Source organism: Heterodontus francisci, chromosome 1, assembly GCF_036365525.1.
Source record: "Heterodontus francisci isolate sHetFra1 chromosome 1, sHetFra1.hap1, whole genome shotgun sequence".
NCBI classification, from domain to species: Eukaryota; Metazoa; Chordata; class Chondrichthyes; order Heterodontiformes; family Heterodontidae; genus Heterodontus; species Heterodontus francisci.
Genome location: NC_090371.1, coordinates 123,393,206 through 123,681,563, shown reverse-complemented (window position 1 = coordinate 123,681,563; position 288,358 = coordinate 123,393,206). Strand labels below are relative to the sequence as shown.

The following is a 288,358-nucleotide window of genomic DNA, read 5'->3' as shown; positions in this document are numbered from 1 at the left end:
TCCTCAGGTGCCTCACTCCAGGTGACTGTTTTCATTTGTTGGCCTAAAGATTGGATGGTCACGTTTTTTATTCGTTTATGGGGATTTGGGCATCGCTGGCTAGGCCAGTATTTGTTGCCCATCCCTAATTGTCCTTGAGAAGGTGATGGTGAGCAGCCTTCTTGAACCTCTGCAGTCCATGTGGGATTAGTACACCCACAGTGCTGTTAGGAAGGGAGTTCCAGGATTTTGACCCAGTGACAGTGAAGAAATGGCAATATAGTTCCAAGTCAGGATGGTGTGTGGCTTGGAGGGGAACTTGCAGGTGGTGGTGTTCCCATGTATCTGCTGCTATTGTCCTTCCAGGTGGTAGAAGTCACGGGTTTGGAAGGTGCTGTCTAAAGAGCCTTGGTGCATTGCTGCAGTGCATCTTGTAGATGGTACATGCTGCTGCCACTATGCGTCGGTGGTGGAGGGAGTGAATGTTTGTGGATGGGGTGCCAATCAAGTGGGCTGCTTTGTTCTGGATAGTGTCAAGCTTCTTGACTTTTGTTGGAGCTGCATCTATCCAGGCAAGTGGAGAGTATTCCATCACACCCCTGACTTGTCCCTTGTAGATGGTGGACAGGCTTTGGGGATTCAGGAGGTGAGTTACTCGCCACAGGATTCCTAGCCTCCGACCTGCTCTTGTACCTATGGTATTTAAATGGCTACTCCAGTTCAGTTTCTGGTCATAGACTGCATCGTGAGATCGACAGAAGCTGGTGGTGTGAGGGAGCTGAATTAATATTAGATGTACAAGCCATTAATCTAAAGCATTCTTTTTCACCTCCAATTTCCCCTCCTCTTCTCCTGTAGGAAGCAACTCATACTGTGCTCTGGTTCCATGGACATTGTGTCATAGGAAGTATCAGAGTGGACCATGATTCTGCCCTCAGCTGATATTAACACATAAACACTTTCCAAATGGAGTCACTAGATAGAAATCACAAGTGGAATACGAGCTGATTTCCCCTTCTCTCGCCCAGAAGTGTTGAGACACAAACTACCAGCCCGGCTGAGATCAGTTAGCTTAATGCTGAGGAAGAATCAGATCTCTAATCCTCTCCATTTGTATGGCTTAGTTTTACACACAAGGTACTGGATTTATTAATTAAGCCATCAAGAGAGCTTAAGCATCCTTTTTTTTAACCACAAATGTTAGTTCACTTCCCTCACAATGGCCACAACTCCTATCAGATAATGATGTCACCAAATGTTTGAAGAAAAATGTTTTTTTTTAAAAATAAATGAACAGAAAATAGAATGAAGGGTGAAGTTACTAGTAATCCTTTTCAACCAAAGTGGAGATAATGACAAAATTGTTTCATCATTTACCCAAACTTGAAAACTTCACTATGATATATCAACAAGATGTTATAATAACATTGCAACAAATGGTTAACAAGTACTTAATAGAAATTCTGTTACACCATTTTAATATTTAATAGTAATATCTCAGCAAAGCTGTAAAACAATACAAAGCAGTTCATAAACGTTTGAATCATTGTATAACATCTGTTACTAATTTGAAATGTATAAGGGTTCTACTATTTCCTTCTGGCACAGAGTGAAATAAAAACCAATACCACTTCAGTTCAAATCACATGGTAAAATATTATTTGTGTTCAAACCACATGATCTGACTGGAGGCTCCTTTTATCCAATGTTGTCTTGCCATGACACCCACTGCAGACAACACAAAATCTTGCTAAAAATTGAATAAAGTTGCTCTATTAACTCTACTTTAACATATATGGATAACCAATGTTGCAATATGTTTCAATAATATAACATATCTCAGGGTTTGAATATTATTGCTAACACATGGATTTTGTTCATGTACATTATCACAGAGCCGATCATTGGCTGTAAAGCACTTTGGGATTTCCTGCGGTTATGAAAGTCGCTGTATAAATCACAGCATCCTTTTCTTTCTTAGTAATAACGGTTTCACAATTTTTTGCAAGAGAAGGAGGCTTTGAACAGAAAATAAGACAATGCCTCCAGAAGAAGACCCACTGCTATTCCAAAAGGCCATCAAACTGCAGGGAGTGAATTTGGCAGAGGTGGCAGGAGATGGTGAAACTCGTGGGACTGTCCCAACTCAGGGGTTTGTTATTCTCTTCTCTTCCCTCCCAATCCTAATAACATGACCAGACAATATCAACTCCGGTTATGTTCCTTATAAATAAGAGCCCTGATATAGATAGGTGAGTATACCTTAAGTTTACACATATTTTCTCTTATGATTGCCCCTATTTATAACTTGGCAGGAATGCCACAGCAAGCAGGCTTTTGACCCTGGGTCAACAATTTAAAAATATTACTGTGAGGAAAGTTAGGAGAAATGTATTTACATAGAGAATTGTTGGATCATGGATTGAATGGAGGCAGACACCATTTGCATTTAGAAGAGAAATGATAAATATTTGAAGCAGTAAAAGATGCAAGGCGATGAGATTAGTCATGGATTGCCAAAGCAAAGACCTGTCAAATACAGTGGCTGCGCAATTCAACTTACCACTTCCTGTTTTGTGCTTGAAAAATGCGTAGAAGTTGTTGAAAATTGCTGGTGAGGTGGTTGTGTTGGGTGGCCGGGGGGGGGGGGGGGGGGGGGGGTTGGGTGGCCGGGGTGGGGGGGGGGGGGTGGGTGGGGGGGTGGTGGGGGTGCAATATTCAGGCAGGTTTGCAAATGGCCAAACAGCTGCTTGAAATAGGTGTAGGGTGCTTAAGGGTGTTATTTGGGTCCTACGCTGGGTATAGGAATCCAACTGAAATTAAGATTCAGAAGGATGGAACATATGCTGTGCACACTTTGCCCTGTTGTACCAGGCATTGAGCAGCCTACCCAGTGGTCACTAAAGGGACAAAAACACAAATTGCTGGAATAACTCAGCAAGTCAGGCACAGAACCTGCAGAGAGAAATGACAAGTGCCCTTTTAGGCACATTGTTTTTCATTGGTTCTGACATTAACTTCTCCCTGCACATGCTATTCCTGTCTTGGTGAATGTCGCAAGCAGTTGTTTCTGTTTCAGATCATCAGCATCTACAACATTTTGTTTTTTGTCCTGAAAGGCAAAAGATTTTTTTCAATTTTAGAAGTAGGAGTGCTCCATCCTGGGTCTAAGAGTAAACTCCAGCCTGCCGCCAGCCCTTCCCTGGGGTTGCCTCCCTTTTCCCCCAGACCCAACTTGCCAGTTGGCTTGCATGAGAGCCAGTAAATTTACTGCCCTCTCTGACTGGTAAGGCAAGGCACCAGTTTGGCTCAGAGAGAAATCTGGGCCTCAGACTGGTGCACTGCTGACTTTTTTGGGCACAAGTTGAATTTCTAGGCCAATGGGCTGAATAGCCTCTTTCTATGTTGCAAACTTCTATGATTCTATGCAGATATAAGTTGCGAAAGATTTAAGTTGGTCCTATTTGGTGCCATTGGCTGAAGCTTATCTCTTCATGTATAATTCTCATTTCGGACTGCCTAAGTATCAAACTTGCTAGCTTTTTCAATGTATGTAGAGCCTGTGAGAGAACCCCCTTTACTCCAGTTATCTTTCACATCTGGTAACAATCTCCACATAGCAAGAAGGAAACAAAAACATTCTCTTCCTGTCACCATCATCATTTTTTAAAAAACTTTCTGCCTTGTAATGTTAAGGCATATGGAAAATCTCCACAGCTGTACCAGTGGCTGTTAGCGATTGTAAGAAAATATCTGGCAGTTATAGGGGAATATACAACCCTGCATAGCAAAACATGAAGAAGGAAAGTTTATGAGGGAAACATGCTAAAATATGCACATATAAAATAAAAAAATGTCTGAGAATGTACTCAAAGTTGATATATGCTCTTGGGGTTTGTCTGATGCTCTTGCCTATTAATTGCACAAGCTTTGTTCGTGTGGTTTGTGACATAATTTGAACTACACTGTACGGCTTCAATTACCAAAGGGAATACTCCATTCTATATCCAAACGAATAAACGTGCTGAAAGCATTCAATGCCTGCAGGGTGGTATTTAACCAGTTCCAACTAAATACCACAAATAATTCTCAAAGTTATTCAAGGTGCTGAATAAGGGTAATCTGTATTCTTTATGTAGTATTGTATGTAGGGTAATACAATGCACTCCCGTCAAAGAACTGAAGTGAAGTTGTAAGCAATGAGAGCAAAAGTCAAGCAGTTTATCTGCACAGCCCAAACTATGATAAATCCCCTTCACCTATCAACCCTGTGCTTGCTGACCTACATTGGCTGCGGGTCCAGCAATGCCTCAGTTTTAAAATACTCACCCTTCTTTTCAAATCCCTCCATGGCCTTTCTCCTCCCTACAACCCTCCGAGATCTCTGCACACTTCCAATTCTGGCCACTTGTGCATCCCCGAATTTCTTCGCTGCACCATTGTGCCTTCAGCTACCTGGCCCTAAGCTCTGGAAGTCCCTCCCTAAATGTTTCTACCTCTTTATCTCTCTCACCTCCTTTAAAATTCTTCTTAAAACCTACCTCTTTGATCAAGCTTTTGGTCACCTGTCCTAATATCGCCTTTGTGGTTCAGTGTCAAATTTTGTTTGATGACACTCCTAAAAGCAACTTAGGACGTTCCATTATGTTAAAGATGCCATATAAATTCAAGTTGTGTTACATCCTTGAATCACACTCATGCCTCACAATCCTTTTTAACCAGATGGTATTTGACTGACTTTCTCACATGCATTGGAATTCTACAATGGTTTCAAAATGCAGGTAAATTAATAAACTTACAATATATTTATTCAATTCTTTATTTACTATACAGAAAACGTATACTAAAAGAATTAATGCAAATAACCAGCTCTATAGATGAAATACAAGATAAATTGAAATTTGGAGTTTAGGGTTTAAGATCTTTTTGTATTAAGGTTGAGATGCCACAAATGTTTGGAAAAACTGAATTGAAATCCTTGCCACAAACAGTCTAAGTTAGAAGAAAATTGTTTGCTCAAAAGAAAATGTGCAGAGGCATTGCTCTTCAGTTAATGTTGGTTATACTGAAGTTATATATTAGGCTCTTTGCAATCTCTCTTAATGGCTATCTGAGTTTGGTACTGTTAAATAACTAGTTTCTGATACCAATGACGTAAAGGGATATGGGGATAGTGTGGGAAAAAGGTATTGAAGTGGATGATCAGCCATGATTGTATTGAATGATGGAGCAGGCTCAATGGGCTGAATGGCCTGCCTACTCCTGTTCTTATGTTCTGATCTTAATATTATTTAAAAATTATTATTTTACTTGCATGAAGCAGTACTCTCTCTCTATGTAGGTATATCATGCTTTTGTGCATAAATGGATATTTTAACCAGTTTATTTTCAACATAATGCCCAGGCATAAAACTGGCATTGCAGATCAGCCACCTGTTATAGAAACAGCCTGCTTCTACCTCCTTCCTAAAATCCACAAACACGACTGTCCTGGTAGACCCATCATTTCAGCCTGTTCCTGCCCCACTGAACTTATTTCTTCCTATCTTGACTCTATTTTTTCTCCTCCTTGTTCAGTCTCTTCCCACTTACATCCGTGATTCTTCTGATGCCCTACCTCATTTCAACAATTTCTAGTTTCCTGGCCCTCACCGTCTCCTACTTACCATGGATGTCTAATCCCTCTACACCTCCATCCCCCACCAGGATGGTTTGAGGGCTCTCCACTGCTTCCTTGAACAGAGGCCCAACTAGCCCCTATCCGTCACTACCCTCCTCTGCCTGGCTGAACTTGTTCTCACATTGAACAACTTCTCCTTCAACTCCACTCACTTCCTTCAAATAAAAGGTGTTGCTATGGGTACCCACATGGGTCATCGTACTGCCTGTCTTTTAGTGGATTAAGTTGAACATTCCTTGTTCCAGTCCTACTCAGGCCAAATCCCCCAACTATTTTTTTTCCGGTACATTGATGACAGTATCGGTGCTGTTTCCTGCTCTTGCCAGAACTGAAAACTTCATCAACTTTGCTTCCAATTTTCATCCTTCTCTTATCTTCACATGGTCTATCTCTGACACTTCCCTTCCCTTTCTCGACCTCTCTGCCTCCATAGGTTGTCGACTAATATTCAATCTAAGCCCACTGTCATGAAGACCCCCACCTGCCAAGAATGAGGCATATTAATTTTGTCACATGAACATCAATTTTAAACTGTTGCTGGAGGGAAGAGATGACTTGTTTAAAAACATCAGCAGTGGATGGGGTTGACCTGCTCCTAGGTAATGATCTGGCAGGAACGAGAGTGGTAGCTTCCCCAGTAGTGAAAGAAAGACTGCAGGAGGTCAGACAGACAGGGCAGTGGCAGAAGACGGACCCCTGCAGTTTCCCTGAATGTCTAGTGAATCAGGCCATGATCAAACCAGCTCCCCCAGAGGAGACTGAATTGACACTGCAGGCAGATGACCATGAGGTCTGTCTGTCTGAGACTTTCTTTGGAAAGTTAGAAGACCCAGGGAATGAATTAAATGGATCTTCCCTAGTTGAAGCTCAGCGAGCCGACCTAATACTGAGAGAGTTAGCACAGGCTGCCCAGTCTGAAATTGAAGCAGAGGGAGTCCCTGATTGCTACTATTTAAAGAATGAGGTACTGATGAGGAAGCGGAATTCTCTTCGCAGACCTGAGAGCAAGGGGTGGACAGTGGTTCACCAGTTAGTGGTGCTGCAGAAATACCAGGGAGAAATATTAAGAATGGCCCACAAGCCTACAGTGGTTCTACATGTTGGTATATGAAAAACCAAAGCCTGCATAAGACAGGGTTTGACTGGCCAAATCTCCACAAAGATGTGGTGGAGTACTGTAGGAGTTTCCATATGTGCCAGGTTGAGGGGAAACCCCAACCTACAGTGAAATTTGCACCCCTAAGTCCTGTATCAGTGTTTGGAGGACCCTCCAGCAGAGGGCTGGTGAACTGTAAGGGACCCCCGCTGACAACAAAACGGGCCAGACAGGCACAAGGCTGGCAAAAGGTTAGAAAGGAAAGGGGCAAAAGGGACCAAGAGGGCAGGTTAAAGGAAGTCCAGGAGGAATCCCACAGGAAAACCCCTACTGTCCAGTTAGCCAACCCCAAAATATTTGAAAAGTTAAACCCCACATCTCCAATGTAAATGCAGACACTAGAAGCACCCCACCGGAGTTGCTAACAGCAGAGACAAAGGAAGTCCTCAAGAGGGCAGAGAAACTGTGAGGGTGATGCCTCCCCTAATCGAAGTTGCTGCAGGGGGGTGCAGTAGAATCTGGATAAATACCTGGAAGCAGGAGTGTCCCAGAGGACAAAGGGAAGATTAGCAAGGAATGCTACCCCACAGTCATGAGAAAAGGGAACCAACCATCCCTTAAGGTGAAAAGCTTTTGCATGACTGATCAAATCACTGAAAGAGCGTTCAGAGTGGATTCACCCACTGCCGCTGCTCATGAACAGAACTCAAACCAAGGGCTAATTAAATCTAACCCTCCCCCTGCAGACCTCAACAGGAACAAAGACACCCTAGGCAGTCCTGGAAATGTGTGAACTAAAAAACTTCCCCAAAAACCACCTGTTTATGGGGATGCCAAAAAGAGCAGTTTAAAGCAGCACTGCTACCAAGAAAAGACAGGCTGTAACAATTTTTAGGATTCCTGAATGAAGGAGAGAGATGCTTGTGTGTTTTCCTGTACCTACTCTTCTCTCTAGTCCCTTTGAATTAAATGCTCTTTTAAAAATCACATTTCATTCTGCTGGGTGTAAGGTGTCCTGAAGACCCCACCTGCCAAGAATGAAGTATATTAATTTTGTCATATGAGCATCAATTTTAAACTGTTGCTGGAGTGAAGAGATGACTTGTTTAAAGAGATCAGCAGTGGCTGGAAAAACATTTGCATACTAAGAGACAGTGATTGGTCTGGGCAATGGTGATCCACATCTTAATTAAAAGCAAAATACTGCGGATGCTGGAAATCTGAAATAAAAACAAGAAATGCTGGAATCACTCAGCAGGTCTGGCAGCATCTGTGGAAAGAGAAGCAGAGTTAATGTTTCAGGTCAGTGACCCTTCTTCGGAACTGACAAATATTAGAAAAGTCACAGATTATAAGCAAGTGAGGTGGGGGTGGGGCAAGAGATAACAAAGGAGAAGGTGTAGATTGGACCAGGCCACATAGCTGACCAAAAGGTCACGGAGCAAAGGCAAACAATATGTTAATGGTGTGTTGAAAGACAAAGCATTAGTACAGATTAGGTGTAAATACACTGAATATTGAACATCAGCAAGTGCAAACCTGAAAAAAAACAGTGGGTAAGCAAACTGAACAAACTAAGATGAAATGAAATAAATGCAAAAAAAAATTGTAAAAAATGTAAAAAAAGAATGTAAAAACTAGGAAGAAAAAATAACTAAAAATGAAAGTAAAATGGGGGGCTGTCATGCTCTGAAATTATTGAACTCAATGATCCACATCTTGTTGGTGTAAGAGGTAGCACTACACCACCATCACCCCCCACCCCCCGAACCCCCACGCCCACCAAGAGCTTTGGAATCCACAAACACAGGAGTTTGTTTTTAAAAAGTGAGTCACATGACTAACCTGCTAGCCCAGGTCTGGTTTCGAACTACTCACAGGACAGCTTGGGTCAGACTGCAGATTGCAACTGAACTTGGAACAAGAGCTTCTCTCTAGTCTGGCTCTCTCTCTCTCACTAATCTCCAGATCCAGTGAAGTCACTTAAACCTCAAGAGAGAAAAGACTCCTACATCGAAACAAGTTTTAAAGTGTGCACTGGGCCCCAATGAAATGGCAAGACTTACCGGCAACCAAAGACACTACATCGAACTCAAAGGACCGTAAATAAAACCCAGCTATTGCCTCAAACTTTTCCCCTTTATTCTTTCTACATTTTCTGTCTCTATCTGCGTATGTATTTATCGTGGTATGCATGCTAGTGTGGCCGTTTCGCGTATTCGTAGTCGTTAGCCGAATTAGAGTTTAAGATTAATAAACTTCCACCTTTCTTGTTTAAATCTATAAAAGCCTGACTGATTAATTTCTTTGCCTTACAAATGGAAAGCAGTGAACAAGGATTCGCTGAGGCGGAGCTAAAAACACGGTGTTTTTAAAAAATGAAACCCTATTACGGTTAAACCAGGCAAAGGCTGAGAGGGAACTCCTAGAACCCTTTCTTACTTGGTCGTAACACCCACCGACTCCACAGTTACCTCGACTACACATCCTCACACCCTGCCTCCTGTAAGGATTCCATCCCATTCTCCCAGTTTCTCTGTCTCCGTCATATCTGTTCTAATGATGCAACGTTCTGCAATAGCGCTTCTGATATGTCTTCCTTTTTCTTCAACTGAGGGCTCCCCCCACTGTGTGTGACAGGGCCCTCAACCATGTCTGACCCATTTCCTGCACTTCTGCTTTCACCCCTTTTCCACCCTCCCAGAACTGCAATAGGGTTCCCCTTGTTCTCACTTTCCACCGAATCAGCCACCACATCCAAAGGATCACCCTTCACCATTTCCACCACCTCCAGCATGATGGCAGCACCAGACACATCTTCCGCTCCTCTCCCCATCAGCAAGAGTTCAACAATTTCAGACCATGACCCCTATTTTGCATGTATTTTTTTTACTATGTGCTGGTCTTAAACTTGTTTTTCATGTTTTTGCTTTCGGACAGCTGTAAATTATTCTTCCATTAACACATTCTCTGGACAAATGCTTTGTCTTTTACGACTACTATTACTACTCCTTTTGTCTTTTATTCCATGATATCTTTGTCATTTAATCTCCCTCACCCTCTACCCTATGTCAGACCTTCCCTTTTGTTCTTCCTCCCTCTCCTGCTTTTAATGGCATAAAACCAATCACATTTCCATCTTCCTTCAGTTCTGAAGAAGGGTCACATCTGACTTAAAATGCCAACTCTTTTTCTCTCTCCACAGATGCTGCCAGGCCTGCTGAGTATTCCAGCACTTTCTATTTTTAGCTCATATAATGCAGTCTTTTGGGGGCTAGATAAAAAATATTATGGTGAGCAAACATTTTTTTCTGATGAGATATTGCAAACTATGTTCAGAGCTTATAAAGTGTCAGAATCCCTTTCACACTGAACTCCAACAGAGATTTATTGCAAAGACAGTGGGTAGTTATCCTACCTTTTTTCTCTCTTTGGAGATTTACACACAAATATTCCGTGTTGTGTAAATAAAATTTGCTGATTGCCACATGTAGATGAGGGTGGATAAACACATGTCTCAGAATCAAAGTAAATTTCAGCCTACATCACAAAAAAGTTATTAAATAATAAATTGTACATTCAAATCCTTTTTGTCTTTCACAACGTCAAACTGAGAAGCCGCACTCTGAACTGTATCATGTTCCAAGTTGTACTTTTATAACAGTACAGAAAGTCTACACATCAAGGGAACAGTGGCAGAGTGGTAATGTTATTGCACTAATAATCTAGAGACCCGGATGAATGCTCTGGGGACATGGTTTCAAACCCAACCACGGCAGCTGGTGGAATTTAAGTTCAATTAATTAATAAATCTGCAATTAAAAGCTAGTCTCTGTAATGGTGACCATGAAACTACTGGATTTTCATAAAAACTCATCTGGATCACTAATTTCCTTGAGGGAAGGAAATCTGCCATCCTTTTCTGGTCTGGCCGACGTATAACTCTAGTCCCTCAGCAATGCGGTTGACTCTTAACTGCCCTCTAAAATTGTACCAAACTGCTACAGGAAAGTAAAAAAAAAAACTGCATGGAGCTAGGTACCGGAAATTACAAAGACACACACTGCCCAGTCGACACTGCAAAGTCCTCCTTACTAATATGTGGGGACTAATGCCAAAATTGTCCCACAGACTAGTCAAGCTGGCATTGTCAGACTCACTGAAATATCCCTTACAGCCAATGTTCCAGACACCTGCATCACCAGAGGTGGTGGCACAGTGATATACAATCAGGAGAGAGTTGCCTCAACATTAGGGCGGCACAGTGGCGCAGTGGTTAGCACCGCAGCCTCACAGCTCCAGGGACCCGGGTTCGATTCCGGGTACTGCCTGTGTGGAGTTTGCAAGTTCTCCCTGTGTCTGCGTGGGTTTTCTCCGGGTGCTCCGGTTTCCTCCCACAAGCCAAAAGACTTGCAGGTTGATAGGTAAATTGGCCATTATAAATTGTCACTAGTATAGGTAGGTGGTAGGGAAATATAAGGACAGGTGGGGATGTTTGGTAGGAATATGGGATTAGTGTAGGATTAGTATAAATGGGTGGTTGATGTTCGGCACAGACTCGGTGGGCCGAAGGGCCTGTTTCAGTGCTGTATCTCTAATCTAATCTAATTGACTCCAGACCCATGAAGTCTCATGGCATCAGGTCAAACATGGACAAGGAAAACTCCTGTTATTTACCACATACCGCCCTCCCTCAGCTGATGAATCAGTACTCCTCCATGTTGAACACCACTTGGAAGAAGCACTGATGGCAGAAGGGGCACAGAATGCACTCTGGGTGGGGGACATCAATGCCATCACCAAGAGTGGCTCAGTAGCACCACTACTGGCTGAGTCCTGAAGAACATATCTGCCACACTGGGCTTCATGCACGTGGTGAGGGAACCAATAAGATATTGGAGATATTGTCTGGATAAAACAATCTCTTTAGAACAAATTATATTGAACTGAGTTGAATAGACAAGTCATTGTAGAACAAGAATCTTTGAATCCCTCCTGACTAAAGATCTGAAATGTAGTTCATTAACCTACATGGTGGCTGTAGTAAGAAGCCATTTCTGTCTGGATCCACAAGTGGAGCTGGATTCAGCCTAAAAATTGCTGCTATTGTTGGTAGATTTTTGTTAGGTGAGGGTATGAAGGGTTATGCGAGTAGATGGAGTTGAAGTATAGATCAGCCATGATTGAATTGAATGGCGGAACAGGCTCGAGGAGACGAATGTCCTACTCCGCCTGCACTGAGAGCTGCTTAGTCTGGTAAATCTGGTGAGAAGGAGTTTTAAGGATTAATTTCTATCTAAAGTCTAGTTTTTTACTTCAATTTAGCAGTTAACTAAAAATTACGCCTTAAGAGAAGTTAAGTTTTATTCCAGCCTTAAAACAGGGGTTATACAAGCACTCTGGGAGCAGCTGCAGCTAGTTACTTAGGAGCTGGCTTAAACTGGTTTTCAGAAGCTTATATCAGTTGTTTTTCAGAAAATATAAAAACGGGGCTTTCTCAGTGCTGCTTCATCTGCACTTTTTTTTTAATTCATTCATGGGATGTGGGCGACGCTGGCCAGGCCAGCATTTATTGCCCATCCCTAATTGCCCTTGAGAAGGTGGTGGTGAGCTGCCTTCTTGAACCGCAGCAGTCCATTTGGGGTTGGTATTCCCACAGTGCTGTTAGGAAGGGAGTTCCAGGATTTTGACCCAGTGACAGTGAAGGAACGGCGATAGAGCTCCAAGTCAGGATGGTGTGTGACTTGGAGGGGAACTTGCAGGTGGTGGTGTTCCCATGTATTTGCTGCCCTTGTCCTTCTAGTTGGTAGAGGTCGGGGGTTTGGAAGGTGCTGTCTAAGGAGCCTTGGTGCATTGCTGCAGTGCATCTTGTAGATGGTACACACTGCTGCCACTGTGCGTCGGTGGTGGAGGGAGTGAATGTTTGTAGATGGGGTGCCAATCAAGCGGGCTGCTTTGTCCTGGATGGTGTCGAGCTTCTTGAGTGTTGTTGGAGCTGCACCCATCCAGGCAAGTGGAGAGTATTCCATCACACTCCTGATTTGTGCCTTGTAGATGGTGGACAGGCTATGGGGAGTCAGGAGGTGAGTTACTCGCCTCACGATTCCTAGCCTCTGACGTGCTCTTGTAGCCACGGTATTTAGATGGCTACACCAGTTCAGTTTCTGGTCAATGGTAGCCCCTAGGATGTCGATAGTGGGGGATTCAGCGATGGTAATGTCGTTGAATGTCAAGGGGAGATGGTTAGATACTCTCTTGTTGGAGATGGTCATTGCCTGGCACTTGTGTGGTGCGAATGTTACTTGCCATTTATCAGCCCAAGCCTGGATATTGTCCAGGTCTTGCTGCATTGCTACACGGACTGCTTCAGTATCTGAGGAGTCACGAGTGGTGCTGAACATTGTGCAATCATCAGCGAACATCCTCACTTCTGACCTTATGATTGAAGGAAGGTCATTGATGAAGCAGCTGAAGATGGTTGGGCCTAGGACACTACACTGAGGAACTCCTACAGTGATGTCCTGGAGCTCAGATGATTGACCTCCAACAACCACAAACATCTTCCTTTGCGCTAGGTATGACTCCAGCCAGCCGAGGGTTTTCCCCCTGATTTCCATTGACCTCAGTTTTGCTCGGGCTCCTTGATGCCATACTCGGTCAAATGCTGCCTTGATGTCAAGGGCAGTCACTCTCACCTCACGTCTTGAGTTCAGCTCTTTTGTCCATGTTTGAACCAAGGCTGTAATGAGGTCAGGAGCTGAGTGGCCCTGGCGGAACCCAATCTGAGCGTCACTGAGCAGGTTATTGCTAAGCAAGTGCCGCTTGATGGCACTGTTGATGACACCTTCCATCACTTCACTGAGAGCTGCTTTGAGCGCACAGAGTGTAAAGTGGGAGTTTGGTGAGTGAGTGAGGGAGTTTGGTGAGGGAGGTGCTCCTTTCTTTTTCTACCTTTTTTCAGCCTCTAGTAGCTGGCTCTTTCTTCAGTACAGGGGAAGAAGCTGATTGTTGAGTAGCTGGTAATTATTTTACTTATTCTAATTGTAATAAATAGTTTTTAAAGTTACAGTATGACAGGTCAGCTCGGCCATGTGTCCTAGATGAACACACCTGCAGGAAGTGTCACTGGCTGCAGAAGCTTGAGCTCCGGGCTTCGGAACTCCTGAGCAGAGGTTGGAGTCACTGTTGTGCATCTGCAAGGCAGAGGACCACAAGGATAGCATGTTTAGGGAGGTGGTCACACTGCAGGTGAGGAGCATGCAGGCAGAGAGGGAATGGATGACTGCCAGGCAGTCTAAAAGAAACAGGCAGGCACTGCAGGAGTCCCCTGAATCTGTCTAGCTTGCTAATCAGTTTTCCATTTTGGATACTGCTGAAGGCAATGGTTTCTCAGGGGAGTGCAGCTAGAGCAAAGTCCGTGGTACCACGGGTGGCTCCGCTGCACAGGTGGGAAGGAAGAAGAGTGGAAGAGCAATAATAATAGAGGATTCGATAGTGAAGGGATCAGACCGGTGTTTCTGTGGCAGTAAAAGTGACTCCAGGATGGTGTGTTGCCTCCCTGGTGCAAGGGTAAGGATGTCACAGAGCGGCTGCAGGAATCCTTCTGGGGGAGGGTGAACAGCCAGAGATCATGGTCCACATTGGCATCAATGACATAGGTAGGAAGAGGGATGAGGTCCTGAAAGCAGATTTTAGGGAGTTAGGAAAGAAATTAAAAAGCAGGACCTCAAGAACAGTAATCTCAGGATTACTCCCAGTGCCACATGCCAGGAATAGGAGGATTGATCAATTGAACATGTGGCTGGTGAATTGGTGTAGGAGGGAGGGCATCACATTTCTGAGGCATTGGGACCAATTCTGGGGCAGGTGGGACCTGAACATGATGGACAAGCTATACCTTAACAGGACCAGAATGGATATCTACATCTTCAGCTGCTTCATCAATGACCTTCCATCCATCATAAGGTCAGAAGTGGAGATGTTCGCTGATAATGTTCAGCATCATTCGCAACTCCTCAGATACTGAAGCAGTCCGTGTAGAAATAAAGCAAGACCTAGAAAATATCCAGCTTTGGGCTGATAAGTGGCAAGTAACAATCACGCCACACAAGTGCCAGGCAATGATTATCTCAAACAAGAGAGAATCTAACCACGTCCTCTTGACATTCAATGACATTACGATCGCTGAATCCTCCACTATCAACATCCTGGAGGCTACCATTGACCAGAAACTGAACTGGAGTAGCCATATAAATATCATGGCTACAAGAGCAGGTCAGAGGCTAGGAATCCTGCAGTGAGTAACTCACCTCCTGACTCCCCAAAGCCTGCCCACCATCCCCAAGTCACAAGTCAGGAGTGTGATGGAACACTCTCCACTTGCCTGGATGGGTGCAGCTCCAACAACACTCAAGAGGCTCAGCACCATCCAGGACAAAGCAGCCCGCTTGATTGTCACCACCACTGATGCACAGTGGCAGCAGTGTGTACCATCTACAAGATGCACTGCAGCAGGGTTGCGAGGGGGGTGGGGGGAAGAGGGTGCGAGGGGGGAGCTGGGAGGGGGGTAGCGGGGTGGGGGGGGGGTGGAAAGGGGGTGCAGGTAATAAAATATTTCATCAGTTCCCACCATCCCAGAAGACCTCGCTGTGCCTGGTGTGTTGGTTGCTGCTGTGTTTAACATGATTACTCATAAGGATTACTAATGAAGATGACAAAGGGGAATGGTTCATAACCCAGCACAAAACCACTGCCGCACATCAATTGTCATCAGTCTGGGAGAATGTTACCAGTGGAGTCCCACAGGGGTCTGCTTTGCAACCTGTTTCATATCTTCATAAAAACTTTGCAGCTAGGAGTCACAGCTCATCCGCGTCCTCCGGGAGGTGGGCGACAGCCTCGGGCGCCAGTATCAGCAGAAATTTGCCGACATTGCGTTGCAGATGCGCTATGAGCCGCACATCTCCCGCGGGCGCTTTGAAATTGTGGCTGAGGAGCCGTTCCGCGATGGAGTCAACTGGGGCCGGGTCATGGCTTTTTACGTGTTCGGGGGCACCTTTTTCTCAATGCTTCCCCTCTGTGCGAGGTCTTATTACCCTAGGGTTCCGCTGCTCCTTCCTCTCTGCCTCTCTGCACGGGACTTACCGCACACCGTGGCCGCGGACGCTTTGAACGATGAAGACAACAGGATAGAAGATCGGAGTATCACCAGCTGTACTTTGCAATTTTGTCAGGTAGAGAGGTGCAGCCGAGGCGTTCAGTAAACTGGATGTCAATTTCAGCAAAACTCAGTGCTTAATGAAGAAAGCAAAGAGCAGGTATGGCTGGAAGAGGGCAGTGGGCCCAGGTAACATTAAACTAGCTGTTAACGTAGTTAGGGCTAAAATGTACTGATTAAAGAGCCAGGGGAATTTAAACAGTTTAAGAGGGTAGATTGAGGGAGAAAGCGCTAAGAATGGGAGCAGATGGCCATGGATAGAGTTGCACAGCAAGGCAGCTTCCTCGGGAGCTTGCAGCCCAGGAGCCATCTTGGCACAGATTAAGGATTGGTTAACAGGCAGAAAGCAGAGAGTCAGAATGAACGGGTCGTTCTCGCGTTGGCAGGCTGTGACTAGTGGGGTACCGCAGGGATCAGTGCTTAGGCCCCACATGTTCACAATACATCTCAACGATTTAGATGTGAGGACCAAATGTAGTATTTCCAAGTTCGGGGATGACACAAAACTAGGTGGGAATGTGTGTTGTGAGGAAGATGCAAAGCAGCTTCAAGGAGATTTGGACAGACTTAGTGAGTGGACCTTGGTTAGACCTCACCTGGAGTACTGTGTGCAGCATTGGTCCCCTTACCTTAGAAAGGATATTATTGTCATAGAAGGAGTTCAACGAACGTTCACCAGACTTGTTCCCGGGATGGCGGGACTGTCCTATGAAGAGAGATTGGGGAAACTGGGCCTGTATTCTCATGAGTTTCGAAGAATGAGAGGTGATCTCATTGAAACCTACAAAATACTTAAAAGGATATGGGGATAGTGTGGGAAATAGGCATTGAACTGGATGATCAGCCATGATCGCATTGAATGGTGGTGCAGGCTCGATGGGCTGAATGGCCTACTCCTGCTCCTATGTTCCTAAGTGGAGAAAACCTGCCTGACCTCGCCCTCACCAATGTACCTGTCGCAGATGCATCTATCCATGATCCATCTCGGCCTCCTCCTGAGGTCCCACTATCACAGATGCCAGGCTTCAGCCAATTCGATTCACACCACGTGATATCAAGAAATGGCTGAAGGCACTGGATACAGCCAAGGCTATGGGCCCTGACAACATCCTGGCGACAGTACTGAAGACTTATGTTCCAGAACTAGCCATGCCCCCAGCTAAGCTGTTCCAGTAAAGCTACAACACTGGCATCAACCCGTCAATGTGGAAAATTGCCCAGGTATGTCCTGTCCACAAAAAGCAGGACAAACCCAATCCGGCCAATTACCACCCCATTAGTCTACTCTTGATCATCAGCAAAGTGATAGCAGGCATCGTTGACAGTGCTATCAAGCAGCACTTACACAGCAATAACCTGCTCACCTATGCTCAGTTTGGGTTCTGCCAGGGCCACTTGGTTCCAGACCTCATTACAGACCTGGTCCAAACATGGACAAAGGAACTGAATTCAAGAGGTGAGGTGAGTGATTGCCCTTCACATCAAGGCAGCATTTGACAGAGTGTTGCATCAAGGAGCCCCAGCAAAACTGGCGTCAATGGGAATCCGGAGGAAAACTCTCTGCTGGTTGTAGTCATACCTAGCACAAAGGAAAATGGGTTTGGCTGTTGGAGCCAAACATCTAATTCCCAGGACATCACTGCAGGAGTACCTCAAGGTAGTGTCCTAGGCGCAACCATCTTCAGCTGCTTCATCAATGACCTTCCCTCCATCATAAGATCAGAAGTGGGGATGGTCGCTGACGATTGCACAATGTTCAGCACCATTCATGACTCCTCAGATAATGTCAGTGTCCACATACAGCAAGACCTGCACAACATTCAGGTTTGGGCTGATAAGTGGCAAGTAACATTCGTGCCAGGCAATAACCATCTCCAACAAGAGAGAATCTAACCATTTCCCCTTGACATTCAACGGCATTACCATTGCTGAATCCCCCACCATCAACATTCTGGGGGTTAGTATTGACCAGAAATGTAACTGGACCAGACATATACACACTGTGGCGACAGGAGCAGGTCAGATGCTGGGAATTCTGCGGTGAGTAACTCATCCCCTGATTCCCCAATGCCTGTCATCCATCTCAAGGCACAAGTCAGGAGTGGGATGGAATACTCTCCATTTGCGTAGATGAGTGCAGCTCCAACAACACTCCAGAAGCTCAACACCATCCAAGACAAAGCAGCCTGCTTGATCAGCACCCCATCTAGCACTTTATACATTCACTCCCTCCCCCACTGGCGCACAATGGCAGCAGTATATACCATATACAAGATGCACTGCAGCACTCGCCAAGCCTCCTTTGACAGCACCTTCCAAACACCCGACATCTACCACCTAGAAGGACAAGGGCAGCAGATGCATGGGAACACCATCACCTGCATGTTCCTCTCCAAGCCACAAACCATCCTAACTTGAAACAATATTTCTGTTCCTTCACTGGCGCTGGGTCAAAAACCTGGAACTCCCTCTCTAACAGCGCGGTGGGAGTACCCAAACCACATGGATTGCAGCGGTTCAAGAAGGCAGCTCACCACCACCTTCTCAAGGGAAACTAATGATGGTAGAGAAGCCCACATCTGACAAAATAAAAAAAACTATGTATTAGAACGACTGTGTCAGGATTTCAGATTATTTGAGCTCAGAAGCTTTTGAAGTATTTTTTATTTATTATAATTCTTTGTCACTGATTTTGAATTTGAACAATGTTTTCTGAATGCATCAGTGTTATGTACACTATTGAGGAGATACACTTCTCCTTGAGGAGGTACACTCTTGAGGAGTAATTGGCTTGTCTGAGAAGAGCACATATCAGGAATCCAGGTGTGCATTTCCCATGATTTTCCATCTACTATCGGTAGAGCCCTACCAGATTCTGTGAAAAATGTGTTACGGAACATGAAACATTAGGTCCTCCATGAAATCGGCCATTTTGCGAACTTCACACATTTTTTTCATTGACACAAGGCGCAACTCACTGATTGGTAGATGAGTGAGGGCTTCTGGTGCAGTTTTGAGAGAAGCAGTCTCACGTATTAGCAGACAAGTGAGAATGCCAGAATAAGCAAATCAAAAATGGCCACAACCATTACTGCAGCACATCAAGTGAAAGAATCTGGAAGCCAAATTCTGTATGCCGATGGTGGAATACTGTATTGTACAAGCTGAAAAGTTTCACTGGATCACACACGGCTAGCAATGGTTCAACCCCACTTCGAGTCCGAAAGCCATCGCAGCAGAAAGAGAGCATCCGACCCTGCACTGCTGGAAAACGAATACGCAAAAAATAAGTGGCAATTTTATCTCTTTTTAAGAAGTCAACAGAGAGTTCAGAAAATCATCAGTTGGTTACAATGGAACTTGTGGATGCCTTTGCAAGCGCCAACATACCATTGGAAACTCTTGATCACCCAAAGCTGCGGGTATTCATTCAATGTAATGTGCAAAATGGTGGTGGTTTGCCAAGTGCAAATAAACTACAACAGGACTGTCTACCAAAGGTTTTTGCCACACATTGTGAGCAGATGAAGTCTCACATTAACGCATGTGAGTCTTTTGCAATTATTTGTGATGAGTCCACCGATGAGCAAGGCAACTACATGCTGCATGTTTTGTTTGATTTTATGTCTGGTAAGGCCTAAGATGTACAATCAGGAAAGCCAACAACGGTATTTGCTGATTGCATCCACTTAGAAGCTGTTAATTACACCAAAGTTTCCCATAAAATAATCAGAACCATTTCAAAATATGGTGCAGATTTTAACAAAGTGTCTGCTTTCATTAGTGACAATGCAACTTATATGACAAAATCTTTAAAATCTGTACTCCAAGGTGTAATGCCTAACGCTGTCCCAATTACATGTAATGCACACATAATTTCTCCTGTCAGTGAGCTGTGGAAAAAGTGAGTTTGGTAAAGTCGACAAACTGGCCAGCTATATTAAAAAGAACTTCAAACACTGCCCTAGCCGCAAGCTTCGACACAGGCAACTGTTACAACCAGGTGAGAAAGGGGTCCAGGGCTCCCCTCTCAGCCTTTTCCTGGTTTGATGTAACAGGGTTTAACTTTTTAAAAAGTGTTTTTAGCTTCCCCTCAGTGAATCCTTGCTCACTGCTCTGTAATTTTAATTGTAAATAAATCAAGCAGACAGGCTTTTCTCAGATTTAAACAAGAAAAGTGTAGGTTTATTAACCTTAAAACTCTAACTCAGTTAAAGCTGCTAAGAATACGCGACGCGACCATGCTAGCATGCATATGCGATAAACAAACATGCAAATAGATACAGAGGAGGAGAAAGAATTAAAAGGGGGGAAAGGTTTGAAGTAGTAGATGGAAATTCAGTTATTGGTTTTGGATTGGATGTAAAGTCTTTGATTGAAGTTAAGTCTTGCTGTTCTCGTTGGGGCCCAGTGCACACTTTCCAACTTGTTTCACTGATCTTCTGTCTTGAGGCTGAAGTTACTTCCATGAGTCCCTGGAACTTTATGTGTGAGAGAGAGAGAGAGAGAGAGGTGCTCTCTTCTTGAAGTTCAATTGCATTCTCTTCCAAAACCTCTTCTGTGTCAGGCAAAATTCAAAAAACCCCAGGTTGGCCAGCAGATCAGCCATGTGACCAGCTCCCTGTTTGAAACAGCCTCTCCTGCAAGGTTTGTGGATTCCTCCAAGTTTACCACACACTCTCAGTGGGGGTTGGAATGCTGGCTGTTACACAGTCAATGTCTTTTGATCATCACTATTGACAAAACCCATGTGGCTAATTGGCTAATTTCCATGACTGGAAAATACATTTGCATATTAACAGATGGTGTTTGGAAGGACAAAGCAGCCATTCCCTGATATTCAACCCACAATGGACTTTTGATCACCAAATGTTGAAGGTGAGGGAGCTCGCATTCCAAGTTGACTGCTGAACACACAAACAGACATGGTCAAACCAGCTAGTCACATGACTAACCTGCTGGGCAACCTGAGTTTTTTGAATTTGTATAAACAGTTTGGGCAGAAAGTCTGCTTGCGCCTGGACTGAGAAGATCCCTCTCCTGTCTGCTCCCATCTCTTTCTCACAAACCTTTGAATCCACTGAAGACACATGAATCCCAAGAGAGAAAAGTCTCTTACAGTGAACAAGGTTTAAGAAGAATACTGGGCCTCAACGAAAAGCAAGATTTACCTACAATCAAGGACTCTACAGTCAGCTTGAAGAACCGTAACAACTCTTCCGATATTGCCTCAAACCTTTCCACTTTATTTTTCTTCTGCCCTTTTCTGTCTCTATTTGCATGTGTGTATCGAGTATGCATGCTAGCGTGGGGCACGGCGTGTATCCATAGGTGATAACCAAATTAGAGTTTAAGTTTAATAAATTTCAACTTTTCTTCTTTAAACCTATGAAAGCCTGTTTGTGCTGGTTTCTTTGCCTTATAATTGAAAAGTGGTGAACAAGGATTCACCAAGGGGGAGCTGAAACACGGTGTGTTTAAAATTAAACCCTGTAACAGTAAGACCAGGTGAAGGCTGAAAGGGAACCCTAGACCTCTTTCTCACTTGGTCGTAACAATATACTCACCATATTCTACACAAATGCAGGCATTGTTAGGACCCAAGCATGACCTTTTATTTGGAGGAAGTGAGTGGAGTTAAAGGAGAAATTGTTCAATGTGAGAGCAGGATCAGGTTCAGCCAGATGGAGGAGGGTAATGGCCAATGGGGCTGTCTGGGCCTCTCTCTTTGACGAAGAAGCGGAGAGCCCTCCTGGTGGGAGATGCAGGTCACGTCCAGGGTGAAAATGAGACAGTTAGAGCAGGAAACTGGAAACCTTTAAAGTGACAGAAGGCACTGAAAGAATCACAGGTGTGGGTGGGAAGGGACTGGACAAGGAGAGAAAAAAGTGGAGTCGAGGTAGAAAAAAAAAGCTCAGTGGGGCAGGAACAGGTTGAAATGATGTCCACCAGGGCAGTCCTGTTTGTGGATCTCAGGCAGGAGGTAGAAGTAGGCTGTGCAGGAATGGGAGACTATGAGGGAAGATCTCCAGAGTTGACGAGATCAGTGACGGTCTTGGAAATGATGGCCTGATGTTTGGTAGTGGGGTCATGGCCGGGGGAGATAGGAGGAAGTGTCAGAGAGTTGGCATTTGGCTTCTGCCAGGTATAGGTTGGTTTGTCAAACTACATCATCACCCTTTTCAGCAGTTTTACTGACAGTTAGGGCTGGACGTAAGAGAATGGAGTGCTGCAAGTTGAGAGGGAGACAGGTTACAGCAAGTGAGGGAAACAGAAATTGAGACAGTCGCTGGTATGCCTGAAGTTCTCAATGAAAAGATCTAGAGAGGGTAAGAGGCCAAAGGGAAGAGTTCAGGTGGAGGGAGAATTCTGAAGACAGCAGAAAATGTTTGCTGTGCAGGGTGAAGACTCCTGGTCAAAGAAGTGGGCGCAGAGGTGAAGGCGATGGAAGAAGAGCTCAGCATTGTGCCGAGCTCGAAATTCATTGAGGCGGGGGCATAAGGGGATGAAGCTGAGGACAGAGCGTTCAGGTTCAGAGAGGGGAAGGTCAGAGGGTATCATGCCTACACAGCAAGGAGTAGGATTGGAAGAAGAGATGGGGTCAGAGGAAAGTGAAGGGGAAGAAGGATCCCAAGGGACGTTGGGACCCATGAGTTGTTGAAGCTTGTGATCCTTCACACCTGAAAGGAAGAAATAAAGTTTTTTGTTAAATCACAAGAGACAAAGGATGCAATGAAACTGCAGACCAGGTTAGCTTTGAGACAGAGTGAGTCAGTGCTGCTGAAGAGAGAGTGTGAGAGCGTATAGGTGGCAACGCGGATCTCTGGATGTGGCAGGAACAATGGTTTGCGGAACACTGAATATCTTGGGGATATCTGTAATTATGGGTGGATACGAAACAAGAAGGGTGGAATTTCAGTTGGAGTCCATGTGGAATAAGTCAAAGCTGGACATTGTTGCTAAAAAAGATGTGGATAGACATAGACTGTATTGAGAATAATATGTGGCGTTTTAGGTTACTTCATAATTACATAGGGCAGGAAATTCCTTAGAACTGTTATCGCTCTGCCTCTCTTGGAAGTACGACACAAACCCTGTTTTGCACATCGTTGGAGGGGGACCAGCTCCGAGATAGTTTCCCAGCCCCAAGCTCTATTTTTTCCTGTGTTCAGGTGAAATGATAAATGTTTAACAGAGTATAATATTCGGCTAATTCCAAAATAATTAGTATTACATTAAGATTGTAATATAGATCAGCCATTATCTAATTGAATGGCATAGCAGACTCAGTGCTGAATGGCCTTCTTCTGTTCCTAGGACTGGTAATTAAACTGGAATCTAAATTTACAGCAGACTTGAATGAAAGAGCACTGTGTAAACAGAGAATGGAAACAGTAAGATGAAAGTTAAACGAGCTGTGTTACGACCTCAGGTGAGACCGTTAACGTTAAAATACGAGATATGAACTCCCAGACCAATTTAAAGAATTGCATGGCAAGATTTCATGTTTTAAGACTTTTATAATAGCAACTAAACTAAGTGAAATGCCCATTAACTAAATAGTACTTTGTAAGTAGCTGATATCCCAGATTACAAAGAAAAGTATTTTCTTTATTTATTAAAATACCACACTTATACGTTACACAGTTCTTTTTGATGGTGAAATCCTTTGCCGGTAAAAGTCCCAAATTCCTCCCAGTAGCAGTGAGTTAACCTTTTAAAAATCAATGTCCTCTTCACTCCCTTCTCTGAGTACTTCTGACCTGGATGTCCATGAACAAGGTGATTCCAGGTGATCCTGTTGGGCTTTTACTTCTCCACAAACTTCAATTTTCAAAACAGTTGCAAGTTTTCGCAGCTTTACTGTCTCAGATTTCCGAGATCAGAAGTTCCCTCTCATCTTCTCGAGGCTGCCATCACTGGTTGTCTTCCTTACAGCCTTCTCTCAGGCTGCTGCCGCTGGTTGTCTTCCTTGCTTACAGCCTGTCTCCTTCAGAAAATCTGTTAAATTTATCTGGACTCAAAGTCAATAGCTTATTGTCCCTTTTCCAATATGCAAAGTCCACAAGTCTGGTTTCACAGGGCCACCTGGGGCTTCTATTGTTCCACTGTATTAACAGCTGCCTGGTACATTTGCATCTTCAGAAGGACTAACTCCTTGTTTATGACCCGAAAGTCTGGGAGGTGAAGCCCGTTGTTCTTCAGGTGTTTTTTTTTCAAAAAATGTCTTTGATCTGTGTTCTCTGCTGCCCTGGTAACCAAGATTTCTGTCTTGTCCTTTAGCAGAGTGGATGTGAGGTCACCTCACCTGACCTTCCGGACTCCATATTAAACTTTTAAAAATCACAGTTTTAAAATCATGTTACAAAATCCAGTGTTCATAACAAACTGTATTTCCACAATACAATGAGTGCTGATTGCCAAATATCTGTACATGGTGAAGGCTTCTAGGCTGCATGGACACAACTTGTGAGCTCATGCTGTTAGACATGCCAGGCTAATGGATTCCCTTAGCCTCAACTCACCCAGTATAGTATTTGCTAATCCTTTTAAGTGAATCCTCAGGCTAAGTAACAGAAAATGTTTTAGATTTTGACAACAAATGGATTTATATTTGAACCATATGCTTGGGACTGTCCTGTGTGTGGTATTGCTACCACTCATTTACCACTAATCACAGTTATGTTACCACTGAGATAATCCAACACTTAATGGTTATGACTACTTTTTTTCCACATTATCTTTCTACTAGTATCACATTCTACAGATTGCTGCACATTGTCAAAATGAACCATTAAACCAATTATTAGAAACAGGATCTGGCCAAAGAAAGAAAAGTATTAGCACAGTAAATGTGGTTCCCTTACATCAGAAATGGGGGACTTTATAATGGGGAACAAAGAAATGGCAGACCAATTAAATACATACTTTGGTTCTGTCTTCACAAAGGAGGACACAAATTACCTCCCAGAAATGTTGGGGAACATAGGGCCTAGTGAGAAAGAGGAACTGTATGAAATCAGTATTAGTAGGGAAATGGTGTTCAGGAGATTGATGGGATTGAAGGCCAATAAATCCCCAGGGTCTGATAATCTACATCCCAGAGTCCTTAAGGAAGTGGCTCTAGATGCATTGCTGGTCATTTTTCAAAATGCTATGGACTCTGGAACAGTTCCAACGGATTGGAAGGTATCTAATGTAACCCCACTATTTAAAAAAGGAGGTAGAGAGAAAACATGGAATTATAGACTGGTTAGCCTGACATCAGTAGTGGGGAAAATGCTAGAGTCCATTATAAAAGATGTAATAGCAGAACACTTGGAAAACAATGACAGGATCGGACAAAGTCAACATGGATTACGAAAGGGAAATCATGCTTGACAAATCTACTGGTTTTTTTTGAGGATGTAACTAGTAGAATAAATAAGGGAGAACCAGTGGATGTGGTGTATTTGGACTTTCAGAAGGCTTTCGATAAGGTCCCACATAAGAGATTAGCATGCAAAATAAAGCACATGGAATTGGGGGTAAGGTACTGACATGGATAGAGAACTGGTTGGCAGACAGGAAACAAAGAGTAGGAATAAATGGGTCTTTTTCTGAGTGGCAGGCAGTGACGAGTGGGGTACCACAGGGATCAGTACTGGGATCCCAGCTATTCACAATTTTTACTAATGATATAGATGAGGGAATTAAATGTAATATATCCAAGTTTGCAGATGATACAAAGCTGGGTGGGTGTGTGAGCTGTGAGGAGGATGCAGAGAAGCTCCAGTGTGATTTGGGCAGGTTGAGTGAGTGGGCAAATACATGGCAGATGCAGTATAATATGGATAAATGTGAGGTTATCCACTTTGGTGGCAAAAAGAGAAAGGCAGATTATCTGAACAGCGATAGATTGGGAAAGGGGGAGGTGCAGCGAGACTTGGGTGTCCTTGTGCACCAGTCACTGAAAGTAAGCATGCAGGTGCAGCAGGCAGTTAAGAAGGCAAATGGTATGTTGACCTTCAAAGCAAGAGGATCTGAGTACAGGAGCAAGGATGTCTTGCTGCAATTATACAAGGCCTTGGTGAGACCACATCTGGAATACTGTGTGCAGTTTTGGTCTTCTTATCTGAGGAAGGATATTCTTGCTATGGAGGGAGTGCAGTGAAGGTTCACCAGACTGATTCCTGGGATGGCAAGACTGAAGTATGAAGAGAGATTGAGTCGATTAGCTTGTATTCGCTCGAGTTTAGAAGAATGAGAGGGGATGTCATAGAAACCTACAAAATTCTAAAAGGACCGGACAGACTAGATGCAGGAAGGATGTTCCCGATGGCGGGGGAGTCCAGGACCAGGGGTCACAGTCTAAGGATAAGGGGTAAGTCATTTAGGACTGAGATGAGGAGGAATTTCTTCACCCAGAGAGTGGTGAACATATGGAATTCTCTACCACAGAAAGCAGTTGAGACCAAATCATTAAATATATTTAAGAATGAGTTAGATATAGTTCTTGGGGCTAACGGGATCAAGGGATACAGGGAGAAAGCAGGAATAGGGTACTGAGTTTGGATGATCAGCCATGATCGTATTGAAAGGTGGTGCAGGCTCAAAGGCCAAATGATCTACTCCTGCTCCTATTTTTCTATGTTTCTAAATAACTTTGGGATTCATATATGGGATTTGATTGCAAGAAGTACAGTTAAATGATACTCTCTAGACTCAAAGATCTTATTGTGCTGTGTGTTTTGAATTGGAATGGAGTTTATAAACTTGTAGTTTATGCTGAGTATTATAAGCAGGATAGAGAAATGACAAAAGAACTGGATGAAGGAAGAATACATTTTTCAGAGGACATATGGACCAGGAACAAAGCACTTGAACTTGGCTGAATTGCAATCGCTACATCTCATTGTAGATCCACTCATCTACATCTGCCGCACATTGAATGACAACTTACAGTTACCCTCTCTGGGAGTGGCAGCAGTGAAAGTAACTGCAGTTAGCAACGCTCCTACTATAGGCTCCTTTCATTTCCCAACATAGGCCTGGCATTGCATAGTTCATTGTAATTAAATTGTAAATATATTGCCTAAATTTCAGAAGCACTAGCTTCACAAAATATTGGTGGTGTCTTTTTTTAAATTCTTTAACGGGATGTGAGCATCGCTGGCTAGGCCAGCATTTATTGCCCATCCCTAATTGCCCTTGAGAAGGTGGCGGTGAGCCCCCTTCTCAAACCTCTGCAGTCCATGTGGTGTAAGTACACCAACAGTGTTGTTAGGAAGGGAGTTCCAGGATTTTGACCCAGCGACAGTGAAGGAATGGAGATATAGTTCCAAGTCAGGATAGTGTGTGATTTGGAGGGGAACTTACAGGTGGTGGTGTTCCCATGCACCTGCTGCCCTTGTCCTTCTAGTTGGTAGAGGTTACGGATTTGTAAGGTGCTGTCGAAGGGGTCTTGGTGAGTTGCTGCGTAAAAGGGGTACTTTTGATATATTACCGTTCACAATGTTCTTGCTCATTTCAAAATAATCTCTAAAGGTTGGAGTACGATGGATGTTTCATACTTTGGTTCTATTAGGTTGCCTCTATTGCATTTAAATTCTAAGAAAGGTTCATATAAATTTTATTCATGGTCAGTGTTTCCTCCTCTTGGTTGTATGCAGTGCTTTGTGTTTTTGCTGATGCTGATGGTAAAATTAGTTAGGAGCTGGGTGTTGTGCTTATGACTGTGCTAGTGGATCCTCAGGATGATTCCATCAGAGATAATGTTCCTGGAACAACTAATGGTCCAGCCTCACTACTCATTAGCTGAAATAGCCTATCATGTCCACGAAAACATAGTAACTTATGTATCTGTACTGAAGGGCACCTTCAGATCTGTCCAGGTTTTTGAAGCCCATCTTGATCATGCTGATCACTTGCTCAATGACACATCTGGTTGACATATGGCTGTCGTAATGCTCTTGGGCTTCATTGGTAGGGTTCCTCACAGGTGTCATCAGCCATGTTTGAAGGGGTTATCCATTGTCTATTAGCACCCTTATGTCTAGCCTGCAGTTCCAAATAGATTGGGGAGCTTGGACTGCTGCATAATGAAAGCATCATGGCAGCTTCCTTGAAATTTGGCACACACCTGCATAAAGTTTTTCTTGTGGTTGCTCACCAGCTGCACATTGATGGAATGGAACTCGTTGTGGTTGATGAATACTTCTGGTTGAGTTGATGCTGCGCAGATTGTCATGTGTGTGCAGTTGATGCCACCCTGCACCTGTAGGAAGCTAGACAGAGACGCAAACCTGAGCACCCGCTCATTCTGACTAGTGTCACCACAGGCGAAGTTAACATAATTGCCAGTCCTGCTAAACAACCCATCAGTCATCTGCCTTACACATTTATGCGCACCTGACCAGGACTCCCTGGATATGTCTCCAGAAGAACCCTGGAAGAATCTGGAGACAAAAAAATTGAGGACAGTGATCACTTTACGAGCCACAGATAATGTGTGGCCACCAGATCCAGCAGGAAGCAGGTCTTCATTCAAGAGGCTGCAGATATCTGCTACCACCTCATGTGACAATCTCTGCCCATCACATCACTGCTCTTCCAAGAAGTCAAGAAAACTGAGCTTCTGTCTGTACATCTTGTTACATGGGTAGTGCTCTGTATGGCCTCACCCCTCTGCTACTGCTCCTCTGCAGGTCTCTCCACAGCAGGCTGTTGCTGCTGATAATCTTCTTTCTCCTTGTTTGAGGTTCAATCTAAGGAAATCATAGCGCCACTCATCCTGATGTTGAGTCTACCTCTAAAGTCCACAAACTCACGTCTGAACACAAATACTCTCAACAAACCCTTTCCTAGTGCAATGCAAGAAAGCAGCTGTGGGCACTGAGTATTTATGTCTGGGTTTGTAACTTTTAATTAGCCCCATGAATTGCCACACAATCTTCTTACCCTACTTTCAATAGCAAGTTTCAGGAAGCCAGGAAACCCATGCATGTGGTGTTAAGTATAAATGTTGGAAAAAACCTTGTCAAAATTACCTCATTTAAATATTATAAATATTATAAGCAGTAACCTTCACTGTCACTTGGTCAAAATCCTGGAACTCCCTCCCTAACAGCACTGTGGGTGTACCTACCCCACATAGACTGCAGCGGTTCAGGAATGCGGCTCACCACCACCTCCTCAAGGGCAATTAGGGATGGGCAATAAATGTTGGCCTAGCCAGCGACACTCACATCCCGTGAAAGAATAAAAAAAGAGGGGATTATCCACACGCATCAAACTACGCTTCAGTTGATCTCAGAAATAGCACGTTGGAGCCAGCTTCAGGATGTGCTGCCATTTTTGCCAATTATAACAACTCTCTCAAGCTCACATTCATGCATTCTTTACTATTAAAATTATCCCATATATAGAATCACAGAATAATACAGCACAGAAGGAGTCCATTCAACCCACTGTGCTTGTGCCAGCCCTTTATGAGAGTTATCCAATTAGTTCCACTCCCCTGCTCTTCCTCCATTGACGGTAATCTTTTTCCTTTTAAGTATTTATCCAACTCCCTTTTGAATGTGACTATTGAATCTGCTTCCACCACCCTTTCAAGGAGTACATTCCAGATCACAACAACTCATTGTATAAAAAAAAATGCTTCCTCATGCCACCTCTGGACCTTTTGCCAATTACATTCGATCTGTGCCCTCTGGTTACTGACAATTTCTCTTTATTTATTCCATCAAATCCATTCATGATTTTAAAGAACTATCAAATCTCCTCTTAACCTGCTCTGCTCTAAGGAGAACTTCCCCAGCTGCGCCTGTCTCTCCACGTAACTGAAGTCCCTCAACCCTGGTGTACCTCTAGTAAATCTTTTCTGCACTCTCTCTAAGGCCTCACACCCTTCCTAAAATGCCAAGAACTGAATACAATATTCCAGCAGAGGCCTAACCAGTGTTTTATAAAGGCTTGGCATGAATTCCTTGTTTTTGTACTCTATGCTTTTATTAATAAAGCCAAGAAACCCGTATGCTTTTTTTTAAAAACTGCCTTCTCAACTTGTCCTTCCACCTTCAAACATTTGTGTACATACACCTCAGACCCCCCTTTTCGTTCAACCCCTTTAAAATTGTACCATTTAGTTCATGTTGCTTCTCCTCATTCTTCCTCCTCAAATGTATCACTTCACACTTGTCTACATTAAATTTCATCTGCCATGTAATGCCCACTTCACCCATCTGTTTATGTCCTCCTGAAGTCAATTACTATCCTCCTCATTGTTTACTACGTTTCGGAGTTTTGTGTCATCTGCAAACTTTGAAATTATACCCTGTTTCCCCAAGTCCAGGTCATATATGAAAAAGAGTAGTGATCCTAATACTGATTCCTGAGGAACACCACTATATACTTCTCTCCAGTCTGAAAATAACTGTTCACTACTTTCTGGTTTCGGTCCCTTAGCCAATTTTACATCCACACCGCCACTGTCCCTTTAATCTTGCTAACAAGTCTATTTATGTCATACTTTGTCAAACAGCTTTTGAAAGTACATACACACATCAACTGCATTACCCTCACCAACACTCCCTGTTACTTCATCAAAGAACTCAATCAAGTTAATCAAACACAATTTGCCTTTAACAAATCCACATTAGCTTTTACTTATTAGCCCATACTTTTCCAAATGCCAATAAATGTTGTCCCAGATTATTGTCTCTAAAGGTCTCCCCACCACCAATGTTAGGCTGACTGGCCTGTAATTTCCAGGTTATTCCTCTCCCCCTTTTTGAACAGGGGTGTAGCCTTTGCAATCCTCCAGTCATAGAACAGAATCATAGAAAGTTTACGGCACAGAAAGAGGCCACTTGGTCCATTGTGTCTGTGCCAGTCGAAGAAAACCCAGCCGAACCCCACTCTCCAGCATTTGGGCCGTAGCCCTGCAGGTTACGCCACTTGAGGTGCATATCCAGACACCTTTTACATGAGTTGAGGGTTTCTGCCTCTACTATCTTTTCAGGTAGTGAGTTCCAGACGCCTACCACCCTCTCCCACATCTCCCCTTTAATCTGTCTACCAATCACTTTAAATCGATGCCTCCTAGTCACTGGTCTCTCTGCTAAAGTAAATAGGCCCTTCCCTTCCATTCTATCCAGGCCCGTCACAATTTTGTACATCTCAATCAAATCTCCCCTCAGCCTCCTCTGTTCCAACAAGAACAATCCCAGCCTAGCTGCAATTTTCCAGTCCTGGCAACATCCTTGTAAATCTCCTCTGCACCCTCTCTCGTGCAATTACATTTTTTCAGTCCTCTGGCACCACCCCCATACAGAAGGAGAATTGGGAGATTGTGGCCAGAGCCTCTGCAATTTCCACTCTTACTTCCCTCATGAACAGAGGATGCATCACATCTGGACTGGGTGACTTTTCTACTTTGAGGACTGCCAACCTTTTAAGTACTTAATTTTTATCTGTTTTTATCCTTTTCTGTCCTTTTTTATATTACACTTTGACATTACACTACTTTGGTTAAATATCAATACTTAGAGGAATTTGGGTAGCAGATAAGTACAGTTCTCTGCAGCCCAAATTCCCCTTACTATTTATAATTAACTATACGGTACAGGCCAAGGAGAGGCAATCTGGAAGCAAAGCAGCACTACATGGGCAGTTTCCACTATAAATGTGGACACAGGAATTGAAAAAAAATCTCAAAAACGTAAAAGTAAGCATGTTTTGTGAAAATGAAATACATGCAACACCAACTTGCATTTAACATAGTAAAACATCCCAAGGCGCTCCAAGTGAGTGTCATCAAATAATGCAGATGTAAGATTTTTGTCATATTATAGAAAATGGGGCACTCTAATTGTTTTGGTCTCATATGAAATCTATAATCTAGTTTAGTACAGATCTAATGCAAATTATATGCGTCTGCTCTCATCTCACATGGAACATTATACTTGAAACATCTAAACAATTCAGCATAGAATTAGATAAAAGCTTTGCAAGTTCACATATCAACATCTAACTATGTGTGAAACAGAGTGAACCTAATTACTGGGGACTCTGTAAAAGATCAGCTATATGCAATAGGACCTTCTTGAGTCACTTAATCTGAAAATCTTTCCCATAAAGTATTCACTAAGAACTGCAACCATTTCAATAAAAGGTATCCAGGTTTTGACTTTTCAGATTTCCTTCACTTCAGTAACATCCAAATCCTCTTCCTGATGCTACTGCTTGCTCCTATGTTTTGCTGACTCCACGATCCAATTGTGCCACACAAATCCAGGCCAGACCAGTTCATGGGTGGATAACACTTCATCAATTGGCTAATTGAGGATCAGAACACAGGCTGTACCTTCAATGTTGCTGGGTCAAAATCCTGAAACTCCCTTCCTAACAGCACTGCAGGTGTACCTAAACCACATGGACTACAGCGGTTCAAGAAGGCAGCTCACCACTAACTCCTCAAGGGCAATTAGGGATGGGCAATAAATGTTGGCCGAGACAGCAATGCCCACATTCCATGAATGAATTTAAAAAACACAAATCACAGACTGGCTACTAAGTTTGAAAATTGTTTGCAGTATTAACAGATAGATTGGGAACTGTCAATAACTCTTATTAGGAGCTCACAACTTCTAGTCAAGGTGTTAGTCAAAAGTAACTCTGGCCTCTTGTGCACAATTGTTTCACTCCACCATTGGTGGCTGTGCCTGCAGGACTCTAGGCCCAATTTCTAGAATTCCCCACTAAGCCCCACTTGGTCTCCCCACTATCCTTTCCTCCTTTAAATAATCTTCTTAAAACCAACAAAGCTTTTGGTCAGTCTTCCTAATAGCTTCTTCTTGTGGCATTCATTTTTTTTGATCATGTTTGTCTGAAGAACCTTGAGATACCTTTCTACATTAAAGGCACATGAATTTTTGTTAGTTATGTAATGTAGTGGGATTGTGCACATTTAGGAATGAAACCGAACGGACGACCCGGCATCGACCGAGGAACCGGAAACAACAACAGCAAACCCAGCCCTGTCGACCCTGCAAAGTCCTCCTTACTAACATCTGGGGGCTTGTGCCAAAGTTGAGAGAGCTGACCCACAGACTAGTCAAGCAACAGCCTGACATAGTAATACTCACGAAATCATACCTTACAGACAATGTCCCAGACACTGCAATCACTATCCCTGGGTATGTCCTGTCCCACCGGCAGGACAGACCCACCAGAGGTGGCGGCACAGTGGTATACAGTAGGAAGGGAGGTGCCCTGGGAGTCCTCAACATTGACTCTGGACCCCATGAAGTCTCATGGCAGTAGGTCAAACATGGACAAGGAAACCTCCTACTGATTACCACCTACCGCCCTCCCTCAGCTGATGACTCAGTACTCCTCCATGTTGAACAGCACTTGGAGGAAGCACTGAGGGTGGCAAGGGCACAGAATGTACTCTGGGTGGGGGACTTCAATGTCCATCACCAAGAGTGGCTCGGTAGCACCACTACTGACTGAGCTGGCCGAGTACTAAAGGACATAGCTGCTAGACTGGATCTGCGGCAGGTGGTGGGGGAACCTGCCGCAGATGCTTCTGTCCATGACTGTATTGGTAGGAGTGACCACCGCACAGTCCTTGTGGAGACGCAGTCCCGCCTTCACATTGAGGATACCCTCCATCATGTTGTGTGGCACTATCACCATGCGAAATGGGGTAGATTTCGAACAGATCGAGCAATACAAAACTGGGCATCCATGAGGCGCTGTGGGACTTCTCAAATGCTGAAGCAGTCCGTGTCGAAATGCAGCAAGACCTGGACAATATCCAGGCTGGGGCTGATAAGTGGCAAGTAATATTTGCGCCACACAAGTGCCAGGCAATGACCATCTCCAACAAGAGAGAATCTAACCAACTCCCCTTGACATTCAATGGCATTACCATCGCTGAATCCCCCACTATCAGCATCCTAGGGGCTACCATTGACCAGAAACTGAACTAGTCTAGCCATATAAATACCATGGCTACAAGAGCAGGTCAGAGGCTAGGAATCCTGAGGTGAGTAACTCACCTCCTGACTCCCCAAAGCCTGTCCACCATCGACAAGGCACAAATCAGGAGTGTGATGGAATACTCTCCACTTGCCTGAATGGGTGCAGCTCCAACAACACTCAAGAAGCTCGACACCATCCAGAACAAAGCAACCCACTTGATTGGCACCCCATCCACAAACATTCACTCCCTCCACCACCGACGCACAGTGGCAGCAGTGTGTACCATCTACAAGATGCACTGCAGCAACACACCAAGGCTCCTTAGACAGCACCTTTCAAACCCGCGACCTCTACCAACCAGAAGGACAAGGGCAGCAGGTGCATGGGAACATCACCACCTGCAAGTTCCCGTCCAAGTCACACACCATCCTGACTTGGAACAATATCGCCGTTCCTTCACTGTCGCTAGGTCAAAATCCTGGAACTCCCTTCCTAACAGCACTGTGGGTGTACCTACCTCACACGGACTGCAGCGGTTCAAGAATGCAGCTCACCACCACCTTCTCAAGGGCAATTAAGGATGCGCAATAAATGCTGGCATAGCCAGCGATGCCCACATCCCAGGAATTAATTTTTTAAAAATTACAGACTGTTTCACCAGACATGGGATAAATGATTTATTTTATACTCACAAACTAAAGAATTGTGGGTTTTGATCCTGGTAGCTATTCTTGCAGATTTCCACAATGAAAAATATAGGCCCAATGTTTCTGTGACATTATCAATTATGTAAGCAGTGTAGCATCCACTGTGTCAGGGAGGAACATTTATGGTGCTGTCGTAGGGCACTTTCTGCAATATTGGAAATGGACTGAACCATTGATAAATGGGCCAGAGACCCCCTAAATAAGCTGCATAGTGCAGCGCAACATAGTTCTATGCGAACGCAGTTATAAAAACGCACACGGAGGGGATGGGAGAAGGAGGTGTGGCCAGATCAAGATCCTTTCTTTCCTCTCAAGGATTCTTCCTGCCTCCCACTGCAATTAGTCCTCTAGAATTATTCCTCTAGAATTATTCCTCTACTGCCACCTTTTACCTGTCTTCTCTGCCAACAGTACAGAGTAGCAATGCAGGAAAATTGATGAGTCCCAAGTCCAGCCTAATTGTCATTTGTACTAGTGTGAGGGAGAAAGATGGACTTTTGACATTGATGGCAGTGGAAGGGAAGCAAAATTTGATGATTCATTTTAGGGATGGAGACTTGGCTATATGCCACCCAACACCATTTTCCTCCCAATAGCTTTCCCGGGCTGGTTGAGATTGGATTCCTGGAGGAAAATCTAGCCTAGACATTCCTTTTCTTTCTCCTTTATCCATCTTTTTATCTCTTCTTCCTGGAAGCATTGAATTCTTGCTGGGGAATGATCCATAAGTACCCTCTGGTACCTCATGCAAGCAGTCATTCTTCAAGTGAACCCACACCATCTGTTATGGCAGTCTGTTTGGCTGTAAGAAACATCATTATCAACTCTGCCCTTTTCCTTTATCTAACGTGTACTCTCATGAATAGTTCTTTCAGGAGTCTCTAGATAGTGATCAAGAGTGAGAACCCTATTTGATTTTCTCCGACCTAATCCAACTGTCATGCTCCTATCACTGACCTTGCTGAGATCCACTAACCCAACACAGCAGATCAAACCTGGGACTTTCCTGGTCTGCATGACCCAGCTATCCACGAATTTAACCAGCTGACCCATCGGAAACATATCTTATGATTAAAATGAGATACTTTTCAAGTTTATGTGCTGACTAGAATGTGAAAAAGTTGTGGCCAATGTTCTCTTTCGTAAATTTGTAGCATTCCAAGATGCTGATGTACAATAGATGAGTGGGGAGGCGGTGACGTTGTGGTATTGTCACTGGACTAGTAACCCAGACTTTCCCCACTATGCTGAGCAGGGAGATTCCACGGTAGTTGTTGCAGTCACCGCGGTCACCTTTGTTTTTATAGAGGGTGATGATGTTGGCATCGCGCATGTCCAGGGGTACTGCTCCCTCGTCCCAGCACAGGCATAGCAGTTCATGTAGTGCTGAGAGTATAGCAGGCTTGGCACTCTTGATTATTTCAGGGGTAATGCTGTCCTTCCCAGGGGCTTTTCCGCTGGCTAGGGAATCAATGGCATCACTGAGTTCCGATTTGGTTGGCTGTATGTCCAGCTCATCCATGACTGGTAGCTCTGAACAGGCTCCAAAAGCTGGCCGAGCGGTCTACCCTGAGGCACAGTGTGGCTTTCGTGCAGAGAGATCGACTATTGACATGCTGTTCTCCCTTCGTCAGATACAGGAGAAATGCCGTGAACAACAGATGCCCCTCTACATTGCTTTCATTGATCTCACCAAAGCCTTTGACCTCGTCAGCAGACGTGGTCTCTTCAGACTACTAGAAAAGATCGGATGTCCACCAAAGCTACTAAGTATCATCACCTCATTCCATGACAATATGAAAGGCACAATTCAACATGGTGGCTCCTCATCAGAGCCCTTTCCTATCCTGAGTGGTGTGAAACAGGGCTGTGTTCTCGCACCCACACTTTTTGGGATTTTCTTCTCCCTGCTGCTTTCACATGCGTTCAAATCCTCTGAAGAAGGAATTTTCCTCCACACAAGATCAGGGGGCAGGTTGTTCAACCTTGCCCGTCTAAGAGCGAAGTCCAAAGTACGGAAAGTCCTCATCAGAGAACTCCTCTTTGCTGATGATGCTGCTTTAACATCTCACACTGAAGAATGCCTGCAGAGTCTCATCGACAGGTTTGCGTCTGCCTGCAATGAATTTGGCCTAACCATCAGCCTCAAGAAAACGAACATCATGGGGCAGGATGTCAGAAATGCTCCATCCATCAATATTGGCGACCACGCTCTGGAAGTGGTTCAAGAGTTCACCTACCTAGGCTCAACTATCACCAGTAACCTGTCTCTAGATGCAGAAATCAACAAGCGCATGGGTAAGGCTTCCACTGCTATGTCCAGACTGGCCAAGAGAGTGTGGGAAAATGGCGCACTGACACGGAACACAAAAGTCCGAGTGTATCAGGCCTGTGTCCTCAGTACCTTGCTCTACGGCAGCGAGGCCTGGACAACGTATGCCAGCCAAGAGCGACGTCTCAATTCATTCCATCTTCGCTGCCTTCGGAGAATACTTGGCATCAGGTGGCAGGACTATATCTCCAACACAGAAGTCCTTGAAGCGGCCAACATCCCCAGCTTATACACACTACTGAGTCAGCGGCGCTTGAGATGGCTTGGCCATGTGAGCCGCATGGAAGATGGCAGGATCCCCAAAGACACATTGTACAGCGAGCTCGCCACTGGTATCAGACCCACCGGCCGTCCATGTCTCCGTTATAAAGACGTCTGCAAACGCGACATGAAATCGTGTGACATTGATCACAAGTCGTGGGAGTCAGTTGCCAGCATTCGCCAGAGCTGGCGGGCAGCCATAAAGACAGGGCTAAATTGTGGCGAGTCGAAGAGACTTAGTAGTTGGCAGGAAAAAAGACAGAGGCGCAAGGGGAGAGCCAACTGTGCAACAGCCCCAACAAACAAATTTCTCTGCAGCACCTGTGGAAGAGCCTGTCACTCCAGAATTGGCCTTTATAGCCACTCCAGGCGCTGCTTCACAAACCACTGACCACCTCCAGGCGCGTATCCATTGCCTCTCGAGATAAGGAGGCCCAAAAGAAAAAAAAGAAAAGAAGAAGAAGTAACCCAGAGACCTAGGGTATTGCTCTCGGGACATGGGTTCAAATCCCACCACAGCAGAAGGTGGAATTTGAATTCAATGAATAAATCTGGAATTAAAAGCTAGTCTAATGATGGCCATGAAACCATTGTTGATTGTTGTAAAAACCCATCTGGTTCACTAATGTCCTTTAGGGAAGGAAATCTGCTGTCCTTGCCTGGTCTGGCCTACATGTGACTCCAGAACCACAGCAATGTGGTTAGCTCTTCCTTGCCCTCTGAAATGGCCTAGCAAGCCACTTAGCTGTATCTAACCGCTACGAAGTCAATAAAAAGGAATGAAACCGGACGGACCACCCGGCATTGACCTAGGCAGAGGGAACGATAATGGCAAACACAGCCCTGTCGACCCTGCAAAGTCCTCCTGACTAACATCTGGGGGCTTGTGCCAAAGTTGGGAGAGCTGTCCCACAGACTAGTCAAGCAACAGCCTGACATAATAATACTCACGGAATCATACCTGACAGACAATGTCCCAGATACTGCCATCACCATCCCCGAGTATGTCCTGTCCCACCAGCAGGACAGATCCACCAGAGGTGGTGGCACAGTGGTATACAGTAGGGAGGGAGTTGCCCTGGGAGTCCTTCTGGACCCCATGAAGTCTCATGGCATCAGATCAAACATGGACAAGGAAACCTCCTACTGATTACCACCTAGCGCCCTCCCTCAGCTGATGAGTCAGTACTCCTCCATGTTGAACAGCACTTGGAGGAAGCACTGAGGATGGCGAGGGCACAAAATATATTCTGGGTGGGGGACTTCAATGCCCATGACCAAGAGTGGCTTGGTAACACCACTACTGACTGAGCTGGCCGAGTTCTAAAGGACTGCTAGACTACTAGACTACTAAATCTGCTAAACTGGTTATGCGGCAGGTGGTGAGGGAACCAACACGAGGGAAAAACATACTTGACCTCGTCCTCACCAATCTGCCTGCCGCAGATGTATCTGTCCATGACAGTATTGGTAGGACTGACCACTGCACAGTCCTTGTGGAGACGAAGTCCCGCCTTCATATTGAGAATACCCTCCTTCGTGTTGTGTGGCACTACCACCATGCTAAATTGGATAGATTTCGAACAGATCTAGCAATGCAAAACTGGGCATCCATGAGGCGCTGTGGGCCATCAGCAGCAGCAGAATTGTACTCAACCACAATCTGTAACCTCATGGCCCAGCATATCCCCCACTCTACTATTACCATCAAGTCAAGAGACCAACCCTGTTCAATGAAGAGTGCAGGAGCGCATGCCAGGAGCAGCACCAGGCATACCTCAAAATGAGGTGTCAACCTGGTGAAGCTACAACCCAGGACTACTTGCATGCCAAACTGCGAAAGCAGCATGCGATAGACAGAGCTAAGCGATCCCTTAACTAACGGATCAGATCTAAGCTCTGCAGTCCTGCCACATCCAGCCGTGAATGGTGGTGGAAAATTAAACAACTAACTGGAGGAGGTGGCTCCACAAATATCCCCATCCTCAATGCTGGGGGAGTCCAGCACATCAGTGCGAAAGATAAGGCTGATGCATTTGCAACAATATTCAGCCAGAAGTGCCGAGTTGATGATCCAACTCGTCCTGCTCCTGAAGCCCCCAGCATCACAGATGCCAGACTTCAGCCAATTCGATTCACTCCGCGTGATATCAAAAACGACTGAAGGCACTGGATACTGCAAAAGCTATGGGCCCTGACAATATACCGGCAATAGCACTGAAGACCTGTGCTCCAGAACTTGCCGCGCCCCTAGCCAAGCTGTTCCAGTACAGTTACAACACTGGCATCTACCCTGCAATGTGGAAAATTGCCCAGGTATGTCCTGTACACAAAAAGCAGGTCAAGTCCAATCCGGCCAATTACCGCCCCATCAGCCTACTCTCAATCATCAGTAAAGTGATGGAAGGTGGCATCAAAAGTGCCATCAAGCAGCACTTGCTTAGCAATAACTTGCTCAGTGACGCTCAGTTTGGGTTCCGCCAGGGCCACTCAGCTCCTGACCTTATTACAGCCTTGGTTCAAACATGGACAAAGGAACTGTACTCAAGACGTGAGGTGAGGTGAGAGTGACTGCCCTTGACATCAAGGCAGCATTTGACCAAGTATGGCATCAAGGAGCCCTAGCAAAACTGAGGTCATTGGGAATCAGGGGGGAAACCCTCCACTGGCTGGAGTCATATCTAGCGCAAAGGAAGATGGTTGTGGTTGTTGGAGGTCAATCATCTCAGCTCCAGGACATCACTGCAGGAGTTCCTCAGGGTAGTGTCCTGGGCCCAACCATCTTCAGCTGCTTCATCAATGACCTTCCTTCAATCATAAGGTCAGAAGTGGGGATGTTCGCTGATGATTGCACAATGTTCAGCACCATTCGGGATTCCTCAGATACTGAAGCAGTCCGTGCAGAAATGAAGCAAGACCTGGACAATATCCAGGCTGGGGCTGATACGTGGCAAGTAACATTCGTACCACACAAGTGCCAGGCAATGACCATCTCCAACAAGAGAGAATCTAATCATCTCCACTTGACATTCAACGGCATTACCATCGCTGAATCCCTCACTATCAACATCCTAGGGGCTACCATTGACCAGAAACTGAACTGGAGTAGCCATATAAATACCGTGGCTACAAGAGCAGGTCAGAGACTAGGAATCCTGAGGCGAGTAACTCACCTCCTGACTCCCCAAAGCCTGTCCACCATCTACAAGGCACAAATCAGGAGTGTGATGGAATACTCTCCACTTGCCTGGATGGGTGCAGCTCCAACAACACTCAAGAAGCTCGATCCAGGACAAAGCAGCCCGCTTGATTGGCACCCCATCTACAAACATTCACTCCCTCCACCACCGACGCACAGTGGCAGCAGTGTGTACCATCTACAAGATGCACTGCAGCAATGCACCAAAGCTCCTTAGACAGCACCTTCCAAACCCGCAACCTCTACCAACTAGAAGGACAAGGGCAGCAAATACATGGGAACACCACCACCTGCAAGTTCCCCTCCAAAACACACACCATCCTGACTTGGAACTATATCGCCGTTCCTTCACTTTCGCTGGGTCAAAATCTTGGAATTCCATTCCTAACAGCACTGTGGGTGTACCTACCCCACATGGACTGCAGCGGTTCAAGAAGGCAGCTCACCACCACCTTCTCAAGGGCAATAGGGATGGGCAATAAATGCTGACCTGGCCTGCGACGCCCACATCCCATGAATGAATTTTTAAAAAAAGGTGGAGTGTAATAATCATCCCTCATTTTGTTGCTATTGAAATTGGCACCACTGAAGTTAAGAGTCAGTAATGTTTATTAATAATTAATAATGCTGCAGTTATTTATTTTGCAAATGGGAAGTTGAATGAATGATCTAGATTCTTTATGGCACTTATGAACTAAAGGACTCCACAGAACCAGACTTATTTGAACCTACCTTTAATGCATTTTCACATCTTGACAGCATAGAGGTTTAATTTGACAGTGCTTTCACAGCAGTACAAACTGTGGCCGTGGTAGACATGAAGCTGCGATCAGGAAGAGCAGAGCTGGAAAATTAGGGCCTTAGTGGCACAGATAAGCATCTCTTGGCTTTCTTTTAATTCAAGAACACCTTGGAGTATCATTCCCACCCAGTGGAACTGACAATCCATTAAGATCATGAGTCCTGGAAAAAAAGTGCAAATTGTTGTGTTATTGAGTCCTCAACACAAACATTCCAAACAATCCGAGACTGAATTGTAAGTTGAATGAAGGGTTCTTATTATTACAAAATAACAGAATTACAGGAGTGCTCTAAGATACGCATGCTAACTGTTGACCAACACTACTCCAACTCCTATATCACATGTTCGCTTGCATTACTTCCTGTGATGATGTATACTAAACTATTTACACATTCATCAGTATGTTAACTAGTGCTCAAGCAGTTAAAGCAATATCACAATGCATATTGCAGATTCTCATCTAAGGGAATATGATCTCCCTGTGGACATCACATACAAAATAATAGTGTTCACTTTCCAACTTTGCACTCCTAGGGCTGAATTTTCCTTTTCTGCCACCAGGAGCAGTAACGGGTGAAAAAATGGTGGCCACATGCACGTGCAGTGTGGCGGCACAATTCCATGCGCAGGGCGGTCTGCCCGAGCCCACCCCCCCCACATCTCGCATTTTTAAAGAGCTGCCATACCTGCACAGAGAGTACAAAGTTCAACCCCGGAACACCTCACCCCCCCCCACTACACGGTACATAAATGTGTGACACGTTCCCTACCCCAATACACAGGAAAAAATGTTAATCCCATTCCCCCACCACCACCAAAACACTTAAATTGAATAGTTGACCTCTTCCCCCACCAAATGAATAAAGTGCAGAGGTCACTCCTTCCCCCACCCCTTTCCCACACTAAAAATCCTAAGTTCCCCCCTTCCCCACTTCGGTGGCGCCAGCTTTCCATGGACCAGAGAGTAAAGGAGGGTAAGTACCGGCTGTCGCTTTGAAGATCGCGGACAGTTCGTATATTAATTTATTCATGACCTTTATTTCAATATTTAAAGTTGGGTCCCATCGCCAAGCGCCAGGAAGGTTGGGCCTGGCAATCCAGGCATCGGGCTCCATGGAGGACCGCTGCTGGTACGATCTTCTGGCCACACACCCACCCCGCCAACCCCCACACCACGGAGCCCAATGTCGGGAACTCAACAAAATTCAGCCCCAAGTGAGTGAGGCTTCCCTTCTGGGAATGAGAAAAAAGAAATGATAATGAACACTTCCCTGTGCACTGCCCACATGCAACTATGGTGTCACTTCAGAAGGCTCCTTATTTGCTCTCCATGCTTGCCAGCTGCTTTACCAATGCAGTTTTCGAACAGTTGTGCACTGTCCCTGCAGTTCAAATCTGTTTGTACGAAGACAGAGGTTACATTTCTTGCAAATACCCGTTTTCTATCCTCAATGGCAGGAGATATTTCAATTATTACTTTCCCCATAGCCAGATAAGTAATTAAACATTTAAGTCACATTTATTTTAAGGGATGCAATTTTACAGATTTAATGTGTGCCGTATTTTTAATCTTTACAAGGTTGATGGCCACAGTTCATTGGTTGCAATAGAATAGGAAAACATATTGACCACTGCAATTTAGTAAGAAGTAACTCAAAAATAATTATTGCTGTGGCTCCTACAGAGTGATTGTGGTATGCAACTACCATAAAGACTATAGGGGTGATTCTGTGATCTAGCATTCCCAGGAAGTACATCTTGGGAGCAAGCTTCCTGTGAACGTGATTTCTCTGCTCAAAATCTGAGAATCAAGGAATTACAATTAAACAATGGGAGCACAGGATGGTTCGATCACCCCTTATAATTAAAAAGCACATCATTATTGCTTGGTTCGTCTGTTACAACATATAGACATTCAAAGAAAAGGCCTATAGCAACAACCAATGAAATGAATTCTATTAGCAGAAAATCAATGGTAGCCAGTATCCAAACCAAATTTGTAAGTAAAGCAATGCTTTCACCATGCACAATGGCTGATCTTTTAGAGTTTGTAGAAGTTCCTAAATACTATATTACAACATTATTGCTGGTACTGATCCGACTTTGATAACTGCTTTCAAAGTATTCGAATGAGCATCAATAAGTTATACTGTTCCACTCACATAACACTGCAGCGAGTGCAGCTCTGTAAATGTATACAGTATCTAAATCCAAATATAGATCTTTGCTTACCAGCATCTGAATGCCAATAAAAAAACATTCGAACAGTGAAGGAAGAAATTTAATGTTCTCTCAAATAGATAATCCACAGGTGATGTGGCAGGGAAATCTATGCTGGAATCATCATACATGGACACCAAACCGTGCGGCTTGATGGGCTGAAAAGCATTTTCTCGCTCTGCATCTCTTGGAATCTTTTGCCCTTCAAGTACTTAACATTAGTAAAGAGCACACTCTCCTGTCTATCCTCTTACCATAATCTTAAAGGTGAACCATCTGCCTGTTTTGGAGTTATAATGCATATAGCTGCAGTTGCACGACAATCTGAGAGAATCTGGATTGGTATGAGGCAACAACAAATGCAAAATACTGCAGATGCTGCAACTCTGAAATAAAAACAGAAAATGCTGGAAATATTCAGCAGGTTTGGCACTATCTGAGGAGACTGAAGCAGAGTTAATGGGCTGAATTTTCATTCTGGGGTCAGGAACCCGTCGTGTGGACCAGTTCCAGGTCTCAACCCTGCATGGCGTTTTCCAGAAACACCCACTACTATTTTAAAAAGATTGGTCAATTGAAGGCCAGGGAGTGGGCTCGCTGTCTAATTAGGGAAGATGGGCAGGCTGCTAAGGCTGGAGGGCCAATGAGAGGCCCTCGAGCATTCACTGATCAGATGGCCCAGCAGCCAAGGTGGGAGCCGCCCGCCGATCTGAAGATGGAGAGAGGGGGAGAAGGCCAGGTAAGCCATTTTTTATTTTTCAAATGGCTGCAGCTGCACGAGCATGATCCTGGAGGGGTCAAATGGATGTGCAGAGGCTGCAGCTGTGGCCGGACGGCCATTACGGGAGGGGGTGGTCTATCGCAGTATCAATCGGACCCCCACCCTCCTTTTCCCACCCTAAGCCCACCACGTTGGCCTGGAAATCTCAGTTGGCACGTGAACGGGACCTTAATAGTTCCTTTAATTACATTACTTTGCCCTCAATTGGCTACTCGCTGCTTGCAGGTGGGTAACTGTTCATGACCCCAACCTGGTCTCTCTGAAAATTGCTCGGGGTCAGAATCTTGATGCCATGCTGGCATGACAGCCAACAGCTCCTAATTGCACGCCTGCCGGCCTCTGATCCCGACCCCAACATTCTTTAAAAATTCAGCCCAATTTTCAAGTCTGTGACCTAGTGATCTGATCAGATCACTGTATAAAAACAAGAAATGCTGGAACCACTCAGCAGGTCTGGCAGCATCTGTGGAAAGAGAAGCAGAGTTAACGTTTCGGGTCAGTGACCCTTCTTCGGAACTGATATGATTTTTTTCAAGAATGGCAGTTGCCTACTCATGAATAATGAAAGTTACAAGGCCACAAAATATTTAAGGATGGGCAAGCCATTTCGCACATCTTAGATACCAGCAGGCACTTTAAAAGTGCAGTGGTGGGTAGGAGAGCGAGCGAGATCAATGAGCAGTGTTAAAGAGCTGACCTAGCCATTCCAGGCCACTAGAGCATACCAACCTCATTCTGAGGAGGAAAAAAAAATCAAAGTCTGACGTCACAGGAAAACAGATAGTTGGTTGATGAGTTTTTTTTAATCGTTTATCTTTCAAAAGTTGGGTAATTTTACTAATTGTAAGATTTTATCTACTAATACTAGTAAAGCTTAATAGATTGGCCGGTGAATATTTCCTATTAATGAATTAAGTAAATAATTAGTTATTTAAAACACAATCAGGATGGCAGGGCAGGTGATGTAGTGCAGCTGCAGTATGTGGGAGCTGCTGGATGCCAGTGTGATCCACAGCAAACATGTCTGCAGTAAGTGTCTGCAGCTCGAAAAGCTTCGGCTCAGAGTCAGTGAGCTGGAGGCCGAGCTACAGACACTGCGATGCATCAGGAAGGGGGAAAGTTACATGGACACTTTGTTCCAGGAGGCAGTCACACCCCATAAGAAAAGGTCTTCTGATTTGGTCAGTGGTCAGGGTCAGGAGGATGTGACTGCTAGTGAGGTAGGTAAAGGAATAGAGAAGGCAGAAGTGGAGGAGGCTCAGCCCTTGTAATTGCCCAACAGGTTTGAGGTTCTTTCAGCTTGTATGGATGAGAGTGAGCGCTGCAGGGTGGATGAGCAAACTGACCACGGCACTGTGGTGCAAGAAGCCATTCAAACAGGGGGAGTAAATAGGAATGTAGTGATAGTAGGGGAAAGTAATAGTCAGGGAGATAGACACTGTTCTCTGCAGCAAAGAGAGAGAGTCCAGAAGGCTGTGTTGCTTTCCCAGTGCCAGGGTTCGGGACATCTGCTTGGGGCTGGAGAGGAACTTGCAGTGGGAGGGGGAGGATCCAGTTGTCATGGCCCATGTGGGTACCAATGACATAGATAGGACTAGGAAATAGGTTCTGCATAGGGAGTATGAGCAGCTAGGGGCCAAATTAAAAAGTAGAACCTCAAAGATAATAATCTTTGGGTTATTACCTGAGCCACAAGCAAATTGGCATAGGGTAAATGAGATTAGACAGTTAAGTGCATGGCTCAAAGACTGGTGTGGGAGAAATGGGTCTTGATTCATGGGGTATTGGAACCAGTACTGGGGAAAGTGGGAGCTGTATTGTTGGGACGGTCTACACCTGAACTGTGCTGGGACCAGTGTTCTGGCGAGTCATATAACTAGGGCAGTAGAGAGGGCTTTAAACTAAATAGTGGGGGCGAGGGATCAAGTGAGGGAAGATGTGATAATTTAAAGAGAGAGGAAGTAAGAGACCAAGATAGCAATAAGGATAATGATAATAAGGGTGTGACAGGAAGGGACAGTGTGTACAAACTCAAGAGTGAGCCAGCAGATAAGACTAGAGGTTGTGAACTAACAGTTCACTAAAGAGTGGAGAAAGGGTTCGGGAGAGGTGAGATTTAGATATCCAAAGAGAAAGGCCAATGCATGGGAACAGCATAGCATTGTAGGTAAAGACAAGCAGAATGGGACAGGAAGGGACAGAGTTTAACAGAAATTGTACATCAGCAAATAAGGTCATTGAAGGGTATAGAAGAAAAAAAAATGAAATTAAATGTTCTATATCTGAATGCGCAAAGCATCTGCAATAAGATTGATGAACTCGTGGCACAAACAGAGGTACATAATTTAGATCTAATCGCCATCACAGAGACATGGTTGCATGGTGATCAAGGTTGGGAAATAAATATTCCAGGGTACACAATATTTCAGAAAGACAGACAGAATAGTAAAAGAGGAGGGTAGCACTGGTGGTAAAGGGCATTAGTGAGGAAGGATCTGGCCTCAGAAGATCATGAAGTGGAATGAGTATGGGTGGAAATAAGAAATAGCAAGAATCAGAAAACACTGGTGGGAGTAGTTGATAGGCCCTCTAACAGTAGTTATACAGTTAGACAGAGCATTAAACAAGAAATTATTGCAGCTTGTAACAAAGGCAATGTAATAATTGTGGGGGACTTTAATCTTCATATAGACTGGGACAATGAAATTGCCAGGAGTGGTCTAAAAGATGAGTTTGTAGAATGTTTTGGGGGCAGTTTCTTAGAGCAATACATTGTGGAGCCAACTAGGGATAAAGATATCTTAGATCTAGTATTGTGCAACGAAGCAGGGTTAATTAGCAATGTCATAGACACGGAACACAAAAGTCCGAGTGTATCAGGCCTGTGTCCTCAGTACCTTGCTCTACGGCAGCGAGGCCTGGACAACGTATGCCAGCCAAGAGCGACGTCTCAATTCATTCCATCTTCGCTGCCTTCGGAGAATACTTGGCATCAGGTGGCAGGACTATATCTCCAACACAGAAGTCCTTGAAGCAGCCAACACCCCCAGCTTATACACACTACTGAGTCAGCGGCGCTTGAGATGGCTTGGCCATGTGAGCCGCATGGAAGATGGCAGGATCCCCAAAGACACATTGTACAGCGAGCTCGCCACTGGTATCAGACCCACCGGCCGTCCATGTCTCCGTTATAAAGACGTCTGCAAACGCGACATGAAATCGTGTGACATTGATCACAAGTCGTGGGAGTCAGTTGCCAGCATTCGCCAGAGCTGGCGGGCAGCCATAAAGACAGGGCTAAATTGTGGCGAGTCGAAGAGACTTAGTAGTTGGCAGGAAAAACGACAGAGGCGCAAGGGGAGAGCCAACTGTGCAACAGCCCCAACAAACAAATTTCTCTGCAGCACCTGTGGAAGAGCCTGTCACTCCAGAATTGGCCTTTATAGCCACTCCAGGCGCTGCTTCACAAACCACTGACCACCTCCAGGCGCGTATCCATTGTCTCTCGAGATAAGGAGGCCCAAAAGAAGTAAAAGATCCACTGGGAAACAGTGATCATAATACCACTGAAATCCACTGAATTCCATGTTAAGTTTGAAAGTAACATGCTCCAACCACAAACAAGAATCTTAAACTTAACAAAGCCAATTATGTTGGCATGAGGGGAGAACTGGCTAAGGTCAATTGGGTAAATAGACTAAAAGGTATGGTGGTCAATGAACAGTAGGAAACCTTTTAAGAAACAATTCAAAATGTTCAACAAAATTACATTCCTTTGAAAAACAAAAACTAAGCCAGAAAGACCCATCCGTGACTCACTCAGGAAGTTAAGGATACTATTCGATTAAAAGAAAATGCTTACAATGCTGCAAAAAAGAGTAGCAAGTCTGAGGATTGGGAGTGTTTTAGAAACCAGCAAAGGGCCACCAAAAAGTTGATAAAAAAGGAAAAAATAGAATCAGAGTAAACAAGCCAGAAATATAAAAACAGAATTTAAGAGCTTTTATAGGTATATCAAAAGGAAGAGAGTAGCTAAAGTAAACATTGGTCACTTGGAAACAGAGACAGGAGAAATTATCATGGAGAATGAGGAAATGGCAGAGGCATTGAACAAATATTTTGTGTCTGCCTTCACAGTAGAAGACATAAGTTCCATACCAGAAATAGACAGTAACCTAGGGGCTAAAAAGAGTGAGGAAATTAAGAAAATTCATATCAGCAGAGAAAAAGTATTGGAGAAGCTTACGGTACTCAAATCTGACAAATTTCCAGGACCTGATGGCCTACATCCTAGGTTTCTAAAAGAGAGAGCTGCAGAGATAGTGGATGCGCAAGCTATGATTTTCCAAAATTCCTTAGATTCAGGAATGGTCCCATCAGATTGGAAGTTAGCAAATGTTACACCACTTTTCAAGAAAGGAGGGAAGAGAGAAAACAGGGAACTATAGGCCAGTTAGTCTCATATCAGTTGTTGGAAAAATGCTGGAGTCTGTTATTAAGGAAGTCTTAACAATGCACTTAGAAAAGCACAGTATGATTAGAATAGTCAACATGGTTTTGCTAAAGAGAAATCCTGTTTGACAAATTTATTTGAGTTTTTTGAGGATGTAACTGGTAGGGTAGATTAAAGCGGAACTAATAGATGTAGTATACCTGGATTTCCAAAAGGCATTTGAAAAGGTGCCACACAAAAGGTTAGTTGGCAAGATAAGGGCTCATGGAGTTCGGGGTAATATATTAGCATGGATACATGACTCGTTAACAGACAGGAAGCAAAGAGTGGGCATGAACGGGGCAGACAGTGAATAGTGGAGTGGCACAAGGATCAGTGCTGGGGCCTCAACTATTTACAATCTATCTTCATGACTTAGATGAAGACAAGGAGAGTAATTTTTTTTATTCATTCATGGGATGTGGGCGTCGCTGGCTAGGCCTGCATTTGTTGCCCATCCCTAATTGCCCTTGAGAAGGTGGTGGTGAGCTGTCTTCTTGAAACGCTGCAGTCTATGTGAGGTAGGTACACCCACAGTGCTGTTAGGGAGTTCCTGGATTTTGACCCAGCGACAGTGAAGGAACGGCGATATAGTTCCAAGTCAGGATAGTGTGTGACTTGGATGGGAATGTGCAGGTGGTGGTGTTCCTATCCATTTGCTGCCCTTGTCCTTCTAGTTGGTAGAGGTCATGGGTTTGGAAGGTGCTGTTGAAGGAGCCGTGGTGCGTTGCTGCAGTGTATCCAGTAGATGGTACACACTGTTGCCACTGAGCGACGGTGGTGGAGGGAGTGAATGTTTGTGAATGGGGTGCCAATCAAGCAGGCTGCTTTGGCCTGGATGGTGTTGAGCTTCTTGAATGTTGTTGGAGCTGCACCCATCCAGGCAAATGGAGAGTCTTCCATCGCATTCCTGACTTGTGCCTTGTGGTGGACAGGCTTTGGAAAGTCAGGAAATTAGTTCCTCGCCTCAGGATTCCTAGCCTCTGACCTGCTCCTGTAGCCACAGTATTTATATGGCTACTCCAGTTCAGTTTCTGATCAATGGTAGCCCTAGGATGTTGATAGTGGGGGATTCAGCGATGGTAATGCTATTGAATGTCAAGGGGAGATGGTTAGATACTCTCTTGTTGGAGATGGTCTTGCCTGGCACTTGTATGGCATGAATGTTACTTGCCACTTATCAGCCCAAGCCTGGATATTGTCCAGGTCTTGCTGCAAATCTACACAGATTGTTTCAGTATCTGAGGAGTCACAAATGGTGCAGAACCTTGTGCAATCATCAGCCAACATCCCCACCTCTGACCTTATGATTGAAGGAAGATCATTGATGAAGCAGCTGAAGATGGTTTGGGCTAGGACATTATTCTGAAGAACTCCTGCAGTGATGTCCTGGAGCTCAGATGATTGACCTCCAACAACCACAACCATCTTTCTTTGCATTAGGTATGACTCCAACCAGCGAAGAGTTTTCCCCCTGATTCCCATTGACTCCAGTTTTGCTAGGGCTCCTTAATGCTATACTCTGTCCAAAGCTGCCTTGATGTCAAGGGCAGTCACTCTTATCTCACCTCGAGTTCAGCTCTTTTGTCCATGTTTGAACCAAGGCTGCAATGAGGTCAGGAGCTGAGTGGCCCTGGCAGAACCCAAACTGAGTGTCACTGAGCAGGTTATTGCTAAGCAAGTGCCGCTTGATGGCACTGTTGATGACACCTTCCATCACTTTACTGATGATTGGGAGTAGACTGATGGGGCGGTAATTGCCAGGTTGGACTTGTCCAGCTTTTTGTGTACAGGACATACCTGGGCAAGTTTCCACATTGCCGGGTAGATGCCAGTGTTGTAGCTGTACTGGAATAGCTTGGCGAGGGGCGTGGCCAGCTCTGGAGCACAGGTCTTCAGTACTATTGCTGGAATATTATCAGGGCCAACAGCCTTTGCAGTGTCCAATGCCTCAGTCGTTTCTTTATATCACAGGGAGTGAATCAAATTGGCTGAAATCTGGTATCTGTGATGCTGGGGACTTCACGAGGAGGCCGAGTTGGATCATCAACTCGGCACTTCTGGCTGAAGATTGTTGCAAATGCTTCAGCCTTATCTTTCGCACTGATGTGCTGGTCTCCCCCATCATTGAGGATGGGGATATTTGTGGAGCCACTTCCTCCAGTTAGTTGTTTAATTGTCCACCACCATTCACAGCTGGTTGTGGCAGGACTGCAGAGCTTAGGTCTGATCCGTTGGTTATGGGATCGCTCAGCTCTGTCTATCGCATGCTGCTTACGCAGTTTGACACACAAGTAGTCCTGGGTTGTAGCTTCCCCAGGTTGACACCTCAGTTTGAGGTATGCCATCTGCTGCTCCTGGCATGCCCTCCTGCACTCTTCGTTGAACCAGGGTTGGTCTCCTGGCTTGATGGTAATGGTAGTGTGGGGGATATGCTGGGCCATGAGGTTACAGATTGTGGTTGAGTACAATTCTGCTGCTGCTGATGGCCCACAGTGCCTCATGGATGCCCAGTTTTGCATTGCTAGATCTGTTCGAAATCTATCCCATTTAGCACAGTGGTAGTGCCACACAACACGATGGAGGGTATCCTCAATGTGAAGGTGGGACTTTGTCTCCACAAGGACTGTGCGGTGGTCACTCCTACCAATACTGTCATGGACAGATGCATCTGCAGCAGGCAGGTGAGGATGAGGTCATTTATGTTTTTCCCTCCTGTTGGTTCCCTCATCACCTGCCGCATGCGCAGTCTAGCAGCCATGTCCTTCAGGACTCAGCCAGCTCGGTCAGTAGTGGTGCTACCGGGCCACTCTTGGTGATGGACATTGAAGTCCCCCACGCAGAGTACATTCTGTGCCCTTGCCACCCTCAGTGCTTCCTCCAAGTGGTGTTCAACATGGAGGAGTACTAACTCATCAGCTAAGGGAGGGCGGTAGGTGGTAATCAGCAGGAGGTTACCTTGCCCATGTTTGACCTGATGCCATCAGACTTCATGAGGTCCGGAGTCGATGTTGAGGACTCCCAGGGCAACTCCCTCCTGACTGTATACCACTGTGCCGCCATCTCTGCTGGGTCTGTGCTGACAGTGGTTTAGGACATACTCGGGAATGGTGATGGCAGTGTCTGGGACATTGTCGTGAAAGTATCATTCCGTGAGTATGACTATGTCAGGCTGTTGCTTGACTAGTCTGTGGGACAGCTCTCCCAACTTTGGAACAAGCCCCCAGATGTTGGTGAGGAGGACTTTGCAGGGTTGACAGGGCTGAGTTTGCCATTGTTGTTTCCGGTGCCTAGGTCGATGCCGAGTGGTCTGTCCGATTTCATTATTTTTTATTGACTTTGTAGTGGTTAAATACAACTGAGTGGCTTGCTAAGCCATTTCAGAGGGCATGTAAGAATCAACCACACTTCTGTGGGTTTGGAGTCACATGCAGGCCAGACCAGGTAAGGACAGCAGATTTCCTTCCCTAAAGGACATTAGTTAACCAGATGGGTTTTTACAATAATCGACAATGATTTCATGGCCATCGTTAGTATCTAAGGTTGCTGATGATACAAAGGTAGGTGGAAAGGTACACAGAGGAGGCTGCAGAGAGATATAGACAGGTTAAGTGAGTGGGCAACAAGATGGTAGATGGAGTATAATGTAGGGAAGTGTGAAGTTATGCACTTTGATTGTAAAATTAGAAAAGCAGAATTTTTTTAAAAGTTGTACAACTGGTAAGTATCGATGTTCAAAGAGACTTGGGTGTGCTTGTACAATGAACGCAGAAAGTTAACATGCAGGTACAGCAAGCAGTTTGGAAGGCAAATAGCATTTTGGCCTTTATTGCAAGAGGATTGGAGTACAGGAATAAAGATGTAATGCTACAATTGTACAGGGTTTTGGTGAGACCACATCTGGAATACTGTGTGCAGTTTTGGTCTCCACATTTAGGAAAGCATATACTTGTATTGGAAGCAGTACAGTAAAGGTTCACTAGATTGGTCCCTGAGATGAGGGCGTTGTCCTATGATGAGAGACTAAGTAAATTGGGCCTGTATTCTCTGGAGTTTAGAAAAATGAGAGGTGATCTTATTGAAACATAAGATTCTAAAGGGGCTGAATAGGGTGGACACACACATTATTTCCTTTGGTTAGGGAATCTAAAACATGGGGCACAGTCTTAGGATAAGGGGTCGATCATTTAGGACTGAGATAGGGAGAAATTACTTCACCTAAAGGGTTGTGAATCTGTGGAATTCTCTACCCCAGAGGGATGCTCCATCATTGAATACTTTTGAGGCTGGGATAGACAGATTTTTGGTCTCTCAGGGAATCAAGGGATATGGCGAGCAGGAGGGAAAGTGGACTTGAATCCGAAGATCAGCCATGATCATTTTGAATGGTGGAGCAGACTCGTTGGGCCATATGGTCTACTCCTGCTTCTATTTCTTGTGTTCTGTACTCTACAGTTTCCCCAACTACAACATCCAATTCTTTTCATAAATGATTCCATGATTTTGCTTCTACTATTCTTCCTGGACTATTGAGGCAAGATGGCTCCTGGGCTGTAAGCTCCCTAGGAAGCTCCCTTGCTGTTCAACTCTATCCATGGCCCTCTGCTCCCATTCTTAGTGTTTTCTCCCCAATCTACCCTCTTAAACTGTTTAAACTCCCCTGGCTCTTTAATCAGTTCATTTTAGCCCTAACTACTACCTAACAGCTAGTTTATGTTGCCTGGGCCCACTGCCCTCCCCCAGCCATACCTGCTCTTTGTTTTCTCAATGAAATTGAATGTAATCCAGACGAAACTGCAAAGTACAGCTGGTGATACTTTGATCTCTGATCCTGCTGTCTACACCGTCCAGAGTGTCCGCGGCCACGGCCACGGCGTGCGGTAAGTCCATTGCAGAGAAGAAGGAGCAGCGGGACCCAAGGGAAATAAGTCTATCACAGAGGGGAAGCCCCGAACACGCAAAAAGCCATGAACGGCTCCTCGGCCGCAACTTCAAAGCGCCCGCGGGAGATGGCTCGGAGAGCATCTGCAGCGCACTGTCGGCAATGCTGGTACCGGCGCCCGAGGATGTTGCTCGCCTCCCGAAGGACGCGGATGAGCTTTCCAGGCGTCGATGGTGGGAACTGAGGAAATGGCTTATTACCTGCATCCCCTTTCCCCCCCTTCCCCTTCCACCCCCCCTTCCCCTTTCCAGCTCCACTCTCTCAGCAACCCCCCCCCGCACCCCCCTCCCCCCTCACAACCCCTTCCCAGCCCCCCCTTGCATCATCTTCCCCCTGCACCCCCTTCCCCTGCAGCCCCCCATACCCCCTTATAGCCCCCTTCCCAGCTCCCCCTCGCACCCCCTTCCCTCCACCCCTCCCCCTCGCACCCCCTCCTCCCACTGGCATCCTCCTACACCTGTGTAGGGGCCCTAACAACCCCACTGCCTTGTGGGTGTCTCGGGAGAGACCAAGGCTAAGGGAGTAAACCCGAACAGATAATCTGGAGCGGAACCCCGTAGGCGGTCATGCGTCATCTTTGGCATGTTTCCGGCAGTTCCTACAGCCATATCGGTGCCAAACGGCGTGCTCTGCACTCCTTTTGACCCCACCAGAAAGGCCGAGAGGGGAGTTTTGACGCTTGGGCAACTCTCGTCACTCCATAGTCGCCTCACAGCGACTGAAACAACACGGAAGGCAGCAGTTACGGGTTATAAGTCCAGCTAAATTGGCGTAGAGATTGGGCGCCATGGGTTGCCTTTGTCGGTGGGAGAGGTCATCGCACCTCACTGGACAGCTACCGCCCGCCTCAAACCGGGCCGCCCCCGGTCAATAAGGTTCTGTCCCACCACAGTCCACCTGCTTCAATGGGTGCTTGGAGCTCTGGGTCATTGCCCAAAAAGTGGACAGCAAAACCCGACCAAACAACATGAAAAAAGGAAAGAAGGTACCAGCCCTTCGCTTTGCAAGCTGCAACGTCAGAACTATGTGTCCTGGCCTGTCGGAAGACCTTACACAAATCAACGATTCTCGGAAGACCGCCATCATTAACAACGAGCTCAGTAGACTCAATGTAGACATTGCAGCACTTCAGGAGACTCACCTCCCCGTGAGTGGATTTCTAGCAGAGCAAGACTACACCTTCTTCTGACAGGGCAGGGATCCTGAAGAACCAAAACAGCATGGAGTGGGCTGCACCATCAGAAACTCCTTGCTCAGCATAATAGAGCCTCCCTCAAATGGCTCGGAACGCATACTGTCCATCCGACTGCTCACCACCTCTGGCCCAGTACACCTACTCAGCATCTATGCTCCAACGCTCTGCTCCCCACCTGAAGCTAAAGACCAGTTCTAGGAGGAACTCCATAATATCATTAGTAGCATCCCCAACACCAAACACCTGTTCCTGCTGGGGGACTTTAATGCCAGGGTTGGGGCCGACCATGACTCATGGCCCTCCAGCCTTGGGCGCTATGGCGTTGGAAGGATGAATGAGAATGGGCAGAGACTGCTTGAGTTGTGTACCTATCATAACCTCTGCATCACCAACTCGTTCTTTCACACTAAACCCTGTCATCAGGTTTCATGGAGGCACCCAAGATCGTGTCGTTGGCTACAGCTAGACCTCATCATCACAAGGCGAGCCTCCTTAAACAGTGTTCAAATCACACGCAGCTTCCACAGTGCGGACTGCGACACTGACCACTCCCTGGTGTGCAGCAAGGTTAGACTCTGGCGGCGCAGTGGTTAGCACCGCAGCCTCACAACTCCAGCGACCCGGGTTCAATTTTGGGTACTGCCTGTGTGGAGTTTGCATGTTCTCCCTGTGTCTGCGTGGGTTTTCCTTGGGTACTCCGGTTTCCTCCCAGTCACCAAAGACTTGCAGGTTGATAGGTAAATTGGCCATTATGAATTGCCCCTAGTGTAGATAGGTGGTAGGGGAATATAGGGACAGGTGGGGAGGAGGTAGCCAGGCGCTGCGCAAATGACTACTGGCAACACTTATGCTGTCATATTCAGCTGGCCTCAGACACCGGAAACATCAGAGGAATGTATGATGGCATTAAGAGAGCTTTTGGGCCAAACATCAAGAAGATCGCCCCCCTCAAATCTAAATCGGGGGACATAATCACTGACCAACGCAAGCAAATGGACCGCTGGGTTGAACACTACCTGGAACTGTACTCCAGGGAGAATGTTGTCACTGAGAATGCCCTCAATGCAGCCCAGCCTCTACCAGTCATGGATGAGCTGGGCATACAGCCAACTAAATCGGAACTCAGTGATGCCATTGATTCTCGAGCCAGCGGAAAAGCCCCTGGGAAGGACAGCATTACCCCTGAAATAATCAAGAGTGCCAAGCCTGCTATACTCTCAGCACTACATGAGCTGCTTTGCCTGTGCTGGGATGAGGGAGCAGTACCTCAGAACATGCGCGATGCCAATATCATCACCCTCTATAAAAACAAAGGTGACCGCGGTGACTGCAACAACTACCGTGGAATCTCCCTGCTCAGCATAGTGGGGAAAGTCTTTGCTCGAGTCGCTTTAAACAAGCTCCAGAAGCTGGCCGAGTGCGTCTACCCTGAGGAACAGTGTGGCTTTCGTGCAGAGAGATCGACCGTTGACATGCTGTTCTCCTTTCGTCGGATGCAGGAGAAATGCTGCGAACAACAGATGCCCCTCTACATTGCTTTCATTGATCTCACCAAAGCCTTTGACCTCGTCAGCAGACGTGGTCTCTTCAGACTACTAGAAAAGATCGGATGTCCACCAAAGCTACTAAGTATCATCACCTCATTCCATGACAATATGAAAGGCACAATTCAACAAAGTGGCGCCTCATCAGACCCCTTTCCTATCCTGAGTGGCGTAAAACAGGGCTGTGTTCTCGCACCTGCACTTTTTGGGATTTTTTTCTCCCTGCTGCTCTCACATGCGTTCAAGTCTTCAGAAGAAGGAATTTTCCTCCACACAAGATCAGGGGGCAGGTTGTTCAACCTTGCCCGTCTAAGAGCGAAGTCCAAAGTACGGAAAGTCCTCATCAGGGAACTCCTCTTTGCTGACGATGCTGCTTTAACATCTCACACTGAACAATGTCTGCAGAGTCTCATCGACAGGTTTGCGGCTGCCTGCAACGAATTTGGCCTAACCATCAGCCTCAAGAAAACGAACATCATGGGACAGGACATCAGAAATGCTCCATCCATCAATATTGGCGACCACTCTCTGGAAGTGGTTCAAGAGTTCACCTACCTAGGCTCAACTATCACCAGTAGCCTGTCTCAAGATGCAGAAATCAACAAGCGCATGGGAAAGGCTTCCACTGCTATGTCCAGACTGGCCAACAGAGTGTGGGAAAATGGCGCACACACACGGAACACAAAAGTCCGAGTGTATCAAGCCTGTGTCCTCAGTATCTTGCTCTATGGTAGCGAGGCCTGGACAACGTATGTCAGCCAAGAGCGACGTCTCAATTCATTCCATCTTCGCTGCCTCCGGAGAATCCTTGGCATCAGGTGGCAGGACCGTATTTCCAACACAGAAGTCTTCAAGGCGGCCAACATCCCCAGCTAATACACACTACTGAGTCAGCGGCGCTTGAGATGGCTTGGCCATGTGAGCCGAATGGAAGATGGCAGGATCCCCAAAGACACATTGTACAGTGAGCTCGCCACTCGTATCAGACCCACCGGCCGTCCATGTCTCCGCTTTAAAGACGTCTGCAAATGCGACATGAAGTCCTGTGACATTGATCACAAGTCGTGGGAGTCAGTTGCCAGCGTTTGCCAGAGCTGGCGGGCAGCCATAAATGCGGGGCTAAATTGTGGCGAGTCAAAGAGACTTAGCAGTTGGCAGGAAAATAGACAGAAGCGCAAGGGGAGGGCCAACTGTGTAACAGCCCCGACAAACAAATTTTTCTGCAGCACCTGTGGAAGAGCCTGTCACTCTAGAATTGGCCTTTATAGCCACTCCAGGCGCTGCTCCACACATCACTGACCACTTCCAGGCGCTTACCCATTGTCTCTCGAGATAAGCTCTCGAGCTTGCGACTACATGGTTGGAACTAGTCATCTGACTAGATCACTATACAGTTTGATTTTGACTTCCTCTGATTTGCATTGTACTGTTCTGGAATTGTATTTGAACATGCTCTCGGTCACCTCGGGGAGAAAGAGAAGGAGGAGGCAGCAGGTAGGATGCCCTTGGATGGATTCTCAAAGTGTACTTTCTTAGACTCTGCTTTCAACAAACCTACATCCCTTGATCACCAGTGATCCACCATTCCCCACTATTGCATCCATCTGAGATGCCCCCATCACAGCATTCCCTTGGCCACCATCCTACAATAAAGGCCACCCACAAAAACCTTTTCAGTAACATCTTTATCCAACAACACATCCAATTATCCAGACAGAAATTAACTATTCACCCTTGTGCATTCCCTTAGTCTTGTAGGTGCCCTTGCCTGTCCTAGTGTTCCTACATCGTACTACCCCAGTGGCTGCAGCATGACTAGTGAAAAGCTGCTCACTTTTGCTGGGTGAGGCAGAGGACACCAGGTTCATGCACCACAGAGCCACTGACACTTCCGTGGGGGGGACATCTCAATAATCCAAGCAATCTGTTGGAGGACAGCTTGATGACTGCTATGAGAGCCTGCATGCCCCTTTGAGCACTGAAATTCATAGCCAGGGTGGCAGCAGTCTGAACCTGCATGGCGACAAGCATGGATGTCATAACCTGTGTCTGAGCTTCCACTGCAGATGTTGGGTGGCCGCTGCCTATGCATTAGTGGAAGCTGAGATAGAGGCCACCAGATGTTCCATCATAGTTGGGTATGCTAGTACTGTCATGGAGTTGGCTACCACTTCTACACTGGAAAAAATGGGCTCCAAACTCTGCGCCATTCTCTCTACCATGTTGGAGCCAGACTCTTCCATGCTCCTTGACTGACAGGAAGCTGTCTGGCAGACCTGCCAATGTACCAACCATCTTGGTGTGCATCGTCATTAGTGCTCTCCTGTACACCGCCCCATCGATTTCATTTGAGTCCCCTGTAGCAGAACTCCTCTGTGACCTTGCTCTCCAGGGAGCTGGCACAGAACTGTCCTATCCCCATGCCCTGGCTGAAGTCCACTCGTGCCAGGTAACTCACCATGTGCATTTCTCGACTCTAAAGTAGCCTCTACGGAATGCGCAGTGCCAGTATCTGAGCTGGTGGTTGAGAGTGTAAGATCAAGTGATGGTGCTTGCTCATCAGTGGTGTGGGGTTGCTCTTTCTCTTCCTCCTGGGTGTTCTTTGGCTGGCCAGGTGGCCAGTTCTTGGGTATCTGAAAGCAGAAAATCAGAAGGGGAGGGTTGGGATGAGGGAGGGTGGGTAGGGATGGAAGCAAGAGGTCCATAGACACACCAACTGCAGTTTGCTTATCATGCCAAATAGCAGGATGAAGGTGAGCAGGGGCATAAGGCAGTAACTTAACCACCATAATGGATTATCTTGGTGGTGCCAGAGGCTGCAGGCTCTGTCAATAACCAGCCACATGATGTGGAGCACCATCTCCTCCACTGGGCTCAGTGGATGAAGGTGTGCCAGCCTTCTGCCAGTTCTCTGCTGCTCTCCCCATTACAGGCCACATTGCCCTGCAAAGGAGGACAGAATGGCAGTGATTGCGTAGCACTGTGTTTGGGTAATGTGCCTGGCATAGCTGAATAGCTGGAGGTATGCGGATGCTGTAAGAGATAGATTTGAGACTGCCATCATTGGCAAGTATGTGAGGGTGACTGAAGTATGTGAATAATTGGTGAGTTCTAGGGACTGCTGCTGCGTGGGGCTTGGGAGTGTGGTGCATTGAGCAGAGTGAGAGGTTGGTTGTGCAGTGAATATGAGATGCCATGTAAAGATGCATTCACTGACCTTGACCACCTGTGTGAGGTCATTAAACATCTTTCAGCTTTGCTGTCAGTCCTCAGGTCAGACTCTGGGCATTGACCTCCTGTGCTATCAGCTCCCATTCTCTTTGAGGGTCTGCCTTGAGGGCCTACTGGCCGCCCAGGAAAACATGGCTTCTCTTCTTCTGCCCACCTCCATGAATAAGACCCCCAGTCCCTCATTGGTGGACCTTGGAGCCCTCTCTCTGCCCTGGTGTTCCATTTCCCATGTATACAATTGCAGCAATAGCTTCAGCAGCACCCTTCTGTAATTCAGTGTAGCTTCCCTTTAAAAAGGACAGACTGCCTTTAAGAGCTGGAGGCTAGAGGAAACATGTACTTGCCTCACAAGCTGTTAGCCCCACCCCACCCCCATTGAGCGTGCAGCCAGCCAGCAGTGGGGTCACACTGACGTCATTCAAATGAGGAGGCAGCACGAAGTTTGAACAGGTGCGGGCAGTTTGTGAATCATAACTCCTGTGCCCCAAAACACGTGCAAACAAACTTTTAGCCCAATGATTATTAAATCTACCAAGACCCTCAGGTACTTTTAAAATTCATCCTTAGCTATTCAATACCACAGTCACTCATGGAATACATACGTAGCTTATTTTCCTTCCTATGTGCAACAGCTCACATTTTATATGTGAAGCTTCATCTGCTATTTTGTTTCCCACTTAAATATCTTGTCAAACTCATTCTGTAATTTCTGAGCTGCCTCCTTTAACTCTACTGCTCTTCCTAGATTTGTATCATCTGCAAATTTTATCAATTTGCATTTTGCTTCTGAATCCAAGACATTGATTCTTGGGCTCCCTACTCTGTAACCTTTTCAATTTGTTTTTCTATTATTCATTTGTGGGATGTGGGCATCACTGGCAATGTCAACATTTATTGCCCATCCCTAATTATCTTTGAGCAGGTGGTGGTGAGCTATCTTCGTGAACTGTTCCAGCCCTTGTGGCATAGATACACCCAGCGGCAATGAAGGAATGGTGATATATTTCCAAGTCAGGATGCTGTGAAATTTGGAGAACTTACAGGTGATGGTGCTCCTATGTGCTTGCTGCCCCTGTTCTTCTAAGTGGTAGAAGTCACAAGTTTGGAAGGTGCGGTCAAAGAAGCCATACCACTGCCACTGTGCGCTAGTGGAGGAGGGAGTAAATGTTTTAACATGGTGGACGGGCTCATAATCAAATGGGCTGCTTTGTCTCAATCCTGACATAACTCCTCTTAAAAGTAGCCATTGTTATCTACCTTTCAACCAATTTCTTATCCATTTGTAAGATTTTCTTTGCATCTTCACAGGCTATTAGTTAAGCTCTAAGCTTTTATGTGGAACCTTGTCAGATACTTTTGGAAGTCCAGTGTCATGAAAATGTGCTAGGTCGAGTGATGATTTTTTTAATACACCAGTTGGAAACCTAAATATTAAACTTGTGGAGACGAACCACCAAATCTTGCAAGCTTCAAACTCTGCCTGCTGACCATGAGCACCGAGGCATATTCCCTGCTGCAGACTGTAGTGTTCAGTAGCTTAATTGATCTGTGTTTGATTGTGTTAGTCTGTTCACCAACACCGCTCACTGTGCTTAATTACTTAATCCTGAGGGTGGTGCTCGTGGGCAGAGATGTTTCCGGAAAGAATAGACAGAGACTCCCTCGAAGGAAATCAGCTGCATTGCTGCCTCCCAGAGAACCACCAAATCTGCATTCCCATCTTCAAACTGGAAGCCTCAGGATCACCAAAGGAAAGTTGCGCGACCACTGAATGCAGCCTGAAGCCAGCCAAGTCATCAACCTCCACAGACTGTATACCCCTTTTATTTCTCTGGACTCTTAATTCATTTAATCTATCCTTCCTCACTCTGTAACCTATTTGTGTGTGTGTGTGTTGTATGTGTGTATGAAAGTTGGAGCATATTTTATTATTTTACTTAGATCTGTTTAAGTACAATAAAGCTAACCTCTTTCTGTTAAACTTGAGAAAACCTGTTCAATTGGCTCTTTTTATGATCATGGTCCATAACCAGGTAAACACTCACTGAATTGGCAAGTATATCCATTTAAAAAAAGAAATAAACCTGTTGCGGTCAAACAAGGAGAGGGAAAAGAGGGAAGCCCTTCAACCTTTCCTCACCTGATCATAACAGAAATCCAGGGGCTCTACATCCGCAAATCAGACCCAAAGACAAATAAGAAATTGGAAGCAGGAAACCAAATTGATCCCTAGGATTAATTTTTTAAAATTTCAATACAGTTTTTCTTGTAGTTCAGTGCTAGAGTAAGAAAATGTCCACATTCGAGGCCAGTACCTTCCTAGAACAGAGTGAAGTAACTTGGGACAGTTTAAAAGCACTTTTTTGAAGTGTTAAGGAGTATAGCTAGGCACTTAGTAATAAATATCCACCCAAAAGCTAGGAAAATGGCATGAACAAACTTACATCAAGTTTCAAAGAGCTAAGCAACTTGCTTTTGATCGATAGATACGGGCGCTTAAGATAGAGTCCACCTATGAAAACCTCAGAGGGGTGATCCTCCTCAAGGAGTTCAAAAACTCACTTCCCTTTTCCAGAAAAACCCATGTTGGGGAACAAAAGGTTCCAAGAGCCAGGCAGGCAGCAACCCTGGCTGATGATTATAAGCTTGTCCACAAGCCCTTGCCCGAAGGGAAACTCTTCCCTAGTCATCTCCAAAAATCTGAAAAGGATAGAAAGTGGCCGAGTGATAGGAGGATGAACAGCCATGGGGGACAAGGGAAAGCTTGATACTCAGGGGGTCCTCCTCAGGCCAAAAAGAAAGGTGCTGAGAACAGGTGTGATGCCCAAAAACCCGTGTGTTTCCATTGTAACAAGGCAGGACACCTTCGAGCTGACTGCTGGAAGTTATGGGGAAAACCCATAGAATTAGTGAGGGTACACCAGACCAGTGCAGGAAAAAGGGCCCTGATGGAAAGAAAAGCAGAGCAGACCTGTGGTTCTAACTGTGGTAGTAAGTACCTGTAAAAGTACTGCTGTGAGTGCAGGAGAACTTAACAAAATCCCTGAGAGTTACCAGGATTTTGTGTCCAAAGGAAAAGTGACCCCATACTCCTCAAGTGAGGCAAGTAAGCCCATAGTCATACATAGGGATACAGGGACCACTTGATCCCTTCTGCTGGGAAAAGGCATGACCTTTCCCCCAGAGTGCATTGAATGCCAAAGTATTAGTGAATGGTATCGGGGGAAGGTATATGCCCATACCTTTATATCGGATGCACCAACCTGCAATAAAACCTGTGTCCCTAATTCCCATACCAGCTTTTGGGAAACCATTCAGCAGAGTGCTAGTGCATTGTGTGGGGCCCCTGCCAAAAACAAAAGGGGGCTACCAGTATCTTCTCACCATTATGGATGTGGCTACCTGATTTCCAAAGGTCATCCCTCCAAGAACTATTTCCGTCAAGGTAGTGGTGGAGGGGCTAACCCAACTTTTCACCTGATATGGGCTGCCTGCCGAGATCCAGTCGGATCAGGGCATGAATTTTATGTCCAGTATGTTTCAAAAGGTCATGGGTCATCTGGGCATAACCCAGCTAAAGTCCTCAACCTACCACCTACAGTTACAAGGGGCTTTGGAGCGGTACCACCAGACACTAAACAGAATGATCAGGGCATACTGCTATGAGTATGCCCATGACTGGGACAAAGGGCTGGGATTTCTTCTGTTTGCTACCAGGGACTCACCCAATGAGTCCACTGACTTTAGTCCCTTTGAATTTGTTTATGGACACGAGGTCAGAGGTCCTCTTAAACTAATCAAGGAGAGGTTTTTAGGACACAGGGATGAACATTCCATGTTAGACTACATCTCCATGTTCCATGAGCGGCTCATGAGAGAATACAGTGGCTCAGGAACACCTAAAAAAACTCCCAGACAGCTATAAAAAGGCAGGCAGATAAACATGCCAAGGCCAGAACATTTCAGCCTGGAGACCATGTGTTAGTGCTACTACCAATACAGGGTGAACCACTGAAAGCCTCAGTGGCCCGTACAGATTAGTAGAGAATTAGCAAATTGAATTATTTAACTGACACCTTAGGCCATAGGAAAAAGCAAAGGCTATGCCACATTGATATGTTAAAATGGTATCACAGCCGGGAAGGGGACAAACAAGCACAGGTCTGTTAGGCAGTCAGGAAAGAGGAGGGCGAAAGGAACAGTGAGGATAAGGTAGAGGGGGGCCTGGAGGATTCCCAAATCAAACCCCCTACCATCTGGAATGTTAGGGAGATGAGACACCGTACTCTCCTAACTAAATAGAATAAAGAGGAGACCTAACAAGGCTGCTCATGGCATTTAAAGGGATCTGCAGGGACAATCCAGAATGCACAACACTAGCCCTACACGATGTGGGTATAGGAGAGACCCCTCCCATAAAGCAAAATCCCTATCATCTAAGTCCCGGGAAACTGACGCAGGTTTGGGAGGCAATTCAGTATATTCCGGAACACAAGCTGATTGAGTCCAGTCAGAGCAACTGGAGTTCCCCAGTTGTGCTTATGCTCAAGCCCGATGGCTCAAAAGGCTCTGCATAGATTACAGGAATGTTAATGCAGTTACCAGATCTGACTCCTACCCAATTCACCCCCCCCCCGGAAGACTGTATCAATTGAGTCGGAAACACCACCTACATAACAAAAATGGACTGGTTAAAAGGATACTGGCAGGCTCCCTTAACCAACTGAGCTAAAGCGATCTTGGCTTTTGTCACCTCAGACGGCTTATTCTAGTACTGATTGATGCCATTTGGATTAAGAAATGCCCCAGCCACCTTCCAAAGACTGATGAACCAGGTCTATCCAACTGTGTATTGTACCTGGATGATCTGTTAGTGTACAATAACAACCTGGAGGCCAACCTAGACCAGTTAGAAGCCCCCTTCCAAAGGTTGCAGTCGGCTGATCTAGTGGTACATTTTGCAAAGAGCGAGTTTGCTAAAGCTCAGGTAACCTACCTAGGGCATGTTGTGGATCAAGGGCGAGTGCTGCCCAGAGCAGCGAAGGTACAGGCATTGATGGATTTTCTTGTCCCCATGACCAAACGGGAAATAATGCAATGTTTGGGGATGTATGGGTTTTACTGGAAGTTTGTCCCAAACTTCAGCACTATAGCCACCCCACTTGACAGACTTGTTACAGAAAAGAGCAAAGGTAATGTGGTCAGGGAGGTATGAAACAGCTTTTGAGAGCTGAAAGCCACCTTAACCAATGAGCCAGTGCTAGCAGCTACAAATTTTAGCAAACCATTTAAACTGGCAGTTGATGCTAGTGACCTGGGGGTAGGTGCTGTCCTGCTCCAAGATGATGAGTCAGGCACTGAGAGACCAGTTGGGTATTTTTCCAAGAAATTAAACAGACATCAAAAGAGATACTCTACTGTGGAGAATGATACTCTGGGATTCTTACTGGCTCTCAATCACTTTGAAATATATGTCAAAAATGGATATAGAGACCCCGTAGCTTCTACTGACCACAATCCTATGAACATACAGTTTAGGAGCAGGAGTAGGCCACTCGGCTCCTCGAGGCTGCTCCACCATTCAACAAGATCATGGCTAATCTGATTGTAACCTCAACTCCACATTCCCGCCAACCCCATAACCTTTTACCCCCTGTTCATCAAGAATCTATCTACCTCTGCCTTAAAAATATTTGAAAACTCTGCTTCCGCTGCCTTTTGAGGAAGAGAGTTCCAAAGACTCACGACCCTCTGAGAAAATAATTCTCATATCCTTTGACATTTGTGGAGAAATTCAAAACCCAGAATGCAAGGCTATTTTGATGGAGCCTGCTTGTGCAACCTTACCACCTAATGATTACCCGCACTGCAGGGAAAAACATGCGATAGCTGATGCTTTTTCCAAAGTCTAACTAAGCATAGAACCATCCCGGATGAAAATTAGACCAGAGCATAGTCATGGCAGTATGAGATTGATAAGTGAGCATTTGAGGATGAATAACTCCGTACAGTTTTTTTATTTACAACCTTATAATGAAATTGTCGTATTTCATTTCGTGTGGTGTGGTGTCACAAAAATGTAGTAGGTCGAGTGATGATTTTTTTTTAATCCACCAGCTGGAAATCTGAATATTAAATTGGTGGAGACAAATCACTCGAACCTTGCAAGCTTCAAACTCTGCCTGCTGACAGTGAGCACTGAGGCATATTCCCTGCTGCAGACTGTAGTGTTCAGTGGTTTAATTGATCTGTGTTTGATTGTGTTAGTCTGTTCATCAATCGATGCTCACTGTGCTTAATTACTTAAGGCTGAGGGTGGTGCTAGTGGGTAGAGAAGTTTCTAGACACACCAGCTGAGACACCAACTTCCACAGACTGTAAACCCTTTTTATTTCTCCGGCCTCTATTTCAACCAGTCTATCCTTCCCCACTCTGTAACCTATTTTTATTGTTTGCGTGTGCATGTGAGTGAGAGAGAAAGAGAAATTTGGAGCATATTCTAATATTTTACTCAGATTGGTTTAAGTACAATAAAGCTAACCTCTTTCTTTGTTGAACTCGAGAAAACCTGTCCGATTGGCTCTTTTTACGATCATGGCATGTAAACAGTTAAACACATACTGAATTGGCAAGTTTTTCCATTTAAAAGAGAAATAAACCTGTTGTGGTCAAACAAGGTGAGGAAAAAAAAGGCAGCCCTTCAATCCCTCCTCACCTGATCATAACACCAGGGACACCACAGCATAGCATAGCATTTTCCACACTTCACTTGGGATGTTGCTTCCTCAAAGTCAAGGAGGTTGGTCAAGTAGGATCTTCCCCTTCTGAATCTCTGTTGACTAAGTTATTAGAGTACAGATAATCCTAAAATTTATTCCTAATAACCAAACCTATTACTTTACATAGGCGGCACAGTGGCGCAGTGGTTAGCACCGCAGCCTCACAGCTCCAGGGACCCGGGTTCGATTCTGGGTACTGCCTGTGTGGAGTTTGCAAGTTCTCCCTGTGACCGCGTGAGTTTTCGCCGGGTGCTCCGGTTTCCTCCCACAGCCAAAGACTTGCAGGTGATAGGTAAATTGGCCATTGTAAATTGCCCCTAGTGTAGGTAGGTGGTAGGGAATATGGGATTACTGTAGGGTTAGTATAAATGGTTGGTTGTTGGTCGGCACAGACTCGGTGGGCCGAAGGGCCTGTTTCAGTACTGTATCTCTAAAAATAAAAAAAAATAAATAAAGACGATCAAATTTTATCTGGTAATGTAACAAGCAAGAAGGAACAAGAATAGTGGAGGGAACGCTGATATTTCTTGTAACAGAAGAAATTATCCTGCACTAGTATTACTGCTATGGACTTTCTCCAGAAGAATGTGTGCTGATTTCCATGTGGATTATTACAAGTTTTGCAATTCAAATATATTAAATACTTGACTCAAATGAATTGCTACACAGCTAATGGCTTATTTGACAGATTACATCATTTCTTTTCTCCTGTTTGATCAGATTGGTGGAGCTCGTATCTAATCCTAGTGCGCTGACCTCATTGGTGGCTGTGTTATGACTTTGTTATTCTAACTACTCAAAATCCCATGAAACGCAATGAAGTGGAACCCGACTGAATAAGCTTGGCTGTACATATGAGCAAAAGTGACCTCAACAAAGAAACAAAATAAACGGGACTAGGGTTTAGACAGAAATTTGGCATAGAGTACTGTCATTTTGCATGTGTAGGATTGCTAATAATTCAGTGCAAATAATGTTGGGTGGGGAAAAGGAAAGAGCTGTTGGAGAAAGTGATCATCCATCCAGGCATTTGAATAATGTTTTGCCTTGTTATTTCTAGATCGAAGGGGCAATTTTCCAACTTTGTGTTCTCAGTGAGAATCTGGCAGACTGAGAGTGCATTTTGGAAATTCAATTGCTCACAGCTCATTATTTTCTGCTCATTGGAAAATAGTGGGCAATGCGCACCTGAAATTCTGAGCAAAAGAGGTTCTCTGCAACAGTTTACAATGTTTTTATCAATAGACTTTTTTCTCACTTCATTATTCCTTTTTATTTCTCTTGCCTAGTTAAGGAGAGACAAATAAGAGGTCTATGTAGTAAGACACCAGTTATAGATTCTATGGACTAGAATGTCCTCTTTTACTTAAAAAAAGGGGAGAAATGAAAAGTAACACACCAATTAAATTGCATGAACATGCAACTTTGAAACATGTGATTCCTGAACATGTTATTTAGTGAGTGGTTTGCACTACTGACTACCAGTTAGCACAGGGGTATCATCTGCCGTGGAACCTTCAGTTGTACAGAATGTAAGCATGGTTTTAACACCTTTCACGACTACTTTGGAGTGAAGACACTAAGATGCAGCCATGATGAATTTCAACTTAATTGGACATTGGTTAAATGTAATCATAAAGGAAGGATTCCAAAACACCAGAAGTGTCCACGATTCTATGCTCTTACAGATAAGTGGGGATCATGAGGAGGTGTCCTCCAGTAGTAGTAAATGTGCAATAGCACAATGGCAGCTGGTTGACATTCATCAGCAGCAGGTCTGTGCTTTCAGGCAGCTCAACATAAATGGTAGTTGCCACTCCTTAAAGCAATGAGCCCATAAAAACCCCAGTAAAAGATACTCTTATGCTGATATAGGTATTTCAGAGTTAGTTGCAGGTATATGTACTAAGCATTCCATATCTTTTGTACCCCATTAATTGGCTATATAGTCACGTACCACTGCTGCTCTTTCATTTTGGGAAGCACTGAGCAAACAAACAGATCCACAAAGCACAAGGGGGAAAATGCAGTGGTGTATAATACTCCACAACTGAATAAACTTAATTTACTTTTGATGTATCTTGCAGTATCCAATTCTTTCAAGGTATAAGAAAAAACACATGTGGGTGGGATTTTCTGCTTCAGTCCTCCTGGCATATGGCTGAAAAGTCCGTTTTATGATTTATGGGCCCAGACACAAGAAAGCCTGGCCTGGAGGTCCAGAAGCCAAATAAAATGGCTGACTCTTGCAAGACCCCTGTGGGTGAAGTGGGTACCTTCACTAATACTACGAGTGCAGGGTTCATTAATAACTTTCCCTCCAGGACTTTGTGGCTCATCTTAGTCAGGAACACCCTCCTTGCTGAGATGGAGCCAGCTTGTGCACAGCTGCTCCACCAAGCCCACGTCACTAAATCTATGTGGTGCACCAGCTGCCTAGGATAGTACAAGTTGCTAGGTGTGTGCCTCTAAGCCCTTCACACCCCCAAACTATTCATCACAATACACCCACCAAGCCGAGAGCACAAAACCTTCCCTTCTTTGCTCTGGTGATACTTCAAAAATATTTCTCTCTGATTCACTAGCATGGTTTTTCAAATGGGCAGAAAATTGTGGGGAGCTCTGCATTCAGAAAATCATCCCTTGTAATTGCAAATCTCATCTGGAGTAAAATATATTTTGATTAAACTCTGCAGCTGCAGAAGGCAGCATGAGCTCATCATTAATAACTTTAATAAGGCTGTAAGAAGCAAAAATGTACCTTTTGAAGAGGTAGGAATCCTCAGAACAACATTACATTTAGATGAATAGTCTGGTGGTGCTTTCTGCTGCTAGTACATGACTTTTTAATTTTTTTTTGTTGCTAAAATCAGCAAGGAAAGAATTGCCAGATCCAATACTTTATCCCCCAGTTATACTGAATTTCATTGTCAGAATCCTAAACTGGACATTTGGTAGCACCTCCTACTGCCTGTGTAACTGCGCCACGTATACTGAAAAATCGTTTCATGAAAAACAGGCGGGGGGAGGGTGGGGTGGTGGTTGTAGGTAGGTGGGGGAAATCATGACTCCCAGTCTCTCTACCAACACAGTGTCCTTTCACTTCATGATTATAGCTATTTCCAATTCATTTTATAAAAGCAGGAACTCTATACTTTGTTCATTCAGAATAAATGAAAATGTTATTTGATTATTCTGAACAGGTTAAATTAGTGTTTATGGTCAGAAAAGGAGAGGAGAGAAAACTGACAGGACAGAGAGACAGAGGAAAGAAAATTGACACAACATAGAGGAGAAAACTGACACGGGAAAGACAGTAAAAAGAAAATTGACAGAGAGAGAAATCTGACAGGTCAGATGGTCGCTACTATTTGAATTTTATAGCTGGGGTTTTGGAAAGGTCTATTTTCTGCACCAACAGTTTGACTTGTATGCAAACTAATGGATACATTCATTTAATATTAGCAGTATCATATGCAGATGAGGTTAATGAATACAATAGGTTTTAAAAATGCTTACTTTAATTGGAAATGCTACTATCAGTGTTTTACACGGCAATCTGTACTGAGTTAAAGCTGTAAAATAGAGTTTAAAATCATTACAATAAATATCTTTTGAGAGAAATGGGCACAAATCTACCACAGAGTGTCTGAATATGTGAAGTGGAACAAGTAAAGAGATGTCAGAGATTGGTTAGAATTCAAGCTGTGACAGCCAGATTTACCACTGGACTGGGTAGCGCAGTGAATTAGAACATTGCCCACACAGTTCTTGAAGAACAAAGAACAAAGAACAAAGAAAATTACAGCACAGGAACAGGCCCTTCGGCCCTCCAAGCCTGCGCCGATCCAGATCCTCTATCTAAACATGTCGCCTATTTTCTAAGGGTCTGTATCTCTTTTCTTACTGCCCATTCATGTATCTGTCTAGATACATCTTAAAAGACGCCATCGTGCCCGCATCTACCAGCTCCGCTGGCAACGCGTTCCAGGCACCCACCACCCTCTGCGTAAAGAACTTTCCACGCATATCCCCCCTAAACTTTTCCCCTTTCACTTTGAACTCGTGTCCTCTAGTAATTGAATCCCCCACTCTGGGAAAAAGCCTCTTGCTATCCACCCTGTCTATACCTCTCATGATTTTGTACACCTCAATCAGGTCCCCCCTCAACCTCCGTCTTTCTAATGAAAATAATCCTAATCTACTCAACCTCTCTTCATAGCTAGCGCCCTCCAAACCAGGCAACATCCTGGTGAACCTCCTCTGCACCCTCTCCAAAGCATCCACATCCTTTTGATAATGTGGCGACCAGAACTGCACGCAGTATTCCAAATGTGGCCGAACCAAAGTCCTATACAACTGTAACATGACCTGCCAACTCTTGTACTCAATACCCCGTCCGATGAAGGAAAGCATGCCGTATGCCTTCTTGACCACTCTATTGACCTGCGTTGCCACCTTCAGGGAACAGTGGACCTGAACACCCAAATCTCTCTGGAAATCAATTTTCCCCCAGGACTTTTCCATTTACTGTATAGTTCACTCTTGAATTGGATCATCCAAAATGCATCACCTCGCATTTTCCCTGATTGAACTCCATCTGCCATTTCTCTGCCCAACTCTCCAATCTATCTATATTCTGCTGTATTCTCTGACAGTCCCCTTCACTATCTGCTACTCCACCAATCTTAGTGTCGTCTGCAAACTTGCTAATCAGACCACCTATACTTTCCTCCAAATCATTTATGTATATCACAAACAACAGTGGTCCCAGCACGGATCCCTGTGGAACACCACTGGTCACACGTCTCCATTTTGAGAAACTCCCTTCTACTGCTACTCTCTGTCTTCTGTTGCAACCCAACTAACGAAATAACATTCTGATAAAAGATCACAGACCTGAAATGTTACATTTGTTTCTCTCTCCTCGCAATCTGCCAGACCGGAGTGTTTCCAACGTTTTCTGTTTTTATATCAGATTTCCAGCATCTGCAGTAATTTGCTTTTGAAACAAAATAAAACTTTCCTCTTCTAGCTGAGGTTATCCAGGTCAATCTCAGTTGCAAGTGACAACAAGTCATCTAAAACTTCCTATAATTTGATAGAAGATTGGAAGTCTCACTCACAGGATGTCCAATGGGGGCAATGGAAATCTCAGTACCAAAGCAGTAGTTTGTGGTTCAGGCATACTGTTGAAGGACAGGATGTTCTATTCTGCCTGAGGGTATAGTTGAACCAATAGTGCTTAATGCTGACACTGGAATCTCTGAATTCCTGGCCCTGGGAGGATGATGCATAATGAGCTGGGTGGACTACCAGAATTTGGGGGTGGAACTTAGTGCTGGTAGTTCTTTGCCCACAACCATTTTTTTTTAAATGGTGAAAAGTTCGATAAGAGGGTATGGGCACTTCTTGCATCAAGCCACTTTACTGCTGACATCAGAAAAGGAAACAGGACTGATGAGATGATGTCAACCACTATAAATCCCACCTGTTCCGCCTCCTTTGCCAATGCAAAGTACACATGCTGCAAGGGTAACATCTTGATAAGATGGAAACCCAAACTTTCCAATGGGAATTAATTGCATTTTTATGAAGCAGCAAGGCAACATGCAAATTTACGGCTTTACATGGAACAAATGCACAAAGAGGGTTGACAATGGCACTGACCCTTTTTAAACAAATGACTTCATCCCCAGGTTTTTCAGTACAGGCCTGGAGGAAGTCCTACTCCATCACATACTCCATCGCGGAGTGGAGCTCTGTGAATTTACTCATCCACAATCTGTAACCTCATGGCCCGGCATATCCCCAACTCTACTATTACCATCAAGCCAGGAGACCAACCGTGGTTCAATGAAGAGTGCAGGAGGGCATGCCAGGAGCAGCACCAGGCATACCTCAAAAAATGGGGTGTCAACCTGGTGAAGCTACAACCCAGGACTACTTGCACGCCAAACTGCGGAAGCAGCATGCGATAGACAGAGCTAAGCGATCCCATAACCAACAGATCAGATCTAAGCTCTGCAGTCCTCCCACATCCAGCCGTGAATGGTGGTGGACAATTAAACAACTAACTGGAAGAGGTGGCTCCACAAATATCCCCATCCTCAATGATGGGGGAGCCCAGCACATCAGTGCGAAAGATAAGGCTGAAGCATTTGCAACAATCTTCAGCCAGAACTGCCGAGTTGATGATCCATCTCGGCCTCCTCCTGAAGTCCCCAGCATCACAGATGCCAGACTGCAGCCAATTCGATTCACTCCGCGTGATATCAAGAAACGACTGAAGGCACTGGACACTGCAAAAGCTATGGGGCTCGACAGCATTCCGGCAATAGTACTGAAGACCTGTGCTCCAGAACTTGCCACGCCCCTAGCCAAGCTGTTCCAGTCCAGCTACAACACTGGCATCTACCTTTAAATGTGGAAAATTGCCCAGGTATGTCCTGTACACAAAAGGCAGGACAAGTCTAACCCGGCCAATTACCGCCCCATCAGCCTACTCTCAATCATCAGTAAAGTGATGGAAGGTGTCATCAACAGTGCCATCAAGCGGCACTTGCTTAGCAATAACCGGCTCAGTTTGGGTTCCGCCAGGGCCACTCAGCTCCTGACCTCATTACAGCCTTGGTTCAAACATGGACAAAAAAGCTGAACTCAAGAGGTGAGGTGAGAGTGACTGCCCTTGACATAAAGGCAGCATTTGACCGAATATGGCATCAAGGAGCCCTAGCAAAACCGAGGTCAATGGGAATCAGGGGCAAAAGCCTCGGCTGGCTGGAATCATACCTAGCACAAAGGAAGATGGTTGTGGTTGTTGGAGGTCAATCATCTGAGCTCCAGGCCATCACTGCAGGAGTTTCTCAGGGTAGTGTCCTAGGCCCAACCATCTTCAGTTGCTTCATCAATGACCTTCCTTCAATCATAAGGTCAGAAGTGAGGATGTTTGCTGATGATTGCACAATGTTCAGCACCATTCGTGACTCCTCAGATACTGAAGCAGTCAGTGTAGCAATGCAGCAAGACCTGGACAATATCCAGGCTTGGGCTGATAAGTGGCAAGTAACATTCGCACCACACAAGTGCCAGGTAATGACCATCTCCAACAAGAGAGTATCTAACGATCTCCCCTTGACATTCAACGACATTACCATCGCTGAATCCCCCATTATCAACATCCTAGGGGCTACCATTGACCAGAAACTGAACTGGAGTAGCCATACAAATACCGTGGCTACAAGAGCAGGTCAGTGGCTAGGAATCGTCCGGCGAGTAACTCACCTCCTGACTCCCTAAAGCCTGTCCACTATGTACAAAGCACAAGCCAGGAGTGTGATGGAATACTCTCCACTTGCCTGGATGGGTGCAGCTCCAACAACACTCAAGAAGCTCGACACCATCCAGGACAAAGCAGCCCGTTTGATTGGCACCCCATCTACAAACATTCACTCCCTCCACCACCGACACACAGTGGCAGCAGTGTGTACCATCTACAAGCAATGTACCAAGGCTCCTCAGACAGCACCTTCCAAACCCGCGACCTCTACCACATCGAAGGACAAAGGCAGCAAATACATGGGAACACCACCACCTGCAAGTTCCCCTCCAAGTCACACACCATCCTGACTTGGAACTATATCGCCGTTCCTTCTTTGTCACTGGGTCAAAATCCTGGAACTCCCTTCCGAACAGCACTGTGGGTATACCTACCCCACATGGACTGCAACGGTTCAAGAAGGCAGCTCACCACCACCTTCTGAAAGGCAATTAGGGATGGGTAAGAATTGCTGGTTTGGCCAGCATCGCCCACATCCCATGAATGAATAAAAAATAAATGTCAGGACATGAATGTCTAAGGTGGAAAAATCTTCCATTCACCAGCACCATCATCCCTCACACTTGTAAGCAAGCACATTTACAATATCTGAATAAAAATTAAAACATGTTAATTAACTGTATTAGGTTTAAATATTATCTGTATCTACATACATACATCAATACCTGATGTTATTTGATTGTATTTATTGTAAACTGTGAAAATAATCTACAAACTTGTTTACTCAAGTGATGCACATGAGGAGGCACCAATGAAAGCACGTTTATAATTTTAAAGGACACAGAACGTGAGTATTAAATTTCAAATGTGAATTACACCATCCTTAGGATGGTGTTTTTTTAAATTCATTCACGGGATATGGGCGTCGCTGGCCAGGTCAGCATTTATTGCCCATCCCGAATTGCCCTTTAGAAGGTGGTGGTGAGCTGCCTTCTTGAACCGCTGCAGTCCATGTGGGGTAGGTACACCCACAGTGCTGTTAGGAAGGGAGTTCCAGGATTTTGACCCAGCAGCAGTGAAGGAACGGCGATATAGTTCCAAGTCAGGATGGTGTGTGACTTGGAGGGGAACTTGCAGATGGTGGTGTTCCCATGTATTTGCTGCCCTTGTCCTTCTAGTTGGTAGAGGTCGCGGGTTTGGAAGGTGCTGTCTAAGGAGCCTTGGTGCATAGCTGCAGTGCATCTTGTAAATGGTACACACTGCTGCCACTGTGCGTCGATGCTGGAGGGAGTGAAAGTTTGTAGATGGGGTGCCAATCAAGCGGGCTGCTTTGTCCTGGATGGTGTCGAGCTTCTTGAGTGTTGTTGGAGCTGCACCCATCCAGGCAAGTGGAGAGTATTCCATCACATTCCTGACTTGTGCCTTGTAGATTGTGGACAGGCTTTGGGGAGTCAGGAGGTGAGTTACTCGCCTCCGGATTCCTAGCCTCTGACCTGCTCTTGTAGCCACGGTATTTATATGGCTACTCCAGTTCAGTTTTCGGTCAATGGTAGCCCTTAGGATGTTGATAGTGGGGGATTCAGCGATGGCAATGCCATTGAATGTCAAGGGGAGATGGTTAGATTCTCTCTTGTTGGAGATGGTCATTGCCTGGCACTTGTGTGGCGCGAATGTTACTTGCCACTTATCAGCCCAAGCCTGGATATTGTCCAGGTCTTGCTGCATTTCTACACGGACTGCTTCAGTATCTGAGGAGTCGCGAATGGTGCTGAACATTGTGCAATCATCAGTGAACATCCTCACTTCTGACCTTATGATTGAAGGAAGGTCATTGATGAAGCAGCTGAAGATGGTTGGGCCTAGGACACTACCCTGAGGTACTTCTGCAGCGATGTCCTGGAGCTCAGATGATTGACCTCCAACAACCACAACCATCTTCCTTTGCGCTAGGTATGACTCCAGCCAGCCGAGGGTTTTCCCCGATTCCCATTGACCTCAGTTTTGCTCGGGCTCCTTGATGCCATACTCGGTCAAATGCTGCCTTGATGTTAAGGGCAGTCACTCTCACCTCATCTCTTGAGTTCAGCTCTTTTGTCCATGTTTGAACCAAGGCTGTAATGAGGTCAGGAGCTGAGTGGCCCTGGCGGAACTCAAACTGAGCATCATTAAGCAAGTGCCGCTTGATGGTACTGTTGATGACACCTTCCATCACTTTACTGATGATTGAGAGTAAGCTAATGGGGCGGTAGTTGGCCAGATTGGATTTGTCCTGCTTTTTGTGTACAGGACATACCTGGACAATTTTCCACATTGCAGGGTAGATGCCAGTGTTGTAGCTGTACTGGAACAGCTTGGCTAGGGGCGCAGCAAGTTCTGGAGCACAGGTCTTCAGTACTATTGCCGGAATGTTGTCAGGCCCCATAGCTTTTGCAGTATCCAGTGCCTTCAGTCGTTTCTTGATATCACATGGAGTGAATCGAATTGGCTGAAGTTTGGCATCTGTGATGCTGGGGACATCAGGAGGAGGCCGAGATGGATCATCAACTCGGCACTTCCGGCTGAAGATTGTTGCAAATGCTTCAGCCTTATCTTTTGCACTGATGTGCTGGGCTCCCCCATCATTGAGGATGGGGATATTTGTGGAGCCACCTCTTCCAGTTAGTTGTTTAATTGTCCACCACCATTCACGACTGGATGTGGCAGGACTGCAGAGCTTAGATCTGATCCGTTGGTTATGGGATCGCTTAGCTCTGTCTATCGCATGCTGCTTACGCAGTTTGGCATGCAAGTAGTCCTGGGTTGTAGCTTCACCAGGTTGACACCTCATTTTGAGGTATGCCTGGTGCTGCTCCTGGCATGCCCTCCTGCATTCTTCATTGAACCAGGGTTGGTCTCCTGGCTTGATGGTAATGGTAGAGTGGGGGATATGCCGGGCCATGAGGTTACAGATTGTGGTTGAGTACAATTCTGCTGCTGCTGATGGCCCACAGCGCCTCATGGACGCCCAGTTTTGGATTGCTAGATCCATTCGAAATCTATCCCATTCAGCACGGTGATTGTGCCACACAACACGATGGACGGTATCCTCAATGTGAAGGCGGGATTTCGTCTCCACAAGGACTGTGCGGTGGTCACTCCTACCAATACTGTCATGGACAGATGCATCTGCGGCAGGCAGATTGGTGAGGACGAGGTCGAGTATGATGTTCCCTCGTGTTGGTTCCCCCACCACCTGCCACAGACCCAGTCTAGCAGCTATGTCCTTTAGGACTCGGCCAGCTCGGTCAGTAGTGGTGCTACCGAGCCACTCATGGTGATGGACATTGAAGTCCCCCACCCAGAGTACATTTTGTGCCCTTGCCACCCTCAGTGCTTCCTCCAAGTGCTGTACTGTATATAAAGCCAAGTTTCAACTCAGCACACAAAGTTTACTTCTTCAACCATACAAATGGTGCCACAGGAGGAGGCTGTGCAGCCCATTACACCTGTGCCAGTCCTAGTGTGTCAAATGGATCTATTGACTCTCATACCATTTCTCTGCCCTTTTCCCATCTTCTTTCATATTCTTCATTTTTAAATACTTTCAAATTATGTTTTGTCTCTGTCTCAACAGCTGCTTCAGTAAAGCATTCCATATTCTTACAATCCTGTGTAAAAGCATTTTTCAAACTTGCCTGCATTCATCCTTCTTGTGATAAACCTCAGTTAATGCCTTATTACTGATTTGATAAACAGTGGATACAATCTTTCATGATTTACCCTATAAAAAGTTCACAATTTTGAAAACCATCTATTAGATTTTTCCTTAACATTATCTGTTCCATTCAAAAAAGCCCCAGTTTTGAGCTGTTTTCACTATTCATTCCAATCCCTCATAATGGAATGTTATCATTTATCTCAAGGAACTTGTTTTGCTGAGTGAAGAAGTGATGCTTCAGTTTTATAGAACCTGGTCTAACACTATCTGGAGTACTGCATTCAATTTTGGAAAGATATATTGGCCTTGGAAGGGGTAGAGTACAGATTTGCCAGAATTATACTGTGGCTTAAAGGGTTAAATTATGAAAACAATTTGCATCAACTTGGATTGAATTTTGAGTTTAGATAGAGGGGCAATATAATCAAGGGGTTTAAAATGATAATTGGATTTGATAGGGTAGATTCAAGAAAAAGTATTTCTTCTGATCGGAAAATCCAGAACAAGAGGGACTAATGTTAAAATGAGAGCTAGGCTATTTCGTAGTGAAATCAGGAAGCATTTTCTCCACACAAAGGGAAATGGAATTTTGGAACTCTTCCCCAAGATTGTTGAGACTGCATCAATTCAATTTTTACGATGAAGTAGAGATCTTTTGTTAGGTAGGAGTATCAAGGGGTTCTGGAACAAATGCAGATAAATTGAGTTAAAACACATTAACCATGCAGAATAAGCTCTTGTTCCTATGCCCCGCCATTGGTAGCTGTGCCTACAGCTGTCTAGGTCTCTCTGGCTTTTGCTCCCAAAACCATCTGCTTCTTCACCTTTAAAACTCTCCTTACAAATCCTCCTTTATTTACCAATCTTTTGCTCACCTCCTTCTTTTGCGTGGCCTCCGTTTTCCTCATGCCTCAGTGGGATGGTGTTCCATATACGATACAAATGCAAGTTACTGTTGTAGTAAGGTGCTGAAGTAAACAAGCTTCAAAAATAACACTGGCCATTTACATAAGTTTAACTTCTCTGTGATGACATTATCTCATAGTACACCGATCTCACTGATTACTACAGCTTTGTAAGGTTTGCGCACACTTAATTCTGTATTTTTCATATATCTGCTGAGGAGACTTGGTATTGTAGAAACCAGCTCGTAATGATTGTCTACAAACATTACAGTAATCAAGCTCAATACTTAAAAGAATTATACAACATCCTGAGCGTAGATGGCTTCCATGAGGGAAGAGCTTGTGAGCTATGTCAAGTCAATGGCATGTTGCTAGAATTCTCTATAATAAAGGAATATTGATCTATTTTCGATTTTCTAGGAGCTGAACTGTACTCTTTTGAGAAAGGCGGCACAGTAACATACTACCATAATGGAATAATTGTAGACCAGAACAGATTTCTTTGTTGCTGTAAACTGTAATTATAACCAATGTAATTGCTATTTATTATCTCTGGAATGAGTGTTTTGAAAGTTGGGTTGCCTGATAGTTGACCACTTTAAGCTACTGTGCTTTGACTGGGCCGCATACTATAATCCGACATCGTTCTCCTTTAGTGAAAATGGGTTATTGCTGTATTACAAAGAAAGCCTTTTCCAGACCCATTAAAACATTTCTCACAATAATTTACAAGAAATACAATTGAAATGACCCGAAAGAAATCAGAGCCCATTCTTGTTAGTAGTAATATTTACTCTTGAAACCATGTTAAGAGTAGAATGGACTGGTTATAATCAGCCCCATAAAAGTGAATTTTGCTGTCAGCTTAGTATACAGTTTCACTCGATTGCTTAAAAATATATAAACAGGAGTGTAGGTGAACCAAACTCGTTGGTAGGTTTTTCAGTATATTGTCAGGGTGATACTAATGATTTTGTGCAGAGGGTTTTAGTGAGTGGGTGGTCGCGGCTGATGGAGTCGTTCCATCTCCTTTCTCCCCCTCTTCCAGCTGATTCTGAGCGCTCTCAACTCAACAACAGCAGCCTGCAGCTCACTTCATTTCTCACATGAGTGCCCTTCTTTAGTCTCTTTTCTCTTTCGCACTTTATATCGGCTTCATTACACGACCGATTCATTTGTAATGTAAATTCCGAAACTTAGGAAAGTTTTCCTTCGTCCTTGTCTGAAAGAATACTAAGAGGTATTCAATACGTATTAACACAAATCAGTGGTAACAGTAAAGCAAATCTCCTTAGCAACATAATCTTGATTGCAAAAGGAGAGCCTAGTGTCACGGCGAGAGCATTTAGGATCCAACAGCCCACATGGAATGGGCATTTATCTGCAAGAATGCAGCACAATACCTAGCAGGCAGACAGACTATGAAAAATTCAAAATTAACTCACAGAATTGTTACTCTTTTTCACACGTTAGACAATCGGCTATATTAAATCGATCGTGCAACTTTTCTTCTCAGCAACATTACACCACACCCCAGCTAACTGGGAGCTAAGCTACTAATGAATGTGCTACAACCGCCTCGCCTTCCGAGCGTTTGATTTCCAGCAGAATCAGCCTTAAGAACATTTATATGAAGGGCAAAACCTTCCACAGGCTTCAAAAAATTGCCCAATTTACGTTTTACAGTTGAACGCTTATGCCAAATTTGATTACCTCGGTAAATGTTTTTTTGTTTTCTGTGCACTTTTACAACGGTAGCGACAGCTCCTTATATTTGCCCAGTGTTTTAACGAGATACGGGTTCGGTAGCAATTGGAAATAGAACATCGCGCGTCTACCAAAACGCTGCATTTTCAAAACCTAGTGTACTTCGCAAAATGCAACTGAGGACTGGTGACCATCGAACTTGTGCCACAACATGATCATGAATCTAAAAAATAAGAGACATTACAGTATTTGCAGTGCGATCAGTGAAAACAGTTGGCGGGTGATCTAAGAAAGCGTTTATATATTTTACTTCTAGAAATAGGGATGCCAGAAATGTGCCCAGTATGCAGATACAATTAATTTTCTGTACTTTCAGTTTATTTCGGCTTTCTCCAGATTATCTCGTTTCACACAGGTGAGATTTTCTGCCCAATGACTATGTACGAGAGAAATTTATTTTTAAATGAGCAGATCGCAGTCTGGCCAATGAGCCACTCATAGTGGGTAGAATGTCTTCATTGGTAGAGTGTAACTCCGGGATCAAAGTAATTCATACCAAAACATTATTTCAGAATAAAGCTACTTCTGTAGCTTTTCCCAGTCGTCCCATTTTAAAATGTCCACCTTTAATGTACAACAATATGCAAAAGTATGCCACAGATACTTTAACGAAAATCCAATCAAACGGACTGCCACTTGGGCCATGGGACCATCTTGCTTATACCGCATTAAGCAGGATAACTCAAGACAAGATCCAACATACACGGCTATTCTGCATTTCATTTTCTAACCAGGCTGTGATGCTTCTTTAAGTATTAGAATGCAAATGAAAGTCACAAGAATATGACCACCTGCAACTTTCTGCATATGCCGTATGTTCAAAGCACTATACCTTTTAGGTGAACTTTAACCTTTTAAAAACAAGTAGGAGAAACGAGTTGGACGGTGATTGGTTAGAATAATGGCGAGCTTCAACAATTAGGAAGGAAAATGGCATGTTGACCTTAATTGGAAGGGGATTGGAATACAAGAGTAGGGAAGTCTTGCTGCAATTGTACAGGGTTTTGCTGAGACCACACCTGACTACTGTGAACAGTTTGATCTCTGTAGGCAAGGTGGAAAAAATGTGCCTTAGAGGCAGTGCAACAAAGGTTCAATAGATTGATTACTGGGATGTGATGGTTGTCCTATGAAGAGAGATTGAGCAGGTGGCGTCTATACTCTGGACTTTGGAAGAACAAGTGGTGATCTCACTGAAACATATAAAGCTCCAAGAGAGCTTGACAGGACAGATGCTGAGGCGCCATTTAGGACTGAGATGAGGAAAAACTTGTTCAGAGGGTTTTGAATCTTTGGAATGTTCTACCTCAGAGGACTGTGGATGCTTAGTTGTTCAGTATATTCAAGGCTGGGATAGATAAGAGTTTTGGGCACTAAGGGAATTAAGGGCAGCCAATTGGAGTTTTTCTTTTATTCATTCATAGGATGTGGGCGTTGCTGTCTAGGCCAGCATTTATTGTCCATCCCTAACTGCCCTTGAGAAGTTGGTGGTGAGCTGCCTTCTTGAACTGCTGCAGTCCTTGAGGTATAGGTACAGCAACAGTGCTGTTAGGGAGTTCCAGGATTTGGACCCAGCAACAGTGAAGGAACAGCGATAAAGGTCCGAGTAAAGATGGTGTGGCTTGGAGGGGAACATGCAGGTGGTGGTACTCCCGTGCATCTGCTGCCCTTGCCCTTCTAGGTGGTAGAGGTTGCGGGTTTGGAAGGTGCTATTGAAGCAGCCTTAGAGGAGCTGCTGCAGTGCATCTTAAAGATGGCACACACTGCTGCCTGTGTGTGTCAGTGGTGAAGGGAGTGAATGTTGAAGGTAGTGGATGGGGTGCCAATCAAGGGGGCTGCTTGGTCCTGGATGGTGTTGAGTTTCTTGAGTTGGAGCTGCACCCATCCAGGCAAGTAGAGGGCATTCCATCACACTCCTGACTTGTGCCTTGTAGAAAATGGACAGGCATTGGAGAGACAGGAAGAGATACTCGCTGCAGAATTCCTAGCCTCTGACCTGCTCTTGTAGCCACAGCATTTATGTGGCTAATCCAGTTCAGTTTCTGGTCAATGGTAACCCCAGGATGTTGAAAGTGGGGGATTCAGCAATGGTAATGCCATTGAACATCAAGGGGAAATGGTTGGATTCCCTCTTGTTTGAGATGGCCATTGCCTGGCACTTAAGTGGCAAGTAACATTCGTGTCATATATCAGCCCAAGCCTGGATGTTGTCCAGGTCTTGCTGCATCTGGACACAGGCTGCTTCAGTATCTGAGGATCATGAATGGTGCTGAAAATTGCGCAATCACTGAACATCCCCACTGCTGAGCTTATGATGGAGGGAAGGTCATTGATGAAACAGCTGAAGATGGTTGGGCCTAGGGGACTACCCTGATGAACTCCTGCAGTAATGTTCTGGGACTGAGATGTTTGGCCTCCAACAATCACAACCATCTTCCTTTGTGCTAAGTAGGACACCAACCAGTCCCCTGATTTCCACTGACTCCAGTTTTTCTAGGGCTCCTTGATGCCATAGTCAAATGCTGCCTTGATGTCAAGGGCAGTCACTCACCGCACCTCTGGAGTTCAGCTCTTTCGTCCATGTTTGGACCAAGGCTTTAATGATATCTAGAGCTGAGTGGCCCTAGCAGAACCCAAACTGAGCATGTGAGCAGGGTATTGCTAAGCAAGTGCCGCTTGATGTCATTGTCAATGACCTTTGCTGATGATTGAGAGTAGACTGATTGGGTGGTAATTGGCCGGGTTGGATTTGTCCTGCTTTTTGTGTACACGACATACCTGGGCAAATTTCCACATTGCGGGGTAGATGCCAGTGTTGTAGCTGTACTGCAACAGCTTGGCTTGGGGCGCAGCTAGTTCTGGAGCACAAGTCTTAATTTCTAATGCAGGAATGTTGAAAGGGCCTTTGTAGTATCCAATGACACCAACCATTTCTTGATATCGGGTGAGTAAATCGGGCTGGCTGAAGACTGACATCTGTGATGCTGGGGACCTCAAGAGAAGGCCAAGATGGATCAACCACTCGGTACTTCTGGCTGGAGATGGATAGATGCCTTGTCTTTTGCACTGATGAGCTGGGCTCCCCCATTGTTGTGAATGGGGATATTTGTGGAGCCCCCTCCTCCTGTTAGTTGTTTAATTGTCCACCACCATTCATGATTAGTTGTGGCAAGTCTGCAGAACTTAGATTTGATCCATTGGTTATGTGATCACTTAGCTCTATCGCATGCTGCTTCTGCTATTTGGCATGCAAGTAGTCCTGTGTTGTATCTTCAGCAGGCTGACACCACATTTTGAAGCATGCCTGGTGCTGCTCCTCGCATGCCCTCCTTCACTCTTCAGTGAGCCAAAGTTGGTCCCCCGACTTGATGGCAATGGTAGAGTGGGAGATATGCCATGAGGTTACAGATTGTGCTTGAATACAATTCCGCTGCTGCTGCTGCCACACAGCAGCTCATGAATGTCCAGTTTTGAGTTCCTGGATCTGTTTGAAATCTATCCCATTTAGCATAATGGTAGTGCTACGCAACACGATAGTGGGTATCCTCAATGTGAAGATAGGAATTCATCTCTACAAGGATTGTGCGGTGGTGACAGTCATGGACAGATGCATCTGCAACAGGTAGATTGGTGAGGACAAGGTCGAGTAGGTTTTTTCCTTTTGTTAGTTCCCTCACTGCCTACCGCAGACCCAGTCTAACAGCTATATCCATTAGGATTAGACCAGCTCGGGAAGTAGTCTGAAGCCCCCCACCCAGAGTACATTCTGTGCCCTTGCTCCCCTTAGTGCTTCTTCCAATTGGATTTCAACATGGAGAAGCATTGATTCATCAGCCGAGGGGGGTGGTGGGCAGTGGTAGGTGTTAATAATCCCTGCCTATGCTTGACCAGAGAATTTATGGGGTCCGGAGTCAATGTTGAGGACTCCCAGGGCAACTCCCTCACAACTGTATACCACTGTGCTGCCACCTCTGGTGGGTCTGTCCTGCCAGTGAGCCAGGACATACCTCAGGATGGTGATGGTGGCATCTGGGACATTGTCTGTAAGGTATAATTCTGAGAGTATGAATATGCCAGGCTGTTGCTTGACTAGTCTGTGGGACAGCTCTCCCAATTTTGGCACATGCCCCCATGTCGTTTCCAGTGCCTAGGTGGAAGTTGGGTGGTCCGGCTGGTTTCATTCCTTTTCTGAGACTTCATAGTGGTTTGATACAACTGAGTGGATTGCTGGGCCATTTCAGAAGGCATTTAACACATTGCTATTGGTCTAGAGTCACATGTAGGCCAGACAAGGTAAAGATGGCAGATTTCCTTCCCTCAAAGGAAATTAGTAAACCAGATGGGTTTTTACAACAATCGACAATAGTTTCTTGGTCACCATTAGACTAGTTTTGAATTCCAGATTTACTAATTGAATTCAAGTTTCACCATCTGCTGTGGTAGGATTCAAATCCATCGCCCCAGAGCACCAGCCTCTGGATTACTAGTCCAGTGACATTACCACTGCGCCACCACCTCCCCTATCATCAAACATCAGCCGCCATCATATTGAATGGCGGAGCAGGCTCAAGGGGCCAAATGGCAAGCTGTTCTACTGCCTAGCTACAGCTCCCTGGACTCTGGCCTGCTTACCCTCCTCCTTTTCCAGCCACCTTTGCAACGTAATCAGCAAAGCCATTGAAAACAATCAAAAGTTTGCCAAGAAGCCAGTGTCAAAACCCCTCTGTTAAATCACCAAATTACATTCACCAAAGATTAGTCAGTTCCAGACAACAAAAATTGTCAAAATGAAGTAACCAGTGATTTACCCGAGAGCAGCCTATGATCCTTTCGATACCATTAAAAATGGCACCCTCAAGGCTGTTTCTGCCCATAATTTCTGAGATTGATTTAGAATTGAGAAGTGCTTTTTGGGTCCTTAAAATGCAGGATGCTAATTAGCATGCTTAAATGAATGGGCCCACTTAAATCAGAAGCCCTGATTTAAGATGTAGCAATTGAAATCTATGCATCGAACAGGTGTGCAAGATTGGTAGCCAAGTTTCAGTATCTTAGTGCTCATTTTTTGGAGGTGAAACTGGTGTTGCCAAATTGAAAGTTTCCTCACTGTGTATGACCACAAGAAGCGGTTATTAGAGATTCTGAACATGGCTCTTGGCAAAGATGGCCATGTCTTACCAACCTGGTTGATGGATGAAAGTAGCCTGGTCACCTGTGTATACTATGATTTTCAGACAACTTTTTACAAGATACCACACAATAGGTGACTTTAGAAGATAGAGTCCTGAGAGATTCATGGCCAAATTTTATTGTACAAGGAATTGGCTACATTCTCATAGGCAGAAGGCTACTTTTCAACATAGCGATTCTGTGTGGAGTTTGGTTACTAATGGAGTCTTGCATGAATTGGTGTTAGTTTTAGTTTTAGTTTTTTTAGTTTTAGAGATACAGCACTGAAACAGGCCCTTCAGCCCACCGAGTCTGTGCCGACCATCAACCACCCATTTATACTAATCCTACACTAATCCCATATTCCTACCACATCCCCACCTGTCCCTACATTTCCCTACCACCTACCTATACTAGGGGCAATTTATAATGACCAATTTACCTGCCAACCTGCAAGTCTTTTGGCTTGTGGGAGGAAACCGGAGCACCCGGAGAAAACCCACGCAGACACAGGGAGAACTTGCAAACTCCACACAGGCAGTACCCAGAATTGAACCCGGGTCGCTGGAGCTGTGAGGTTGCAGTGCTAACCACTACGCCACTGTGCTCTTCAACATCTTTATTAATAATCCAGACAAAGACATTGAGAGAATGGTCACAAGTTTGTAGATGATAAAGGTTTGTGCGAGTGCTAAAACCTTAGATGAGAAAGTTACAATCTGATTCAGACTGGGGGATGAACCCCATGTCATGCAGGTCATTTTGATATAGATAATTGTCGCGGATAGGGCTAAAGTCAAGCATGTACATACTATGCAGGGTTCCAAACTAAAATCTGCCCATCAAGAGGAGACCTCAGGTGTTACATACTCATGACCAGTGGTGCAAGGTTATAGCTAAAGCAAATTATATTAGGATGCATTATACTACACAACAATACATTGGTTAGGCCTCATCTAGAATACTGTGTCCAGGGTGGGTAAAATAGAAACTCTGCAAAAAGTTACCCTAGAAAAATATAGACTTCATGGAGATTTGTTTGAGAGCTTTCAAATCATGGAGAGACTATTTGAATTAGGGGCATGTACTTAAGCAAAACAAGCATATAGTTAGGTTAGTTGTTAGGATGTTGCTCTGTTTGCAATGGCATGGATGGACCTTTGGAACAAGCTGCTGGCTTGTGTATGGAGTGCAGATTTTCTGCAAGAGTTAATAAAGGGAGCTGGACAAGTTCCTGTCTATGGCTGATATCACAATGCATAGGTGCAATATTGGGTGATGAGCATGATCACCACTGTGGTCTCCTGGAACTCATTTTGGTTGCTGGCAGAGGTCAAAAAGGAATTTCCTACATACCGCCCTTAACGGGCGAGGTTTTTTTTTTAAAAAAGGTCGCCCAGGATATTACATAGCTGATGGTGGATGGAGTCCACTCAGGTTTCTCTGTTGCTTTCGGCTTTATAATTTATCCAGTTCTATAACAGAGATTGAAAGATGGGCAAATAGTATAGAGACACCATCATTAGCAATTAGTTAAAACCTGAAGTGAAGGTCATGCAACCAAAAATTTTAGCAAAGGATTCAGCATCAATTTAAAACTAACCAATGGCACAAGGACAATTCAGTCCATCTATCCTATACATCGACAGAAACCAGTAATCCCCATCGCAGTATTCAACTCCTTCAAATATGACCTCTCTTTTCTACCTTTCTTCTCCCCAGCCATAAAAAATTCAGTTGGGTTGAAGCAAATTCCATCCACCGAGTTAGAAACTATGAACATTGCATTATTCTTAGTAAATATAATTATATGACATTTTGTTGATTAAGTAATTAATTCAGTAATAAATGTGCAGTGAATATCCTGCAAATATTTATTTATTTTTTATTTATTTAGAGATACAGCACTGAAACAGGCCCTTCGGCCCACCGAGTCTGTGCCAACCAATGGCCACTTAATTATACTAACCCTACAGTAATCCCATATTCCCTATCACCTACCTACACTAGGGGCAATTTACAATGGCCAATTTGCCTATCACCTGCAAGTCTTTGGCTGTGGGAGGAAACCGGAGCACCCGGCGAAAACCCACACGGTCACAGGGAGAACTTGCAAACTCCGCACAGGCAGTACCCAGAATCGAACCCGGGTCCCTGGAGCTGTGAGGCTGCGGTGCTAACCACTGCGCCGCCCCTTTGTCGTTTGTGGTATACAATAACAATTTGGACATAAATGTGGGCGACATGGTCAAGAAGTTTGCAGACGACACAAAGATTGGCTGTGTGGTAGATAGCGAGGAGAATAGCTGTAGGCTGCAGGAAGATATTGATGGTCTGGTCAGATGGGCAGAAAAGTGGCAAATGGAATTCAACCCGGAGAAGTGTGAGGTGATGCATTTGGGGAGGTCATACATGGCAAAGGAATACACGATTAATGGGAAAATACTGAGAGGTGTAAAGGAAGTGAGGGACCTTGGAGTGAATGTCCACAGATCCCTGAAGGTAGCAGAACAGTTCGATAAGATGGTGAAGAAAGCATATGGAATCCTTTCCTTTATTAGCCAGGGTATAGAATACAAGAGCAGGGAGATTATGCTAGAACTGTATAAATCATTGGTTAGACCACAACTCGAGTACTGTGAGCAGTTCTAGTCACCTCATTACAGAAAGGATGCAATTGCACTGGAGAGGGTACAGAGGAGATTTACGAGGATGTTCTTGGGGTTGTTCTCCTTGGAATAGAAAAAGAGAAGGGGAGATCTGATTGAAATGTACAAAATTTTGAGGGGCCTGGATAGAGTGGAGGTGAAAGGCCTGTTTAGCTCAGCAGAGGTGTCAGTGACTCGGGGGCATAGATTTAAGGTGATTGGTAGAAAGATTAGAGGGGAGATGAGGAAAATCTTTTTCACCCAGAGTGTGGTGGGGGTCTGGACCTCACTGGCTGAAAGGGTAGTTGAGGCAGAAACCCTCAACTCATTCAAAAGAAGTCTGGATATGCACCTTAAGTGCTGTAATCTGCAGGGCTACGGACCAAATGCTGGAATGTGGGATTAGAATGGGCGAAAGGTTTTTCGGCTGGTACAGACATGACAGGCCAAGTGGCCTCTTTTTGTGCCATAAACTTTCTATGATTCTAAAATATTTCCATTAAATTCCATTATCAAGTGAAAACATTTCTGACAGCAACTCTCTTTCAAAGACTTAGTCTGCGCACTTTGCATATGAAATCAAAGTTAGTTCTTTCTAACAGGCTTATGATTTCCTAAAGCACACCACAATGGAAATTCTTCCCATATTGCTAACTTGTTTAGAAAGCATCAATTGTATCTTTCACATGTTAATTTTTGCATTTACTTTTGAACACAATGAAATTCACTGAAAATTTAAAAATTATGACTTTCCACACATTTGAAGATTACATATGTTCCAAAACAAATCTAGATTATGTTGCTGTGGAGCAAATAGTTTCAATGCACAATGGGTGTTATGATACAGGGCTAACATTTTAATGTGTGAATATTTATAACAAATCTCAAAAATTCCAGTCTTGGGTCAGGTTCCTTGATAAACTATAACAAAATAGTTACAGAGCGAAGATTCCAAATTTACAGTACATTAAGATTTTTCAAGGTTTTCTGCAGTTATATAAAGCCTAAACTGTAAAGATGATTAAATACGTTTAACCTACAACTAGAAAGCCATTGTTCCCTAGACTTTGATGAAATAATCACTGCCAGCTCAGCACTGAATTTTGGCCAATTCCGAAGATAACTGTGCCTCATACTTAGCCAAACAGCACCTGGTATTTATACAGAAAACTTATTAGACCAAGTTTGGAATACTATCTTGAACAGTTGTTTGAGATAAATGTGAAAGCAAAACATTTAACAACATTACCTATATGCCTTATTCCATGTGACATTTCTCATTAACATTTAATCCCTTTCAACCAAGATGATGGATTAGGTCAGGTCCCAGGTCCATACCTGCCAACTGGGGTCTGGAGCAAGGTTTAGATAGGTAATGTGTCTCCAATGATTTTCTTCTCCTCCAAGGTATAACATTCATAGTGTGAGGTAGCTACCCACAGATCCACAAAAAATAAACTGATGAAACTCATTCCAACAGTAAAGACTGAATTAAATATGACAGGCAGAGTTGACTTCCAACCAATGAACAACTGTGTTCCACCACTTCGATGAAATCACAAGAAATCTACATACATATTTAAGATAAAGTAGCATTAATATTGCAGTGTTGAATTATTTCTGATAACCATCTTTTATTTGAAACAACTCGTTTTCATTTACCCATTTGTAGGAAATTGCGTTTTGTGTACATTGCCCTTAGGAGAGTCACTTGCAGTCACATAATCTAAGTAAATCTGAAGTAAAATGATGAACAAAAATAGATATAAAGGCAGTAAAAACATAGCAAACATGACATCTGAACATGCATATGATCTAGCTGGCACAATTAGCCAGCAATACAAGGTGAGCAGCTGCTGACAGACCATACTTCAACAGAGACATTATTGTTTGTGGAATGGCTACACTCAATTAATTGACTAGGTAGCACTATTTATTGGGAGACAATAAATGGGTGACATATTTCACTATAGAAAGAATCTGATAAATTACTAAACTGCTATTAATCAAAAAAAAACTGTCATTGACTTTGGTCTGTCAGATTATTCTAACATTTCCACAAATGAAAAACAAAACTATCTTCCGCCCCCCCCACTCCACCGCCCCCTCCCTCCCCCCCCCCCTCCTTAAGCACAGCAGACTGAGAAGATGTTTTGTTATCAAAAATGAACAGGACTGTTAAGCGAATTCCTGACCTTTCCTCCCACCCTGCGTCTCAGATCTGGGTATCAGGTTAGTGTATATGCACGACGACTAAAACAGTAATACATCATTACGTATGGCAAAAATCTCGCCAATTATGAAGCTTTTTTGTAATTCAGAAGTTACAGATGTGTTGGATAATCTGATCAAATTTCATCATATAATCAAATCATAAACTCAACTTCATTGCTGGGTATTGGGATCAAATGCAAGAAATAGCTAATTGTATATTACTTTTCATAAGCAGGAAAAGGTGCATATGGGAATTTAATTTTTGAAGATAATCCCTAATGTTCCAGATATTGCATTTAACAATAAAAACTGGCCCTTGAAACAGCAAGGACCAACTTCTGTTCAAATAACTGGCTTTCTAAAAGTCTGAGCAAAACTATAATTAAAAAAGCTAAAAAAATAAAAACATTAACCTGCACCATAATTCCTGCTAGTATAAAGTGAAGTGTTGAATGGAAAACAGCACCTCTTTGAATACACTGACAGGTTCCACTATCTGAGGTGCAAAATAATAAAAGACCTGGCCCAAGAATCTATACAATATACATATGTCTGCATAATGAACTGTCATTTGTTAACATCTGTACAGGAAAAAAATCAAAACATCTATATGTAAATCTAAATTATACAGAAAAAAGTAAACAAATAAAATAACATAAGTCATAAAAGCCATAATTTATGGCAGCTACCTGAACAAAGTAACCATTTCCTGTTTGCAATACTGTTGCATTTTCCATGGTCCTGGCTCCAAGTGACCATACAATGCCTTCATTTGATTTTGCTACAGTATTAATTCATAGTATCTTATTCAAATTGTTTTGGGTTCAACACTTAGGACATAGGCAGAGCCAGCTGACATTTTTTCCACTCTGTTTTCTTCATATAAATGTTGTGACCTCTGTAGCCACAGTAGAATATGTTCCTGAATATGTACACAGTAGGTCTCAAGATCAAAGGACAGAAAGAAAAAAAATGGTACATTAAAATGAAATGAGAACAGTACAGTACAAAGAAACTACTTCTATTTGCTTTGCAGGTATTGGTCGGACAATGCAACACAAAAAATGGATTTCAATAAATCCAACTAGTAATTTTAATCCTTTATCGAAAACTTCCTAGAAATATGTGGGATGATTCACAGGCATTATTACCAACTGATTATTTTAGTAACCATAGAACCACTTTAAACATCATTTTAGTGAGTGTTGTAAATCCGTTGTGTGTAGAATAGAAAATGTGTGTCAAGCATCATTAAAAAGAGATGATTAGAAACTTTCTGGGAGAGGGTGGTTACAGCCAAATAAAAGGAATGACAAGATAAATGCATCAAGTGGACAAATGAGAGAAGGGAGGTTTGGAATGGAAGAGTTACAGGAAGAGTTACAAGAAATAGAAAAAAAAAACTAACGAGCAAAAAAGTGTGGACAGACCAGTGAACAGACAGGGTGTGAAAAACTGGATAACAACCATAACAATCAGTGAGACTGACAATCTTCACTAGGAGTACCAAGCAAGGCACCATTGGAAGGACAACACACTTCGATAAGTCTCTGAAAACAAAATGTGATGCTAGTCTGGTCGAAATATTGGTGTCTTCGGTAAAAACTCTATTAAGATGACCTGAAAAAGATGCAATTAAAAACAAAATGACTATAAAAAAGTACAATCCTCTTAACAGTTTCTTCCCAACTTCAATACGTTAGCAAGAGTGAAAGAGAAATGACAGTCAACAACCATACCACAAATGTTGAAATCATTTAGTACGTCCTTTCTTTAACTTGAAGGTCATGAGCCAACTATGCTCCCAGCATGTGACTAACAATGGTCAACACATTACAATACCCACACAGTATCACTAGTGCTGCATAAACACCTGGTTAATTAATATAAGTAGGAAGAAGCTAGGTGATGATTAAGAATGACGCTGTGTGTTTTAACATAATTTTCATTTATTTCGATTGTATTACTTTCCAATAGAACAGACTCATGATCATCTCCAATATTTTTCTGGAAAATTCTGGAGAGATGAACCTGATATCTGACCTGAACCTGACAACCCAGCATCATGAACCTGACATCTTTGGAAACTTTCACGATTTATAGTTAACTAATCTGGACCTGTGTCTAATATTAATTACTTATAGAAGTTCAAACAGTTTCAGAAATGTGCCCTTAAGGCATGTATTGCAGAATGCTGAGGGACGTTTGAGGGCAAATAGCTGAGGCTCTAAACACAATTTTTAAAATCCTCCTTAAATATACAAATTATACCTGGGGACTGAAGTCTGTCCCTTTAAGTATACAAAATATGCAAGGGTCCTTGAGGGTTAAACTAACCAGAAACCAATCAGCTGAATATTGGTAGTGTATAAATGTATAGGGGCTACTAGAAAGACATAAAAGCTAATAAAGGAAAGCTGGCATGGATTTGTAAAAGGCAAGTTGTGTCTACCAAATGTAATAGTTACTTAAGGAAATAAGAGCGCATTGATAAAATAAAGGCAGATTTCAAATATACCAATTTTTATAGGTAACTGTATAGAAAGTTTGTTGATAAAATTAAATGTATAAGAGAATGTGGTAGCATGGATAGGAAGCTGGTTAAAGGACAGAGTAGTGGTTAATAGATATTTTTTAGACCAGAGGGATGGAAAGTGTTGTCTCCCAGGGCTGAGACAATTGATTATATGAACTGGGATTGGGTATAGGGATAGACGATCAAAACTTGCAGAAATCACAAAAATAGAAACTATAGTTAACTATGCAGAGGACTATAATTGATTTCAAGACGACAGATAGGTTAGTAGATTGGGCAGAAAGCGGTGAAATTAGATATAGTGCAAGGAAACGTGAGCAATACATTTTGGGAGGAAGAATGAGTAAAACTTCAAAAGAAGTAGGGGAACAGAGAGACATAGGGATTCAGATGCACAGTCTTTAAAAGTGGGAGGTCAAATTGAGGAAGCTTATGGGATCCTAGGTTTTACAAATAGGGTAATCAAAAGTAGAGAGGCAGTGTTAAATCTAAACAAATCACTGACCAGGCTGCAGTCAGAATGCCATGTCCAGTTTGGGTACTTTGGGAAGCATAGCAAGGTCATGGAAAGTTTGCAAGAAAGATTTACTGTAATATTAGGGATGAGGTTTTAATTATCGGGGGGGCGGCGGGAAAAAGAGCAGCTTGGGCTCTTTTCAATACACTTCATTTAATTTCATTATGCACTGAATGTTAAAAGATCAGCTAGTGTTCAAAATTATGAAGGGTTTTTCCCCTAATGCAATTGGGGAAAGATTATTTCCGCAGGTTGGTGATTCAGTAACTAGAGGGTATAAATTTCAGACAGCCAAAAATGAAGGGAGATATTCAGGAGTTTGATTTTAAATACAGAGTTATTAGGACATGGAATGCCTTACCAAAAATAGTGGCAGAAATGCAATCCATAATAGCTTTTAAAGTGAAGTTAATAAGAGGTGAATAAATACTTGAAAAAGAAAAATTTAAAGGGAACAACGAGCAGGGAAATTGAACTTTTGAGGGCCACAATGGCAATAGCCTAAATGCCCTCTCCTATGCTGTACAAGGCTATGATTCTTGAGCCTCACCTTCAGTCACCCTTCCTAATTCCCAATTTCTACTTGGGGTGTAACTTCTGACTCCTTTGTGAAATGTCTCAATACATTGCTATGTTAAAGGCACAATGTAAATGCAAGTTTTTGTTGCTGCAGTTCAAGCAGGCTGTGCATGTCCAGAAAAATGGAGGTATATGACACCCAGTGTCACTGTCCATTTATGTTTGGTACTGTGCAAGTGCTGGAGTAGATAAAAACACTTGAGGCAGAACTCCATATAGTTGGAGGTGCTGTTGCTGAGTAGGCTCTAACACAAGTGAAACAATGCATTCTTTAGAGAAATCACAATTCTGATGACTTCAAAATGATTTTTCAATAAAACTAAAAATCAGGGTTACATTTTTTCCCCCCAAGGAGAGCACCAAAATTGTGGGTTTCGTTATCTTTCATTTAGTATCTTTAATAAACTATTCCCATTTAATTTTTAAAACCATTTTAAATTACTAACATTGGTGCCAGCTTAACTTGTTCCATGCCAATTTTTTATATTTGAAAACAGTTTAAAAGTTTGTATATGTAGGGTTACTAGTTACCCTTTAGCTGCAACTCTTCAGCAAAACAGTTCATACCAGCAAAGAATGAATCTTAATTCAAACAGTTTTGTTTGGAGACTAGGGACATGACATTGCTATCTATGAACAGAAAAACCTTCAACAACTCACTCAGGTCCTCCCTCCTTTGCATTACAAAAAGCTCTTCACGTGCCTTTCACATTCTCATAAATCAACATGTTTGATATAGTTGCTGATGTTACAAATAATCTATAGCAACCAATTCAGCGAATGGGTGCTGTTCCACACAAAAAAGCATTTTGAAAGGCCTTTGTTATCTTGTGGACTTTGGTTTCAAATAGGGTTTTCAATAAGGTTAACAGAAGAAAGGTGATGAGAAAAGCTGATGGTTAAATAAGACATTAAATAGAAGTTAACTAACATTTGTGAAATTCCACAAGGAAAAAGTTTGAAATGTTATATTTTCTAACAACAAAACAGGGAGTGAAATTGCTACTAAAATCTAATGGCTTTCACAATCCTAATAGTTTTCGTGGAACACAGAGGAGACACTGAGTGACATAAGGAAAATACACTAAAATCATCTTGCAACCTTTAAAAAAAAAATCTAATTAAAACGAAAACTAAGAGTTAGGACACAACAAAGCATTGTGTGCACCAAACTGGGGAAAAGAGAGGAACAAAAGTCTGACCTTGTAACTATATGCAACAGGCACATTGCAATTTATATACAAACTCAGATCACTTTGATTCTACTTTCTTTCTTTTCATTTTACAGAGCACAGCAATTGCCAAGTATTGGTCATGTGCCTTCAATATTCAACGTTAGCAAGTTACCCTTAATCTGTTCTTCATTCCTGTCACTTCCCCATCAAGTCTTCCCATACTAAGCCAAGATCATTTTAAAAAGGACATTACAGGCATACAAGAGTGGTATCAAGTGGTGTGCCTCTTCCTATCAGGAGCTGGTGAGTGGGTATAGTGAGAAAGTCGCAAGCCTTACCCAAATGTAAATAATATTTGGTGGGTGGAAGAACTGTGGGGGTCAAATTCTTATTCTATTAATCTGTCATAATGTGATCTGCTACCTCGTTTTTTTTTTGACTTGCCAATGTCAATTTTACGAAATGCACGCAGGGGTTACTAATTCAGAATATGTTTCAAAAACACAACTTCAGAAACAGTGAAATTCATGACAGGGGCATTCCTACATGAAGTGACTCAAGAATTTTCAAAGTAAACAAAAGTAATTTTGCTTTGGTCACAAATCTGACTCTTTGCTTTATGAGGTACCTACTCAATAAATAGTTGTGTTGTCTTGGTTCTCATGGAACCCGTCATTTCTCCACAGATTATTGTTCAGACTGCAGGTAATTTCTTTCTCTGTGCTCTCTTGTGTATGGTTGAAAGAGAGATTACCATTTTATTTTGCATAGTTAAATTAAAACAGGTTTAAAGGTTTTTGTGATGTCCTCATATAAAGATTCTTTTCTTCGGATGCACACCCCCTTAATACATCTCCGTTAATTCATTCTGGCAATTAATTTATTATTTTCAGAACACAGTGCAAGCCTTGTTTTCAAGCCATTCATAACTTTATAAATCTGCCTTGCACGTGAATATGTGCATCTGTGGACCGTAATAAATTTTTCCACTCAAGCGACTAAGTAGGCTGACACCTTTCTGATTAATAACTGCTAAAAGAATAAGATCAGAAGCAAAATAAATGATCATTTAATAGAGAAAGTAACAAAACAGCCCTTTAACTTACATATTCCATCATGTTATTGGTTTCACATTTCCTTTTGCTCAGTCTCCAGTGCAAGCACAGCTGGAAAAGAAATGGAGAAAAGGAAGAAAAATGACTTCCATTTTATTCCTGCATCCAGACAAACCCATTTATCCATCTTTCATATTTTTCTACCAACAAAAGCATCTGTTTCCATACTGTGCAATTCAGACCCCAACGGTCTGAACCCCATGCTAAAGTTGCTCCCTGCGGCACTCACCTTGTGGTATAACCTATTGTTTTCCCATTCTAATAACTTCTCGATCGATCTTCGTGTCTGGAAGACAAATGAGGTAGAATTTTACTCTTGACTGGCTTCTGAAAAACTTTGCAGTGCAGCTGCTTGTGTGAATGGAAGAGGCAGAGAGGTGTGGGGACAGTGACTGAATACAGGGTGGTCCTATGCCATAGGCTCTGTGTTCTGCCAAAGCACCTTTAGTGTTAAACAGTAACTAAAAATGGTGCTCATTTCTCCTGTGTTAGCCGCCAGCCCCCCAAACAAACCAACAACCTTTTAAAAGGTTTTTAGTTATGACGAAAGAGAAAATTATAAAGTAATTAATTTTAATATCACATTGGTTACTAAAAAGCCATCCAAAATCATGCATGCAACAAATATTAAATGTAGATGTATGCAAGCGTTAAGATTAATGTATGTTTACAAGAAAGTGTCAAAATCTACATAGCCAAAATATTTAAGAGGGTTTGCATATCCATATATTTTCAATAGTAATTCTCAAATCATGAGCCACAAAGGCTTTGCACAATATGAAATTAATGTTATACTTTCATAAACGATCTCGCTATACTGTTTCCGAAGTGCATCAACACGAGTAAAAGAATGAGGCTGAAGATAAAACAAGGACTGCTTTATCACAATTAGTATCCATTGATGATTAAGTTAATTTCTTGTTCCAGCTACTACACATAAATCATATAAAATTCAGTAATTTATTTAATACAAATACAAAAGTTGAGAACTACATCCCTTCTTGAAGTTTCACAGAATATATGCATCAGTGTGCTAAAATTCTGTTTGCCCCAATACAGTGAAGTAAAACCATCAGGTTGTGAAGTGTGTTTTGCTATTTCCATATAATCTCACTTCTCAAAACACATATCCTTTTATTTCATGTTCCTTCATCTGTTAATCATGCAGAGTGAACAGACTGGCTTACTATGCAACTTCTTTAGGGATGCCCACGACTATCATAACTAATGCTGGAAGCTAGTTCATGTTTTGTCTGAGTCAAAGATAGAACATGTAACACTGGCGATACTGATTCTAATAGAGCAAGAGGGACAAAAGAATCCCTACTGATTACCTCTTTCATATCACTAACATATCTATATATCAACAGGAATTGGACTCAGATAGCAGAGAAAAATTGTTCTTTTTAAAAAAGGAAGGGGGAAGGGTAAATAAGTGATGAAGCCAGGTGTCAAAATAAGTCTCTATAGCTGCAGGTGCAGAAAAGCCATTAAACATTGCCCTGCAGTTCAACTGCACCACTGATGCAGCTGCTGCTCACAAACCCAAGTACATCACTGTTTAAAAGGATGTCAGAAAACAAAGCAAAAACAGGTATAAGATACATAATTGTTCTTTCCTGTTCTAATTTACAACTCGAGCTTCACAGTGTTAATTAAGAAAAGTTGTAACTTTTCACAAAGTATATAACCGGGTCACAGATATTATCATGGAAATCTGAAAGGAATAATTTTCCCTTAAAGGCCAATTTTAGTCAACCCAGAAGTATCTATGTCAGAAAACTAAACAGTTTTGCCAATTACATTTTAAAATATTCTATCTGTAAAATTTCATCCTTTAGGTGTGAAGCGACATTTTTGATACAAAATTCTAACCAACACAAAAATTGCTATTGATGTAACAAGGCACTTGTTTTAAAGAATATTGTTACCTGTTTGATTTCACAACTGGAGCATGAAGAAAATACAATAAACTACACCAGTAACTAATATTTCTATTAAGTGCAGTGGAATATCTTGTAAGTATGCAAAATGCAAAACAGAAAGTTTTTGATAAACAAACCATAGTACTTCCTGTGTATGTTATAATAAAATACATTTTAGCAAACAAGTGAACATAACTAGGTGTCCAAATATTATTTTCAGAACGTTTTTACAAATTGAATCCATTACTCAGAACTGCAGAAAATCAAAATCTTAAAGATACTATGGAAAGAAAATCCACTTTAAACTTTAAAAATTCTGTCCAGTGTAACTTGAATTTGAAAAAGAAAATATGAAATTTTTTCTGTGATTGTTATGTAGATTACTGTGATTTCTATTTGGCAAATCGACAACGTTTTAAGAAGCAGAACAGCAGATTTATTTTAAAACAAAAATACCCTTGGGGGAGATTTAATTCCCTAATTAATGGTTACATCAGCCATCCAGATGTAGACTTCCAGTTACTAATATGTTGAACTACTGGTACTTATTACTGGTTACCTGCCAGCTACATAAACATAAAACAGAAACAAGAGTGCTACAGGGTAGAAGTTATATTTTTCAAAAAATAAATTTTGCTAGCAAGATTTCAAATCCAAACTTTGCTAATGGTGCCTAACATCATTTGTGAACACTATAACAGCATCTATGCATTGTCAGCCTGACCTCCTTTGCATGTAAACGATATAGCAGTTTACGAACATACTTTTTAATTTTAGTTGCTAGTCAATCTGAAACAAAAAAAATAAGTTTGTGGAGTGTAATTAATATTCAGTTCAGTCATATTGGCCCTTGTCTAGCCCTAAAGCTTTGTTAAAATTTGCCATTCTGAAGGCTCGAGGGAAATCGATTTGATTCTAATGGTACCATGAAAAGAACATGATCTAACTGCTTTCAGCCCTCCGTAAATCTGTACTTGGTCTTTATCACAATGCTACCCCAATTTAAAAAGCACTGAATGTCTCGTCAATGACTTTGTGAAACAGACAAGGAGCGGACATAAAAATTCCAATAGTTGTTTAAGCAGCAAAGTTCATTTGCATCACAGGGAATTTGAAAAGGCCTGACCTCTCAAACCGCCTCTCAGGTCTATGAAGTTGTAGCCTTGACAAGCTTGCATTGACAGAGCTCATTGACTCTGAAAGGCTACTTTATCAATGGAAAAAGACGGACTACGTTCTTCTACTTCAAACTGGCATCTGCCTGCCCACCCGCTGCTGATCCGAAGGTAGCACTAATACAAAACTACAGATTTTACTCCTCAACATCCCTTTTGCACCGACATTAAGTACAGGATATACTTCATTTCTCTTTTTTTCCATAGCTGACTGCATTCTACAGTGGCTGTACTTCTTAACAAAAGCAACTACCAATGGAACTACTGGGTGCAATCACATTATAGGTTCGAACAAAAACTCTGAACACATGCTGGAAGACTGCACAGCCTCGATACCAGAAGCTGCACAAATTTCAATGTCAGGCTCTCAATAAAGGAAGTTTTACAAATTATTTCCTAAGGTCCCATTTCTAGCAACACACATTCTATCAAACTAAAGTTTCAACTATAAGATAAAACACTGTGAGATTAATGATCAGACTATAATCTGCCAAAAATTTGATCTGTCTTTTTAACCATCAGCAAATCTGAATATGGTGATGTATTTCTGCACTTTCAAATAATACATAAAATATTCCTGGTCACAAGGTTCAAGTCCCACTGCAGGGCTTGAGCACAAAAAAGCAAGGCTGACACTCCAGTGCAGGACTGAGGGAGCATTGCAGTGTTGGAGGTACTGTCTTTCAGATGAGATGTTAAACCGAGGGCCCATCTGCTTGCCTGGGTGGATGTAAGAAATCCCATGGCATATTTTGAAGAAGAGCAGGAGTGTTACCCCGGTGTGGTGGCCAATATTTATTCCTCAATCAATATCACAAAAACGGGGAGTATCTGGTCATTATTACATTGCTGTTTGTGGAGTTTGCTGTGCGCATACTGGCTGCCATGTTTCCTGCATTACAACAATGACTACACTTAAAAAAAAGTACTCCATTGGCTGTAAAGTGCTTCGAGACATTTGGGGTCATGAAAGGCACCATATAAAGGCACTTTAGGAAAGATTTGAAGGCATTGGAGACAGTGCAGAAAAGATTCACGAATGGTTCCAAAGATGAGGAACTTCAGTTATGAAGGTAGAATGGAGAAGTTGGGACTGTTCACTTTGGAGAAAAGGCAGCTGACAGAAGATTTGATAGAGGTATTCAAAATCATGAGGGGTCTGGACAGAGTAGATAGGGAGAAACTGTTCCCACTCGTGAAAGGCTCGAGAACGAGAGGGCACAGATTTAAAGTAATTGGTTAAGAGAAGCAAAAGCGACATGAGGAAAAGCTATTTCAAGCGGAGAGTGGTTAAGGTCTGGAATGCGCTGCCTGAGAGTGTGATGGAGGCAATGAAAAAGGGAATTAGATTGTTATATGAAAAGGGTTACAGGGAGAAAAAGCAGGGGAATGGCACCAAGTGAATTGCTCATTCGGAAAGCCGGTGCAGACACTATGTGCCAAATGGCCTCCTTCTGCTCTGTAACAATTCTGTGATAAATACAAATCTTTTTTCTCCACTAAATCTTAATTTTCTTTTTCCTTCCCTTATAAGGCATTAGTTTCTTCATGGGGAATAGTTCAGCAAACGTTGAAAGCCCTCTGATATACTTTTCCCAAGTTGTCAGCAGAGCCCAACCTCCACCTACCAGACCACAACACATCCACAATTCTAAAAAGGGGGTCACTGGATAGTGAGCAGGTATAGAGACTAATTGTAGTGGCCCTATTGTTCACCTGGGTGAGATGAGATAACTCAGGAGAGGATGAACCTGTGACTTCCTTGCCTGCAAGCAGCAACTACTCATGGGATATATTCAGTGAGGTATCAAGGAAGTTCATGTCAACTAATTTAGAAGGCATTAGTAGTCTCTGAAGTATAACATTAACCCTAACATGGATGTTTGCCAGAAAGAGAAACACTGTTCTGACTGTACAAATATTATTACTTGGCAGCCAGGCAGCTCCAGTGGTTATGCCTAGAGATCCAAAGTGTCATACATTTTAGCACCAATTTCAAATGACATTCAAGCCTGCCTGAGACAACCTGGAAAAATTTCCAGGGTGCTAGATGGAGCATTATACATACTGCATTTTGGGAACCGAAGAAAGGAAAGGCAGGAAGGGGGAAGAAAGAAAACTGCAAGGTCTGATATTCTCCATCAGCTCAGATTCACACTTCCTGTTAGGTGACCCTGAAGTGGTGTTTGAGTCCATACACAATATCCTGGTTCCAACTCAAGAAGGAAGTATGAAAACCAAATTAAAAATGCTAAATACTATACAAACCAAAAACTATGGAAGGTTTTTGCAATAATTTGGAAGATGTAAAAACAATGTGGAACTGAAAGATGATTGCAGAGAAAACAATGTGTGGCTATAGGTTTTTGTTAAAAATAGAATCAATCCTTCAGGATGATTCTTCTATTAAAATGTACACATCGGATTCAATTTCTGGATCTATATTAATGACCTAGACTTGGGTGATGGACTTCAAGAGGATATGGGCAGTCTGGTGAAATGGGCGGACACGCGACGGATAAAATTTAATGCAGAGAAGTATTAAGTGATGCATTTTGGTAGGAAGGAGGTGGATAGGCAATATAAAATTAAGGATACAATTCTAAATGGGTGCAGGAACAAATGGACCTGGGGGTATATGTGCATAAACCATTGAAGGTGGCAAGGCAGGTTGAGAAAGCTGTTAATAAAGGATCCTGGCATAGAGTACAAAAGCAAGGATGTTTAAACACTTTATCAAACACTGGTTCTGTCTCAACTAGAGTAGTGTGTCCAATTCTGAGTACCACACTTTGGAAAGAATATAAAGTCATTACAGAGTGTGCAGAAAAGATGAACGAGAATGGTTCCAGGGATGAGAGACTTTAGTTATATGGATAGATTGGCAAAGCTAGGGCTGTTCTCCTCAGAGAAGGTTGAGAGGAAGTTTGATATAGAGGTGCTCAAAATCATGAGGGGTCTGGAAAGAGTACATAAGGAGAAACTTTTCCCATTGGCAGAAGGGTCAAGAACCAGAAGACACCCATTTAAGGTGACTGGCGAAAGGACCAGAGGTGACAAGAAGAAAACTTTTTTTTTTAAAACGCAGACAGCAGTTGGGATCTGTAATGCACTGCCTGAGGGTATGGTAGTGGCAGGTTCGATACTGGCTTTCAAAATAAAATTGAATAATTATCTGAAGAGAAAAAAATTGTAGGGCTATGGGGAAAAGACAAGGGAGCAGGACTTCCTGAGTTGCTCTTGCAGAGAGCTGGCATGGACACAACAGGCTGAATGGTCTCCTTCTGTGCTGTAATGATTCCATGATTCTAAAAGTTTTTAAAAAAAAATTCACGAGGAGAGCAGCTATCGCAGTAAGTTTTCCTTATTTCAATCCAGATGCATCAATGGGAAGAAAGTAATACCTTACTCGAGTTTTGCTGAAAACAGAGACATTTTGTCTAAATGTTTTGTCTTGCACTCATCAGGACAATTTTCAAGAATACCAATATAAGGGAAAGCAACAAATTTATACTGTATGAGAAGAGTGCGCTGATTGGTACAGACATTGCCATGGAGAATACACCAGTTTATGGTAACTGACAGCTAACTGCCAAGCTTTCTTTGAAATTTAAACCAGGTAGTTCGACTCTGATTAGTCAAGGCATTGCCCTGAGGAATGAACTAGCAAACGGCTGTCACTTATTTTGTTTAGCTGTAACAGGCGCAATGTGTGTACAGGTTCTTTGTCTGCAAAGAACAGGGCCCTGTGTATTAACATGTGTAACTTCCAGTACGTGCACATGCGCCACACTGAGCTCGACTGACAATCTTAAATTGGATGTCAGCATAATTCTTAGCACACTGAAGATTATTTAGCAACTGTTGTCCAATCGTGGAATCATGTCTAATGGTGGACACTGTGCTTTGAGTTTTGCAAGCATGGGCTGGCTGGGTACGGTCTGTACCTTGCCCGTTGCAAACAGTGGAAGGAACATGTTTGAAATGATCTGCCAGTCTTTGGGACGTATGGCCTATATACCTAGCATCACACTGGCATTAAAATACATACATCAAATTCTCATTTGTGTGATAAGCAGAACGTCTTTGGCTTGACTGCAGCATCCTGTTAGTAGCAACACATGTGGTGTTCGCCACTGCATAGTAGCAGCGTGCAACAGCTAGCTGTACCTGTTGCTCACATTTTTGGGATACATTACCCTTCCAGGGTAATCTGACGTAGATTAGGCACTTCTCAGGGCCAAAAACATGTCCCTTCAGCTGTTCGCAACAGGCAAGGTACAGATTGTACCGAACCAGCCCTAGCTTGCAAAACTCAAAACACAATGTCCAACATTCGATGTGATTCTGCGATTGGACAACATTTGCTAAATAAACTTCAGTGTGCTAAGAATTACGCTGACATCCAATTTAAGATAGTCAGTAGGGCTCGCAGTGTGGCACATTTGCGTGTACTGGAAGCTACACATATTAATACACAGGGCCCTGTTCTTTGCAGACAGAAAGAACCTGTACACACATTGCGCCTGTTTCAGCTAAACAAAATAAGTGACAGCCATTCGCTGGTTCATTTCTCAGGGCAATGCCTTGACCAGAGTCAAGCTGCCTGCTTTAAATTTCAAACAAAGTTTGGCAGTATGGTATGGTCAGTCACCATAAACTGGTGCATTCTCCATGGTAACGCCTCTACCAGAGTCCACTTGCCAACCAATCAACACTCTCTTCTCACACGATATAAATTTATTGCTTTCCCTTACATTGGTATTCTTGCGATTTGTCCTATGAGTGCAAGACGAAAAGCTTCAACAAAATGTCTCTGTTTTCAGCAATACTCAAATTCTGTACTACCAAACGAATATTTAATTTCTTACAGCCAGCTATGAGAGTCATATGAGAAGTAAGTCTGGGATTACGGATTTGAACAATTAGGCATAACACAGGAATCTCACTCAGCAACCATAAGAATGGCTGGTGTGGGAAAGAGAGTGAGGGGATAAAACAAGAAAATCACACTGTTGCAATGTTGGAGGCAAGATCCATTACTCAGGCATTGTACAGCAAACTTTACTTGGCCAAATGTGACTTTGGTGCTTTTTACCTCAAATTTAGAGAGGCAATTTTATGGCTTTGCACATTAGGGAGGAGCTGCAGTGTTTGATAGTGCATATTCAATGCGGCTGTGCAGAATTTTCTGTCAATTTAAATTAAATGGTTTGAAAGTCATGCAAAAATGAGCAACGAAATTTCAGATATTCTAGTGGGTGTGCCTCCTTGTTGAGAGTCCAAAGTTGGAAAATTACCAGTTAGGTGACCTAAAACAGGGAAAAATATTAGTTTTCTAGCACTGATATTAGTCATCTTAAAAGTGCTTGTTTTCCCTCTATATTTTTATGGTTCATTTCACAATTTAATCTTCTGTAACATAACACTGCCCAGCAGCCAACTACTGAACTTATTTTAACTTTTATTGATTTTCAAGAGCTTACATTCACTTGCATGTTTTAAAAGTCACTGGACAATTATGATCAAACATTGCATGAGGAAGGAACAAACAAATATTTCTGGCATGGATGTGTATGTGCAAGATTATATGCAGATAAAGCAATTTGCTCTTGGTCTGTGATGATGCAAATGTTAAAAGTTTATACTGTGTTTAACTTAATAATTCATACTTTTCATTTGTTTTAGTTGTTGACTAAAGGCAATCAATTAAGTCTTTGAGAGAATATAATTGTTCAAGATAAAGTGATAAATGCCACTGCAAACTATTTATCAGTGGTCAGGATTTAATTTTAATTTGAGCTCAAAAAACTGCTTACAGATAGGAAACAACAAAATCCAGTTCTTAGTTTGTTCAACTGAAATGTTTAGTTTTCAGTCTTTACAAACTTAAACGATGAGAGTCATAAGAAATAGGCTGCACCTGAAAGTACTAAAAACAAAGCAGATAATGTGGGTAAGCTGCTCGCATGTCTACTGAGAAATTCAGTGAACTAAAAGGCATCGCAGTCTCCAATAATGCATCTTCTTTACAACTTGACAGGTGACAAAAAGCACTTGCACGTGCAGCCTAATTAATCACTACACTTGACGTCTCAGTGATTTACAGTGAGCAGGTGAAAAGTACAAAACAATATAGGAAACACTTGATTTTTCAAGTCAATGGAGGAAAATGTCACTAAATCACAGCCAAAATAAATAGCAGACTGAATTTATAAAAAAACTCCAGATCCTAAAATGACACATAGCAAAGCTTTGAAAGTTTAGTTACACAATAATTATATTGCACTATTCATCTAAAATAGTGAGATGTTAAAAGGCAAATTTAATACCACTATGGTTCAGACAGCCTGAATGATATTTTTTGTAATGTAGGCCCATTATATTCTGTAAAGCTGGTTTAATATGGGTGGCCTTAACTATGTCACTTTTTTATTTCTATTTCTAAATAATAACAAAAAAACCTGAAGTAACACAAACCCCAATATTTGCTTTCATCAGTCACCAGAATTCTTAGCAGCAGTGCCTAAACTATTTAATAAAAATATACAAGCTTCCATTAAAAGTCTATATTTCACTTAGTTGCATATTTAAATCCATACAATAACATTGCCTCACTGTTCATGATAATAATCCTCAAATTTTACAAAAAAGTAGTTTTAATAGTTGAGTTTGATGAGAAAGTCTAATTTGCACATGCAAGTACAACTAATATTAATGCAACAGTTTCTCCTCTCCCTAAACAGCACAAAGATTTTGTAAAATCTTGTAAAGATGGGATCTATGGTTTTCAGAATGAAAATTCATGCTTATATTGATGCCATTTCTTTATCTTCATCATAGCTTGCCCTCCTAAGCAATGTAAAATTTATTAAAACAAAGCCGACTGAGTGCTAAGTTGACACTCCAACATGTGCTACAGAATGGAAGGGCACATGCTCATGCCTGTAATTCCCCAGAGTGAGTTTCTAGTCTTGGTTATGCCCAAAGGAGGAGTATTTCACCCTAGGGATGTGAAGGTGACAGTGACAATGATGAGTAATACTGGACTAGCCACATACTTTTCTAGAACCTGGTTAAAAAGCAACCATGGTTGGTAACCTGCTGAACTAAAGAATGGCATTTGGTGAGAAAACGAGAGAGAAAAACATTATATTTTCTAGTTGCTTTGTTATGCAAAAGTATTCATTATTCATGTCATCGCGCATTAAGAAACCACTTTAAAAGGGAACTGACTGGCATCATTTCAGCCCAAATAAGCATTTTGTGTCTTTTACGAAATAAAGAAAAAGTAGACAGGCAACATGCCATGATTATGCAGCACCGTATTGTGAAGTATCAGGCCCACATCACAAATACGCTATCTTGGTCAAGAGGAAACAGAAAAATGAGACACTGGAATAGTCCCTTCAGCTCAAGTTAAGTCATATTGTTCAGTCGAAGGTACTTTACACTACATCCAACTGAGTTATATATGCCTGGGAGGGGTGATTGATGTAAGAAATGGTTGCCGGATTTGCAGAAGTCTTCCATTAACAGAAGCAACAATTCTCTCTTCCCCTTCCTTCACAAGAAGGTAGTTTGGATTGGTATTAGTGCTGTCATAAACTTTTACCAATAAATTTAAAATTCAAAAAGCAGTTGAAGGTTCTCCTGTATTCCAGGGTTTTCTGTTTTTATTTCAGATTTCCAGCATCTGCAGTATTTTGCTTTCATGAAGGTTCCCCTATTGCTATTGCTTATTACATTTTGAGTTCAGCATAAATATTCATGCACATGATAAAACTGGAAAATAAATTTTAAAATAATTTAACTACCTTCTACCCAATATGAACACAGGATGCACCAGTATAATGCACCTTCCAAACCTGCGACCTCTACCATCTAGAAGGACAAGGGCAACAGATGCCTCGGAGGACCACCACCTACACATTCCCCTCCAAGCCACACACCATCCTGACTTGGAACTATATCATCGTTCCTCCACTGTCGCTGGGTCAAAATCCTGAAATTCCCCAACATCACTGTTGCTGTACCTACACCCCGAGGACTGCAGCGATTCAAGAAGGCAGCTCACCACCACCTTCTCAAGGGCAATTAGGATGGGCAATAAATGCTGGCCTTGCATGCGATGCCCATATCCCACAAATGCATTGATTAGATTACATTTGGAATACTGTGCTCAGTTCTGCTCCCACCACAATAATCTCTTAAATGCACTGAAGATGTTGAGAACAACAAGAATGATCCCAAATGTAATGGGGATGGGTACTTAGCTGAGAAAACCCTAGTTATTAAAACCACAATAGCAAATATGCATTTTAAATGAAGAGGTTTCCCATATTCAGTGCTGGGGAAATCCTAGTGGGAATCCTACCAATGCCCTCCAGTCAACGAAACATGCCTCATTTCCAACTGTTAGTACGGCTAGGCTTCAAGTTCTTTCAGTGCTTTCAAACTGTGAGGAAGGTTTTATTTAAAACACTGGAAAAAATTTAAGCTGCTTCCCTCCATGAAGTCTCTTCAGAGTGTGGAATAGACAAACAGGGCCTAGGGACTTCTAGGTGGCCAGGTAAAGCTGCAGTGTTGAGGGGCAGCAGCAGGAAGAGGGGGAAACAGAGGCAACATTGAGCAAGAGGCTGATTTTTCCAGCTCTGAGGCAGATATCACTATGAACAATAGCGCCACATATCAAAGACAGAGTTGGGAGGTCATTGAGACAACTGTACACCAGTACTGCTCACTTTGGAGATGAGGCTTGTAGGATTCAGTTAGAGGGAGGAAAAAAATAATTTTGACAGAAAAGCTAGACAGACAGGTGTGGTTGAAATGGTGTGACAAGAAGGAAACGTGACAGTTACAAGATCTAGACACAGGACTTAGTTATTCTGGCATAATCACAGCAGCATTATATATTTGTTAAAAGTATTTGGCTATTAACTATTCTATGAGTTATGAAGAGCTGTAGTAAAGAAACAGCTTCTTCTCGTCATCAAAGCTGTATTTACTGGTATCAACACAAAGTAATTTACAACGGTACAGCTTCTTGACTAAGTGCGTGTTGCAGAAGAAAATGTCAGTGTCGTAATGAATGTTAGGCTGCTAGCCGATATATACTAATTGTCATGCTATATAATTAAAACATTTTAAGCCATTGTTTATTGTTGCTGTTCTCAGTCTTCTGTATGGCAGGATACAAATTAAATCAAATGTGTAAATAATCCAATGCCATTCTCATGCTGGCTAACTTGTTCAAAAGTTAAAAGGACAGCCAAATAAAATTGGTCATTAATTAGCTCAACACATCCCAACAAGGAGCTTCCATTTTACAAAAAGGGAGCGTTCAGAACTTGAGAAACAGGTAGAGGCTGGTGAATTGAATTTCCGTTACGTGCAGCATTATCTGGTTGAAAAACTGATTACACCCATTTGACGATTACATTTAAAACAAGGAATGTTCCATTTACTGTCATCCAGTTTTACTAGAGTGAAAAAATCACGAGTGTTTTTATTCAAAGAATCAGCATACAACAAATATTTGTATAGTGCCTTTAACGTATTAAAATATCTGAAGGCGCTTTACAGCATTATAAAACCAAATATGACACAATCACATAAGGAGATATTAGGTCAGATAACCAAAAGGTTAGTCAAAGAGGTACATTTTAGGGAGTGTCTTAAAGAAGGAAAGCAAGGTAGAGAGGCAGAGAGGTCTAGGGAGGGAATTCCAGACCTTTGGGCCTCGGCAGCTGAAGGCTTGACCACCAATGGTGGAGCAATTAAAATTGGGGGTGCTCAACAGACCAGAATTAGAGGAGCACAGATATCTCAGAGGACTGTGGGGCTGGAGGAGATTACAGAGATAGGGAGGGGTGAAGCCATTGAGAGATTTGAAAACAAGGATGAGAATTTTAAAATCAAGACATTGCTTGACTGGGTGCCAATGTAAATCAGTGAGGAGAGGTGAATGGGACTTGGTGCGAATTGTCACAGGCACCAGAATTTTCGATGACCTCAAGTTTAGAGGGTAGAATGTGGAAGACCAGCCAGGAGTGTATTGGAATAATTAAGAAAGTGGTAACAAAGGCATAAGCAAGGGTTTCAGCAGCAGATGAGCTGAAGCAGGGACAAAACTAGACGACTTAACCAAAGTGGATATAGGCGGCTTTAGCGATGGCATGAATAAGTGATCGGAAGCTCATCTCGGGATTAAACCAAGGTTGCAAACAGACTGGATTAATCTCAGACTATCGCCAGGGAGATGGATGGAGTCAGTAGCTAGAAAATTAAGTTTGGAGCAGGGACCAAATACAATGACTTCAGTCATCCCTATATTTAAATGGAGGACATTTCTGCTCATCGATTACTGGAAGTCAGATAAGCAGTCTGATAATTTAGCAACAGCGGAGGAGTCAAGGGAGCTGGTGGTGAGGTAGAACTGAATGTCATCAACATACATGTGAAAACTAATGCGGAAAGAAACTTTTGGACGATGGCGTTGAGGGGTAGCATGTGGATGAGAAATAGGAGGCAGCCAAGGATAGATCCTTGGGGGACACCAGAGGCAATGGTGCAGAAGTGGGAAGGGAAGCCATTGTAAGTGATACTCCAGCTATGATTAGATAAGAATAGAATCAGGTGAGAGCAATCCCACCCAGCAAGACGATGGAGGAGAGGCATTGGAGGAGGATGGAGTGGTCAACCACGTCAAAGGCTGCTGACAGGTCAAGGACGAGGAGAGATAGTTTACCTTTGTCAGTCACACAGGATGTCATTTGTTACTTTGATAACAGCCGTTTTGGTACAGTGGCAGGGGTGGAAACCTGACTGGAGGGATTCAAACATGAAGTTCCGAGAAAAATGGAAACAGATTTGGGTGGTGACAACATGTGCAAGGATTTTAGAGAGGAAAAGGAGGTTGGAGATGGGGCAGTAGTTTGCAAGGATGCTGGGGTCAAGGGTTGGTTTTTGAGGAGATGGGTGATGATAGCATATTCAAAAGGAGGGATAACACTTAGAGAGAGACCGTTATCAACATTATCTAACATGGGGACCAGGAGGGAAAGTTATGTTGTCAGCAGTTTAGTAGAAATAGAGTCAAGGGAACAGAAGCTGGCTCTCATGGACAAGATGAGCTCAGAGAAGATATTATGGGAGATAGGAGAGAAACTAGAGAAAGATGCAAATTCAGGGCTAGGGCAGTGGAAAACCTGAGGAAATTTTGCCCAGTGGGCTGGCGGAAGGAGGAATGCAGTAGAGGCAGCCGAACGATGGTTTTGATCTTACTGACAAAGTAGTCCAGGAGCTCCTTACCATTATTCCTGGAAGTTAGCGTGGAGGACACAGGGGACAGGGGTTAAAGAATAGTAAGCAGCTTCAGCAGACAAGAGCAGGACCCAATAGTGCATACGTGGTCTAGCCAGATCTGGTGATGGATAACTAAGCCAGCTGTCAGCCATATCCTTTTAAGTCTGCATCCCTTGCACTTAAGGGAGTTGAGGGCCAGACTGAGGGAATGGTCAGGGTGGGAGAAAGTAATGCATTTATTGGGGACTAGAGCATCAAAGGTGGAGGTGAAGGTGTGGTTGAGCAAATCAATAACTGCAAAAATGGGCGAGACAGTTGGATTTTGAAAAAGTGTAGCTTTTAGTGAAATGGGGGATAGTTTTTTCCAAGGGAGTGTACAGAAGAAAGTACGGTTGGGGTGTGAAATGGGGATGTGGGTGGAAGGTGATACAAGGAAGTGATCAGAGATGGCCTTATCTGTGATTGGATTATTAAGATCATGAGATGGCATGGTTAAAATGGTGGCTATGAATATGGGTTGGGGCGTTTACATGGAGGGAGAGATTTAGGGAGAATAAGAATGCAGTGAACTCAGGAGAGAGAGCATTATGAGTTGCGATGGAAGTTGAAATTATCAAGGATGAGAAGTTATTTAGTCCAGAGGCTGAGGGAGGAAAGTAATGAAGATATCTCAGTGAGAACATTTTCTTTTAAATCATACTTGGAAGGGTGGCAGAGGAGGAGATTTTGAAATCAGAGATGAGAGGGATGGAACAAGGCGAGATGCTCAAAGGAGGAGAAAGTGCCAGAGCAGTAGAGAGACCATGCCAAGGTGAGATTGTATGGTAAGCGCCAAATTGCCGCCACGACGATCTTGACAGGGCAAGTGGTGGAAAACATAGCTGGGGGTGGGGTAACGTTTCATTTAGGGGAAAGGTGTCATCTTTCAGCCAGGTTTCTGTTCAGGCCATGATGTCCATGTAATCATCCACAATAAGTTCATTGATGGCAAGCGCCTTGTTCACAAGTTAACAGACATTCTTGAGGGTGATGTGTAGAGGGGTGGTGAGAACAGAGTCCACAGGATCACCAGTGGGAGGCGTGATTTGAATAGGAAGGAGATTGGCAAGATTAGCCCCCTGTGGGCACACTCGGCAGGCAGGTTGACAAGAGAGTGGGATGGGGCAATTGGGGTTGGTGTTCACAATTAGCCAGCACCGACTGCCTCCTTGAGACCTTTGGAGAATGCCAAGAGAGGCACAGAGGAAAGCTGTAGGCTTTTCTAAAAGGGAGTCAAGGCTGGTTGGTGGCAAGAGAGCAGGAAGGTTAAGGAGTACTGAAAGGTTGGGGATAGGGAGTTGGGAGGGCAGAGCACTTGAGAGTGAAGTGTAAGGAGGCATGAGAATAGAAAAGAGGGGTCTTGGAGAGGTAAAGCAAAAAGAAATCTTTAAAAAAAAAGTAGAAATAGATTGATGGGCTCAGGTTCAGAGTGGCAGTCAAAATGTGCATGCAAATGAACTCCGAAAAAGCTCAAGTTATAGGGGAATAGTTACATAAATATTTTGATACATAAAAACCAGATAGCAAACAGGAAATAGATGGGAGATAATAGGAAGGAGTCCAGAGTCAAGGTCTGAGGTACCGTGGTGGGATAACAACCTTGTAGATAGGGTGGAGCATGGACAAACAGGACTTTGAATGGGAAGGATATTCTACAGAGGACTACTTTCTGGAGAAGTTTCCCCCTCCATTTATGTCTCACTCACATAGTTTACAAAGCTTTACCTAAGAAAAGGTTATTTACAATGGAATATTGCACTCTTGGACCATCTGACATGCTGGGCTGAACTGTACCTGCTCGCCGTCATTGTTGGCGACGATCTTGAAGAAAGGCACGCATTACTTGCGACTTCTCTGCCGCTGAGCCCCCGAGATATTACGAGCGGGGGCTCAGTTAAATGGAGGCGGCGGAACGGCCACCCCCAATGACGTAGAGGGGGCAGCCTCTCCGTCCCCAGCAACGGTGTCTGGTACCATTTTTAAAGGGCTTCAAGCCCCGACAGCTGATATAAATTTTAAAAGGGACCAGCACTTTAAAATTCAATAACATTAAATTAAGCATAAAAGCCTTACTTCCACCCCTCCCCAATGATCAAATATATTTATTTCCTTCTCTCCCTGCCCCCCCTGCATAAACCATTTTTGACAGTCCTGACTTTTCAATCCCAAACTTTGCACCCTTTGCCCTTCAACCCCTTCGTACCATCCTCACAGTAAATAAAAAATGTTTACCCTGGTCATCACCCTCCCCCGCCTGCTAATTTCACTCCTTCCCCCTCCCCATCAGTGATTTGCCTTGGAACTCCGAACACAGTTCCGAAGGCAGGCGAGTTGCAGCAGGTGACCATAATATTGGCGTGGAACGGCCGCCGGGACCAGGCAAGTTGATTTGCAATTTTATTTAATTAATTGTAATTTTAAATAAACCACCCGCAAGTATTTTACGGCCCCACCGCCTGCTAAGTCTGGTAAAGGCTTATTAGAGTCACTGGCTCCTACACTAAATAGGGATCGATAATCTTTTCATTCATGGATAATGATCTAGAGCACCTTTAAAATTATATAAGTGACATTAATAGTAGTCACTTATTATTGGAAGTTCTTCTTCACTGGAGATTTTTCTTTAAAATTCATGCTATTTTGAAATTGGCAAATATTTGAACAAATAAAAATAAAAGGCTTGTTGCCATGTTCTTTTCTAAAGGCTTATGCTTCAAAACATTTTCTCTTTAAAAAACACTTTAGTGAAGCATACTCTCCACTATTCAACATCCATTTTTTATTGTTTATGTTACACATTTGGTACCTGAAATCTCAGATTACCTCTGCCACTGAAACAATAGTATTCCTACAGTGAATTGTGGAATATGTACGCTTGCAGGTCACATCACACCCTAACCTACATAGTACATGAAAAATGAGAATTAAACCAATTTCATTTCTTCTTTAAAATATAAATAAACCAAAATACATATCCTGGTTCTAAAATTAAGTTTTGTGCACAAGATGGAAAACTTGTCCCCCTCAAACTCCCATCCCTGCCCCCAAGGAAAAAAGCATCATTAATTGTTCGAGTTGAACTCAGCTTACCTAGCAAGTTGTTTGCTGACAAAAAAAGTTGTTTGAACCCTGATGGATTTACATTGCAGATTTATTCTAAAATTACGCCTTCACATTTGTTGGGGACGAGTGTAGCTCAGGAGCAGAGAGCACCTAGAACAGGGAGCGGATAAATTTAGCACCAGGCTTGGGGCCTTCACTTACCTTCAGGAGCGGAGAGCAGTCGGACCTCTTCAGGAGTTGATGCGCGCTGACTGAGTTTGAAAAAAAAATTTGAACAGTGACATTACTAGAAAGCGGCATGGTGATTGGCTGGTGAGCAAGTGCTGTTAGGGAGTATCAGTAAATAGATGGGTTAGTAGCTAAAGTAAAGAGAAAGGTAAGGTCAAAAAAAAATTTCATATAGTAAGCAGTGTTTTTTTTTAGGGAATCAAGGTCCCTAGTGTAAACAATCTTTAATTTTTGAGTAATATAAAGGGAGTAAATTAAGGGTCAGTCATGGCAGGGCTACTTGGTAGCATGGAGTGCTCCTCCTGTGCAATGTGGGAAGTCAGGGATACTTCCAGTGTCCAGGGCAAACATGTGTGCAGGAAGTGTCTCCAGCTGCAGCTACTCGAAATCCCCATTCCGGATCTGGAGTGGTGGCTGGGGATACTGTGGAGCATCCGCGAGACTGAGATCATCGTGGCTAGCATGTACAGGGAGGTGGTCACACCGCAGGTAAAGACTGCTCAGGCAGAAAGGGAATGGGTGACTGCCAGGAAGAGTAAAAGAACTAGGCAGGTAGTGCAGGCATTTCCTTTGGGCCATCTCCCTCCAACAAATTTTCTGCTTTGAATACTGTTGGGGAGATAGCTTCTCAGGGTAATGCAGCAAGAGCCAAGTCTGTGGCACCACGGGTGGCTCAGCTGCACAAAAGGGGAGGAAAAAGAGTGGGAGAGCTATAGTGATAGGGGATTCTATCGTAAGGGGTACAGATAGGCGTTGGCTCCACAATGGCATGTTGCCTCCCTGTTGCTTGGGTCAAGGATGCCACGGAGCAGCTGCAGGACATTCTGAAGGGGGAGGGTGAACAGTCAGAGGTCGTGGTTCACATTGGTACTAACAACATGGGCAGAAAAAGGGATTAGGTCCTGCAACAAGAATTTGAGATTAAAAAGCAGGACCTCAAAGGTTGTAATTTCTGGATTACTCCTGGTGCCAGGTGCTAGTGAGTATAGGAATAGGAGGAAAGAACAGATGAATGCGTGGCTGAAGAGATGGTGCAGGAGGGAGGGCTTTAGTTTCCTGGATCACTGGGTCTGTTTCTGGCAAAGGTGGGACCTGTACAAGTTGGACAGGTTGCACCTGAACCAGAACGGGACCAACATCCTTGCTGGGAGGTTTGCTAGTGCTGTTGCGGGGGGTTAAACTAATTTGGCAGGGGAATTAGATACCGAGTGGAGGTACAGTAGGGGATGATGCACAGCTAAATACAGAAGAGAAACTATGTCAGTCTGGAAGGCAGAGCAAATATAGACCTGTTAAGGCAAGGCTGGATTGCATCTATTTTAACGCAAGGAGTCTTGCAACTAAGACAGATGAATTGAGGGCACTGAGTAACACATGGGAATATGATATTATTGTTATCACAGAGACATGGTTAAGGGAAGGGCAGGACTGGCAGCTTAATATTCCAGGGTATAGAATCTTCAGGCGTGACGGGGGACGGGGACGGGGGGGGGGGGGGGGTAGAAGAGGAAGTGGCATTCCGCTATTGATCAAGGAGTCAATTACTGCAGTAAGGAGGGATGATATCTTAGAAGGCTCCTCAAATGAAGCCATATGGGTAGAACCTAAAAACAAAAAGTGGGCAATCACTTTGCTGGGAGTGTACTACGGGCCTCCAAACAATCAGGGAGAGGTAAGGGAGCAGATATGTAGGCAAATGTCAGAGATGTAAAAATAATAGGGTAATAGTAGGGAATTTCAACTTCCCCAATATTAACTGCGATAATCTTCATGCAAAAGGCTTAAAGGGGGCAGCATTCTTAAAGTGCATCCAGGAGAGCTTTTTGAGCCAGCACATAGAAAATCCTACAAGAGAAGGGGCGGTACTGGACCTAATCTTAGGGAATGAAGCCGGACAAGTGGTAGTTATGGAAAAGGACACAGATGGACCGGAAATAAAGGTAATGAATTGGGGGAAGGCCGATTTCAATATGATGAAACAGGATCTGGCCAAAGTGGCCTGGGAGCAGCTACTTGTAGGAAAGTCTACATCAGACCAGTGGGAGTCATTCAAAGAGAAAATAGAGAGAGTTCAGGGCCAACATGTTCCTGCAAAGATGAAGGGTAGGACCAACAAGTCCAGGGAACCCTGGATGTCAAGGGATAGAAAGGATTGGATAAGGAAAAAAAGGTTTATGGCAGATTCAGGAGGGCTGAAAACAGCAGAGGCCCTAGAGGAGTAGAGAAAGTGTAGGGGTGTACTTAGAGTAATTAGGAGAGCGAAGAGGGGGCATGAAAAAACACTGGCGGGCAAGATAAAGGAAAATCTCAAGGCGTTTTATAAGTACATTAAGGGTAAGAGAATAACAAGGGAAAGAGTGGGACCAAAGTGGCAATGTGTGTGTGGAGCCAGAGAAAGTAGGTGAGGTTTTAAATGATTACTTTTCATCTGTGTTCACTATGGAGAAGGACGATGTAGGTGTAGAGATCAGAGAGGGGGATTGTGATATATTTGAACAAATTAGCTTTGAAAGGGAGGAGGTATTTGCGGTTTTAGCAGGCTTAAAAGTGGATAAATCCCCAGGCCCAGATGAGATGTATCCCACGCTAATATGTGAGGCCAGGGAAGAGATTGAAGGGGCTCGGACACAAATTTTCAAAACCTCTCTGGCCACAGGAGAAGTGCCAGGGGACTGGAAGACAGCGAATGGGGTACCATTATTCAAGAAGGGTATCAGGGATAAACCAGGTAATTACAGGCCAGTGAGTCTAACATCAGTGGTAGGGAAACAATTGGAAAAAATTCTGAGGGACAGGATTAATCTCCACTTGAAGGGGCAGGGATTAATCAGGAATAGTCAGCATGGCTTTGTCAGGGGGAGGTCATGTCTAACAATTTGATTGAATTTTTTGAGCTGGCGACCAGATGTGTAAATAAGGGTAAAGCAGTTGATGCAGTCTTCATGGACTTCAGTAAGGCTTTTGATAAGGTCCCACATGGGAGATTGGTTAAGAAGATGGGATCCATGGGATCCAGGGCAATTTGGCAAATTGGATCCAAAATTGGCTTAGGGGCAGGAGGCAGAGGGTGATGATCGAGGGTTGTTTTTGCAATTGGAAGCCTGTGACCAATGATGTACCGCTGGGATCGGTGCTGGGACCCTTGTTGTTTGTAGTGTACATTCATGATTTAGACGTGAATATAGGAGGTATGATCAGTAAGTTCGTAGGTGACACGAAAATTGGTGGTATCATAAATAGTGAGGAGGAAAGCCTTAGATTACAGGACGATATAGATGGGCTGGTAAGATGGGCAGACGTGGCAAATGGAATTTAATCCTGAGAAGTCTGAGGTGATGCATTTTGGAAGGACTAACAAAGCAAGGATGGTAGGACCCTAGGAAGTACAGAGGGTCAGAGGGACCTTGGGGTGCTTGTCCATAGATCACTGAAGGCAGCAGCACAGGTAGATAAGGTGGTTAGGAAGGCATAAGGGTATACTTGCCTTTATCAGCCGAGGCATAGAATACAAGAGCAGGGAGGTTATGATGGAGCTGTATAAAACGCTAGTTAGGCCACAGCTGGAGTACTGTGTACGGTTCTGGTCGCCACACTATAGGACGGATGTGATTGCACTGGAGAAAGCGCAGAGGAAATTCACCAGGATGATGCCTGGACTGGAGCATTTCAGCTATGAAGAGAGAGACTGGATAGGCTAGGGTTGTTTTCCTTAGAGCAGAGAAGACTGAGGGGGGACATTATTGAGGTATACAAAATTATGAGGGGCATTGATAGGATAGATCGGAAGAAACTTTTTCCCTTAGCTGAGGGGTCAATAACCAGGGGGCATAGATTTAAGGTAAGGGGCAGGAGGTTTAGAGGAAAAACTTTTTCACCCAGAGGGTGGTTGGAATCTGGAACACACTGCCTGAAGGGGTGGTAGAGGCACGAACCCTCACAACATTTAAGAAGTTTTTAGATGAGCACTTGAAATGCCATAGCATACCAAGGCTACAGGCCAAGTGCTGGAAAATGGGATTAGAATAGATAGGCTTGATGGCTGGCACGGACACGGTGGGCTGAAGGGCCTGTTTCTCTGCTGCATAACTCTATGACTCTAAGTCAGCATAGTGTGATCTTAAGCATCAATTCCTCCAGAAGTCCTTTAAGTATTTTGCAAGTATCTAAGCAACAGGACACACTAATATTGCAGCGACTCCATGTTCTGCACTCTGGTTCAGTTTTCCCTTTATTCATTCATGGTATGTGGGCATGGCTGGCAAGGCCAGCACTTATTGCCCATCTCCAGTTGCTCATAAGGTTGTAGTGAGCCACCTTCTTGAACCGCTGCAGTCCATGTGGTGTAGGTACACCCACAGGTGCTTTTAGGGAGGGAGTTCCAGGATTTTGACTCAGCAACAGTGAAGGAATGGCAATATATTTCCAAGTCAGGATGGTGTGAGACTTGGAGGGGAACTTGCAGGTGAAGATCCCATGCATCTGCTGCCTTGTTCTTCTAGGTGGTAGAGGTCACGGCTTTGGAATGTACCGAAGAAGTCTTGACTAGTTGCTGCAGTGCATCTTGCAGATGGTACACACTGCTGCCACTGTGCACTAGTGGTGCAGGGAATAAACGTTTAAGATGGTGGATGAGATGCCAAACAGGTTACTTTGCCCTGGATGGTGTCAAGCTTAGTGTTGTTGGAGATGCATTCATCCAGACAAGTGGGGAATATTGCATCACACTCCTGACTTGTGCATTTTAGATGGTGGAAAGGCTTTTGGGAGCCAGAAAATGAGTCATTCATCACAGAATACCCAGCCTCTGACCTGCTGTTCAGTCTCAGCATTTATGTAGTCGGTCCAGTTAAGTTTCTGGTCATTGGTCATCTCCTGGGATATCGATAGTGGGGGATTCAGCAATTGTAATGTCACTGAATGGCAAGGTGGTGAAGTGGTTAGACTCTCTCTTGTTGGAGATGGTCATTACCTGACACTTGCATGGCACAAAAGTTACTTGTCATTTAATAGCCCAAGCCTGAATATTATCCAGGTCTTGCTGCATGCAGGCATGGACGGCTTCATTATCTGAGAAGCTGCAAATGGAACTGAAACCCAGGCAATCAGCGAACATCCCCACTTCTGACTTTATGATGAACGGAAGGTCAATGATGAAGCATTTAAATATGGTTGGGCCTAGGATACTGCCCTGAGGAACTCCTGCAGTGATGTCCTCAGACGGAGATGATTGACCTCCAATAACCATAACCATCTTCTTTTGTGCTAGACATGACTCTAGCCAGTGGAGAGATCTCCCCTCCCCCCACCGGCCCAATTCCAGTTTTACTAAGGCTCCTTGATGCCTCAGTCAGATGTTGCCTTGACGTGAAGTTGTTCAGATTAGAGTTCTGTTGTTGTGTAAATGTATATTCAGTAGAAGAATCGGGTTTTGAAGTGAAGTCGGTTAACAGGTGGAACAAATCCATTTTGTTCATGTGAACTATTCGATTCTGTTAAACCCATTAAAACTCAACAGTCACAATGCCTTTTCCATTAATTAAAAGCCTAAGAACAGTTAGTTAATTCAGAACTTCATTTTAGGCAAACTGAATTTTTACAGTCTTATGAATTGGAAGGGGTTGGCATCCTTCCATCCACGAAAGATGATGGGCACACAACAAACAATCCATTTCGGTGGGGTGTCTTCTCTTAGTGCACCTTTGCTAATGGCTGTGATGGCCAATCATCGAGAGGCAGGTTCTGCCACAAGTGCTGCACATGAAACTGCCCAGTGACGCTGAAAGTTGTTGTTTTTGACGTTGGCGCCTGTTGCCAAGCTGCTGTAGCAACTGGTCATCATGGCGGTGCACACCAGTCCGCAGGTGGTGTTGCCATTTTTCTCTTTCACCAGCTAGTGACTTCCAAGTACGATAGTCAACATTTAGGGCCTTCATGTCACGCTTGCAAGCATCCTTGAAGCAGAGCTTTGGACACCCCACTGGTCATCTGGCTATTTCACCATACAGAAGATCCTTGGGCATGTGAGCGTTTTCCATCCTGAGGATATGTCCGATCCACCGAAGCCATCTCTGTTTGATTAGTGCCAACACAATTGGGAGCTCTGCCTTTGAGAGGACTGCCACATTTATGATTTTGTCCTGCCAGGATATACCCATAATGCTCCGCAGACAGCAAAGATTGCAATTATTGAGCCTTTTTTTCCTGGTATCTGTAAGTCGCCCATGTTTCACAGCCATACAGCAAGGTGCTGAGAACACTGGCCTGATACAACATCAGCTTGGTCCTTTTTCTTTTCACGATGCACTGCAGCAACGCACCAAGGCTCCTTAGACAGCACCTTCCAAACCCGTGACCTCTACCAACTAGAAGGACAAGGGCAGCAGATGCATGGGAACACCACCCACCTGCAAGTTCCCCTCCAAGCCACACACTATCCTGACTGGAACTATATTGCCATTCCTTCACTGTCGCTGGGGCAAAATCCTGGAACTCCCTTCCAAACAACAATGTAGGTGTACCTACCCCACATGGACTGCAGCGGTTCAAGAAGGCAGCTCACCACTACCTTCTCAAGGGCAATTAGGGATGGGCAATAAATGCTGGCCTAGTCAGTGATGCCCACATCCCATGAACGAATAAAAGAAAAGGTACACACTGCTGCCACTGTGCATCAGTGGTGGAGAGAGTGAATGTTTGTGGATGGGATGCCAATCAAGCAGGCTGCTTTGCCCCGGATGGTGTCGAACTACTTGAATGCTGTTGGAGCTGCACCCATCCAGGCAAGTGGCGAGTATTCCATCACACTCCTAACTTGTGCCTTGTAGATGGGTCACAGGCTTTGAGGAGTCAGGAGGTGAGTTACTCACCACAGGATTCCTAGCCTCTGACCAGCTCTTGTAGCCACGGTATTTATATGGCTACTCCAGTTCAGTTTCTGGTCAAAGGTAACCCCTAGGATGTTGCTCGTGGGGGAATTCAGCAATCATAATGCCATTGAATGTCAAGGGGAGATGGTTAGATTCTCTCTTGTTGGAGATGGTCATTACCTGGCACATGTGTGGCATGAATGTTACTTGCCACTTATCAGCCCAAGCCTGGATATTGTCCAGGTCTTGCTGCATTTCTATATGGACTGCTTCAGTATCTGAGGAGTCGCAAATGGTGCTGAACATTGTGCAATCAGCGAACATCCCCATTCTGACCTTATGATTGAAGGAAGGTCATTGATGGATCCTAAAGGTCAGCCTGGTGTTATCCCAGGCGTGCTTTGCATGGTCACAGAATATATCAACCCATGTGAAGGTATACTCCTCTCAAATGAACCACTATATTTTTTAAACAGAAAATATGTTGGTTATTTCGCAGTGTCATTAATTTATACTGTTTGTAAATGACTTCCCAAGGAAATCTATAAACATGTGCATCAATATGGGCGGCACAGTGGCGCAGTGGTTAGCATCGCAGTCTCACAGCTCCAGGGACCCGGGTTCAATTCTGGGTACTGCCTGTGTGGAGTTTGCAAGTTCTCCCAGTGACGGTGTGGGTTTTCGCCGGGTGCTCCGGTTTCCTCCCACTGCCAAAGACTTGCAGGTGATAGGTAAATTGGCCATTGTAAATTGCCCCTCGTGTAGGTAGGTTGTAGGGAATATGGGATTACTGTAGGGGTAGTATAAATGGGTGGTTGTTGGTCGGCACAGACTCCGGGGGCCGAAGGGCCTGTTTCAGTGCTGTATCTCTAAATAAATTAAATAAATAAATAAATAGTCTATTATATGCAGTGCTGTGCCAGAGGTGCTTCTTACTGGAGCTAATAAAATTACTCAATTAGTTTAATTTGTGATGTTGCTGCTGGCTACAAATGCACAGATTTAACACATTTCATAAACAAAGCAATCTGGAGAATTTAGGAAAAATGAATGCAATTTTCGGAGCTTACATCAACTTTCTTCTGTCCTCACACAAAGCTTCATTTACAGCTCTCATCTCAGTATGCTACTTGAACATCTGTGAGGTTGAGATATAAAAAAGACTCCAACCTCATAATACACAGGCTATTTTGAACTACTCAAACTTTGCTGGGCACTTGCCAAAAAATTCCTTGAAGCAGGATCCCATACCCATAGAATTCAAATTAAAAAGATCAGCTCTGGGAACAAAACTTTTTTTTTTAAATTACATATTGAGGTTGAGTTTTAAACAACCCCCCCCACCCCCAAGAACAGGATGGTTACGGCCTGGTGAAATATTAAAACATTAAAAATCTCAAACCTGACTCCAACCCGCCCACTTCTGGGTTAATGGGGGCAGGACAAGGAGCAGCAGCCAAACTGCTCTCAGTAAGTGGGTTGGTCATTTAAATATTTTCATGAGGCTGGCAGCCTCAGATTTACCCTTGTAACCCTGGCCAGTCGGGCTTCCTGGGAAACCCAACAGCTGAAGAGAGGAGAGGACAGCTTCAAGGAGAAGGTCTGTATCTTTACAGCATTGCTTACAGGCAAGGAGAAGGGCTGTTGCCCCTCTGCCTCCCAAGTTTAGCCTCTTACCTTGGCTAAGAACCACCCCCCCACCCCCCGCCAATACAAAGATATGCTCCCACTCCGCTGGGGCTAAAAATCAGAACCTCCTAAGGATTGGGGATCGGACACTCCCAGCCCCCAGCTACAGGCTTCCTGTCTGTGGCTGCGGCCTGCTCTGAAGTGCTCCCTGCCGACTAAGTCAAGCTGTCCATCAGGCTGACTTCTGGACGGGCATCCTGGCAAAATAAAAATACGCACGCTGTGGAGTCAAAAATCCACAGCATGCGGGGAAACCCGAATTTCCAGGTTTTCCGTTTGAAACTCCGCACTCCCTGCCCAAGCAACCCATCCGTCAAGATCGGGCCAGAGTTTTTGGAAAGATTTCCCCCCAAATTCCCACACTAGCTTAATCAAAACAAACCAAATGAACACTTGAAAGAAATTTAACAAGAACCTTTCTTTAAAAAAATAAAGGATTTTTACACTTACAATTTACCATAACTTTTGAATACTGGCTAATCTTATATACTTCATGTACAGCAGTATTCAAGAAAATCTGATAACTTATCATCCAAGGTACTTTATAATTTAGATTAACTATACTATTGCAGACCATGAATCCTAAGATATTCAGTTGCTGATGTGTAGGACAGCAGTGTTGTGTTGCACTGTCACAATACTATTGCCCAAAAGTAAAAATCAAAGCACTAGAGTCATATTACCACAAAACCAATTTTTTTATGCAAAGTTTGTTTGAGTATGTATATTACTATACAGTTCAATCTACAATCAGTACATGTCAGAAGAAAACACTGAATACAAAACTTTATTTTTATCTGCTTTAGTGGCAATGCCCAATGAACACTAACATCAGTTTAAAGGGTACTTGGATAGAGTTTTTCTGCTGATGGATTTTGGGATATCCATATACCTTTTGTTGAAAGGTCAAACTGAAAATTATCTACATAATTTAACACAGTATCCTTATAAACCAATTTCAACCTCCTTTAAATTCTGGACGTCATCCAAGGTTAGGCTCAACAACAGACTTCACTAAAAGCCATCATTTCCAACACTGATCCGATTTTACTTCTGTGATTGAAAACTGATTTATACAGTAGATGTAAACTCAATTCTAAGTGGTGATATAAGTGTTTAATTGCTTTAACGCACCTCAGTTTTGCAAAATACTTTCGTTCTTAATCCTGATTTGGAGCAAGATGAGAAAAAGGTTTCCATGATTACCAAAATACAATTACAAATTATTCTGTCTTCCAAAAACAGTAATCCCAATTTGAAATCAGTTCAGACTACTGGGATGAAAGCCTCTTTCTGCTTACCCAAAGAGCTTTGTGTGAAATTAGTTTAGATAGCCTCAACCCAGTGCCTGGTGGGCACAAGTCACAAAACTACACCTAATTTAGCAATAAACAGCACAATTTCATAGAGGATAATTAACTGTGGAAAATGTCACACTGATGAAAGTAGAAGTGCTCTTTGGGGTTGGGATTGAGTGCAGGGAGCTTTTTACTCTGTATTTTATCAGTCTATAACTGGCCTGGGAGTATTTGATGCTGACTTTCGAGAATCAGTTCCATTCAATAGCTTACATTCTTCACCTTGGATTCAGCATAAAATTCGATGTTGACCAAGTGAGTTGAAGATACATTAAAGACTTCAAGAAAACTTACTCTTTTACTGAGACAGATTACTGGCCACATGCTGCAGCCCAAGGTACAACAGCAGCACAAGCAGCCACAGAGCAGCCATCGCACGTTGACAGGAAGATTCTTCTTTAAACAGCTGTTAACCCGGCTAATGCTGGCCTTGAATTCCTCTGGTGCAACCTGTTGAAGCAAAATAGTTGAAAACATAATGGGCTGATTCAAAAGTTTTCCAAGTACTACAAATGGTAGCAATTATTGCATTATACATGCTAGCTTTTAACCCTTAGGCACCTGGGAAGTTCAGGGAAATTACCATCTTCCTGAGTTAGATAGTTTTGTAAGTTTCCAGCACACATTCTGCAATGCTGAAACACTTATAAGTATTATGGTTAGGCAAATGCCAAAAATACCTTTATTACTGTAAAATGAACGATAAACTAAGTAAAACAAAACACTAGTTAAAGTAGTTAAGAAGGCATATTTGTCTCACTCCAGTAACATTTACTGCTGCCAGCAGTTTGGAGAATCAGTTTATTCTAACCAACTACAAATCTTGTTACTACAAAAACCTGCATTTATATACCACCTTCAGTGTATTAGAAAGCAACCCAAGGCAGTTCACAGAAGTGGAATCAGACAGGAGGAGATCTCAGGGGTGGTGGTGGTCCAAAAACTAGATCAAAGATGTGGCTCTGAAAGAGTATTTTAAAAAGGAGACGGTGGATTGAGGGGAGAAGTTGAAAAACTGCATTCCAGAGCATGCCGCGTAGATGGTTGAAGGCAATGCTGAGGAGGATGTACAAGATGCAGAATTGAAAGCGCAAAATTCTTGAAGGATTGTAGGGCTGCAGCAGCAACAACTTGTATTTATATATAGCATCGTTAACATAGAAAAATCAAAGACATTTCACAAGAGTTACTGAACAATATTGGACACCAAGCCACACAAGGAAATATTACAGAAGATGATCAAAGGCTAGGTTAAAGTGATAGGTTTTACAAAGTGATTCTTGACAACAGTCGGCCGCTGATGTCATCAGACTGCACCAAGCTGCGCACATGCGCAAACGGGTTCCTGCTCTCTGCGTGTGCACGGCATTCTGCATTGCCAGGACTGGTTGGCACATGCGCAGATGACATCATCGCGTAACGTGGGGGAAGAGAGCAGCCACTTGCTCTCCCCCACCCCACCCTGCCAGCTCTCTCCGGCCATCGTATGCTGCCATAGGTTTACGTTGCCTTTCTGTGATTATTTGAGCAGCGCCATCTTTAGTCCTGGCAGCTGCCTGAACGCCACAGACTGACGTTTTAGTGGAACAGGCTGCATTTGCACATGTGCCAGTGCAGCACCACCTAGTGGTTGCGCTGTCAGCAAACGCAGCCTAGGTTTTAAGGAGTGTCTTAAAAGGAGGAAAGCGAGGTAGAGGGGTGGAGAGGTTTAGGAGGAAATTCCACAGCATAGGACCTTGGCAGCTGAAGGCATAGCCACCAATGGTGGAGCAATTAAAATCAAGAATGCTCAAGTGGCCAGAGTCGGAGGAGTGCAGATATCTCAGAGGGCTGTAGGGCTAGAGGAGATTACAGAAATAGGGATCGGTAAAGATATGGAGCTATTTGAAAAGGATAGGAATTTTAAAAATGGAGGCATCGCTTAACGAGGAGCCAATGTAGGTCAGTGAGCACAGGCTTGATGTGTGAACGAGACTTGATGTGAGTTAGGACAATGGCAGCAGAGTTTTGGATGACCTCAAGTTTATAGAGGGTAGAACTTGGGAGACTGGCCAGGAGTACATTAGAATAGTCAAGTCTGGAGGTAACAAAAGCATGGATGAGGGATTCAGCAAATGAGTTGAGGCAGGTGCAGAGTTGGGCAATGGCGTGGAAGTGCAAATAGGCGGTTTTAGTCATGGCACAGATGCGTGGTCAGAAGCTCATCTCAGGTGGTTGGTTTGGGGTTCAAATATGACAGTAAGGTTTCAAAAAGTCTAGTTCAGCCTCAGACAATTGCCAGGAAGAGGGATGTAGTCAGTGGCTAAGTAACTGAATTTGTGGCAGGGACCAAAGAGAATGACTTTGGCCATCCCGATATTTAGCTGCAGGATACTTCTGCTCATCCAGTGCTGGATGTCAGACAAGCAGCCTGACAATTTAGGGAAGTGGAGGAGTTGAGAAAGGTGGTGGTGTGGTCGAGCTGGGTGCCATCAGACTTTGTGGAAACTGTCACTGTGTTTTCAAATAATGTCACTGAGGGGGGAATGTAGATGAGAAATAGGAGGAGGCCAAGGATAGATCCTTGGGTGACACCTGGCATAATGGTGTTGCAGTGAGAAACAAAACCATTTCAGGTGATTCTCTGGCTAAGACTCAATAGAAAGGAATGGAATTAGATGACAACAGTCCCACCCAGCTGGACAACAGTGTAGAGGTGTTGCAGGAGGATGGTGTGGTCAACCCTGTCAAAGGCTGCAGGCAGATCAAGAAGGACAAGGAAGAATAGTTTACCTTTACCACAGCTACGTAGGATGTCATTTGTGACTTTGTTACCAATTTGGGAGGTGACACCATGTTCAAGGAGTTTTTGAAAAGGAAAGGAAGTTGTAGATGGGGTGGTAGTTTGCAAGGATGGAGCAGTCAAGGGTTGTTTTTTTCGAGAGGGGTGATGAAGGAAATTTGGAGAGGGGACAGTACCTGGGGAGAGACAGCCATTAACAGTATCAGCTAACATGGAAGCCAGGAAGGGAAGTTAGGTGACAGCAGTTTAGCTGGAATAGGGTTAAGGGAGCAGGATGCGAGTTTCAGGAACAAAATGAGCTCAGAGAGGGCATGAGGGACGATTGGAAAAACAAAAAGAGAAAGATGAAAGTTCAGTGCTAGAGCAGATAGCAATTCTAGAAGAAGTCTGGCACAGTGGGTGAGGAGAGGAAGGGAAACAGCAGAGTCAGCTGACTGGATGGTCTTGATTTTGCTGACAAAGAAGTCCATGAGCTCTTCACACTTGTTGGAAACAAGGATGGAGTGGAGAGGGGGATAAGATGGTTTGAAGTACAGAAAAGCAGCCAGGGGTTATCTTTGAATTCCAGGATGATCCTGGAATATTGAACAGCTTTCGCAGACAAAAGAAAGGAGGATCAGATAGTGCTTTACCCGGTCAAGCCAGCTGGTGGAGAAGACTAAATGCATTGTCCATGTCTCTGGGACTTAAGGGAGCAGAAATGAAGGCTGTACCAGGAGACAACTAGGGTGCAAGAGAGTAATAGTTTTAATACGGACAAGGGCAAAGGGGAGATTAGGGTGCGGTTAAGCAGATGCATTAATACCATGGTGAATGGAGGGCCAGAGGGGAGATAGTTGGGATTTTGAAAGAGAAGTTGTAAGTGAATTGGGAGAATGTTTATTCCATGAGTGGACACAGATGAAAAAAAGGTTTGAAGGGGGAAGCATGATGTGGGTGTAGAGCAATACAAGGAAGAGATCAGAGATGGCCTCATCTACGACTGACATGGCATTGAGAGTAGCAACGCCACGCGAGATGGCAAGATCAAGGCAAGGACAAGGGAAAAGAAAATATGAATGCAAGCTGGCGAGAAACAAAGGCGGACGGTAAAAGCTTCTTTAGGTATGTGAAAAGGAAAAGATTAGCAAAGACAAATGTAGGTCCATTAAAGGCAGAAACAGGAGAATTTATAATGGAGAATAGGGAAATGGCAGAGAAACTAAGCGAAGCGAATAAACTAAAGAAAACTAACAGTCTGTCTTCATGGAGGAAGATTCAGAAAATCTCCCAGAAATACTAGGGAACTAAGGGACTTGTGAAAATAAGGAACTGAAAGAAATTAATAAAGAGGTAGTACTTGAAGAATTAACTGGATTGAAGGTTGATAAATCCCCTGGACCAGAGGAGCTCCAACCCAGAGTGCTGAAGGAGGTGGCTATAGAGACTGTGGATGCATTAATTGTCTTTCAAAACTCTACAGATTCTGGAAAAGTTCCTGCAGATTGGAAAGTAGCAAATGTAACCCCACTATTTAAGAAAGGAGGGAGAGAGAAAGCAGGGAACTACAGAACTGTTAGTTTGACATTAGTAGGGAAAATGTTGGAATTTATTATAAAGGATGTGATAACTAGACACTTAGAAAATAATGATATGATTGGGTAGAGTCAGCATGGATTTATGAAAGGGAAATCATGTTTGACAAACCTGTTGGAGCTTTTTCTGAGAATGTTACTTGTACCAAAGATAAAGGAGAACCAGTGGATGTGGCGTATTTGGATTTTCAAAATGTTTTTGATAAGGTCCCACATAGGAGGTTAGTAAACAAAATTAGAGCACATGGTATTGGGGGTAATATACTGGTATGGATTGAGAATTGGTTAACAGACAGAAAGCGGAGAGTAGGAATCAACGGGTCATTCTCAGGATGGCAGGCTGTTACGAATAGGGTACCACAAGGATCAGTGCTGGGGCCACAGTTGTTCACAATTTGTATAAATGATTTGGATGTGGGGACCAAATGAAATATTTCAAAATTTGTTGAGGACACAAAACTAGGTGAGAATTTCAGTTGTGAGGAGGATGCAAGGAGGCTTCAAGGGGACTTGGATAGGCTAAGTGAATGGGCAAGAACATGGCAGATGGAATATAATGTGAAAAGGTGTGAAGTTATCTGCTTTGGTAGAAAAAAACAGAAAGACAGATTATTTCTTAAATGGAGGGGGTCTGGGAAGTGATGATTTCCAAAGGGACCTAGGTGTCCTTGTTCATGAGTCACTAAAAGCCAGCATGCAGGTGCAGCAAGCAATTAGGAAAGCGAATTATATGTTGGCCTTCATCGCAAGGGGTTTTTGAGTACAAGAGTAAAGAAATCTTGCTGCAACTGTATAGAGCCTTGGTGAGACCACACCTGGAGTATTGTGTACAGTTTTAGTCTCATCTAAGAAAGGATATACTTGCCATAGAGGAAGCACAAAGGAGGTTCACCAGACTATCCCTGGGATGGAGGGATTGACTTATGAGGAGAGACTGAGGAAACTGGGCCTATCTTCTCTAGAGTTCCGAAGAATGAGAGGTGATCTCATTGAAACTTACAAAATTCTTACAGGGCATGACAGGATGGATGTAGATAGCGTACGAGAGTTTCCATATTTGTTTTTAAAACCTGGAATCTATATTTTTAAATCTGAAGAGGCTGAATTTAGGGTTTTTTTTTAAAAAGGAGGTTCAACAAAAGGTTGACGAGTAAAAAAGCTTTTACTGGAAAGCATGTGATTTTAAGTAAACATAGCGGGGGTTTGACTTAATAACTATTCTGTGTTGTGGCAAGACAGATATTTATGAATAGCACGGGACTGGCTTGGGAAAAAAGTTTAGTTTCATTTTGAACTGTTAAAAGCCAGTGGATTTGAACTAAAGGAGGCACTTGGAATCTGCATATGGACCTGCCAGGAGATAAGAAAAAAAGATAACTGTTCACTCTCTTTGAAGAATCCCTGCTCTTGAAAACCAAAAGCCTGTATGAAGTTGTACTCTTGCCTTCCCTTCAATATTTTGAAGAACTCCTGAATGTTTGCAGCAAACTTGCATCTTTAAAAAGGACTGTGCAACGAATGTGAGAGAACCAGCGCCTTTGTTGCTGCACACCCGATGGAATACCTATGTGAAGCACTCAAAGAAATTCAACTACAAAACACAAACCAAAACAAACTCTTCATCAACATCACCTGGAAAGATTCCTCGTGGCAGCCCTATTCAACTTTGGGACACCTCACCAAAACAAAGGACTTACATATTAATCAGTTTTTTTTTATTCCTTCCATTTCTTAGTAACAGCTGTAAACTATTTTTTTTTCCCCTGGTTAATCAGTTTTTGGATGTATGCGCGTGTGCGAGGGCCTGGATAAAAATACGGAGCTTTAATATTTCAAATCACGTATATATTTACTTCATTATTGGTGAAGACTTGGTTTAAAATAAACAGATAATTTTGTTGTTCAGTAAAGAAACCTGGTTGGTGTGCTTTATTCTGGGGAAAAATAGAGTATCTAATTGGCTGTTTCGGTAAGTGGGAAAATTTGATATGTTGTGACCTGTGGAGAAGTGGGACTGCATTAACACTGCACTCCTCCCACGTCGGTCATAACATATTAATTGGGGGCTCGTCCAGGATTAGCCCCAAAACCGACAATGTTCATTTGTAAGTGGGGTAATAGTAATTGAAAAAGGAAAATAAAAGAACCAGGTTTCTTGGATAGGTGGTGGCGTAGTGGCATTATCGCTGGACTAGTAACCCAGAGTATTTCTCTGGGGACATGAGTTCGAATCCCACCACAGCAGAAGGTGGAATTTGAATTTAATTAATAAATCTGGAATTAAAAGCTAGTCTAATGATGGCCATGAAACCATTGTCGATTGTTGTAAAAACCTATCTGGTTCACTAAGGTCCTTTAGGGAAGGAAATCTGCTGTCCTTACCTGGTCTGGCCTACTTGTGACTCCAGACCCACAGCAATGTGGTTAACTCTTACACGCCCTCTGAAATGGCCTAGCAAGCCACTCAGTTGTACCTAACCGCTACGAAGTCAATAAAAAGGAATGAAACTGGACAGACCACCCGGCATCGACCTAGGCACCGGAAACAACAATGGCAAACCCAGCCCCGTCAACCCTGCAAAGTCCTCCTTACTAACATCTAGAGGCTTGTGCCAAAGTTGGGAGAGCTGTCCCACAGACTAGTCAAGCAACAAGCTGACATTGTCATACTCACGGAATCATACCTTACAGACAATGTCCCAGATACTGCCATCACCATCCCCGGGTATGTCCTGTCCCACCGGCAGGACAGACCCACCAGAGGTGGTGGCACAGTGGTTTACAGTAGGGAGGGAGTTGCCCTGGGAGTCCTCAACATCGACTCCGGACCCCATGAAGTCTTATGGCATCAGGTCAAACATGGGCAAGGTAACCTCCTGCTGATTACCACCTACTGCCCTCCCTTAGCTGATGAGTTAGTACTCCTCCATGTTGAACACCACTTGGAGGAAGCAGAGGGTGGCAAGGGCACAAAATGTACTCTGGGTGGGGGACTTCAATGTCCATCACCAAGAGTGGCTCGGTAGCACCACTACTGACCGAGCCCTAAATGACATAGCTGCTAGATTGGGTCTGCGGCAGGTGGTGGGGGAACCAACATGAGGAAAAAAAACATACTTGACCTCATCCTCACCAATCTGCCTGCCGCAGATGCTTCTGTCCATGACAGTATTGGCAGGAGTGACCACCGCACAGTCCTTGTGGAGACGAAGTCCCGCCTCCACATTGAGGATACCATCCATCGTGTTGTGTGGCACTATCACCGTGCTAAATGGGATAGATTTCGAACAGATCTAGCAATGCAAAACTGGGCATCCATGAGGTGCTGTGGACCATCAGCAGCAGCAGAATTGTACTCAACCACAACCTGTAAATCATGGCCTGGCATATCCCCCACTCTACCATTACCATCAAGCCAGGAGACCAACTGTGGTTCAATGAAGAGTGCAGGAGGGCATGCCAGGAGCAGCACCAGGCATACCTCAAAATGAGGTGTCAACCTGGTGAAGCTACAACCCAGGACTACTTGCACGCCAATCTGCATAAGCAGCATGTGATAGACAGAGCTAAGCGATCCCATATCCAACAGATCAGATCTAAGCCCTGCAGTCCTGCCACATACAGCCGTGAGTGGTGGTGAACAATTAAACAATTAACTGGAGGAGGTGGCTCCACAAATATCCCCATCCTCAATGATGGGGGAGCCCAGCACATCAGTGCGAAAGATAAGGCAGAAGCATTTGCAACAATCTTCAGCCAGAAGTGCCGAGTTGATGATCCATCTCGGCCTCCTCCTGAAGTTCCCAACATCACAGATGCCAGACTTCAGCCAATTCGATTCACTCCGCGTGATATCAAGAAATGACTAAAGGCATTGGATACTGCAAAAGCTATGGGCCCTGACAATATTCCAGCAATAGTACTGAAGACCTGTGCTCCAGAACTTGCTGCGCCCCTAGCCAAGCTGTTCCAGTACAGCTACAACACTGGCATCTACCCTGCAATGTGGAAAATTGCCCAGGTATGTCCTGTACACAAAAAGCAGGACAAGTCCAACCTGGCCAATTACTGCCCCATCAGCCTACTCGTAATCATCAGTAAAGTTATGGAAGGTGTCATCAACAGTGCCATCAAGCGGCACTTGCTTAGCAATAACCTGCTCAGTGACGCTCAGCTTGGGTTCCACCAGGGCCACTCAGCTCCTGACCTCATTACGGCCTTGGTTCAAACATGGACAAAAGAGCTGAATTCAAGAGGTTGGTGAGAGTGACTGCCTTAACATCAAGGCAGCATTTGACTGAGTATGGCATTAAGGAGCCCGAGCAAAACTGAGGTCAATGGGAGTCAGGGGGAAAACCCTCTGCTGGCTGGAGTCATACCTAGCACAAAGGAAGGTGGCTGTGGTTGCTGGAGGTCAATCATCTGAGCTCCAGGACATCACTGCAGGATTTCCTCAGGGTAGTGTCCTAGGCCCAACCATCTTCAGCTTCTTCTTCAATGACCTTCCTTCAATCATAAGGTCAGAAGTCGGGATGTTCGCTGATGATTGCACAATGTTCAGCACCATTCATGACTCCTCAGATACTGAAGCAATCCGTGCAGAAATGCAGCAAGACCTGGACAATATCCAGACTTGGGCTGATAAGTGGCAAATAACATTCGCGCCACACAAGTGCCAGGCAATGACCATCTCCAACAAGAGAGAATCTAACCATCTTCCCTTGACGTTCAATGGCATTATGATTGCTGAATCCCCCACTATCAACATCCTAGGGGCTACCATTGACCTGAAACTGAACTGGAGTAGCCATATAAATACCGTGGCTACAAGAGCAGGTCAGAGGCTCGGAATCCTGAGGTGAGTAACTCAACTCCTGACTTCCCAAAGCCTGTCCACCATCTTCAAGGCACAAGTAAGGAGTGTGATGGAATACTCTCCACTTGCCTAGATGGGTGCAGCTCCAACAACACTCAAGAAGCTCAACACCATCCAGGACAAAGTAGCCCGCTTGATTGTCACCCCAGCTACAAACATTCACCCCCTCCACCACCGACGCATAGTGGCAACAGTGTGTACCATCTACAAGATGCACTGCAGCAATGCACCAAGGCTCCTTAGACAGCACCTTCCAAACCCGCGACCTCTACCAACTAGAAGGACAAGGGCAGCAAATACATGGGAACACCACCACCTGCAAGTTCCCCTCCAAGTCACACACCATCCTGACTTGGAACTATATCGCCGTTCCTTCACTGTCGCTGGATCAAAATCCTGGAACTCCCTTCCAAACAACAATGTAGGTGTACCTACCCCACATGGACTGCAGCGGTTCAAGAAGGCAGCTCACCATCACCTTCTCAAGGGCAATTAGGGATGGGCATTAAATGCTGGCCTGGCCAGTGACGCCTACATCCCATGAATGAATTTTAAAAAAGTCTACACCACTGGAAGCTTTCTGGGGAAGGAGGTGGTTTCCCTCAGTGGCTAACTAAATTTGGTTAAAGAATATAGCAGTTCAATTGGAGGTAGAATTGAAATCAGGTGCTATAAAAGCAGATATAATTGAAGTAATAGCCCAACATTTGAAATTGGAAGATGACGATGACAACTGTAAGTCAGAGGATAGTGCAGTTGAATTAGTTAAAATTCAGTTACAAATGAAACAACTTGAGCAGCAACAAGAAATAGAAAAACCTAAGCTTCAACAGGAAACAGTAAAAGAACTAAGGAAACTTGACAAGAAAAAAGAAATAGAATTGGAAAGATGTAAGCTTGAATTTCAAAGAGAAAGTGAAAAAGAAGCAAGGGAACTCGAATTAAAAAGATGGAACTAAGGCAAAGCAGTGGTCTTGACTCCAGTGAAAATCCTGGTCAGGAAGAATCTAAATCCAGCGAAAAGCTGCTTAAAATTTATGCAAGCTCTCCCCAAGTTTGAGGAAAGGGACGTAAAGGCATTTTTCATTTCTTTTGAAAAGATAGCCAAACAAATGAAATGGTCAAAGGAAAGCTGGACACTGTTTATGCAAAGCAGGTTGATGGGCAGAGTTCATGATGTTTATACCATGCTTTCTGAAGAGGCTTCTGCAGACTATGAGATGGCAAAAAAGGTTATTCTAGTTGCTTATGTGTTAGTCCCTGAAGCTTACCGACAGAAATTTCAAAACATCCGGAGATTGGCTAGGCAGACTTATACAGAATATGAGAGGGTAAAGTAATGTTGATCGTTGGATACGGGCACTAAAGATGGAAGCCACGTATGAGAACCTTAGAGAACTGATTCTCCTGGAAGAATTTAAAAATTCACTCCCTCCAGTAGTGAGAACTCGTGTAGAAAACGAGAAGGTTTCAAGGGCCAGACAAACAGCGGAAATTGCTGATGATTGTCGGTCACCCCACAAACCCAAGAAGGATAGAAGGTGGGAGAGTGAAAGGAAGGCAAGTAGCCAGGGACAAGAAGGGACAGCTGGGAATGCCCCAGGATCCCCTCCCCAGGCCAGAAAGGAAGGTGCTGAGGGTGGAAGTGAGATCCGCAAGCCGAAGTCTCATCATTGTCAAAGGTGGGACATCTTCGTTCAGAATGCTGGAATTTGCAAGATAAACCCATGGGACTTGTTGGGGTACATAAAGTTAACGCAGAGAAAGGGGCTCTGACCAAGAGTATAGAAGATCAGGCTGTAGCTTTGACGGCAGCTATAAAGCTAAATACAAAAAACAATGTGAGTGTAGGGGTTGAGAATAAGATACCACAAAGTTATAGGGAATTCTTGTCGAAAGGAAAAGTAACTCCTTATCCCTCAAGTGAGGCACGCAAACCTATCGTTAGGGATATAGGAGCCACTCAAACTCTTTTGCTGGGGAAAAGCATAACATTTTCACCAGAGAGCACACTGAATGCTAAAATTTTAGTGAATGGTATTGGCAGGGAACATATACCTGTACCTTTGTATTGGGTGCTCCTGGACTGTGACCTAATGTCTGGAACAGTAACTGTAGGAGTTGTCTACAGTTTGCCGGTAGATGGAATTGACCTACTTCCAGGGAATGATTTGGCTGGAGCAAAAGTATTTGTGACTACGAGAGAAACTGAGAAACCAAGTGAAGCTAAAGAGACAGAAGTTAAAAGAGAAGACTGAGGGGTGACCTGATCGAGGTGTACAAGATTATGAGGGGCATGGACAGGGCGGATAGGGAGCAGCTGTTCCCCTTAGTTGAAGGGTCAGTTACGAGGGGACACGTTTAAGGTGAGGGGCAGAAGGTTTAAGGGGGATTTGAGGAAGAACTTTTTTACCCAGAGGGTGGTGACGGTCTGGAATGCACTGCCTGGGAGAGTGGTAGAGGCGGGTTACCTCACATCCTTTAAAAGTACCTGGATGAGCACTTGGCACGTCATAACATTCAAGGCTATGGGCCAAGTGCTGGCAAATGGGATTAGGTAGACAGGTCAGGTGTCTTTAATGCATCGGTGCAGACTCGATGAGCCGAAGGGCCTCTTCTGCACTGTATTATTCTGTTCCAGTAACGCGAGCAGCGGCTAAAGAAGTTCCATTGTCAGAGGTAAAATTGGCACCACAGACAGGAAGCCGAATATCTGAGACGGAGACTTTCACTGGGGATTTATAAAATCTAAATAAATGTTTAATAAGTCATCTCTGATCACAGCTCAGCAAGCTGATCCATAGTTAAATAAAATGGGACAATCAGCTGTGACAGGAGCTCCAGAAGGCTATTATGTTAAAGATGGGGTTCTGATGAGGAAATGGAGACCGCCTCACAGACCTGTTGACGAAGAGTGCACAGTTGTTTGACAGATAGCAGTACCGCCCAAGTACCACCGGGAATTATTATAGTTAGCACATGAAATTCCTATAGCAGGACATATGGGGATCTGGAAGACCAACTCATGTACAAGTCAATATTATTACTGGCCAGGTCTTTCTAATGACGTGGTGCAATTTTTTGAAACATGCCATATGTGCCAGGCTGTGGGAAAACGGCAACCTGCCATAAAACCAGCACCTCTAATTCCCATACCAGTTATTGGGGAACCATTTAGTAGGGTGTTGGTAGACGGTGTAGGACCCTTGCCGAAAACAAAAGCAGGACACCAATACATACTCACTATCATGGATATGGCTACTGGATTCCCAGAGGCCATTCCCTTGAGGACAATTACTGCTAAGGTAGTGGTAGACAAGTTAACCCAATTCTTTACTCAATATGGATTACCAATTGAAATTCAGTCAGATCAAGGTTCCAATTTTACGTCTAAAATATTTCAAGAAGTTAGGGGTAATTTGGGTATGACACAGTTAAAGTCTTCAGCATACCACCCACAAATACAGACAGCTTTAGTAAAAGTACAATCAAATCCTCAAAACAATGATCAGGGCATACTGTCATGAATAACCCCGTGATTGGGATAAAGAGCTCGACTTTCTTTTATTTGCCACTAGAGATTCACAGGTTTTAGTCCTTTTGAATTACTTTACGGATATGAGACAAAAGGTCCTCTAAAATTAATCAAGGAAAGGTTTTCAGAACAGAGGGATGAATCTTCTGTATTAGATTATGTATCTGTGTTCGGGAACGAGCTTGCAATGTTGCTCAGGAACACCATAAAACCTCCCAAACCACTATGAAAATATGGACAGGCAAGCATGCAAAGACCCGAACATTTCAACCAGGGGATGAAGTGTCAGTATTATCACCTTTATAGGATGAATCATTAAAAGCACGGTTCAGTGGTCTGTATAAAGTGATCAAAAGAATTGGTAAGGTAAATTATTTTATTGACACCCTAGTTTGCTGGAAAAAGAATTGACCGTGTCATATCAACATGTTAAAAAAATTATCGCCGGGAGGACAAGCAAGCACAGGTATGTCAGGTAGCAGGGACAGTTAAGAATGGCAGGGATAGTGAGGATGAGGCAGAAGTAGGCCTAGACAATTTTCAAATTGAACTTCCTATAGGCTAATACTGAATTGCTAGGAAGATTGGACACTTTGCTTTCATATTTAGAGGCAGAACAACGAGAAGATCTAACAAGGCTACTTACAGACTCTTTTAAATGCTGTGAGGATAAAGCAGGATGGACAACCTTAGCCACACATGATGTGGATGTAGGGGAATCCGTTCCTATAAAACAGTATCCTTACCGTTTAAGTCCAGAGAAACAGGCTCAAGTAAAAGCAGAAATCCAACACAGGCTGGAAAACCACCTAATCGAACCCAGTCAAAGCAGCTGGAGTTCACCAATAGTATTAGTGCATAAACCTGACCATTCAACCAGACTTTGTATAGACTACAGGAAAGTTAATGCAGTAACAAAGGCAGACTCCAACCCAATCCCTCGCTTGGAAGACTCTATTGAGTGTGGGCAGTGCCGATGTTTCTTACAAAGATAGATTTGTTAAAGGGATACTGGCAAGTTCCTTTAACATCCTGAGCTAAATAAATATCAGCTTTTGTCACACCAGTCTTTACCTGTGCCGAGTGATGCCATTTGGGCTAAAAAATGGCCTAGCAACCTTTCAGAGATTAATGGGTCAAGTGGTAGCCAGTGTTCGTAACTGTGTAGTTTAACTTCCTGATGTGCTGGTCTAGAATGACACTTGGAAGGAACACTTGAAATAACAGGGGGGCTCTATTTGGAAGGTTGCAATTGGCTGATTTGGCTAACCTTTGTGGAAAAATTTGAAACCCAGAATGCCGGAATATTCTGATGGAGTTTACTGTTGCAGCCCTATCACTTAAGGATCGTCCACATTTCGGCAAAAAATGTTATTGCAGAGGCACTTTCGCGAATCTAACTTTGTTGAGTTATAGGAGTGCAAAGATGGTACAAAGCAAGATTGTATTAACTACAAGAGTGAATGGGGGCATGAGTGAATGTGTTTAAAATGTTTCAACTTCTGTTTTTTTATATATTATAATGAAACGCATTCAAAAATGGCGTTTCAGTTCTCCAAGGGCAGAGATGTTACGAGAGGTTCCAGATTTGTTATTAAAACTTGGAATCTATATTTTTAAATCTGAAGAGGGTGAACTTTGGGTGTTTTCTTTTTTAAAAAGGAAATTCAACAAAAGGTGGACCAGTAAACAAGTTTTTACTGGAAAGCATGTGATTTCAAATAAATATAGCAGGAGGTTTGACTGAGAGCTGTTCTGTGTTGTGACAATTCAGAATTTATGATCATGGGACTTGCTTGGAAAAATGTTTTGCTTGCTTTTGAACTATTAAAAGCCAGTGGGTTTGGACTAAAGGAGACACTTGGAATCAGCATATGGACCTGCCAGGAGATAAGAAAAAAAGTAGATAATTGTTAACTCTTTGAAGAATCCCTGCTCTTGAAAACCAAAAGCCTTTTTGAAGTTGTACTCTTGCCTCCTATATTTTGAAGCACTCCTGAATGTTTGCAGAAACCTTGCATCTTTAAAAAGGACTTTGCATCGAATGCGAGAACAGACAACTTTGCTGCTGCACACCGGATGGAAGATTTATGTGAAGCCTTCTGTAGTTGAATTTCTTTGAAAGCCTTCCAAAACAGACTTATCAACATCGCCTAGAAAGATTCCTAGTGGCAGCCCTATTTGACTTTGGGACACCTCACCAAAACAAAGGACTTCCATATTCAGTATGTGTCTTTTTTTATTCCTTCTATTGCTTTAACAGCTGTAAACAATTTTTATCCCCCCAGTTAACCAGTTTTTGGATGTATGCATGAGGGCTAGGGTAAAAATACGATGCTTTAATATTTCAATTTGCGTATATATTTACTTCATTATTGGTTAAAACTTGGTGGATAATAGACGGATAATTTTGTTGTGAATTAATGAAACCTGGTTGGTGTGCTTTATTCTGGGGAAAAATAGAGTATCTAATTGGCTGTTTCAGTAAGTGGGAAAATTTATTGATATGTTGTGACCTGTGGAGAAGTGGGACTGAACTAACAGTGCACTCCTCCCGCCTCGGTCGTAACATTAGTGTAAGATTTGGTTACTCAAAGTTACTAACCAGAATGCTAATTGTTAAAATCTAGCTATTATAAACTAGCAACTAACTTATCATAAACTAACATTTATAGTTTTATCAAAACCCTTCTTTGTAGTATGGTAATGTGGGAAAACTTAGGAAATAGGGTACAGTATAGACAAGATGTCAACGTAGAGGGATTCTGAGAGATTATGTCAAGTCTTAAAATGCCTACTTGCAGTAAAAAAGGGTGAGATCTTGAGTAGACAGTAAAAATAGCGTCTGTGTAGATTTCCCTTGTAATGAGATAAGGAACCTCAGAATGTAAAAGCATTGAGATAAAGTAGTCAACAAAAAGGGGCATTACTGGTGTGAATCAGAAAGGTTAGCGACCATCATAAAATGATCCTTGGTTGGTTAAGAAAGGTATCCTTTAATACAAGACTAATCACTGATTCTGAGAAGGGAGGGTTAATTGGAAAGCTGCCAGGATAAAAGAAGTCTTGTATTTGACACTGTACTTCAGAGAATTTTCAAACAAAAGAGAGAGAAAGAGATCTAAAAACATGTAGACCAAAAGCTTCAAGAGAAAGAGTTATGTGCTCTGCTGTCCAGTCTCTAATATGGGTACCATACTATATTACCATACTATCTGTGTTAGACCGTCAATCACTGCCTGAGTTTGTGGCTATGGTTTATCTAAAAACTTAATAAACTTGTCTTTACTTTACCTTTATCTCAATAAAGTCGATTCACAACAAGCTTTGTGCTGCCTAGCCTGTTCCTACCTTAGAAGGGGGCGTAAACCACCACTATCTTATTGAATCTTACAACTGACACCGCAGATGGGACTTGGCGCATTGTGAATGCTTTTTGGGAGAAAGGAAGGATTTTGAGTTCGCGAGTCCGGCCAACATGTGTCTTGGGAGGGAAAACCCTTTTGGTGAGTATGGAGATCAAAAGGCACATGTATGAGAATATATAAAGAGAATAAATAAAGTCATGTCGTCTAAAGATGTTAAACAGGTCTTTGAGCAAAAATACAAGGAAATTCATTCAAGAGAAGATAGGCCAGAAGTTGTTAAAAAGAAAAAGAGAAGGCAAAAAACCTTCTGGCTAACAGCACTCAGCGGATCCAAGAGGCCGCTACCCAGAGAGATAAAGAGGTTGATCGACTGAACCAGTCGGTTCGAGATTTGGAGCTGTGCCACAAGCTCTGTTACAAAAGCAGCATGTCTCTAACCCAAATGCTGGCACAGCTTTGATTGATGCTCAGGAAAATAAAAGTCAGTTGAAATAACAGGAGGAGGAGGAGTGTTCAAAAAAAGATTTGGAACTGCAGGGCAGATTGGGGAAGACAATGGGCAATTGTGTCTGCAGTAACCGTGGGAGGCACTGTCCCGGCCTCCTACAAGGAGGATAGTAGAAACATAGGATGGGGAGAGCTGGAGTGGGAAAGTGAGAGGCATCAGGTTGAGGAAAAAGGGATGACATAAACAAGGTGCTTTTAGTGAAATTTAAAGGGAGTAAAAGCAAGTTACTGTGTCTTTTGTTCAAATGTGTGAATGTTGGAAGCTTCCACGAATGAATGTCCTCATCAGTGTAGCCAGTGTTCTGTAGAACTGATGGTCATTAACACTTTGTATCCTGGCTTTAATGTTGAAAGCATATCTTGTTCTATTATTTCTATTCTAGTCACTTGTTCTATTATTTCTATATTTCAGAGTTATGTTTTGGTTGTGAGCTAGCTGAACCTGTGTGTTCCTTGGGCTCGGGACAGGGAATTTAACACAGATTTTGGGTACTTTGTATTCATAACCCATTACAGAAATCAATATTTCTAAGTTGTTTGGAATTAAAAGTAGTGAACGTGATTATTGAGTGTGCTCATTTCAATTCAAGAATATGCACCCAGAAATGGGATAGAAAAGCTGAATTAGATTTTAAATAAAAGATGCTGGTGTAATGTTTTATTTTTATTTTAAAAGTTGGTTTTGCAACTGTGAAAAGGCAATGGACAATCTTGTAAGAGATAAGCTTCAACTTTGAAGGCTTGAAGATGCCTGGCAGAAATCCAATTTGAAGTTTTAAAACACTGCTTTAATAGGAACAAAGTTTAAAAATCTGCTACTACTTTTTTTGCAGTCTAAATTAATGACATGTCTTGCTGTTTTTAAGTAGCAAACATCAGGAATTGGAAATTGGCTTAAGGGAGAGAAAGGATAAATAAAGGAGATATGGGAAAGATTCTGTCTGTTTAAAGTTTGTTTACGAGGCTGGTGTTAAATCTTTTATTGTAAAAATGTTAAATAACTTTTTAGTTTTTTGGTTTTATTACAGTCATTTGAAAAGGCAGCTGAAGAAAGAAGAAAAATGACAATTTACCTTTTCTCGAAAAAAAAAGCACATGCTATTTTATTGTGTGCGGTTAGTAAGTATTATAAGTTAATAAGTCCAGAACCTGTTAAGTTGGGAAAACTGCAATTTCATTAGTGGCCACAATAAACCTCCAAGTTATCATGTCATGGTATGAGGGAGTCTTTAATTCTGGATATAAGGCTCATTCATATAACATTGGCAGTTTTGAATTTTAAATGCTAATTGCTGTGAATTGGAATTTGGAATCATCTCAGTTGTAACCAAAAAGAAATCCTGCGAGAAACCTCTTACAAAAGATGTTAAAAAGTTTAGAAACAATTGGAGTTTAGTCTAAAATGCTGTCTGCCTGGATGGAGATGTTTTCCTTTCAAGTTGATCATGTTACTAATGCTTTTTGTTGTTTTCAAAATCTAAGGATACCAAAAAAAAACTGGGGGGAAAAAAAAGTTTAAAATGGAGTTTGGTTCTTTATCGATCAGGATTTTTTTTTTTAATTACTTAAAGTGATGCATCGGAGAACATTTTCAAGAGGGTGGAGAAAAACAGAGAAATTAACCCCACTGCAGCAGTTGTTTTATTTAATTCACCACACAACTTTTTATTGCTGAGTGTAAAATTATATATAATATATTGGACATTATTAAATTTTAAATTTCTAAATTGACAGCTATATTTGGACAAGTTAACCCATTGTTTTTGTTTTTTTTAAAAACAGGTGACGATGGTTTCCAGGGGCACATGAGAACTGAGACCACAGCAAGAGATCCAGCAGCTTTAAGAATTTAAGAACTTATCTGCAGACATCAAATGTCACAGCATAGTGACAATTTGGACTAAAAGCTTTGCCTTTTCAAAAACTTTTGTTATTTGTTATTTTCCGTAACAAAGTGCTTGAGAAGGAGAGATAGTTGCAAGCACTTCAGTCTTTAATTTAAGGCACCATACAATACCACCAAGCCTGGGTATAAAAATGTAATGAGGACGTAACTAGTAGGATAGATAAGGGAACCAGTGGATGTGGTGTATTTGCACTTTCAGAAGACTTTCGCTAAGATCCCGCATAAGAGATTAGCATGCAAAATTAAAACACATGGGATTGGGGGTAAGGTACTGACATGGATAGAGAACTGGTTGGCAGACAGGAAACAAAGAGTAGGAATAAACGGGTCTTCTTCCGAGTGGCAGGCAGTGACTAGTGGGATACCGCAGGGATCACTGCGAGGACCCCAGCTAGTCACAATATATATTAATGATATAGATGAGGGAATTAAATGTAATATATCCAAGTTTGCAGACGACACAAAGCTGGTTGGGAGTGTGAACGGTGAGGAGGATGCAGAGAAGCTCCAGTGTGATTTGGACAGATTGAGTGAGTGGGCAAATACATGGCAGATGCAGTATAATGTGGATAAATGTGAAGTTATCCACTTTGGTGGCAAAAACAGAAAGGCAGATTATCTGAACGGCAATAGTTTGGGAAAGGGGGAGGTGCAGCGAGACCTGGGTGTCCTTGTGCACCAGGCAAATGGTATGTTGGCCTTCATAGCGAGAGGATTAGAGCACAGGAGCAAGGATGTCTAGCTGCAATTCTACAGGGCCTTGGTGAGACCACATCTGGAGTATTGTGCGCAGTTTTGGTCTCCTTATCTGAGGAAGGATGTTCTTGCTATGGAGAGATGCAGCGAAGGTTCACGAGACTGATTCCTGGGATGGCAGGACTGACACATGCAGAGATTGGGTCGATTAGGCTTGCATTCACTAGAATTTAGAAGAATGGGAGGGGATGTTATAGAAACTTACAAAATTCTAACAGGACTGGACAGACTAGATGCAGGAAGGATGTTCCCGATGGCGGGGAGTCCAGGACCAGAGGTCACAGTCTAAGGATAAGGGGTAAGCCATTTAGGACTGAGATGAGGAGGGATTTCTTCACCCAGAGAGTGGTGAATCTGTGGAATTCTCTACCATGGAAAGCAGTTAAGGCCAAATCATTAAATATATTCAAGAAAGAGTTAGATATAGTTCTTAGGGCTAATGGGATCAAGGGATACAGGGAGAAAGCAGGAACAGGTTACGGAGTTTGGATGATCTGTCATGATCGTATTGAATGGCGGCGGATCAGGCTCGAAGGGCCAAATGGCCTACTCCTGCTCCTATTTTTCTGTTTCTATAAGAAATTGGAGTCGATAAACAAAATTAAATTGATAGGAGTGGTTATTTCAAGCAAAGGGGAATGTTATTGAAATTTAAGGGGATAATCTTTTTTTAGAAAACTAAAAACAAAGTCTAGGTGGTTTCTGTGAATATAGAGAAATAAGGCTCTTTTGGAGAAAGATAAATGGAACATTAACAAAACCTGTCACCCCAACAAAACACTGTTATTTGAATTTGGAATAATTTGAGATGTAAAAAGTCCAGTGTAATTTAGCAAGTTACTTTTAACAAACTAAAATGTCATCTAAGATAGAGAATAAACAAAATATAGTAATGCCTGGAATCTATTGGGAATGTTAAATTTCTCTTTTAAAGATATTATGAATATTGGACTATAAAGTTTCTCCAGGGCTCAAAATGAAATAGAATTATAATTAATGGGAATTGGCAATTAGATCTGGCTGATGCAAGAGCTAATAAAGGAATGTTGGGGACATGCAATGGTGAAATTAGAATTCAAATGTTAAATTAATATTGTGTAGAAGTCCCGAGCTTTCGAGAAAGAGTCAAGAAAGTGTAGATAAGACTGGTAATTTGCTGACTTACCAAGGGATCAGTGCAGTTGAGAGTAATAATACAGGTGTAATAGATCGTGATGGAGAATCAGTTTGGGTGGAAATAGGGAATAGCAAAGGAAAGAAATCACGGGTGGGAGTGGTCTATAGGCCCCCAAGGAGTTGCCTCTCTGTAGCACAAAGTATTAATCAGGAAATTATGGAGGCGTGTAAGAAGGGCACCGCAATTATCTTGGGTGATTTTAATCTGCATATAAACTAAACAAATCAAATTGGCAAGGGTAGCATGGAAGACGAATTTGTAGAGTGCATCAGGGATTGTTTCTTAGAACAATACGTTGCAGAACCTACCCGGGAACAGTCTATTTTAGATTTGGTAATGTGTAATGAGGTAGGATTAATAAGAGATCTTGTAGTTAAGGATCCCCTAGGGGGAAGCGATCATAACATGGTAGAATTTCAAATTCAATTTGAGGGTGAGCAACTTGAGTCTCAAACCAGTGTCTTCAACTTAAACAAGGGCAATTACAGAAGTATGAAGAAAGAGTTGTCTAATGTGGGCTGAGAAAATAGACTACAGGGAAAGTCAGTAGATGAGCAGTGGCAGACATTTAAGCAGATATTTCATAGCACACAGCAAACATTTATTCTGGTCAGAAAGAAGGACTCTATGAGAACGATGAATCACCCGTGGATAACAAAGGAAGTTCAGGAGAGTATCAAATCAAAAACAAAGGCGTACAAATCAGCAAAAGCTAGTGGTCGGCCAGAGTATTGGGAATTTTTTTGGAAACCAGCAGCGGATGACTAAAAAGCTAATAAAGAGGGAGAAAATTGATGAGAGTAAATTGGCAAGAAATATAAAAACAAACAGCAAGAGCTTCTATGGGTACATAAAAAGGAAGAGAGTAGCTAAAGTAAGCGTGGGACCTTTAGAGGATGAGACTGGGAATTAATAACAGGGAACAGGGAAATGGCAGATAACTTAAACCAATATTTTGCATCGGTCTTCACGGTGGAGGACACTATAAACATCCCAACAATAATAGATGAGCAAGGTGTAAATGGGAGGGAGGAACTTGTAGCAAACTCTATCACTATGGAAAAGGTGCTTGACAAACTGATGGGACTAAAGGCAGACAAGTCGCCAGGACCTGATGGCCTGCATCCAAGGGTTTTCAAAGAAGTGGCTGCAGTGTAAGTGGAGGCATTGGTCATAATATACCAAATCTCACTGGTAGGGTACCAGCGGATTAGAAAGCCACTAATGTAACGTCCCTATTCAAGAAAGGAGGGAGACAGAAAGAAGGGAACTATAGACTAGTTAGCTGAACATCTGTCATTGGGAAAATGCTAGAGTCCATTATTAAGGAAGAAATAGCAGGACATTTAGAAAAACATAATGCAATCAAACAGAGTCAACATGGTTTTATGAAAGGGAAATCATGTTTGGCAAATGTGTTAGAGTTCTTTGAGGAGATAACAAGCAAAGTGTATTAAGGGGAACCAGTAGATGTAGTGTACTTGGATTTTCAGAAGATAAGGTGCCACATAAAAGGTTAGTGCACAAAATAAGAGCTCAGGATATTGGGGGTAATGTGTTGGCATGGATTGACGATTGGCTAACACACAGAAGGCAGAGTCAGGATCAATGGGTCTTTTTCAGGTTGGAAAGCCATAACTAGTGGGGTGCCACAAGGATCGGTCCTCGGGCCTCAACTATTTACTATCTATATTAATGACTTGGAGGAAGGGACAGAGTGTAGTGTATCTAAATTTGCTGACGATACAAAAATAGGTAGGAAGGCATGTTGTGATGAGGACACAAAGAATCTGCAAAGGGAAATAGATAGGTTAAGTGAGTGGACAAAAACTTGGCAGATGGAGTTCAATGTGGGAAAGTGTGAGGTAGGAAGAATAAAAAGGCAGATTATTATTTAGCTGGAGAAAGACTACAAAATACTGCAGTACAGAGGGATCTGGGTGTTCTTGTACATGAAACACAAAAGGTTAGCATGCAGATGCAGCAAGTAATTAGGAAGGCAAATGGAATTTTGGCCTTTATTGCTAGGGGGTTATAGTTTAAAAATAGGGAAGTCTTGTTACAACTGTACAGGGTGTTGGTGAGGCCACACCTGGAGTACTGCATACAGTTTTGGTCCCTGTATTTAAGGAAGGATATACTAGCATTGGAGGCACTTCAGAAAAGATTCACTTGGCTGATTCTTGGGATGAAGGGGTAGTCTCATCAAGAACAGCTAAACAGGTTAGGCCTTTATTCATTGAAGTTTAGAAGAATGAGGGGTGATTTTATTGAAACATATACGATTTTAAGGGGGCTTGACAGGGTAGATGTTGAGAATATATTTCCACTGGTGGGGGAATCTCGAACTAGGGGACATAGTTACAGAATAAGGGGGCACACATTTAAAACTAAGATGCAAAGGAATTTCTTCTGTCAGAGGGTGGTGAATCTCTGGAATTCTCTGCCTCAGAGTTGTGGAGGCTAGGTCAGTAAATGTATTTAAGGAGGAGGTAGACAGATTTTTGAAATCTCGGGGAGTCGAGGGTTATGCGGAGCAGGCTCAAAAGAGGAGTTGAGGCCTGGGACAGATCAGCCATGATCTTATTGAATGGCAGGGCAGGCTTGAGGGGCTGAATGGCCTACTCCTGCTCCTATTTCTTACGTTCTTAACTTACTCTTGGAGATTTTTGTATCCTTGACTATGTTTTTTTTAAAAACACAGCTGTATTTGATAGTCTGGCTACTACCCAAGACATTGGGACCATGCAGGGGGCGATAGGCAAAGATGTCAGACAGATACCACCACCACCCTCCCCCAACCCCCCACCACTCTTGATCTTTTGCCAAGACCACCGGCGAGTCAAGAACGTGCAACATGAAACTGGGACACCAGTGTAAGAGTGCAGATGTGATTTGTTACATGTGAAGCAACTAACATGCAAAATACATAGTGAAATGCACTGAAGAATGGGTCTCAGATATGTGCAACTATTTGACAAACCGCATGGCAGTGAAATGGTTAATGCGGCTAGTAGAGACAATATTTCAAATTATCAAGGCATTGACACACACTTCATAGAGAAAATGACTTTACAATAATCAGGATAAATTAAACACATTGGTAATGATCAGAGGGAGTAAAATTTTTTTTTAAAAATATCGGACAATTCAAGGGCTTGGAAGAAAACAATATTTAGTAAGAACTAGCCACAAGATGGATACAGGCAAAGAAAGAGCTGGAGAATCTTCTAAGTCCATGCATGATAGAAGGATTGTGACCACACAACTTGGCAGGATGTAGAGAACCTTACTGCAATGAATGTAACATGACGCTTTTGTGACAAGTGTGATTGGGCCATGGATCTTGCTACCATGATTAGGCAGGTCAGAATCAAGGAAGGGGAATGGCTGGGTATCAGTAGAGCAGTCAGCACTGCAGCCTGGAATAGAAAAGGACCACCACCTCACAGAAACACTTAATAAAAATGATGCAGAACAATGACTGTAGTTTCTATAAATATATAAAACGAAAAAGAGTGGCTAAAGTAAACGCTGGTCCTTTAGAGGATGAGAAGGGGAATTTAGTTATGGGATATGATGAAATGGCCGAGGCATTGAACAGGTATTTTGTATCGGTCTTCACAGTGGAGGACATTAATAACATGCCAGTAATTGACAAAGAGACAAACGTAGGTGAGGACCTGGAAACAATCATTATTACGGAAGAGGTAGTGTTGGGCAAGCTAATGGAGCTAAGGATTGATAAGTCTCCTGGCCCTGATGGAATGCATCCCAGGGTACTAAAAGAGATGGTGGGAGAAATAGCAGGTGCACTGGCGGTAATTTTCCAAAATTCTCTGGACTCTGGGGTAGTCCCAGCAGATTGGAAAACAGCAGATGTGACGCCACTGTTTAAAAAGGGAGGTAGACAAAAGATGGGGAATTATAGACCGGTTAGCTTAACCTCTGTAGTGGGGAAGATGCTTGAATCTATTATCAAGGAAGAAATAGCAGGGCATCTCGATAGAAATTGTCCCGTTGGGCAGACGCAGCATGGGTTCATGAACGGCAGGTCATGCTTGACAAATCTTTTGGAATTCTATGATGACATTACGAGCAAGGTGGACAATGGGGACCCAGTGGATGTGGTGTACCTAGATTTCCAAAAGGCCTTCGACAAGGTGCCACACAAGAGGCTGCTGCATAAGATAAGGATGCATGGCGTTGGGGGTAAAGTATTAGCATGGATAGAGGATTGGTTGACTAACAGGAAGCAGAGAGTGGGGATAAATGAGTGCTATTCTGGTTGGCAATCAGTCACTAGTGGTGTGCCTCAGGGATCGGTGTTGGGACCGCAATTATTTACAATTTATATAGATGATTTGGAGTTGGGGACCACATGTAGGGTGTCAAAGTTTGCAGACGACACTAAGATGAGTGGCAGAGCAAAGTGTGCAGATGACTGTGAAACTTTGCAGAGGAACATAGATACATTGAGTGAGTGGGCAAAGGTCTGGCAGATGGAATACCATGTTAATAAATGTGAAGTCATTCATTTCGGTAGGAGTAACAGTAAAAAGGATTATTACTTGAATGGTAAAAAGTTGCAGCATGCTGCTATGCAGAGGGACCTGGGTGTCCTTGTGCATGAATCGCAGAAGGTCGGTCTGCAGGTACAGCAAGTAATTAGGAAGGCAAATGGAATTTTGTCCTTCGTTGCTAAAGGGATTGAGTTTAAAAGCAGAGAGGTTATGTTGCAGCTGTATACGGTACGGGTGAGGCCGCACCTGGAGTACTGTGTGCAGTTTTGGTCTCCTTACTTGAGAAAGGATGTACTGGCACTGGAGAGGGTGCAGAGGAGGTTCACTAGGTTGATTCCGGAGTTGAGGGGGTTGGCTTATGAAGAGAGACTGAGTAGATTGGGATTATATTTATTGGAATTCAGAAGAATGAGGGGGGATCTTATAGAAACATATAAAATTATGAAGGGAATAGAGAAGATACAAGTAGAGAGGATGTTTCCACTGGCAGGTGAAGCTAGGACAAGAGGGCATAGCCTCAAGATTAGAGGGAGCAAATTTAGGAATAAATTAAGAAGGAACTTCTTCACCCAGAGGGTTGTTAATCTATGGAATTCCTTGCCCAGTGAAGTAGTTGATGCTTCTTCAGTAAACGTTTTTAAAGCGTTTTTGAACAATAAAGGAATTAAGGGATACGGTGAGAGCGCGGGTAAGTGGATCTGAGTCCACGAAAAGATCAGCCATGATCTTATTGAATGGCGGAGCAGGCTCGAGGGACCGGACGGCCTACTCCTGCTCCTAGTTCTTATGATCTTATGAATGCAGGAAATAGAATGGCTAGGCAACCACCAATGGTGGGAGACTGTATATAATGTAGGCCAACACCCATGGCTCTGGATCCTGTCCATATTTATGATACTAACCCAGGCAAGAGTGTTAGTCGTCGGACTCTTCATGCTTAGCTATTTGAGGCGCCTTGTGAAACAAGCGTGTTACAAAACACGAAGCATAGAGCTCGCGGCTTCTCTCAAAAATAGTAAAATAATTAGTGAGGGGTCGATAAGAATACCTCCCCCTCAACTGGGGGCAATTGTAAGATTATTACGTTACTAAAAGTTACTAACCAGAGTACAAATTGTTAAAATCTAGCTATTATAGACTAATAAGCAAATTATCATAAACTAACAACTTTATTCGAACCCTTCGTAATATGGTAATGTGGGAAAACTTAGGAAATAGGGCACAGTATAGACAAGGTGTCATGGTAGAGGGAATCTGGGAGATTATGTCAAGTTTTAAAATGCTTACTTGCAGTAAAAAGGGTGAGACCTTGAGAGTAGACAGTAAAAACAGCATCTGTGTAGATTTCTCTCGTAATGAGATAAGGAACCTCAGAATGTAAAAGCATTGATATAGTCAACAAAAAGGGGTATTACTGGTGTAAATCTGAAAGTCTAACAACCATTATAAAAATAATCATTGGTTGGTTAAGAAAGGCATCCTTTAATTCAAGACTAATCAAAGATTGGGAGAAGGGAGGGTTAATTGGAAAGCTGCCAGGATAAAAGAAGTCTTGTCTTTGACATTGTACGGCTGAAAATTTGCGAAAAAGAGACGAGAGACGGAGAGGAGACCAACCAAAAAAAACTCGTAGACCAACAGCTGCATGAGAAAGAGTCGCGTGCTTTGCCATCCAGTCTCTAATACGGGAAATATCTGTGTTAGACTGTTAATCACTGCCTGAGTTTGTGGCTATGGTTTATCTGAAAACTTAATAAACTTGTCTTTACCTTTATCTCAAGAAAGTCAATTCACAAGCTTCGTGCTGCCAAATCTGTTCACACCTTAGAAGGGGCATAAACCACCCCTCTTTTATCGAATCTTGCAAAGGGATGTTTCCCCGGACTAGTGGATCTAGAACCAGGGGACATAGTCTCAGAATAGGGGGTAGGCCATTTTAGATTGACATGAGGAGAAATTTCTTGACGCAGTGGGTGCTGGATCTTTCGAATTCTCTACTCCAGAGGGCTGTGGAAGCTCAATCATCGGGTATGTTCAAGACAGAAATCAATAGATATCTGGATGCTCATGATATCAAGGGATATGAGGGTAGTGCAGCAAAGTGTGGTTGAGGTAGATGATCAGCCATGATCTAACTGAATGACAGAACAGGCTCGACGGACTGAATAGCCTGCTCCTATGTTCCTATCAAAGGGGTCTGAATACGAGTTGGGGAGTCTATATGGATGGAGAGATTTAGGGAGGATAGGAGGGCAGTGAACTCAAGAGGTAGATTGAGTACGATGTACTGAGATGGAGGTTGAAATCATCGAGGATGAGAAGTCACTCAGTGCCGAGGCTGAGGGAGAAAAGCAGCGAAGATATCATGGTGAGAACATTTTTATGGTGCTTGAGTGGGCTACAGAGAATGATTATTTTAACTAAGAGGCATGGAACAAAATGAGATGCTCAAAGGAGGAGAATTAGGGGACAGACCAAAGTGTGTTTTGATAAGAGCGGCATCACCACCACAATCGTCTTGGGGTTGGGGTTGGGGGGGGTGGGGCGGGGAGAAGAAGAGGTAGTGGGCAAGTGGTAGAAGGGAAAGTCAAGTGGGAAAACTTCATTTAGGGGAAAGGTTTAACTCACTCTTCAGCCAGGTCTTCATCAAGGCCATGATGCGATCTAATTATCCACAATGACCTTATAGGTGGCAAGGGCCATGTTCACAGTGAACAGACATTATGGAGGGAGATGTGGAGAGGGACAGTGATAGCTGATTCGCCAGCAGAATCTAAAGGGTCAGCACTGGTGAATAGGATGGGGAGGAGATTGGCAAGATTAGTCGCCAGCTGGATGGGAAGGTCGATGAGAGAGTAGGATTGGGTAGTTGGAACTGCGGCTCGTAGTGAGGCAGTTGACTCGATGGGCCCTTTGGAGGATGCTAAGAGAGGTACTGAGGGAAGCTAGAGGTTTATCAAGGAGGGAGTCAAGCCCACGACAGTAGGACAGTAGCAAGGTTGAAAAGTCCTGTGGGGTTGGAGTAGGAACTTGGGAGGGCAGAGTTCCCAAGAAGGAAAAAATTAAAGGAGGAAAAAAAGGAAAAGGAGGTGGTCTTGCACTGATAAGAAATGATGGGATCAGTATATTAGTAAATGAGGATCTCAGATCGGAAGAACAAAATGTGGAAATCTGTTTAGGTGGAACTCAGAAACAGCCAGGGGCAGCAAATGTTAGTTGGAGTTGTTTATAGGCAAAACAGTAATGGTAGTGTGGGGCATGGCATTAATCAGGAGATTAGAGAAGCATGTAGCGTGGGTAATACAGTAATCATGGGTGAATTCAATCTGCATATAGACTGGGTAAATCTAATGAGCACTAATACTGTGGAGGACCAGTTTCTGGAGTGTGTTATGGATAGTTTTCTCGAACAGTATGTTGCGGAACTGGCTAGAGAACAGGCTATTTTAGATCTAGTTTTATGTAATGAGAAAGGGCTAATTAATAATCTTGTTGTAAAAGAACCTTTAGCGATGAGTGACCATAATATGATCGAATTTTACATTAAGTTTGAAAGTAAGGTAGTTCAATCTGAAGCCAGGGTATTAAATTTGAACAAAGGAAATTATGAAGATGTGAGGGGCAAATTGGCTGAGGTGGATTGGGAAAGTGTAATAAAAAGTATGACAGTGCATAGGCAATGGATAGTCTTTAAAGAATGATTACATAGTTTACAGCAACTATATATTCAAGGCACAAAACCCCAAAAGAAAGGTCAGTCAATCGTGGCTAACAAAGGAAGTTAAGGATTGTATACGATTAAAAGAAAAGGCCTACAAAATTGCCAGGAATAGTAGTAAACCTGAGGATTGGGAGGATTTTAGAATACAACAAAGGAGGACCAAGAAACTGGTAAAGAAAGGGAGAACAGAATATGAATGTAAACTAGCAAAAAACATAAAAACAGACCGTAAAGGCTTCTATAGGTACTGCTACAACAGTGCTTCGATATTTTTGGTTTAGTATTTTTTGAGGACTCGTGTATTTTAGAATTATGAACATTGTTTTATTTGGGAAAACTGAAAATGTTTCCATGGATGTTTCTTCACTCAGCTCATCAGAAGGTCTTTTGGACTTGGTTTGTAAATAACCCATACTGGAAGTCAGAAATAAAAACAGAAAGTGCTGGAAATACTCAGCAGGTCTGATGAAAGGTCACAGACCTGAAATGTTAACTTTGTTTCTCTCTCCACAGATGCTGCCTAACCTGAGTATTTCCAGCACTTTGTTTTTATTTCAGATTTCCAGCATCTGCAGTATTTTGCTTTCATCTTACAGGAAGTCACCCATCTTCAAATAAATACCTAGCAGAGGCTTTTCGACTTGGAGATGATGTTTACAGAGAAGTGACAGGTCAAGATTTATAGGGGTCAGGAGGCTTGACTCGAGATTGTCCAAAGTGAAACCAAAAACAGTCAGTTGCAGTTTGGACAATGTTCTGAAACGAGTTTAAGAATCAAGCTGCCACAGAAAAAACCCCAGCTCAGCCTTTTTCCATCTCTTTGAGAAGTTCTTTGAAGCGAGTGTAAGAAATCTAGAAATTTATGCTGCATTCCTCCTGAAAGGCCTGCCAGAAACCCCTGTTGCCACATTTCTTCTGGAAAGCCTGCCAAACTGATCCTAAATGTCGCCAGAAAAGACCTGTTCGAGGAAGATCCCAGAGACAGCCATCTATGCATATTTGGGACACCAATCCAAAAAAGGACAACTGACATCTTGCCAGATCATTTTTTTCTTCTTCAAGAATTAGCAAGTATTTGGCCAAAAGTATTCTTCTTTGCTGCGTCTTTTTTTTCTAACAAAGCTCTATAGGAAAAAAATCTCTTTTTCAGTTAACCTGTGTGTGTGAAGGGCAAAGGCAAATGGGGAACTTTCATATTTCGATCTGCTTTATGCTTTGCTTCATTACTGATGAAGTCTTGTTTTATAACAAATCCATAATTTTTTTGTTTATTACAGAAACCTGGTTGGCGTCTTTTATTCTGGAATAAAAATAGAGTCTATGATTGACCATATCGGTAACTGGGTAAACATTTAAATATATGTTGTGACCTGTGGAGAAGTGGAATGAGAAAAAAAAAAGTGCACTCCCCCCGCCTCAGTCGTAACAGTACGTAAAAAGGAAATGTTTGGCTAAGACAAATGTGGGTCTATTACAGCAGTCAGGAGAATTTATAATGGGGAGTAGAGAAATGGCAGAGAAGCTGAATGATTACTTTGTGTCTGTCTTCACTAAGGAAGATACAAGAAATCTCCCAGAATTATGAGATCCAAGGGACTAGGAAGAATGAGGAATTGAAGGAAATTAGTAAGAAGGCTGTGTTGGAGAAATTAATGGGGCTGAAGGTTGATAAGTCCCCAGGGCCGGATATTCGACATCCCAGAGTGTTGAAACAGGCAACTATGGAGATCGTGGATGTGTTGGCGATCATCTTCCAAAATTCTATAGATTCTGGAATGGCTCCTACAGATTGGAAGGTAGCAAATGTCACCCCACTATTTAAGGAAGGGAGGGAGAGAGAAAACAGGGAACTACAGACCTCTTCGCCTTACATCAGTAGTACGGAAAATGGTAGAATCTATTCTAAAGGATGCAATAAATGGGCACTTGGATAATAAGGATCTGATTGGGCATAGTCAACATGGATTTATGAATGGGAAATCATGTTTGACGAACCTGTTGGAGTTTTTTCTGAGGATGTTACTAACAGAATTGATAAAGGGGAGTCGGTGGACATAGTATTTGGATTTTCAGAGGGCTTTTGATAAAGTCCCCCACAGGAGGTTGGTTAGCAAAATTAAAGCACATGAGATAGGAGGTAATATACTGGCATGGATTAAAAATTGGTTAACTGGCAGAAAAGAGAGTAGAAATAAATAGGTCATTCTCGCAATGGCAGGCTGTGACTAGTGGGGTACTGCAAAGATCAGTACTTGGGCCTCAGCTGTTCACAATATATATCAATGATTTGGATGTTGGGACCAAACTTAATATTTCCAAGTTCAAGGAGGACATAAAACTAGGTGGGAATGTGTGTTTTGAGGAAGATGGAAAGTAGCTTCAAGGGGATTTGGACAGACTTAGTGAGTGGACAAGAACATGGCAGTTGGAATATAATGTGGAAAAATGTGAGTGTTCCTCTTGCCAAAGAAGACAATGAGGTGCAGAGTATTTCTTAAATGGTAAGAGATTAGAAAGTGTAGATGTACAAAGGACCGGGGTGTCCTCATCAACAAGTCACTGAAAACTAACATGCAGGTGCAGCAAGCAATTCGGAAGGCTAATGGTATGTTAGCCTTTATCGCAAGAGGATTTGAGTTCAGGAGTAGTGAAGTCTTGCTTCAATTGTATAGAACCTTGGTTCGACCGCACCTGGAGTACTGTGTAGAGTTTTGGGTCCCTTACCTTAGGAAGGATGTTACTGCCATAGAGAGAGTGCAACGAAGGTTCACCAGACTTGTCCCCGGGATAACGGGATTGTCCTATGAAGAGAGATTGGGGAAACTGGGCCTGTATGCTCTAGAGTTTTGAAGAATGAGAGATGATCTCATTGAAACCTACAACATAATTAAAAGAATAGACAGAGTAGATGCAGGTAAGATGTTTCCCTTGGTTTGGGAGTCTAGAACCAGGGCACACAATTTCAAAATAAGGGAGAAGTCACTTCGGACAGAGATAAGGAGAAATTTCTTTACTAAGAGGGTTGTGAATCTTTGGTATTCTCTCCCCAGAGGGCTGTGGAAGCTCAGTCATTGAGTACATTTAAAGCAGAGATTGACCGATTTTTAAATACCAATAACATAAAGGGATATGGGGTTAGTGTGGGGAAAAAGGCATTGAAGTGGACGATCAGCCATGGTCGTACTCAATGGTGGAACAGGCTCAACGGGCTGAATGGCCTACTCCTGCTCCAGCGACCCGGGTTCAATTCTGGGTACTGCCTGTGTGGAGTTTGCAAGTTCTCCCTGTGTCTGCGTGGGTTTTCTCCGGGTGCTCCGGTTTCCTCCCACAAGCCAAAAGACTTGCAAGTTGGTAGGTAAATTGGCCATTATAAATTGTCCCTAGTATAGGTAGGTGGTAGGGAAATGTAGGGACAGGTGGGGATGTGGTAGGAATATGGGATTAGTGTAGGATTAGTATAAATGGGTGGTTGATGGTCGGCACAGACTCAGTGGGCCGAAGGGCCTGTTTCAGTGCTGTATCTCTAAACTAAACTAAATATGACAGGGGAGAGAAATCTATAAGGGGCATATAGAAAAAGTGAAAATAGAAGTGATGGACACAGGTCTGGAGTGGTAGCCAAAATGCATGCACAGGGAAAATGGATACTCAAGTTACATAGGCCTGGTTATGTGGCAATTATTAGGATATGTACATTCTGATTGTAAACTGGGAAGGAATACAGTAGGTTTGAAGGTTACAGAGATAGGGAGCAGAGAGCTAAGAACATGAGAGTGAAAAATAGGAGTCGGCCATTTGGCCTCTGAGCCTCCTCTGCCATTTAATTAGGCCATGCCTGATCCTTGGCCTCAACTGCACTTTCCCACCTGATCCTCATATCTCTTGATTCCCTTAGAGACCAAAAATTTATCAATCGCAGCCTTTAATACACTCAACAACTGAGCATCCACTACCCTCTGAGGTCGAGAACTCCAAAGATTCATAACCCTTAATGAAGCATTTTCTCCCCGTCTCAGTCCTAAATGGCCAACCCCTTATCCTATTTCCCCTAGTTCCAGTCTCTTGAGCCAGGGAAACAACAACAACAACAACTGCTCTGTCAAGCCCTCTGAGAAACCTAAGGTTCAATCAGATCACCTCATTCTTCTAAACTCCAGAGAGAATTGGTCTATTCTATTCAATCTCTCCTTATTGGACAACCCTCTCATCCTAGGAATCAACCAAGTGAACCTTCATTGCACCGCTTCTAAGGCGAGTACATCCTTCCTTAGGTACGGAAACCAAAACTGTACAGAGTACTCCAGGTGTGGTTTCACCAAAGCCCTGTACAACTTTTGTACGCCAAACCCCTTTCAATAAAGGTCAATATACCATTTGCTTTCGTAATTGCTTGCTATATCTGCATGTTAACTTTGTGTTTCATGTACAAGAACACCCAAATCCCTTTGAACACCAATATTTAATAGTTTCTCACCATTTAAAAAATGTCCTGTTTTGCTATTCTTTCCACCACAAAGTGAGTAACTTTACATTTCCCCACATTATACACGATCTGCCACCTTCTTGCTCACTCACTTAACCTGTTTACATCCCTTAACAGACTCTGCATCCTCCTCACAGTTTAATTTTCCACCTAGCTTTGCATCATCAGCAAAATTGGACATATTCCACTTGGCCCTTCATCTAAGTCAGGAATATAGATTGTAAATAGTTGAAGCCCCAGCAATGATCCTTGCAGCACCCCATCAGTAATAACTTGCCAGCCTGAAAATTACCCTCTCATTCCATATTCTGTTTTCTGTCATTTGCCCAATCCTGTTATCCTTGCAAATTTATTACACCCAACCTCATGAGCCTTATCTATGCAATAACCTTTCATGTGGCTTTTATTGAATGCCTTTTGAAAATCCAAAATGTACTACATTCACTGGTTCTCCTTTATCTACTCTGCTAGTTATATCCTCAAAAAAACTTTAAGACTTGCCAAACTCAATGACTCTTTCATAAAACCATGTTGACTCTGTCTCATCACACTAGGATTTTAAGTGCCCTGTTACCACTTCCTTTCTAATGGATTCTAGCATTTTCCACAATGATTGATGTCAGGCTAACTGGCCTCGAGTTCGGTTTTCTCTCTCCTTCCTTTTTTGAGTATGTGTTACGTTTGCTTTCTTCCAATCTACTGGGGCCATTTCAGAAACTAGGGAATTTCAGAAGATCACAACTAATGCATCCATTATCTCTGCAGCCACCTGTTTTAGAACCCTAACATGTAGGCAATCAGGTCCAGGGGATTTGTCGGCTTTTAGCCCCATTAATTTCTCCAGTACTTTTTCTTTACTAATATTAATTACTTTAAGCTCCTCGCTCTCACTAGGCCCTTGGTTCCCCACTATTTATGTTTTTTGAAGACAGACATAAAATATTTAACTTCTCTGCCATTTCCTTATTTCACATAATTTCTCCTGTCTCAGCCTCTAAAGGACCCATGTTTACTTTCACTACTCCCTTTTTACATACTTGTAGAAGCTCTTACAATCTATTTTTATATTTCTTGCTAGTTTACTCTCATTCTATTTGCTCCATCTATCAATTTTTTGGTTATCCTTTGTTGGTATTTGAAACTGTCCAACTCCTCAGGCTTAATACGCTTGGCATTATAAGCCGTCTCTTTTAATACTATCCTTAACCTCTTTACTTAGACACAGATGGATCACTTGACCCACGGAGCTTTTATTTTTCAATGGAATGTTGATTGAGAATTATGAAATATTTCTTTAAATGTTCAACATTGTTCATCTACCATCATACCCTTTAATCCAATTCTTCAATCCACTTTAGCCAACTCACCTCTCTGTTAGGTAACTGACTTTATTTAAGTTCAATACTCTAGTTTTGGACTAATGTGCATCACTGTTAGAATTTCACATTGAATTTATCATATTATGATTACTCTTTTCCAGACAATCTCTTATTTTAAAATTAATTAACCCTGTCTCATTACGCAAAACAAGATCTAAAATAGCCTTTTCCCTAGTTGTTTCCGTACCATATTGTTCGAGGAAACGGTCTTGAAGCATTGCAAGAACGCATCCTCCAGACTACTTTTGTTAATTTGATTTGTCCAGTCTATTTGAAGATTAGACAAGCCCCCAACAATTATTGCATTGCGCTTCTTACAAGCTCCTTTTATTTCTTGATTAATACTCTGTCCAAAAGTATAGGTACTGTTGGGGTTGCTAAAAAAAACTGCTCTCATCGGTATTTTCTGACCCTTGTTATTTTTCATCTCCATCTATACTGATTCTACTTTCTGTTCTTCTGAGCCAAGATCCTTTCTCATTACTGCCCTTATGTCATCCGTTATCAAGGCCATTTTTTCTGTCTTTTTGAAACATCAGGTATCCTGGAATATTTAGTTCCCTACCTTGGTCACCATGCAACTACATCTCTGTAATTGCGATCAGATCAAACCCATTTATCTCTATTTGTGCCATTAATTCGTCTACCTTGTTACAAATGCTTCACGCATTCAAATAAAGTCCGATGCTTTTTCTCGCCCTTTTTAAGACATAATTGTTCAATTCAGTGGGGCCTATACACAGTAAACAATGTACAACTAAGTTATCATCACTCTGACAATGCTTAAATCAGGGTGGATAACAAATATTTTTAAACTTACAGTAGCAAAGAAAAAGGATAAAAGTGAAAAGACAATGGAGAAAGGAAACTTAATAGTTTTAGGATCTTCTAGTTGTGACACTGCTTTATGTTCTCAATTTTTCTTCAAGATTTGTAAAACTACTTGCTGAGTAAAATGGTACTAAAAAGTGGTCAATTTCCAGAGAAAGAGAGAAAACTAATTATCCAAGAGTACAACAAGAGTATTTAGATCCTTCAGTTTGGATGGCACTGACAGAGTAAATGTTTCAAATGCTGAAGTACAAATGGTGATAGAGTGCTATAAAAGTGCTTCCATTTTTAACATTGTAATTTTTTCAGGACTTGTGTTAAAATTGAAAAAGATGCCATGGATGTGTTTTTCTTTTAACCAAGTTTATCAACAGAACAAGATGTTGCTTGAAAACCACCTGTGCTGGAGGCCACCTGTGATTTGGGCTCAGAAAACAGCAGAATCCTTGGTGCCTTGCGGGAAAATGGTTACAGAGAAGCCACATGTCAAGGTTTATGGAGGTCAGGAGGTCACCTCTCTGTTTGGGGTTTGGACATTTTTTTTCAGTTAGTTGCGCTGTGAACTGTTTGACGACAGTTGGTGTTTTCCTGCCAAGGAGAAAGGAAACCACCCAGCTCACCACCTTCTGTACCTTTTTGAAGAAATCCTGCCCAGATTCAGTGTGGAAGAGCAAAATATCCCTGGTGTCGTATAGCTCCTGAGGAGCTGAAAAGAAATCCTGTAATTCAGGTGTGTTCTGGTGGAAAAACCTTGATGCCACATTTCTCCTAAAAGCCTACTAGAATATTTCTCAACACCTCCAGAACGGAGTGCTTCTGAAACGATGCTAGTGACCCATCTCCGTACACTCGGATGCCAGACCTTGAAAGGGACAACTGATTTCCTTCTTTTTCGTCAAAAATGAGCAACTGTGTGAGTGAGTGTACTTGGGGAATTTTTAAAAAGGGAACTTTTATATTTTAGTCGGTGTGTTAATGCTTTGCTTCGTTACTGGTTAAGTCTTGTTTTATAATAAACTGATAATTTTGTCATTTATTAAAGAAACCTGGTTAGTATATTGTATTCTGGGATAAAATATAGACCATATGATTGGCTGTATCATTAACCAGGTAAACATATAAATAGATGTTGTGACTTGTGGAGAAGTGGAACTAGAAAAGACAATGCACTCCTCTCGCCTCGGTCGTAACAAGAAACAAAGCATGAATTAGACCCTATATAAAATATGGCCATCACCATCGGCCATAAAAATTACAATGTTCATGGACGTCTTTATGACCTGCTAACTTGGGGGTTATGACTCTTGTATTGGTGTAAACTGTCTAATGTTGCATGACGACTTCATGTTAAAGTCACAGCTATGGCACACATTTTTAAACAGACTTTTTCTTCCAAAATATGTTAGCACTACCCACATGTAATGCATTTTAATTTAAATAATGACAGCTTTGAAAAATTGTTCAGTTGCAAGTTCTGCCCCCACCACCAGCAAATGGAAACTTGGCTCAAGAAGAGAAATTGATGATTTACCTTTCCTGTTAACGATGAAGGGAATTCTGATTCAAATTTGTTGCTCAAGCCAAACCTGAAATTACAGAAGAGCACAGAATCTACACAATTCTGAAACACTATTGCAAGAAATAAATTTGACTTTGTAGTATAATAGATCAACAATAAAATATTTCACGTGTAGAACATTCAAAACAATGAAAAGAAACACACTGGAATAAATTTGTTTGGAGTGGGAGATTGAAAATTTTGCTCTCAAAAAATTAGTCACTAAAGAAAATCAACATTCCATTATCTGTTAGCATCAAACATTCCTTGTAAAGCATATCAAAGGCTCACCCAACCTCAGAAAAGCAGCACTACCTGATCAGTACCACTCTTCTACTTTTGTCTTGCAGCCCGAGTGGCACTACCCAAATACTTAAGAAATACAAGCATTTTATGATTTAGAAGTGGATCAAGGCTGTCCAAACTTAAAACAGCCATTACAGTGAAAAGCAAGAGTGCATTCACAGAATCACAGAATGGTTACAGCATGGGAGACCGGTCGAGGCTGTGCCGTTTTAGGAACAATTTAGCTAGTCCCAATCCCCAGCCCTTTCCCCGTTGCGCTGCAAATTCTCTCTCATGTTCGTACCAAATTCCCTTTTGAAAGCCGACTGAATCTGCCCCACCACCCTTTCAAGCAGTGCATTCCAGATCATAGCCATTCGCTGCGTAATTTTTTTTTAACCTCATTACGTCTTTGATTCTTTGTCAATTACTTAAAATCTGTGTCCTCTGGTTCTTGACCCTTCTGTCAATAAGAACAGTTTCTCACTATCTACTCTGTTTAGAAGCCTCAACCTCTTCTCTAAGGAGAACAGCACCAGCTTCGCCAATCTCTCCATGTAACTGAACTCTCTCATCCCTGGAACCATTCTCTTAAATCTTTTTTGCACCCTCTCGCAAGCCCTCACATCCTGGCACCCAGAATTTTTTTTTTTAAATTATTCGTTCAAGGGATGTGGGCGTCGCTGGCTAGGCCAGCATTTATTCCCATCCCTAATTGCCCTCGAGAAGGTGGTAGTGAGCTGCCTTCTTGAACCGCTGCAGTCCATGTGGGGTAGGTACATCCGTATGGTGTGTGGCTTGGAGGGGACTTACAGTGTTCCCATGCAGCTGCTGCCCTTGTCCTTCTAGCTGGTAGAAGTCGCAGGTTTGGAAGGTGCTGTCTAAGTAGCCTTGGTGTGTTGCTGCAGGCTTTGGGGAGTCAGGAGGAGTTACTCGCCACGGGATTCATAACCTCTGAACTGCTCTTTCTTGTAGCCACGGTATTTACATGTCTACTCCAGTTCAGTTTCTGGTCAATGGTAACCCCTAGGATATTGATAGTGGGGGATTCAGCAATCATAATGCAATTGAATGTCAAGGGAGATAGTTAGATTCTCTCTTGTTGGGGATGGCCATTATCTGGCACTTGTGTGGTGCAAATATTACTTGCTGCATATCAGCCCAAGCCTGGGTATTGTCCAGGTCTTGCTGCATTTCTACAAGGACTGCTTCAGTATCTGAGGAGTCGCGAATGGTGAACATTGTGCAGTTGTCGGCGAACATCCCCACTTCAGAGCTTATAGTGGAGGGAAGGTCATTGATAAAGCAGCTGAAGATGGTAGGGCCTAGGACACTACCCCGAGGAACACATGCAGAGCTGAGATGATTGACCTCCAACAACCACAACCAACTTCCTTTGCACACGGTATGACTCCAAACATCGGAGAGTTTTCCCCCAATTCCCATTCATTCCAGTTTTGCTAGGGCTCCTTGATGCCAGACTTGGTCAAATGCTGCCTTGATGTCACTCTCACCTCACTTCTTTTGTTCAGCTCTTTTGTCCATGTTTGAATCAAGGCTGTGATGAGGCCAGGAGCCGAGTGGCCCTGGCAAAACCCAAACAGAGTGTCACTGAGCAGGTTATTGCTAAGCAAGTGCCGTTTGATAGCACTGTCGACGACACCTTCCACTTTACTGATGATCGAGAGCAGACTGGGCGGTAATTGGCCGGGTTTGATTTGTCCTGCTTTGTGTGTAGAGGAGATACCTGGGCAATTTTCCACATTGCTAGGTAGATGCCAGTGTTGTAGCTGTACTGGAACAACTTGGCTAAGGGTGCAGCTAGTTCTGGAGCACGTGTCTTCAGTACTATTGCCGGAATGTTGTCAGGGCCCATAGCCTTAGCAGTATCCAGTGCCTTCAGTCATTCCTTGCTATCACACGGAGTGAATCGAATTGGCTGAAGACTGACAATCTGTGATGCTGGGGACTTCAGGAGGAGGCTGAGATGCATCATTCACTTGGCACCTCTGGCTGGAAATGCTTCAGCCTCATATTTTTCACTGATGTGCTGGGCTCCCCATCATTGAGGATGGGGATATTTGTGGAGCCACCTCCTCCAGTCAGTTGTTTAATTGTCCACCACCATTCACAATTGGATGTGGCAGGACTGCAGAGCTTTGATCTGATCCATTGGTTGTGGAATCACTTAGCTCTGTCTATCACATGCTGCTTACACTGTTGGCACACATGCCGTCCTGGATTGTAGCTTCACCAGGCTGACACCTCATTGAGGTATGCCTGGTGCTGCTCCTGGCATACCTTTCTGCACTCTTTACTGAACCAGGGTTCATTCCCAGCTTGATGGTAATAGTAGAGTGGGGTAAATGCCACGCTATGAGGTTACAGGTTGTGGTCGAGTACAATTCTGCTGCTGCTGATGGCCCACAGTGCCCAGTTTTGCATTGCTAGATATGTTCAAAATCTATTCCATTTTCCACGGTGGTAGAGCCACACACAACATGATGGAGTGTATCCTCAATGTTAAGACAGGACTTTGTCTTCACCAGGTCACTCCTACCAATACTGTCATGGACAGATGCATCTGCAGCAGGCAGATTGGTGAGGATGAGGTCAAGTATGTTTTACCCTCATCACCTGCCACAGACCCAGTCTAGCAGCTATGTCCTTTTAGGACTCAGCCACCTCGGTCAGTAGTGATGCTGCTGAGCCACTCTTGGTGACGGACACTGAAGTCCCCCACCTAGAGTACATTCTGTGCTCTTGCCACTCTCAGTGCATCCTCCAAGTGGTGATCAGTGAGTACTGAATCATCAGCTGAGGGGAGGCGGGGGGTGGGGGTAAAGGGGCGGTAGGTGGTAATCAGCAGGAGGTTTCCTTGCCCATGTTTGATCTGATGCCATGAGACTTCATGAGGTCCAGAGTCGATGTTGAGGACTCCCAGGGCAACTCCCTCCCAACTGTATGCCACTGTGCCACCACCTCTGCAGGGTCTGTCCTGCCAGTGGGACAGGACATACCCAGGGATGGTGACTGCGGTGTCTGGGACATAGTCATACTCAGAATCACAGCTTCCAGACAATGTCAGGTTGCTGCTTGACTAGTCTGCGGGACAACTCTCCCAACTTTGGCACAAGCCCCCAGATGTTGGCAAGGAGGATTTTGCAGGGTCAACAGGGCTGAGTTTGCTGTTGTCTTTTCCAGTGCCCAGGCTAATGCCAGGTAGTCCGTCCGGTTTCATTCCTTTTCTTAGACTTTGTTGCAGTTTGATACAACTGAGTAGCTTGCTGGGCCAATTCAGAGGGCATTTAAGAGTCAACCACATTGCTGTGAGTCTGGAGTCACATGTAGGCCAGACCAGGTAAGGACAGCAGATTTCCTTCCCCAAAGGACATTAGTGAACCAGAAGGGTTTTTACGACAATCAACAATGGTTTCATGGCCATCATTAGACTAGCTTCTAATTCCAGATTTATTAATTGAATTCAAATTCCACTTTCTGGCACGGTGGGACTCAAACCCATGTCCCCAGAACAATAAAAGCAAAATACTGCGGATGCTGGAAATCTGAAATAAAAACAAGAAATGCTAGAACCACTCAGCAGGTCTGGCAGCATCTGTGAAAAGAGCAGAGTTAACATTTCGGGTCAGTAACCCTTCTTCGGAACTCATCCCGATCCCCAGAATAATACCCTGGGTCACTAGGTTACTAGTCCGGTGACCATACCACTATGCTACCGCCTCCCCAAATTGGACACAATACTCCAGTTGAGGCCGAACCAGCGTTTTATAAAAAGTTCATCATAATTTCCTTGCATTTGTACTCTATGCCTGTTTATAAAGCTCAGGGTCCCGTATGCCTTTTTAACCACTTTTTCAACTTTCCCTGCCACCTTCAACATTTGTGCACACACACTCCCAGGTCTTTCGGTTCCTGCACTCCCTTTAAAATGGTACCCTTTAGTTTATATCGTCCCTCCTCATACTTCCTACAACTTCTCTGCACTAAATTGCATCTGCCACTTTTCCACCCATTCCACCAATCTGTCTACATTCTTTTGAAGTCTGTCACTATCCTCTTCACTATTCATTACACTTCCAAGTTTTGGGTCAGCTGCAAATTTTGAAATTGCGCTATGTCAAACCAAGTCTAAGTCATTAACATAGATCAAAAAAGTGGTACTGGGGAACCCCACTGTATATCTTCCTCCAGTCCGAAAGACAGCTGTTTACCACTACTGTTTCCTGTCTTTCCAGCAACATCATATCCATTTTTACCATGTGCCTGCCTACTGGGTTTTCAGGATTGTGCTTTTGGCTAGGGCTGTTCATTATTCTATCATTAACACGCTCTCTGCACTAATGCTTTGCCTTTCACCACACCATTAGCACACTCTTTGTCTTTGCCCCATGACCTCTGTCAGTTAATCCCTCCGGCCCTCTATCCTATCACAGAATCGTTACAGTGCAGAAGACCATTCGGCCCATGGTGCCTGCACAGGCTCTCCGAAAGAGCAATTCCCTCTGTTCCATTCTCCCCATAACCCTGCACATTCTTCCTGTTCATATAACTGTGTAATTCTCTTTTGAATGCTTCAATTGAACCTGCCGCCACCATGTTCTCAGGCAACTCATTCCAGACCTAACCACTCGCTGCGTGAAATACTTTTTCCTCATGTCACTTTTGCTTCTCTTGGCAATTATTTTAAATCTGTGCCCTCTCATTCTCAATCCTTTCACGAGCGGAACAGTTTCTCTCTAGCTACCCTGTTCAGACCCCTCATGATTTTGAATACCTCTATCAAAACAAGTCTCAGCATTCTCTTCTCCAAGGAAAACAGCCCTAACTTCTCCAATCTATCTTCCATAGCTGAAATTCCTCATCCCTGGAATCATTCTTGTGAATCTTTACTGTACTCTCTCCAATGCCCTCAGATCTTTCCTAAAGTGCAGTGCCCAGAACTGGACACAATATTCTAGCTGAGGCCGAACTAGTGCCTTATACAAATTTAACATAACATCCTTGCTCTTGTACTCTATGCCCCTATTAATAAAGCCCAGGATACTGTATGCGTGATTAACCACTGTTATAAAAATTTCTAAATTCACTTGCGTCAGCCCTTCAAAACATTCCCACAGGGGATGCTGACACCAAGTGGGCCCACATCAGAGACGCCATCTATGAGTCAGCTTTGACCACCTACGGCAAAAGTGCGAGGAGAAATGCAGACTGGTTTCAATCTGATAATGAAGAGCTGGAACCTGTCATAGCCGCTAAGCGCATTGCACTGTTGAACTACAAGAAAGCCCCCAGCGAGCTAACATTCGTAGCACTTAAAGCAGCCAGAAGCACTGCACAAAGAACAGCCAGGCGTTGCGCAAACGACTACTGGCAACACCTATGCAGTCATATTCAGCTGGCCTCAGACACCGGAAACATCAGAGGAATGTATGATGGCATTAAGAGAGCTCTTGGGCCAACCATCAAGAAGATCGCCCCCCTCAAATCTAAATCAGGGGACATAATCACTGACCAACGCAAACAAATGGACCGCTGGGTTGAGCACTACCTAGAACTGTACTCCAAGGAGAATGTTGTCACTGAGACTGCCCTCAAGGCAGCCCAGCCTCTACCAGTCATGGATGAGCTGGACATACAGCCAACCAAATCGGAACTCAGTGATGCCATTGATTCTCTAGCCAGCGGAAAAGCCCCTGGGAAGGACAGCATTACCCCTGAAATAATCAAAAGTGCCAAGCCTGCTATACTCTCAGCACTACATGAACTGCTTTGCCCGTGCTGGGACAAGGGAGCAGTACCTCAGGACATGCACGATGCCAATATCATCACCCTCTATAAAAACAAAGGTGACCGCAGTGACTGCAACAACTACCATGGAATCTCCCTGCTCAGCATAGTGGGGAAAGTCTTTGCTCGAGTCGCTCTAAACAGGCTCCAGAAGCTGGCCGAGCGCGCCTACCCTGAGGCACAGTGTGGCTTTCGTGCAGAGAGATCGACCATTGACATGCTCTTCTCCCTTCGTCAGATACAGGAGAAATGCCGCAAACAGATGCCCCTCTACATTGCTTTCATTGATCTCACCAAAGCCTTTGACCTCGTCAGCAGACGTGGTCTCTTCAGACTACTAGAAAAGATTGGACGCCCACCAAAGCTACTAAATATCATCATCTCATTCCATGACAATATGAAAGGCACAATTCAACATGGTGGCTCATCAGACCCCTTTCCTATCCCGAGTGGAGTGAAACAGGGCTGTGTTCTCGCACCCACACTTTTTGGGATTTTTTTCTCCCTGCTGCTCTCACGTGCGTTCAAGTCTTCAGAAGAAGGAATTTTCCTCCACACAAGATCAGGTGGCAGGTTGTTCAACCTTGCCCGTCTAAGAGCGAAGTCCAAAGTACGGAAAGTCCTCATCAGGGAACTCCTCTTTGCTGACGATGCTGCTTTAACATCTCACACTGAACAATGTCTGCAGAGTCTCATCGACAGGTTTGCGGCTGCCTGCAACGAATTTGGCCTAACCATCAGCCTCAAGAAAACAAACATCATGGGGCAGGTGGTCAGAAATGCTCCATCCATCAATATTGGCGACCACGCTCTGGAAGTGATTCAAGAGTTCACCTACCTAGGCTCAACTATCACCAGTAACCTGTCCCTAAATGCAGAAATCAACAGCGCATGGGAAAGGCTTCCACTGCTATGTCCAGACTGGCCAAGAGAGTATGGGAAAATGGCGCACTGACACGGAACACAAAAGTCAGAGTGCATCAAGCCTGTGTCATCAGTACCTTGCTCTATGGCAGCGAGGCCTGGACAACGTATGTCAGCCAAGAGCAACATCTCAATTCATTCCATCTTCGCTGCCTCCGGAGAATACTTGGCATCAGGTGGCAGGACCGTATCTCCAACAGAGAAGTCCTCGAGACGGCCAACATCCCCAGCTTATACACACTACTGAGTCAGCGGCGCTTGAGATGGCTTGACCATGTGAGCCGCATGGAAGATGGCAGGATCCCCAAAGACACATTGTACGGCGAGCTCGCCACTGGTATCAGACACACCGGCCGTCCATGTCTCCGCTTTAAAGACGTCTGCAAACGCAACATGAAGTCCTGTGACATTGATCACAAGTCGTGGGAGTCAATTGCCAGCGTTCGCCAGAGCTGGCAGGCAGCCATAAAGGCGGGGCTAAAGTGTGGCGAGTCGAAGAGACTTAGCAGTTGGCAAGAAAAAAGACAGAAGTGCAAGGGGAGAGCCAACTGTGTAACAGCCCCGACAAACAAATTTTCCTGCAGCACCTGTGGGAGAGCCTGTCACTCTAGAATTGGCCTTTATAGCCACTCCAGGCACTGCTCCACACACCACTGACCACCTCCAGGCGCTAACCCATTGTCTCTCGAGATAAGGAGGCCAAAGAAGAACTTGCAATTTTTTTCCCACATTCCCTTTTGCAGATCTTAATACTTCCTTTGTGCCCCTTTTTCTATATTTTTCCGAATTGTTGGGATTACCGCTTGGCATTTGTGCAAGTCACTTCCTTTAGCTTTATACTGCATCCTACTCACATGTTAACCACCTCATTTCCATGATTGCAGCATAGGGTCAAGTGGGTTCTGCACCTGCTGGCTGCCTCTTGCCACTATTGGCTTCTTCTGTGTTCAGCAGGGGACTGATCAGCATTGTGTTAACATGTGCTTGGCTTAAAGGCAGTATATCCTTTTCAAAGGGAAGCTGTGCAGAGTATTAATGCTGCAATTTCAAACAATGAAAATGGAACACCGGGGCAGAGAGATCATTGAAGGTTAGGAGACCAGTTAATAGAGCATACAGCATTAATAAGGGCCAGAGAATACAAAAGTAAGGATGTTATGTTAAACTTGTATATAGCCTCAACTGGAGTACTGTGTCAAGTTCTGAACGCCACACTTTAGGAAAGACGTGAAGGCGTTGAGAGAGAGTGCAGAAAAGGTTCACAAGAGTGGTTTCAGGGATGAGGAACTTCAGTTACGTGGAGAACTTGGAGAAGTTGGGACTGTTTTCTTTGGAGAAGGAAAGGTTGAGAGGAGATTTGATAGAGGTATTCAAAATCATGAGGGGTTTGGACAGAATAGATAGGGAATAACTGTTCTCATTGGTGGAGGGATCGAACCACACACCTTCCTTTTTGTTCTCTTCCCCCCCCCTTCACCCCTGCTTTACTTGCTTAAAACCTATTACATTTCTAATCTTTGCCAGTTCTGATGACCTGAAACGTTAACTCTGCTTCTCTCTCCACAGATTCTGCCAGATCTGCTGAGTATTTCCAGCACTTTGTTTTTATTTCAGATTTCCAGCATCCGCAGTGTTTTGCTTTTATTTAACTTCAGATCCATGCTGCCTCTTTCCCTTTTATTTCATGGGCTTCAACTTTGCCAGCAAGCCTATTATGTGGACTTTATCACCTTTTGGAGGTCCCTATATCAACTGCATTACCCTCATCAATTCTGTTACCTCATCAAAAAACTCAGTCAAGTCAGTTAAAAACGATTTGCCTTTAACAAATCTGTGTTTGCTTTCCTTAATTAATCCACACTTGTCCAAGAACCTGCTAATTTTGTCCCAAATTATCACTTCTAAAAGCTTTGCCACCGCTGATGTTTCTTCCAAGTAAACCATGTTTACAATATTAGCCACATTGGATTTTAAATACTACTGAGCCCTGTTCATATGGAAAGAATGGATACATTGGTACAGAGAATGTTTTCACGATAATTTCTTGGAACAGTATGTTTTGGAGCCAACTAGAGAGCAGGCTATACTAGACCTGGTATTGTGCAACAAGATAGGATTAAGTAATGACCTCATAATTAATGCGTCCCAAGGTAGCAGCGAGCATAATATGATGGTAAAATTCAATCAATTTGAGGGAAAGAAGAGTGGGTCCAGGACCAGCATTTTGAACTTAAATAAGGGCAATTATGAGGGCATGAAAGCAGAGCTGGCTGAAGTGAACTGGTAAATTAGGTTAAGGGATAAGTCAATAGAGATGCAGTGACAGATATTTAAAGGAGATATTTCAGAATACACAGAATAGATACATTCCAATGAGAAAGAAAAATTCCAAGGGGGGGGGGGGGGGGGGGACCCACCATCCGTGGTTAACTAAAACAGTTAAAGATAGTATCAAACTTAAAGAAAAAGCATAAAATTGCGCAAAGATGGGTGGCAGGTGAGAAAATTGGACAGAATACAAAAAACAGCAAAAAATGACTTAAAGATTGATAAGGAAGATAAAATTAGAGTACGCGAGAAAGCTAACTAGAAACTTACAGATAGTAAGAGTTTTTATAGATATTTGAAAAAGAAAAAAAAAGTGTTAACAAAGTGAACGTTGGTCCTACAGAAAATGAGTCTGGGGAATTAATAATAGCTAATGAGATCGCAGATGAATTGAACAGGTATTTTGCATCGGTCTTCACTATAGAGGATACAAGTAACATCCCAGAATTAGCTGTAAGTCAGGAAATAGAAGGGAGGGAGCAACTCAAGAAAATTACAATCACCAGGGAAGTGGTACTGAATAAATTGTTGGAGCTGCAGGCTGACAGGTCCCCAGGTCCTGATGGACTTCATCCTAAATCTTAAAAGAAGTGGCTAGTGAGATAGCTAATGTGTTAGTTTTAATTTTCCAAAATTCCCTAGATTCAGTGAAGTTTCCACTGAACTGGAAAATAACAAATGTAACTCCTTTATTCAAAAAGGGAGGGAGACAGAAAACAGGAAACTACAGGCCAGTGAGCTTAACATCTGTGTTAGGGAAAATGTTAGAAGCTATTAAAGACGTTATAGCAGGGCATTTAGAAAAATTGAAGATAATCAAGCAGAGTCAACAAGGTTTTGTTAAAGGGAAATCATATCCAACCAATTTACTGGAGTTGTTTTAGGGAGTTACACGAGCAGTGGATGAAGGGGAACCAGTGGATGTATTGTACTTAGATTTCCAGAAGGCATTTGATAAGGTGCCACATCAAAGGTTATTGCAAAAAATAAAAGTTCATGGTGTAGGGGGTAACATATTGACATGGATAGAAGATTAGCTAGCTAACAGGAAACAGAGAGTAGGCATAAATGGGTCATTTTCTGGTTGGCAAGACGTAACGAGTGGTGTGCCACAGGGATCAGTGCTGGGGCCTCAACTTTTTATAATTTATATAAATTACTTGATGAAGATACCGAAGGTATAGTTGCTAAATTTGCTGATGACACAAAGATAGTTTAGTTTTAGAGATACAGCACTGAAACAGGCCCTTCGGCCCACCGAGTCTGTGCCGACCATCAACCACCCATTTATACTAATCCTACACTAATTCCATATTCCCACCACATCCCCACCTGTCCCCATATTTCCCTACCACCTACCTATACTAGGGGCAATTGCTAATGGCCAATTTACTTATCAACCTGCAAGTCTTTGGCTTGTGGGAGGAAACTCACGCAGACACAGGGAGAACTTGCAAACTCCACACAGGCAGTACCCAGAATTGAACCCGGGTCGCTGGAGCTGTGAGGCTGCGGTGCTAACCACTGCGCCACTGTGCCGCCCAAAGGTAGGAAAGTAACTTGTGAAGAGGGTAGAAGGGGGCTACAAAGGGATATAAATAAGTTAAGTGAGTGGGCAAAGTCCTGACAGATGGAGCATAATGTAGGAAAATGTGAAGTTGTCCATTTTAGCAAGAAGAATAACAAAGATTATCTAAATAGTGAGAGATTGCGGAGCTCTGAGATGCAGAGGGATCTAGGTGTCCTAGTGCATGAATCGCAAAAGGTAAGTATGCAGGTACAGCACGTAATTAGGAAAGCTAATAGAATGTTATCATTTATCGCGAGGGGAATTGAATACAAAAAGTAGGGAGGTTATGCTTCAGCTACACAGGGCATTGGTGAGATCACATCTGGAGTACTGTGTACAGTTTTGGTCCCCTTATTTAAGGAAGGTTGTAAATGCATTGGAAGCAGTTCAAAAAAGGTTTACTAGACTGATACCTGGAATGGGCAGGCTATATTATGAGGAAAGATCAGACAGGCTAGGCTTGTATCTGCTGGAATTTAGAAGAGTAAGAGGCGACTTGATTGAAACATTTAATGTCCTGAGGGGTCTTGACAAGGTGGATGTGGAAAGGATGTTTCCTCTTGTGGAAGGATCTAGAACCAGGGGTCACGATTTAAAAATAAGGGGTCACCCATTTAAGACAGAGATGAGGAGAATTTTTTTCTCTCAGGGGATCGTGAGTCTTTGGAATTCTCTTCCTCAAGAGGCAGTGGAAGCAGAGTCTTTGAATATGTTTAAGGCAGCAGGAGATAGATTCTTGATAAGCAAGGGGGTGAAAGGTTATTGGGGGTAGGTGGCAATGTGGAGAAATCAGTTCAGCCATGAACTTATAGAATGGCAGAGTAGGCTTGATGGGCCGAGTGGCTCCCAACTCGTATGTTTGTATGGTGACATTTAGCTACAATTTCCAAAATTGTTCAGTTATGAAAGTTTAGATGATTTTTTTTTGTTTAAAACAAAATTTTTTCATTTGGCTGGAAACAGCAATGCCTGTTCTAGACACAGCATGCAGGTTATCTAACATCCTCCCTCAACCCACAGCAATAAATCAATAGAGAATTAAAGCTTGACATGAAAATATACTTCAATAGGACATTATCCTTTCTCTTCCCATTATAAAGATTATTAAGCTACTGCTTCCTGGCAGCTGCATGAATGGACACATGGCTAAAGCTGCAAAGTTTCAGAGTCCATGATTATTAAAAGACAGTTGCCCAGATTTTGCAGTCTACAACAAACTAAGGGCTCGCTGTTCCTTACACATGCCCACAGACTCTGTGGGTTTTTGCGCTTCAACTTGCAGCAATTAGAGATCAAAACAGTGTGGTCCCCTCTACAGGGGATCTGGACCTTGTGAACAGGACAAGCAATGGTGTATTTCCTTAACCAATCTGATTGAAGAATTCTTATTGATACACAGAGAGTCTAACCCAGGAAGCGTAAATTAGAATAGTTAATTCAATGCCAAATTATGAACGGCAAGCAAAATAAACTGATGTAAAGGAAGATAGGTTTAAGAGAGATGAGACAAAGAAAATGCTTCACAAATTTTTTTTTTTTAAATCTCCAACAACTAAAATCTGAAAGAATGAGACACCAAACCTTTAAAAGTCAATTTTAAGTGCCAAACGGGTTGCTTGGCAGCAATTAAGACTTATCCCTGCCATTAGAAATGCACTTACACTTGAATAGACAAGCCTTAACTTTTTCCTGGCATGTTTAGTGGGCACTAGGTGAGCAACTACTACAAATTCATGTTCATGTACCTGTACCGGTGATATACTGTTAGCAAGAGACATCGAGGAGCAGAACATCTCAGACAACTTCCATGATTTGTGTGTTTAACTGTGCTTAAGTGGATGCCAGAAACTGCTTTCTGATTTACTCTTTAATAATGGTGAGTGCTGATAGTCTCTGTTATTTTTCCTACAAAATCTGGGCCTTTGTTTCCTCCAGCATTTTCATCATGATAGCAGACAAATACATCAGCCTCTTCAGACGTGGTCTCTTCAGACTAATAGCAAAGATCGGATGTCCACCAAAGCTACTAAGTATCATCACCACATTCCATGACAATATGAAAGGCACAATTCAGCATAGCGGCGCCTCATCAGAACCCTTTCCTATCCTGAGTGGTGTGAAACAGGGCTGTGTTCTCGCACCTACACTGTTTGGGATCTTCTTCTCACTGCTGCTCTCACATGCGTTCAAATCTGAAGAAGGAATTTTCCTCCACACAAAATCAGGTGGCAGGTTGTTCAACCTTGCCCGTCTTAGAGTGAAGACCAAAGTATAGAAAGTCCTCATCAGGGAACTCTTCTTTGCCGACGATGCCGCATTAACATCCCATACAGAAGAGTGTCTGCAGAGACTCATTGACAGGATTGTGGCTGCCTGCAACGAATTTGGCCTAACCATCAGCCTCAAGAAAACAAAACATCATGGGACAGGATGTCAGAAATGCCCCATCCATCAATATTGGCGACCACGCTCTGGAAGTGGTTCAAGAGTTCACCTACCTAGGCTCAACTATCACCAGTAACCTGTCTCTCGATGCAGAAATCAACAAGCGCATGGGAAAGGCGTTCGCTGCTATGTCCAGACTGGCCAAGAGAGTGTGGGAAAATGGCACACTGACACGGAACACAAAAGTCCGAGTGTATCAAGCCTGGGTCCTCAGTACCTTGCTCTACGGCAGCGAGGCCTGGAGAACATATGTCAGCCAAGAGCGATGTCTCAATTCATTCCATCATCGCTGCCTCCGGAGAATCCTTGTCATCAGGTGGGAGGATCGTATCTCCAATGCAGGAGTCCTCAAGGTGGCCAACATCCCCTGCATATACACCCAACTGAGCCAGCGGCGCTTGAGATGGCTTGGCCATGTGAGCCGCATGGAAGATGGCAGGATCCCCAAGGACACATTGTACAGCGTACTCGTCACTAGTATCAGACGCACCGGCCGTCCATGTCTCCACTTTAAAGACGTCTGCAAACGCGATATGAAGTCCTGTGACATTGATCACAAGTCGTGGGAGTCAGTTGCCAGTGATTGCCAGAGCTGGCGGACAGCCATAAAGGCGGGGCTAAAGAGTGGCGAGTCGAAGAGACTTAGCAGTTGGCTGGAAAAAAGACAGAAGCGCAAGGGAAGAGCCAACTGTGTAACAACCCCGACAACCAATTTTATCTGCAGCAGCTGTGGAAGAGTCTGTCACTCTAGAATTGGCATTTATAGCCACTCCAGGCGCTGCTTCACAAACCACTGAGCACCTCCAGGCGCTTACCCATCGTCTCTCGAGACAAGGAGGCCAAAGGAGAAAGAAAGACATTAGTCTCTTCAGATGAAAATTCTTTCTTGGAAGAATTTCTCCATATATCAGCAGCAGATTATGTCATGCAACTAGGAAACTGCACATTTAATTTTCTTTCTTGACAACGCCAAGATACTGCTCCCAAATATCTATTTTTTTTTAAACTGAGACAGAGACCACCAATGCCACTTAATGCAAGGGTACTTGGAAAACTGTTCTGACACAGATGGCTCGCTATCTCAGACAGGGACTTGAAGATCATGCCAAGGTCTGGGCTGAATCCTCTCCTGTTATGTGGTATATGGTTGTCAGTTCCATACTAGGGAAACACTACACCTTGGTACTACCTGTTCATTATCGCCATCTGCACTGAGGTTCCAGTTTATAATTAGACGAATAATTGCCAGATCAGCTCCCCGACAAGCCTTGCAGATACATCAGGTAAAGCAAGGGAACCATTTTGGAAGTCTCTTCTTTGTGAGGATTTTGTTCAGTTTTCTCAAAAGTAGTAATCTCCGGATTACTCCCGATACCACGTGCAAATGAGTATAGAAATAGGAGGATAGAGAAGATGAATGTGTGGCTGGAAAGATGGTGCAGGAGGAGGGCTTTCGATTCCAGGGACACTGGAACCAGTTCTGGAGAAGATGGGACCTATAGAGGCCAGACGGATTGTACCTGAACAGAGCTGGGACAAATGTTGTTGCGGGGCAATTTGCTTGGCAGGGGTGTGTAAACCAGGAGATAATACAAGAGAGGAACACCAAGGTGCACAGAAAATTGGGAGAGACAGATTGCACTCTAGTGGGGAATAATAAGGCATTAGGTGGGGTCAGAGTAAAAGGGAAAGTAATAAAGTCTAAATTAGGGCTACCGTGCATATATGGGAATGTGCGGGGTGTGATGAATAAGACTGCTGAGCTGCAGGTACAGATAGCCAAATGGAAATATGGGGCTGGATTTTACGTTGGGCGGACAGGAGTTGGCCACTGACGTAAAAGTCGCAGGCGAACCCGCTTCCGCCTAGCCTGGGGATCCATCCCGCATTTTATGGGTCCCTATGCTTTATTTGTTCCAAGGCAGGACTACCACCCTCTTGAGGGAGTAAGTCCCACCTCAATGAGCTGCCAGGCAATCAGTGGGCCGGCAGCTTAGTCCCAGCAGCGCCACCGGCAGCGGTGGTCACTGCTGGGACTGCAGCCCAGCTGATAACAGATGAAGACATGGAGCCGGGATTTCAGGCGAGTTTTGGTTGCCTCGCCGGGAGTAAATCGGTCAGGCCCCAGCGAGGTCATTGTGGAAGAGTGGGGGGGGGGGGGAGAGAAAGGGGGGAAATGTTAGGTCCTGGGGGTGGTTGGGGAAGTGGGGCTGGCCCTCAATCAGGCACACAGTGCCCAATTTTCAGGGCCCACCCACAGGGCACTGATAGGCTACCAGCTTTTACCTGGTGGCCTTTCCTGGCTCTAGGACGCCCACTTGCCACACGTAAAATCTGCATGGAGGTGGGCGAAGGCCCTTAAGTGGCCATTAATTGGCCACTTAAGGGCCTTGATGTGCCTGGGGTGGGCAGCCTGTTACCCCCCTCCCCCTCTATTCAGAATGCACCTTTTATTTTTTTTATTGTCTCTCCGCATTGTTCCTACCAAAATGAATCACTTCACACTTCTCTGTATTAAATTTCATCTGGCACTTGTCCAACTATTCCACCAACCTATCTATGTTCTTTTAAAGTTCTACACTATCCTCCATACAGTTTGTGTTTCCACATTTTGTATCATCCATAAATTTTGAAATTGTGCCCTGTAAACAAATTGCCATGCTTCTACATATTGCAGAGAAGTGCCTAGATTCTGGGTGACACCATTCCCCTGAAGGCATCGTCATTATTTGTAACTGACCATGTGAAGATCCTTGGGAAATAACTTGTGTTCCACCATGGCACAGTATATTGCTGGCCCAGGGTGCTCCTCTTCAACTTAAACACTGAACTCAGTTTGCAGGAAAGCTTTTTTTGTGCAACGGACAGGAAGTGACTTTCCACCCCATAATCACATACTTATCACTAAGCAACATTAGTTTTAGTTTTAGAGATACAGCACTGAAACAGGCCCTTCGGCCCACCGAGTCTGTGCCGACCATCAACCACCCGTTTATACTAATCCTACATTGATCCCATATTCCTACCACATCCCCACTTGTCCCTATATTTCCCTACCACCTACCTATACTAGGGGCAATTTATAATGGCCAATTTACCTACCAACTTGCCAGTCTTTTGGCTTGTGGGAGGAAACCGGAGCACCCGGAGAAAACCCACGCAGACACAGGGAGAACTTGCAAACTCCACACAGGCAGTACCCAGAATTGAACCCGGGTCGCTGGAGCTGTGAGGCTGCGGTGCTAACCACTGCGCCACTGTGCCGCCCCTCTCCATATCTCTGTATTTCCTCCCTTTACACCCCTTTAAGATATCTGTGCTCCTCCAATTCTAGCCTCTTGCACATCCTCAATTTTAAATTGCTCCACCATCGGCAGCTATGCCTTCAGTTGCCAAGGTCCTAAGCTCTGGAATTCCCTCCCGAAACGTCTCCGCCTTTCTTTCCTCCTCTAATATGCTCCTTTTTAACTGAGCTTTTGGTCATCTGCCCCAATATCTCAATGTGGCTCGGTGTCAACTTGTGTTTCATAATGCTCCAGTGAAGTGTCTTGGGATGTTTAACTATGTTAAGGATGCTATATAAATGCAAGTTTTTGCTCATCAGTGAATCAAGAATTCATTACAAAACAGACTGAAAATTTCAGAGTAAGTACAGTTGCAAAGGACTGATTTGTCCTTTAATGAACCAGATTGTAATGTCAGTTTTTGTTATCTATAAACATTTGAACTTTAAAACTTAAATTTACATTTCAATGGACTGGCACCAAGTTCCCTCTAAACAACGCGGCTGCGCAGCAACCTGGAAGTTCCTATGCAGGCAGCGCACAAGCCGTCCCCTTTTAATTGCTTTGCATACACGGCCGTGCACTTAAACAAATTACCTACACACTCCAAATCACTCCACGCACTCACATATTAATGTTATCACTATTCTAGTTTGACCTAAAACTTTGTAGTAAAACTCGAGAACTTTCAGAACCAATCATTGCCGCTGAACCTTGAACAGTTTCTAAGTACACAGATTATATCTGGAGTTAGGGCAGTGAAACCTATTTTTACAAATATAGGCTCTTGGTTTTCTTCAAAGTTGGAAAGATGCATATTTAGATAAATTTAATAATTTAATACATGGAGAATTATATCCTAAACAGATCAATATTTGTAACAGATTGTAATTTTCTATGCTGTCAGAAGCTTCCAGATTGAACTGAAATATACCAAAGACGGACACATATCAGGGCCATTCCAACCAGGCTGCACTGGAAAATAGGCAACAAACGGAAGCTGCATGTCTCTCAACTGAAGATGGGAAAATTAGAGGGGACAGTCATTACTGGGTGGCTTCTACCACCTCCTGATGCCTAGCTGCAAAGGGCACTGTGCTCTCAACTGTAGGCACCAGCCGAGACCAAGAAAAGATGATAAAAATAATTTTAAAAATTGACAGGCAGCAAGGGTAGCATCCAAACAAAAATATTAAATTTAGAAAGTTTAAAATACTGTAAATAAATGACCTTTTCCTATAAAATTGCTGCCAGTGACAACATATTTTCTCCAAAGATCTGGCTTTAAATCATCCAGTATAGAAGGCAGAAAAATTAGCAGAATTAAGGATATTTGTTTCCAATGTGCTGTGCTATTTTTGAAGCAATAGCATATAAATATAGGAAAAGTTTATAATAGAAATGAGGGTAGGACAAGGCAAATGGAGGTGGAATTTTACTCATGGACATTTAAAAATGCATCATTGAAAGATTAAATACTTAAAGTAGAGCCAGTGGTCAAACAATACACATTAAAAATTAGTGCAATGAATATACTCACATAAGAAAAACAAAGCACAAAGATCAAAATTACTTGCAGTCTTTTTTTCTCCCCTTTAGTTTTCACCATCCTTGAGCACCTGTAGATTACACTTTAGTGACATCTGCTAGTATAGTTGATCAGTCAGAATTTGGATAAAGATGATAACTGCTTTGTAATGAACTCCTAAAATTCAGGATCCTTTACAGATGAGGTGCCAAGATACTCAAAAAGATATCTTTTCCATCACTGCCCGAGTCCTACAAAAGGTAGGTTTATTTTAGGAAGCTGAACACAACTTCAAAAGAATTTACACTTGCTCAAGTAAATTCCATGGTCACCGGTAGCTCAGCCAAGTGGTCATTCTTTCTTTGTGAACTAGGGCAGTAAATATCTCTCTTGCCTTCTTTTTTCAATCAATATCCTTCAAAGTTGAGCCTGAATCTGTTCTCAACCAACATCCACACTTCCAGAAGGTGTCACTATACAGCAACCAGAAGGAGGAGCAGAGGTTGATTTTCTCCTCACTGGTCCAACACTACATCCTAACTGAAGTTCATGTTATCGGTCTATGTCACCTTGAGTGCCATCAGAATCAGACTGCAGCTGGATGCAGCCAACATTTATAGTCATTTTAAAGTAGGGGTCACAGACAGCAGGAACCCAAACTAATTTGTCCCCTTTGCGGCCCAGGACATGGAAGTCACTTTTTGTGCTCCATTAGTAACCTTTTGGAAATCAGATCCTTCAACAGACCTGGGGTTGGACCCGATCATTTTTCATTAATGTATTAAAAATTCTTGTCAACTGAACACTGGTTTAAAATGTACCTTCTGATGGATCAGTCACCTGCGCGCATAGCTTTTTAGATCAGCAGTCTACTGTCACATTTCACACCTTTAATGCAAAGCAATTAGAAATATGCCTACCCAATAAGTTAATAAGTCTGAGTAATCTTTCATGGAAAGATCAATTTATTAGAATGCTTCTAGATAATTACTTGAGCAGAAGGTGCCAACACCACTAATGCAGACCATGATCTATGCAAGACTTACAAATCAAAAACTGGTTACTCCATGTTTCAATTGTAACTCATCAAGCTACTTTTAACTTTATATCAAATCCACTTTATCGTATTTTCTTTACTCCAAGTCAAAGGTATTAATGAATGCAAATAAATGGTTCTTTCTCGTGTCAGATTTACAGTATCTAGCTTTTTTTTTTGTAAAAGACATAAAAGCCACAACTTTTCCTTATTTAAAATCTATTAAAAGAAATATTTTGCACATCTGGGCATGAGGGCGGCACAGTGGCGCAGTGGTTAGCACCGCAGCCTCAGCTCCAGCGACCCGGGTTCAATTCTGGGGACTGCCTGTGTGGAGTTTGCAAGTTCTCCCTGTGTCTGCGTGGGTTTCCTCCGGGTGCTCCGGTTTCCTCCCACAGCCAAAAGACTTGCAGGTTGGTAGGTAAATTGGCCATTATAAATTGCCCCTAGTATAGGTAGGTGGTAGGGGAATATAGGGACAGGTGAGGATGTGGTAGGAATATGGGATTAGTGTAAGATTAGTATAAATGGGTGGTTAATGGTCGGCACAGACTCGGTGGGCCGAAGGGCCTGTTTCAGTGCTGTATCTCTAAATCTAAATCTGTTTGAACCATTTTTTAAAAAAAGAACTTGGTTCACATTGGAGCTGCCGGGGGAGGTGGTGGAGGCAGGAACAGTAGCAACATTTAAGAGGCATCTGGACAGGTACTTGAATGAGCAAGGCATAGAGGGATATGAAATTAATGCAGGCAGGTGGGAAAAATATAGACATGCATTATGGTCGGCATGGATGCAGTGGGCCGAAGGGCCTGTTTCTATGCTTTACGACTATATGACTCCACGACTTGCATTCATTAACATCTATTAAAATGATACTCATTTATTCCAATGCCACATCAGTTAAGTGGGTTTCACTTACAGGGAAGTAGTGACACCCAAGTTACAGGATAAAAGGTAGCTGGGTGACCGCCAGGGGAGGGAAAGGGGTTAGGCGCACAGTGCAGGGATCCCCTGTGGCCGTTCCCCTCAATAATAAGTATACCGTTTTGGATACGGTTGGGGGGGGGGGGGGGGGGGGGGGGGGAAAAACGACCTACCAGGGGAAAGCCACAGCAGCCAGGTCTCTGGCACTGAGCCTGGCTCTGTGGCTCAGAAGGGAAGGGGGGAGAATAGGAGAGCAATAGTGATAGGAGATCCAATGGTTAGAGGAACAGACAGGAGATTCTGTGGTCGCGAACGAGACTCCCGGATGGTATGTTGCCTCCCGGGTGCCAGGGTCAGGGATGTCTCAGATCGAGTCTACGGGATTCTTAAGGGGGAGGGGGAGCAGCCAGAAGTCGTGGTACACATCGGTACCAATGACATAGCTAGGAAAAGGGATGAGGACCTGAAAAGCGAATATAGGGAGTTAGGTTGGAGCTAAAAGGCAGGACGAGCAGAGTAGTAATCTCAGGATTGATACCGGTGCCACGTGCCAGTGAGGCTAGAAACAGAGAGAGAGTGCAGCTCAACACGTGGCTACAGAGTTGGTGTAGGAGGGAGGGCTTCAGATATGTGGATCATTGGGATACCTTCTGGGGAAGGTGGGACCTGTACAAGAAGGACGGGTTGCATCTAAACTGCACCAATATCCTGGGCGGGAGGTTTGCTAGCGCTCTTCGGGAGGGTTTAAACTAGTTTGGCAGGGGGATGGTAACCGGAGCTACGGATCAGTGGATGGGGTAGCTGTTGAACAGACATATACAGAGTGCAGAGAGTCTGTGAGGAAGGTTAGACAGTTGACAGGGCAAAGTTGCAGCCAGTATGATGGGTTGAAGTGTGTCTATTTTAACGCAAGAAGTGTCAGGAATAAGGGTGATGAACTTGGAGCATGGATCAGTACTTGGAGCTACGATGTTGTGGCCATTACGGAGACGTGGATATCACAGGGGCAGGAATGGATGTTGGATGTTCCGGGGTTTAGATGTTTCAAAAGGAATAGGGAGGGAGGTAAAAGAGGTGGGGGAGTGGCATTGCTAATCAGGGATAGTATCACAGCTGCAGAAAGGGAGGTCGTCGAGGTGGGTTTGTCTACTGAGTCATTATGGGTGGAAGTCAGAAACAGGAAAGGAGCAGTCACTTTATTGGGAGTTTTCTATAAACCCCCCAATAGCAACAGACACGGAGGAACAGATTGGGAGGCAGATTTTGGAAAGGTGCAGAAGTAACAGGGTTGTTGTCATGGGTGACTTCAACTTCCCTAATATTGATTGGAACCTCCTTAGTGCAAATAGTTTGGATGGAGCAGTTTTTGTCAGGTGTGTCCAGGAAGGTTTCCTGACTCAATATGTAGATAGGCCAACTAGAGGGGAGGCTATGTTGGATTTGGTGCTTGGCAACGAACCAGGCCAGGTGGCAGATCTCGCGGTGGGAGAGCATTTCGGTGATAGTGATCACAACTCCCTGACCTTTACTATAGTCATGGAGAGGGACAGGAGCAGACGGGATGGGAAAATATTTAATTGGGGGAGGGGGAATTACAATGCTATTAGGCAGGAATTGGGGAGCAGAAATTGGGAACAGATGTTCTCAGGGAAATGCACGACAGAAATGCGGAGGTTATTTAGGGAGCACTTGCTGCGACTGCTGGATAGGTTTGTCCCGATAAGGCATGGAAGGGATGGTAGGGTGAAGGAACCTTGGATGACAAGAGATGTGGAACAGCTAGTCAAGAGGAAGAAGGAAGCTTACTTAAGGTTGAGGAAGCAAGGATCAGACAGGGCTCTAGAGGGTTACAAGGTAGCCAGGAAGGAACTGAAGAATGGACTTAGGAGAGCTAGAAGGGGACATGAAAAAGTCTTGGCGGGTAGGATTAAGGAAAATCCCAAGGCGTTCTACACTTATGTGAGGAACAAGAGGATGGCCAGAGTGAGGGTAGGACCTATCAGGGATAGTGGAGGGAACTCGTGCCTGGCGTCGGAGGAGGTAGGGGAGGTCCTAAATGAATACTTTGCTTCAGTATTCACTAGTGAGAGGGACCTGGTCATTTGTGAGGACAGCGTGAAACAGGCTGATATGCTCAAACAGGTTAATGTTAAGAGGGAGAATGTGCTGGAAATTTTGAAAGACATGAGGACAGATAAGTCCCCGGGGCCAGACGGGATATACCCAAGGATATTACGGGAAGTGAGGGAAGAGATTGCCGCGCCTTTGGCGATGATCTTTGCGTCCTCACTGTCCACTGGAGTAGTACCAGATGATTGGAGGGTGGCAAATGTTATTCCCTTGTTCAAGAAAGGGAATAGGGATAACCCTGGGAATTATAGACGTCCGTAGTGGGCAAATTATTGGAAAGGATTCAGAGAGACAGGATTTATGATTGTTTGGAAAAGCATAGTTTGATTAGAGACAGTCAGCATGGCTTTGAGAGGGGCAGGTCATGCCTCACAAGCCTTATTGAATTCTTTGAAGATGTGACAAAACACGTTGATGAAGGAAGAGCAGTGGATGTGGTGTATATGGATTTTAGTAAGGAGTTTGATAAGGTTCCCCATGGTAGACTCATTCAGAAAGTAAGGAGGCATGGGATACAGGGAAAGTTGGCTGTCTGGATACAGAATTGGCTGGCCCATAGAAGACAGAGGGTGGTAGTAGATGGAACGTATTCAGCCTGGAGCTCAGTGACCAGTGGTGTTCTGCAGGGATCTGTTCTGGGACCTCTGCTCTTTGTGATATTTATAAATGACTTGGATGAGGAAGTGGAAGGCTGGGTTAGCAAGTTTGCCGATGACACGAAGGTTGCTGGAGTTGTGGATAGTGTGGAAGGCTGTTGTAGGTTGCAACGGGACATTGACAGGATGCAGAGCTGGGCTGTGGAGTTCAACCTGGAAAAGTGTGAAGTGATTCATTTTGGAAGGTCGAATTTGAATGCGGAATACAGGCTTAAAGACAGGATTCTTGGGAGTGTGGAGGAACAGAGGGATCTTGGGATCCATGTCCATAGATCGCTCAAAGTTGCCACCCAAGTTGATAGGGTTGTTAAGAAAGCGTATGGTGTGTTGGCTTTCATTAACAGGGGGATTGAGTTTAAGAGCAGTGAGGTTATGCTGCAGCTCTGTAAAGCCCTGGTTAGACCACACTTGGAATATTGTGTCCAGTTCTGGTCGCCTCATTATAGGAAGGATGTGGAAGCTTTCGAGAGGGTGCAGAGGAGATTTACCAGGATGCTGCCTGGACTGGAGGGCATGTCTTACGAAGAAAGGTTGAAGGAGCGAGGGCTTTTCTCATTGGAGCGAAGAAGGATGAGAGGTGACTTGATAGAGGTGTACAAGATGATGAGAGGCATAGAGTGGATAGCCAGAGACTTTTTCCCAGGGTGGAAAGGGCTATCACCAGGGGGCATTATTTTAAGGTGATTGGAGTAAGGTTTCGGGCAGATGTCAGTGGTAGGTTCTTTACACAGAGAGTGGTGGGTGCGTGGAATACACTGCCAGCGGTGGTAGTAGAAGCAGATACATTAGGGACATTTAAGTGACTCTTGGATAGGTACATGGATGATAGTAGTATGAAGGGTATGTCGGTAGTTTGATCCTAGAGTAGGTTAAAGGTTCGGCACAACATCGTGGGCCGAAGGGCCTGTACTGTGCTGTACTGTTCTATGTTCACTGTTCTTTTCTTTTGGGCCTCCTTATCTCGAGAGACAATGGATACGCGCCTGGAGGTGGTCAGTGGTTTGTGAAGCAGCGCCTGGAGTGGCTATAAAGGCCAATTCTGGAGTGACAGGCTCTTCCACAGGTGCTGCAGAGAAATTTGTTTGTTGGGGCTGTTGCACAGTTGGCTCTCCCCTTGCGCCTCTGTCTTTTTTCCTGCCAACTACTAAGTCTCTTCGACTCGCCACAATTTAGCCCTGTCTTTATGGCTGCCCGCCAGCTCTGGCGAATGCTGGCAACTGACTCCCACGACTTGTGATCAATGTCACACGATTTCATGTCGCGTTTGCAGACGTCTTTATAACGGAGACATGGACGGCCGGTGGGTCTGATACCAGTGGCGAGCTCGCTGTACAATGTGTCTTTGGGGATCCTGCCATCTTCCATGCGGCTCACATGGCCAAGCCATCTCAAGCGCCGCTGACTCAGTAGTGTGTATAAGCTGGGGGTGTTGGCCGCTTCAAGGACTTCTGTGTTGGAGATATAGTCCTGCCACCTGATGCCAAGTATTCTCCGAAGGCAGCGAAGATGGAATGAATTGAGACGTCGCTCTTGGCTGGCATACGTTGTCCAGGCCTCGCTGCCGTAGAGCAAGGTACTGAGGACACAGGCCTGATACACTCGGACTTTTGTGTTCCGTGTCAGTGCGCCATTTTCCCACACTCTCTTGGCCAGTCTGGACATAGCAGTGGAAGCCTTACCCATGCGCTTGTTGATTTCTGCATCTAGAGACAGGTTACTGGCGATAGTTGAGCCTAGGTAGGTGAACTCTTGAACCACTTCCAGAGCGTGGTCACCAATATTGATGGATGGAGCATTTCTGACATCCTGCCCCATGATGTTCGTTTTCTTGAGGCTGATGGTTAGGCCAAATTCATTGCAGGCAGACGCAAACCTGTCGATGAGACTCTGCAGGCATTCTTCAGTGTGAGATGTTAAAGCAGCATCGTCAGCAAAGAGGAGTTCTCTGATGAGGACTTTCCGTACTTTGGACTTCGCTCTTAGACGGGCAAGGTTGAACAACCTGCCCCCTGATCTTGTGTGGAGGAAAATTCCTTCTTCAGAGGATTTGAACGCATGTGAAAGCAGCAGGGAGAAGAAAATCCCAAAAAGTGTGGGTGCGAGAACACAGCCCTGTTTCACACCACTCAGGATAGGAAAGGGCTCTGATGAGGAGCCACCATGTTGAATTGTGCCTTTCATATTGTCATGGAATGAGGTGATGATACTTAGTAGCTTTGGTGGACATCCGATCTTTTCTCGTAGTCTGAAGAGACCACGTCTGCTGACGAGGTCAAAGACTTTGGTGAGATCAATGAAAGCAATGTAGAGGGGCATCTGTTGTTCACGGCATTTCTCCTGTATCTGACGAAGGGAGAACAGCATGTCAATAGTCGATCTCTCTGCACGAAAGCCACACTGTGCCTCAGGGTAGACGCGCTCGGCCAGCTTCTGGAGCCTGTTCAGAGCGACTCGAGCAAAGACTTTCCCCACTATGCTGAGCAGGGAGATTCCACGGTAGTTGTTGCAGTCACCGCGGTCACCTTTGTTTTTATAGAGGGTGATGATGTTGGCATCGCGCATGTCCTGGGGTACTGCTCCCTCGTCCCAGCACAGGCATAGCAGTTCATGTAGTGCTGAGAGTATAGCAGGCTTGGCACTCTTGATTATTTCAGGGGTAATGCTGTCCTTCCCAGGGGCTTTTCCGCTGGCTAGGGAATCAATGGCATCACTGAGTTCCGATTTGGTTGGCTGTATGTCCAGCTCATCCATGACTGGTAGAGGCTGGGCTGCATTGAGGGCAGTCTCAGTGACAGCATTCTCCCTGGAGTACAGTTCTAGGTAGTGCTCAACCCAGCGGTCCATCTGTTTGCGTTGGTCAGTGATTATGTCCCCCGATTTAGATTTGAGGGGGGTGATCTTCTTGATGGTTGGCCCAAGAGCTCTCTTCATGCCATCATACATTCCTCTGATGTTCACTGTACAGTACCAATAAAGAGCATTCACTTTTCTTGATATGTACTAATTTGTAGGATTAATGAGTGGATATGGATTGAAAATTACAATGCAAATTAATTCTAAAAGTTGTCAAAATTATTTGCTTTTAAATACAAATGAGAACAGAAAAAAAAATTCATATTTTCTTGAACATATTTGATTATTTTAGTCAGTCTCGAGGATTGTCCAACAATTCTTACACTTGCACCACTCCAAAGCTTCCTCTTTTACAAAAGGAAGTTAGTACATTAGGGGAAGCCACTTAAAATTACAGATGAACTTCATTCCTTTTTGAAAAAAAGTGAGTTTGGTAGATTTTAAAATGATTTGTGCATTAGTTATAGGTTTTATTTTCAATTCTCAGCACTTAGTGTTATTTTCCCTCCTCTCTCATGTAATGTACAAATAATAGTGTTGACAGCAGACAACAGCCCCAACAGTAACTACATAAAGCAAGAGCATTGGTTAAAGAACACTATCTTTTGCATGGCCACCTCCAGCACACTGAGTGGCTGAACAGGTCATCAGAAATGTTCAAAACTCTCACTAGCACAATTTCCTTTACTGGTTGGTGGACAACCTAATTTCACAACCTATAAAGCTCGTTAAATGTTGAGGAGAAAAAACACTTTTTACAGATGAACGAACAAGATATGTAGTAGTTTCAAACTGTGCCCAACTTCAAAGGGAACAATATGTGATTAGAGAATACAAACCACTTTTTAGTTATTGTATTAATAAGCCAAGTGTTCATGGACAAATAAAATACATCTTATCACACGGCACAAGTCACCTTACAAGACAAAATCTTTGAAGGCGGCAGGACAAATTGATATGGCTATCATTACCTCATTCCTGTTTGTGGGGTCTTGCTGCATGCAAGTTGGCCGCTACGTCTCCTGACATTTGGGCAGCGACTATACTTCCAAAGTATTTAATTTGCTGTGTTGTGCTTTGGCTGTGAAAGGCACGATATAAATGCAAGTTTTTTTCTTTTAAAAAAACACAAAGATCCTTGGCTTTATTAATAGAGGCATAGTGTATGAAAGCAAGGAAGTTTGCTGAACCTTTATAAATCACTCCTTAGCTGGAGTATTGTGTACAATTCTGGGCTTCACACTTTAGGAAAGATGCCAGGCCTTGAAGAGTGCGTAGAAGAGATTTACTAGAACAGCACCAGGGGTCATAGAGTTATACAACACAGAAATAGGCCCTTTGGCCCATCTTGTCTGTGCCTGCCATCAAACACCTAACTATTCTAATCCCATTTTCCAGCACTTGGCCCATAGCCTTGTATGTTATGGCATTTCAAGTACTCATCTAAATACTTCTTAAATGTTGTAAGGGTTCCTGCATCCACCACCTCTTCAGGGGTGAGAGACTTCAGTGACCTGGACGTACCAGAAAAGTTGGGACTGGTGTTGTTGCAGCAGAGACGGTAAAGGGGAAATATAATAGAGCTATCCAAAATTCTGAGGGTTGTGATAGAGTAGATAGGGAGAAACTTTCCACTGGCAGGAGTGTACTGATTTAAAATAACCGGCAAAAGAACTGGGGGAAGATGAGGAGCATTTTTTTATGCATGGAATAGTGATATGTTGTAATGCACCACCGGAAAAGGACAGTGGAAGCATATTTCAATAGCAACTCTCAAAATAGAATACCGTAGAATGCAGCGTATAAGTCAACCTCTGAAGCCTCCAAATATCAGTCCAAAAATGGGGGTCGACTTATATGCCGAGTATAAAACGTAATGTGATATGCCAGTGTGGGTGGTCGCCATTTTGAAATGTGAAAAATAACACGGGTAGTTCACATTAAATCAATGTGGCACCACTTATTGAATAAATTAATTCTACAAAGATACCTATAACCATAAACAGTTTTAAAATCTGTCAAATTAATTGTCTTCACCATCCGTGCAAAGAGTTCATTGAATTCAGAGTCTCTTTGGCTGTGGCATCATCGTAAGGATCCCACTCTGCATCAGATGTGGCACTTTGTTTCATAATCATCCCTCCACAACAAATTATCTTCCTCTCCATTCATTCAATTGGATATTCCACATTTTTTGAATGATCTAATGACAGTTTGTACACTAATAGCATCCACGGTTTGATGACAAAACTACACAAATCATCAAGCAGGGCAGCTCATATTTCCACTCTTTGTGTGGGGGGGGGGGGGTTCTCTCCATCAATCATCCACCTATTCAACATGGACATGAGTCTTGAATGGCTTGTTGAGGCACACATCCAAAAGGTTGAACTATGAACGTGAGACACCTTGGTATAACTGCATGTGGGTGTTATTTCTTCACAGGCACCTCTTGATCTCATTGGTTATATGGGATCTGAACATGTCCCACACTAAGCTGCACTGTTCACACAGATCACTGGGACACCTATTCCACACATTATTGATCCACAACTTCACTCCATCGGCATTCAAACATTGTCACAGACACGCAGAAAAACTCCAGCAGGGAACTTGATTTTCGATCACGGTTTTATGTTTGAAAATTACCATAGGCTTTAATTTCGTTCCATCGGCAATGCAGGCTAGTACCACTGTGAATCCTGTCTTCTTATGTCCTGTAGTTTTCACCAGAACTGATTTTGAACCTTTCTACTCCATAGTTTGGTTGCTGGGCATATCGAAATTCATGGGCAGTTCATCCATGTTGTCAATGTGGCATAATGGATACACGTTTTTTCTGCTGTCTGATGAATTGCTACAAACCAGTAATTTTGGTATCAAGGTCTTCTGGCAGTCTCTAAGCAATCTTGGTCTTCCACCACAACACTAGACATTTTCGTTCCATAAAGTGGTTGCACCAACTAGCTGTTGCTCTGATATCTTTGCTGAACTCGGAGTTTGATTTGGCCCACTTAAGCGTGTATATCTCCCCATTGCATTTCTGCTGATGATATAACAATTCTGATGCTGAGGACCCAATCCGATACATGTTTCTCAAGATCAGGCCAGTGATTGGTCCCTGTTCTCATGGCACATTTGGTCTTGGGCATCTTCTTCAGGGCAGATTCCTCCTTCTTCCATTTTTGCCCCCATTTTTCGCTAACAGCAAATTCCCTTGCTGCAGCACAGTTATTTGATGAGTTAGCAAAGGTTACAATTTTTAGCTTCAAACCAGCTTCATGCTTCATTCATTTTGCTGCAGGACCCATTTCTCTTCATCGTTTGCCACACGGGGTCTGCTGTGTGGGTGTGTCTTAAACTCCTACGCATCTTCGCAACACAGTCCATATCGCCAGCTTGATCCCTTGCGCCCAGTTATAAGATAAAAGTATAACATGCATCTGTGGGGTGAAAAATTGAGGCTGACTACTAATGCGAGTGCAGCATGCCATGGCTGAAAAGGGGTGGCGGGGGTCAACTTATTTCACTAAGGATATGCATGAACATGATATTTGAGGCCGGAAAAATGGGACCATCTTATACACCATGATCTATGGTACTTGTAACAGAAGAATCTTCAGGGCTGTGAGGAAAGAGCAGAGGTGTGGGACTAATTGGATATCTCTTTCAAAGAGTCAGGATAAGCAAGGTGGACAAATGTTCTCCCCTTTTGTGCTGTAAGATTCTATGACCACATGCACACCTGCGCAAATATATACTTCTAAAAAGGTGCAGGAGGAAGTTATTAAAAATATACTTGTTATATTCAAAATTAAAACAGTTGAGCTACATTTCTTCCAAACATCATCCAGTAGTTAGCAAAGAGGCTGTTTCAAGAAATTGTTATTCCAGACCTATTCTGTGCCTTTCCTGTAAGGCTGGCTGGCACTCATTTCCTTGCTTTCCTTTTTGTCTGGTAAAATTTTACATGAATACAAATGCACTGAAGTTCGGAGTATTAAGAGTTATTTACTAACCTGTACAGATAGCCCAAGCTATGTAGGAGACACATTCTCTGGCACCATGAAGCAGTTAAAATCTACTTGATCACCCTGTGTGATTCTAATAACCCTACAAAAGATGGGTTTTGAATTTAAGTCTACTTATAATCAAGGGCGTTCTCAGAACCATGTAGGCAATATCACGATTTGAATTCCACTATTTTTTCCTTTGAACATGCAATTATCTTCATACTTGATCTAGACATGCGTGCAAAATAATGCCATTTTCTTTCCACAAAAATCTGATTTGGAGAGCTCCAAAGTAATGCAGAAGACTCTATAGAAATAAACATTAATGTCTAAAAAATATTTTTACAGCAAAGAACATTTTAAAGAGAAATGCTTTGGATGATTTGTCAATGCAGAGGGAGTCTTGAGCAAAAGAAGCACATCAAAGGTTGAAAAGTTATAGAACATTGTGGTATGTTAAGAGTTTGATCGCACTATTTCTCCCACACCTACATTATTATTTAACACAGAATTAATCATCAACCTTAAAAACTCCGCTCATGATTAATATCCAGAGATCCCTGCCAGAAGTGCACAATTATGGATATTCAGGCAAAGGCAAGATTGGGCTTGGTTACAGTATCACCCCTCTCCTGACTGGACAGCCGGCCAACACTACCTATATAAACTTACTTGTGAACGGTATCCTTTTAGGCAAGGTACAAGAGGCATCCTGATACCCAATAATAGTAACAACTTCAGATGAACAGGGCAGAAAAAGATGTTACATTTCATCTTATTGTAGGCTTTCCTGCTTTTGAATTTTAGATCATTCTCACAGGTGAGCCCAAATCCTATGCTTGCATACCTACATTACAACAATGCATGCACTTCAAAAGTATTTCATTGACTGTAAAGCATTTTGGGATGTCCTGAGCTCATGAAAAGTGCTACATAAATGCAATTTCGCCACCTTCGTCCTTCATGAATTGAGATATCTTGATAAGCTTACGGCAATACGCCCAGAATAATATAAATAACCTTTCCAAGTATTTTTAGTCACTGTAATTATTCATAGAAGATTGCTTTCATCTTTGATAAGCAACAGAGAATCACCACTTCAGCTCTTGCTTCCAGCTTAAATGAAATGAATTTATTTTACAAAAGATGAAGTGAATAATAGCAATAGAATTTCCACGATAGATGTATTACAATATCTAGCTCCTTGAATCAAATAAAGTCATCAATCTATAAACTAAGTTGCTCCTCTAGATTTTTGTATGCAATGCTTTTCTTTATTATCTTTTCTAACTCAAGAAGTTAACAATACCTTTCTGTGAAGTTTCCCAATGGCTCAAAAGAACAACTTCCATTCATGAACAGTTCCTGCCACTTAAATTTCTTTTGACTGGTTACCTAGGCTTGTTGATTTTTGAATCCAATTTATTAAAATCCATCAGCTGTCATAACTGAACCAAAGTATGGATATATTTGAAATACAAGGATTCTCTGTGCCCTCAAGCCCAGCAGGCAACCAAACAATACTTGAAACATTCGCATCAAGTTAAGTTTGGTACAACTGTAGCCAGCTGTTTTGTAAAACAAAAGCTCCTTATGTTATGATTGGATTTAAAGTGACAGCCAGCAAGTAAAGTCAGATTTTTAAAAAAATGTTGCATCACAAGAAATGTCTTTATGTAAATTACAGACTGATAACATATTACTCATCTCTCCTCATATGTCTATTATTCAGCCATGACCTGCTGCTATATGACAACAAATAATATTCCCATGGAGAATTTTAAAAGTCCCAGTTCATGCCTCTCCCTATAATTTTCAAATTGTGTTCCACGCAAAATATTTATCCTGCTTTTTTTGAAATTAATCAATTCAACATCAACTGCTTTTGTTGGAAGTTACTTCCCTATAGCCATTAGCTGAGAAAGGGTTTTTTTTGGGGGGGGGGGTGCATTGACAGAAGAATTCTAATCTCTAATTTCACTTGACGTTTGTCAGTTTTAACATTTTGCCATTTACTTTTTTGCTCAATCCAAGTCTACATCACACATGGCTCTTAACATTTTAAAGCCCAAAATCATGTCTTCTCTCAGTCTTTTTTTTCCGTTAAATATTTAGTTCTCGAAGAACACAAGAGATAGGAGCAGGAGTAGACCGATAGTCTACTGAGTCTGCTCCACCACTTAAAACGATCATGGCTGATCTTAGGATTCAACTCCACTTTTCCATCCGCTCGCCTTATCCCTAGATTCCCTGAGACCAAAAATCTGTCTACCCCAGCCTTAAATGAATTCAACGATGGAACATCCACAACCCTCTAGGGTAGAGAATTAATCCTCATCTTAGTCCTATGTGATTAGCCCCTTATCCCAAGACTGTGCATGTGTTTTAGATTCCTCGACCAGCAGAAATAATCTTTGTCTACCCTATCCAGCCCCTTTAGAATCTTGTATGTTTCAACTGCTCATAGGTTAAAGCCCCGAGTCCCAATATCATCCCAGTCATCTTCTTTTAATCCTTTCGATCATATCAATGTCCATTTGAAGACAGGACATCCAAATCTGCACACACCAAAATGGTCACAGAAAGTTAGAATAACTTCTTTGAATTTATATTTAAATGCCCTCGAGAATTAGCATTCATTAATAATTGATAATAATAGATAGGTTCATACTTTTGTATGGATTTTTTGCTTGATTGAGGATTTGGGAGTTTTTCCACAACATTTTCCCTTGGGAGACTAAAAGGATGGGTTAAAGTCCATGAGACAGTAAATCTTTACTGTGTGAAAGAATGGTCCATGAGCCTCTTCTAGGTCCATGCTTTTAAATTCTTGAAAGTCCAGCATCATCATTCATTACAATAATCATATTTGTGCACCAGGGTAAGGATTAATTTTGCAGTAGTCGAAAATTATTCCCATACTAGGTCAGTGACATATAAGGGACTTCATTTAAGAACATTTCTCTGTAACAATGTAATGTTTCAGCAACTTACCAACTGTACATTATCACAATAAATTAAGTCATAATTTTCACTGATTAGGTCATGTGCTTTAGCATTAATGACAAGTTCAACAGCACAAAGCAAATAATTACCAGCAAAACAAACAGAATCAAAGCTTTCACAAACTGCAAAGCATACAAGGCAGTATGAGACAGTATCTTAAGGGTTAAGATGACAAAAACAAGTGATAGTGATTTTGTGCTCTTAGCATTTCGTGTTGTGTTCTTAGCATTACCCCTGCCACAAATGAAAGTTGCCTGTATTTGCAATTCCGCTGATTGGAACCAGTCAAAAATAATTATTTTCAAATACTATTGTTTGCATTAGAATTAAACATATAAGCTTGATAAATAATGTCCTTAGGGAAACAGCATGAGTCGTACAGCCCTTGAATATTCAATCATAATAGAGATGCTTCAAACTTCTTTCCAAAATGATGCAGTACAATATCAAGAAGCCACATAATAATGCAAAATTGTTTGAAGTATTTGCAATATCAAGCAAAAAGATGCAAGGCAACCCAATTATGGTTACATTTTATGGTATTGGTCTTATAATGTAGAGGGCTATTGTATGAATAGCCCTTGCCATTTTGGCAGATCTAGTTCACTCGAGTGGCTTTCTGCCAGCAGCTGGCTTAAACGATTACTATGTTTTCCAGTTGATGACAATCAGGTAAGACAATTAAGTTCCAGGAATGTTTTAAAGATGAAAACTGTGATTCTACTGTTTTTAACAAAAATGCCAGGAATCAACCATAATTTGGAACACTTCTTTAAGGCACATGTTTATAATCAATTGGCTTGACAGCTAGAAGAAAGTGAAATAAAAAATATGTATTTCCTCTTTTCCATTTTGCTTTTATCATAGGCAGTAATTTTCCAGTAATCCAGTGTAGTTTAAGGTCCATTAATTTTGCATTGATTTCACAAATGTAACTGTTCAATCAAGGTCATGTACTGAACTATTGAAAAATACAATCTAATATACAGGTCAGACTTTAGATTACAATACATGAAAATAGGTGTATGCAAATGAGCACGACAATAATTTTATCTCAAGGCTCAGGTGGTGATAAACAGTTCAATTTTTTCTCCTGTTGCTGAATCTTATCGCTCCCATCCACCATTTTTCAATATGCAGTTATTTCCCAATATCCAACTATAGTTTAATCAAATGATACTCTTGCATGGGTCGCATATAACAATTAAACACACATCCATCGACTACAAGGAGCTCAATATTTGCATCCACCATTATAGTTACCACCAGAAAAGCAGGAAATGCAGAAAAACAACGTGCACACAAGATAGCAGTTATATGATTGTGATCTTGTCTCAAGTTTGACAGATAGACAGAAAGTCAGACCGATTTGCATTTATATGGTGCATTTCACAACCACCGGTCGTCTCAAACCGCTATACAGCCAATTAAGCACTTATGAAGAGTAGTCGCTGTTGAAATTCATTCATTTTGTTTCCTACCTTACAACTGTCACTTCTATGACACCTTTCATGTCTTCAGGGCACTCCAAAGTGTTTCCAGACAATGTATTACTCTTGAAGCATACGCTATTCTTGCTAGTTAGGAAAATGCAGCAGCCAATTTGGTGTTTGTGACATCTGGCTGTCTGCAAATGAGGTAATTAACCAGCTATTGTGTCTTGTTGGGAGATAAATGTAGGTCAAGATACCCCTATTCTTTGAATAGTGGATGCCAGGGTTGGGGCCCTCCTGCCTTGGGTGCTATGGCATTGGAAGGATGAATGAGGATGGACAGAGACTGCTGGAGTTGTGTACCTATCACAACCTCTGCATCACCAACTCGTTCTTTCATACTAAACCCTGTCACCAGGTTTCATGGAGACACCCAAGATCACGTCGTTGGCACCAGCTGGACCTCATCGTCACATGGCGAGCCTCTATAAACAGTGTCCAAATCACACGCAGCTTCCACAGTGCGGACTGCGGCACCAACCACTCCCTGGTGTAAAAAGTTTTTAGACTCAAACCAAAGAAGCTACATCATTCCAAGCAGAAGGGCCACCCGCGCATCAACACTAACAGAATTTCTTATCCACAGCTGTTACATAAGTTTCTAAATTCACTTGAAAAAGCCCTTCAAAACACTCCCACAGGGGATGCAGAGACCAAGTGGGCCCACATCAGAGACGCCATCTATGGCTCGTAATGACCACCTTTGGCAAACGTGAGCAGAATGTAGACTGGTTTTAATCTCACTTTGAAGAGCTGGAACCTGTCATAGCCGCTAAGCGCACTGCACGGTTGAACTACAAGAAAGCCCCCAGCGAGTTAATATCCATAGCACCTAAAGTAGAGAGAAGCACCGTACAAAAAACAGCCAGGCGCTGTGCAAATGACTACTGGCAACACCTATGCAGTCGTATTCAACTGGCCTCGGACACCGGAAACATCAGAGGAATGTATGATGGTATTAAGAGAGCTTTTGGGCCAACCATCAAGAAGATCGCCCGTCCCCCACCCAAGTCTAAATCAGGGAAAAATGATCACTGACCAATGCAAGCAAATGGACTGCTGGGTGGAGCAGTACCTAGCACTGTACTCCAGGGAAATGTTGTCACTGTTACCGCCCTTAATGCAGCCCAGTCTCTGCCAGTCATGGATGAGCTGGACGAACAGCCAACAAAATCAGAATTCAGCGATGCCATTGATTCTCCAGCTAGTGGAAAAGCCCCTGGAAAGGATGCCATTACCCCTGAAATAATGAAGACTGCCAAGCCTGCTATACTCTCAGCACTCCATGAACTGCTTTGCCTGTGCTGGGTTGAGAGAGCAGTGCCACAGAAGATGTGCGATGCCAATATCATCACCCTCTATCAGAACAAGGGTGACCACGGTGACTGCAACAACTACCGTGGAATCTCCCTGCTCAGCATAGTGGGGAAAGTCTTCGCTTGAGTAGTTTTAAACAGGTTCCAGAAGCTGGCTGAGCGTGTCTACCCTGAGGCACAATGCGGCTTTCGAGCAGAGAGATCCACTGTTGAGATGCTGTTCTCCCTTCGGCAGCTACAGGAGAAATGTCTACGTTGTTTTCACAGATCTCACCAAAGCCTTTGACCGAGTCAGCAGATGTGGTCTCTTCAGATTACTAGCAAAGATTGGTGTCCACCAAAGCTACTAAGTATCACCTCATGACAATATGAAAGGCACAATGCTTCAGAAGAAGGAATCTTCCTCCATACAAGATCAGATGGCAGGTTGTTCAACCTTACCCGTCTAAGAGCGAAGACCAAAGTACAGAAAGTCCTCATCAGGGAACTCTTCTTTGCTAACGATGCTGTATTAACATCCCACACAGAAGAGTGTCTGCAGAGACTCAGCGACAGGATTGCGGCTGCCTGCAATGAATTTGGCCTAACTATCAGCCTAAAGTAAACGAACATCATGGGACAGGACGTCAGAAATGCTCCATCCATCAATATCGGCGACCACGCTCTGGAAGTGGTTCAAGAGTTCACCTACCCAGGCTCAACTATCACCAGTAACTTGTCTCTTGCTGCAGAAATCAACAAGCGTGTGGGAAAGGCGTCCGTTGCTATGTTCAGACTGGCCAAGAGGGTGTGGGAAAATGGCGCACTGACACGGAACACAAAAGTCCGAGTGTTTCAAGCCGGTGTCCTCAGTACCTTGCTCTATGGCAGAGAGGCCTGGACACCGTATGTCAGCCCAGAGCGGAGTCTCAACTCATTCCATTTCCGCTGCCTCCGGAGAATCCTTGGCATCAGGTGGCAGGACCATATCTCCAATGCAGAAGTTCTCGAGGCGGCCAACATCCCCAGCATACACACCCTACTAAGCCAGCGTTGCTTGAGATGACTTGGCCATGTGAGCCACATGGAAGATGGCAGGATCCCCAAAGACACATTGTACAGCGGGCTCACCACTGGTATCTGACCCACCGGCCATCCATGTCTCTGCTTTAAAGACGTCTGCAAACGCGACATGAAGTCCTGTGACATTAACCACAAGTCGTGGGAGTCAGTTGCCAGTGATCGTCAGAGCTGGCAGACAGCCATAAAGGCGGAGCTAAAGTGTGGCGAGTCGAAGAGACTTAGCAGTTGGCAGGAAAAAAGACAGAAGTGCAAGGAGAGAGCCAACTGTGTAACAGCCCCGACAACCAATTTTATCTGCAGTGCCTGTGGAAGAGTCTGTCACTCTAGAATTGGCCTTGATAGCCACTCCAGGCGCTGCTCCACAAACCACTGAGCACGTCTCGGCGCTTACCCATTGTCTCTCGAGACAAGGAGGCCAAAGAAGAAGGATGGAATCTTTTGCATCCACCTATGCAGGCAGATAGAACCTCAGTTAAACAGCTCATTCAAAAGATAACACCTCTGATAATGTAGCACTCCCTCAATACTGCACTGAATTTCCTGGCGAAATTTTGCGCTTATGTCAGCAAGAGGACTTCCAAGAGAAAGAAAAGCTTAACCATCTGATGACTGAGAAAATAACAGCCACACAACACAGCCAGTTTGAACTGTGGCTCATTAGATTGTCCAGCTGTTTGGTGTTAGCCTAATAATGCTAAAATCAAGAATGGAACGGTGAACTGATGAGAATTTTACCAGGCTTAAACATGCAGAAATTATACATTTAAATTTGCTGTCCAATTCAGCTAAACTCTCTGATGAATAAAATGGTAAATACTTGTATAGCATTTATTTATTTTTTGTCTTTGGCCTCCTTATCTCGAGAGACAATGGGTATGCGCCTGGAGGTGGTCAGTGGTGTGTGGAGCAGCGCCTGGAGTGGCTATAAAGGCCTATTCGAGAGACAAGCTCTTCCACAGGTGCTGCAGAAAAATTTGTTTGTCGGGGCTGTTACACAGTTGGCTCTCCCCTTGCGCTTCTGTCTTTTTTCCTGCCAACTGCTAAGTCTCTTCGACTCGTCACACTTTAGCTCTGGCGATCGCTGGCAACTGACTCCCACGACTTGTGATCAACATCACAGGATTTCATGTCGCGTTTGCAGACGTCTTTAAAGCAGAGACATGGATGGCCGGTGGGTCAGATACCAGTGGCGAGCCCGCTGTACAATGTGTCTTTGGGGATCCTGCCATCTTCCATGCGGCTCACATGGCCAAGCCATCTCAAGCGCCGCTGACTCAGTAGCGTGTATAAGCTGGGGATGTTGGCCACCTCGAGGACTTCTGTGTTGGAGATACGGTCCTGTCACCTGATACCAAGTATTCTCCGGAGGCAGCGAAGATGGAATGAATTGAGACGTCGCTCTTGGCTGACGTACGTTGTCCAGGCCTCACTGCCATAGAGCAAGGTACTGAGGACACAGGCTTGATACACTCGGACTTTTGTGTTCCGTGTCATTGCGCCATTTTCCCACACTCTCTTAGCCAGTCTGGACATAGCAGTGGAAGCCTTTCCCCTGCACTTGTTGATTTCTGCATCGAGAGACAGGTTACTGGTAATAGTTGAGCCGAGGTAGGTGAACTCTTGAACCACTTCCACAGGGTGGTCGCCGATATTGATGGATGGAGCATTTCTGACGTCCTGTCTCATGATTTTCGTTTTCTTGAAGCTGATGGTTAGGCCAAATTCGTTGCAGGCAACCGCAAACCTGTCGATGAGACTCTGCAGACACTCTTCAGTGTGAGATGTTAAAGCAGCATCGTCGGCAAAGAGGAGTTCCCTGATGAGGACTTTCCGTACTTTGGACTTCGCTCTTAGACGGGCAAAGTTGAACAACCTGCCCCCTGATCTTGTGTGGAGGAAAATTCCTTCTTCTGAAGACTTGAACGCATGTGGGAGCAGCAGGGAGAAGAAAATCCCAAACAGTGTGGGTGCGAGAACACAGCCCTGTTTCACGCCACTCAGGATAGGAAAGGGGTCTGATGAGGTGTCGCTATGCTGATTTGTGCCTTTCATATTGTCATGGAATGAGGTGATGATACTTAGTAGCTTTGGTGGACATCCAATCTCGTAGTCTGAAGAGACCACGTCTGCTGACGAGGTCAAAGGCTTTGGTGAGATCAATGAAAGCAATGTAGAGGGGCATCTGTTGTTCGCGGCATTTCTCCTGTATCTGACGAAGGGAGAAGAGCATGTCAATGGTCGATCTCTTTGCACGAAAGCCATACTGTGCCTCAGGGTAGACGCGCTCGGCCAGCTTCTGGAGCCTGTTTAAAGCGACTCGAGCAAAGACTTTCCCCACTGTGCTGAGCAGGGAGATTCCACGGTAGTTGTTGCAGTCACCTCGGTCACCTTTGTTTTTATAGAGGGTGATGACATTGGCATCGCGCATGTCCTGAGGTACTGCTCCCTCGTCCCAGCACAGGCAAAGCAGTTCATGTAGTGCTGAGAGGATAGCAGGCTTGGCACTCTTGATTATTTCAGGGGTAATGCTGTCCTTCCCAAGGGCTTTTCCGCTGGCTAGAGAATCAATGGCATCACTGAGTTCCGATTTAGTTGGCTGTATGCCCAGCTCATCCATGACTGGTAGAGGCTGGGCTGCATTGAGGGCAGTCTCTGACAACATTCTCCCTGGAGTACAGTTCTAGGTAGTGCTCAACCCAGCGGTCCATTTGCTTGCGTTGGTCAGTGATTATGTCCCCTGATTTAGATTTGAGGGGGGTGATCTTCTTGATGGTTGGCCCAAAAGCTCATTTATTACTGTATAATTATCAGCCAAGGCTCAGTTGATAGCACTTACACCTCTGAATCTCAAAATTCATGGTTCAAGTCCCACTCCAGGGCTTGAGCACAAAAATGAAGGCTGACACTCCAGTGCAGTACTGAGCAAGTGCTGCACTGTAGAAAGTAGTCTTTCAGATGAGACGTTAAACTGAGCCCCATCTGTCCACGCGGGTGGATGCGAAAGATCCCATGGCATTATTTTAAAGAGCAGGGGAGTTATCCCGTGTCCTGGCCTGAGATTCAGACTACTTGGCAAGATGGGATTGAGGTTCACAAGGAGGAGATGTTAGCAATTTTGGAAAGTGTGAAAATAGATAAGTCCCCTGGGCCAGATGGGATTTATCCTAGGATTCTCTGGGAAGCTAGGGAGGAGATTGCAGAGCCTTTGTCCTTGATCTTTATGTCGTCATTGTCGACAGGAATAGTGCCGGAAGACTGGAGGATAGCAAATGTTGTCCCCTTGTTCAAGAAGGGGAGTAGAGACAGCCCTGGTAATTATAGACCTGTGAGCCTTACTACGGTTGTGGGTAAAATGTTGGAAACGGTTATAGGAGACAGGATTTATAATCATCTTGAAAAGAATAAGTTCATTAGCGATAGTCAGCACGGTTTTGTGAAGGGTAGGTCGTGCCTCACAAACCTTATTGAGTTTTTCGAGAAGGTGACCAAACAGGTGGATGAGGGTAAAGCAGTGGATGTGGTGTATATGGATTTCAGTAAGGCGTTTGATAAGGTTCCCCACGGTAGGCTATTGCAGAAAATACGGAAGTATGGGGTTGAAGGTGATTTAGAGCTTTGGATCAGAAATTGGCTAGCTGAAAGAAGACAGAGGGTGGTGGTTGATGGCAAATGTTCATCCTGGAGTTTAGTTACTAGCGGTGTACCGCAATGATCTGTTTTGGGGCCACTGCTGTTTGTCATTTTTATAAATGACCTGGAAGAGGGTGTAGAAGGGTGGGTTAGTAAATTTGCGGATGACACGAAGGTCGGTGGAGTTGTGGATAGTGCCAAAGGATGTTGTAGGGTACAGAGGGACATAGATAGGCTGCAGAGCTGGGCTGAGAGATGGCAAATGGAGTTTAATGCGGAAAAGTGTGAGGTGATTCACTTTGGAAGGAGTAACAGGAATGCAGAGTACTGGGCTAATGGGAAGATTCTTGGTAGTGTAGATGAACAGAGAGATCTTGGTGTCCAGGTGCATAAATCCCTGAAAGTTGCTACCCAGGTTAATAGGACTGTTAAGAAGGCATATGGTGTGTTAGCTTTTATTAGTAGGGGGATCGAGTTTCGGAGCCACGAGGTCATGCTGCAGCTGTACAAAACTCTGGCGAGACCGCACCTGGAGTATTGCGTGCAGTTCTGGCTACCGCATTATAGGAAGGATGTGGAAGCTTTGGAAAGGGTGCAGAGGAGATTTACTAGGATGTTGCCTGGTATGGAGGGAAGGTCTTACGAGGAAAGGCTGAGGGACTGGAGGTTGTTTTCGTTGGAGAGGAGGAGGAGGAGAGGTGACTTAATAGAGACATATAAGATAATCAGAGGGTTAGATAGGGTGGATAGTGAGAGTCTTTTTCCTCGGATGGTGATGGCAAACACGAGGGGACATAGCTTTAAGTTGAGGGGTGATAGATATAGGACAGATGTTAGAGGTAGTTTCTTTACTCAGAGAGTAGTAGGGGCGTGGAACGCCCTGCCTGCAACAGTAGTAGACTCTCCAACTTTAAGGGCATTTAAGTGGTCATTGGATAGACATATGGATGAAAATGGAATAGTGTAGGTCAGATGGTTTCACAGGACGGCGCAACATCGAGGGCCGAAGGGCCTGTACTGCGCTGTAATGTTCTAATTCTAATATTTATCCCTTTATCAACATCACAAAAACAGATCATCCAGTTATTATCACATTGCAGACAGCAAGCTCCCACTAAACAGCAAATTGCCTGCCGCATTTCCTACATCATAACAGTGACTGCACTTCAAAAGTACTTCAGTGGCTGTAAAACATTTTGAAATGTCGGTGCTCATGAAAAATGCTATATAAATGTAAGTCTTTAAGTGTACAGGTATGAGATAAAATGCACATTGACTGACATCACGTCAGCAGCCTATAAGGACCTCAATATTCATACTACATCAATATCCTAAAGAATCCCCCGCCCGCTCATTATGTATTCGTGAAATAACTTTTTCATGACAAAAGATAGGCCTCATAACACTTGAGTTCTACTTTACCAGATTTGACTCAAAAATGCATCGAGTTATATCCTAAATCCAGTATGTATTCAAAACTGAAGAGATTATTAAATGGAATTACTACAAGCATGCTACATTATCTGACCACGACCTAAGCTCAGCAGAAAAGTTTTGACAGCTTAACGTAAAAACAAAATAGTACTGTTCAGACTTTTCAGCAAACCAACAACCAAAAAGAGGTGGAAGTGTTTTTCATTTTGTACTTCATTTGAGGTCAGGTACTATCCTATTACAAATAATGTGCATGCAATGTACAGTTCAGTTGGTCTTGACAATGTTCAAACCAAGCAGGTGCCCAAGTGTCAAAATGGATAATTAAGCATTCCATTTAAAATTATGGGAATGGTTGAGGCTGTTCAAATTTGACAAGCAATAAATAAAGATCAATTCAGACAAGTATTAAAGTTCTGTCACCTGTTGACTAACATTTATTATCTTTATATTTACAAAACATGCTAAAGTATCCACATCAAGTATTCTACATTTTTAACTCTGAAACCAATACTGCGTACATGAAAAATAGATGAGAATTTATAGAAACATAAGTGATTTTCACAAAATAAAAAAAAAAGTTCTTGCTCTGTAAGGCCTGTTCATTTCCATGCATCCCTTCAGGTGAGATTGGTATTCAAAATAGCAGTGGAGTCCACTTAAAATTATTTTGCAAACATGTATACATTGCTATTCCAGTAATGTATGTACAAGATGAACTTTTGTTTAAAATGCATGTTTCATCATTAGTATCCTTTTCAAAATTACATCATTTATTGTAATGCCTTTTCCTTGCAAATTGTGCACTTACTAGATATCAAAAATGATGGGTAGCTACTTTATATGTGGATGTATAAACTGTGGATGAGAATAATTTAGGGGTCCAAAAACAGAAATCAATAAAACTGAAATAAAAACAAGAAATGCTGGAAATACTCAGGTCGAGCAGCATCCATGGAAAGAGAAGCAGAGTTAACATTTCAGCTCAGTGTCCCTTCATCAGAACTGGCAGAGCCAGAAATGTAATAGGTTTTAAGGAAGTAAATTGGGGAGAGGCAAGGGATAACAAAAGAGGTGTTGATAGGACAAGATCACAGAGAATAACTGACCAGAAGGTCATGGAGCAAGGGCAAACAGTATGTTAATGGTGTGCTGAAAGACAAAGCATTAGTACGGAGAGAGTGTTAATTGACAGAAAACTGAACAGCCTGGCCCTAAGCACAACCATGAAAAAAGCCAGGGGAGGCACAGCAGAAACAAACTAAACAAACTAAAATAAAACAAACATTAAAAGAAACTAAAAATAAAGATAAAAAGGGGGGCCCCGTCATGCTCTGAAATTACTGAACTCAATGTTCAGTCCAGCAGACTGTAGCGTGCCTATTCGGTAGCTTGCGTTGATGTTCACTGGAACATTGCAGCAATCCCAGGACAGAGGTGTGAGCATGAGAGCAGGGGGGAGTGTTGAAATGGCCAGCAACCGGAAGCTCAGGGTCATGTTTTCGGACTGAGCGGAGGTGTTCCACAAAGCGATCACCCAGTCTGTGTTTGGTCCCCCCAATGTAGAGACGACCACATTGTGAGCAGCAAATACAGTATACTAAATTGAAAGATGTACAAATAAATCGCTGCTTCACCTGAGTGTTTGGGGCCTTGGATAGTGAGGAAAGAGCAGGTAAATGGGGAGGTATTACACCTCCTGCAATTGCAGGGAAAGGTGCCGTGGGAAGGGGACGAGGCGGTGGGGGTAATGGAGGAGTGGACCAAGGTGTTGTGGAGGGAACAATCACTTCAGAATGCTGACGGGGAGGAGAGGGGGAGATGCGTTTGGTAGTGACATCACATTGGAGGTAGCGGAAATGGTGGAGGATGATCCTTTGGATGTGGAGGTTGGTGGGATGGAAAGTGAGGACAAGGGGAACCCTGTCGCGGTTCTTGGAGGGAGGGGAAGGGATGAGGGCAGAGGTGTGGGAAATGGGCCGGACACAGTTGAGATCCCTGTCAACCACAGTGGAGGGGAATCCTCGGTTGAGGAAAAGGAAGACATATCAGAAGCGCTGTCATGGAAGGTAGCATCAGAGCAGATGCGCGGAGACGGAGAAACTGAGAGAATGGAATGGAGTCCATGCAGGAGGCAGGGTGTAAAGACGTGTAGTTAAGGTAGCTATGGGAGTCGGTGGGCTTATAATGAATATTAGTAGACAGCCTATCCCCAGAAATGGAGACAGAGAAGTCAAGAAAGGGAAGGGAAGTGTCGGAGATGGACCACGTAAAGGTGAGAGAAAGGTGGAAATTAGAAGCAAAGTTGATAAAGTTTTCCAGTTATGGGCGGGAGCAGGAAACAGCACCGATAGTCATCAATGTACTGAAAAAGAGTTGGGGGAGGGGACCGGAGTAGGACTGGAACAAGGAATGTTCAACACATCCCACAAAAAGACAGGCAAAACTAGGACCCATGCAGATACCCATAGCAACACCTTTTACTTGAAGGAAGTGAGTGGAGTTGAAGGAGAAGTTGTTCAATGTGAGAACAAATTCAGCCAGGTGGAGGAGGGTAGTGGTGGATGTGGACTGGTTGGGCCTCTGTTCAAGGAAGAAGCGGAGAGCCTTCAAACCGTCCTGGTGGGGGATGGAGGTATACAAAAAAAAATTTTTTTAAAGGCTAATGGAATGCTGCCCTTTATCTCAAGGGGCCTGGAATACAACTGGGTGGAATGTTACAGCTCTACAGAATTTTGGTTAAAAGGCATCTGGAGTGCTGTATTCAGTTCTGGACTATGTTGCTAAGGAAGGATATACTGACTTTGGAGGGGCTGCAATAATTATATTCGCTAAAATTATATTAGGACTAAAAGGATTTTTGATAAGCAAGGGGCTGGAAGGTTATTGGGGGGGGGGTAGGTGGAAATGTGCAGTAATCAGTTCAGCCATGAACTTATTGAATGGCGGAGCAGGCTCAAAGGGCCGAGTGGCCTACTCCTACTCCTAATTCGTATGTCCGATTAAATTTTGAGGACAGGTTGCATTCCCTTGAATATCGAAGATTATGGCATAATCTAATTGAGGTATTTAAGATGATCGGGAAGCTATTTCTCTGGTGAAGAGCCCAGAGGAAGGGGCAAAACCTTAAGATTAGAGCTAAGCAGTTCAGGAGAGATGCCAGAAAGCACTTTGTTGCATAAAGGGTAGTGAAAATCGAACTCTCTCTCCCCCCAAAAAAGCAGTAGAGACTAGATCAGTGGAAAACTTTAAAACTGAGATTGGTAGATTTTTTGATAGGTAAGGGTATTAAGGGTTATGGAACCAAGGAATCAGCTACGATCTAACTGAATGATGCATTAGGCTCGATGATTGCCTCACCAAAACAACTGGCACAGAATCAGAAGCAGGCCAATCAAAACTCGTATCTTAAAAAGATGAATGCGCATAGAATAAACAGATCATAGGTTTCATTTTTGTAGAGATCATGTTGCTATTAATTTCAATGTTTCTCTTTTTTGCAGTTTTGTTACTGAATGCTATAGACCTTACTGAAGGAACTTTAAGTAGTTGCTGAAATCAACAGTACGAAAGAGCTTAAACCACCTGAATGTTAATGTCCAGTGCGTTACTGACTGCATCTACTGTTAGCAATTCATCTGTTGGGCTCGCTAACTTCACCAAACCAGCTCTCAATATGTTATTGGCATATCATTTATTTTATTTTTTAAAAAAACAAAATAGTCAAAAACAATTCTAAATTTTATACCAGATTCAAATGATGAAAATTAAAGATCTAAGCACTGTCAAATTTCAATCTCTGGATAAAATTGATTCTCCACTCATCTTTCCACCCCACAAAGACCATTCTGACCTATTTGATACCTCTGTACTGTCTAAAAAAATTATATGCAGCACCCTTGCATCAGTCTTTATAATTTCAGATATCAAGCAATATCAAAGTTTTGGGAAGATAAGTTTTGATGACCCATTAATGGTTGCACTGTGAACTTTATATTGGCTCAATATGGCTTTCATAACATGTTCAAAACTTGACTGTGGATTGCCTCTTGAGCTGCTACATGTGATGGATGCTAATTCTGAATACACACACCATAATGTGATTAGACAATAATTGATTATATTGTTCCAGGGAACTGAAAATAGCAGGCATTTAAAGATAAGATTCATCAACCCGTTTATTCCAAATTTCCTGCTACAGCACAGACTGTTACCATATATAATATATATATTATACACACACACACAAAATACATTTCTATAATGCCATTAATGTAGTAAGAACTCCCAAAGTGCTTCACAGGAGCGTAGTCGAACAAAGTTTGATACCAAGCCACACAAGGAAATATTGGGGCATATGATCAAAGCAGTAGATTTTAAGGATTGTCTTAAAGCAGGAAAGAGTGGTAGAGAGGTGTAGGAAGGGAATTCCAGAGCTTACGGTCTTGGCAATATGGCTTGTAACGGTGGGGTGCAAGAGGCCAGAATTAGAGGAGCACTGATATCTTGGAGGGTTGCAAGGCTGGAGGGTGTTAAAGAGGTAGAGAGGAATGAGGCCATGGAGGGATTTGAAAACAACAATGAGAATTTTAAAACTGAGGCGTTGCTTAACCTTTGAGCACACATAGGTCAGCGAGCATAGGGGTGATGGGTGAACAGGACTTGAGGTGCGTTTGGACAGCAGAGTTTTGGATGAACTGAAGTTTACAGAGGGTGAAAGATGGGAGGCCAACCAGGAGTGGAATAGTCAAGCCTAGAGGTAACAAAGACACAGATGAGGGTTTCAGCAGCAAATGAGCTGAGTCGGGCAAATTGGTAGTCATAGTGATACCGCGGATATGTGGCCAGAAGCTCTTATCAGGGTCATGTATGATATCAAGGCTGAGAACAGTCTGGACAATTGCCAAGGAGAGGAATGGATTCAGTGGCTAGGGAGCAGAGTTTGTGGCAGTGACCGAAGTCCGTGGCTTCGGTCATCCCGCTAATTAACTGGAGGAAATTTATGCTCATCCAGCCCATGATGTCGGATAATCAGACAATTTAGAGACAGCGGAGGAGTCGAGAAAGTTGGTAGTCAGGTAGAGCTGGGTGTCATCAAAATACATGCGGAAACTGACACCGTGCTTTTGTATAATGTCGCCAAGGGGCAGCACACAGATGACAAACAGGAGGGGCCAAGGATAGACCCTCTAGCACCATGTTGTTTTCCAAGGATACAGATCAAATTTGAAAACTGGTAGTCATTACTAAAATGTTAATCAAAACTTCTGTACTTCTTTTAATTTCTGAAACAGGCCAAATTTTGTATTTATAATACACAATTTCCCCCAAACTCCTTATTTTAATCTCTCACTACCTTTAATTACAAACATGCATTAAAGATAGAGTGGACCATTTCAAAATGCTTTTGGAAACCAGTCAAAACTTTGCAATAATGGCTAGTTTATAAGAGATCCCCTACTTACATGGCTCACAATTCATTACAAATCCTGTAAAGACCAACAAACTCAGTGCCTACATTTACAAGTACAAATTTGCAAAGCTATACATTATTGCATGAATCACTTTGGCCACTGTAAATACTTCAATATTTATATTATGTAATCCCAATTTTGTCTAATAATTTCATTACAAACCCAGCAATACAAATAGTTCAACTTCTGCAATTTTTAATCATCTTTCTATTTGTCATGAATTTTTGTCTCATAAACAATGTTCCTCCTTCCCAAAGTAGTTGACTCCTTTCTAGGATAATGTTCCATGGGTGTCAGGTAAAATCGCAGTGATGTCACAGCAGAAGGAGGCAGTGGGGGTAAGTCGACAAGTAAGCATTTAATTTAATTAACCTATAAAGTAAGCTAGATCAATTAATTATAAAAATTAAAAGTAAGCCAATTTAACAAAATACATAAACATTGATTTAACATTTTATACATTGGATAATTTATCATATAATGACAATGTACAGTAATCAGATCTGGGAGGATAACTTTAAAATTTAATAAAAAGGGATAGTAAAATTAAAGGGTTCTGAATTTTTCAGTGAATTAAAAATCAGATATACAGAAAAAAGGAGTTCAATAAAAACATTTAAATTAACCTCCCTATAAAAAAAAATTATGTCAGCACATGGGAAGGAGTTGATTTGTGAGTAGCAGGTGAGTGTTTAAGTCTAAGCTTCTTTCTCTTAATTTAGCTAATAATCCAATAAATAGAGGTACGGCAGAGCACCTCAGTCCCAAAGAATGTGCATCTTGCTCCACGTGTGCACTCCAGAACACTTCTCCTGGACAACCACATGTGCAGGAAGTGTCATTAGCTGGAGGAACTCGAGCAGCTGGACTCACTGCAGGGCATCTGTGAGGCTGACAGCTAAGTGAACACCATGTTTCTGGAGATGGCCATCTGCAGCTTAAGGGTGTGCAGAAAGAGGGAATGGGTGACCACTAGACAGTCAAGGAGGGAACAGGCAGGTAGTGCAGGAACCCCCCAAATGCATCTTGCTCTTCAACCGGTATTCAGTTCTTAATACAGGCAAGAGTGATAGTTCCTCTGGAGAGTGCAGCCAAAGCCAAGACCAAGGCACCACAGGTAGCTTAGCTGTACAGTGGCAGAGAGGAGGAAGTTTGTGAAAGCAATGTTAATAGGGGATTCTATAGTTAGGAAAGTAGACAGACATTTATGCAGCTGCAGATGTGATGCCAGGGTCCAGGATATCACTGAACAACTGCAAAACACTGGGGGGGTGGTGGTGAGAGGGCGAACAGCCAGAAGTTGTGGTCCATATCTGTGCCAACAACACAGGTAGAAAGGGCAAGGTCCTGTTGGCAGATTTTAGGTAGCTATGAAAGAGACTAAGGAGCAGGACCTCAAAGGTAATAATCTCCAGATTACTCCCAGTTTCACCCTCTAGTGAGCATGGAAATAGGAGGATAGTGCAGATGAATGCGTGGCTCCCAGCGAAGCAGATGGCATGGGGAGGGGTGGCGTAAAACTGAGTGGGAGGCTCCAGGAGGCCTTCCCAACCCGCCCCCGCCCCACTTTACCTAGGGTGGGGGGGCACAAAACGGGTTGCCCGCCCCAGGCCAATCAAGGCCCTTAAGTAGCCACTTAAGGGCCTTCGCCTGCCTCCACGGGGATTTTACCCATAGCAAGCAGGTGCCCTGGAGACATGAAAGGTCACCCAGTAAAACTTGGCGGCCTCTCAGTGCACCCGGAGTGTGCCCGATTGAGGGCCGCCCCTGCTTCCCCAACCACCCCTAGGACCTAAGTCACCCCCCACTTCACCCCAAAGGACCACCCTTGCCTTGCCGGGGCCCGACCAATTACCCCCGGCGAGGCAAACCAAACTTAACTGCACTCCTGGCTACATGTCCTCGGCTGGGCTGCAGTCTGAGCAGTGGCCACCGCTCTCAAGCGGGTGGAAGTCCCGCCTCAGCACAGTTAAAGTCCGGGAACCTGTAGAATGCGGGACGGATCCCCGGGCTAGGCGGAAGCAGGTTGGCCACCAACTTTTACATCGGTAGCCAGCTCCCGTCCGCCTGACGTAAAATCCAGCCCATGGTGCAGCAGGGAGGGTTTTAGATTCCTGGGACATTGGGAATGGTTCTGGGGGTGGCATGGGATCTGTACAGACCAGACGGGTTGTACCTCAACAGAGCATGGACGAATGTCCTCGTGGGTCAGTTTGTTAGTGTTGTGGGAGGGGGCTTAAAATAATTTGTCAGGCGGATGAGAACCAGGCATTACACAGGAGAAACACGGTGCACAAAGGATTGGGAGATACAAGAGAGCATTAGAGTAAGAAATACTAAGGAATCACGTGGGGTCAGACCAAGAGGGAATACAGAAGATCCAATTCAGGCTAACATTGCATGTACGTAAACACACAAGGCATGATAAATAAGTTTGGTGAGCTGCAGACACAAACAGGTACATAGCAATTTGATGTTGTGGCGATATTGGAGATCTGGCTCACAAAAGGGCAGGACTTGGTACTAAATATTCCTGGCTACAAGGTGTTCAGGAAAGATAGGGAAGGAATGAAAGGAGGAGCAATGGCTGTATTGATTAAGGAGAATATTAGTCCTGGGAGAGAGTATGTCCTAACAGGGTCAAGAACAGAACCAATTTGGTTAGAATTAAGAAACAAAAGAGGTGCCATTACACTACTGGATGTATTCGATAGGCCACCAACAAGTGAGAAAGATATAGAGGAGCAAATATGCAAGGAAATTACAGAGAGGTACAAAAACTATAGGATAGTGATAATGGGGGACTTTAATTAACCCAGCATAAACTGGGATAGTAACAGCATAAAGGGCTGAGACGGAAAAGAGTTCTAAAGTGTGTTCTGGAGAATTTTCTTGACCTGTATATCCAGCCCAAAGAAGGAGGTGTCAATACTGGATCTGGTTCTGACCATCCTGACCTGGAACTATATTGCCATTCTTCCACTGTCACTGGGTCAAAATCCTGGTATTCACTCCTTAATAGCACTGTGGGTGTACCTACACCACACGGGCTGCAACAGTTCAAGAAGGGGGCTCACCACCACCTTCTCAAGGGCAATTAGGAATGGGCAATAAATATTGGCCTTGCCAGCGATGCTCAGATCCCAAGAACGACTAAAAACATTTAAGCAACTTGATTGATTTTTTTTTTTTAGGGTAATGTGATTAGTGTGGTCTTTTTTGACTTCCAAAAGGCACCTGATAGTGCCACATAATAGGTTTACCGGCAAAGTTGAAGCCCATGGAATAAAACAGACACGGACAGCATGGATATGAAGTTGGATGAGTGACTGGAGACAAGAGTATTACTGAACGGTTGTTTTTCCGACTGGAGGAAGGTATACAGTTGGGTTCCCCAGGGGTCAGTACTAGAACCACTGCTTTTCCTGATTAATATTCATAACTTAGATTAAGTGTACAGGGCACAATTTCAAAATTTATAGATGACAAAACTTGGAGATATTGTGAACTGTGAAAAGGACAGTGATAGACTTCAAGAGGACATGGTGGATTGGATGGACATGTAGCAAATGAAATTTAAGGCAAAGAGATGGGAAGTTACATATTTTGGTAGGAGGAATGAGGAGAGACAATACAAAATAAAAGGGTACAATTTGAGACCTCGGGGTATGGGCACACAAATCATTGAAGGCAGCAAGGCAGGTTGAGAAAGTGGTTAAAAAGGCATATGGGATCCTGGGCTTTATAAATAGTGGCACTGAGTACAAAAACAAGGAAACGATGATAAATCTTTTATAAAACACTGCTTCAGCCTCAACTAAAGTATTGTGTCCAATTCTGCGTGCTGCACTTTAGGAAGGATGTGAAGGCTGTAGAAAGTTACAGATAAGTTTTACAAGAATGGATTTCAGTTTTGTGGATAGATTGGAAAAGCTGGGGCTGCCCTCCTTAGAGAATGTTGAGGCGAGATTTGATAGGGGTGTTCAAAATCATGAGGGGTCTAGACAGAATAGATAGAAAGAAATTCCCATTGACAGAAGGGTCAAGAATCTGAGGACAGATTTAAGGTGAATGGCAACAGAAGCAAAGGCGACATCAGGAGTGTGGTGGAGGCAGATTCAATCGTGGCCTTCAAAAGGGAATTGTATAAGTACCTGAAGAGCAAAAATATGCAGGTGTACCAGAAGAGTGGGACTCCTTCTGTGATGCAATCATTCCACACTGTAACTATTCTAAGATTCCATGGATCATCCAGACTTCACCCAAGCAGACAGTGAATGAACCTCAAAAAATTGCTGATATGCAATTTGACCACAGCTTGCATCACAACTTTGCCCAATCATGTTCCCACCTGACACATTGGAAATGTAAATATATATTTATTAACCTATTAACATGTCATCTTATTTTATCTTTTATGCACATTATGATAGCTGTAAATGAATGTCATAGTACTTTAGGAACACTCAAAGAATGTACAACAGGACAAACTCTGGATAAAACCGAGAAGAAAATATATGCAGGAGCAGAACATCTCAATCCACTCAAAACTAATATTTTAACCTACATCTTGCCCAACTATCCCACTCTACTGCAATAAGCAAGATGCGTTACACTGAACATCAGTTTCCAGGTTTCTCCCCCCTCTTTCTCCCTTTGAAGAAAGATGCTGACCTACTGTTCCCATCACCGGCAGAGTTGTGAAAAAGCTCCTCTATTGGGAGGTGACTCAAGCTGAGTCAGACTGTTGACTGCACCAGACTAGTCGGGCACTGTCGCATTTACAATCAACACCAACTTTTTTCTGCCGAGAAACAGATGCACCGGAGGACATCCCGAGCACACCGGGCGGATAATCACCCTCACTACCTGGACTTTGTATCAGCGCAGTTTAACAAACAGGACCTAAACGCCAGCCGGGTGGCTCAGCTCGGGCCCCGGCTCCCGGTCAGCTGCCGCGGCTCGGGGTACGTTCTTCCACTCACCCACCCCCCCAGCGCCCACGTTTTTCGGTCGCTCTTACACGGTGACGTGTCCTGATCCCCGCACCACCACCGGGTCAGGTGCGTACTTCAGCAGGTGCTCCTCCAATGCTCGCTCCTCGTCTTCTTCTTCTTCATAGATCGCATCAAAGTCCGCCATCATCCCGGAGGCCGCCAGCTCCATAGAGACACCGCGCTACCCAGCAGCCGCCACCAAAGCTCGCGAGAGCTCTGGTTCAAAGAGCAACGAGAAAGGAAGTGACGCAACTATCACAGGTTCAGCATCAATTGGATGGGGAGATGGCTGTTCAGTCACCTAAGAAACGCTCGAGTAACTTTATTTATTGCATTTGAGTCAGATACAGTTGTCCTGTATAAATCATTATCTAGGCACAGCAGTGGTTATAGCCACATTTTTTCAGCCACATGCTCAAATTTTAATATAAAACTCCTTACATAAAATACAGGTAACCGTACTTCATTACTTCTATATCTACTGGACAACCATCTATCACCATTTAGTGCAAAACTTTGCAATCTTTCTCTTTCACTAACATTTGGAATTCTTGAATTTGTCCAGCGCAACGCGTTAGTTTTGTTCTGATGAAGCGTCACTGACCTGAAACGTTAACTCTGCTTCTGTCTCCACAGATGCTGCCTGACCTGCTGAGTATTTCCAGCATCTCTTGTTTTTGTATCAGATTTCCAGCATCTGCAGTATTTTGCTTTTATTATTATTACGTTAGTTTTTTCATTGATTCATTTGATATGGGCATCCCTGGCAAATCCAATATTTATTGCCCATCCCTAATTGCATTTGAAAAGGTAATGGTGAACTGCCTTCTTGAACCGCTCAGACCATGTGGTGTAGGTACATCCACAGTTCTGTTAGGAAGAAGTTTCAGGATTTTGACGAGCACCAATGAAGGAATGGCACTACCTTTCAAAGTCAGGATGCTTTGCAACTTGGAGGGGAACTTGCATGTGGTCGCGTTCCCATGTGGCTGCTGCCTTTGTTCTTCTAGGTGGTAGAGGTCGTGGGTTTGGGAGATGTTGGCCAGTTGCAGCAGAGCATTTTGTAGATCATATACACTGTAGCCACAGTGTGCCAGTGGTATGTGGCCAGTGACGCGACCCCTGCTTTACTTGGTATATATTAATGACCTAGACTAGGATGTACAGGGCACAATTTCAAAATTTGCATATGACATAAAACTTGGAAATATTGTGAACTGTGAGGAGGATCGTGATGAACTTCAAGGATAAACATAGGCTGATGGAATGGATGGACAAGTGCAGAAAAGTGTGAAATGATTAATTTTGGTAGGAAGAATGAGGAAAGGCAATATAAATTAAAGGGTGCAAATCTAAAGGGGGTGATGGAGCAGAGGGACGTGGGGATATATGTACACAAATCTTTGAAGGGTGTAAGCAGGTTGAGAAGGCGGTTAAAACGTATGCAATCCTGGGCTTTGTAAATAGGGGCAGAGCGTACAAGAACAAGGAAGTTATGGTAATGCTGTATAAAACACTGATTCAGCCTCAACTGGAATATTGCATCCAGTTCTGGGCACTGCACTTTAGGAAGAATGTTAAGGCATTGGAGAGGGTGCAGAAAAGATTCATGAGAACATTTCCACGGATGAGGAACATCAGCTGCATGGATAGGTTGGAGAAGCTGAGGCTGTTTTCCTTAGAGAAGAGAAGATTCAGAGGAGATTTGATAGAGGTGTTCAAAATCATGAGGGGTCTGGACAGATATAGAGAGAAACTGTTCCTATTGGCAAAAAGGATCCAGAACCAGACGACACCTATTTAAGATGATTGGCAAAAGAAGCAACTGCGACATGTGGAAAAATATTTTTACACCGAGTAGTTAGGATCTGGAATGCACTAATCACACATTCAATCAAGGCCTTCAAAAGAGAATTGAATAATTATCTGAAGAGAAAATATTTGCTGGGCTATGGGGAAAAGTGGGTGAGTGGGATTCGGTGAGTTGCTGTTGCAGAGAGCTGGCACAGACGTGACAGGTGAAATGGTCTCCTGTGCTGTAACCATTCTATATATGTTTAAGTGGTGGATGGGGTACTGATCAAGTGGGCTGCTTTGGTGTTGATGGTGTCAAGCTTCTTGAATTTTGTTGGAGTTGCACTCATCCAGGCAAGCGGAGAGTATTCCATCACACTCTTGACATGTGTCTTGTAGATGGTGGAAAGACTCTGGGGACTCAGGAGATGAGTTACTGTAAGCCTTTTTGTTTTAAAATCACTCAGGCCTATAGTTAGTTTTCACCCGTGAATTATTTGAGAGCAAATTGATGACTTACTCAAAAAGTTGTTATGCTTAATGGGGGTTAGTTTATTTGTGCTGTCACGCCCACGCAATCCAAACTTATGACCTATAAAATGAACTTATGAAGTAAACCTGAAATGGACACTTTTTTGTAAACAAAATAGAGTAAGAGGTCAGGTGACCCTTTCCTTTCCTGCCAATACAGATAGAACTAGGCACAGTGGCGCAGTGGTTAGCACTGCAGCCTCACAGCTCCAGGGACCCGGGTTCGATTCTGGGTACTGCCTGTGTGGAGTTTGCAAGTTCTCCCTGTGTCTGCGTGGGTTTTCTCCGGGTGCTCCGGTTTCCTCCCACAAGCCAAAAGACTTGCAGGTTGGTAGGTAAATTGGCCATTATAAATTGTCACTAGTATAGGTAGGTGGTAGGGAAATATAGGGACAGGTGGGGATGTTTGGTAGGAATATGGGATTAGTGTAGGATTAGTATAAATGGGTGGTTGATGGTCGGCACAGACTCGGTGGGCCGAAGGGCCTGTTTCAGTGCTATATCTCTAATCTAATCTAATCTAACTCTGAGATAACTTTCATGTCTGGACAAGTCTTGGAGAAATCATTAAAATACAAACAACTTTTCTGGACACATATCTGAGAAATCATTAAAATGCAAATGACCTTTTCTGTGCAAATGGCTGCTTCTCTCCAACTGTTTGGATTAACAATACTGTCACAGACCTTTTGACTCCAAACTCAAAATCCAAAGAATGGGTGTGAAAAGTCTGACTTCATCAAGGTGAGATGAGGATGAATGACACCCGGACTCCATTATCTAACAATGGTCTCAACATTAGAAACTATTTATGAGGACAATGCTAAGAGAAACTGTGGTCACAGGACAGAATCTAGGTTTCTGATAAGGATCTTTAATAAAGCTATATTCTGGGCAGATAAAGGAGATCATCTATGCCATCGAAGAGACAGGACCTTGCCTAAGATTACCAGCTTTGAACTACCTGTAGACAGTGACTGGAGTTTGGCCTTGAGCTCCCTACCTGAGAAATGATACCAGGATTTAAATCGATTACAGAAAATGATTAAAGATTTAACAGGCTGAGAAAAAAAAGAAAATAGAATTTTTTTTTAAATTGCTTTGTTACACTACCCCCAGCAAATAAACGCCTCAACAATATCTAGCATTTGTTCGAATATGTTGTTGACTATTAGCCATACAATCACCCAAAGTGGCCAGCTCCTGTAGATTGTAGATACTCTTCCCGATGATCAGCTCGGCTCCCTCTGAGATTTCCTTCCAACAATCCACCATTCTCTTCTTTCTCTACTGCAGTAAAAGATATCCAATGTGTTCAACATCTTATAAACCTTTTCTGGAGATGGGCCTGGGTTACTATATAGATATGCCATACCGTCCTGTGAAGCATCTCTTAAAACCACAATACCCAATTATATTCTGTGCTCTATGTTTAAATCATAGAGTTTGAACCCACCCAGAAAGCTATCCATCTTTCGCTTTTTTCAGTAATTTTCCATGATGTGAAGCCCCTTGTAGTCAACCGTCCAGATAAAAATGTTTGTAGAATGAATACTTGAACACTAGATTGTCTAATTTGGACAATCTCCAAGGTCTATCCAAACCCAATGTCTCCTTTTCTCCCACACTATCTTTTTTTCCCCAATAGCCTTTGTTTAGTTTCACTTCCTTACCACAGCTCACCGAGTTTATTTACAGCACAGAAGGAGGCCATTCGGCCCATTGAGTCCATGCCAGCTCTGCACAGAGCTATGCAGTCTGTCCCATTCCTCGGCCCCATCCCCGTAGCCCTGCAAGTCTATTCCTCTCAGGTGGCCATCCAACTTCCTTTTGAAGTCATTAATGTCTTCTGTGACTGTGACCATAGTGCATTACTTGTCCTCATCTGCCTCAACCTCTCTGCAACCTGTGATACAACCAACCACACCATCCACCTCTGACATCTCTCTTCCATTGTCCAGCTTAGTGGGACTGCCCTCATGGATTGCAGTCCTCTGGGTGTGTATAAAGGGAATATAAGATAATGATATTTTGAGCTGGCATGCAGGGAGACCAGCTCCACTCTCTCCAATCCCATCCTACCCAGACCATCTCAAGCAATAATTTTAAGATATTGAAAAACAAGCCTGTCTTCCATTAGCACTGTTTTCCAGCTTGTTGCAGGGCATGACAGTTAATTTGGTCAACCTTCTGGAGTGAATTTGTTTAAAAAGGTTTTTTTTACTATCCTACATTCCTCCCTCAAGTGTCTCGTGTGATGACACATTACAACACTTTTAACAATTGTTTCTTTTTGGCATTCCAGGGCTTGATATTGTTATATCTCAACTGTAGTAATGCTTGTTCCAGATCAGTTAATGTCCCTTTTAAGCTTTGCTAAATGTTCTAGGTAGGAGTGGAATGTTATGACCAAATTTAATAACACATTTGAGCAAGTTGGATTTAAGCGCATTATTTACAAGCACTGCAGTAGCGGCATGCCCTAACAATATTTCAAAATATTTTAGAATCATAAAATCATAGAATGGTTACAGCAAAGAAGGAGGCCTTTTGGTCCATCATGTCTGTGCCAGCTCTCTACAAGAGCAACTCACCTAGTCCCACTCCCCCGCCTTTTCTCCATAGCCCTGCATAATTTTTCTCTCTTCAGATAATTATCCAGTTTTTTTTTGCCAAGGGTAATACATCCCTGTTTTAACTGGTTAGATATGGAGAAAAGCAGAAGTAATGATAGCTGACAAGTGTCTACTTGAGGATTTATTCCTATTCAGCTCCCTGCCACATCCTTAACAGTCATTTTTGTTTTCCGATTTCATTGTACCAGGTCAATTAACAGGAATACCACAATAATCAATTGGACAATTATCAGGATATGTGAGATAATTCTTATCCACGGATGGATTTCAATGGTTATGCCAATATCCTACCAAGATGCGGTGGTCCTGATGTTATTCATTTGCTTTTTGATGTCTCAGTTTTGTTGTTGTAAGGTGTAAAGTATATCCTAGATTGATCAATGGCCTTTGTGAGCTCTGCCAGATGCTCCGGTAGGGGTGGAATGTCATGCCCAAACATAGTAACATACTTTTGTAAATTTGAGCCAAGCAAATTATTTACAAGCACTTCTGTAGTGGCAGTGTGTTAATAATTATGCATTAATTCTTGCATCCCTATTCTGATTGGTTTGATTGGGGTAAAACAGAGGCTGTGATGATCAATTTGGCAAGTGGTATTAGTTCCATAGTTTATTTGGTTTTGCTTGTGCTGACACAATACCTTGATATGCTGACTTGGTGTGGAAAAATTCCACCCCAGTCGTTTCCATGGTGCAATTGATTGTCTTTTTGGTAGTATTAAATCTGTATAATGATTCATCATGTTCTTTGATCTAATGAGGACATATAATAATTTGGCTGATGAATCAGTTAAACATCACTTGGAAGAAGCACTGAGGGCAGCAAGGGCACACCACGTGCTCTGGCTGCGGAATACAATGTCCATAACCAAGAATGGCTCAGTAACTCCACTATGGACTGGGCTGGCAAAGTCCTGAAGGACATAGCTACCAGACTGAAACAGCAGCAGCTGGTGAGAGAGCCAACATGAGGGGAAAAACCTATCTGATCTCCTCCTCACAAATCTACCTGTTGCAGATGCATCTATCCATGACAGAAATTATAGGAGCGACCGTTGCACAGTCCTTTTAGGGACAAAATCCCATCTTCACATGGAGGACGCACTCCAACATGTTTTGTGACACTACCACTGGGCTAAATAGGACAGATTCAGAACAGAACTAGCAGCTCAAAACTGGACACCATGGACCATCAGCAGCAGCAGAATTGCATTCCACCAAAACCTCATAGCCTTGCATATCCCTCACTCTACCATTAGCATCAAGCCGGGGGACAAACACTGATTCAATGGGGGGTGTAGAAGAACATGCCAGGAACAGTGTCAGGCATACTTAAAAATGCGATGCTAACCTGGTGAAGCTATAACACAGGACTACATGCATGCTGGACAGCGGAAGCAGCATGCTACAGACAGAGCTAAGCGATTCTACACCCACATGATCAGATCAAAGCTTTGTAGTCCTGCCACATCCAGTCATGAATGGTGGTGGACAATTAAACAAATAATGGGAGCAGGAGGCTCCATGACCATCCCCATTCTCAATGATGGTAAAGCTCATGGGCAAGTGAGTGTAAAAGGCAAGGCTAATGCATTTACAAACATCTTCCATCTTCAGCCAGAAGTTCCAAGTGGATGATATATCCCTGCCTTCTCCTGAGGTTCCCACCCTCACAGAAGTCAGTCTTCAGCCAATTGGATCTGCTCCATGTGATATCAAGAAATGGCTGAGCACACAGGATAGAGCAAAGGCTAAAGGCTCTGACAACATTCTGGCAGTAGTGCTGAAGACCAGAACACGCCATGTCTCTAATCAAGCTGTTCCCTACGGTAACAACACTGGCATCCAACCAACAAAGTGGAAAATTGCCCAGGCATGGCCTATCCACATAAAGCGAACAAATCCAATCTGACCAATTACTGCCCCATCAGTCTACTCTAAATCATCAACAAAGTGATGGATCGTGTCGCCAACAGTGCTATCAAGTGGTACTTACTCACCAATAACCTGCGCACCGATGCTTAATTTGAGTTCTGCCAGGACGACCGAGCTCCAGACCTCCTTACAACTTTACTCTAAACATTAACAAAGGAGTTGAATTCCAGAGGTGAGGCGAGAGAAACTGTCCTTGACATCAAGGCAGCATTTGACCGAGGGTGGCACCAAGGAGCCCTAATAAAATTGAAGTCAATGGGAATCGGGGTGGTGAGGTGGATAAACCTCCACTGGTTGGTGTCATACAAAGGAAGATGGTTGTTGGTTTTGAGGGCCAATCATCTCAGTCCTAGGATTCGCTGCAGGTGTTCATTAGCGTAGTGTCCTGGGCCCAACCATCTTCAGGTTGCTTCATCAATGACCTTCCCTCCTTCATTAGGTCAGAAATGAGGATGTTTGCTGATGGTTGCACAATGTTCAGCCTGTCCACCATCTACAAGGCACAAGTCAGGAGTGTGATAGAATACTCTCCACTTGCCTGGATGGGTGCAGCTCCAACAACACTCAAGAAGCTCCACACCATCCAGGACAAAGCAGCCCGCTTGCTTGGCACCCCATCCACAAACATTCACTCCCTCCACCACCGGTGCACTGTGGCAGCAGTGTGTACCATCTACAAGATGCAGTGCAGCAACTCAGCAAGGCACCTTAGACAACACCTTCCAAACCCATGAACTCTACCACCTAGAAGGACAAGGGTAGCAGTTCCATGGGAACGCCACCATGAAGGTTCCCCTCCAAGTCACACACCATCCTGACTTGGAAGTATATCACCGTTCCTTCACTGTCACTGGGTCAAAATCATGGAACTCCCTTCCTAACAGTACTGTGGGTGTACCTACCCCACATGGACTGCAGCGGTTCACAAAGATGGCTCACCACCACCTTCTCAAGGGCAATTAGAGATTGGCAATAAATGCTGACATAGCCAGCGATGCCCACATCCCATGAATGAATTTTAAAAAAATTTGCAACTCCTCAGATAATGAAACAGTCCATGCCTGCATGCAGCAAGATCTAGACAACATTCACGCTTGTGCTGATAAGTGGCAAGTAACATTCAGACCACACAACTGCCAACCAGTGACCATCTCCAACAAGAGAGAATCTAATCACCTCCCCTTGACATTCAATGTCATTACCATTGCTGAATCCCCACCATCAACATTCTGGGGGTCAGCGTTGACCAGAAACTTAACTGCACCAGCCACATAAATACTGTGGCTACAAGAGCAAGTCAGAGATTGTGTATTCTGTGGTGAGTGACTCAACTCCTGAGTCCCCAGAGTCTTTCCACAAGTCAGGAGTGTGATAGAATACTCTCCACTTGCCTGGATAAATGCAGCTGCGAAAACACTAAAAAAAGTCCTGGACACCATCCAGGACAAAATAGTCCTTTCGATTCGTATCCCATCCACCATCTTAAACATTCACTCCATCCACCACTGGCACACCGTTCCTGCCGTGTACACCATCTACCGGATGCAGTGCAGCAACTCACCAAGGCTTGTTTAGCACCACCTCCCAAACGTGTGGCCTCTACCACCTTGAAGAACAAGGGCAGCAGGCACAAAGGAACACCACCGCTTTCAAGTTCCCTTCCAAGTCACACAGCAACTTTACTTGGAAATATATCACCATTGCTTCATCAGCACTGAGTCAAAATCCTGGAACTACCTACCTAATAGCTCTATGGGAGTACCTACACCATCAGCTTTCCGAAGGACAATTAGGGATGGACAATAAATTCTGGCATTGCCAACAACATCCCATGAATAAATAAAAAAGACGCACATTGGGTACTTGTAAGAACACATATATATATAGAATCATAGAATTGTTACACCACAGAAAGAGGTCATTTGGCCCATCGTGTGAGCACCAGTTCTCCAAGTCAGCAATTCACTTAGTGCCGTCCCCTGCCTTCTCCCCATAACCCTACATATGCTTCCTTTTCAGATACCTATCTAATTCCCTTTTGAATGCCTCGATTGAACCTACCTCCACCACAGTCTCTGGCAGTGAATTTCAGATCCTAACCACTCGCTGCATGAAAAAAACATTTCCTCATATCACATTGCTTCTTTTGCCAATTACCTTAAACCTGTGCCCTCTCATTCTTGATCCTGTCATATGCGGAAACAGTTTTTCCCTATCTACTCTGTCCAGATCCCTCATGATTTTGAATACTCTCAACCTCTTCTCCAAGGAAAAGAGTCCCAGCTTCTCCAATCTATCTTCGTAAATGAAATTCCTCAGGCCTGGAACCATTCTTGAGAATCTTTTCTGCACTCTCTCAAATGCCTTCACACCTTTCCTTAAATGTGCCACTCAGAAGTGGGCACAATGCTCCAGTTGAGGCCAAACCAGTTTTTATACAATCTTAACATAACATCTTTGCTTTTGTACTCTTAACCCCTATTAATAAAGCCTAGGATAATGTATGCTTTATCAACCACTCTCTCAACCTGTCCTGCCACCTTCAATGACTTATGCACATATACACCCAGATCCCTCTGCTCCTGCACCCTCTTTAGAGTTGTACCCTTTACTTTATATTGTCTCTCCATGTTCTTCCTCCAAAATGAATCACTTCACACTTCTCCGCAATGAACTTTTTCTGCCATTTGTCTGTCCATACCACTAACTTGTCTGTGTCCTTTTGAAGTTTCACACTACCTTCCTCCCAGTTCACAATGCTTCTAAGTTTCATATCATCTGCAAAATTTGAAATTGTGCCCAGTACACCAAGGTCTAGGTCATTGATATATATGAGGAACAGCAAGGGTCCCAACACTGACCCCTGGAGAACTCCACTACAAACCTTCCTCCAGCCTTAAAAACATCCAGTAACCACTATTCTCTGTTTCCTATCAGTCAGCCACTTTCATATCCATGTTGCTACTGTCCCTTTTATTCCATGAGCTATAACTTTGCTCATAAGCTTGTTGTGCGGTATCGTATTAAATGCCTTTTGGAAGTCCATGTACATTACATCAACAGCATTGCCCTCATCAACCGTCTCTGCTACCTCTTCAAAAAAGTCCAGCAAATTAGTTAAACATGATTTTCTCTGAACAAATCCATGCTGGCTTTCCTTAATTATTTGTCCAAGTGACGATTAATTTTGTCCCCAATTATTGTTTCTGGAAAGTTATCCCACTACCAAAGTAATCTGACTGACCTGTATTTGCTGAGCTTATCGTTACACCCTTTTTTGAACAAGGGTGTAACATTTGCAATTCTCCAGTCCTCCGACACCATCCTGAATCTAAGGAAGACTGGAAAATTATGGCCTGTGCCTCCGCAATTTCCACTCGCACTTCCCTCAGTATCCTTGGATGCATCTCATCCGGTCCTGGTGCCTTATCAAATTTAAGTACAGACAGCCTATCCAATACCTCCTCCTTATCAATCTTAAATCCTTCTCATGTATTAATTGACTTCTCTTTCACGATGACCTGAGTCGCATCTTCTTCCTTGGCAAAGGCAAATGCAAAGTATTCATTTAATACCTCAGCTATGCCTCCTCCCTCCATGTGTAGATCCCCTTTTGGTCCTTAATAGGCCCCACTCCTCCTTTTCCCACCCATTTATATGTCTATAGAAGACTTTGGGATTACCTTTTATGTTATCTGCCAGTTTCTTTTCATACTCACTCTTTGCTTCTCTTATTTGCTTTTCCAATTGGATAATAATGATCTGATTGGGCATAGTCAACATGGATTTATGACCAGGAAATCATGTTTGGTGACCCTGTTGGAGCTTTTTGAGGATGCTACTAACAGAATTGATAAAGAGGAGTTGGTGGACGGAGTATAGTTGGATTTTCAGAAGGCTTTTGATAAAGTCCCCCACAGGAGGTTGGTTAGCAAAATTAAAGCACATGGGATACTGGCACATATTAAAGATTAGCTAACAGGCAGAAAATAAATAGTAGGAATAAGCGGGTCATTCTCGCATTGGCAGGCTGTGACTAGTGGTGTACCGCAAAGATCAGTACTTGGGCCTCAGCCGTTCACAATATATATCAATGATTTGGATGTGGGAACCAAATGTAATATTTCCAAGTGCGCGGATGACACAAAATTAGGTGGGAATGTGTGTTGTGAGGAAGATGCAAAGTGACTTAAGGGGGATTTGGACAGACTTAGTGAGTGGGCAAGAACATGGCAGATGGAATATAATTTGGAAAAATGTGAAATCATCCACTTTGGTAGGAGGAACAGTTGTGCAGAGTATTTCTTAAATGGTAAGAGATTTCTTTTGGGCCTCCTTATCTCGAGAGACAATGGATACGCGCCTGGAGGTGGTCAGTGGTTTGTGAAGCAGCGCCTGGAGTGGCTATAAAGGCCAATTCTGGAGTGACAGGCTCTTCCACAGGTGCTGCAGAGAAATTTGTTTGTTGGGGCTGTTGCACAGTTGGCTCTCCCCTTGCGCCTCTGTCTTTTTTCCTGCCAACTACTAAGTCTCTTCGACTCGCCACAATTTAGCCCTGTCTTTATGGCTGCCCGCCAGCTCTGGCGAATGCTGGCAACTGACTCCCACGACTTGTGATCAATGTCACACGATTTCATGTCGCGTTTGCAGACGTCTTTATAACGGAGACATGGACGGCCGGTGGGTCTGATACCAGTGGCGAGCTCGCTGTACAATGTGTCTTTGGGGATCCTGCCATCTTCCATGCGGCTCACATGGCCAAGCCATCTCAAGCGCCGCTGACTCAGTAGTGTGTATAAGCTGGGGATGTTGGCCGCTTCAAGGACTTCTGTGTTGGAGATATAGTCCTGCCACCTGATGCCAAGTATTCTCCGAAGGCAGCGAAGATGGAATGAATTGAGACGTCGCTCTTGGCTGGCATACGTTGTCCAGGCCTCGCTGCCGTAGAGCAAGGTACTGAGGACACAGGCCTGATACACTCGGACTTTTGTGTTCCGTGTCAGTGCGCCATTTTCCCACACTCTCTTGGCCAGTCTGAACATAGCAGTGGAAGCCTTACCCATGCGCTTGTTGATTTCTGCATCTAGAGACAGGTTACTGGTGATAGTTGAGCCTAGGTAGGTGAACTCTTGAACCACTTCCAGAGCATGGTCGCCAATATTGATGGATGGAGCATTTCTGACATCCTGCCCCATGATGTTCGTTTTCTTGAGGCTGATGGTTAGGCCAAATTCATTGAGATTATAAAGAGATTATAGGTAAGAGATTATAAAGTGTAGATGTACAAAGGGACCTGGATGTCCTCATCATTAAGTCACTGAAAGCTCAGATGCAGGTGCAGCAAGCCATTAGGAAGGTTAATGATATGTTAGCCTTTATGGCAAGAGGATTTGAGTAGAGGAGTAGCAAAGTCTTGCTTCAGTTGTATAGAACCTTGGTTGGACAGCACCTGGAGTATTATGTGGAGTTTTGGTCCCCTTTCCTTAGGAAGGATATTATTGCCATAGAGAGAGTGCAACGAAGGTTCACCAGACTTGTTCCCGGTATGGTGGGACTGTCCTATGAAGAGAGACTGGGGAAACTGGGCTTGTATTCTCTAAAGTTTTGAAGAATGAGAGGTGATCTCATTGAAACTTACAACATACTTAAAGGGATAGACAGGGTAGATGCTGGTAAGATGTTTCCCCTGGTTAGGGAATCTAGCACGAGGGTACACAATTTAAAAATAAGGGGGAAGTCACTTAGGACCGGGATGAGGAGAAATGTCTTTATTCAGAGGGTTGTGAATCTTTGGAATTCTCTACTCAGAGGGCTGTGGAAGCTCAGTCATTTTTTTAAATCATTCATGGTATGTGGGAATCACTGGCTAGGATAGCGTTTATTGCCCATCCTTAATTGCCCTTGAGAAGGTGGTGGTGAGCCGCCTTCTTGAACCACTGCAGTCTATGTGGGATAGGTACACCCACAATGCTGTTAGGAAGGGAGTTCCGTGATTTTGACCCAGCGACAGTGAAGGAATGGCGATATAGTTCCAAGTCAGGTGGTGTGTGGCTTGGAGGGGGACATGTAGGTGGTGGCGTTCCCATGCATTTGCTGCCATTGTCCTTCTAGGTGGTAGAGGCCGCGGGTTTGGAAGGTCCTGTCTAAGGAGCCTCGGTGCATTGCTGCAGTGTATCTTGTAGATGGTACACACTGCTGCCACTGTGTGTCGGTGGTGAAGGGAATGAATGTTTGTGGATGGGGTGCTGATCAAGCGGGCTGCTTTGTGCTGGATGGCGTCGAGCTTCTCGAGTGTTGTTGGAGCTGCACCCATCCAGGCAAGTGGAGAGTATTCCATCACACTCCTGACTTATGCCTTGTAGATGGTGGACAGGCTTTGGGGAGTCAGGAGGTGAGTTACTCACCACAGGATTCCTGGCCTCTGACCAACTCTTGTAGCCACAGTATTTATATGGCTACTTCAGTTCAGTTTCTGGTCAATGGTAACCCCCAGGATGTTGATAGTGGGGGATTCAGCGATCGTAATGCCATTGTATGTCGAGAGGAGATAGTTAGATTCTCTCTTGTTTGAGATGGTCATTGCCTGGCACTTGTGTGGCTCAAATATTACTTGCCACTTATCAGCCCAAGCCTGGATATTGACCAGGTCTTGCCGCATATGGACATGGGCTACTTCAGTATTTGAGGAGTTGCGCATGGTGCTGAACATTGTGCAATCATCAGTGAACATCCCCACTTCCAACCTTATGATGGAGGGAAGGTCATTGATGAAGCAGCTGAAGATGGTTGGGTCTAGGACACTACCCTCAGGAACTCCTGCAGTGATGTCCTGGAGCTGAGATGATTAACCTCCGACAACCACAACCATCTTCCTTTGCACGAGGTATGACTCCAACCAATGGAGAGTTTTCCCCCTGATTCCCATTGACTTCAGTTTTGCTAGGATTCCTTGATGCCAAACTCCATCAAATGCAGACTTGAAGTCAAGGGCAGTCACTCTCATCTCACCTCTTGAATTCAGCTCTTTTGTCTATGTTTGAACCAAGGCTGTAATGAGGTCAGGAGCTGAGTGGCCCTGGTGGAAGCCAAACTGAGCGTCACTGAGCAGGTTATTGCTAAACAAGTGCCGCTTGATTGAGTATGTTTAAAACAGAGATTGACAGATTTCTAAATACCAATGACATAAAGGGATATGGGGATAGTGTGGGAAAAAGTTATTGAAGTGGATGATTGTATTGAATGGCAGAGCATGCGCAATGGGCTGAATGGCCTACTCCTGCTCCTATATTCCAATGTCCTAATTCCCCTCTGAACCTTCTATATTCAACCTGGTTCGCCATTGTATTATCCACCTGACATCTGTCATAAGCACATTTCATCTTCTTTAACTTAATCGTTTTCTCTTTTGTCATCCAGAGAGTTCTAGATTTGTTCGTCCAACCTCCCCCTTTCGTGGGTATATACCTTGACTGTGCCCGAAATATCTCTTCCTGAAGGCAGTCTATTTGTTCAGGTACAATTTTTCCTGCCAACCTTCGATTCCAATTTATCTGGCCCAGATCCATTCTTACCCCATTGACTTTTGCTTTCCCCCAGTTAATTATTTTTACTGTGCATTGTTCTTTGTCCTTTTCCATAGTCAACCTAAACCTTATGATACAATAGTGACTGTCCCCTAAATGATCTCCTACTGACACTTGATCTATTTGGCCCACCTCATTCCCAAGAACCAGGTCTAGCAGTGACTCCTTTCTCATTGGGCTTATCAAGAATATTTATCAAGAGCACCAGATGAATCCTACACCCTTCACCTTAACTCCTCATCAAGGAACCATCTGGATTGGCCACCCAGTATATGCCGAAGAGTTAATGGGGCTAATTTTAACTTTTGTAGCCAGTTGAAAAATGAATGCCAGCAAATTGTTACATGAAGTATATGTGAGGCGATTTGATCTATTACATGCACCAAAGCACTCTCCCCAGAAGACAGCAATGCAGCGTACCACGCAGGAGGTACCATTCAGACCTTTACAAAGAATATACGCACTGGGGCCAATTTTAACTGTGTCTGCCTGACACAATCTGGAGGGCAGTGGCCTGAAAGTGGTATTGAGGCACCGACTTCCCTATTTAATCTGGTGTTTTTTCTGCCAGCGTCATGGTACAAATCTTTGGATGGACAGCCAGAGTGCACACCTGTTCCAGGTGGGAGGTAACTTTTAAAATGTAAATTGGGGTCCTATGATGTATATCAGACACTGATTGCAGTTTTGAGGTACAAGAGTATATCTTGCCGGTTAGAAACCAGAATTGACTAGCCTAATTAGAAATCCCTATGGGATGGCTGGAGGCTGCTCAAAACACAACCCCAAATGTTTTCATCTCTTATTTTTGTGGGTCCATAAGGAGCAGGAATGCTCCTCCTGGCCTCAGAAAAATAATCCACCCCTCATGGGACTGTCCCCAATGGGATCACCTGTCTCTCACCATCTCAGACTGTTGGTTGACTCCACGTAGGTCAGTCCACACTATAAGTACAGTGCCCAGTGTTGATCATGAAGACTCAAACCTTGGACATCTCTCTCTCTCTCTTCTCTTTGGCCTCCTTGTCTCGAGAGACAATGGGTAAGTGCCTGGAGGTGGTCAGTGGTTTGTGAAGCAGCACCTGGAGTGGCTATAAAGGCCAATTCTAGAGTGACCGACTCTTCCACAGGCACTGCAGATAAAATTGGTTGTCGGGGCTGTTACAGAGCTGGCTTTCTCCTTGCGCTTCTGTCTTTTTTCCTGCCAACAGCTAAGTCTCTTCGACTCGCCACTCTTTAGCCCCGCCATTATGGCTGTCTGCCAGCTCTGGCAATCACTGGCAACTGACTCCCACGACTTGTGGTCAATGTCACAGGACTTCATGTCGCGTTTGCAGACATCTTTAAAGTGGAGACATGGACGGCCGGTGGGTCTGATACCAGTGACGAGCTCGCTGTACAATGTGTCCTTGGGGATCCTGCCATCTTCCATGCGGCTCACATGGCCAAGGAATCTCAAGTGCTGCTGGCACAGTAGAGTGTATATGCTGGGGATGTTGGCCGCCTCGAGGACTTCAGCGTTGGTGATACGGTCCTGCCACCTGATGCCGAGGATTCTCCGGAGACAGCAAAAATGGAATGAATTGAGACGTCGCTCTTGGCTGACATACGTTGTCCAGGCCTCACTGCCATAGAGCAAGGTACTGAGGTCACAGGCTTGATACACTTGGACTTTTGTGTTCCGTGTCAGTGCGCCATTTTCCCACACTCTCTTGGCAGTCTGTACATAGCTGCGGATGCCTTTCCCACGCACTTGTTGATTTCTGCATCGGGAGACAGGTTACCGGTGATAGTTGAGCTAGGTACGTGAACTCTTGAACCACTTCCAGAGCGTGGTTGCCAATATTGATGGATGGAACATTTCTGACATCCTGTCCCATGACGTTCGTTTACTTGAGGCTGATTGTTAGGCCAAATTCGTTGCAGGCAGCCGCAATCCTGTCGCTGAGTCTCTGCAGACACTCTTCTGTGTGGAATGTTAATGCAGCATCGTCAGCAAAGAGGAGTTCCCTGATGAGGACCTTCCGTACTTTGGTCTTCGCTCTAAGATGGGCAAGGTTGAACAACCTGCCATCTGATCTTGTGTGGAGGAAAACTCCTTCTGAAGACTTGAACGCATGTGAGAGCAGCAGGGAAAACAAGATCCCAAATAGTGTAGGTGCGAGAACACAGCCCTGTTTCACGCCACTCAGGATAGGAAAGGGTTCTGATGAGGCACCGCTATGCTGAATTGTGCTTTTCATATTGTCATGGAATGAGGTGATACTTAGTAGCTTTGGTGGACTTCAGATCTTTGCTAGACTCAAACCCTGGACGTGGTGCTGATAAAAACTACAAAGGTCAGTAATGGGACTGAGTTATGTGAGTTATCAGCCTTGAAAGGAGGCAACAAAGATGGAACCTCACAGAGGTCCCTGACAGCTAACAGTATAGAAAAGGGAAAAGCAAAACCCTACTTAAAGTTAAACCATGACAGGATGACACAGCTCAGGTACCAACTGGAAAAAAAGGAAATTTAGGACTGATGTCAGTAATGGGGGAACTTGAGTAGGCCATTCAGCCACTTGAGTGCTTTCTGCCATTCAATAAGATCAAGGCTGAGCTATACTTCAAGTCTGTTTTTATTTATTTATTTAGAGATACAGCACTGAAACAGGCCCTTCGGCCCACCGTGTCTGTGCTGACCAACAACCACCCATTTATACTAATCCTACATTAATCCCATATTTCCTACCACATCCCCACCACCTACCGACACTAGGGGCAATTTACAATGGCCAATTTGCCTATCAACCTGCAAGTCTTTGGCTGTGGGAGGAAACCAGAGCACCTGGCAAAAACCCACGCAGTCACAGGGAGAACTTGCAAACTCCGCACAGGCAGTACCCATAACTGAACCTGGGTCGCTGGAACTGTGAGGCTGCGGTGCTAACCACTGTGCCACTCTACCTCTGTCTCAATCTTTAAACTGAGTCAGCATCCATGTCCTTTTGGGGGAGAATGTTCCAAATGTCCACTGCCCTTTGTGTGAAAAGGTGCTTCTTGATTTCATTCCTCAAGAGCCTCGCTTGAATTTTAAGGTTATGCTCCCTCGTTCTGAATTCCCCCACAAGAAGAAATAGTTGCTCTGTATCTACTCTGTCGATACCTTTTGTCAGTTTAAACGTCTTGATTCGATCATTCCTCTATCACTTAAACTGAAGGGAGTACAGCAACTTGCATTTATTTAGCACCTTTAACATGGTAAAATGCCCCACAGCAGCTCACAGGAACATATTCGGACAAAAATTGACAGCAAGCCAAAAAGGGAGACATTAGGACAGGTCACCAAAAGCTTGATCAAACAGGTAGGTTTAAAGATGAGTCTGAAAGGAGGAGAGAGAATGGAGAGGCTTAGCAGTTTAGGTAGCAATTTTCAGAGCTTAGAGCCTTTAGAGCCGAAAGCGCAGCTGTAAATGGAAGGTGAAAGTAGTTGCGATGGACAAGATGCCAGAGTTTGAGGAACGCAGAGTTCTTGGCAGGTTGTAGGACTGGAGGAAGTTACAGACAAAGGGAGGGGTGAGGCCATGGATGGATTTAAAAACAAGGTTGAGAATTTTAAAATCGAGGCTGGGAGCCAATGTAGGTCAGCGAGCACAGAAGTGATTGTGAAAAGGACTTGGTGTGCTTTAACATACAGGCAGCAGAGCTTTGGATGAGCTGAAGTTTATGGATGGTGGAAAATGGATGGCCAGCCTGGAGAGCATTGGCATAGTCACATCTAGAGGTAATAAAACCATGAATAAGGGCTTCAGCAGCAGATAGGCTGAAGCATGGGTGGAGATTGGCAATATTACAGAGGTGGAAAAAGATGGTTTGGTGATGGAGAGGATATGGGATCAGGTCAAATAGGATGCTGACGTTGCAAACAATCTTGTTCAGCCTGAGGCAGTGAGCAGAGAAAGAGATGGAATTGGTGGCTAGGAAATGGAGTTTTTGACAGGAATCAAAGATGATGTCTTTGATCTTCCCAATGTTTAATTGGAGGAAATTCTGCTCATCCAGAACTGGACATCAAACAAGCAGTCAGACAAATCAGAAGCAGTGGAAGGATCAAGTGAGGTGGCAGTGAGACAGGGCTGGGTGTCAGCAGTGTAAATGTGGAAACCGATGTTTTTTGATTTTAATATCTAGGTATGCAGATGTGAAAATGGAAGGAGCCAAGGACCAATTCTTGGGAGACTCCAGAGTTAATCATATGGGGACAGGAAGAGAAGCCATTGCAGGAGATTCTATGGCTATGATTAGATCAGTAAGGGTAGAACCAGGTGAGAGCAACTCCACTCGGCTGGACAACGGAGAAGAGGCATTGGAGGAGGATAGTGTCCAGTTTAGGTGACATATCCTTATGATTTAACCCTCTAAGCCCTGGTATCATTCTGTTGAATTGTGCTGTTCTCCCTTCAAGGTCAATATATATTTCTGAGATTTTGTGCTCAAAAATGAATGCACTTCTCCAATGGGGTCTGACCAGGGCTCTGTACGAATGAAGCATCACTTCCTCACTTTTGAATTACACTTTACTTGAGATAAAAACCAACGTTGCATTAGTCTTTTTAATTTTCTTTTGTATGTGTGCACAAGCTTTTGGTGATTTGTATAAATGGACACCTAAGCTCCAACGCTCTCCCAATTGAGAAAATATTCTGATTTATCTTTCTTAGATCCAAAGTGCATGACCTCAAAATTCCCCACATTAAACTCTATCTGCCGTAGTTTTGAATTCTCACTTAGTCTGATTATGTCTTCTTGTAATTTTCTACTCCCATCTACACAACTTATGTGCCTCTTTGTGGGACCAAGAAGTTCTTCATAAAAAAGAGTAATCAACACTTGGATAGGACTTTGTGGTAGGGTAGTGGAAGCAGAAACCTTGCAGTGCTTAAAAAAAAAGTGGATGGTATAGAGGGGGAGTCTGTAGTTTAATCTCTGGATGTATGAGGGACTGGATAGCCTTCTCTTCTCAGTCTATCTTGTAATCCAATTTATAATTTATGGATGTGAACAGTTTATAAAATTGTTTATTCATATACTTGTTGTCTTTAGCAAGGTTTTAGCTGTGACACAAAGAAGTAATTCAGGTTAAATGATCCAGTGCCGGGGATCATCCCGGCCTTTGCTATGTAAGCAAGTTGTGTGGTTTTGTGGCTGCCGGTGCATACCAACCATCCACCTACACCACATAACGGCAGTCTCCTGTCCACACTAAACATCTGGAGAAGGTCAGTTCTTTAGGATGTCTACAATTACACAGCAAGATCCTGCTTGCAGTGCTGTGAAACTTGCATGATGCCCTTCAATTTCACAACATCTGAAGCACCGTCTGTGACTCTAACCTGAACAAAACTCCCACTCAAGTGCACAGCATTTCAAATTCTGGACACACCAATTCACCGCACGTCAATCTCAGTAGATTGAAACAATGGGAGTAAACATGCAATAAAAGAGCAACTGTTCGTCCTTACTAGAAATTTTCTCTTCAAACAGATGTCCAGAAGATAGGGTGAATATGGGACAAATGTAATAGTCCCAATGTATTTTTTTTCCAATTCATTGTCTCTTTCTAAGGCTTCTCAATGAAGAAAACATGTTAAATTAAAGATAGATTTGAGTATCAGGGGAAAAGAACAGATTTGTTTTGTTTAAATACTTCTCAGTTTTATCCCTGTAACTGCCCAACAATGCTAATCCATAATGAACTAACAGATACGGTTCTACTTACTTCAGGACATAGGCTTACACCAACATTACTACGACAACAACAACAACTTGTATTTATCTAGCAACTTTAACACAATATAAAGTCCCAAGGCACTTCACAGAGGCATTCTAAAACAAAACATGACACCTAGCTACAGAATGAGATATTAGGGTAGATGACCCAAAATCTTGGACAAAAGCAAGATACTGTGGGATGCTGGAAATCTGAAAAAGCAGAAAATGCTGGAAATACTCAACAGGTCTGGCAGCATCTGTGGAGCGAAAAACAGAGTTAACGTTTTTGGTCTGTGACCTTTAATCAGCTTGCTCTCAGGTTTTAAGTAGTGTCCTAAAGGAAGAAAATGAGATAGAGAGGTGGAGAGGTTTAGGGAAGGAATTCCAGTGCTAGACCAAGAAGTTCTTATTTAGGCAGTCCCACATTTTGAGGAGGGTGTATAATAAGGAGAGAAAGTGGAACCAGAGAGCCAGCAGCCAGCTACCTAAGCAAAGAGAGCACCTGGTAACCAGTACCTTCAATAAAATTTATCTCACCAAATAAGGTAATATCATTCCTATTTCTGCAAATACTTCTGCTTTTACTCTTTCTGCCAGCTAACATATTTACTGTTAGTTCTTAATCTACTACTCTAATGAAGTATGACCTGACTGTTAAGATTGATTAGTTTGTAGCTGGGATGGTTTCCTTACAGCATTAGAGACCTGAGGTGACTCTTTTCTCAGGATAGCTGCTGGCCCAGAGGGACAAACATCTGTCAGCCTGGTGCCTGCAGCAGCAAAGAGTGCTGGCCCCATGTCTGAAGATTTCTCTCTTTGGAAGGACTGTTAAGGAAGCAGGTTCATTGACATTCTCTGAAGAAGTAGTAGCATGGTGCTGGATGGTTTCCGAGGTAGTATTAGTTGGTCTTCTGTGAACATATCTGTTCAAAGCTTCTATTACAGCATCATCAGTGGGCTTATAACCTTTGATATTTCTAATATTTGCTAGTTCCGAAGAAGGGTCACTGACTCGAAGCGTTAACTCTACTTCTCTTTCCACAGATGCTGCCAGACCTGCTGAGTGGTTCCAGCATTTCTTGTTTTTATTTCAGATTTCCAGCATCTGCAGTATTTTGCTTTCATTAGTTGTCACTCTGGAAGCTACCAATATTCGTAGAAACTGTCTTGATGTTGCATCGATCCCCTGCATTATTAATCTCCAGAATGTACTGCAGGTTGTAATAAGCATCTTGTAGTGTGCTGCAGATATGGGTAGTCAGCTCTTTCCACATATCCATCATCTCAACCATATACATGGAAACCATCTCCACTCCCTGCACATGGGATTGATACTTCTGAAACTTTATTTTTATGAATATTGGGATCCTGACATCTGGATCTTTAGGCTCCTCAGCCGAGGGTAGCCATTTCTCCTTAATCTATACAGAAACAGTATTAATTCCTTTCTTCCACTTCCAGGTCCTCATTCTCACTCGTACTCAGGGAGTCTCCAGTAGCAACCCTATTGACTATCAAGCTAATACCTTGCAAGTGTGTATATCTGTTCTGCTGTTTATGCAAAAGATGCCAGGACAGAACTACTGTGCATAAATCAGCAGCTGTGGATCTGGCAATGAATGGATAGTCATTGCAGTGGATGGCCAATTCCTTCAAAGTAGCCCCTGTGATATGAAAGACAGAAGAGGTTGTTCAGCTATTAGATTGTGGCTGAAAATGCCATTAATTTGCATCAGGCAGAGAAGACACGTTCAACTGATGAGAAAACCTTCCCCACCATATTATTTTAAATTCTATTTCATTAAACCAAAATAAAATCAATTTTCGAAAGAGTACATTATTTTTACAAATAATTCTAAAATAAGAAGTATAATTAAAAGTGCCATGTAACTTTGTTCTTTGAGGGAGTTACATGTGCTGTGGATAAAGGGGAACCAGTGGATGTACTGTACTTGGATTTCTAGAAGGCATTTGATAAGGTGCCACATCAAAGGTTATTGCAGAAAATAAAAGCTCATGGTGTAGGGGTAACATATTGGCTTGGATAGAAGATTGGCTATCTAACAGGAAACAGAGATTAGGCATAAATGGGTAATTTTCTGGTTGGGAAGATGAAATGAGTGGTGTGCCACAGGGATCAGTGCTGGGGCCTCAACTTTTTACAATTTATATAAATGACTTAGATGAAGGGCACGAAGGTATGGTTGCTAAATTTGCTGATGACACAAAGATCGGTAGGAAAGTAACTTGTGAAGAGGACATGAGGAGGCTAGTAAGGGATATAAATAGATTGTGAGTGGGAAAAGATCTGGCAAATGGAGTATAATGTGGGAAAGTGGGAAATTGTCCACTTTGGCAGGAAGAATAAAAAGGAAGCATATTATCTAAATAGTGAGAGATTGCAGAGCTCTGAGATGCAGAGGGATCTGGGTGTCCTAGTGCATGAGTTGCAAAAGGTTAGTATGCAAGTACAGCAAGTAATTAGGAGAGCTGATAGAATGTTATCGTTTATCGCGAGGGGAATTAAATACAAAAGTAGGGAGGTTATGCTTCAGCTATACATGGCATTGGTGAGACCACATCTGGAATACTGTGTACAGTACTGGTCTCCTTATTTAAGGAAGGATGTAATGCATTGCAGACAGTACAAAGAAGGTTTTCTGGACTAATACCTGGAATGGGTGGCTGTCTTATGAGGAAAGATTAGACAGGCTAAGCTTGTATCTGCTGGAATTTAGAAGAGTAAGAGGTGACTTGATTGAAACATATCAGATCCTGAGGGGTCTTGACAGGGTGGATGTTGAAAGGATGTTTCCCCTTGTGAGAATCTAGAACTAAGGGTCACTGTTTAAAAATAAGGGATTGCCCATTTAAGACAGAGATCAGGAGAAATTTTTTCTCTCAGAGGGTCATGAGTCTTTGGAATTCTCTTCCTCAAAAGGTGGTGGAAGCAGAGTCTTTGAATATTTTTAAGGCAGAGGTAGATAGATTCTCGATAAGCAAGGGGGCGGAAGGTTATTGGGGGTAGGTGGAAATGTGGAGTAATCAGTTCAGCCATGATCTTATTGAATGGCGGAGCAGACTGGAGGGTCCAAGTGGCCTACTCCTACTCCGAATTCGTATGTTTGTATGTAACTTTAACAGTATTATGGCAGACATAGGACATAGTTGCTAGACTGAGTCTGCGGCAGGTGGTGAGGGAACCAACAAAGGGGAAAAACATACTTGACATCGTCCTCACCAATCTGCCTGCCACAGATGCATCTGTCCATGACAGTATTGGTAGGAGTGACCACGGCACAGTCCTTGTGGAGACGAAGTCCCGCCTTCACATTGAGCATACCATCCATCATGTTGTGTGGCACTATCACTGTGCTAAATGGGATAGATGTCAAACAGATCTAGCAATGCAAAACTCGGCATCCATGAGGCGCTGTGAGCCACCAGCAGCAGCAGAATTGTACTCAACCACAATCTTCAACCTCGTGGCCCGGCATATCCCCCACTCTACCATTACCTTCAAGCCAGGAGACCAACCCTCCTGGTTCAATGAAGAGTACAGGAGGGCATACCAGGAGCAGCAGATGGCATACCTCAAAATGAGGTGTCAACCTGGTGAAGCTACAACACAGGACTACTTTGTGCCAAACTGCATAAGCAGCATGCAATAGACAGAGCTAAGCGATCCCATAACCAACGGATCAGATCTAAGCTATGCAGTCCTGCCACATCCAGTCATGAATGGTGGTGGACAATTAAACAACTAACTGGAGGAGGTGGCTCCACAAATATCCCCATCCTCAATGATGGGGGAGCCCAGCACATCAGTGCGAAAGATAAGGCAGAAGCATTTGCAACAATCTTCAGCCAGAAGTGCCGAGTTGATGATCCATCTCGGCCTCCTGAAGTCCCCAGCATCACAGATGCCAGACTTCAGCCAATTCGATTCACTCCGCGTGATATCAAGAAATGACTGAAGGCACTGGATACTGCAAAGGCTATGGGCCCTGACAATATTCTGGCAATAGTACTGAAGACCTGTGCTCCAGAGCTTGCCGCGCCCCTAGCCAAGCTGTTCCAGTACAGCTACAACACTGGCATCTACCCGGCTATGTGGAAAATTGCCCAGGTGTGTCCTGTAAACGAAAAGCAGGACAAGTCCAACTCGGCCAATTACCGCCCCATCAGTCTACTCTCAATCATCAGTGAAGTGATGGAAGGTGCCATCAACAGTGACATCAAGCAGCACTTGCTTAGCAATAACCTGCTCAATGACGCTCAGTTTGGGTTCTGCCAGTTTCCACTCAGCTCCTGACCTCATTACAACCTTGGTTCAAACATGGACAAAAGAGGTGAACTCAAGAGGTGAGGTGAGAGTGACTGCCCTTGACATCAAGGCAGCGTTTGACCGAGTATGGCATCAAGGAGCCTTCGCAAAACAGGAGTCAATGGGAATCAGGGGGAAAACTCTCTGTTGGTTGGAGTCATACCTAATGCAAAGGAAGATGGTTGTGGTTGTTGGAGGTCAATCGTCTGAGCTCCAGGACATCACTGCAGGAGTTCCTCAGGGTAGTGTCCTAGACCCAACCATCTTCAGCTGCTTCATCAATGACCTTCCTTCAATCATAAGGTCAGAAGTGGGGATGTTCACTGATGATTGCACAATGTTCAGCACCATTCACGACTCCTCAGATACTGAAGCAGTCTGTATAGAAATGGAGCAAGACCTGGACAATATCCAGGCTTGGGCTGATAAGTGGCAAATAACATTCGCGCCACACAAGTGCCAGGGAATGAACATCTCCAACAAGAGAGAATCTAACTATCTCCCCTTGACATTCAATTACATTACCATTGCTAAATCCCCCACTATCAACGTGCTGGGGGCTATCATTGACCAGAAACTGAAATGGAGTAGCCATATATATACTGTGGCTACAAGAGCAGGTCAGAGGCTACGAATCCTGCGGCGAGTAACACCTCCTGACTCCCCAAAGCCTGTCCACCATCTACAAGGCACAAGTCAGGAGTGTGATGGAATACTCTCCACTTGCCTGGATGGTTGCAGCTCCAACAACACTCAGGAAGCTCAACACCATCCAGGACAAAGCAGCCCGCTTGATTGACACCCCTTTCACAAACATTCACTCCCTCCACCACGATTGGAAGCACTGCAACAACGCACCATGGCACCTTCGACAGCACCTTCCAAACTCATGACCTCTACCAACTAGAAGGACAAGGGCAGCAAATGCATGGGAACACCACCAGCTGCAAGTTCCCTTCAAAGTCACACACCGTCCTGACTTGGAACTATCTCGCCATTCCTTCACTGTCACTGGGTCAAAATCCTGGAATTCCCTTCCTAACAGCATTGTGGGTGTACCTACCTCACATGGACTGCAGCGGTTCAAGAAGGCTGCTCAGCACCACCTTCTCAAGGGCAATTAGGGATGGGTAATAAATGCTGGCCTAGCCAGCGATGCCCACATCCCATGAATGAATTAAAATACATCAGTGTTCCGTCATCCAAAAGTAGTTTCAGATGTGAAGGTCACAGTCCAATATCATAGAGCAGTAGAGGGTCCTAACTAAAATACCTTACAAAGATTTAGGTAGCACAGTTGTGGTTTGACCTTAGGAAACTAGGTTTAAATCCAGGCCAGATTGATGAAATGAAAGTCTCCCCTCTGAGATAGCTGTAAGGACTGATCTGTGTTTGGGTATCTCAATCTAGGTCCTCATCCAGAACATAAATTGTGATCAATGTGAAAAACAACAACACTGGCAGTGGAATATCTTCCCACTTTTGGGACTCAATGTCAGCATTAAACTATACTGGATAAGTAAAGTTCTGGTCAGAGGTAGAGTAAAGCTTCTTTATTTTTTCCTAATTGCGTCAACTCCCAACCTCAGGAAAGTACCATATGGAATATAGCAGTATGAATCTTTTAATTTCCTTTCCTACCTTTCTTAGAGTCATCAAAAGAGTATTAACAGTCTCACATTAATTTGTGAACAGTTTTGACAAGAGAATATCAATCGATACTTTGGGACTACTCCGCAGAACTGGAAAACATTAGATGAACAGCATTTAAAAAGGATCAGAGGCAAAGTGGATGAAAGAGAAAAATACGCACAGGAAAAGAAACCTGTAAAGTGCTTATGTGGAGAAAAAGAGATGGCTAAATGTCAAAAGTAATGTGTAGTCAGAACAAAACATAATTAGAGAAATCATAGAAATAAAATGAAATATACAAGACTCAGTGTGTTAGAATCATAGAAAGTTTATGGCACTGAAAGAGGCCAATTGGCATATCGTGTCTATGTTAAAGGGGGATAGATAAGAATGAAAGGCATGAAACACTAGCAATGCAAAACAGGCTCTAATAGCCCAAGTCTGTTGGAAGATGTTATCAGATTGCTTTTTTTTTGTAAAATATGTTAAGGACTTATATTTGAATTATGGACACTGATTCATCTGGCATCTTGAAGACACTGCTGAACTTTGTGGGTTTTTAAAAAGATGTCACCAGAAGGTTCCTGGATTTTACTAGTAAACGAGTCTTACTGGAAGGCACCTGTCTGTGGATAATCATCCAGCAGGGGTTGCTTTTGACTTGGGGAGATGTTTACAAAGAAGTGACAGGCCGAGATTTATAGATGTCAGGAGGCTTGACTTCCAGAAGATTTTAGTTTCAGTTTGAACTGTCACAACAGACAGTTGTTTCTTGCCTGCCAGAAGAAGAACAGCTCAGCTGTCTCTCTTGAAAACAAATCCTGCATCCAGTGTGTCAGATTCTTATTCCTTCTGTATTTGAAGAAACCCTGCATGTTTACAGAAACCTTGCATAGCGAATGTGTGGGAACTGAAACCTTGTTGCTGCATTCCTGCTGTAAGATCTATTTGGAGTCTCTGTAGCTGCATCTCTTGGAAAGCCCACCCAAACTGACCTTCGACATCACCTGGAAAGAACTGTTCTGGGAAGATCCTAGTGTCAGCCGCCTATACGCATTTGGGACACCAAACCAAAACAAAGGACATCTTTCTATACCTTCTGTTCAGCCCATGTGAGTTTTTTTCTGCGCTTTAAAAAACAGTCCCTTTTATTTTCCTGGTTAACTGGTGTGTGTGTGTGTGTGTGTGTGTGTGTGTGTGTGTGTGTGTGTGTGTGTGTGTGTGTGTGTGTGTGTGTGTGTGTGTAGGATAAATATTTCAACTTGTGTATATATATTACTTCATTATTGGTTAAGACTTGGTTTATAATAAACTGATTATTTTGTTGTTTATTAAAGAAACCTAGTTAGTGTGTTTCATTCTGGGGAAAAATAGGGTATATGATTGACTGTATTGGTAAATGGGAAAATGTAAATATATGTTGTAGAGAAGTGGGACTAGAACAAACTGTGCACTCCTCCTGCCTCAGTTGTAACAAAGAATAAAAGCAGGTTGACACCAAGGGTACAGACCACCCAACCGGCACTATGTTTGGACATGAGACCCCACTCCCAGCACCAACCAGCTCTCCACAAATGTTGTTGAGTTTGAAAAGTGGATTAAAGAAAAAAGACCCTTCCAGAAAAAAAGAAAGGAAAGGTTATAGATTACTAAGCAATAGCATAAAGGTCAAAGATGAAAGAACCAAATGCAGAGCCATTTAAAATCATGAATGTGGAGAATCCAATAAAACTGACAAGATCATGGTGTTCACCATGAAGGAGGCTCAGAAGGTGTAGGAAAGGTATAATCCATCAAGTCTCATTTACAGGTAGCAGTAGAGCAGAATATTTTTATGGAGGAGTGATTTTTAAAGGCTGAGTTGAGATATAGGTTCTTCTCGGAACAGGGAGAAAGATATCCATCTAAAGGGTTGCAGAAGTCATGAAATTGGTGACTGAGATCATAAGAGGAAACAAGAGGTGACATTGATTCCATATCTATCAGGATTTCTGTATACTATTTTCTCCCAATGCTTCCCATTGAAAAGTAGCAAATTCCACAGTTCTATGAGGCTTCACACTGTTATTTTCTATGCTCAAGATTCACCCTTGTTTGTCAGATAAGGAACTCTTAAAATACATTGAGATATCTTGAGACTCCGCAAATCTCAGTTTCACGAGTATGTTATTTTGAATCTCTCTGTTTAAACTCTCTCCGCTTATGAAGGTTCGGGTTCCAAAGGCACCAGTCATTCTCTGATGCTTCAGCCAAGTGACCATTATTCATTTATGAACCTTGATATTTTGTACTGGCAGACCTTTTGTCTGTGTGGGGCAGTCTGATGTTATTCCCATCCAACCCCTATAAACGTACACTTACATCTCGAGTCATTGGTTGCTGATCAGGACTAGGAACCCTAACATTTATTTTTCTCCTTAACCCAGATGTGCTAAAACCAGTTGTAGTTCTCCTGCAGTGTAGCAGCTTAGATTAGTATAGACTGATAACATGCCAGTATGCATGGCTCAACTATTCACTGGATAGATAATTCATTCATTTATCAATACTTTAAAAAAAGTTATATTAAATAACTTGGTGGCAATGCAGAATTTCTGTTGGCCCTTACTGAAACATAAATGTTTCTTAAGATGCCACTGGGGCTGAAAATATACAGGATAGTGTATCCCAGTTTATGTGCCAGGATGAAGCAACCTGGAACCTTCACTTTTGGCCATGCCAATGCTCAGCGGGTTAGGGCATGGGGTCGGGGGGGGATCAGTGTCTGTGGGGAGTTAGGTCCCCCTCCAAGAGAATTTTACAATGACTACAATGGCCCCTTTTGTATGGGAGGAATCTTTGCCCCAACCATGACACCCTTATTAAGGGCAGGTGGTGGCTCCACCTCCAATAACATCAAATGAGAGCACCAAGGTGGGGACCTGGATATACCACATCCTGGCCTAAATGTAAGCTCTTTGTACACACTCCCATTGAAGTTACTGTGGAGTTTGGTGTTAGATTTCTGGTTGGTCCCACTGCACTGTTTATTTTTTCACTTATATCTATACATTAATATGTACAGAAAAATCTCTTCATTTCCAAATCTGCCCTGATATAACAGGCCGATTTAAAACATTAAAAAGCAGCCCAATTGCTTATTCACTTCATTGGAAGCAGAAGGAAAACAAGTAAAAAAGAAAAGACAAGGATCAGAAAAGACCATTCAGTCTGGTGAAGCATCCTAATTCTTCCATTTTATGGGTTAACTGAAGCCTGAGACTAAAAGTATTTCATTCTATTAATTGTATATTTAAGAGACACAAGAGTAGATTTTCAACCAACTGCCTGGACATACAGTTGGTGTAGCGGATTTGTCTATTATAGAAGCTGAACTAGTAATCCAGAGGCTTGGACTAAAAATCTAGAGAAAGTAAGTTCAAATCCCACCATGGTAGTTGGGAATTTGAATCCAATTTTAAAAATCTGGAAAGATAAAGTTGGTACCAAGTAAAAGTGACTACAAAGCTGTCAGATTGTTGTAAAAACCTAACTGGTTCACTAATGTCCTTTAGGGAAGGAAATCTGCTGTCCTTACCTGGTCTGGTCTGTGACTCCAGTCCTACACCAATGTTTAACCCTAAATTAACCTTTGACGTGGCTTAGCAAGCGACTGAGTTGCATCAAAAAATAACTTTTGCAGGGCAACTCTGCAATACATGCTGCCCTTGCCAGTTACAGCCCACATCCTGAGAATGAATAATAAAAATTGACTTGATTTTTATCTCCACAGATTGTTTCTGTAATAGGAGTCCTATGTGCAATGCTAGGTTATACCCTAGGCAGAGAGTTGAAAATCTACCCCATATTTTATTCACCCATGTGCAATATTTCACACTTATCAGCATTAAATTTAATTTACCATTGTCTGTTTAGTTGCATAACTGGTCCTTAATTGCACCATATGTCTGTCTCGACTGATCTCCCTATTTTAGTATTGTCATCAAATTTATAACAAATAACATTCGAGTGGGGCAGGCCAACAGTACCCATTACACTGCCATTTTTCTGCTCTGCACCGCCTCCATCAAATTGCATACCCAAGATATTTTTCTGTTAACATTTTACTAATATTCTAAATGCCAAGACATTCCAGCAAACCACCCCGAAACCTTTTAAAACTATAATTATAAAGTTTGCTTCACATTGGTTCTACTCCCACTCTGCTTCCCCGCCGGTTGTAATGCTGAATTTATATTACAAGTTATGTGCAAAATGAAAGTACGGCACAGTGGCGCAGTGGTTAGCACCGCAGCCTCGCAGCTCCAGCAACCTGGGTTCAATTCTGGGTACTGCCTGTGTGGAGTTTGCAAGTTCTCCCTGTGTCTGCATGGGTTTCCTCTGGGTGCTCCGGTTTCCTCCCACATGCCAAAGACTTGCAGGTTGATAGGTAAATTGGCTATTATAAATTGCCCCTAGTATAGGTAGGTGGTAGGGAAATATAGGGACAGATGGGGATGTGGTAGGAATATGGGATTAGTGTAAATGGGTGGTTGATGGTCGGCATAGACCCGCTGGGCCGAAGGGCCTGTTTCAGTGCTGTATCGATAAGATACTTGAGAGAAACACCACAACTCTACTGTAAATGCACCCTTATTTTTACATTACCGGATAGCCAATGACACTATATTATGTAAAAAGTGCAGTGCGACTGCCCTGTTTCAGAATTTGAAATGCCTGAATAAAACAGATGAAAGTTTTCCTCAATGTGAAAAATGAATCATCTGTCTCGGATGCTCCAAAATGGTCTGAGTTCCTCTCCCTTACTTTATGCACCAGCAAAGCACAGACTCCACCAGGTGCACGGGAAGGATGTGATCTCATTCCCCCATTGTCTTTTTTACGTGAAACCGATTTAAAAGGCAGACTTCACGGTCACTTTACCATCGATTGCACTACAGCTGTGAATCTATCATCAGTATGCAGCTGATTTACTCGTGTAAGTGAGGCAGGGTGAATTCGGAGTAACATTTCCCACCTCCCAGTGCCAAATATAAAGGCACCATGAATAAGAGGGCGTCTATGAAACTGGTCAGCTTTTTTCCCCCTAAATAAAGAACATAGAATGTTTGTGCATGAATATGGCGAATAAAGCGATTAGGTGGCAGAAACTACATCAAACTACAAGATACCATTCTGTTCTAATCCGAACTGAAAGTGACTTTACATTGTTATTGGACATCGGTGTTTACTCTCTTGAGCACTATTAAGTATAATTGCGGACTTTAGACATCTTTGAATTCATTCAGGTGTAAACATGGGAAAAGATATTGGATGCAAACTGTACTAGGAGGAATGATTAGGGATAAATTAGACTAACTCTAAATTAAACAGAGATTGATGCAACCTTTTGCACGCAGTGTGTTTGACATTTTGATATAATTGCTATGGATAAGCTATTGACATTAGTTTTTGAGGTGGTGTTTTTTTCTGCTGGACTTGGACTATGCCAAATAAAGTGACGGTTTATTCTAAACCTATGGACCCGAAAGAGATTCTGGTAATTAAAATCTATGTTCAACCAAATTTTAGATTACGCTAGCTGTCTAGTAAGATCAGGACATTGTGAATTCATACCTTTAGTTATCCATGTTCTTTTTAAACAATTCAGTAACGTTTATAAACACATCGTATGGGGGAAGAGAAAGAGATCTCACTTCTTTCCAAAAATGTGCTGTCTGAAGTTAACACATTTACAACCGTTCCCGGTGTCACGCGCTCTCCACTCCGTTTGTTTCGTGACTCCTTTGAAATGTTTCAATGGACGATCCGCCCAACGTTGACACTTTGGGACAGATCCCATAACGCCTGACTTCATATTTTCGATCTTAATTATACATCAAACAAGCCTAAACGCCCATGTTCTGCCCGTACTGGTATGTTTTTGTGCAAATCTGGAAGTTTATTGCCCAAACACAAATTTTTCATGCAAATTACCAGAAGGGAACATAATAAATAAAATAGAAATAAGAATATCAGAGCCGCTTTTCTGAATGGATAAATGAAGAATAATTGCTTGTGAAAAGTCACCCCAGTGGCATTTTGTTGTCTCTTCGATCATTGTCCTTTTCCACTATTATTGAAGACTTTTTTGAAGTTTAAAGGACAGCAGACCGAGCGGTTCTTTTCAATTTTTGTTATTCAAGTACTGTTGCCTAGTAACAAATACTCAACAAATCACAAGTGAATTTTTCCTTAAACGGGAATATTCCAGTGTATCATTTGGGAACTTTTTTTTAATAGTCCGTTACAAATTAATGACGTCCATCTCCGCTGTTCAACTTTAGCAATGTTTGTGAACCTAGAGAGAGCTAAAAAAAAATTAAATTGCGTGTGTTTATGCAAATATGTTCAAGCATTTGAAACATAACTTTCAACAAATTTTATAACATATTTGAGAATACATTTATGTTTTTCTTCGTATCATGCTCATATTTAGTTCGAGTTCTTTTTGAAGCTGTGACTTTGAGTTACTATTGTAAAGTCAACACACTAGCTTTGATATCAGATACAATGGCTTTAGATGAGTGTTACAATATGTACTTTTACGGTGGTAATGGATCACGGTCGCAATTTGTAGAATGAGGTGGCAACAAACTGACATTTCTCCCATGAACATTTTTTGTTTTACTTTTTGTTAAGAATTCCCATAATTTAGTGAAAAAAAAGTTCAGAGCGTTTTGCCAGTTAGATGCAAAATCAAATTAAATCGAGGAAAGGGGAAACAACCTCACCATAATTCTGGCTTATACATTTCAGCTTCAGCAATGAATAAGTAGATGGAATTATAACAAAGCAGAGCAAACATATACTTTTTTGCAGAAAAAATGTATACATTGAAATTTTATTTTAATGCAATATATTTGATTCCAAATGTGAGTCACACTCATTGTATTGCAATAACATATTAACGTATGTTTACATCATTCAAATAATATAGAACTTCCCTTCAGCCAATTTCCAACAAGGTTTGAATTGTTTTCCTGGTGTTTGACAGATTATTTAGAATTAATAAGAGAATTAAAGAAAGGACCCCAAAAATAGAATGCAGACCCGGCCAAAGCAGCACACTATTGTTCTCTGTTGCTCTTTAGAAACTGGAATCACAAAAGAGCAATTTTGTTACATTCGCATTTTTTACACCGACTTAAGCAACACAGACAAAGCACTTTGTCACCCGAGTAGAATAAACGGATTCAAAGGATTTCCCTTAAATAGTCTAATTTTATACTTGAATTATGAAAGTAATGTTCAGGTAACAGTCGGCGCTCTGTACCCAGCCGCTTAATGCCTCTTAAATCCTTACACGTGTCTCGGCTAGTCGAAGCAATTTGACCTCATTATAGACTCATAACCACTCTCATTCCCAGGATTACTTCATGAACAATGAAATTTTATTGGTCATAATTATCGAAAATAATATTGTAACGAGGGCCATGCGATGTGGGCGCGCGCCTTGCATCATTCCGCCTGGCTTAGACATTCTTTCATTTTATTTCACTGGAATCATTGGCTTTTTTCTAGCTCCCTGCTTCTGTAATATCGTTCACTCGCTTTATTAGTACAATTACAAAGCTGCTTGGTGATGTGATTGAGGCTGCCTGACCTCCATTCATCTAACTCGCTGAAGAACTTTTCTGGTTCAAGTTTTATTACAGAGGCGTCTGGCTCTTCTGATTGACAATTCAATTTCATATGCTTCCCTTCTGGTTGTCCATTCCTTCTGACGAAATCATGTGATCTGAGAGGAACATAAATAAAAACACATTTAATATTCTTATCGCATTAAAATAGGAAAAATGGTTGAACGTTCAACTATCCGAAATGGGATCGATGTGGAATACAGTGGTGCATATTTAAGGAGGGATGGCTAGGCCGATCTTGCCCTGGTTCTAAATACATCAAAGCTCAGATCTACCGCTTATATTTTTATTAAGTATCTTATGGTCTTGCCTTGATGTTGAGTGCAGTGAATGAAATTGTCAGGGGAACAAACCAGCCCTGCTGCTGACTTTATTTGCGGAAATGCTGAACAATACTTTGGGGCGTTCAAACTGGCGAGAAAGCACATGGACCTTGTCTCAGGAAGGTGGGAGGTTTGAAAGATACATTGACTAGATCGGGTTTTAGTGACAGAATTGACATGGGGAAATAATAGCAAGCGGTGGTTCTGTTAAATTATTGGCTTTGAACATTTAACGCAATAACGCATGGCATAAGGGCAGCATTTTAAGACCAGTTGTCGAGTAGAGAAGCAGTTTTCTTAGACGGGTTCCGACTGATCTTCACTTTATCCTCGTCGGCCACTTCCTTACGTTGGCTATTAGTGAGGATAGTGTATACAGCCATGTACTTGAAGCTCTCTAGTTGCACTTTTTCGGGACTGGGATACGTTGAGTATAAAACCAATTTAAATGAAGAGATTACAATGTTCTGATTATAGAACACATCTGTAGCTCTGTTGTTAGACAGCACGAATTTAGCACAATTGATTGAAGTTTTATTGACGTTCTCCAAGAACATTATTTCGATAATTATGATTTTCAGATTATTCGCCTGCTTTTTTATGAGACGCGGATTTTCATGTTGGAGGTCCTTTCATGGAAGTCGTGTAAAGCTCCAAGTTGACCCGCCAGGACCCTGGCGCAGACGAAAATCGCTAATTATTGTCACAAGATCTAGGATTAACGCATTGCTAGGATAGTTAGCTGCCTGTTAACATGCACTAATCTAGTGCCCAATAAACACTTGTTAATTGAATGATAATCGCAAACAAATAGCGCAATTATCATTCGCTCTGCTAATTCATAAAAAGTGAATTGTCGACCTTATTCCACGGTGCATGCTCTTTTTGTTCGAAATATATCAATTATTTAAAGTATCTCAGTTATTAGCTTCAATGGTAACAAGATGATTGAAGATATTTGTACTTAACTAAATGTTAAAATGACTTCAATTTTGACAGTTTCCATTGAGTGTTGTCAATCTAAAAGGCTGAAGTTCTGCCGTATGCTGAAATTTATGTTAAGTAGTACTCTTTATGTGTCTGCTTGTAAGGCTGAATAGTACCGTTTAATGGATCTTCTGATGCTCTTACCTGCATATAGAAAGGCAACTGGGTAATTGTCCAACTCTACAACAAATCTTGGGGTCGGTTATAGTTTATTAATGACGAATCAATCTCACAACTGTATTTCGGATATTCTCGTTTCTGGGGGACACGTCCAGCTGGTTCACAGGGTGCCTCAGTATAGATTCCAGTTCGTCTCTTAGCGGGACACGTCGTTTAATATTCAGCCATTCAAGGGGCAAACTTGTTCAAAACAACAATAAAAGCAAAATACTGCGGATGCTGGAATTCCGAAGAAGGGTCACTGACCCGAAACGTTAACTCTGCTTCTCTCGCCACAGATGCTGCCAGACCTGCTGAGTATTTCCAGCATTTCTTGTTTTTATTTTGTTCAAAACAACGCTCAGATATCGATCCTGTACATTTCATAATATTTGCCTTGTAGGAATTACTACTTTAAAGAGACATTTCATTCATCACGGGTATGTTTCCATTAAGAGGCCTGTGCTGTTTTATTTCTTTCTCTATCATATTTATATCATCTCATCGAAACCTATAAAATTCTAACAGGACTTGACAGGGTAGATGCAGGAAGGATGTTCCTGATGGTGGGGGAGTCCAGAACCAGGGGTCATAGTCTAAGGATATGGCGTAAACCTTTCAGGACTGTGATGAGGAGAAATTACTTCACCCAGAGAGTGGTGAGCCTGTGGCATTCGCTACCACAGAAAGCAGTTGAGACCAAAGCATTGTATGTTTTTAAGGAGTTAGATATAGCTCTTGGGGCGAAAGGGGTCAAAGGGTATGGGGGAAAGCGGGAACAGGTTACTGAGTTGGATGATCAGCCATGATCATAATGAATGGCGGAGGAGGCTCGAAGGGCCGAATGACCTACTCCTATTTTCTATGTTTCTATATCTGGAGAAGATAATTATGTACGCCTATAATCTGTATCAGACTTTCTAAGATTAGTTCTGTAACTATTGATCATTTCTTTGGTTATGGTAGGCACATTGCTTGTTGCAATCCTGTCAGGGATTAATACACCAATCATTTGTGCTTATGTCGGGGTGCATTGAAAATCGATGTCCTTGATTTCATTCGTTTTATTCAAAACTGGTCGAACCTATGAGCAGGACAAACACATTAAAGACACCTGCAGCTCCATCACTTTTAAATAATGCAGACGCGTAATAAAACAGCACTCGCGCAATTGCGCCTAATTTGGGGATCCAGTCACTGTCACGAGATTTAAAATCACTTTCAACTGACTCACTGCGGAAGGGAACAGTTTATTCCAGTCACACTATCTAAATCGTTGTGTGCTTGTGCTTGCTTATATGGGCATTTCAATATACCATAATTTAGAAATTTATGTTTTACTGGGTGCAAATAACTCAATCACGTAATGAATTTCAAATACTCAGTTCTTGATACATGTTGTATCATTGAGGAACTGTATTCGTCGTCTGATATTTTGATTTTATTACAGCGAGAAATAATTTGTTCTATTTTAGGTGCAGATTTGTCAAGCCGAAGAACCATCATGGATAATTAAATTCAATTTGGTAACAAAATTTTACAAACTGATGCCATATTTAAAAACTAATGAAATTAAGGGAATTGATTTATTAAGTTTGCGAAACAAAATAACTGATTAGAATTACAGGCAAAATTCAGAGATTTAAAGTGCTCAACAAGATACAATGGCGTAGTTTCTAGATTGGACTGTGGCCATCTGCACATGTAATAAAACGCTGACAAAGATTCAGAAAGTGCCACTGGAATAAACTATTCCCTTCTCCAGTGAGTCAATTGAAAGTGATTTTAAATCTCATGACAATGGTGCTGCTATCGGCAGCTGGTTGACTTGCGCTGTGTACATCTTAAGTCAGCTGTGGAGCTTTCCTTTTACGCACTGAGCAAAATTACAAAACACTTACTTAAAAAGTTTTTTGTTCCTTGTTTTGTCAGACTTTGATAGTGTGTCTCAAGGGGTTGCCTGACAAATGGTGAAATGTTGATCTCCGGCTCTCTTTATAATCACGTGTTAATAGTTCACTGGCAACATTATAAAAAAAAGCCCTGGAGTAGGACGCACACGTGGGTGACGTTCAGACCAACCATCGCCAGAGACCCTTTTGTTTAGCCTCCAAACATAAGTACCTTCTGACTCTCTCCCTGCCGCAGTGTAAACTGAACCCAGCAACCAGCAAAGCCAGGCAGAGCCAAGAAGAATACACAAAATGTCTCGATCGTTTTACGTCGATTCCTTGATCATCAAAGATTCTTCAGTGAGACCTACTCCTGTCTTGAACGATCACGGGCAAGACTTTCTGATTCCCATTAGCGTCCATTCTCCAACTATGATGTCGGTTTCTGGTCCCGTCTGCCCGTCCAGAAAGACGGGCACTTTCTGTGTCTGTCCCCTCTGTGTCACGTCCCATATCCATTCATCCCGGAGTGGAATCCCACTGCTGAAAAGCCAGTTCCCAAACGGAGATCCCCAGTACTGTCAACGAATCAACCAGCAATCAAACCCTGGGCTCGGGCACCCACCTGTTTGCACACCCACTTACAGCGTAACAGACCCCAGGAGATACCATTGTCTTACCGTGGGTATGTATATCTGTTTAAAACAGAACATTACTTAAGCGTGTCAGATACCTGAGGACAGGTTGCGAGCTTAGCCAGATACATCCGTTGAAAGAGGAATCATAGATTACTGCTAAAAGCTCTTTTAATTGCAAATGTAATGATTAGTATAGTATAACCATACTTAATATTTGAAAGACGATATTATTTCGAAGAGTTACTTGTTCTCACTGTGGACAGCAGATACCACCTTTTTTTTAAATAGATACAGCATTGAAACAGGCCCTTCGGCCCACCGAGTCTGTGCCGACCAACAACCACCCATTTATACTAATCCTACATTAACCCATATTCCCTACCACATCCACACCATTCTCCTACCACCTATCTACACTAGGTGCAATTTACAATGGCTAATTTACCTATCAACCTGCAAGTCTTTGGCAGATACAAGGAGAACTTGCAAAGTCCGCACAGGCAATACCCAGAACTGAACCCGGGTCGCTGGAGCTGTGAGGCTGCGCCACTGTGCCGCCCTTTCGAACAATTATTAGAAAGAGTTTTGTGCTTCAGGATTTATATGACTAACGTATCAGAACGATACAAGCAATGTGAAAACTCAGGTGCGAGTTTTATAAAAATTGCATCAAAACATGACATTTTAATTCCAGACCCAGCACTTATTTTTAAACATCCAGTTTCTTAATTTATATTTATTTTCAGGGATTAGGAAAAGGGGAGATAGGTTACATTTTGCTGTTGACGGGATGGTGCTTTTTCTTTCCAATCTGCCTTTCCATTCTTTTAATATTGTAGCATCATTACTTGCTCACAGGTCCTGAAAGTAACAGTCACTTACAGAACGGTAAACGGATGAGAACGGCCTTCACCAGTACCCAACTTTTGGAGCTCGAGAGGGAGTTCGCCTCCAACATGTACCTGTCGAGGCTTCGCAGGATTGAAATTGCAACCTACCTGAATCTATCGGAAAAGCAGGTGAAAATCTGGTTCCAGAATCGGCGCGTCAAACACAAAAAGGAGGGCAAGGGGACCCCGAGGAATGCGCACAACGCCTGCAAATGTAGCAGCCAAGGGCACTGTCTGCGCTCCGAGGACGAGGAGTCCCTCTCCCCAATATCATCTGGCAAAGAAGACAAAGATATGTCACCAGCATAGTCACAATGGACAGATCTGCAATGTTTAAACGTTTACAGACATTTTCAATTCTGTATGCCTTCAACGCACTTACTATTTGCTTAAGATTTCAAAGAAAGCCCATTGGTCTAATGTTGTGATTGCAATCGGTTCTCTTTGCCTGCTTACCCTTTTGGTATGATGGATTCATTGTAGAATTGTACTAAGATGGAACATGCAGCAGTTTCATTATCATGATTTTCAATAAGTGCGCATAAAATAGTTAAGTATGGGCTTCCGTTTGAAGCTAACATCATTTTGAATGAACGGTTCAGGGTTTTTTCCCCCCAAACGCGCGCGTTGGTGACGCAGTGTTCGTACATTGTCGTTTTAAAGTTCTCGAGTATTCTATGTAAATAATGTATTTTCAAACTCTGTTGACTTCTGTTTTAAAAAAAGAGTTGACATTATGTAAATGCACCGGACCCTTAAAAACAATTGTAGGTTGAATAGAAAAAAATGTAAATAGTTAGCTGCTTGGTACTTTGCTGTAAAATGTCAAGGTTAAAGTTCACTTGTGAATAGTTTTATATGCCATTTATATTTATATTTATTTAAAATAAAATGTTGGGACGTTTGAAGATTTTTTTTTATTTGTTAGCTAGTTGTCATTTGGCAGAGATAAAGGTTCACAGAAAGAAATATATCAGCCCAGAAGTACTGAGACATTTTTGATGATTTATGTCTTCCTTGGTTCATTTATACGGCATTTTGATCATCACGAAAACAATGGTTTCCAGAAATACAACTTCATAGAAATGGCCCAGTGAACGCCGCAGTGCGTCTACGAAACTCACCCATTTAGTAAATTTGTAATAAAAGTAAAAAGCGAATCTAGAAAACTACTTGATTCAGTAAAATGAACCATGTTTTGTGATACATATTGATGGACTTTCCCAGAGAAAGAGAATGTGTGCGTGTGTGCGTCGGGGCTGATCACATGAACTTACCAATCAGAAAATAAAGTAGTCCTTGTTTTCAAAGTTGAGACCAGTATATAAAGTTAAAGTAATTTTAAAGAACAAATTGTTTATTCGCATTTCATTATTTGAATGAGTCTGTAGGTGAGAGAGAATGAATCGTGATCCTTTATTACGTAATTCCATCAGTCGATATATAATAGAAATGACCCACCGAAAAAAGAACTCGAGTGCAAAACCGCAGATGCACTGCAGATGTCTGTCGGATAGCACATGCTGGATGTAGCCTCATATATGTTGGTGAATATAGCGGGGACAGCGACATTATTTTCTTTAACCTATACGTAAAACAAATAGATTTGTTGCTTTAACCCATCCTCCCATTCAAAAATATCTGATTTATTGCTGGCCCGAATATGTGATTGATGGAATGCCTCCAGCCCGTCTCAAAGTCCAGAAGCTCGCTGACCTCGATCATCACTTGTAACTTCACACCTGTGACAACAAACATTTCCGAACATCTTCTTCCTTCTGGGTGTTTTAAGTAGGTGGCACACGCACGACGAGCTCCAGACAGAATTGGAGTAATGTTTCCAATGAAAATGAGCTAAGATATTGGGGGGTGGGGGATTCTAATGACCCAAGCAATGTCTGTTTGTTTTCATAAGTGGGATGGCAACATCTACTAGAGATTAGCTGCAAATCCCAATGAATGTATATTGTTCTACTTACTAAAAGAACAGCATCATTTTAATAAGTGACTTGTCGATTTGAATAGATTTCATACATTCAAAAGGAAACCAATGGTTTCTGGAAACAGCTGACCTGGAAAGAAAGACGATCAAGAAACAGGTTACTTTATAATTTTAAGGAAGTGTGGATTTTTTTCTATCTTGATTACAGTGAAATGTGATATTTATAAATAAATCAGAAGCAAGCTGGATCTTTATTTTGCGTCGAATTCAAAAAGATCATTTAAGCGCTCGGAAATAGGATACTGCCGCTTTAAAACAAATCAAACTTGCAGAAGGTCCGCGGTGTTGGTCCGAAAGACATGCTGTATATGAGTGTTGTGGCATTTAAGTATGTAGAATTTCGGTTGATAGTTCAAGATATCTTTAAATGCATATCGAAACGGCGTCTATAAAATGCACTTGGACTTTTTGCCGTTGTTCGGACCAGGCGCGGCTGTGTCAGACTCGCGCGTTTGAATTTCGATTGTAAATTTCAGCTCAGAATAGGCTATCAGTTTCCTGAATTCTGCCAGCGCCCAAACAACAGGCAGTCCTTCGGGCACTCGGTAGAATTGTCAGGGCAATAAGAGAAGATAAATTGGAACTTTATTCATTGGGTAGTAGAGAGAAAATAGCCACAGATTAATGAACTATTGACAATTTCCATCTGTTGAAAGGCCGAAGTTGGCAATGCCCGGGACTGAGCGTGGGGAGCCCGGCTGGGCTAGCTGTGGCGAAGGGCGCATTGTGTGTCTTTTCTATGGAGGCGACAATGATGGATAGGAAAGCATTGAGGAACCCAGAGGAGTGATTCAGCAACTCGTAAACCAGTGTCACTGTTAGACATGGCCCGAGGTGCTTTTATGATGCCTTATTAGCCCTATCTATACAATATCGGTCAAAGATATATGACTTTCACGTCCTTTTAATTGCCTTTAAACCAAATACAGTTGGGTGCACAATTAGCATGTGTCTTTTCAGTGAAATGGGTGATGTTCATTGGCAAAAAAGTAAAAGTAATCATTTTAAGCCATTCAATCCATAAATGTACTAAATGTTCACGTACAATGGAAACAATCAGCTACTGTTACGTTGGAAATAATAGGCACCTAAAATTGGCACTTTTCATTGTCTACGTGAATTCTTTCCAGAACACCCTTTCTTTTCTCAAAATAAGCCAACCATTTCTAGCAGAACTCGTTTAGAAAACAACGGAAATGTTAACATATCAAGCCAGATTTCAGATGGATTTGTGAAAAGTCATTTTGATTTTTATTTACAAAAGGCCATGTAATGACCGAGCAGTTTTGACTTTTCGTGTTTTGCAACGTAACCCAATAGCTTGGGATTTTGTTTAACGTGAAAGTTGCAATGAGCCTACCCATTGGATACTAAAGGCACAGAGATCACAGCTTTGATCTTTCAGCGTTATAATTTTACATAGTTGAAGGCTAAACTGATTCTGCATTATGCAGTCGTCACACGTTTGGTGTAAAAAAAACCATTGACAACTTTATCCAAACGGCGCCGTTTATTTTCAGTTTCAATGCACTAAAAGGTTTATATATTTTTCTCCCTCTCTCTCGGAACCTCTGCAAATGCAGAAAAAAAGACCAGATTCGCCAAGGGAACGCTTTGACAGGTATTCTGCTGCCAAAGACTTGCATTGCATTGAGTGGGACCCCCGACGGATGCAAACCCAGAGCCTTTGAACGCGGAGCTGAAGGGCTCCAATGTCGGCTTAGTGAACGATTTAGTCACTGTTTCATTAAGCACTATTTGAACCTTACAACATGTGGTAATTTTTAGGGGCAAGTTAACCGCCGCGTAAAAGAAGGATTATGTGGTTGGGACACAAGAAAATTAGCGAACGGTTAATTTAACTCGTTTCTGGCAGAATTTTCGATACATTCCTAATTGACTGGGGAAGCAGGTGAAGTTGAAGCCCAGGCGCATTCAGACTCGCATTTAGGGTGGGAATAAATGGGTCCTATTTAATTCGCTGTTGACAATCTATCATTGCAGAAAGACACAGAATAACTATTAGTTTAATTTTTCATTAATTAAATTAGACCCTGTCTCGCAGGTGGAAAGATCAAAGCCAACCCACCAACAAGTAAGTATAACCAAAAAAAGCGGACCCCCCCTTCCCCCTTTGCTAGGTTGTGGGCGACGGTTTTAAGATTTCAGACCAGCTGCTGAGACTATACTGGTCTTTGTAGGCAGCAAATGTAAACCCCAGAGAATGAGGAAAACTGTCAAAACAAGGCACAGAGGAGAAATTCAGCACTGATTAGCGTCAATCAACCAGCGCCCAGCAGCCAAGGCGGCAAATAATTAATAGCAATTATTTCTACCTTTTCTCTCCTTTCGTTGCTGGCAATATCGATAGTAGAAAGTTTTATAAAAGTTTGTGTGATACACCTGACAAACGAGCTCTCTTATATTGACTGCACTTTGCATTGTTATTGTTACCGTTTTTCTTCTCTTTTGTTTAATAGAGGCTGCGTCAGGAAGGAACAAAATTGATACTAATCCCGCAAAGCAGGCCATTGACTCCTTTGAATTTTACTTCTCCAAGCAACTAAAAGGTGGAAATGAAAATAATGCAATTATTTAAGATAAGCTTGAGCAAGCAGCGTCTCTTATAATCTGGCCAGCACACCGTTCATTTCCAAGGACAAAGCGCAAAACGCACCGCGTCTATCCATCTCACCGTCCGCTTTTGACGTTTTTTTGTTAAACAATATTCGGATTTTAAAAGTTTCTCAAACTTGTAGTGTAGGATTGAAAAGGGCAGCTTGTAATAAATCAGGCCCTTTGGTTAATAAGGCCACGGGGCACACAATAGAGCCAGAACTTAGTACCTGTGTCTGGTAGACGAGGTGAAAGATGCAAATGACAGAATATTCGCAAGGAAAAATACTCGAATCCTCCAAATGGCTCTTTTGTGCGTTTCTTTAGAAATCTAGCAATTCTGCATGACAAAGAACAATTAATAAGCCGTCTTTTCACGAGCTAGCAGCTGGTACCCCGCCGGGAAAGTAGGGGAAAATCAGAGATGAATGCGCGCAAAAGTTTTATTTTGCGCACCGACATCTACTGTTTGGAACTGCGGCCACCTGAACAATGTTGATGAAAAAAGAACACTTGTGAAGGATCAGGAGCTTTTAATACGCATAAAACATCTCAAATCACTTATGCAGGAGCTTTAGAAAGGCCTTTGGTTGGAGGTGGTGATGTTGGAGATGGTTGGACACGTGGCGGATCAGTGTCTTTTTGGAGACTGAATTACGCGGCAAGCGCCCGACTAACACATTATGTGCTTCTGCTCTCTTTGTTATTCCTTTGAAACTAACTTTTTTTTTAAAAAAAGTGTCAAGCAGGTTGAAGAATGTCATCTTTGTTCTATTAGCATGTGCCTCATATTGGTAATATAGCTAATTTTTTTTAAAGTTACTTTTTGTGTCTGCGTATTTGTATTTGAAAGAAGCCGGACCTGGCGTCCTAAGGAGACCCAGCCAATGGAGCTGCTTAATGTGATTTATACTTCTTTTGTAAGAATTGAAGGTTTCCCCCCTCTAACTTTAACGTCTGGAGCATGCACCGGGAAACCTAAGTACATTTCGGTTAATGTGTTGACAAATGGAAAATAAAGAGTTTTATATAATACGTTTCATATTCACATGTTTTTGCGAACTGTGCGGTAAATTACTTCCGAGGGTATAGGGAATTTATAATGTTAAGGTGCACTTTGAACAATTTCTGAATACTTTCGTACAAGAAATGTATTTGGACGAGTGTCCTGAACAAAACAATAATTTTTAATCGGCAGAACAAAAGAACATATTACCATTGCGTTAAACCAAAATATTATTCAGATGATTACAGAAATGGTTGGGTAGAATTTGGGGCTGTTAGTGCATAATAAGGGGAACGGTACGTAGGAATATAGTTGAATGAAATACGAGTGATTTCGGTGGACTGTTTGCCGAATAACATTATTTGTTTGAACCTTTAAAATGCAACGACAAATAGTCGCGGTTACAGTGACAATGCTGTCTCTTCGAATCACTGTGTGGGATAATTTGTGGCGATAACAGTAGCGAAGAGCTTGGGTCTGTCTGTGGGTCTTTATTTGAAACATATAAATAACGTATTAATCTGATTTTGTGAAAACTATTAATAAATGACAGTGTATATGTAGCCACTTAGCGGCACCATAGTCCTATAAATTGGGGGTGGGTGGACGGATCTTGGACTTGTTAGACTTGCTGATTAACCTTTTCTTTAAACAGATATAAATTACATTCCAGAAAGATGACGAGACGAGGCCGGATTGCATAATGCTGTCATATTTACCACATCCTTTCATAACCTTTAACCAGCCTTCACTGGCTGTACATGCATTCCTCCGAACAGCCACGGTGGGGACTGCCCTGAGAACAGGGCGATAACGTAGCGTTTGCACCGTGCGTTCTACGCACGACCACTGGCTGCGATTGAAATGTGTCAAAGAACAGGCCATGGTAATACATTTCTAATATAAATTGTAGTGTTGTCTTCGTGTACGGAATTTAACAACTGGAAGTAATTTATTGCCGAAAGCCCACTGTATCCATGAGATTTTTAAAAATTCGTGTTGCATTTGAAGGCTCAGCTCAGACTCAATGCTGAATGACGCAGAATATAGACCTCTATTGTTATCTTCTGATCTAGCTGTGACTCCAGTTTAAATTTGTAGGAGTGTAACCACGGGGACTCTTCCATCCTTTGTTAATTACGGTCCTGATTTTGAAAGCATCGTTTTAAAAATATATTCGCGTTGGTGTAAATTTCAGAAAGTGTATTTGAACAGAAGAGAGATTGAGAGAACGTGCGAAAGTTTGTGCGAATGTGAAAATGTAGTAGAGCACCTTGTGGGTTCTTTGTATCTATATTGTTTAGTACCAAACATATGCCTGCTGCTGAATGTTTTATGTAGTATGTATGAATTTGATTAGTCATGAGTTGGTTACAAAAATGCAGGACGTTGTAATTTGTCTGACAATGTTACGAATATTCAAGTATCATTTTGTGTTAGGATTATTGCGCACTCGCGACTGTGTCTTAGATATACAGAATACGCAGATGAAGATAAACATAAGTCTGTTGTCGCAGAGAGAGCTTGACGTGAGAGCAAGCATGCAGACAAATCACGGAAAGATCTCAATAGGTACTGAGAGGAGGACAAGAGGCATTATAATGGGGCCTCCCAAATTACAACACGGTCCAAGGAGAGCAGAAATCAACAGAACGCACAGAAAAGCAATGGGGAGGTTAATACCCAGTATATTCAGTACTTTCCTCCTTTTACGTCTTCTACTCGTAAATGAAGGTCAGTTAGGGATGTTTTGCATAAATCCAAAGCTATTTTACATGTGCACGGGCGCAAAACCAATTGCATAATGAATCATTAAGATAAAAATAAAATACTGCAGATGCTGGAAATCTGAAATAAAACAAGAAATGCTGGAAATACTCAGCAGGTCTGGCAGCATTTGTGGAGAGAGAAGCAAAGTTAACGTTTCAGGTCAGTGACCCTTCTTCAGAACAGAACTGACCTAAACCATTAACTCTGCTTCTCTCTCCACAGATGCTGCCGGACCTGCTGAGTATTTCCAGCATTTCTTGTTTTTATTGCATAATGAATCAGTTCAGCGATCTGATTGAGACTTCATTATGACAAGAAATGTGTGACTGTATCCAGGAGATACTTTTAAATCACTTGTGTTTACTAGTGCAATACAACTAGAATCCAGTGGGAAGGCATGTTTAAGTTTCGCTTTTCAATTTCTTAACGCTAGCAGAAGATTGACGATCATAACACTAATTATAACACAAACATTTAATTGGGATTCCACTTCATTACCCCAGTATATGGAGTGGCCTCAAGAGTTGATAGTGTAACTAAGGTCTATAATGCGTTGCACTATATACAGGTACCATTCACGGATCATTACCTGTCGTATGACGACTCCTTAAATATTAGATTACATGTTTACAGAAGCAAAATACTGCAGATGCTGGAAATTAGAGATAAAAAAACAGAAAATGCTGGTAGCACTCAGCACGTCTAGCAGCATCTGTGGAGAGAGAAACAGTTAAAGTTAAGGTTGATGACCCTTCATCGGAACCATCTTTCCCAAATTTAGCACTATCATAACTATGGCCCATAGTCACCTTACCAAAATGAGAAAGATCTATACATCAATTTAAGTCTGAAAATTACAGCTTATGAAATTAGTATACACATACATGTGCAACACATTCTTATGCCATTCCTCAGTAAAATGGACGAGGTTTTTAAACCATTTATTTTCAAATGTCTATGCCTCGATTTAAAATAGTAGAGGGATATCAGAATAAAACAACTGTTTGTATATTAACATTGTAAATAGTAATCTCTAAACTTTCGTTTCCATTTAAACTTAAAATTTACATCTAACATTTTCATCAACCCTCAATGATGTTTTGTGGGATACAGACCATTTAGCCCCTTGAGCCTGAACTGAACCATTAACCCTGCTTCTGCCATTCAATGATCTGTGGCCTACCTCCATATACCCATCTTTGCCCCATATCCTTTAAATCCTTTGATAACAGAAATCGATCAATCTCAGATTTAAAATTAACAATTGACCCAGCATCAATTGTTGTTTGCTGAAGGGCGTTTCAAACTTCTACCATTTTTGTACAGAAGTATTTCCTAACTTCACTCCCAAAAAGCCTGGTTCTAATTTTTAGATCACGTCCCCTAGTTCAAGCTTTGCCAATCAGGAGAAATAGTTTCTCTCTATCTGCCCTATCAATCCCCCCTAATATCTTGAAAACTTCAATCAAATCACCCACTGGTCACTTGTCTCAAACTCCAAGTAATTTTGATCAGCTTGCTTCCTGAGGGTTCGAAACTTCTGGCGGTAGGCTTCCATTACCAGCTCATATGCCCCAAGGATAGCATTTTTTTGTCAGTTCATAATTTGATGAACTCTCGTCTGGCAACAGGGAATAAACCTCATCGGCTTTTCCTGTAGCTTACTTTGCACCAGAAGATTCCAGCTCTCAGCCGGCCATTTAACTGCCTTGCCAGTTTTTCAAAAGATACAAAAAATGTTTCCAGGTCTCCTTCATTGAATTTTGGAATCAGTTGGGAAAATTTTAACAATTCAGTGCACAGCTCCACACTTGTATTTTCCATGCTTTCTCTGGGGTTACTCTGTCACCCCCTAGCTAACTCAAGCCACCTCAGCTCTCTTTCCTCCTGTTCCATCTGGAAATTTCTTTCTCTCTCTCTGTTCTAATTCAAGTTTCCTCAGTTCCAATTGTATTTTTGCTAGTAATACTCTGTCGGGGATTATGTCTAACCCTGTCTCTGCTTCTTTAGATTTGAGGGAAAAATGGTTGGCCACTAGAGTTCAGAGTTCTGATTTCTTAGCCTTGGCATGGAGGGTGATTCCACACTGCTCAGCCATATTCCTCAACTCTTCCATAGACAGTGCCTTTAACTTATCCCTAGTTACTTCACCCTGGCTTGGAGAGTTACTGGCTTCAGTCGCAGACATGTTAGTATTCTAGCACACACGACCACAAGAAAACCTGTATTGAAACCTTTTCTCTTTTTGATTGGATCAATTTGACTTCCCACTTCCAATTTCTCATTTTTCTGTGGGTCCCCAAATTTCTGGTATGACCAGGTGAGAAGGGGTCTAGGGCTCCCCTCTCAGCCTTTCCCTGGTTTCACCATAACAGGGTTAATTTTTTTAAAACACTGTTTTAGCTTCCCCTCAATGAGTCTTTGCTCACTGCTCTCTAATTGCAATGGCAAAGAAATCAACAAGACAGGCTTTCTCAGATTTAAACAAGAAAGGTGTAAGTTTATTAACCTTAAAACTTTAACTCAGGTAAAACTACTAAAAATACATGATGTGACCACGCTAGCATGCATACGCGATAAACACACACACAAATAGAGACAGAGGAGGAGAAAAAATTAAAAGCGGGGGGAGGGTTGAAGTAGTAGATGGAAATTCAGTTACTGGTTTTGAGTTGGATGTAAAGTCTTTGATTGAAGTTAAGTGTTGCAGTTCTTGTTGGGGCCTGGTGCACACTTTCAAACTTGTTTCGCTGGTCTTCTGTCTTGTGGCTTGTGTTACTTCCATGGGTCCCTGGAAATTTGCATGTGAGAGAGCGAGAGAGGTGCTGTCTTCTTGAAGTTCACATGCAGTCTCTTCCAAAACCTGTTCTGTGTCAGGCACAATTTAAAAACCCCAGGTTGGCCAGCAGATTAGTCATGTGACTAGCTCCTTATTTGGAACAGCCTCACCTGCGAGATTTGTGGATTCCTCCAAGTTTAGTAGACGCTCTCAGTGGGGAGCTGGTGGTGGAATGCTGGCTCAATGACTCTTGATCATCATTATTGACAAAACCCATCTGGCTAATTGAATCAGGGAGGCACTCCCATTGTCTTCTTCATGCAACGGTCTTTTAGAATGCAAATCTGCAGCCATGTTTTCAGCTACTGTTGTAGTCTTTTTTAAACAGGTTATTTCAATGTCCAGTAACAGTTCAAAATTAATGTTCCATATGACAAAATTAATATGTCTCATTTTGGCAGGTGTAGTTTCCATCATATCATTTTCACAAGGCCTTCATATATGAATCATTTAATCATACAGAAATGAAGGAGGTTATTCGGCCTGTGCTTGTTCCTGTGCTGGCTCTTTCAGAGATATGCAATTAGTCACACTCCCCTGCTCTTTCTGTATAATCCTGAAAACATTTTCTTTTCAAGTATATATCCAATTCCCTTTAGAAAGTTGCTAATTACTGGTGCTTTCACCAACCTTTCAGGCAGCATATTTCACAAATGGGAAAAATGCAAGACTTTGCTCCCAGGCAAAGTCCCTTTTGATTGGAACAAAGATTGAAGATCCGGCACGATGGGGGGGAGGGGTTGAGGTAAACACATCTGATTCATTTATATATATTAAAATCATAATTTCAGGATTATAAAATTAGCAACAGAGCTGGAGTATCACCCTTCCTGCATATGGGCTGAGGTAATGGTGGCACCAGCAGAGGTTATAAAGTTGGAAGTAAGTGGTCTCTGTGATGAAAAAAATATGGGGTCAGAAACTCAACCAAGAGTCAAACAGGCTCAGCCTGGGACAATGGTTAAGGCTGCAGTTTATGGTGAGGGCATGGGGTTTGTGGCAGGACCAAAGACAATGGATTCGGTCTTCACAATGTTTAGCTGGAGGAAATTACAGCTCGTCCAAGACTGGATGTCATACAAGTAGTCTTGCAACAGACAGGTTGTAATAGATTCAAAAGAGGAGTTGGAGAGGTAGAATTTGGTATCATGAATATACAGGTGAAAACTGATCATAATACAGGCTGGGTCAGGAAATAAGAAAGATTTGAGTTCATTGTCAAAAGCAGTAGAACACATTTGGCAGTGAGTTTGGATCGCCCTTATGAGCTCCACTGAGCTGGTGCAATTTACTACAACTACAACAACTGCGACTACAATACAACAACAACTTATATTTATATAGCACCTTTAATGTAATGAAACACAGAAGCATTATGGAACAAAATTTGACACCGAGTCACATAATGAAATATTAGGCCAAATGACCAAAAACTTGGTCAAAGAGCTAGGTCTTAAGGAACATCTTCAAAAAAGAGAGACAGGTAGAGAGAGACAGAGAAATACAAGGAAGGAATTCCAGAGCTTAGGGCTTAGGCAGCTGAAGGCACAGTTGCCAATGATGAAGTGATTAAAATCAGGAATTCTCAAATGGCCACAATTGGAGGAGTGCAGAGATTTAGGGGTGAGTTGTATGGCTGAAAGAGATTAGATATAGGGAGGGGTTAGGCCATGGACAGATTTGAAAACAGAGATGAGAATTTTAAAATCGAGGCGTTGCTTGACCTGGAACCAATGTAGACCAGCGAGCACAGAGGAGATGGGTGAGTGGGACTTGGTGCGAGTTAGGACATAGGCAGCAGAGTTTTGAATTACCTCAGGTTTGTGGAGGAGAGAACGTGGGAGCCCAGTCAGGAGTGCATTGGAATAATCAAATCTTGAGGTAACAAAAGCACGGATCAGGGAAGTGCTGCTTTCTAAGCTTAGTTAAATCATGAAGTTGAAGTTGGCTTGTCTGGGTTTGTAGACATGAAGGGATGGACTTCAGATAGGGGCTGGTGAACACCTATGGTGCCTGATCAGCCTAGCATCTTTGCAATGGTCCTCTTTATCTTCCTTATAGCAGAAGGGAAACCTAAAGAGAGCTCTCTCAGTTTCCCATGGTCCGGCAGTCTGCATGATACATATTACTTGCAGCTCCTGAAGGTCTGAGCAAGGTACAGCCATACATGTCTTCTGGAACTAGCTCTGGATCATGGCCTTCATTGGCTCCGGTGCCTGTGATAAGTCTCTTTCAAACTTGTTCTTTTTATCTTTGGGTATGGTTGAAAATTTGCTGGGGCAGTTATATTCTGGTTTCACTTTCTTCCCTTAGCCACTCTGGGATTGTCTGAAATCAAGGAAAATTCCACAGGAAAATCTAGCCCAATATGTTTACTTAGAAGACAGATTAACTAAATAAGTTTGCATAAGTTACTCAGTTAGGAGATTACACATTTGCTTGACCTGCTGGATAAATATATCCAATACTCTGTCTTATACCATCAGCGTAATTCTTTTACATTATATTTTTATTCCATTTTTGAAGATGTTCACTCCTTTCTGAGCTACGGTCATTCTCTGGCACCATACTAAAATAGCCATTATTCAAGCATGAGCTTTGACTAAGTGTTGCCAGGCTATTTAAAATCTCAGAAAATACTGTGACTGTCTTACCCAATATTAACAAACATTTACTTTCATCAGGAGTTATAGGATACCTCTCATGAGCAGCAACCCTACCTGCTGTTTCGTTGACCCAGGGCTATGAGGTCAATTGTAGCATTTTTACCTTGCTCAAGATAAGCCAAACTTCGCACTGACCTGGGGCCAAACCAGAAATCTTCCTATTCGAACCACTATAAAGATGGTAATGCTGAGTCTGTACAGTACCTCACAGGGAAGGACAGACCAGGAAGATGTAAAGTCACACAACTGCAATTCTGCAACATTGTTTTGGCTGGAAGTTACTTTCACTGCTTAGAAATTACAGTAGCTGAGCTTTTAAAAGTATTTTGTGAAACATATTGAGAGCTGTTGTAGTGAAATAATAGATTTCCCTATGGGGAGTTCATTGTTTTGTGCTTTCAGGAAGACAAATGATGAAGACATGGAGGATGAAAGGATACAAGCCAGCAGAGTGCAGCATCACATATGCAGGCAACACTGGCCCACAGTTGTCCATACCACAGGGTCTACAGACTAGAGAGGCCCAATTCTGGATTGTCCTATAGGTTGTCTGAGAAGGCTGCATTTTTCCCCGAGACTGTAACAGAGATATGCCAATTGTTGGAACCTGACTTGCACCCTCTTTCCACTGGGGCAATGCCTTCTCTGTAGTTGTAAAGGTGACAATCGCACTATTGAATTCGATGGAAAAGAAAGCTGGATATGGTGTAAAACAGGCTACCAGTCCGCTATTGCCCATTTCATGTTTTTGACAAAGATTAGTTTAACCCCCTTAATTCCTTGTATGTCCAGATAGTGAGACTTGTCAATGCATGTTACTCAGTAGCCACAGTTTGTTTCCCTTAGGCAATCCAGGACACCTGTGCTGCTCAGGCAAGGAGACCATGGCATCCACTCCAGCCTTGGCTGATAACATCTTTCTGGCATCAAAGGACAGAAACCAAAAAATGTGTTCAATTAGGTTCTTGGGTACTGTCAGGTTCATAATGGAACAGATATTGACATTCTCAAGTTCCATTTTTGGTGCCTGGACAGGTCACAGTTAACCCTGCACTATAACCCAGCAAGGAGTTCCACATTGTGATGGTTCATTGCATCTTCCTTAATTTGCTCATTACAAAGGAATCGATCCTTCCAAAGCACAGAGCCTGAAGATGAAGTGCTGGAAACCAAATCCCTGCTCACAATGAAGACTAGGAGAATGACAAGGTGGGCCAGAAACCCTGGTGCTAGTTGCACGTGCCATCAGGCAGGATATCAACTTCTTCAAATAAAGAGGCTGCACTTCATCTACATGATACAAAAAGCTCCCATAGTCTCTGTCAGATAACCATTTAGTAAATGTAACAACTAAAGGAGAGGACAGTTACAAATATTAATCACCATACAAGGGCAACAGGAAGCCTTGCTAGAAAAGTGCAAAACTCATCAAATTGCCAGAAATGGGTTTATTTACTATCATCGTATCCCTTCCTTGTGCTCTACTACTACTGCTATTTCTTGTCACAGTAACTATTCTTTACTCTTTGTGCTATAACTCTTTTCAGTTGTGCTGTTAACCTCTTACTGATTATTGTAAGATGGTTGTAAGGTTTGTGCATGGACTGTATCAATGGAGTCCTCAAGGACTGAAATGGCACTTGTCTCAGTGATGTTGATGCCCTTGCAGGACCCGCTCCTGCTCTCCTGTTGCTTGCTGTAACAATGCTTCCTGGACCCCAGGCTGCATTGATCAGGTTCGCTGTCACCCCCATGAGAAGCAACAACATCTACACTCACTCCTTACAACTCACTAGTGCTAAGCATGGACTCAGTTGAGATAATGGTCTGCATGAGAGTAGATTGAATCGTGTCAATTATGTCCTGAAAGTCCTGAACTAAAGCGGGATTGCATCGCCTGCTTGTATTTTTCATTGCACCACTCCTGAACATGTTTTGCCCGCAGAGCTAAGTATAAGGACTGCTCCCAGCTTTCCTGATACCTTTCTGCAGCTCCCAATGGTGAAAGTGAGGGCAGGGAGAGGCCAATTGTTCCCTAGAGCCTGCAAGAGCACCCCAAGGTTGTTGTGAAATTGGCCTGAATAGAGGTGGCTGATAAGGTCAATAACATTAGTATTATTCTCATAAGAACATTAAGCATAAGAAATAGGAGCAGGAATAAGCAAAATGACCCATTGAGGGTACTCCGCCATTCAATAAGATCAATGCTGATCTATATCAACTCCACTTTCCCACCCTATAGCCATAAACCTAGATTCTCTAAGCACCCAAAAAATTATCAGTTGCAGTCTTGAACTATACTCAATGACTAATCATCCACAGTCCGTTGGGATAGAGAATTCCAAAGATTCACAACCCTCTCAATGAAGAAATTTCTCCTTATCTCACTCCTAAATGGCTGGCCCCTTATCCTGAGACAATAACTCCTAGTTCTCAAATCTACAGCCAGGAGAAAACAGTCTCTCAGCATCTACCATGTCATAGAGTCATAGAGAGATACAGCACTGAAACAGGCCCTTCAACCCACTGAGTATGTGCCGACCAACAACCACCCAATTATATTAATCCTACATCAATCCCATATTCCCTACCACATCCCCACCATTCTCCTACCACCTACCTATACTAGGGGCAATTTACAATGGCCAATTTACCTATCAACCTCTAAGTCAAACTATCTAAGAATTTTATCCATTTTATTGAGATCGCCTAGGATATGGGTTCCATGTAGAACAGAGTTTAATGACCTGACAAGAGCAATTAAAGGTGAATACAGCTATTCATCACTCTCAACACCTACCTCACAATATTCCTGTCCCTTCTCTCCCCCACCACTCTTAACAATTCCCGTCACTTCATCACCTCCTTCAGCATATAATCACAAGGTCACAATAGAAACATAGAACATTTAAGGCACATAAGGAGGCATTAAGCCCACCATATCTACTGCTGAAAATCTGCTATCTAGCCTAATCCCACTTTCCAGTTCTTGGTCTGTTGTGTCAGAGAAACTTCCAAGCCTTCCACTGAGATTTGGAGGCGTTAGTGGAGATTGTTTATTGCTTGGTTATAGAGCTGACTTCTTTACTCCAAAAACAATCCTGCCTGGCTGGCTTTTTATATATACATCTGAGTACAATTAACTAATCAATACCCTATAGCTTGTCACCCTATTACCTTCAACCACAAGGTATTTAACATCCACCAACAGAACTTATTAGACACTAACAGATTCCCCTCTTCTCTTTAAATATGTATATATGTATATAAAACTAAAAAAAAGACAAAATATTTTTCTAGTTTTGCATTATTATACCATCAACTTTCAACAGCCATTAACATACTGTATATTGCCCCCTTTTTGTCAACAAAAAGAAACTCGTTTAAAGAAATATAAAGCGATCTTAACATAAAACTTTCCATGGTATATCAACTCATCATAACACAAGACAGCCTTCTTCGAGGACATCTGGCAATTTCTTTGAACAAGCACATCTTTTCGTAAAACAATCTGACAACTGATGACTTGCATTGACCCATTTTATTTTGGAAATTCCATTTCCTTCCAACATTTCTTTTATACTTACAAGATCAATCCTCAACCTCTTCTCCGTGACACTTTTTGTCGAATGGACATTGTCCCAGAGAGAATGGTTATCTATATAGCATTCTATAGGAAAGTTTTTCTCTGATTTCCCCTTATACCTTTAAAATACCCGATAAATATATACCCAAATCGATCGCTTCTATCAGTGCAAGTGGCTCAGCAGCTAAGGTGCTTTTAACTATACTCTTTATTTTCTTCAATTCCCAGGCTAATGGATAACATTTATCATTTCTTCCCACCAAAAATATAATGAATCCTGCTCGAAAAACCATTGGGCAGATTAGCGGGTGAGGTGTCATTAAAAATGACTAATTTCATTTCTTCTGGGCCACACAAGGCTGGAAACTTGAGTGTACATTTGTCTAAACTCAATTTCTTCAATGTCTTATTTGCTTTCAGCACTTACCCCACAGTAGCATGTTTCAGCATGGTGTTCAATTCCAATACATCATAGCAAGCATCCGGCCTAGTTTGTGTGCACAACCTGTTTAGTTGCCCAATTAAGCTCCTTAAGTGGTCTGCTTCTTCCTTGGTTGCAGAGTCTCCCTTTTGTGAGGATCTGGCCCGATTTATTGGGATCCTATTAACATTCTCTAGGTAAGACTGTTGATTTAGGGTTACCCCCAACTTAGTCTGCCTAACGTCCAACCCTATATATTTAAAAGCTCGGGAACCCGAACTTCCAATTTTAAATTCCTTTAAATTTTATCTACCACAAATTTCTCAAATACCACAGATCCTCCCCACAGAAAATCATCTATATGCATCAAGAAAATGCCTACTAGTTTTTCTTCAGATTACCAATAAAACATTGCTGGATCTGCTTTTATTTGAATACAATCAGCTTTTAGTAGGACGAACCTAACTGAAAAATATCACACCCTGGATGCATCGTTTAGCCCATAAACACATTTGTTTAGCTTCCATAATTTCCCCTCTATCTTTAGCTTCTTTTGGTGGCTTTAAAAATACTCTTTGAAATTTCTTCCCTTGTAAAAATGCTTCTTTGATGTCAATAGACTTATGTTCCCATGAGTGTGTTGATTCTTCCCACTACTCCTTCCTCACTTCACATAACATGTACTTCCCATTACATTCATCAACCCATCTTCATTCCATCTTGCCTTTTGACTAACACTCACTTTCTGAAGCAAAGAATGCACATAATGTCAAGGAGAGGAACAGGATGGGTGGAGGAGTTGTCAACATCACACAGACATTCAAAATATCTTACTGCACAGAAGGAAGCCATTTGGCCCATTCTGCGTGTACTGGCTCTTTGAAAGAGCTATCAGTTAGTCCCATTCCCCTGCTCTTTCCCCATACTTCATCATCTTTTTCTTTTCAAGTATTTATCCAATTCCAATTTGAAAGTTACTGTTGAATCTGCTTCCAACACTCTTTCAGGCAGTGCATTCCAGCTCATGCTGTGTAAAAAAAAAACTCTTAATTTCCCCTCCAGTTCTTTTCCCAATTACCTTAATTTTCTCCCTTCTTTTCTGAAGTCACTGTTGTATAGCAGGGTACAGTTCCACAAAAACTTTCTGCTACTTCTCTACAGTTATCAATGTGTATCTGCCAAGACAGCAAGTGTTGGCAACTGACTCTGGAGAATCACAGCCACACCTGATCTCTGACATTCAGACATGCTCAACAATGGCATCACCATACAGCGATCAGGATTCAAGAAATCTTGGCTATATTCTTCCCTCTACTGAGGCCAGTTGCATGAACCAACTTGCTGCCACAGATAAGTGAACTCAGCAAAGTCCAATGATGGAGTTTGGGACCTTCCTGGTCTGTATGACTTAGATTCATTTGTCCAATTTAGTTTGGACTACAAATGTCAGTCCTATAGAGGAGATTTTTTTTTAATGTAGGGGTGTTGCAATAATCATTTAAATCTTCTGAGCAGCAATGAATATAGCAAATTGGATGGCAAACCAACCTCTTGTTTTGCCTTAACTCAGTGGTAGATCTGTCTCCTCTGAGTGATAAGGTTGTGAGTTCGAGTCCCATTCCAGAGAGTTGAGTACATAATCCAGATTGACACTTCAGTGCAGACTAAGGGACCACTGCACAGCCAGAGGTGCCATCTTTTGGTTGAGATGTTAAACCGAGGCCCCATTTGCCCTCCCAGGTAGACGCCGAAGATCCCATCGCACTATTTAAAGAAGAGCAGGGGAGCTCTGCCGGTGACCCGGCTAACATTTATCCTCAACCAACATCGCTAAAAAACAAATGATCTGGCCATTATCACATTGCTGTTTGTGATATTCCTGTGTGCAATCTGCTTGCATTTTCTACATTACAACAGGGACTAGATTTCAGTAGTACTTCATAGGTTGTCTAGCTACCTGGGATGTCATAAGGTCATAAAATGTGCTATATAAATGCAAATTCTTTCTTGTAAATTGATCTCAAGTAGTTGTTCTGAGTAACCAATGTTCCATATCAAATTGTATGCTCTGTTCAAAATTAAAAGATTTTGATAAGATAAATTTGGAAAACTATTTCCACCAGTCAGAGGGGTCATAACATTAACACCAGCAGCAAAAGATAGGGGCTATTTAAAAAAAAATTGTACAGAGTGTTGTTGAGACATGGAATGGCCAATCAGAAATAATGTGGGAAGCAGAGTCCAGAATTGCTTTTAAAAGAGAAGTGGACAAATACTATAAAAACAAAATCTGGAAAGGGCAAGACAGTGGGACTATGTGGATAGCTCTTTCAGAGAGCTGACACAGGCACAATGGGATGAATGGCTTCCTTCTGTGCAGTAAAGTTCTGATAATTATAGGTATTGGCAACTATTGGAGAAATCAGAGTAATTCATAGAAATCATAGAAAATTTACAACACAGAAGGAGGCCATTTGGCCCATTGTGTCTGTGCCGGTTGACAAAGAGCTATCCAGCCTAATCCCTGCATCAGGTCCATAGCCCTGAAGGTCATGGCTCTTCAAATACGCATCCAAGTACTTTTAAAATGTGGTGAGAGTTTCTGTTTTGGCCACCTTTTCAGACAGTGAGTTCCAGATCCCTACCACCCTCTGTTGAAAAATGTTTAATCTCCCCTCTAATCCTTCTACAAATTACTTTAAATCTATGTCCCTTGGTTTTTGACGCCTCTGCTAAGGTAAATAGGTCATCCCTACTTACTCTATATAGGCCCCTCATAATTTATACACCTCAATTAAGTCATCTCTCAGCCTCCTCTGTTCCAAGAAAAACAACCCTAGCCAATCCAATCTTTCCTCATAGCTACACATCCTCATAAATCTCAGCATCCTCTCCAGTGCAATCACATCTTTCCTGTAATGTGGTAACTAGAAGTACACACAGTACTCAGCTGTGATCTAATTAGTGTTGTTTACAGTTCTAGCATAACCTCCCTGTTCTTATATTCTATGCCTCAGCTAATAAAAGAAAACATGCCGTATACCTACTTAACCACTTTATCGATCTGTCCTGCTACCTTTAAGGATCTGTGGATATTCATTCCAAGGTTCCTCTGTTCCTCCACACTACTCAGAATCCTCCCATTTATTGTTTATTCCCTTGCCTTGTTGCACCTTCCAAAAGACATTGCACTTCACACTTCTTCAGATTGAATTCCATTTTCTACTTTTCTGCCTAAGTGACCAGACCTACAGTTTCCTCCTACAGTCTAAAGTTTTCCTCTTCACTGTCAACCACACAGCAATTTTTGTATCATCTGCAAACTTCTTCATCATTGCCCCTACATTTCAATCTAAATCATTAATATAAACTACAAAAAGCAAGGGACCAAGGACTGAACCCTGCAGAACACCACCGGTATGAGCCTTCCAGTCGCAAAAACACCTGTCAACCAAAACCTTTTGCTTCCTGCCACTAAGCCACTTTTGGGTCCAATTTACCACCCTCCCTTGGGTCCTAAGGGCCTTTACTTTTTGAGCAGCTTGCCATGTGGGACATTGTTAAAAGCCTTGCTGAAATCCATGTAGATCACATCCATTGCACTGCCCTCATCACCCCAATTTGTAACCTCCTCAAAAAATTCAATTGAGTTAGTCAAACATGACCTTCCCTTAACAAATCCATGCTGTCTTTCCTGGATAACAGCAAGAGGATAATGAAGGAAAGGGTAGGGCCTATCTGAGATGTACAAGGGAACCTATACGTGGATGCAGAAGATATGGGCAGGGTTCTTAATGAGTTTTTTTGTCTCCGTCTTCACAAAGGAGAGGGTTGATGCAGACATTGTGTTAAAGAGGAGGAGTGTGAAATATTAGATATGATAAGCATAATGGGAGAGGAAGTACTGGAGGGTCTGACATTCTTGAAAGTGGATAAATTGTCAGGGTCAGATGGATTGCATCCCAGGTTGTTAAAGGAAGCCAGGGAGGAAATAGCAGATGCTCTGAGGATCATCTTCAAATCCTCACTAGATACAGATGAGGTACCAGACGATTGGATGTTGACGAACGTTGTACCATTGTTTAAAGAAGGTGTGGGGGATAGGCCAAATAATTATAGGCCGGTCAGTCTGATCTTGGTGTTGGGTAAATTATTAGAATCAATTCTGAGGGACAGGATAAACTGCCACTTAGAAAGGCATGGATTAATCAGGGATAGTCAGCATGGATTTGTTAAGGGAAGGTCATATCTTACTAACTTGATTGAGTTTTTTGAGAAAGTAACAAGGAGGATTGATGAGAGTAGTGCAGTGGATGTGGTCTACATGGATTTTAGTAAGGCATTTGACAAGGTCCCACATGGCAGACTGGTCAGTAAAATGAAAGCCCTAACGATGCAGGGGAATGTGGCAGGATGGATCCAAAATTGGCTCAGTGACAGGAAACAAAGGGTAGTAGTCGACAGATATTTTTGCGAATGGAGAGCGGTTTCCAGTGGCGTTCCACGGGGGTCAGTGTTGGGTCCCTTGCTGTTTGTGGTATATATTAATGATTTGGACTTAAATGTGGGAGGCACAATTGGGAAATTTGCTGATGACACAACAATTGGCCGTGTAGTTGATAGTGAAGAGGATAGCTGTAGACTCCAGAATGATATCAATGGTTTAGTTGAGTGGGCGGAAAAGTGGCAAATGGAATTCAATCCAGAAAAGTGTGAGGTAATGCATTTGGGGAGGGCAAACAAAGCAAGGGGATACACAATAAACAGAAGGATATTGAGCGGGGTAGAAGAAATGAGAGACCTTGGAGTGCATGTCCACAGGTCCCTAAAGGTGGAAGGACAGGTAGATAAAGTGGTGAAGAAGGCATATGGAATGCTTTCCTTTATTGGCCAAGGTATAGAATACAAAAGCAGGGCTGTAATGCTGAAACTGTATAAAATGCTGTTTAGGCCACAGCTGGAGTATTGCGTACAGTTCTGGTCACCACATTACAGGAAAGACATAATTGCTCTGGAGAGAGTACAGAGCAGATTTACAAGAATGTTGCCAGGGATTGAAAGTTGCAGCTATGGGGAAAGATTGGATAGAACAGAGGAGGCTGAGGGGTGATGACTTAATTGAGATATACAAAGTTATGAAGGGCCTAGATAGAGTAGACAGGAACGACCTGTTTCCTCTAGCAGAGAGGTCAATTACCAGGGAGAACAGATTTAAGGTGATTGGTAGAAGGATTAGAGGAGACATGAGGAAAAACCTTTTCATCCAGAGGTTGGTGAGTGTCTGGAATTCACAGCCAGGTACGGTGGTGGAGGTAAAAACCCTCAATTCTTTTAAAAAGGTACCTGTACATGCACCTGAAGTGCTGTAACCTGCAAGGCTATGTACCAAGTGGTGGGATTAGTGGGATTAGATTGGGCGGCTAGTTTCTTTTGTCCGGCACGGAAATGATGGGCTGAATGGCCTCCTTGTGTGCCATAATTTTTCTATGGTTCTAACCGAAGTTAAGCTAACTGGCCTATACTTACTCGGATTATCCCTTCCTCACTTTTTAAACAATAGTAAAATGTTGGCAGGGCTCTAATCTTCTGGCACCACTCCCGTAGCTGGAGAGGATTGAAATGTGATGGTCAGAGTCTCCGCAATTTCCTTCTTTGCTTCTTTTAACAATCTGTGATATATTTCGTCTGGGCCTGGTGATTTATCTACTTTCAAAAATGTCCAACCCTTTAATACTTCTCTTAACAATGTTTATCACATTCAATATTTCACACTCTTTCTCAACTGCGACAGGAGCTGCATTTTACATGGAACTACATAGGGTCTACAGCACAGAAACCAGCCACATAAATGCTGTGACTATAAGAGCAGGCCAGAGGATGGATATTCTGCAGCAAGTAACTCACCTGCTGACTCCCCAAAGCCTTTCTGCCACCTACAAGGCACAAATCAGGGCTGTGATGGAATAATTTCAACACTCAAGAAGCTCAACACTATTCAGGACAAAGTAGCCCACTTGATTGGCAAACCAACCACCACCTTAAACATTCACTCCCTCCATCACTGGCATAGCGTGGCTGCAGTGTGTACCATCTAGAGGATTCACTGCAGCAATTCACCAAAGCTTCGTTGACAGGGTCTCCCAAATCCACGACTTCTACCACCTAGAAGGACAAGGTCAATAGGTGCATGGGAACACCACCATCTGCAAGTTCCCCTCCTATTCACACAGCATCCTGGCTTGGAAATCATAGAATGGTTACAGCACAGAAAAGGCCATTCGGCCCATCGTGTCCATGCCAGCGCTCTGCAAGAGCAACTCAGCGATTCCCACTCCCTGCCTTTTCCTTGTAGCCCTGCAAATTTTTTCCCTTCAGGTAATTATCCATTCCCTCTTGAATTTGCCTCCACCATACTCTCAGGCAGTGCATTTCAGATCCTGACTCCTTGCTATGTAAAAATGCTTTTCCTCTTCTCGCCTTTGGTTTTTTGGCCATTCACCTTAAATTGCCGCCCTCTGGTGCTCCACACTTCCACCAATGGGAACAGTTCTTCTCTATCTACTCTGCCCAGACCCCTCATGATTTTGAACACTTTTACTAAATCTCCTCTCAACCTTCTCTTTCCTGAGAACAGTCCCAGCTTCTCCAAACCATCCTCCAAACTGAAGTCCCTCATCTCTGCAACCATTCTCGTAAATCTTTTCTACATCATCTCTAATGCCTTCCCATACTTCCTAAAGTGTGGTGCCCAGAATTGGACACAGTACTCCAGTTGAGGCCAAACTAGTGTTTTATAGAAGTTCGCTATAGCCACTTTGATTTTGTATTCTATGCCTCTATTTATAAAGCCCAGGATTCCATATGCTTTACTAACATCTTTCTCAACCTGCCCTGCCACCTTCAATGATTTGCACACATAGACCCTCAGGTCCCTCTGCTCCTGCACCCCTTATCGAGTTGTATCCTTTATTTTGTGTTGCCTCGCCTCATTCTTGCTACCAAAATGTATCACTTCACACTTTTCTGCATTTAATTTCATCTGCCACAGTCTACCCATTCCACCAGTCTGTCTATGTCCTCTTGAAGTTTATCACTATCCTCCTCATAGTTCACAATACTTCCAAGTTTTGTGTAATCGCAAATTTTGAAATTGTGCCCTGCACACCCAAGTCCAGGTCACTAATATAGATCAAGAAGAGCAGTGGTCCTAGTACCAACCCCTGTTGAATCCCACTGTAAACCTTCCTCCAGTCCAAAAAACAACCAACCATTCACCACTACGCTTTGTTTCCTGCCACTCAGTCAACTTTGTATACATGCTGCCACTGTCTCTTTTATTGCACGGGCTTTAATTTTGCTAACAAGCCTGTTATGTGGCACTTTATGAAATGCCTTTTGGAAGTCCATATACACCATATCAACTGCATTACTGTCATCAACCCTCTGTGTTACCTCATCAAAAAACTCAATCAAGATAATCTATCACCATTCCTTCAGCATCGCTAGGTCAAAATAAGAACATAAAAAAAAGAAACAGGAGTAGACCATTCAACCCCTCAAGCCTGCTCTGCCATTCAATACGAACATGCCTGATCTTCTACCTCAACGGCATTTTCCAGCACACTTCTCATATCCCTTGATTACCGGAGAGATCAAAAATCTATCGACCTTAGTCTTGAATATACTCAATGTTCCAGCATCCACAACCCACTGGAGCAGAAAATTCGAAAGATTCACAATCCTCTGAGTGAAGACATTTCTGCTCATCTCAGTCCTCAAGGATCAGCCCCTTATCCTGAGATTGTGCCCCCATGTTCCAGATTCCCCAGCCAAGGAAACCACCCTGTCAAGCCCGTTCAGAATCTTGTATGTTTCAATGAGATCACCTCTCATTCTGCTAAACTGATGAGAGTATAGGCTCAATTTACTCAGCCTGTCATCATAGGCCATCCCAGAGGCCAGTCTGGTGAACCTTTGCTGTACTGCCTCCAAGGCAAGTATATCCTTCCTTAGAAATGGAAACCAAAATTGCACATAGTACTTCAGGTGTGGTCTCACTAAAGCCCCATACAATAGTCGCAAGATTTCCTTGTTCTTGTACTCCAATCACCTTGCAATAAAGGCTAACATGTTGTTTGCCTTCTTGATTGCTTGCTGTACCTGCATGTTAACTTTCTGTGTTCTTGATGTGAGTACATCCAAGTCTCTCTGATCGACATTTAAAAGTTTCACACCTTTCAAAAATATTCCGTTTTTCCATTCTTACTATCAAAGTGAATAACCTCACACTTCCCCACATCTGCCACCTTGTTGCCCACTCACTTAACCTGTCTATATTTCTTTGCAGCCTCTTTGTGTCCTCCTCACAGCTTACATTCCCAGCTAAATTTGTATCATCAGCAAACCTGGATACATTACTCTCAGTCTCTTGATCTAAGTCATTAATATAGATTGTAAATAGCTGAGGGATGGGGCCATTCTGGACCTGGTATTGGGGAATGAGCCCGGCCAGGTGGTCGAAGTTTCAATGGGGGAGCATTTCAGAAGCAGTGACCGTAATTCCATAAGTTTTAAGGTACTTGTGGATAAGGATAAGAGTAGTCCTCGGGTGAAGGTGCTAAATTGGGGGAAGGCTAATTATAACAATATTAGGCAGGAACTGAAGAATTTAGATTGGGGGCGGCTGTTTGAGGGTAAATCAACATCTGACGTGTGGGAGTCTTTCAAACGTCAGCTGATTAGAATCCAGGACCAGCATGTTCCTGTGAGGAAGAAAGACAAGTTTGGCAAGTTTCGGGAAGCTTGGATAACACGGGATATTGTGAGCCTAGTCAAAAAGAAAAAGGAAGCAGTTGTAAGGGCTGGAAGGCTAGGAACAGATGAAGCACTTGAGGAATATAAAGACAGTAGGAAGGAACTTAAGCATGGAGTTAGGAGGGCTAAAAGGGGTCATGAAAAGTCATTGGCAAACAGGATTAAGGAAAATCCCAAGGCTTTTTGTACATATATAAAGAGCAAGAGGGTAACCAGGGAAAGGGTTGGCCCACTCAAGGACAGAGTTGGGAATCTATGCGTGGAGCCAGAGGAAATGGGTGAGGTGCTAAATGAGTACTTTGCATCCGTATTCACCAAGGAGAAGGACTTGGTGGATGATGAGCCTAGGGAAGGGAGTGCAGATAGTCTCAGTCATCTCATTATCAAAAAGGAGGAGGTGTTGGGTGTCTTGCAAAGCATTAAGGTAGATAAGTCCCCAGGGCCTGATGGGATCTACCCTAGAATACTGAGGGAGGCAAGGGAAGAAATTGCTGGGGCCTTGACAGAAATCTTTGCATCCTCATTGGCTACAGGTGAGGTCCCAGAGGACTGGAGAATAGCCAGTGTTGTTCCTTTGTTTAAGAAGGGTGGTAAGGGTAATCCAGGAAATTATAGGCCGGTGAGCCTTACGTCAGTGGTAGGGAAACTATTAGAGAGGATTCTTCGGGACAGCATTTACTCCCATTTGGAAACAAACGAATTTATTAGCGAGAGACAGCATGGTTTTGTGAAGGGGAGGTCATGTCTTACTAATTTGATTGAGTTTTTTGAGGAAGTGACGAAGATGATTGATGAGGGAAGGGCAGTGGATGTTATCTATATGGACTTCAGTAAAGCCTTTGACAAGGTCCCGCATGGCAGACTGGTGCAAAAGGTGAAGTTACACGGGATCAGAGGTGAGCTGGCAAGATGGATACAGAACTGGCTCGGTCACAGAAGACAGAGGGTAACAGTAGATGGGTGTTTTTCTGAATGGAGTGATGTGACTAGTGGTGTTCCGCAGGGATCAGTGCTGGGACCTTTGCTGTTTGTAGTATATATAAATGATTTGGAGGAAAATGTAGCTGGTCTGATTAGTAAGTTTGCGGACGACACAAAGGTTGGTGGAGTTGCGGATAATGATGAGGATTGTCAGAGGATACAGCAGGATATAGATCGGTTGGAGACTTGGGCGGAGAGATGGCAGATGGAGTTTAATCCGGACAAATGTGAGGTAATGCATTTTGGAAGGTCTAATGCAGGTGGGAGGTATACAGTAAATAGCAGAACCCTTAGGAGTATTGACAGGCAGAGAGATCTGGGCGTACAGGTCCACAGGTCACTGAAAGTGGCAACGCAGGTGGATAAGGTAGTCAAGAAGGCATACGGCATGCTTGCCTTCATCGGTCGGGGCATAGAGTATAAAAATTGGCAAGTCATGTTGCAGCTGTACAGAACTTTAGTTAGGCCACACTTAGAATATTGCGTGCAATTCTGGTCGCCACACTACCAGAAGGACGTGGAGGCTTTGGAGAGGGTACAGAGGAGGTTTACCAGGATGTTGCCTGGTCTGGAGGGCATTAGCTATGAGGAGAGGTTGGATGAACTCGGATTGTTTTCACTGGAATGACGGAGGTGGAGGGGGAGGTGGAGGGGCGACATGATAGAGGTTTACAAAGTTATGAGCGGCATGGACAGAGTGGATAGTCAGAAGCTTTTTCCCAGGGTGGAAGAGTCAGTTACTAGGGGACATAGGTTTAAGGTGCGAGGGGCAAAGTTTAGAGGGGATGTGCGAGGCAAGTTTTCTACACAGAGGGTGGTGAGTGCCTGGAATTTGCTGCCAGGGGAGGTGGTGGAAGCAGATACGATAGCGACGTTTAAGAGACATCTTGACAAATATATGAATAGGATGGGAATAGAGGGATACAGACCCTGGAAGTGCAGAAGGTTTTAGTTTAGGCAGGCATCAAGATCGGCGCAGGCTTGGAGGGCCGAATGGCCTGTTCCTGTGCTGTACTGTTCTTTGTTCTTTGTTCTTTGAGATCCCAGCACTGACCTTGCGGCACTCCACTTGTTACATTGCCTTTGTTACAAGCTCCAATTATTTCTTGCTAAATGACCAATGGCATGATTACCGTGAGAGGGCCTTTAAACTACTCCCATCAGTGTTTTCTGACCTTTGTTATTCCTAATCTCCGCGCATACTGATTCTACTTCCTGATCTTCCAAGCCAAGATCCTTCCTCACTACTGTCCTTAAGTCATCCTTTGCTAAGTGGGCTACATCTCCTTCTTTTCCATTCTGTCTGTCTTTTTGAAATGTTGTGTATCCTGGAATATTTTTCCCCAACTTTGGTCACCTTGTAATCATGTCTCCAAGATCAAAACCATTTATCTCCATTTGTGCCACTAGTTCATCTGTATTATTACAAATGCTTTGCACATTCAGTTAAAGAGCCTTTAATGTTATTTTACTACTATTCTTTGCATGGATATTATTTGCTGATGTAATATTACTGTTAAACTCTCTGTCCCTTTCTGTTCCACTCTGCTTGTCTTTATCCAAATTGCTACTCAGCTCTATTGTCTCGACTTTAGTCTTTAGATTTCTAAATCTCTCTTCACCTGGCCCCTCCCTCCACCGTCTGGAAGCTTGGAACTCCCTACCTAACAGCATGGTGGGAGTAACATCACCACATGGACAGCAACCGTTCGGGAAGGCAGCTCACCATCACCTTCCCAAGTGTAAATATGGATGGAAAATAAATGCTGGCCTTGTGAGCGGCAACCACATTCTGAAAAAAAAACACAAAAAGGCCATTTGGACCTACTGGTCTATGCCAGTATTTAAGCTCCACAAGCGCCGCCTTTCATCCCTCTTCACCTAACCCTATCAACATATCCTTCTATTCCTTTTTCTGTCATATCCTTATCTAGCTTTCCCTTAAACACATCAATGCTATTTGCCTCATCTACCTTCTTGTAGCGAGTTCCACATTCTAACCATTCACTGGGTAAAGAGGTTACTCCTGTATTCCTTATTAGATTTATTCGTGACTTTTATTTTTATGACCCCTAGTTTTGGAATCCCTTATAGGAGACCACAAACTGCACGCTAAACAAATGTGTATTAAAAAATAGAAGAAAAGTGAGTTATCACTTCTCTCAGAAATATGACAAAGCATTTTATATCCAATGAATCACATTGAAATTCAGCACCATCATGTGAGTAGTTGTGACAAACATTTTGTATGCAGGAAGATGCTTCAGACAGATGAATGACCAGTTCTGTTGCTGATTGAAAGAGGAATGTTGGCCTAAATACACATGCACTCCCTTTGTACTGAACCACAGAGGTACACAGCATAACTCTATAGGTGCAAGAGCATTTGACTTTGGTCTTGGCAAGGTACCATATCATTAAATAATTAAAACTTAGCACATAGGAGCAAATCAAGATGCCAACACCTTACTTTGAACATTTAATTCTCCTTTAACCGGCCTGCGTTATAGGCCTTCAGCTTTATGTTCAATCAAATTGGTGAAATTACCATTGAAAATATCTGAATGAAGACAATTAGAAAGTTTATATAAAATCTATGTTCAATATGTACCATCTGCACAACATTTATGTATTATTTCTGCTCCATGTAGATTTGTTCAAGATTTAGCCAGACATCACTTATTTCTCCTGTAGCCTCCCTCATCTGAGCAAATACATCACGAGCCTCACACCTATGTCCTTTGTATGCCAATACAGTGTCGATGCTGTTAGCCTTCACTCAATCAGAGCAGGATGCTGCGGAGCTGACTGGCCCTGGCATCGTCAACAGCATCGGGGGTAAGGCGAGGCGAGCAGTTTACCTCAGCAGGATGTCTGGATATTACTTGTAATCCTTCATACACCTCAGCAAATATGCAGGACGCTTCACATCTTCAAGCTCTATTCTCAAGACTACAGGCTGCAAATGTCCAACTTCTATCTGCCATCCTAACTCATCCCATTTCTCTTTCTTTTCAGTTCTTCTCAGCATCATGATGCTCCTGCACAGCAAGACATCCCAGAGGAGGACAGTCCTGCTGCAGCTGCAACATCACTTGTTCCATCACTTCCAGGCATCAGCTCAGGTATTGGCACTCTGTGTGGGTTAGATAATGAGACAGAAGGGTCTACAAATGGTGAAACATCCAGCACCAGTGAGTAGCAACAGGTACTGGAGGCAGGGGCAGCCCAGGAGATAGCTTTAGAGTGGGTGAGGTCCTCTCCCAGCTTTGTTGCAGAGGATAGAGATGAGGACATTATGGGCCCAGCCATGAAAAGAAAATTGCTGGCCTCAGGTAAGCTTTTATCCGAGATATCGGAAGGCGTTTTAAGGAGTTTTAGCACTACGACTGAGAATATGGAGGATTCCACTTCCAGCCTCTGTGGTGTAGTATCACATGGCAGTTTACTCTGGAGAGTTTAGTCACCACAAGGAACACTACAGCTGTGTCCTCATAACAGGAGTCCATGTTCACATGCTTTGCAGCTTTGGTGGAAGCTTAAATGACTGGCTTGCAGGCTCTGGGCTCCAGCATGGAGAGATAGGTGTGCACCGGGGACAGACCAAATAGATAATAGTACCAAATAGATAAGAGCTTTTAAGAGGTTGCTAATATTCTGCAGTGTGTCTCCCCCAGATTAGTGGATGTGATGAGCCACAGTCCCACAAGAGTGGCAGTGGCATGATAGGAGTGGTATGTGTTGGCCTCTCTCAGGATGTCAGCACATCTGTTCCTTTGCCAACCCCTCAACCAATATCCATCATGGTGCCAGCATGCTAGCTGGGCCAGACTGCCCAGCAGGAACTGAGGTACAGCTATTCAGAGTCAGGCTTTCAGAAGCTCGAGCACCAGGAAGGCACTGGCCACAAGCATCTACAGGGTTCCAACCCGAGGAACAGTAATCTTCCACCAGTTTTGCTGAGGTCACTAGAGAGCCCTGATGACAACATCCGGGTAGTCAACGGTAACCCGGTCTTGTGAGAAGCCAGACACTGCTGCAAATTCTTAAACGCATCCTGTTAACTTCTGTGGTCAATGAGGAAGGTGTATTGCTCAGCCCTGGCAAACAGATGTCAGACACCTGCTTACTGCTGTTATGTATTGCAGACTAGGATAGACAGTTGATGTCCTTTATAGCAGATGGAAAAGAGCTGGTGGCAAAATAGTTAAGGGCGGTGATGACTATGAGAGCCAGTAGCAAAGCATGTTGCCCCCTTCGTCCAGCAGGCAGGATGTTTTAGAAGGTTGCAGTAGTCTAAGAAAGCCTGTCTAGCGAAGTGCACCTTCCCCTTGCACTGTCCGTCAGTGACGTCCAAAAAAATCCTCTTGGCCTGTTCATCCTGTGTGCTGGATATGGCATCCCACTCATCCTATGGGTTCCTCCTCACCTGCTGTCTTTTGACAGGCACAACTGAGACATCAGCTGTAAAGTAGGTTGAACCGATTTTACAAGTGACAATTTCTGAGCTGGATTCCCTCACCTTTCTTGAACACAGACTCTTTGAATTAAGTAACATTCTTAGAATCATAGAATAGTGTAGCACAGAAGGCGGCTATTCAGCCCATCGAGACAGTGCCAGCAGGTTCAAAGAGCATTCCAGTTAGTCCCACTCCCCTGCTCTTTCCCATATCCCTGCAATTCTTTCTTTTGAATGTATTTATCAAATTCCTTTTTGAAGGGTATTATCAAAGCTGGGCCCACCAGCCTTTTAGGCAGTGCATTTCAAATCCTAACCACTCACTGTGTAAAAAAGTTTCTCTCATATTGCTGCTGCTTCTTTTGCTAATCACCTTTATTCTGTGGCCTTTGGTTATCGATCCTTAAGTAGGACTTTATCAGGCAGGTGCAGCCACAATTTATCTTCTACCTCTGACACTCTGCCCTTAAAGTTACATTGTACTTGGTTGAACACACATTACACCTGCTGGGTAAAAGTTCTTACAGACGAATAGAATAAATAAAAATCTCCTTCTGATTAACACAGAGTGACTAAGAAAAACTGCAACTTCTACCAAAGACAAAGAAGAGCTCTGTGTCTGAGTGACCCATGCGTCAGAAGGGCTTGCACATTTTTGAGTTAATCATCCCCAAAAAATCAATACTGAAGCATCGATCTCCAGTTCGGTCAGCTCCACTTTTACAACCCCTTTTCCTTACAGCCTTATTGAAGTAAAGGGATCTCACATATAGCGCTTCTTCCCTGGATCTGAATCAAGAATAATGACTATGACATATTTACTTAAAAGCCTTCAATAACTATTTTACTCCCGGCGCTCAGTACAACAGCTGAACTCTATATTGTATGGGCATCGTCATGTATAAGAACATTCGAACATATGAATTAGGAGCAGGAGTAGGCCACTCGGCTCCTCGAGCCTGCTCCGCCATTCAATAAGATCATGGCTGATCTGATTGTAACCTCAACTCCACATTCCAGCCTATCCCCGATAACCTTTCACCCCCTATCTACCTCTGCCTTAAAAATATTTAAAGATTGTGCATTCCACTGTCTTTTGACGAAGAGAATTCCAAAGACGCTGAGAGTAAACGTTTCTCCTCATCTCGGTCTTAAATGGGCAACCCCTTATTTTTAAACAGTGACCCCTAGTTCGCAGCAGTGAGAGCGGGAACAGGCGAGAGGAGCCGGGAGATAAAAGGAGCCGAAGCCAGAGACCAGAAGCAGCAGCGAGAGCGCTCTGTTCTGTTCTGTTCTGTGGACCTGCTTGACCAGCAAAAAATGAAGTGTGACATCACAGGAGAGCTGGTAAGTGATTGGTGGGTAATTCTTCCATTTGAGCAGCGGGAGCAGTGAGAGCATGAGCCAGGGGGCAGCCGGCAGGGTAAGTTGAGCTATAAAGTACTTACCTCGTGATTCGGCAGACGCGGACACGGGGACTGCTGGGTAAGTGAACTTATATATTCAGGCAGTGGCTAAACCTGAAACACTACATGTGTAGAGTCTCCCACCCATCCTCCTCCTCCAACCAAAAAAAAAGGACTCTTGTGTGGAGGGTTTGGTAAGGTAAGGTTTTCCTTTATTTTATTTTTTAAAAATCTCCTTTGTCAATTTAGAGCAGAGGGGATAGAAGCTAGGGCAGTTGCATGCTCCTCTTGCAGGATGTGGGAGGTAAGGGTCACCACTTGTGTCCCTGCTGACTTCACCTGTGAGATGTGCACCCAACTCCAGCTCCTCACAGACCGCGTTAGGGAACTGGAGCTGGAGCTGGATGAACTTCGGATCATTCAGGAGGCTGAGGGGGTGATAGAGAGCAGTTATAGGGAAGTAGTGACACCTAAGTTACAGGATAACGGTAGCTGGGTGACCGTCAGAGGAGGGAAAGGGAGTAGGCGCACAGTGCACAGGATCCCCTGTGGCCGTTCCCCTCAATAATAAGTATACCGTTTTGGATACGGTTGGGGGGGACAACCTACCAGGGGAAAGCCGCAGCGGCCAGGTCTCTGGCACTGAGCCTGGCTCTGTGGCTCAGAAGGGAAGGGGGGAGAATAGGAGAGCGATAGTGATAGGCGATTCAATGGTTAGAGGAACGGACAGGAGATTCTGTGGTCGCGAACGAGACTCCCGGATGGTATGTTGCCTCCCGGGTGCCAGGGTCAGGGATGTCTCAGATCGAGTCGACAGGATTCTTAAGCGGGAGGGGGAGCAGCCAGAAGTCGTGGTACACATCGGTATCAATGACATAGCTAGGAAAAGGGATGAGGACCTGAAAAGCGAATATAGGGAGTTAGGTTGGAAGCTAAAAGGCAGGACGAGCAGAGTAGTAATCTCAGGATTGATACCGGTGCCACGTGCTAGTGAGGCTAGAAACAGAGATCGAGTGCAGCTGAACACGTGGCTACAGAGCTGGTGTAGGAGGGCGGGCTTCAGATATGTGGATCATTGGGATACCTTCTTGGGAAGGTGGGACCTGTACAAGAAGGACGGGTTGCATCTGAACTGCACCAATATCCTGGGCGGGAGGTTTGCTAGCGCTCTTCGGAAGGGTTTAAACTAGTTTGGCAGGGGGATGGGAACCGGAGCTATGGATCAGTGGATGGGGAAGCTGTTGAACAGGCAGATACAAAGTGCAGAGAGTCTGTGAGGAAGGTTAGACAGTTGACAGGGCAAAGTTGCAGCCAGTATGATGGGTTGAAGTGTGTCTATTTTAATGCAAGAAGTGTCAGGAATAAGGGTGATGAACTTAGAGCATGGATCAGTACTTGGAGCTACAATGTTGTGGCCATTACGGAGACTTGGATATCACAGGGGCAGGAATGGATGTTGGATGTTCCGGGGTTTAGATGTTTCAAAAGGAATTGGGAGGGAGGTAAAAGAGGTGGGGGAGTGGCATTGCTAATCAGGGATAGCATCACAGCTGCAGAAAGGGAGGTCGTCGAGGAGGGTTTGTCTACTGAGTAAGTATGGGTGGAAGTCAGAAACAGAAAAGGAGCAGTCACTTTATTGGGAGTTTTCTATAAACCCCCCAATAGCAACAGAGACACGGAGGAACAGATTGGGAGGCAGATTTTGGAAAGGTGCAGAAGTAACAGGGTTGTTGTCATGGGTGACTTCAACTTCCCTAATATTGATTGGAACCTCCTTAGTGCAAATAGTTTGGATGGAGCAGATTTTGTCAGGTGTGTCCAGGAAGGTTTCCTGACTCAATATGTAGATAGGCCGACTAGAGGGGAGGCTATGTTGGATTTGGTGCTTGGCAACGAACCAGGCCAGGTGGCAGATCTCTCGGTGGGAGAGCATTTCGGTGATAGTGATCACAACTCCCTGACCTTTACTATAGTTTATGGAGAGGGACAGGAGCAGACGGGATGGGAAAATGTTTAATTGGGGGAGGGGGAATTACAATACTATTAGGCAGGAACTGGGGAGCTTAAATTGGGAACAGATGTTCTCAAGGAAATGCACGACAGAAATGTGGAGGTTGTTTAGGGAGCACTTGCTGCGACTGCTGGATAGGTTTGTCCCAATGAGGCAAGGAAGGGATGGTCGGGTGAAGGAACCTTGGATGACAAGAAATGTGGAACAGCTAGTCAAGAGGAAGAAGGAAGCTTACTTAAGGTTGAGGAAGCAAGGATCAGACAGGGCTCTAGAGGGTTACAAGGTAGCCAGGAAGGAACTGAGGAATGGACTTAGGAGAGCTAGAAGGGGACATGAAAAAGTCTTCGCGGGTAGGATTAAGGAAAATCCCAAGGCGTTCTACACTTATGTGAGGAACAAGAGGATGGCCAAAGTGAGGGTAGGGCCGATCAGGGATAGTGGAGGGAACTTGTGCCTGGAGTCGGAGGAGGTAGGGGAGGTCCTTAATGAATACTTTGCTTCAGTATTCACTCGTGAGAGGGACCTCGTCGTTTGTGAGGACAGCGTGAAACAGGCTGATATGCTCGAACAGGTTGATGTTAAGAAGGAGGATGTGCTGGAAATTTTGAAAGACATGAGGACAGATAAGTCCCCGGGGCCAGACGGGATATACCCAAAGTTATTACGGGAAGCGAGGGAATAGATTGCCGCGCCTTTGGCGATGATCTTTGCGTCCTCACTGTCCACTGGAGTAGTACCAGATGATTGGAGGGTGGCAAATGTTATTCCCTTGTTCAAGAAAGGGAATAGGGATAACCCTGGGAATTACAGCCCAGTCAGTCTTACATTGGTGGTAGGCAAATTATTGGAGAGGATTCTGAGAGACAGGATGTATGATTATTTGGAAAAGCATAGTTTGATTAGAGATAGTCAGCATGGCTTTGTGAGGGGCAGGTCATGCCTCACAAGCCTTATTGAATTCTTTGAGGATGTGACAAAACACATTGATGAAGGAAGAGCAGTGGATGTGGTGTATATGGATTTTAGCAAGGCGTTTGATAAGGTTCCCCATGGTAGGCTCATTCAGAAAGTAAGGAGGCATGGGATACAGGGAAATTTGGCTGCCTGGATACAGAATTGGCTGGCCCATAGAAGACAGAGGGTGGTAGTAGATGGAAAGTATTCAGCCTGGAGCTCAGTGACCAGTGGTGTTCTGCAGGGATCTGTTCTGGGACCTCTGCTCTTTGTGATTTTTATAAATGACTTGGATGAGGAAGTGGAAGGCTGGCTTAGTAAGTTTGCCGATGACACAAAGGTTGCTGGAGTTGTGGATAGTGTGGAGGGCAGTTGTAGGTTGCAACGGGACATTGACAGGATGCAGAGCTGGGCTGAGAAGTGGCAGATGGACTTCAACCTGGAAAAGTGTGAAGTGATTCATTTTGGAAGGTCGAATTTGAATGCAGAATACAGGCTTAAAGACAGGATTCTTGGTAGTGTGAAGGAACAGAGGGATCTTGGGGTCCACGTCCATAGATCCCTCAAAGTTGCCACCCAAGCTGATAAGGTTGCTAAGAAGGCGTATGGGGTGTTGGCTTTCATTAACAGGGGGATTGAGTTTAAGAGCCGCGAGGTTATGCTGCAGCTCTATAAAGCCCTGGTTAGACCACACTTGGAATATTGTGTTCAGTTCTGGTCGCCTCATTATAGGAAGGATGTGGAAGCTTTAGAGAGGGTGCAGAGGAGATTTACCAGGATGCTGCCTGGACTGGAGGGCATGTCTTATGAAGAAAGGTTGAGGGTGCTCGGGCTTTTCTCATTGGAGCGAAGAAGGATGAGAGGTGGCTTGATAGAGGTGTACAAGATGATGAGAGGCATAGATAGAGTGGATAGCCAGAGACTTTTTCCCAGGGCGGAAAGGGCTATCACCAGGGGACATAATTTTAAGGTGATTGGAGGAAGGTTTAGGGGAGATGTCAGAGGTAGGTTCTTTACACAGAGCGTGGTGGGTGCGTGGAATGCACTGCCAGCGGTGGTAGTAGAAGCAGATACATTAGGGACATTTAAGCGACTCTTGGATAGGTACATGGATGATAGTAGAATGAAGGGTATGTAGGGAGTTTGATCTTAGAGTAGGTTAAAGGGTCGGCACAACATCGTGGGCCGAAGGGCCTGTACTGTGCTGTACTG

At 43.2% G+C, this 288,358-nt stretch overlaps 2 protein-coding genes across 2 annotated transcripts; one reads left to right on the top strand and one right to left on the bottom strand.

The window, feature by feature from the left end:
* Window positions 1–90,019: 90,019 nt before the first annotated feature.
* On the bottom strand, window positions 90,020–213,074 carry LOC137372025 (cysteine-rich hydrophobic domain-containing protein 2). The gene is made up of 6 exons (XM_068035307.1): window positions 212,880–213,074; window positions 160,631–160,685; window positions 123,976–124,131; window positions 96,261–96,317; window positions 96,023–96,082; window positions 90,020–91,729 (listed from the first exon to the last, which is right to left on the bottom strand). Exons 1-6 carry the CDS (start codon window positions 213,020–213,022, stop codon window positions 91,679–91,681), a joined length of 522 nt encoding a protein of 173 aa, XP_067891408.1. The 5' UTR covers window positions 213,023–213,074; the 3' UTR covers window positions 90,020–91,678.
* Window positions 213,075–250,399: 37,325 nt separating this feature from the next.
* On the top strand, window positions 250,400–251,924 carry gsx2 (GS homeobox 2). The gene is made up of 2 exons (XM_068057553.1): window positions 250,400–250,772; window positions 251,584–251,924. Exons 1-2 carry the CDS (start codon window positions 250,400–250,402, stop codon window positions 251,922–251,924), a joined length of 714 nt encoding a protein of 237 aa, XP_067913654.1.
* Window positions 251,925–288,358: the final 36,434 nt, after the last annotated feature.

What these genes read in the sequence shown, in the direction of transcription:
- LOC137372025 (XM_068035307.1), bottom strand. Translation starts at nt 213,022, where the DNA reads ATGGAGCTGGCGGCCTCCGGGATGATGGCGGACTTTGATGCGATCTAT. An exon ending in GGATCAGGACACGTCACCGT is followed by an intron (nt 160,686 to 212,879) that starts GTAAGAGCGACC and finishes CTGTAATTTCAG; the next exon opens with GTTTGGCTTGAGCAACAAAT. An exon ending in CCAATAACATGATGGAATAT is followed by an intron (nt 91,730 to 96,022) that starts GTAAGTTAAAGG and finishes CATCTTTTTCAG; the next exon opens with GTCATCTTAATAGAGTTTTT.
- gsx2 (XM_068057553.1), top strand. Translation starts at nt 250,400, where the DNA reads ATGTCTCGATCGTTTTACGTCGATTCCTTGATCATCAAAGATTCTTCA. An exon ending in ATACCATTGTCTTACCGTGG is followed by an intron (nt 250,773 to 251,583) that starts GTATGTATATCT and finishes ACTTGCTCACAG; the next exon opens with GTCCTGAAAGTAACAGTCAC.